General features: G+C 45.3%; 4 protein-coding genes and 1 long non-coding RNA gene across 9 annotated transcripts; 3 read left to right on the top strand and 2 right to left on the bottom strand.

Moving 5' to 3' along the window:
* The first annotated feature begins 30,427 nt into the window (after positions 1 to 30,427).
* XPR1 (xenotropic and polytropic retrovirus receptor 1) lies at positions 30,428 to 133,821 on the top strand. Its single transcript, XM_083446336.1, has 15 exons — positions 30,428 to 30,821; positions 43,136 to 43,187; positions 78,665 to 78,766; positions 82,513 to 82,736; positions 89,024 to 89,173; positions 89,451 to 89,534; positions 90,926 to 91,007; positions 93,927 to 94,114; positions 96,074 to 96,250; positions 98,402 to 98,567; positions 99,049 to 99,243; positions 118,239 to 118,405; positions 121,168 to 121,307; positions 124,754 to 124,975; positions 127,163 to 133,821. The coding sequence occupies exons 1-15, from the start codon at positions 30,753 to 30,755 to the stop codon at positions 127,221 to 127,223; spliced, it is 2,079 nt and encodes a 692-aa protein (XP_083302462.1). The 5' UTR covers positions 30,428 to 30,752; the 3' UTR covers positions 127,224 to 133,821.
* A 2,810-nt stretch (positions 133,822 to 136,631) lies between these two features.
* LOC310680121 lies at positions 136,632 to 145,618 on the bottom strand. Its single transcript, XR_014512643.1, has 5 exons — positions 145,513 to 145,618; positions 143,315 to 144,274; positions 142,580 to 142,727; positions 137,657 to 139,673; positions 136,632 to 136,694 (listed from the first exon to the last, which is right to left on the bottom strand). It is a non-coding gene; the product is annotated as an uncharacterized lncRNA (long non-coding RNA).
* On the top strand, positions 139,062 to 182,375 carry KIAA1614. Of its 4 annotated transcripts, none has more exons than XM_083446262.1 (11): positions 145,556 to 146,056; positions 146,218 to 146,321; positions 150,832 to 151,794; positions 153,315 to 153,378; positions 157,663 to 157,806; positions 160,197 to 161,899; positions 164,197 to 164,377; positions 170,419 to 170,680; positions 173,426 to 173,553; positions 174,834 to 175,018; positions 180,348 to 182,375. In XM_083446262.1, the coding sequence occupies exons 3-11, from the start codon at positions 150,858 to 150,860 to the stop codon at positions 180,539 to 180,541; spliced, it is 3,798 nt and encodes a 1,265-aa protein (XP_083302388.1). In that variant the 5' UTR covers positions 145,556 to 146,056; positions 146,218 to 146,321; positions 150,832 to 150,857; the 3' UTR covers positions 180,542 to 182,375. The 4 variants fall into 4 exon arrangements, with proteins under 4 accessions (XP_083302387.1, XP_083302388.1, XP_083302389.1 ...); XM_083446263.1 differs by having other exon boundaries at positions 145,567 to 145,907; XM_083446261.1 differs by lacking the exons at positions 145,556 to 146,056; positions 146,218 to 146,321 and adding an exon at positions 139,062 to 139,198.
* Positions 182,376 to 185,621: 3,246 nt separating this feature from the next.
* On the bottom strand, positions 185,622 to 201,062 carry STX6 (syntaxin 6). Of its 2 annotated transcripts, none has more exons than XM_083446381.1 (8): positions 200,861 to 201,062; positions 196,958 to 197,127; positions 196,288 to 196,382; positions 195,789 to 195,851; positions 194,718 to 194,840; positions 193,218 to 193,324; positions 192,281 to 192,375; positions 185,622 to 191,110 (listed from the first exon to the last, which is right to left on the bottom strand). In XM_083446381.1, exons 1-8 carry the CDS (start codon positions 200,893 to 200,895, stop codon positions 191,034 to 191,036), a joined length of 765 nt encoding a protein of 254 aa, XP_083302507.1. In that variant the 5' UTR covers positions 200,896 to 201,062; the 3' UTR covers positions 185,622 to 191,033. The 2 variants fall into 2 exon arrangements, with proteins under 2 accessions (XP_083302507.1, XP_083302508.1); XM_083446382.1 differs by lacking the exon at positions 185,622 to 191,110 and adding an exon at positions 191,149 to 191,906.
* An 18,123-nt stretch (positions 201,063 to 219,185) lies between these two features.
* On the top strand, positions 219,186 to 220,882 carry IER5 (immediate early response 5). Its single transcript, XM_083447212.1, has one exon. It carries the CDS (start codon positions 219,252 to 219,254, stop codon positions 220,206 to 220,208), a length of 957 nt encoding a protein of 318 aa, XP_083303338.1. The 5' UTR covers positions 219,186 to 219,251; the 3' UTR covers positions 220,209 to 220,882.
* The last annotated feature ends 49,177 nt before the right edge of the window (positions 220,883 to 270,059 follow it).

Genomic DNA, 270,059 nt, shown 5'->3' with positions numbered 1-270,059 from the left:
TCTCTCAGCCTTGGTGTTATGTACTGAGTTGAATAGGATCCAAACTGCAGCAGTCTGATTGGTCCTAGAACAATAGGATCCAAAAGGCAGCAGTCTGATTGGTCCTCGAACAATAGGATTCAGAATGCAGCAGTCTGATTGGTCCTAGAACAATGCAGCAGTATGATTGGTTGGCAGAAACCACCCAATCATGCTCCAGATAGAAGTGAATCCACAACCTGATTGGCTTACAGTAGAATTCCAGAATTAGCCAATCATGTGCAGCCCATTGTGTAAATAATGTATATAAAGCAGATACTTTGAGGGGACTTTCATTCATTCCTCCTCACCACTATGAGCTGAATAAAGAGCATGAAATCACTGTGCGACTCTGAGTATATTTCACTTGGTGTCTCAGCCAGGTTGTTGTATAGATTACTGAGGACCAAACCTCATGCCGTACAGGGGAGCTGTGGCCAGAACTCTCATGAATAATGATAATAAAAATAGAAACACTCAGCCTTTGATTGAAACAATGGTAGTGCTTTTTTCTGGGGGAATGCAGGGGTACGCATACCCCTAAACATTTTGTGAATCTAAGTTTGGCCTTATTGAGGGGCAGTATTTCAATGAGTACCGTAGGAAAATTAAGGTAAAGGTAAAGGTACCCCTGCCCGTACGGGCCAGTCTTGACAGACTCTAGGGTTGTGCACCCATCTCACTCAAGAGGCCGGGGGCCAGCGCTGTCCGGAGACACTTCCGGGTCCCGTGGCCAGCGTGACATCGCTGCTCTGGCGAGCCAGAGCCGCACACGGAAACGCCGTTTACCTTCCCGCTAGTAAGCGGTCCCTATTTATCTACTTGCCCCCGGGGGTGCTTTCGAACTGCTAGGTTGGCAGGTGCTGGGACCGAGCAACGGGAGCGCACCCCGCCGCGGGGATTCGAACCGCCGACCTTTCGATCGGCAAGCCCTAGGCACTGAGGCTTTTACCCACAGCGCCACCCGCGTCCCTGTAGAAAAATTAGAGTACCCCTAAACATTTTTATTTATTTTTTAGAAAAGAAAGCACTGAACAATGATAATGGGGAAAGAGTAATTCACCTTTTCTCTGCACCATGTTTCTGATTGAAATAATCCCTCAATAGCTACAATTAATACCCCTTTGGGGCAGGGGGAGAGAGACACAATATAGGCAGTAGAACTTAGAATCATAGAATCATAGAGTTGGAAGAGACCACAAGGGCCATCGAGTCCAACCCCCTGCCAAGCAGGAAACACCATCAGAGCACTCCTGACATATGGTTGTCAAACTTTGAGAGGGACCAGTTTAGATCAGGTAAGTCAGGCATGGAAAAGGGTTGAGTTTACTCTCTCGCAATGCAACTATTCCTGTCTAACTTGGACTATTCAGCTCCTCTTAATCCCTGTGTGTGTGCGTGGGGGGGGGGGGGAGAGATGGGGGGGGGGAATTCGGATCAAGAATCTCTTGTTTCATATCCCTATTTTTCCTCGGCCAGATAGTGTGCGTGAAATTCATTGCCCATGCCAAATTCGACAGGAATATTGTTGTTCTCTCACGTACATCCGTCCCCAGGGATAAAAGGATGGGCTTGCAGAGTATGCTAACTACGGCATTAGTTAGGCTATATGAGCATGTGGCGGTAAGAAAGGAGAGAAATGACGGAAAACAAAAGCTATTGGAATAGATGCAAACATGACATTCATAGAGCCACAGAGCAGAGCAGTCAGAGCCCTGGTTGTGTTAGCTGGGGCAAGAACAGCATTCTCGCCACCACCCAGCATTAGTATAATGAGTCTTGAATTCTGGGTGGAAATCATTTCCCTGCAACAGATTCTGTTGCTAGAGGAAAGACAGCCCCCCCCCCCCCCCCCCCGTAATGGATGCACTAACTAATATGCATGTAACCCCTTCAGCAACTCCTGTGATTATTAAACATGACATGCACAATGAAACGATCATCTGCTAGGGCCCTTGGCTTTGAGGCGCATTCAGGAACATGCCGTATTGATCTGGTAATATCCCCTTGGACAAAAGCTGTTATCAGGATGGGGCCTATAAGAAGCAGAAACCTGACCCTGGGCAATTGGGGGGGGGGCGATAAACAACCAGCTGTGCCCCTATCCAGGCAGGGATAGCCTAACTACAGTTGCCTATGTTCTGGTAACATTTAGGTTAGATGACTGCCACACACTGCCTCTGGAGATGGTTCAGAAATTTCGGCTGGTGCAAAATTCAGCGGCTGGGTTGCTCACACCCCCCCCACCCCCCCGGGGCAAGAACGTATTACACCGATCCTGGCCCAATTACACCGATCCTGGCCCAACTAATTGCGCCGGCTGTCAATTAGTTTCTGGGCCCAATTTAAAGTGCTGGTTTTGAGCTTTGTTGTTGTTGTTTAGTCGTGTTCGACTCTCCATGACTCCATGAACCAGAGCATGCCTTGGAAACTCTCACTGTCTTCTCAAAGATTCTCCTTTTTTTATATCCATGGAGTTTTCTTGGCAAAATACTGGATTGGTTTGCCAGTTCCTTCTCCAGGTGGATCGTCTCCCTGCTTATTTAACTTATATGCAGAATTCATCATGCGAAAGGCTGGGTTGGATGAATCCCAAGCCAGAATTAAAATTGCCGGAAGAAATATCAACAACCTCAGATATGCAGATGACACAACCTTGATGGCAGAAAGTGAGGAGGAATTATAGAACCTTTTAGTGAGGGTGAAAGAGGAGATGTTGGTCTGAAGCTCAACATCAAAAAAACAAAGATCATGGCCACTGGTCCCATCACCTCCTGGCAAATAGAAGGGGAAGAAATGGAGGCAGTGAGAGATTTTACGTTCTTGGGCTCCATGATCACTGCAGATGGTGACAGCAATCACGAAATCAAAAGATGCCTGCTTCTTGGGAGAAAAACAATGACAAACCTAGACAGCATCTTAAAAAGCAGAGACATCACCTTGCCAACAAAGGTCCGTATAGTTAAAGCTCTGGTTTTCCCAGTATACGGAAGTGAGAGCTGGACCATAAAGAAGGCTGATTGCCGAAGAATTGATGCTTTTGAATTCTGGTGCTGGAGGAGACTCTTGAGAGTCCCATGGACTGCAAGAAGATCAAACCTATCCATTCTGAAGGAATCAGCCCTGAGTGCTCACTGGAAGGACAGATCCTGAAGCTGAGGCTCCAAGACTTTGGCCACCTCATGAGAAGAGAAGACTCCTTGGAAAAGACCCTGATGTTGGGGAAGATGGAGGGCACAAGGAGAAGGGGACAACAGAGGACGAGATGGTGGGACAGTGTTCTCAAAGCTACCAAGATGAGTTTGACCAAACTGCGGGAGGCAGTGGAAGACAGAAGTGCCTGGCGCGCTCTGGTCCATGGGTTCACGAAGAGTCGGACACGACTAAACAACTAAACAACAACAAGAACAACAACAACTTGGCTATGACCTGTCCATCTTGGGTGGCCCTGCACAGCATAGCTCATAGCTTCTCTGAGTTATTCAAGCCCCTTCGCCACGACAAGGCAGTGATCCATGAAGGTGGTTTTGAGCTACAAAGCCTTAAGTGGCTCAGGACTGCGATATCTCAAGGACCACCTCTCCCAATATCAACTGACCTGGATCCTGTGATCATCATCTGAGGCTCCTCTTCATGTGCCTCCTCCATGAGAGGTCTGGAGGGTGGCAACATGAGAACGGGCCTTTTCTGTGGTGGCTCCCTGTTTGCAGAGTGCTTTCCCCAGGAAGGCTCACCTGGCACCCTCATTAAATATCTTTAGGCACCAGGCAGAAACACCCCTCTATAACCAGGCCTTTGGCCTTTAACTATCTGTGGCCTTTTAGAAGTAGGTGGAATGTTTTTAATGCCTTTCTCTCACTCCCACTGCCCACTAGATTTAATGTACCGTATTTTTCGCTCTATAAGACGCACCTAGTTTTTGGAGGAGGAAAAATTATTCTGAATCTCAAAAGCCAGAACAGCAAGAGGGATCGCTGTGCAGTGAAAGCAGCAATCCCTCTTGCTGTTGTGGCTTCTGGGATAGGTGCGCAGCCTGCATTCGCTCCATAAGACGCACACACATTTCCCCTATTTTAGGAGGGAAAAAGTGAGTCTTATAGAGCAAAAAATACGGTATCTCTGTAGGGATTTCTTTGTTTGATTCTTTGTTTGTAAGTTGCTTTTGGTTGCCTTGGGCAAGATAAAGTTACTAGAAAGTCTATTATTGTTGTTGTTATTAATATTTATTAATGTGCAGGCAACAATCTGTATTTTCTTCGAACACGAAAGGGTGTTGGAGTGGAAGGAGAGGACGAAAGGGAGAAAACAGGTCATTGTTGTTATAAATATCAGCTGTAACAAACACTGCTTGCCCAAATTGCTGGTTTTTAAAATTAATTTATTTTCCTGGTAGACTATCATGGTGAAATATTACATATCCCATGAGAGGAGGCAGTCACACAGTTCAGCTGTAGAAATAGGGCTATGTCAAATATCCTCTAATTTCAATCATTATCTCAAAGAAAGCATGTTTGATGCAGCCAAATTACTGGGGAAAAATACACATTTTTCAGGGTCGTACAACACCTCTTTTTTCCCTTCTTCTCTATACTGTTTTCTTCTTAGCCCCCAGAGTCCTTAACTTCCTTGGCCCACGTTGGTATTTAATCTAGTTGGCTTTGGCTATAACTAAAATGATTTTATTTGAGAGAAAAGTCTGTGCCATCCTCTTGTCAGATGTAGAATTGTGATGTCATTGATAAAATAAAGTGATTTGCCGCGGCCAAATCAAACTAAGTAACAGGGGGAGGACAAATGAGGCCCAGGGCTGTGATGGCGAAGGAGGAGGAAAACAGAACAGAGAAAAGTAAAACCAAAGCGATCTGAATATATCTGTAACAATGGTTAGAAATTTGCAGCGAACGATATGCTCTTTGACTCTCACAAGAGGAGGCAAGTAGTTTCACCTTAGCCTTAGTAAGAAATACTAGCTGGGTAAATGACATTTTAAAGCCACATACAGAAAACTACAGAAATTATTATGTACTATAGCAAATATTGTTGTTGTATTTCCTAGAATATTCTAGGTATTGCTGATGGGAATGAATAGCCCTCAATAACTGTTATATTATACATGAACTTTTGCCTTGGCTTCTCCCACAGAGAACGTGTTTGGCTTTGCTAATCAATGGATGCCATTAAGAGCTGAAGATTGTTCAATGATCTATGTGACGTGTATGTGATCTTAGCCTAGATCCTAGCTGTCAAAGTCTCTTGAATATAAAGATTGCTGTAACAACTGGGACCCTTGGTGGAATTTTAATCAAGGAGACTGTGGCATCTTACTGGTAAAAGTGAACACTTTCAGATACATGGAAATAAATCAGGGCAGCTGCCTCTTTTCTGTCTCGGCAGAGACTATTCTGCCTTTAACAATGGCATGATCATCAGAAATTCAGCCAGTGATCCGTTCCTTATCGCTATGGCACATTGAGGAATGGGGAAACCCAGGCAGATGGGTGGGGTATAAATAATAAAGTTGTTGTTGTTGTTGTTAATGAAAGGGAAAATGGCATCTAACAGATTTCTCACTATTTACTGGAGATGCCATGGTTAAATCTAGGCTCTTCTACAGGTACTGTATGTGCAAAAGTTAAAGGTAAAGGGACCCCTGACCATTAGGTCCAGTCGTGACCGACTCTGGGGTTGCGGCGCTCATCTCGCTTTATTGGCCGAGGGAGCCAGCATACAGCTTCCGGGTCATGTGGCCAGCATGACTAAGCCGCTTCTGGCGAACCAGAGCAGTGCATGGAAACGCCGTTTACCTTCCCGCCGGAGCGGTACCTATTTATCTACTTGCACTTTGACATGCTTTCGAACTGCTAAGTTGGCAGGAGCTGGGACCGAGCAACGGGAGCTCACCCCATCACGGGGATTCAAACTGCCAACCTTCTGATCGGCAAGTCCTAGGCTCTGTGGTTTAACCCACAGCGCCACCCGCGTCCACAATGAGGAATGGGGCATAATGAGGAATGTGGAAAACTAGCACAAATAGCACAATGGGGAATGGGGAAAACCAGCCAGATGGGTGGGGTATAAATAATAAAGTTGTTGTTAATGAAAGGGGAAATGGCATCTAACAGATTTCTCACTACTTACTGGAGATGCCATGATTAAATCTAGGCTCTTCTACAGGTACTATATGTGCTACCACTGAGCTATAACTCTCCCCAAAATGTAGACACTTTTCTTATCCTCTAGGCCACCAGCAGGTATAGCAGAACACACTGTGTTCATGTTTAAAAGTGACCCAGCCAGAAGGGTGGAGTTTATTATTATTATTATTATTATTATTAATAATAATAATAATAATACTGAAGTTTCTATTCTGCCCCACCCCACCCCAAATAAACTACCCAGCTTATTTAATCAGACAATCGGTTTCTTGGACCACACCATTGCAACATATGGTTACTGACTCACACCTGCATGCATGAAAGGGTTAACCTGAGCTCAGGTTGCCGTGGGAATGGAGCTTAGCCCTGCACCCTTTTGTTTCCTCCTTCCCAGTCTCTTTCCCTGCTTCATGTTTCCTGGAACAAGAAAGGAGCCTTGTGGACAATGGCTCCCAGCTATGAGAAAAACCAAGTGAACTGAATCTCTCCAAAAGGGAGATCATACAGCCTGCATCTTTGCTAAACCAAAGACTGTGAAATCCTTTTTGTAAGGAAACTAAGTAAGTTTCTTTTTAAGCTATTTGGAACAATTCCTTCTTGTTTTACTTCCAGCGAGTGGAGTTTTGTTTGCTGTAACTTCTGGAAACTCTCTGAGTAAAATATGCCCTTCTTTGCAAAACTAAGTTTCTGTGATTTATTCTATCCTAAGTAATTTAATGGGAAATGATTATGTAAAGGTGGGCAAGGGCAGGTGCAAATCTAACCAAGTTGGAACATGCTTAACTCTGTTACAAGAGAGTAAGGATCTCTCTCTCCAGCACACATAACTCTGATTTCTACTTTTCTCTGGGGACAAGCTATAAATCCTCTTGGAGTTTGGTAGTGTAGACATGCCCTAAACTGCTATGAGTTTATGAATGCTACAATTTACCTGTTTCATGCCAATTTACTTTTCATGGCTTCTTGAGATCACATATATCAGGGATGGGAATCCTGTGTCATTAGACGACAACTCCCATCATCCCTCACCATTAGTCATGCTGGTTGGGGCTAATGGGACTTGGAGTCCAACACTTTGAGGGCCACTATTATGGCATTCTTTCAAAAATTATTGGAACTGTAGTTAGATGAGAATGCTTAGAATTCTATGACAGAGCCCTAGCCCCCACCCGAAATTTTCTCCTTCCATCTTTTCCCTAAAAGAGGGATTAACTATTAAAGAAACATGAGCCTGTAGCATAGATATATCCTAAGCCTCAATAATTGCTACAGATTTGCTCCTTCCTATTTAGGACAGCTGGGGTGGGACCCTAGCAGGCAAAAGAAGAAGAAGAAGAAGAGTTTGGATTTGATATCCCGCCTTTCACTCCCTTTAAGGAGTCTCAAAGCGGCTAACATTCTCCTTTCCCTTCCTCCCCCACAACAAACACTCTGTGAGGTGAGTGGGGCTGAGAGACTTCAGAGAAGTGTGACTGGCCCAAGGTCACCCAGCAGCTGCATGTGGAGGAGCGGAGACGCGAACCCGGTTCCCCAGATTACGAGACTACCGCTCTTAACCACTACACCACACTGGCTGGAGCCAGGAGTTTCTGTATTGTGTTTGTCTTTTAATGTAATGTTCAAACTGATATTTGTATAAAACTGGCCTGATGTTGCAATGCCCAGTTCTAAATAATCCCTGGTTTTTCTTCCCTGTTCCTTCTATTTATTTATTTTTATTTTATTTTAGTGGTTGTGTTGCCGCTGTGCTTAGCAATTTATTCCTCTAAAAATAGTTCCTTATCTTGCTTCTTTGGAAAACAAAGCGACACAGAAAACTTATCAAAATGAGTGTCAGTTCTTTGATCGCTGCATTTGTCATTATTACATTTTAATGAGTGGAATATATTGAGCATGTTTCAAAAAAAAACTGGGTTGGGTGTGTTTGATTTCGGGCTCTTTCTTCTTTTATCAGGATTGACTCAGCAATGATTTCCGCCTAGGAAATGTGGATTTGTATAACTATGTGGATTTGTATAACTACGTCAAGGAAGGAGCAGCAGTGAAGTGGCTTTTTTTTTTCTGGGTGCAGGACTGCAAAAACTAAGGTGCCCATTGGACAAATAATAATTTTTATGGTGAGTCCCCCTCATGGTAAAACAACAGGCAGTATGACTTTGTTTAAGTTTAATTGTCTCTCATCAGGTGGATGATGAAGCCAGTCTTGGTTTGGCAGGACCTGCTGCAGGTGCCATTAAGGTCAAAATCTCTTACGCTACATCTGCAAATGACCTTTCGGTGGCAGTTTTGGTGAATGTTGGGCCTCATGGCTTTGGCTAACTGACCACCAGGAATGGCTGGTGCCTCTCGAGACTGGTGGGGCCAATGGCAGGCAGAGCCATTCCCTGGTTGGTTGTAAGGAAGGATGCAAGCGGGTGGGGGCTATCTGAGAGCAACAAGAATGAGGTTGGTGGGGAAGCAGCCCTTTTGCCCTCGTCTTCAGTCCTCTTCCGTTTTTGCAGGGGCACAGAGTTTCTATTCAATGCTGAAAAGGCACCCGTGCCTCAATCATAAGCATTGTCTCAGGGTGGGGTGAATAAATTTGGGTTCCATATTGTTCCATGGCACCCCAGTTTCTGAGCTGTGAGATACTCCAGGGGTTCCCGTGCTGACCCAGGGTTCAGTTTCCTTCGAATGAAGGTTAGGGGAGACTTTGGAGTCGTTAGGAAATCTGATTTTATTTACACATATGTACTGTGTAGCCTGAGGGACGCAGGTGGGGCTGTGGTCTAAACCACAGAGCCTAGGACTTGCCAATCAGAAGGTCAGTGGTTCAAATCCCCGTGACGGGGTGAGCTCCCATTGCTCGGTCCCTGCTCCTGCCAACCTAGCAGTTCGAAAGCATGAATTGCAAGTAGATAAATAGGTACCGCTCTGGCGGGAAGGTAAACGGCGTTTCCATGTGCTGCTCTGGTTCGCCAGAAGCGGCTTAGTCATGCTGGCCACATGACCCGGAAGATGTATGCCGGCTGCCTCGGCCAATAAAGCGAGATGAGCGCCGCAACCCCAGAGTCGGTCACGACTGGACCTAATGGTCAGGGGTCCCTTTACCTTACTGTGTTGCCTGAGCATAGGATGGAGATGCTCACAGCATTAACCGTCCCAAAAGATCTTGCTTCTCTATTATTATTCACCGCTTTGGATAAAAACACAGAGCAAAAAGATATCTTTCTGTCTGCAGCTTGTATCATGAGCTCCTCCCCACCAAAAAACCCCCAACAACTCTGGTTGTTGTTCTTCTACCTACCAGCCAGGTGAGGGTGGGGGGAAGGCCCACTCATTTGTTTCTGTGGCAACCTCTTTTGACTTGTAAATCGTGGTACTTAAGTAGCCAGCCAGTCATTACTGAGACAAAGGAAGTGGCTTGCTCTTATACATTCTACCTCCACAGATACAGGAGCCCAAGAATTGGAAGGGTTGCAGGTTATCATCCAGACTGACTCCCGTCCCCCCTCCCCCGCAAAGAAACCCATCATAGCAATATTATTTCTGTCACTTTTGAATCTTGACTGAGAAATGCTGTTGACCGTTCTGAAATCCAACGTTATTTCAACAAGCTGGGTTCCCATTAATTAGCATTATTGGGTACGATTTTATGTTTAATGAGGATTTATATAACTTGGCTCCACAACCAGCGTTCAAATGGAAATGGTTTATTCAGCAAGCTATTATTATATTAATGCCCTTTTTCTTCCCCAACTCCTTCTCCCAAAAAATATATGTTTAACTTATGTGTATTTAGCATAATCATCTGTATTCTTTGAAAGTGTGACAACCCATTACTTTGGATGCCCTACATTCTTTACTGTTTGCATTTTACATTCTTATGATTTGTATTTTTGCAATTCTGCTGTTTCTGCAGACAAGTAAACATGTAGATTTCATTGTTTATCTTTTCCTATTCTGTGGTTTCAGGAGGAAGTAATGTTCCAACCCTTGACTGTATCTGTTGAATATGAAAAATAAAATTCAATTTTAAAAAATAAATAAATTACAATAAATTAGCATTACACATTCTTACGCTCCTCTTCTAACCATTTTGGATTCTTGTGACATTTTACCTCTCCATGCAAAAAAATCCTTGCAAGTCAGCACATGCATGTATACAGGGAGTACAACTAACTGCGTGCAGTCTTGGAACTACAAAACCAATTATGCAGTGAGGCTGCAAGTGAATTAGACATGCATTTAGACCATTTGAGTAGGCAAATACAGAAGGTTGCTGGGGAGGTGGGGAAAGGATGCAGGAAAACCAAACTGTAGGTGATAGCGAAAAAGAAATACCTATTTTTCGCCCTATAGGACGCACTGGCCCATAGGACGCACCTAGTTTTTTGGGAGGGAAATCAAGGAATTTTTTTTTATTCCCCCCCCAGGTTTGCGCAGCCATCCCCAAGCTAGCCATCCCCTGCCTTCAGGGACAGCCTCTCTAGCCTCTGTGGGGCAGCGGCTTGCCCCGCTGTCCCCTGGGTTTGTGGAGCTGGCGGGGGGAGAAGCAAGCTTGTCCCCCCCCGCCAGCCTCCAGACCAGGTCCGGGAATAGCGGGGTAGCGGCGCTCCACCTCCCCGCTATCCCTCGAGCTTGTGGGCCTGGCAGGGGGGAGAAGCAAGCTTGCTTCTCCCCACTGCCAGCCTCCAGATCAGGTCGGGGAATAGCGCGGTCACGGCGCTCCGCCTCCCCGCTATGCCCCAAGCTTGTGGGGCTGGCAGGGGGGAGAAGCAAGCTTGCTTCTCCCCCCCCCCCCAGTCTCCAGACCAGGTCGAGGAATAGCGGGGTGGCAGCGCTGCGCCTCCCCGCTGTCCCCCGAGCTTTTGGGCTGCAGGCTGCTGCCCGCAAGCCTTGCGAGCCCGCGGGACCTCCCGCCGGGCTTGCAAGACCTGCGGGTAGCTTCTTGAAGCCTGCATTCGCCCCATAGGACACACACACATTTCCCCTTCATTTTTGGAGGGGGAAAAGTGTGTCCTATAGGGCGAAAAATACGGTAATTTGCTTTGTAATAACATCCTTGCTGAAGAGCGGAAGCAAGTACGAACACACCACAATGTCTGTTCTCTTGCCAAATCATTTCTTCTGTCCAGTGACATTTTTCACAGCTGCAGTTCCAGATGTGATGCCCACGTGAGACAAGGCAGACACAAGAGGGAGGGTGTGAGTAATGGGGGCGTGATGAGCAATTGCGATGATGGTACCTTGGCTGAGGACCCATGGCGCTTGTCATTCTGCTTCACCCCCCCACTGCCGATCAGCTTGGGAATAATCACAGCGGCCAGACGAGAGAAGAGTCAATTTCTGCAAATGTGTGCTATCACACGGGGAAACCTCTTGGGATTTGGGCTCCCGCGTAACGCCTGTGATTCTCTGACAGTGAGATGAGCCTGTAGCAATGCGGAATCTTAATATAGTCACGTTTGTATTTTGGCTAAACTTTGTTGTTTGCCTCAGTGCTCTTTTTCTTTAATATCAGACCTCAGAAAGTTTAATTTGTGTATCTGCGTGTGTGTGCCCCCTCCCCACAGTTCTGTAGTCTTGTAAACAAAATCTGCCCTTCTTCCCTTATGGGGTACCCAAGAGCCCATATAGAGTCCTTAAGTGCAGTGGCGTAGCGTGGGGGGTGCAGGGGGGGCCGGGCGCACCGGCCGCAACATCTGGGGTGGCGCGCTCGCACTCGCAGCTCTCTGCCCCTACCTGGCTCACTCACTCTCTCTCACTGCAGTGCTGGCTGTGCGAATCTGATCCGAGCCGCCAGGTCGCTGCCCACTGTGGAGGGGAGGGTGCCAGCTGTGCGGTGCGGTGCGGAGAGAGAGTGAGGGACTATCTGGGGGAGGGACAGTGCAGCGGGGGGGGGGGGCGCAAATTACTTGCCTTGCCCCGGGTGCTGACAACCCACGCTATGCCACTGCTTAAGTGGGTTCTCTATCGGTAGGAGAATATAACAGAGGCCAAGCAGAGAATATTGAGAAGCAAAGCAGCTAGTAAGCCTGATCTTTATTGATCTGTTGCAACAGGGTGCTCCCCTTATACACAGGAGGAGAGAGGAGGACCCAGAACAAAGGGGTGCCTGCCCTTATATAGACATTTTAAATTCCCTGCCCCGGAGCTCAAGACCACCCCTCCATACATCATACATACATCACAGAAGGGGTGTAACACAAGACCACCCCCCACAAACATCATACCTGCATCACAGAAAAGGCGGTCTACAGCAGAAATTTGAGTGCTGTTGTTTTTCCTGTCTGCCAGGTTATCTGATAATGCCTTTCCTGGTAGTCTGGCCATTCCTTTGAGATGGTAATTAATTAATTCCTGAGACAATGGGAAGGTTCCCTCACCCCCTCCCTCCTTGCAGAGAAAACATTTGGGCATCAAAATGGTTTCAGGGCGGTCTTCCTGTGCTGCTCCAGACATGTGGCTTATATATTTATGTACGTGTTTGCTTGGTACATTTATGAACATTTATTACATATCTAAGACCTTAAAATTCTTATAACAGTAGTAAACAGATGCCTGGGATTATTCAACCCCCCCCCCACCCACCCAAACATACCAGCCGTCTTATTAGCCCAGCAGGCCAGAGTGCTGCCTTGCTCCAATTTGCACATGGAATTCCCTTGAGCAGACAGCAAAGGCTCACTATGACTTCACATTCCACCCCCACCCCCCTTGTCACAGGGCTGATCTAATCTTGGTCTTCTGGCATTTGCAACAAAGCGGATTTTTGTCTGAAAGGCCTCTAACCCTTTCCCAGTGAAATTGCCCTTTCAGTTTTTCATGTTTTTCATGTCTAATTACAAGTGGAGCTGGTCAGGGCTTCTGGCTCTGACACTTTCAGGGGTAGTTAAAAAGACCATGTTTGACTCTTGTTTGGTCTTTGGTTTAGAGGTGAAGCCTAGAGAGACGTAAGGCTCAGGCAGCAGAGGCAGCTCTTGTGTTCAGGCTTTGCGTGTTCAGACCCAGAAACCTCCCCCCTAAATAAATTCACACATGACTCAAATTTGGGTTTGTTTTTTGGCAGAATTTAGGCCACAACTTTATTGATTACAGAAAGTGAGTGGTTGCGAAGAAGAAGAAGAAGAGGAGGAGGAGGAGGAGGAGGAGGAGGAGGAGTTTGGATTTGATATCCCGCCTTTCACTCCCCTTCAGGAGTCTCAAAGCGGCTAACATTCTCCTTTCCCTTCCTCCCCCACAACAAACACTCTGTGAGGTGAGTGGGGCTGAGAGACTTCAGAGAAGTGTGACTGGCCCAAGGTCACCCAGCAGCTGCATATGGAGGAGCGGGGACGCGAACCCGGTTCCCCAGATTACGAGGCTCTGATTCGACTAGTTCCCTGCCATGCAGATAGCGCTGACCCAGGGCTCCAGCATAGGTCAGCCAAGGGTGAACACCTGGATAAGCGGAAAGCTGGGAACAGGCTAACTCCGCCACCCAAATGTCCCCCTGGACTCAGGCACAGGCACAACCCCCTCACAGGGGTTGACCAAACCATTGAGTCCCTGGATTCCTTTAACGTAATACCCTTCACATAGGGATGGCGAGAGTGTTCTCCCATCCCTATCACCTGAACCAGAGCCTATCCGCAACCTTACAAGTTGTGACGATTTGCTACGCGACAGGCGAAACCCAAATGGCAGCAGCCAATCAGCCAAATGGGGAAAATTCGTGCCGTGCCCCTGCCCCAACAACAGACAACACACGACGGCATAGCAAGGTCAAGCGCAAAGCCCTAAAAGTAGGGAGAGGTGGGTGGGTGTTCCGAATGCATGCGCCGAAAGAGGAAGCTCTGGGTCATGTGCATCGGTATATATAGGTCCCTCGAACCATTTGAACTGCGTCCCATTGGCCAGATTGCACCCAGCTTTGAGGGACCTACCAATCGGGTGTTGTGGCTGACCAATCGTTCCCACCCACAACACAGGGTGTCGGTTGTCCAGGTCTCACCGCAATACGTGCCCTCTTTAAGGGAGGACCCGATTTCTCCTTCTCAGTGTCCTCAGATCCTGCCCCTGGGTTTCAGCAGGTCCAACTCTTGGGTTTCCTAAAATTAAGCCTTTGGCAATGATTGGCTGAGCTGCCCAAATGTCACAGAAGGCTGGGAGAGGCAGAATAATCTCTGGCTCACATTGGCTGAGTTGTTCTGAACCGAGAGAAGCGCAGAACAGGCAGGGAGGTGGGCCTTGGAGGCAGAAGAAGCAGGGGGACTTGGAAAGAAGGAGGCAGGGGCCTGAGAATATAAGAGACTTGGAAAGAAGAACTGAAAGATAAAGTCTGCAGAAATGAGAGGGAGAATATAAAAGCGAGGTGAAGGAAAGATAGCTTGATTCTAGACAGACAGGAAAATTGCAGATGAGACAAGAGATTCAGAGGTGTTAAGGGCACATAGTAATTTGAAATAACCTGCCAGATTTTTGTCTAGAACAGTGGTTCTCAACCTGTGGGTCCCCAGATGTTGTTGGACTACAACTCCCATCATCCCTGAGCTCTGGCCTTGTTAGCTAGGGGTGATGGGAGTTGTAGTTCAACAACATCTGGGGACCCACAGGTTGAGAAAGGCTGGTCTTAGAAGCTTCTAGGGATAGGGGAGACATAAGTGCTGTTCACATTTTAATATGAACCTATCAAATTTGCATTTCCCAAACAAACATGCAAACCAAAACATAGCTCTCCTTTGAAATTCACACTTCTCTGAATTTTGCAATGTAGTTCTCTAGCCAAAGGGTGCATGCAAAGATAGATATATTAATGAAAAGTACAAGCAAAAGTGCATATATTAACGTAGATTGCTTGCAGAAGTGCATATATTAGTCAAAATAGCATGCAAAAATACAGTTTATGAACTTAATCCGTTCCGGAAGTCTGTTCTTAAACCAAAACCGTTCTTAAACCGAGGGGCGCTTTCCCTAATGAGGCGTCCCGCCACCGGTGCCCTTCCACCGTTCAGACTCTATTCTTAGACCAAGGTAAAGTTCTCAAACCAAAACACTGTTTCCGGTTTTGCAGAGTTTGTAAACTAAATCATTCTTAAACCGGACTGTTCTTAAACAGAGGTACCACTGTACAGTACAGTGTACTGTACACTGTACAGTGGTACCTCGGGTTAAGAACTTAATTCATTCTGGAGGTCTGTTCTTAACCTGAAACTGTTCTTAACCTGAAGCACCACTTTAGCTAATGGAGCCTCCTGCTGCTGCGCGATTTCTGTTCTCATCCTGAAGCAAAGTTCTTAACCCAAGGTAATATTTCTGGGTTAGCGGAGTCTGTAACCTGAAGCGTCTGTAACCTGAAGCGTCTGTAACCTGAGGTACCACCGTATGTCTGTTAAAAGAAACGTGCACAAGAATGCATACAAATTTTCATGCAGACTTTTTAAAAAAATCTCACACATGCAGAAATGTGCTGAAGATTAGAAACATTAGAAACCAAAACTGTCCGATGCAGCCATTCCTAGAAGCTTCACTGTATTGACAAGATATTGCATCCAAGTGCTTTGGTTCCTTGTCTCCTGATGCAGTGAATGTGTTGTCTACCTGCAACTCAGCTTGTTGGCTGGAAGCCTAAAGCTATCCCTCCCTCCCACTCTCTGGTAGGCTATGCAGTTCCTTGGAGCTAGGACTCACTAAATCCTCTTGTAATTTCTGACTCGGATCACCTGCTTAAAAAAATTATCATCACCATAATTATCGCCTTGTGTTTCCTTCAGATCTTTTCTTTGCACGGAATTCACATTCCTCGCTTTAAGCCGAGTAGCAATTGCCTCGGCAGGTAAAATCTGTCTTGGGGGGCGGCCGTGTGAAAGAGAGTTGTAGCTTTCCCCCTTCCTCTGATCCCTGTCGCTTTCTCCAGAAAAAAAAAGAATAACCGACAAGTCTTTCTCCACAGGATCAGGAGCTACGTGGGGGGCTGCGTGCATTCTCCTTGACTGGCACGAGAGTGGGTAATTGTTCAGTTGTAGCTTAAGCTTTGCTCTAGCTGTCTTTTGTTCTCTTTCAGACAGCATATCAAGTACCTGAACGACGTCCCTCAGGATCAGGTCTTTAAAAAGATTTCTTCATCGAAAGCTTTTCACATGCTCAACGCAGAGAAGATAAAATTAACGCCAGAGGGAGGTAAGGGTATGGTTCACACGTGCAAAGCCTCACCTCTCTTTTGGCAATGTGACATTTAGGGTAGCGTGGAAGACAGGAAGACAGCCCAGCCAGCTATTTCTAGTTTAGACCCCATCCTCTTCTCTGCAAAGTTCTACAATGGCAACACCGAGTCAGAGAAAGAGGAGGAGGAGGCAACTGACAGCCAGGGCCTCCCCCTGGACTGAAAGAAGGCAGTTGGGTGTGGACTGAGGTTGGTGTTGCAGTTCCCAGTAGTCCTAATGGTGCAGCCACCACTGAGCCCAGTAGCTGCTAGGCTCCTTGCAGTTCCCAATTGCCATGGACAGTGATTCTGTAGCAGAAGATACCTTTACTGGGGGGATCATAGAATCATAGAGTTGGAAGAGACCACAAGGGCCATCGAGTCCAACCCCCTGCCAAGCAGGAAACACCATCAGAGCACTCCTGACATATGGTTGTCAAGCCTCTGCTTAAAGACCTCCAAAGAAGGAGACTTCACCACACTCCTTGGCAACAAATTCCACTGTCGAACAGCTCTTACTGTCAGGAAGTTCTTCCTAACGTTTAGGTGGAATCTTCTTTCTTGTAGTTTGGATCCATTGCTCCGTGTCCGCTTCTCTGGAGCAGCAGAAAACAACCTTTCTCCCTCCTCTATATGACATCCTTTTATATATTTGAACATGGCTATCATATCACCCCTTAACCTCCTCTTCTCCAGGCTGAACATGCCCAGCTCCCTTAGCCGTTCCTCATAAGGCATGGTTTCCAGGCCTTTGACCATTTTGGTTGCCCTCCTCTGGACACGTTCCAGTTTGTCAGTATCCTTCTTGAACTGTGGTGCCCAGAACTGGACACAGTACTCCAGGTGAGGTCTGACCAGAGCAGAATACAGTGGCACTATTACTTCCCTTGATCTAGATGCTATACTCCTATTGATGCAGCCCAGAATTGCATTGGCTTTTTTAGCTGCCGCATCACACTGTTGGCTCATGTCAAGTTTGTGGTCAACCAAGACTCCTAGATCCTTTTCACATGTACTGCTCTCAAGCCAGGTGTCACCCATCTTGTATTTGTGCCTCTCATATTTTTTTTGCCCAAGTGCAATACTTTACATTTCTCCCTGTTAAAATTCATCTTGTTTGTTTTTGCCCAGTTCTCTAATCTGTCAAGATCAACAGGACACAGACAGTGAGGATTGGACATGTAACATCTAATTCCTTAAAAATCAGCACTGGCACACCACAGGGATGTGTGCTAAGTCCCTACCTGTATTCATTGTATACATACGATTGTGTATCATCTGACCCGTCCACTGCAATTATTAAGTTTGCAGATGACACCACCATAATGGGTTTAATAACAGGTGGAGATGAATCATCGTATAGAGGGGAGGTCAAAAAATATCTACATGATGCCTAGGGAACAACTTGCACCTTAATATCAGCAAGACAAAGGAGATGGTGTTGGACTTTCAGAGGAAGAGAGAACTAGCCCCACTGTACATCGGGGAGGGATGTGTGGAAAGAGTCTCTTTCTTTAAATTCCTGGGAGTTTATCTCAGTGAAGACCTTACTTGGAAAATCAATACAACCCAGGTGGTTAAGAAAGCCCAACAGAGACTCCATCTCCTCAGAGTACTGCGAAAGAACGATGTCAATCAACATTTGATGATCTCCTTCTACCGGTCCACAATAGAAAATGTCCTTTCATATTGCATCACGGTGTGGTACGCTGGTTTGACATCATCTGATAGGAAGTGCCTACAGAGGGTGGTGAATACAGCACAAGATATTATGGGCTGTCCCGTGAATCTGCTGGATGAAATAGTGGAAGAACGTTGCCTCAGGAGAGTGAGGAAAATTGTCAGGGATGATTCACACCCTGGCCGGCACTTTCTTGACCATCTGCCCTCAGGCAGAAGATATAGAAGCACCAACAGGGTAAAGAACAGCTTCTATCCGTGGGCTGTTAGGCTGCTGAATGAAAAGATAACAAGAGGGCAACTGACTTCTGGGTTTGCTGGGTGTGCGTCAGTAAACGAGGGGAATTAAGACTAAGAGAGCTGAGTGGGGGGTGCTCGTGTAATCTCACTGTATACAAGTTGTAGAAGTGACAATAAAGTGTTTCAATTTCAAGTATGTATCAAGAGTTCCCACAAACCCAAGCTGGCCTCCTGTTGAGTGGGATGGGAAACATTCTTCTAGAGTCCCAGAGGAAGACGACTTTCCTCTGACTTTGCGGTTGAGGCAAGGAGTTAAAATTCCTCCAGCAAGCGACAGGAATCTCCATTCCTCCATTTCACCAACTGCCTGAGGTCTTTCGCTTCCTCGTAAGCAGAAACGGCAGAGGATGTACAAGGAAGCCGCTCAGCAGCGCCCAAGCCAGGGGCCTGTGTCTTTACATTCCTGCTAGCTCTTAACTTGGGGGTGGGGGAAGGGGTTTAGACACTCAACAGGGCAGTTTTGCTGATTATTTAAGTGCTCAGATGCTGGTGGAAGCAGCACATGGCTTGTCTAGGAACTCTCCGTGGTGCTGGCAGAGCTCAGCCATTCCCCGCTCTCTTGATTCAGGCCCCTGAAACATAATATTCTCATACCTGATGACTGGTGCTCCAGCTGAGCTCCGTTCAGGTATTACTTGGCACGCTCTTGGCTCTTCAGACAGCCAGTAAAAGACAACATTTCCCCCCTGTACCCAGTCAATGTTTCATTTTGGAACTCGGTACATTAAGCAGTGGGCACTTCGGTTACCACTGGCAAATGTAGGATGACCAAATGCAAAGGATAGCAAGTTCATTGTACTTTTTAATAATTGTATAGGAGAGGCCATTTTGAAGCTTTCCACATAATTACATGAGAAGCTGCAATTAGTAAAAAAAAAACCAAATCTCTTCTGCACAATTGCTAAAGGTGTGGGACCCCTGTCCTCCTTTGTGTCTAGAACAGGCATGAGGAATCCTTGGCTTCCAGATGTTGCCGGACATAGGCAACTGCTTTTTGTGTGTGTGTCATATGAAGGTTATAGCCTGTAAAACCAGAAAATCATTGATACCTGTAGCATTCAGCCTCTTCAAACTTGGGCTGCAACATCAAACTGCAGTATGGAACCTAATTTTATTAAACATTACCTCTCTCTTTCTCTCCCTCCCCGTCTTTCTCTTTCTCTTCTCTTAAACAAAGTCAGCAAACTTAAAAATGGTGGTGGTCACCCCTGTGAAGGACACAATCCAATACAGCGGACGCTCGGGATGTGAACGTGATCCGTGCGGGAAGCACGTTCGCAACCCGCAACGCCGCGTCTGCGCACGCGTGGGTTGCAATTTGGTGCTTCTGTGCATGTGCAAAGCGCGATTTAGCGCTTCTGTGCATGCGCCGGAACCGGAAGGTTTGGCGAAGTGCGCAACCCGAAATCACGCAACCCGAAGCGCCTGTAACCCAAGGTATGACTGTACAACTGATCATGTGTCATCAGTTGATTTCAGTCACAAATACATATGTAGCAACCTACCCCAATATTCTCTGTGTGAAAAGCAACCTTTAAAAAAAGGCAGAAAATGTGTTCTCCCCCCCCCTCCCTGTGGACCAGCTTGCTGAAAAACTGCAAACCCCCCCCCCCCCCAGTGTGAGAGCTCTAAAAAAGTGTAATTACTTTAAAGACCTATTCTATTTATAAAGGTCTCTCCATGCATTCGACAAAACAGGTGCAAGACTCTGCAGTAGCAGGAAGCTGATTTCTGGCAGTCCCAGTTCAAATTTTAAAATGCAAATGATGCGTTTGTTGAGAAGGCGGAAATGTTACAACTGAGGACCACAGTGAACATAATTTACTGCTGGGGGGTAAGAAAAAGGCACTTGGGAATGTGTATGAAGGATTGACATTTTTCCAGAGGCTTTCTTTGTGTCAATCTTACATAGAAAGGTCTCCTTAAAGTATGCCAGAAAGGAGTGTCTTCTCTGTCTCTATTCTCATTTCCTAGCTTAAGGAATTATTGGGGAGCATGGCAGGAATATAAATGGAAAGAAAATGTCAATGTTGACCTACATCAGAGGGGGAGGGCAAAGAAGAAGAAGAAGAAGAAGAAGAAGAAGAAGAAGAAGAAGAAGAGGAGGAGGAGTTTGGATTTGATATCCCGCCTTTCACTCCCTTTAAGGAGTCTCAAAGCGGCTAACATTCTCCTTTCCCTTCCTCCCCCACAACAAACACTCTGTGAGGTGAGTGGGGCTGAGAGACTTCGGAGAAGTGTGACTGGCCCAAGGTCACCCAGCAGCTGCATGTGGAGGAGCGGAGACACGAACCCGGTTACCCAGATTCCGTGACTACCGCTCTTAACCACTACACCACACTGGCTCTCAGTTGCTGCTCACACGGAGGAGGGAAAGGGGCTACATCTTGTGAGAGGGGTCATCTACCCATGTCAGTGTCATCTACTGCCCATACCTAACTGCTGACCAAAATGGCTTATCTAGCTGCTCCAAGGATCACTCAGGACTTTATGCTGGGCTTCTTCTTTCTGAGACTACCCTGCTTCCATCTTGATGGGACAAACAACAACAGTGATGGGTGTCTGGACTGGTTAGATGTTTGTAGGTGGAACAGAAGAGGAAAAAAACGTGATATATTGTTTTGGGGGTGGATGATCCTGAGAGCGTGCCTGCGTGTCTGGTTGCTGATCTATAAATGTAAAAAGAGAAAGGACCCCTGACAGTTAAGTCCAGTCGCAGATGACTCTGGGGTTGCGGCGCTCATCTCGCTTTACAGGCTGAGGGAGCCAGCATTTGTCTGCAGTTTTTCCGGGTTATGTGGCCAGCATGACTAAGCCACTTCTGGCGAAACCAGAGCAGCACATGGAAATGGCGTTATCTACTTGCACTGGTGCCTGAAACTAGAGCGCAAAAAAAAAGCTATTTACCTTCCCGCCACAGCAGTACCTATTTATCTACTTGCACTTTGACGTGCTTTCGAACTGCTAGGTGGGCAGGAGCAGGGACCAAACAATGGGAGCTCACCCCGTCACGGGGATTTGAACCGCTGACCTTCTGATCAGCAAGCCCAAGAGGCTCAGTGGTTTAGACCACAGTGCCACCCGCGTTCCATTGATCTATGGGAAGAGAGAATATGCATGGGTGCATGGGTGATGATCCTGGAGAGAGAGGGCGAGGGAGGGAAGAGGAAGGATCATGGGAAGGGTGCATTGGCTGGCAAAGGGGAAGTTAATTAAATGGGAATTGACAAATGAATTGGGGAGATGACTTGCCATCCCTGCAATGGTAGCTACTTTGTTGGGATGGGACACAGGTGGCGCTGTGGTCTAAACCACTGAGCCTCTTAGGCTTGCTGATCAGAAGGTTGGTGGTTCGAATCCGCGCGACAGGGTGAGCTCCCGTTGCTCAGTCCCTGCTCCTGCCAACCTAGCAGTTCAAAAGCACACCTGTGCAAGTAGATAAATAGGTACTGCTGTGGCGGGAAGGTAAATGGCTTTTTTTTGCGCTCTGGTTTCTGTCACGGTGTCCTGTTGCACCAGAAGTGGTTTAGTCATGTTGGCCACATGACTGGAAAGCTGTCTGTGGACAAACGCCGGCTCCCCTGGCCTGAAAGCAAGATGAGTGCCGCAACCCCATAGTCGCCTTTGACTGGACTTAACCGTCCAGGGGTCCTTTACCTTTTTTACCTTAGTCGTGGTATGCATGACAGCTTCCAAATGCCCTAATGTGCCCATGACAACACACACACACACACACTGCCGCCAAATGATGGCAACCCTGTCAAACCACACCACACAGAAGGCAAAAAGGCAGCCCGAGGATTGCAGCCTCCATGTTTTTTCTTTGTTGTTGTTTAGTCGTGTCCGACTCTTCGTGACCCCCTGGACCAGAGCACGCCAGGCACTCCTGTCTTCCACTGACTCCCGCAGTTTGGTCAAACTCATGCTGGTAGCTTCGAGAACACTGTCCAACCATCTCGTCCTCTGTCGTCCCCTTTTCCTTGTGCCCTCCATCTTTCCCAACATCAGGGTCTTTTCCAGGGAGTCTTCTCTTCTCATGAGGTGGCCAAAGTCTTGGAGCCTCAGCTTCAGGATCTGTCCTTCCAGTGAGCACTCAGGGCTGATTTCCTTCAGAATGGAGAGGTTTGATCTTCTTGCAGTCTATGGGACTCTCAAGAGTCTCCTCCAGCACCATAATTCAAAAGCATCAGTTCTTCAGCGATCAGCCTTCTTTATGGTCCAGCTCTCACTTCCATACATCACTCCTGGGAAAACCATAGCTTTAACTATACGGACCTTTGTTGGCAAGGTGATGTCTCTGCTTTTTCCCTGCTCTTCCTTTCCATACGGTGGGGAATGGAAATGTGGGGATTGGGGCCTTTCTACTGCCTGTCTGAAGGTTTCTGACATTGCACAGCACCATAGCCGATTGTGAGGCACGTCTGTTAAGGTTTCCAATATCTAAATGGAATTTGAGGCAACATGAGATAACCTTAACCCTGGTCTTAAACTGGCAAGTTTTTTTTAAAAAAATCATTGAATAATGAAATATGTTATGTGGAAAGTCACAGCTTTTTGTTCCATATACAGTGGTACCTTGGGCTACATACGCTTCAGGTTACAGACTCCGCTAACCCAGAAATAGTACCTTGGGTTAAGAACTTTGCTTCAGGATGAGAACAGAAATTTGGTGGCATGGCAGCAGCGGGAGGCCCCATTAGCTAAAGTGGTGCTTCAGGTTAAGAACAGTTTCAGGTTAAGAACGGACCTCCGGAACGAATTAAGTACTTAACCCCGAGGTACCACTGTACTTCTAAAACCTTCTTCTGATTCCCAGTCTAAATGGCTAAGATGCTATCTGTGTAACTTAGCCTGGCTCCCCCTCCCCCACAATTAACTTCTGTAATGTAATGTATGAAAATGCTTTTGTGTCCAGGAAGCGGCGATAAGAATTCAGCTCTCTAAGGTCAGTACTTTTTGAACTGCTGATTCTAAAGTTTCTGTTGAAGGGCACCTAATCGCCATTCATTAAAATGTTTTCTACAAACATAATAAAAACAGATAACACCAATGGCCCAGCCTAGGAGAAGCTAATCTGCTATTGATGTTGGGTAATTCCCAAACCAAGGGTGTTGTTTGCTCACAAATTAAAAGGAATGGAATCTCTGGCCGCGTTTTGCAAAATGTTTATGGCAATTGTGTTGTGTAGATTAATTCTGTTGGCTCTGAAGTCAATGCTTTTGTCCCAGAGACCAGTGGGGAAAAGCCAGAACAATTGCCTTTAGATAGGCAGACCCAAGCATGGCAGGTTCATAGAATTGTAGACTTGGAAGGAACTCCAAGGCTCATCTAGTCCAACCCCCTGCAATGCCTCAAATGTTTACATTGTATGATTAAGAACTTTTGGGAGGTGGTGGAATGATCCTATTTGGCTTTAGTGGAAATAAGATAAAGATTTGAGATATTAGGATTTAAGGGTATATGATGTGATTTAAGGGCAGAAGATTTAAGGTTTTTTTCTTCTCTTTTTTTTTCTTCGCTTAGCAGATTGGACTTTGGACAATTTTTTTAGATGTCGATGGGAGAATAAGGTTTAAATGGACTTAGACAAACAAGCGAGTAAGCAGTGAAAGATGGAAAGAATTTGCTGATTTGATTAATACAAAAAGGGAGGTGGGAGGAGGCCGAGGAAATAAGTTATTGAAAGATGAAATTTGAAAAATGGAAATGTTTTCTTTTAAATGTTTTTGTTTTTTGTTCTTTTTTTGTGTTGGTGGGGTGGATGGGGGTGTTTTTATGTTTCTATGCATTTTTATGTATTTCTATTTTTAAATTTCTACTTTTTCCTCTTCTTCCTCATTCTAGTTTATTGTATTTGGGGTTTTTTTGTATTTGTGGAAAATCGAATAAATATTATTTTAAAAAACCCCAAATGTTTTCATTTGTCTTCATTACTATTTCCTGCCCCCCCACCCCTGAACACATATAAACAGAGGTTTCAAAAAGTTTAGGAGTGCGTTTAAATAGTATTTTTAAATTGAATGAAATTGTTTTAATAATCTTTCTCTCTTGACTCTCTGCACTTTGCTTCCCTTTACTGGGAATGCACAATGGCAAAGTCACATCATCAATGCCCACCGGTTCCTTATTTTCCTCTTCTGCTTGCTTTCCATGCTTCTTTCCTCACATGACAAGCAAATCTGTTAATCTTTTCTGTGAACCGCCCTGGAACCTCCGGGTATAGGGCAGTAAATAAATTCGAGGAAGAAGAAGAAGAAGAAGAAGAAGAAGAAGAAGAAGAAGAAGAAGAAAGCGTTAGACTGAGGTGGCAGAATTTTGGACTTGGGGAGTACGGGAAAATATGCTTTGTCCTTAGTAAATTAGCACTTTACACAGGAAGAAGAAGAAGAAGAGTTTGGATTTGATATCCCGCCTTTCACTCCCTTTAAGGAGTCTCAAAGCGGCTCACATTCTCCTTTCCCTTCCTCCCCCACAACAAACACTCTGTGAGGTGAGTGGGGCTGAGAGACTTCAGAGAAGTGTGACTGGCCCAAGGTCACCCAGCAGCTGCATGTGGAGGAGCGGAGACGCGAACCCGGTTCCCCAGATTACAAGACTACCGCTCTTAACCACTACACCACACTGGCTTTACTGCTGCCCCCTCCCCCTGATCTGTTATCATACTACAAGGGGTTTTGCCTTTTTTATGTGAAGGAGCATTAAGAAATATTGCCAACTCCTTGCTGTTTAACAAATCCTGGGAGCCCTCGCCTGTTGTGCAAAATTATACAGTCCAGGCACAGGCTGACCACCACCTTTTTGTGGCCTTGCCTTGAGCTCCTTGGAAGAAAGGTAGGATAAAAAAATTAAAGTATTTTTAAATACATACATACATACATACAGTTCCCCCCCTCCATCTGCCACCTTCCTTCTTTCTCCCTAGCTATGTTATCATTTTGGAAATCTTAACATGCTTGACCTTTAGACAGCCTCCTTAGCCATCCTGTTCAGGAAACCCCTTGAAAAGCTGAGACAGATCTAGGAGCTGTTAAGACTTGACCTCGGCATGGCACTTACAAACATAGAGCATTTAATGCAGCAGAGAAACTGGAACACTTCTTCTGAGGTCATTATTATCATTATTATTACCTTGGTCACAACTGTCCCCCCCCCCCTTGAACATCATCTTGACAAACTCTAGTGACACAGAACGATTCCGGTCCATTTGTGAAAGATTGGCAGCATGAAGAAGAGGAGTTTGGATCTGATATCCCGCTTTATCACTACCCGAAGGAGTCTCAAAGCGGCTAATATTCTCCTTTCCCTTCCTCCCCCACAACTAACACTCTGTGAGGTGAGTGGGGCTGAGAGACTTCAGAGAAGTGTGACTGGCCCAAGGTCACCCAGCAGCTGCATGTGGAGGAGTGGGGAAGCGAACCCGGTTCACCAGATTACGGGTCTACTGCTCTTAACCATTACACCACACTGGCATGGTCCTATGTACCAACCATTTCAATGGGGAGTGCTTTAGGATTTGGTGCAAAACCCCTAAATGGACAGATCTTGAAGGTATTCCACCACTGGTGTCTCTACCCAGAGACTTACCACCAGGAATAGACTGGTGGGAAACTACCTGGGCTGGCACAAGACATTTTGGCACTTGAGTTGAACCACAAAAGGATGACCCTCCTCAGCAGGGATGAAGGAGTGAGAGAAGATCTACAGGGATGGGTGGAGACCAGCAGCACTTCCTATTTGCCAAGAGGCCTCCAAGGAGTGCGACAAAGCTGTCGCTGCCACCACAGCAGAAGCAGCAGTGGACAATCCATTCATTGGAGGCCTGGCCTCACGGATGGGCTGCCCCTGGAAAAATACACAAGTATTTCCCTACTGCTAGACCACGCGGGTGGCGCTGCGGTCTAAACCACTGAGCCCTGGGCTTGCCGATCCAAAGGTTGGCGGTTCGAATCCCCGCAACGGGGTGAGCTCCCGTTGTTTGGTCCCAGCTCCTGCCCACCTAGCAGTTTGAAAGCACGTCAAAGGGCAAGTAGATAAATAGGTACTGCTCCGGCGAGAAGGTAAACAGTGTTTCTGTGCGCTGCTCTGGTTCGCCAGAAGCGGCTTAGTCATGCTGGCTACATGACCCAGAAGCTGTCTGCAGACAAACGCCGGCTCCCTCGGCCTATAGAGCGAGGTGAGTGCTGCAACCCCAGAATCATCCGCGACTGGACCTAACGGTCAGGGGTACCTTTACCTTTACCTTTAGCACAAATCAGCTGCTGGAGGGGATGAAAATGGAGTAGGGGTGGGTTTGTGTCAGAGAAGATATGGGACTGAATCCAAGATAATGTTCTACCAGCAAAAGGCATTAAAATACCGCCCATTGAACTTAAAGGTGGACCATAAACCATCCCCCCCCCATCTCTTACCAGTGTGCCCACGTAGCTGCAAAGGAGCATAGCATTTTATGATCCACTTAATCACAGCACACCCAGGGGACGAGGCAATTGTAACTTAAGCCTACTAGCAGCCTGATTCTGTGTAGGTTTACTCAAAGAAGCTTAGCCTTAAATAAGCGAGGACTGCATCACAGCCTTCAAGAGTTTGTGGCTGAAGTGAGATATGAAATGGGGACATCTCAGCTCACATCCTCGACTACACCAGCTGTCAAGAAACACAAAACTATACACTTCTTAGCAAAGAAGTTGCTGAGTGTTGCTGACGGTTAATGTCATCGTAACACTGCATATTGCTGGAGCAGGTTGCCTATTGAGAGATTAACGGCACAATCTTAACCATGTCTAAGCAGAAGTAAAGCTTCACTGAATTCAGTGTGGTTTGTTGTTGTTTAGTTGTTTAGTTGTGTCCGACTCTTCGTGACCCCCTGGACCAGAGCATGCCAGGCACTCCTGTCTTCCACTGCCTCCCGCAGTTTGGTCAAACTCATGTTCGTAGCTTCGAGAACACTATCCAACCATCTCGTCCTCCGTCATCCCCTTCTCCTTGTGCCCTCCATCTTTCCCAACATCAGGGTCTTTTCCAGGGAGTCTTCTCTTCTCATGAGGTGGCCAAAGTATTGGAGCCTCAGCTTCAGGATCTGTCCTTCTAGTGAGCACTCAGGGCTGATTTCCTTCAGAATGGATAGGTTTGATCTTCTTGCAGTCCACGGGACTCTCAAGAGTCTCCTCCAGCACCAGAATTCAAAAGCATCAATTCTTCGGCAATCAGCCTTCTTTATGGTCCAGCTCTCACTTCCATACATCACTACTGGTCAGTGTGGTTTACTCCCAGGTAAATGGGGTTAGGATTGCAGCAACCAATTTCAAGTTCAGCCTAACTGAATAAGGAATTAACTGAAAGGGAGAAATAGGGGTGGGTGGGTGCAAACATATGGAAAACGTGGGGTGGGGCAGTACTTTCTTACATGATATTGTGTAAAACTAGCTAACTCTCAAGGATATTGATTTATTACAATCACAATAAAAATATACATTGCTCAGTTATATTCAATCTTGCGTTTATAACGTCTGCAATTTAAGAGTAAGCTTCTTTTAAAATGTTTTTATCACTCATAATTATAATTAAGCCTTGCCACACCTTCTAAAAATTGGGAAGCCACAGACATGTTACATGGCTGGCATATAATTTCCACAGCACAAAAGGGGCCCTGTGTACAGTATACATGTATTTCAAAATCTGCAAGCATGCTGTAGCATGGAGGGAAGCAAAACCTGTAACATGGCAGAGTTTTGAATCGGAGTCAGAGAACATATCGTAACGTGATTCGATCCTCGCATTGAAAATAACTGCTACTAAATCGCCATGAATTGGCAGAACACAAATTACACTGGCATAACAATACCATTGTTGTGCTAGTCAGAAGCTATCCTCACCATCACATTTACAGTCATGGACTCTCAGTAGGCAGCCCAGGACCTCCATCCACACTGCCCAGGCATGTACCCTGGAGAGGTCACTTTGGTGCAATTTGACTTCACCCTTGGAGGCGCACTCCATTGTCTCTTGAGACAGACGGATGCCAAGAAAAGCTCACTTATACACATACCTACACCCAGGGCTTTCCCCCCCGGGGGAACTCTTGGGTGGGTGTCATTGCCATTCTAAGAGAAAGAGGTGAGTTCCGCCACCTCATTTTCTAGAAAAATAGCACTGCCTACATCAATACGGGTTTGTGTACGTATGTGTGTGTGTGTGTGTGTGTATAGATATATATATATATATATATGCATGTATAAATAGATATATGCATATGTGTGTGTATACATATAGGCTTTCCATACGTTAGGAAAATTCCTGACATGTCCTGGTTTCTGGGTGTAAAAACGGCGTCTGAGGGGAAGTTTTGCCGAAATGGCAAAATGTGAAGGAAAACCCGGCTGTATGGCGACACAGTGGAAAAAGCAGTGGAAACAGCTCACAAAGCTAAAGTTTTCCCCAAATTTGTGTTTGTTCTCAAAAAAGCTCAATAATTAGGGTGGTTTCCTAGAAAAAGCTCGACAACTTTGAAGGGGTCAGGAATTCTGAAATATGGCAACCAGTGCTGGATTTATGTATAAACTAAACAAAATAGCTTAGGGCCTCACTCTCTTGGGGGCCCCCAAATATTTTAAAGGAAAAACAACAACACCTGGATGTACATTTCCAAAATATAAGATAAAAAACAAATAAAATAAAACCTACATACAGCAACAGTGTTTTGTATTGCGTAGGTTCCTAAGATGTAAGTAATGGGCCCTGCCTGCTTGTCTGCTCCCTATTAATATACTTCTTCTTAATTGTATTTCAGTTCAACAATTACTTTGATAAAATACATATTTTGTTATGTGTAAATGGCTTTAGATACCTATTAGGTCATAGATTACCATATAGCATACTGTATATTCAACACAAAAAAGCGACAATTTGTTGTTGACAAAGGACAGCTGGACATATAAAGGGCCCCATTACCTTCAGTAGCTTAGGGCAGGGGTAGGCAACCAGATGTGGCCCAGTCGCCTTCTCAATCCGTCCCACGGACGGTCGGGGAATCAGCGTGTTTTTATATGAGAAGAATGTGTCCTTTTATTTAAAATGCATCTCTGGGTTATTTGTGGGGCATAGGAATTAGTTCATTTTCCCCCACTTCAAAATATAGTCCGGCCCCCCACAGTAGACTGGCCCACGGCTGAAAAAGGTTGCTGACCCCTGGCTTAGGGCCTCATCAAACCTAAATCAAACCCTGCTGGCAACCCTATTACATACACACACACACTTTTGAGGAGGTCACTCAGCCATTCCTCTGTATTTTCTTTTAGCAGATCCAAGATGACCAGGTAACAGCAAAAACTGCAAGGTTTACAGCGGGGGCAATGAGAACACCCCCCATTATTTGATAAGTGATGTCAGCCTCCAAAATGTATTTTCTGTAGTCAAGGTTTTTTTTTTACCTCTATCTACATTTTCTGTTCTTTTATTGCTATGGCTAGTGGCTGATTCTCTCTCTCTCTCTATATATATATTACATATACACGCGCACACATTTATACATACCGGTATGTACATACCCCCCCTCCCCTTGCATTAAAACACCATTGACAGCCTGGATAGCTCAGTTGGTTAGACCATCGTGCTGATAACGCCAAGGTTGCAGGTTCGATCCCTGTATGGACCAGCTGCATATTCCTGCATTGCAGGGGGTTGGACTAGATGATCCTCAGGGTCTTTTCCAACTCTACAGTGCTATGCTATGCTATGAATTGCAGCGCGTTCGGGAAGGGCGCGCCAAAAGGCTGCAGCACTTGCTAAACAGACGCTCCCCGCAGGCTGCGAAATCCCGATCCTTCCACCGCAGCGGAACCTCGCGGGGAAAGGGGCGTGTCCCTCTCTGGACGGCGGCGAAGGGGCGTGTCGCTTTGGCGGTGTGTGTGTGTGTGTGTGTGTGTGTCGGCCCCGCCCCCTTCCCGCCCCGCCTCCCTTAGGGTGGTGCGCGCGCGCGCAGGCTGGGGAGCAGGGGTGGGCGTGGCCCACCGCGGAGCCCTTTCCCCTTCTCTCTCTCTCTCTCGGGGGGCGGTTACCTAGGCGATGACGTCAGCCCCGGCCTAGGGATGGGGAGGCGGGCTCAGCGGGGCGGAGAGGCAAAATGGCGGCGGAGGCGGCGGGCGCCGCTACTGCCTCAGGGGCGCCGGAGGAGGCTGCGGGGCCGCGGCGGGCGGCGGCGGTGGCGGCGGCGCTGAGGAGACCCTGAGCGAGGCGGGGACGAGCGGCGGCGCGCTTTCGTGCCTGTGGGTTGCTGCTGCTGCCGGGAAGGGCGGCGCGCGTGTGCCTGTCTGAGGGGTCTCATGTGCGGCGGCGGCGGCGGCGGCGGTGGTCCTTCGCCCTCAGGAGGAGGAGAAAGAAGCGCCTCATCCCGGCGCTGCGTCCGCTGAGCCGGCTCCCCGGGCGGGCAGGCAGGCGGCAGGATGAAGTTCGCCGAGCACCTTTCCGCGCACATCACCCCGGAGTGGAGGAAGCAGTACATCCAGTATGAGGTAGCTGCTGCTGCTGCTGCTGCTGCCGCCCTTGTGAGGGTCGAGGGGGAGACGCAGCGAAAGCGGGGTGTGTGTGTGTGAATGGCTGCAGTGGCGTAGCGTGGGTTGTCAGCACCCGGGGCAAGGCAAGTAATTTGCGCCCCCTAACCCGTGGATTTGCGCCCCCTAACCCGTGGATTTGCGCCCCTAACCCCCAGATGTTGCGCCCGGTGCGGCCGGCCCCCCCTGCGCCCCCCACGCTACGCCACTGAATGGCTGCGAGGGGTCTGTGTGTGGTTGTGAGGGGTGGGCATAGAGCGGTGTTTTGGGCTTCGGAGGAGGCGTGGAGGGAAAACAAGGGGTCTTTGTGAAGTCCCCCCGGGCGGGGAAGGGCGAATGGGTTAGGATATGGGTGCGCAAGGCTGAAAAGTATGGTGGGTGGGTGTGAGAAAGCAGGAGAGGCGAAAGCGCTTGTTTTCGAAGGCGGGGAAAAAACAGCTCCCAATTTATCTTCCCCATCCCCCCACCACCCCCAATGCTAGGATATCTGCGGGTGCTCAGGTGCGCCCCAAGCGCAACACTCCGCCGCCCCCGCCCCCCTTGGTGCGCCGCATTCTCTCCCCCCCCCCGGACTTGGCTCGGGTCCCTCCCATCTCTCGCGCGCGAGCCAAGTTTGCGGCGCTGCCGCGCAAGGTGGTGGTGCAGCTGCAGCAGCTTCGACCTCCTCACCTGCCTCGTTGCATTTCGTCTCTTCTTCCACGGATTTCCTGAAAGCACACATATATATTCTCCCCCCCCCCCACACACCCCCATGGCAATCCGCTTCGGGAAACTTGGCACCGAGGCTTTGGGGGGGAATGAATATGTGTGTCCTTTTAGCAGCCTCAAGCAGCCTCCCTCCTCCTTTGTTGAAGGGTGCAAAGCTGGTCTCCTCCGCCACTGGGATTTTATTATTTTTTAATGGCTGCAAAGCCCCTGTATCAGTGCTGTGATAGAACATTGCTGGGTTGCGGGTAGAGAGGAACTGTAAAGGTTATCTGGGAAGCGCTTAGGAAGGAAGCTAGGTGGCACCCTATCCCAGGCTTATCAATACCCTCCAATTCTGACACTTGGAATTTTCCATATCAATTGTTTGTAACTGTCCTTGATCAGATGCCCGAGTTGCTATATACCAATGGCTTAGTGTTGCTTAACCACGTTTTGAGAATTTGCCTGTGTTGGGCTTGAGGGCAGTGTGTGTGAGGATCTGAGTGTGAGCTGCCCTTGTGGGTGTGGTGATTCCTGGAAGTGGTTCAAGGAGACTGGTTGCCAGGCCCATAGCATCAAACTAGATACATGAAGGCCTGCAAAAATACAATCCCTCCCTCCCCTCTTTTCTGGACCCTCTCATCTCTACTCCTCATATTTCTTTGAGGTTTGGCTTTAATGTCTATAGTTTGCCTTGAAGATTTTATCTTCCTTCTGTCAGTGCCTTCTGTTGCAGTTTTGATTATTCATTGTGTTTTATCCCTTTGAGGCTTTCTCTAATAATGCAACACCTTTCCATTTGCCATATCTGTAGCATGGATTTTCTCCAAAAAGTAATCAACCGTACAAGCCAAGCATGTATCTACCTAGAGCCCTCATGCTATCCCTTGTTTTTGTGAGTCTCAACTGCTCTGTCTTTTGTGGTTTTTATCTGGGTTAGGCAGTTTTCGAGAATTTAGAAAATATATCTGGGCATTTCTTCCTACAGTTTCCATTGTTTGTGTTTGTACTGACTTCAAGTCCGTATAAGGAATATAGTATAAGCATGAATGCAAGTATTTCAAGAGGGAATTGACCACATATTTAGTCAGGTGTTTCAGCTCACACCCCCCCCCCCCCCGAGACTTATATACAAAAAAGGTCACATGTAATTATTTGGTTACCCTTTTGAAATTTGTTCTTGTTTCTTGTTTGCTTAGGGGAAAATAATAGCTTCACAAAATGTCTGATAAGCTTTAAGGAGCATATTCTTAGTGAGTTTGTCATACAAAGACTTGGGTTTTAGCAAAAGCTTAGATTCTCTTGGATTGTCTGCTGTCCTGTCATTTTCACTTGGATTCTCAAGAAGATAACCATGTACATGTAGTCTCCAAATCAGCCTATGATTTTCACTGACATTGGAATTTGAGGAAGGGCAAGTGGCTGTTAAAGCGATCTTTGTTAAAGGACAGCACTGAAGCTTTGGGCGTAACATCTCAAATTTAGATGCATGGAGAAATTAGTAGGAAAACATACAGATTGCATTCACCCCTACAAGTAAACAAGGACGAGAGACCTTTTTATTTTATGTAGTCTCCGTAAGTGTGAAAAGCAGCTCAAGGGCTGTGAGAACTTTATTTCAAATGGTCTTTTAGATGGCCTGAAATGCTCAGTCAGTTGACTTTTGCCTAATGCATAAGTAGCTTTTCAGCACCACTGTCAGTTCTCTGCATGCAACAGCTTGGAATTATATTCAGTCCGGTAGACACTGAGCAAAATGCGTTAATGTAGTTTTCCAATAGCTCCTCCTAAAAATGAAGTAATGAAGAATATTGCTACTTCAGTGTTGAGACTAAATAGGTTTGGCATATTCATAACAGTGCTACTATTAGAAGGGATTATACATACAATGGTATGTATTTTTCAAAACTATTTTTCTGTTAAGTGTTTAATAAACACCGGCTGTCACAACAGATACCATTATGTTCATGTCTTTGCCCCCACCCCGGTTGAGGTTTGTAGAGGGTGCATCAGGGAGACAATAACTTTCAGGAGGGTTGAATTGGTCTAGGAATTGCAAGCTTTGGAGTTTTATGTAGACATGGATTCTGTAAGGAACTTGAAGGCAAACTATGCCTTTATTTGTACCTTATTCATGTTAATATGTCTACTCAGATTCTGCAGCTTAAACAAAACTCAGATAATCTTATCTATTTGTCAAGGACAACTTAGAAAAAGCTATTTTTTCAGAAGTTCTTATACACACACACACACACACACACACACACACAATAAATCACAATCGATAGGCCATAGTGGAAATAATAAAGATGCGGGTGGCTCTGTGGTTTAACAGGGCTTGCCGATCAGAAGGTGGGTGGTTCGAATCCCTGCGATGGGGTGAGCTCCCATTGCTTGGTCCCTGCTCCTGCCATGCCAGTTCGAAAGCACGTCAAAATACAAGCAGATAAATGGGTACTGCTCCAGCGGGAAGGTAAATGGCTTTTTCGCTGGCCACATGACCCGGAAGCTGTACACCGGCTCCCTCGGCCAATAAAGCAAGATGAGCGCCGCAACCCCAGAGTCGACCGCGACTGGACCTAACAATCAGGGGTCCCTTTACCTAGTGGAAATAATAGGACTATCTGCCCCAGATTAGAGGCTTGTCTTACATCAAAAGTTGTTCATAGGAAGAAGAAAGTAAACACAGGTCTTTATGAAACCATAGCTCCTCCTAAAAAGGCGTTGGTATAGTTTGTGGTTATAGTGTAGCATGAACAACTGGGTTCAAATACCTATTTAGCGCAAAGCTTAGAGGCAGAACTTGGGCTGGTAGCGCATGCTTGGCTTAACCTATCTCACAGGGTTGTTAGGATAAAAAGGGAGGACTGTCCCTGGAGCCCTGATCAAATTCTAGAAAGGATGGGCTAAAAAACTCTGCTGCTGCAACTTGTTTTACACTCCCATTCATGCTTACGTAACCCAGTTGCTGTTCCAAGGAAAGCTGGTTTCTGTGACTTGTTACATTAAGCAAAATTTGTCTAGCATCTTCGGTCTTTTGCATAATTTTGTTTTTATTAGTCATGGGGAAGGTACAAGGAGTTTATGCCTTGGCATAGAAGTGATAATTGCCTACAACAGACAAGCCAGTGCCGCCTCAGGCTACTGAGTCTTCACCAGGCATTGCATGTTCATGCTTCAAACATACCTCAGTCAGCAACAAGGTGCTGATTTAAACATTAAAGCTCCAGAGAAGCTGCTTCATAACCAGTACGAAGTTCCATATTTTTTCTGTGCTTGTGCTGCATCATCATGCACAATCTAATCTAACCTAAGCCCTGAATACCTCCAGAACAGATTAATATTAATAATATTTGTGAATGTATTGAAGAGGATGCAAGCAATTTTAGCTGTAAAGTAGCCCACTGCAGGAACAGATGACCAGGTTCTAAAAATCAATACCATTTGAAAAAGCTCTGCTAGGCAGCATCTTAATAGCATGTTGTTGTTGGACCCCTGCCATCAACACTGACATGCCACAGAGTTTCCACCCTGAGAGCTGATATAGCACCGTGGCTGGAAGACTAGTTGCAAACTGTCTGATTTGGACTTTGCCTCTGCCATGAACTTGTTAGTGGCTTTCAGCAAACTCAGTCTGTTTAGTCTCTGCTCTGCAAACCCCATCTCATAAGGTTGTTATCACAAATGCCCAGTTCTTTTTTCAATACTGTTTACTGCTTGGGAGATTCAGCTTGAGTTCTTTATCTACTTTACAGCCATCTTGCTTGCAGCTTCAAGACATGCAATTCCCTAACCTGGGTCTGTTATTAAAGTGTTAAAAAAGTTGTGAGGTCCGGTTATGGATCTGTGGCATGATGGAGGGTTTGACCTTTACTGTTCTTTTTTTGTGGGCTAGTTACTTGGCACTGTTAATTGTTTTAACCCCCGTCAGCCAGTGCCAGTGGCCTGGAATGATGGGAGTCATAGTCTATAACATCTGGAGGGCACACATTGGATACCTGGTCTATTCCCACTCTAGTGCCTAATGGATGGTCTCAAGTCTGGTGACTGGAACACTGTCCCCCAGCTTTTGGTTCTGGAGGGATTTCAATATCTGTCAAGGCTGTCTTGTCCGGTTTGGCTCAGGATGTCCACCATGACAACTGTGGAATTGTCCCAGTATGGTTTTGGCCCAGCACATTTAGCAGGATTTCAGCCAAGTCCTTCATAGTGAGGTGTTGCATTGTGGCATGGCTTAATTGTGTCACAAAAGACTTGTTTCAAATATCCTTTACACTTTATTGCTGAATGTAGAGCAGATGCATACAGTTAACAAAATTATTATTTTCTATAGTGCGGGTCACCAATGTTTTGAGGCCAGTGGGAACTTTTGGAATTTTGAGGAAATGTTGAGGGTGCTAGTTGCAAAATGACTGATGGGGGGTGTGTGTGTGTAGCATAATGGCTGCCACTTCTTAAAGGGAAGAAGAACCAACAGGACCACAAAATTCTGAGGGTGTGGCCTCTGTGAGGTGTCCTGTGGAAAAAGGCACCTACGTCAGCCAGAGCCACACTTGCTCACAAAGAAGCTATTTGCACCTCTTAACTGTTTAGAATAGATGGGAGCATGGGCATCCAATTCTGGCATCTAGTGAAATGGGGGCATACTTGAGGGGACGTCTATGAGATGCTGAACAATTGATGACAGGAATGTGGCAGGAAGAGCAAACTGCTCCTCGTGTATTGTGGATTTTTGAGAGTTTTCTGACACCTTTTGTGGGCCCCAAAGTGAGTGCTGGTGGGCACACTGACACCTGAGCATCATGTTTGTGATCCCTGTTCTATAATCTGCTGGCACATCAGATGGGAGTAGATTTAGTCACTTTTGCCATCAATGAACACAATAGATTATGCATATACATATGTTTCATTTTCTCAGCCTATACTTAGAATGGAACATGACTGATACGCTGCTCTTCTTCATGATATTGTAGAAAAGACATTTATCTTGATTGACTCCATATGGAGGCAGTAGTCTGTAGAAGAGGAGACAGAAGGTTTCATGAATGCGTTGGCTTATTTTGATTTAAGAATGAAGAGTTGAAAAGGAGACAACTCATTCTCACAAATTACAATTTTTATACTGACTCTTTATTACCACCCCTACACTTAATTCGAACTCATCAGTATTTGATTCTATGCCTGTAGGTTATGTGGTGAATTCTGAATGCCAAGTTAGGGTGTCTTTTTGCCAAATCTGTAGCTCGGTTTGTTAAATCTGAGTTACAGAACTAATTTGAGGTGTGATGTGTACTGAACCTTTAACGGAAATGCTTAGAATGTGTGTGAAAATATGCATAGAGTGTCAAACTTGGAAAATTTGTATGATGTCTAAGTACCTGTTTTATTTAAAATTTAAGTGTAGAATTTGCATAGTGTAAATAACAAGGAAGCCGGACTGTACAATAATTTAACTAAATTGGCAAATTGTTTGATTTTGAAGGGCCATTGTAGATTTTGCAATGTCAAAAGGACACATGAAAAACACTAAAGCATTGAAATAGCATCCCAGCTAATATTTGCTGCACTGCCTTGTCCTGTCCAGACAGCTGGTGGGATAACTTTTTTTTAAAGTAGCTATGAATGCAAATTCAATCCTAGGGGATTTGCTTGACAGTTTCTTGAGCATTAGTTTGCTGAGGTCCAAAAACCAGATGATGTGCTAATGGATCCAATGCCTTAGGCTGTATTTTGTCACTTTTTCTGTTCTCTCCATTTGAAAGGAAAGTGCTGTTTCCATTTCTTCTTCTATCCCATTTTGAGGTGTACACCTCTCTCTCTTTTCATGCACTTCAGCTTAACTCGTGAACTTTGCACTCCTCTTGATTACATTATATCTTTCAGACTTGATAATTTTTTTCACAAATTTTGACAAGAGTTGCTGTCGAGGAGTGTGAAGCAGTAGTAGAGGGTGAGGAAATAGGAAGTGATAAGGAACAGGGACTGCAGGTGGTCCTTTGCTTTGACTAATGTATTTCTCATTAGCATCCTCCTGCCTTGAGCCCCATTTTCAAAACCTATAGCACATAATGCCAATGATTTCAAAATTTGTCTTAAGTAAAGGCTAGAGGCTAGTTTTTTTGTGATAATGATAATAATTCTTTACAACATGTTCTCCATGTTCCATAAGTTAAGTAAGAAAATGTAAGTAAGTAAGGAAATGGTCAAATAATACTAAATACGCTTTTTAGAACAATCTTGCATTGTAGATGGTTGGGCTATGAAATTCTGTGATTCTATGACTGATCAGTGCAGTTCTTAGGATGAGCAGTGCAAGTGCAATGTTAGTTGGAGCTTAGCAGTGTGAATTACTATTACAAGGTGTGAAGCTTGGAGTGCTAAATAAAAAAAATCTTGTTATGCTGGGGACTGCAGCTCCAGCTCTCCTTTTTCTCCTTCCTTAATTTCTCTAGAGGCCTGTCTGACTTGATAAAGTAAGGCAAGGAAAAAGAGGCGGTGGAGCATTGGGAACAACATGTCCACAAGTGAGGAAATTAAGCAGTTGGTTCCTGGTGTTACTTTTTGTGCATGTGTGTGTAATGCTGCATTATCCTTGAAATAAAATGTTGGGAAGCAGTTAATACACAAACCAGGAAACTGATTTGGGGAATGAACTTAATGGTGTTTATCTGCTAAACTTTTCAGATAGAGATGTTGTTCCCTCATTACTCTTTAACAAAGAAATGGCTTTTCATATCTACTTTGCAAAATTACAAACTTTAGATGACAGGGGGTGTGTGCACCAACCACAAAATTCTGTTTGGACTCCAACTGGGTGCTTCAGAAAACAGACCAGTTCAGTCTCAAGCACTTTGGGGGCGATCTAATTTGGAAAAACAAATCTATTACGTGTAGGGCTGGGAGATAGCTGGTTTTCAACATCATGATATATCGCCAGCTAAATATCGCCATATACCAATATATCAAGATGTCTGAAATAAGGATGGAGCTATAGAGAGGGAGTGGCTGGCTTCATGGTTTTTCCTGCGTTGAGATTTTTCCAGTGGCTGCTCTTGTGATTCGCTGCCCCTTGCAGGAGACAGTGGAGAGCTGAGCCAGCAGAGTTAATATTGGTGCAGGAATTGAGAGAAGCATTGGTTGGTGTAATGGTTCTAGGGGTTGCTCGGGCGTAAGTTGCCGCCACTCCTGGCTAGGTTACCTGGTTGAACCCTTTCTGTCTGGACAGCCTCAAGTTCCGTGGCTGCCTCAGTCGCTGGCAGAATCCGTCAGTGGGCGTTGCTTGAACCTTTTCCAGCATAAAAGCTGTTTGACGCCCAGTCTCCTCCTACTCTCCCTGCGCGGAAGTCTTCTGCGCAGGGAGGGTGTGGGCAGCGGAGTACCCGTACTCTCTCCGCTGGTCTCCGGCGAGGAGTCCTGGAGCATCCTCTCCGATTCCCCCATCTGCCCCCCTTCTCCACTGGTGTTACGCTGATTTCCTTCCCCAGCGGATGGGCTGCCTCTCTCCCTACTGGGACCCTCTCCGGCATCCCTCTGGAGCCTTCTCTCCGCCTCCAGCTCCGATGGCAGTTCCCTGACAGTTGGCTTCACGTTTTTCCCCACATTGTGATTTTTGCATAGCACACAAACATACATACATTGTGATTCACAATATATTGCCAGATCAAAAATTCATGATATGGACTTTGAACCAGTTTGGGAGGATATATTGCCCAGCCCTACCTGTCAGTTACACAAGAGCTATTCCTTCCTCTTTTCCCCATTCTGGAGTCTTCCCTTGCTTAGGGAGCAATGTTTCTTTTTGCAGACGCACTTCACAGTCTGAATGCCCAAAGTGACACCAGTGAGAAATTGCTTTGCCTCTGACAAGCCCTGAATCTGTTCAGAGCAGCCTGCTTTTGTTATTGATTTTGGATTTTTTCCAAATCTAATGCACATACTTAGTTAGTAGTTTTTAATATCTATTTTGCCACTACTGTTTGTGTCTCTCTAATTGTAGCTTCTGACCTATCATTACTTTCTTCTTGGGATCAGAGTTTAGGTAAAGACTCTAAAGTTGGATTTGTCAGACTAAAGTCCATAGTCCTACAGTGTTTACAAGTAATCAAGACTAATTCTCCAGCAGTTTCAGTAGCATGAATCCGGTTGATTTAAATCACCAAGGGGTAAAAAAAAAAAAAAAAAATTCCACACACTAAAATAATTCCTAAATAGTGAGGTTGCTATAATGATAGAAACATAGTGACAATGCAGTTCTAACTCTGAGCCAATTGTAGAGATCAGGTAGTTGCTAAGCATAATAGACATAGAAAGTCACCCAGATGGCTTAGGAGATAAAACCCATGGCGACCTGCCAGTCCTTGACTCCCAATGCCCAGCTATAATATAAGCACATGGGTTAATATGCAGTGACGACAGGCAAGGATGTTTTCCCCAACTATGTTACAAAGAGAAGCAGCGTAAAAGCAGGGATGCCAATGAAAACTGAAATGTGTTTTTTAAATCCAAATTTTAATAGTTCAAGGAATTAACAATTTTTATCCCTTCTGGTGGGAACTCAGTGACTTAACCATACAGTGGTACCTCTGGTTAAGAACTTAATTCATTCTGGAGGTCTGTTGTTAACCTGAAACCATTCTTAACCTGAAGTATCACTTAGCTAATGGGGCCTGCTGCTGCCACGTGATTTCTGTTCTCATCCTGAAGCAGAGTTTTTAACCCGAGGTACTATTTTTGGGTTAGTGGAGTCTGTAACCTGAAGCGTCTGTAACCTGAAGGCTCTGTAACCCGAGGTACCACTATACTAGCAACTGATGCAGTTCCAACCATTTCGTCACCCACTGTTCCTTTTTTAGATTACCATTCTGTTGGCTACACCTGCCTTTTATTTTAACAACTCACCTGGTACATAGGGGTGACTAGTAATTCCATGCTGGTTAGCGAGGTGTTGGAGGGATGGACTTTTCCAGTGCTCTTATGTCAGGCTGCTTGATTTCAAAAGCTAGCCACGGAGGAAGGAAAGTTTCTTTTTCTTCAGTAAAACACATTAAAAACTTTCCCCCTCCATAACCAGCATGGGAATGGAATTAAATGTTGTTGTTGTTGTTAGCAAAAGGGTAACTTTTGCAGGCATATTGCCAAGGCAGCCAATTTTGCAACAATGAATATACTTTTAAATCAGGTAAACAAGATTAAAGAGTCGAATGACTCTATTGTGATATGTGTGGCATTTTTCCTATGCAGAATTAAGAGTGCTTAAGCCTTTTGAAATTGATAGACTTAATTGCATGTAAGCCTAAGTCTGTCATTGGGTCAAGCAGAGCAGCGTGAGATTGGAAGGGTAGATCTGTGAAAATGGAACTTTTTGGAATGCGGTATTAAGAGTTAACTCCAGAAGATGTTTGTGTCTTTTGGCATTGTGAGGGCAGGAAAGGAACTTTTATAATAGAGCTGTTGCTTGCCCACCACTCCTTTACAAGCATATACTGCTGTAAGAAGCCAGTGAAATTGAGTGTATTGCCTGTGTGTATGGCAAAGAGTGGAGGTCACCAGAAAGTAACAGGATTTGTAGATTGTGTTGTAGTTGCTGTACTTCTAGTAATTTTCTGAGTTCTGCATATGAATTAATGCTGTCACGCTTAAATTGTTGTGAAGAGACTTCAGTGCACTCTTCTGGAATAGCATGAGTTCTATGTAAAGGTAAAGGTAAAGGTACCCCTGCCCGTACGGGCCAGTCTTGACAGACTCTAGGGTTGTGCGCTCATCTCACTCTATAGGCCAGGAGCCAGCGCTGTCCGGAGACACTTCCGGGTCACATGGCCAGTGTGACAAGCTGCATCTGGCGAGCCAGCGCAGCACACGGAACGCCGTTTACCTTCCCGCTGGTAAGCGGTCCCTATTTATCTACTTGCACCCGGAGGTGCTTTCGAACTGCTAGGTTGGCAGGCGCTGGGACCGAACGACAGGAGCGCACCCCGCCGCGGGGATTCAAACCGCCGACCATGTGATCGGCAAGTCCTAGGCGCTGAGGCTTTAACCCACAGCGCCACCCGCATCCCTACATGGGTTCTATGTAGGTTTGCTCAAAAGTAAGCCCCAGTGAATTCACCAAGCTTGTTCTACGCTAAGCCTGTGTGAAGTTGTAGCCTAAACTTGCATGAAAAGAAAGGTGTCAGAAGTTTTGCAGGGAATCTGTCATTGGGGATAAAATGTGCTGGTTATTTTTCTTCTTTCGGCTCCCTGCTGAAAATGGGGTTTGCAGGCACCATCAGTCACTTGGTTATCGTACTTTCAAAGTCCTGTGTGGTTTCAAACTGTATCAGCTAAAGTCATGGTGATATCAGGTGATAGGAAGCTCTGCCGAACTGTCAGAATGGCCTACATGGGTTATGGGACTTAAGCACCCACCTGTTGGCTAGGCAGGGTTCCCCAGAGCTGACCCATTTTTTAATATTTAATTTTACTTGTACTTAGTAAACAAAGCTAAAAACTTCGAAGTTTTCAAGCTTGCCCAATAAATAACGCATAAATTTTATACATGTGTATATTGTCTGCCTTTCATAGAAAGCCCTTTTGGCTGAAATACATTGGGCTGTCAATAAACATAAGCATTCTAAGATGTAATCTTTTTTTAATGTTTCATTTGGATGTTTTCTGATGGGTTTGTGTGTGGGTTTGTTAGTGTATGTTGAATGTCTGAGTACAGTGAAGAAGTTAAAGGGCAAACCGAGTTTTACATGTTAAACAGATTATGGCAATGAGACCTCAGCTATTCAGGATCTAGGTTGCATATGATTTAAAAGCTAATGTTTACGTAGGTTAGCCTTACTTTTAATGCAGGCACCTCTGATCATCCTGAGGCTTTCAGGAGTCCTTCACACCCAAAGTTGGTACCATGTTTCTGGAAAAGCCCAAAGCCAAGCTTGTTGAGCCCTAAGCACGCACGGGATCTGCTTTCCTTGCATGCAGTTGTTGCATCCTGGGGAGCAATAGACAATCTGTAAGCTTTGCAAAAACAACAGTGTGTTGTAATTAGGAAGCCTGGACTTGAACCAAATAGCTCAGCTATGAAAGACATGACTGCAGCACAGTTGTCTTGTAAACTGGATTGAATTGATCTCTATTGTAACACGATGAAATTCTGCCAGGAAATAAGTGACCTTACTGATTTTAATAATACTATCTTGACTTTCTGTTCAAAAGCTACATTATTGCAGTGCTGCATAATGCTAATATAATCTGAGATAATCCCCTTTTGCTATATTCCAACTAATCCTGAGGCAATCTGTTAAACACTTACTTGAATAACACTACTTAGAAAATGGAGAATCTTAGAAGCCTAGCAGCTTCCTTGCTCTATAAGTTTATGTAGCAAGTTGTTGCCTGTACTACATGTTTTTGGTAAATGTGCGGTATTTATTTAATTTTTGGTACTACAAAAAAGTGTAATGAAATAAAAGTTCACATTCCATGTCAGCCTGGAGGCATAAAAGGACTTTCATTGCTACTTGATTTTAGATAGATTGATCAAAGTGATTGAATGTGTTTGTGCTTACAGATTTAACTCTTCTCCCCTCCTTTTTTTGGTGCAGGCTTTCAAGGAGATGCTGTATGCAGCTCAGGACCAGGCCCCTTCTATAGAAGGTAAGTGAGCCAATTCTTCCCTTAGCATTTGGAATTGGAGCCCCCATACATCACATTTTTGAACAAAGTTGTTTCAAAGTGGCTGCATAATAAGTCAGAGGCTAAAGTACATCTATGTTCTTGCACAAACTTAAAATTTCTATCATCTTCCCGTTTTGTTTTCAAAATCCAATTTAGTCTGGTTATTGCTCATTTGCATAGGGAAAAATGTGGTGGTGGTGGTGGTGGGGGAAGAGTAAAAATGAAGAAAGGGAGGTAGTTAGAGCTCTATGTGATCACTGAATAGTAGTCAAAACATTCCAGGAAAACTTCTCCTATTTTCATTTGGAAGTGTATTAGATATGCTGTTAGATTTTTCACAACCTGGGCATGCTTTTAGCCACTCTGCAATCATTGGAAAGCCTAGGATTTCTATTTTGATAGAATGAGTGTAGTCACTTAATTCCTCCCTCAAAAAAAAAAATGTTGATTCCAAATTATTATGAGGTAGCACAAGATTAATTTTGGCACCCCCATTTCAGTAACCAAAGATACTCTGTGTTGTGGCTTAATTTAAAGTGGGTTGCAAAAGCTTCACTATGACCATGCAAATGAATAAATAAAAAGAAATGGAGCCCCAAATGCATGTTTGGGTTAAAGATGCTTCTGGGTCTAAAAAGGTTGAAGACTGTGTAATGGTTCTAGGGGTTGCTCGTGCGTAAGCTTGTCCCAACGTCTGGCTGGGTTGCCTGAGTGAACCTTTTCTGTCCGGACAGCCACTCGCCCGTGACTGTCTCAATCGCTGGCAGAATCCGTCAGTGGGCGTTTCTTAAACTTCTTCCAGCAAAGAAGCTCTTTGACGCCCAGTCTCCGCCTACTCTCCCTGCGCGGAAGCCTTCTGCGCAATGAGGGCGTGGGCAGCGGAGGACCCCTTCTCTCCCTGCTGGTCCCCGGCAAGGAGTCATGGGATCGCCTCGCCGATTCCCCCATCTCCCCCCCTTCTCCACTGGAGCTTGCTACTGAGATAAACAAATGTTCCTAAAGACTGAAACTAAAACATTAGATGTCCAGTCAGATGCAGCATTTGGTGAATCCATAGCCAGCACAGAAATAAAACTGCAGTTATTTGAACAAAGGGAACAATAAATCTGATGGTGATGCACCCAACCTGGTGTCTTGTGATGTTTTCCCCCCTGGAAAATAAAAATGATAGTTTCCCCCCCACCATTGCTGGTGTCCCATGGCTCTTCCCAGCTTCATCTTCTTAGAATGCCTGACTATTTTGTTTTATAAAGTCAACACGTGACTTAAATGAGTGTAGTGGCTTTCCTTTGGAAACTAACTTTAAAAAAAAGTGTGTGGCAGTGCTTTATTGCCTTGGGTTAAGAGAAGGGTTAGGGGGTGAGTGGGAAGTGTTACAACAAAGGAATGGAATCTCGTCAGTGCAGAGCAAATTGTATTTTGCTCTTTTGCCCCTAAGAAATACTGGTTACTGGACACTGACTGATTCTCTTAACTTGGCTAGCAGATATGCGTTTAACTCCCCAAGCTTCTTGGAATTCAGCTCTTTTCTGTGGCAGTGAAGTGAAATGTCTGTAAATTATTCATTCTGATTATGTGCCTGAACGGCCAGGGTCCACACTTGATATTTTCCAAGGATCTTTGTTCTAACGACTTCATGCTGAATGTTTAAAAATTGGCATTAAGGGTGTGGGGGTGTGGGAGATAACTCACTGTCCTTTGGGTTTTGTGACCAGAACCAGCACATCTGACAGCATTCTCTTTGTAGTCCGTATAAACAACAATTTTGATTATGCTTGGTATTTTTTCTGTTTGTTCATGCATAATTGTTTGCATTAAGCAGATATTTCCCCCTTGCACTTAAAATATCTGGATGATTAAATGTGAATGACTAGCCCCAGAAGAGACTGACTCAAAGAAACGGCATGTAAATATGCCCCCAGACAACCAGAGGGAGTGGGGCAATGGAGGAAATGAGACGAAGACAAAGGAAATTGTCTATAAAAAGTATATGAGATGACTGTACTGGGAAAAGAAGTCAGTGATACGTATACATGTTGTCTGAGTTGGCACCATTTCCATTAGCAAAAGCTTTTTTAAATTTTTTTGTTTTTAAAATTGCTTGCAGTGTGCTCTTAACTTGGAGGTAGAATGTTAAAGCACGCTTGTAAATATGCCTACAAAAGTGATTAGCTGGCAGTTTTTTTTAAAAAAAATATATATAAGCCCTGGTTTCTTTTCCTTCATGGCAGTATGAAAATGCAGGATATTGGTCTCCTAACAAGCTAGTTTTTTGTTTTTTGTTTGATTCTACCAAGTGGGCTGGCAGAGGAGGACAGGGTTCCTCATCTACCAGCCTGTCTACTTGTTTGGATGGAATTCCTTGTTGCCTGTGACTAGTAGGCAAGTTAATTGCAACACTACTGATTTGGATGGCCTTAAGCAGACTGAAGTGTGATGGATTCTTCTTAGGTTTGTTTTTTGATTGGTTAAAACAGATGCTGTGATCTTCTTGTGATTTCAATCCCCCTTCAGTTAAAAATCCTGTAAACTAAGCATACTGTTCGCTTTGATTGTGATGGTATGCAGGTAATGAGAAAACGTGAGTGCTAATTCTGCACTTTTGTGGCAAGGTTTTGCAGAAATTTCTTTGCGCAGGAGCATGAAACACTTCCTTCAGGAAGCAGATTTCAGAATGCCCATTTTCCTATCTTCAGCCTGCATTTGTGTGCCATTAAACTGAGTTTTTGTTTTAGATGCAGAAATATCTAAGACTGGCATTGCTTCCCAGCCTGTTAATGTGAACAAACAGCTTACCATTCAAATGTTCTCTTCCCCTTATGTCCTGTGATTTTCTGAATGACTTCTGGCTTCTTGGAAAAGCCATAGTTTGTGCTGCAAATTGTGGCGTAGTTTGCACATATGCTTAGTCGTGGTTTATTTGAACCATGGTCTGCAGATTATCATTGTTCCTCTCATACTAGTACATAACCCCTCTCATACTAGTACATAAATGTTACATGAACAACAATGTCTTTGCTGAATATAATTGAAATGGTAGCAAGTTCAAGATTCACCACCTTTGAATCAATGTTAACTTCATGTGTGAATGTTCCTTCTGGTTAGAACTTGAATAGAACTACCGTATTTTTCGCCCTATAGGACGCACCGTCTCATAAGGCGCACCTAGTTTTTTTGGGGGGAAATAAAGAAAAAAAATTATTTCCCCCCCAGGCGCGGGGTTGGGGAAGCCCGAGCTTCCCCCGACCCCAGCCCCCAAACAGGCAGCTCTCTGCAAGCCGTGAGAGCCCAGTGCTGGCTCCCGCTGCTAGCGGAGAGGTCCGTGAAGCCTGGACGCGCTGAGCTCAGCGCGCGCAGGCTTCAGCATGCAGGCACCTCTCCGCCAGCAGCGGGAGCGCTCCCGCTGCTAGCGGAGAGGTCCGCGAAGCCTGGACGCGCTGAGCTCAGCGCGCGCAGGCTTCAGCATGCAGGCACCTCTCCGCCAGCAGCGGGAGCGCTCCCGCTGCTAGCGGAGAGGTCCGCGAAGCCTGGACGCGCTGAGCTCAGCGCGCGCAGGCTTCAGCATGCAGGCACCTCTCCGCCAGCAGCGGGAGCGCTCCCGCTGCTAGCGGAGAGGTCCGCGAAGCCTGGACGCGCTGAGCTCAGCGCGCGCAGGCTTCAGCATGCAGGCACCTCTCCTCAAGCAGCGGGAGCGCTCCTGCTGTTTGCGGAGAGGTCCGCGAAGCCTGCATTCGCCCCATAGGACGCACCCAGATTTCCCCTTCATTTTTGGAGGGGAAAAAGTGCGTCCTATAGGGCGAAAAATACGGTAACTTGTAGCTTTCCATTGAGAACAGATGAGTCATGGACAGTGTCCAACTAAACGGTTCTGCTAGTGTAAGTGCTTTTGACTGTACATTGGAATTTCTTCTCACTCTCCTCTCCTCACATGCCCCTTAAATCTGCTCTGGAGGGTTGGAAGAACCCCCAGAACATATTGCTGCATGCATTGTAGCAAAAATTGTTAATTTACATGCAGAGGTAGATGATTATAGAAATGACCATTTATAGTAAATTTATAATTTTAAGGGTCGGTATTCAAGACAGCCAAAAACAAACCAGTAACCACCTCTGCCACATGTTTATTGATATGGTTCCTGAATTGTGTTGTAACTATAATAATTTATGTATTTTTGCCATTTATTAGCAACTTTAGTTCTCTCAGTACGCTAACACTTTAACATTCTAATTAAAAAAAAAATCTTTTAAATATTTATGTTTCTAAAGTAAAGTTTAATTAACTTTTAAATGACCATATCACCAAGTTTTGCCATCTTATTAGGAATAGTTGCTATGGTTTGTTTGCATTTAGTACTTCGTTAATAAGGTATGAATTCCTTTGCTGTAACAACACAATCCTGTCATTTTACTTTCTTCACAATTTGAAAAAATATATGATTTGCTGTAACTGGTTGGATGGTGGAGGTTGAGAAGAAGACAAAATGGTCTTGAAATATAATTTTGTTCGGCCAGATACGGTTCCTTCTTACCAACGTCCTGTGAAACAAAAGCTTCTTATAACAATTTAATAAAAAACACCTCACTCTCCTTTGATGCTGTCCATGACAGCAGTGCCAGTTTCATTTTGTTAATCTGTTTAAAGCTTTCACCATGCAGTGCCAAGCAGAGCGTCTGGATAGCTGCTTTTGTGATTAAATTTCTAAGGTATTTCAAAGGTAAACAAGGATGCATACACAGTATAAGTAAAATATTTGGCTTCCTGTTGCTGCCCATCATTTGGTTGAAGATTAAAGATTTAGTGATGGCCATATTAATTTAGAGAAGAATACTTATGCATTAAATTTATCCATTGTTAAGATGGGTGTGCAGGACACAATTAAATTAGAAAAGAGCAATAAAGATCTTTAGGCGCCAGTGGATAGACAGTGTCTTACCTCTTAATATCGTACAGGCTTAGAAACATTCAGACACTTTATAGGTTTTGAGTAGTTAACAATGGTGCAGTCAGCTACCATTAAAATGTTCCAGTGCTCATCAAGAACTAATTGCTATAGGACCCCTTTGGATGAAGATAGCCATTGTTGCCCAGTTGATATTTGTTGGGGTCCATTTCCTGGAGAGAAGCTATTTTGAAAGAGCATCAAGGGCTACCGGCCCACAGCAGCTGGAAGAGGGGGGCTGAGTATTGGCCTAAGCTCTAAGCAACAGGAGCTCACCCCATTTCGCAGATTTGAACTGCCAACCTTATGACTGGGAAGCCCAAGAGGCTCGGTGGTTTAGACCACAGTGCCACCCACGTCCCCCTTGGAAGACTAATAGCCTGAAGTAAAACAATTGACTAATTATAATTGCATAGTGTTATCAGATACTTGGCAGGGGGCTAGTTCATTATATGATTTCAAGCAGAGCATAATCATGAGTATACAGTTCTGGTAATGCAATCCTCATTAGAACTTTAGGAAATACAGTTTTTCCTCAGTCAGCCCTGTATGAGAAGCTGTATATTGATTTCCCCTCCTACACAATTACTAGGATCTACCTTCCTTTATCTTTGCATCTTGTTACCATAGAGAGGCAGACTGATATATGGTCCAAAATTAAAAGTGGGTTCCCTATTGAAGATAACTGACTTGTGTATCTGGAGGACCTGCTGCGCTAGAAGGCAAATTGCCCCAGTTGTTGGGCAGCCATCAAGAAGGCTTTTGCCATTGAAATACTGCACATGAATGGAACTATCCAAGAGATACGTTTTGTTAATCTTAAAGTTCTTACCTGCTTGGGTCCTATACGCCACATAGGCTACCACTGCTTCTTTAAGAACATAAGAAAAGCCTGCTGGATCAGGCCAGTGGTCCACAGTGGTATATAAAAAATTGCATTGGACAACCTCATAGTTGGTTCAGGTTTGCTAACAGTTCTACATTGTCCATTAGGGGTAAATATGGATTGATTGCAAATGAAAAACAATGCATGAACTATCAGGCATGTAGCAATTAGGATCTATCCAACATTGACCCTGGAGAGACCTCTTTAGAGAAAGAGGCTTGGGGCCTTGTAGAGACCCCCACTCTGACTGAAAACTGTGAAGGACTTGCAGGAGTTCAAAACTAGTCTTAATAACCCCATTCAGGGATGCCTTACCTGGTACCTCTAAGAACCCCTCTGACCCCATTCAGAGCCCTGATTCTCCCTACACACACACACACACACACAGAGAGAGAGAGAGAGAGAGAGAGAGAGGTCCTTAGGAGCAAATCACAACAATACAAACACAACACGTAGGGTAATAGTAGAAAACATATAATAGAATAATGATATTATTCAAGTTATAGGAGTAAGCCAGTCAAAGTTCATATGTACAATATAACAGAGTGGTAACGAGGACCGTCAAGCCGTGTGTTCGAAACAGATGTCTAAGGACAGCCTCACAATAGTCTTTCAAAAGTAAAGTTTCTCAATAGTCTTTCAAAAGTTTAGGAGCAAAGGCAGAAACTGACCTGGACAGAAAGTATTGCTATAAATTAAATCATATTAATTTCCCAACTGTTTTGAGTTGAGAAGAGAGGTTTTTAAGAGGCCTGTGTGTAATCTGTGCTAGCTATTGTTAAATATGCTATAGCAGCATAGGATAGACTTGGAATCCTACTCCCCGTGGTGTGTGTTGCGCTGTAGCATATTCACATGAACAGTAGGTTTGCTGCCACAGTGTTTGAATACTGCTGGTCTCACACTCATGTAACTAATCAATCATGAAGTGATAAGCCACACGGCTACCTGTCCTTATGTCCCCTTCACATTGTGAAGGATAAATGAGAGAGAATTAAAGAAGAGGTTGCCGGGGTTAGCTGTCTGCACATAGCTGCAGCCTGCCAAGAGTCTGGATTATAGCTGCAGTCTATACTGAGAAGCATAAGTGCTGATTTTTTCCCTGGTTTTGATGTCAGTTTCATATTTCCATTATCTTGTGCATATGGTGATGATCCACAGCTGGTGTACCCAATAGCGACTTGCTTCATTGTTAAAATTTGTGGTTTTGTTTGCCATTAAACATGAACAACACCTCTTGGAGATAAGACAACGTATCTAATTTTTTGGTTCTTGTTGCCTGCTTTAAATGCCTTCTAACAGATTGCTGCAAAAGCTCAGTTTTAGTGGTGATCTGTAGAAGACATGCATTAGCACATCTATGTGCTAAAATGTAATTAATATTGAAAGGGGTGCTAATCTCTGCTAAGACTCGCCCAATTGCAAATACTAGTAAAAAGCATTGATTAGACATGGGATTTATTTCCTGGAGCCATAAAAGCAGAGACTACTGCAACCCAGCTGTGAAATGAGTTGCTGATTCAAGAATTCTGATTAAAGGCTTTTGGTTTTTTGGGGTTTAAAATTTTATTTACAAGAAGTGCTTCTTCTCAAAATCTGATTTTAAAGCTAATCACAGTACAAGTCCCTAAGTCTGATTTGAGAGTTTCCCCCAGCCATCTGGAACAGATTTGGGGAGCACAGGGGGAGAGGACAGGGAGTGGAGTTCTGTTGGGCAAGCAAAAATCCTTGCACTGATGTAATGAGTTAGTTGGATACTGCCCAATGTAATCTTACATCCTATATTCATGTATTTTTAAAGTTTGTGTCTTAAAAACCCCATTACACTACTTGAGCTAAAGGTTGCCAGGTAGGCTAGTTTGTGGTGGTTTTCCTGGTTGAGAACAATATAATCTTTTGGTTAACCATTAGCCAATACCAAAAGGCTACTGTGCAGATTTCCCTAAAACTATAATCCTAAAACATTTGCTTCAGAGGTTGATTCACTGACCACCTAAAGTAAATGGTCAGATGGGGATGGGGAGATGGGGATCTGAGAGGGTAACAAACATTAAATTGGTGAAGATCTATTGGCATCTTAGTTCCAGAGAATGCAAGGCAAAAACTTGGCTCTCTTGTTGTACCAATTTCCTTATGATCTTTGCCAGCTGCTGTGTTTATGTTTTTTTATCATCTCTGTAAATGTTCACATTCCCTTCTCCTGCTATATGAAAAATGTTCATGAAGGATTACAATCCCTGCAGTGGGTAAACAGAATAATATGGAATATTTGCAATCAGTTGTAAAGATAATCTTCACTTTACACCACAGTAAGTTCCTTTGTGTTCACTTGAGCTTGCTAGTCTCATTGCATTCAAAGCTAAAACAAATGCTGAAATAAACACATGAATTAGAAGGTCAACATTTATCCTAAATGTAGAGCAGTAAAATTATGTTACAAGTATTGTAGCAAAATGAGTTAATGTATCATCAGGTGGATTGTACTAAGATCCATGGCAGAATATTTTTCCATGGATGGTGTTTTAGATGAAATAGCCCAAGGTAGTAGTAATCTGCTACTACTGAGAGCTAGTACCGTATAGATCATGGCTAAGAGACATCCATTCTAATTAGGCATGCTTAAGGAATTTGATCCTTGTAGATTTCAGTAGGAACTGATTTGATCTGCAGCTCCTGGATTAATGTAGAGATTGCATCATAATTCTCCACAGGCTTGTACACTTCCTGAATGCTCTAATGCAGTTCCTCGCTGAAACTCCCCTCCATCCTCAATTTAAATGCATTTAAAATGTGCACTTCAAAGTTTCCATGCAGGTAAAAGTCAGTGTAAATCTTACATTATGCAAATCCTGGATAAAATTTGCAAACTCGCCTGATGCTATTCTGTCTTTTAAGCATCTTGGAATGAAATTAATAGATTGTGAGAATTGTTTTGCTTAATTGATTCCCCCAAATAGCCAATATGTATTGTACAGTAGAAGACATTACCACATGCTAAGAAGAAATTTGTTGTTTAAACAGTGTACGAGTGACATTGTCCTACTTGAGTAAATGTGGGTGTATGAGTCTTCCCATATACCTTGGACTAGGAGATGTAATGTCAATGCCTTGCAAAGCAAATTGCCAGATACTTTTGGGAGGATAGTTACTTCCATTTTCTGGAACAAATTTTTCTCTTTAACAGTGGTTGTCACTGATGTTAATAGCAGTTAAGCTTAACACTGTTTACTATAAGCCAGAATGTAAAACGGTGGTAGCCCTTGTGCCTTTTCGCTATCCAGGCTGGTAGTCTTGTATGGGACCATTATGAGCAGAGTGTTTGGATAGCATTTCGAAAACTTAAACTGCTAAATAAGCTGTTGGGGTCACTTTTTGTTTTTCTTCATCCAACCTGTGGGGAAATTGTGTGCAAAACTTCAGACAGCTCCAGGTTCCAAAACTTAAATAACTTGTTCATCCTCTGACATGTCAGCTGTTATCTGCCTAGGCAGCTTCCAGTCAGCAGAATTCAAAGAGGGGGGGCAGTGCTTCCCATACTCCTTTTTATTTTCAAAGAGCTTCAGATATGTTGCATTGGTGAAGATATTTACTTGTAACTGGTTGCTTATCTCAGTCTTTCAGGCACTGAGAATCTGTATATTGATGTAAAACTGGGGGTGATGGGTATGGGCAAATAGGAAATAAACTAGTCCATTATGTTTGTTATTTAGGATCAAAAACTTGAGTAGACTGCATTGGTGTACTTGGAAATTAATTTCTTTTGCAGTTTACAAAGGGTGAAAGCTGCTTGGAACGTCACTGAAAACTATTTGTAAAAATGAAGAATTGTTAGGTGAGCTTTGGAGTCCGAGAATGAATAAATTCTGACCTTAATTAGAATCAGACTAATGTCTTTAAATAGGGATGCGGGTGGCACTGTGGGTTAAACCACTGAGCCTAGGGCTTGCCGATTAGAAGGTCGGCGGTTCAAATCCCTGCGATGGGGTGAGCTCCCGTTGCATGGTCCTAGCTCCTGCCAACCTAGCAGTTCGAAAGCACATCAGAGTGCAAGTAGATAAATAGGTACCGCTCCGGCGGGAAGGTAAACAGCGTTTCCGTGCACTGCTCTGGTTCGCCTGCTATGCAGGTTTCAGGTTGCACCCATGCCTCCTTTCTGGTGTTGTCATGTGGCTCTCCTGGACAAGCTATAAACCAAGAACAAAGCATTCTTAGTCCAGAGAAAGCAAAACCATGCGCTTGGGGTCAGACAACATACCAAGCCATGCAGTAACTGAGCTCAGCACAGCAGTAAAAACTGAGTAGTAATAAGTGGCTCCAGTCTCCTCACCAGGAGCTTGTGCACTCTCACTAAGCCACCATGGTTTGGCTTAGTAAGGTGTTGGCAACCAGGCCAGCACCCATCTAAAACATCCTTGTTCTTAATAACTAAGAAAGGGGTGCAGATATGAAGATGGTAGGCAGTAACTTTGTCAATCTGGCAGGTGTAAACGTGTTACATTTATTCATTTGTGCCTTCATGGCATTAATTACTACATTTTTGCTTCTGAAACACTTTAGCCACTGTGGTCGTGCTATCATAATGGGACAATTTTAATGGTAAACACTGATGTAAAATACAAATCAGAGACAGCATTTGTTTTAAAAAGAGTAGAGACTGTATTTGTTTTAAAAAGAATAGAGGTCTGAAAAATTCTGCTTCACATGTCTGTCAGCCAACATATTGCTAGCATCTGTGTGCTCTCTTTCTGCACCATAGAGATATAAATTGAAGTTGCTTGATCAGTAAGAATGTCACATACTGAAATAATCATTTGAGCAGTTAAGTGATTGTACAACATAGAACCAGTGGCTGTTGTATTATGCATGGAGAGTACAGATAATGAAACGAGAGGCATTAGTTGTTTGAAATAGGCAGGGTAGCTACTGCTAATTCATTTTAACAGGATGGGGTTCATGTAGTCTGGGAATTTCTGCAGTGAGCGCATGTAGCAGATCTCTCTGATGTGTTAACATCAGTCTTTGTTGTTAGAGCTGCAATTTTTGCAGATGCTGTAACCCGTACTTAAGATTGCTTACTCAGTGAGAAGTCTTAATTTTCATAACATCATTAGGGCAACGATAGAGAATTGTCCCTGTATTTCTGCCTTCTTCTCCTGATAGATGGATGCTCACTATGCAACATGCAAATATTAGCTCATTTGATGCTGATGTTTTTAAAAATATTTATTCAGTTGTGTACTGTCATACCTCAGGTTGAAGTAGCTTCAGTTTAAGCATTTTCGGGTTGCGCTCCGCGGCAACCTGGAAGTAATGGAGTACGTTACTTCCGGGTTTCGCCACATGCGCAGACGCTCAAAATGACATCACGCGCATGCACGGAAGCGGCGAAACGCGACCCACGCAGACGCATGTTACATTCTACTCAGGATGCGTATGGGGCTCCAGAACGATTCCCATGCGTATCCAGAGGTACCACTGTATAAGGTTGAGGCCTAACAAATGTCTGGCTCTCAAGTAGTGGAACTATAGGAAATATTTCTCCAGTTCTGTGAGCATAGTATTGGAGCAGAGTCCTTCCTGTATGTTAGTGGCATCTGTCTTAGTGCCCATGTGGCAACCTTACCACTTCTGTACTTAAGAGGACTTGCTTGTTAACAGCCTCTTTGCTGACTCTACTGCTTTGCATGTGAAACTTCCAAATAGCAGTGTATGTTGATGGCTGTTATCAAGATGAAGATGCAGAAGGTTCCAGCATGGATTGAGTGAGGGGTAAGAAGCACTTTGGAAAGCTTCTGCACACAGCAGAAAGGAGCTTTTTCCTGTGTGTGTGAATTTGAACAATGCTGTATAATCTATTTTTATAGGCATTTGGGAGTGGATGAGTTCAACACAAGTGGAAGAAGCTGATTAGATTTGGGGTTGCTGTGATTAAAAATAATTTGGAAAAATGAATATTTCACATAAGTCACTACTTCCTTCCATGTTTAGCCATCCTTTTTTTTTGTTTAATCTGAAGTAAAGAAAAGGCAGCTTACTCTTAATTATAACTCACCTGCTCAGTGTAAACTACTTCAGAAAACCCCTTCATTTAGCTTGCAAAGTAGCTGCTAAAATTCCAAATCAAATGAGTAAATGCCTGACATGGATAATACCTGGCATGTTTACTGTAGAGTTGGCTTTTTTGGCTTGGGGTATTATGATTTCTGGCGCCAACTTCAAAACTTATGCTGCCCAGCTTGTCTACCTAAATTTTTCCAACTAGTAATTTTAGTGCACTTAATTGGTAGAGTGCAGTGAATCCTCTCTATACTTGACTGCTGCTTCTGCATGTTAATTATAGTAAGCTGTGTCAGAAATAAAATAAAGAACTGTGCTATGCATATTGCCAATTTAATGATAGTAAGCCCAATGTGCTCATGTCATGGCCAGGACTGTTAATAGATATGTATTTTCAAACCAAAAGATCATGTTACATTTCTCAGTTTCAGAAGCCCACATCTGCATTAAAATGGTAATATCACATTGCCAAAGCTTCATCTCCAGGTCATGTTAGAATTTAACTAACTAAAATGCTTTGTTGATAAAAATTATATTTGGATTGGTTTAACTTTGCACTAAGATATAGGCCTATATCAGCAGTGCCCTAGTTGTTGTCATCTGTGATGTTTTCATAAAACAAACTGCTCACACCAAGGTATTGAGGTTTATGAAGGATATAGTTAAATTGTACTTTTGAAAGTAAACGGGCGGGGAGGAATATAGTGGCTTGTAATTTAAGTGATAAGCCTATATGTAAATATGGGTGCTGATCCAGCAAGCTCTTTTATGTGTGTGCATGGGATTACATAGGCAAAACAGAGCTTTCATGTTTTTCTCCCCCCAGGTGACTTCTGTCCTGTACAATCTTGCAAACTGTTCTTAAACTTGGTCTCTTAAAGCAAGGTGCCTAGGAATTAAGAAGACTAAAGTTTGCCTGTTAACTTATTGTTGTTTAATACTTGTTTTAAGCACTTTAATATGTCTTGGGCACTAATCTCTACTTGTTGTTTTTGAGGACCATGCCACAATCACCCTACTATGTGTAGATCTCTTCATGTGCGCTATTGCTTTGGCATGTTATGTGCAGGGGCTGCAGTTCATATTGAAAGCTGTGCAAGGTGGTGAAGGGTGCATGGGAGCCACCATTAGATTTTAAGTCACTTGTAAATGCTATTATGTCATTGCTTTCCATTGATTGTACAACATTGACTTGTTTAGGCAGATGATATTGTATGTGAATTAGCACCAAGAAGTTCCCTATTTCCTTACTTGTAAGGCTGAAGTATTCATTGTTTTCCTTTGTGAATTTTGAAAATTTGCTTCTGCTAGAAATACTTTAGCTCTGGGCTATCCAGCAATTTAAATTCTAATGTTTTCAGCATTCTAAACAAGACACACAATAGCTTAGATCTCAGTGATTGTGTGTGGTCATTTGCTTTTGCAACCCCACTTTCCAGGGCAGTCCTTTGCACTGCTTGGAGATCCTTCAATGCAGCAGTGGATTTGCTGCAGGCATCTGCATGGTGTGTGTGTGTGGGTGGGTGTGGAGTTAACACTTCCTGTGGACACATGGAGGAAACTCTCCAGGATGTGCAAGATTTGCTAAGATCCAATAAATGCTTGAACAACATAGAGGTAGCTGTTCTTCACACAGTTGATTAAATTAAGTTGCCTAACTGTGAGCAGGGTAAGGGTCTACAGTAGCTTGCAAAGGAGATGGGCTGTGGGCTTTGCTGCTCACCTAATCAAGATAGTTTGGGATATAAAGGTGAAATTTATTTCTGCCATGTATTATTTTTCCACTGTGAGAGGCAATATGCCTCTAAATGCCAGTTGCTGGGAATAACAAGTGGGGAGAGTACTGTTGCACTTAGGTTCTGCTTGTGGGCTTCCCATAGGCATCTGGTTTGCCGCTGTGAGAACAGAGTGCTGGACTAGATGCAAAGCTGGCCTGATCCACAGGACTCTTGCCTTTATAAATTGCCCAGAGCAAAATTAAAGTCTGTGAGATCACCTATAAAATACATTATTGGTCAATGCAAATTCAGATTTTAATGCAGCCTATCAGTTTGCAGCAGTGTCAGAAATTACACGCCAGGCGTGTTTTGCTACTAAAGCAGGTCCAATTGCGACCACGTGGAGATCTCTGGATGCCAGGATGGCACCTGACATCTCCATCTGCCTTTGCCTCTCCAGTTTTCTTAGGCAGGTAAGCACAAGAGCTTATTGATTGCATTTATATCCCACCTTTTTCTCCAAGGAGTACATGGTTCACCCCACTCCTCAGTTAATCCCTGCAATGACCCTGTGAAGTAGGTTAAGAGGCTGTGACTGGTTCAAGGTCACCCTATGAGCTTCATGACTGAGTGGGAATTTGAACCTTGATCTCCTAGTCCAACACACTTATCCACTACACCAAACTGGCTTCCTAGAGTACTTCTGCTATGGGGTAGCTATATAAATTAAGTAGGTAAATAATTACGAGGAAAGCAAAACATCACTTAGAGAAGGTTCTGAAATATTTTCCTTGCAGCTTGAATTTGTTTTGTTCTGGATTGTTGGTTTTTTTAAATGTTTTAATGTGTTGTAAACTACTTTGAGATTATTTTCTTTAAAATATAAAGTTGTATAGAAATGAAATGAATAAGAATGATGATGATGATGATGATAAACCTCATTGGGGAGAAAATAGCACCTAGATGGCGACCGCAACCTAGGTTTAAGGTGCCATTTGGCGATTAGCTTAACTATCACCTAACACTGGTTTGCAGAACAGATTGAGTGTTGCAAACTTTCTTGGTTGAAAGGAACATGCAATCAATGAAAAAATATTCCTTAGTTACATAAAACTTCATATAAGCTGCTGTAAATTAAACAAAGTGAGTTTATTACATAAGAATGCTTAAAGGCATTGAATCTGAGTGTGTGAATTATAGCCCACTTCAGAATCCTAACAGTGTGGGAACTGAACATGAACAGCATGCTTTATGTTGAGCTACCAAATGTGTGAAAGATTAAAAAACACAAACTGTGTTCCAGAGCTTTAACCCACTGAAGTACAAAAATTGGAAGGTTTAGGCATGTGATGCCTGCAGATGTTATTGAGCTACAGCCCCCCACGAGCCTGAGACTTCTCCCACTGGTCAGGGATGGTTGCAATTATAAGCACCACGTTGCAGAGCACCACGTTGACTACCCTTGGAAATGGCACGTTACATAGAGAAGCATGTTTTGACACGTATTGTGAATTTGCTAATAGCAAAGAACCACAAGCAAATAATTTGTAGTATACCCTGCTATTTTAGAACAATTACGATGATTGGAAGAAGTTAATTACATAATCTTATAATAATTGTGTGGCTAAATTGGCTTAACTTTGTAGCCGCAGCAAATTATTACTTTTGGTAAAGTAATGTTCTAGGTAGACAATTACCTTATTTAAGTTTTGCAATTCACTCCTTAATAACTATACTTCAAATACATTTATTCTGTCTGCATCATTTGTATCCCACTTACGTCTTAACAGGAGCATTAGAACTTCACATATCCTCCCTTGAGTAAAGCAGCGCAAGAAAACCCCTTATAGAAAGACTTTGTGTGGTTATGTTTGGCAGCCTACATTTTTAAAATGTACCAAATAGCAGTTGAATTGTATGAAAGGACAGATAGTTTCATTTGATAACAAACGACATTTGTTGCGTTATACTTCCCATATTGAGAGGCATACCTAGCACCCAGGTGAGAGAGAGAAGCAGGGAAAGTACGATTGCTACCTGAAAAGGTATCAACAGTATTGAAGTATAAGCCTATTGAATATAATTTATAAACTGGCATATTTCCTGGCATTGAGGCTTTAGTGCTGAGAAAAGGCATCCCCGATACCTCTCAGCAGGCACCTGGCCATCTGATAACAGAGTTGTTTCACTGTGGCATGGAGAAGGGAAGAAACTTTCTTCTGCTCCTTCTTTTCTGTGCTGTACAAGGATTCCGGTTTTCTTATAAGCAAATGCAGAGGGGTTGCAGTAGTGATGGATTTCTCTTTTTTTAAAAAAAGTAATATTTATTAGAGGTTTAATAGTTACAGAGAAAAGAAGAAAGAAACAATAAAAAAATTTAACAGAACAAAACAATACCTTACAATACATCAAAAATAAAAATAAAAACAAAAAACAATACAGCAAAACAACAAGAAAAACAAAAACATTTAAAAACACATCCAATATTTCCATATCTTTACCTTTCATTTACTTGTTTCATCGACCTCCTCACACCTCCCTTTTTTGTATTCTAGTTCAATTAGCTATTTCAGCAAATCCTTTCCATCTTTCTCAATTTTTTGTTCTATAATTTATCTTAACACAATCTAACCTTAAATTTTCCACTTTGGCCCATTAACAATCAGTTTTTGCTTAATTCTTTGTAACATTTCTGCTAAAACCATGTAACTTCATCCCAGCATTCTTCTAACATTCATTAATTTTGCAATATTTCTGTAAATATATTTTGAATTTTTTCCAATCTTCTTCCACCGACTCTTCTCCCTGGATTTCTCCTTCACTTGTGCTGATGTTTGAATAAGGTAAACAGCACCTGCTGGTTGCAAGGAGAGATAGAGGCTGGCTAGCAAGCTAAACAGATGCTTGTGAAAGAAACTGGCAGGCAGCCTTTGAGGTTTGTCTTGTAGAAGAAGTGAATTCTAATAGCTAAAATGTATGAGTCTTGCCTAGACCTCTGTTGCTCTCTCCAATCAATGTTGCTGTTTTGCAGTTAGTTACTTGAAATAGTTACTCTCAAATGATAGCAGTGCGAAGTTGGAGAAGTGAGTACTTGGCAGTTGGGTATGCAATACATTCTTGGATAGAAAGTCATCTGAATTCCAACTTGAGATCTGAGAACAGTTTGTTCTGTTTCAGGGGAGCTAGGCTGTGAACATACTATACCTTCAGAGCACATTTGGAGCACATTTCCCTCCTCAAAGAATTCTGGGTACTGTAGTTTATCCCCCACAGTTATAATTTCCAGCTGCTGAGAGGGGAAATGTGCTTTAAAGGTACAGTGTGTACACAGCCCTAGTTGCTTATGACCAGGGCTCACTATGCTTCGTGGCATAGTGATGGAACCAATCACCAGTTGATGGCTTGCATGACATACTGTGCTTTGTGTCCTTCCACACAACATGAAATATTGACATGGACAACTACTTTGCCTTCTGGAGGAAGTATCTATGTACGTTCTTGTGTTTTGTGTACTCCCATGCAAAATGTGTGAGATTCTTTGCCCACTCATTGGGTTGTGTCCAACAGCTGGTGGTAAGGCAAAGGAGTAGGAAGGAAACCTCCCCATCCCATCTAAATCTTGTTACAGAAGGGGTGGCAAACTCTGCAGAACATTTCTGGTGCTGGGGACTGTAGCGAGGAAGGGAGAATCCCTGAAAACTCTTTCCCTTCCTGTTTCACTGACTGTACAGTCTTCTCTGACAGCTGAGCTCTGTTGTCAGTTGAGCAACATTGCTGGGTGCAACCATAAACATTAAAATAGCTTAAGGTTGCCTTGACCTTTAGACCTCAAGTTGCTCAGCTTTGGAAGATTCTTCAGAGGCTACACCACAACTTCTCCCTCCTAAGCCTGCTTGTCTTTGTGGGTGCTCAGGAGAGCAGACTCCTTAAGTCCCAGCTAGATCCCTTCTCCTTGCCTCTTCTCCACATTTCTCTTTGTCAGGAAGCTTAAGATAAGACAAGCCTAGAGCTCTCTTTCAAGAAGTGCATTTCTATTTGGAGGTGATTCATGGACAACTGGTTGCTTGCCTAGAATATCAGGAAAACTACCCCTTCTCTCTTCTTTCTCTGACTGTAACAGGTGACCATTGTCATTTTATTACATCCTTTCTCTCCCCTTCACTTTGTAAACCTTGGCATTGCTCTGCATCAGGCTTCCTCAAACTCTGCTCTCCAGATGTTTTGAGACTACAATTCCCATCATCCCTGGCCACTGGTCCTGCTAGCTAGGGATCATGGGAGTTGTAGGCCAAACACATCTGGAGGGCTGAGGTTGAGGAAGCCTGCTCTGCATGGTGCTTCCAGACCAGGGGTGGCTAATGCCATCTTTGAGGGCCTAATCTAACCCCCAGTGATTTTTTCTGCCCCTGCAAATCCCTGTCATTTGAGGGTGGGGAGAGGGGTTTGCAAGCACAAAACGAAAATTAAAGTAAATGTAAGACTATGGGTGAAGTCCAGCACCCTGAGAGGGATGCAAACTGCTCACTTCTTGGTTTCCAGATCAATCACCTGATGAGCAGAGAAGACATGGTAATGATCTGTGCAGATCAGCTGGGAGGGGGGTTGTTGGCTGCACATGTGCAAAAAGGCAGTGGTGTGGGGTGGTCACACCCACCATTGGCACTTACCCCTCAGACAGTTAGTGAATGTGGCACTGAGGCCAAAAGGAGGTTAGCCGCCCCGGTCTAGATCTCATTTTACCACAATCACCTGCTTCTAATGGTACATCACAGGAATAAGGTCTTTATCTGTTTTGTGACATTATGTTTTTATGTTTTGTACTTTGAGGCAGAATTTTAGTCGGTGGCTATGGTTTTAATATGATTATATCTTTTTAGTTCAGCAAGCCTTAAGCTCTTTTGGAAGGAAGGGCAGGATAGCAATTTAATGAAGATGAAAACTGCCTGGCTTCAACTATACAGCTAGTCTGTAGCTTTTCCCCCACCCTGCTCCTTTTTTCACCAGTTGTGGCATCGTTATTACTACCAATGATAAGTGTTAATAGCTCCAGTTGTATACTAGTCACATTGATTGTCTAAATAGCCGCTGTGTACAAAGTATTCCCAAACCAAAATAAAGATTGCTGGAAGAAACATCGACAACCTCAGATATGCAGATGACACAACTTTGATGGCAGAAAGTGAGGAGGAATTAAAGAACCTCAAGGGTGAAAGAGGAAAGCGCAAAATATGGTCTGAAACTCATCATCAAAAAAGCTAAGATCATGGCCACTGGTCCCATCACCTCCTGGCAAATAGAAAGGTAATAAATGTAGGCAGTGAGAGATTTTACTTTCTTGGGCTCCATGATCGCTGCAGATGGTGACAGCAGTCATGAAATCAAAAGATGCCTGCTTCTTGGGAGAAAAGCGATGACAAACCTGGACAGCATCTTAAAAAGCAGAGATATCACCTTGCCGTCAAAGGTCCATATCGTTAAAGCTATGGTTTTCCCAGTAGTGATGTATGGAAGTGAGAGCTGGACCATAAAGAAAGCTGATCGCCGAAGAATTAATGCTTTTGAATTATGGTGCTGGAGGAGACTCTTGAGAGTCCCATGGACTGCAAGAAGATCAAACCTCTCCATTCTTAAGGAAATCAGCCCTGAGCGCTCACTGGAAGGACAGATCCTGAAGCTGAGGCTCCAATACTTTGGCCACCTCATGAGAAGAGAAGACTCCCTGGAAAAGACCCTGATGTTGGGAAAGATTGAAGACACAAGGAGAAGGGGACGACAGAGGACGAGATGGTTGGACAGTGTTCTTGAAGCTACCAGCATGAGTTTGACCAAACTGCAGGAGGCAGTGGAAGACAGGAGTGCCTGGCGTGCTCTGGTCCATGGGGTCACGAAGAGTCGACACGACTAAACGACTAAACAGCAACGGCAAAGTAATTAACTCAGATTGTTGAAACTATGTCCATGAGGCTTGTCAAAACATTTGTGATCTATATTATAGGATGTGAATGAAAGTAATCTCTACCTAATTATTAACAGAAGATGAATTAGAAAAGTGAATGTGACTTTAAGAGGTGTACATGGGGGGGGGGGAGCCCTCTTGGGTTCCTGTCAGAAAAGAGGTAAACCTCACCTGTTATACTGGAGAGGATGCTTATGACCTGGCAGGAAAGGGGAAAGCAAACTAGAATAAATGTCATGTTCCTTTTTAGAACTAGACAACTTTAACACCATAGCTTCTTAACACTTGTGCTTGGTTAATTTCTATCTATTGGAGAAGAGATTCTGAAAAGGACAGAAGGCTGGGGATTTGCTTTGTTACCATAGGAGTGGAATTAAGAGCAAGAGAATTAAATGGACTTCTGGGAGTTTCTTTAATTGGTATTGAAATAAGAGAGATTATGGTGAACCAAGCATGGGAAATAAGAGAAGGTTGCAAGGAGACAGGTCTATTTTCACCTGGTTACTGATGACTTAAATACACCCAAAGGAGCAGTCATCATCCAAGCCATTATTATTCTAAAAAAAAATCAGTACACCTCAGAAGATAAAAAGCAAACTGTTATCCAAAAGGAGAATAAGATTTCTCAGATATCACTGTAGAGATTACTGCTATTACCATCATGCAAGTCTTATGATCAAACAGTCAAATCATATATAGAGGATCAGCTTTTACACTCACAAGTGATTGAACAATATGTTTTTACCCCTCATTGGCATTTAATTGGCCTGTTGTAAATCAGCAATCTGGGTTCATTCAGATCACTGTTACCATGAAAAAGTTAGGTATTGTGTTCAGTGTTGAAAAAAAGGTAGAATGGAAACTGTATCATCCATTTAAAAAACTGTACTACCAGCTAGTTTCATAATACCAAATGTAATGTCTTATTTAAGAAGTCACAAGATTGTTGCTCAAATTTCTATGGATGCCTTTATTCTACTACTGACCTAAACTAAGGCATTATAGATTATAAACAGTGATACATGCTGCTGTCCTCAAACATATCACCACTAACTGTGAGGCTGACCATTTCAAAAGAAGGCAATATTTCCACTTTCCAGAGAAGTAAACTTTGTACAGTGTTCTGTATTTCTCCTGGGAAACTTTGTGCCTTATGCTTAACAAAGCAATGACTTTCATCCACAACTTGTGTGTGAAGGTACGTCAGTTTCTACTGGATGTCCCTGCAACTTTCAGCACCAAATTCCAGGCCAGTTATGGATCCCCAGATGCTCAGAGGTATCTCCTCAAGGAGGTTGGAGGGCTGCAGTTGGAAGGGGACAGGAAAGCCACGTTGTGCAATCAGAATTCTACTCATGTGGCTTTATTTGGACTGTTTCTCCAATGCATTGAATTTGTCTTACAAAAGAAACGAGAGTTGCATGTCACCAAAGTCACGCTACACCACATGCAAACCACAAGCTCTGATATGTCTAAATGAGGAGAGAAGCTTTCACCTGTAGATACCCCTGTTTAAAAAGAGGTTCATATGTTTTTATGATCTGATACACCAAATAAGAATATTTGTCATCAGTGGTACTTATTGCATTCTAAATAACCAACCTGAACTTGCTATTCCATCCTTTCATGTCTATTCACTTCATCCCAGTCACATGACCATATTTTTAAAAGCGACCATGAACATATTTAGGCCCCAAATATCTGAAAGTCTACCTTTTCCCCTATAGAACATCTAAGAAGTTAAGATCATCACAAGGGGGCCTCTTGGTAGTTCCACTGCTCTGAGAAGTTTAGAAGAGTGCTGGCCCCAAAATAGGGTCTTCTGTGTGACAGCCCTTGAGTTGTGGAATTTGTTCCCCAAAGCACTTTCATTACAGTGGTACCTCGGGTTACATACGCTTCAGGTTCCAGACTCCGCTAACTCAGAAATAGTACCTTGGGTTAAGAACTTTGCTTCAGGATGAGAACAGAAATCATGCTCTGGCGGCGCGGCAGCAGCAGGAGTCCCCATTAGCTAAAGTGGTGCTTCAGGTTAAGAACAGTTTCAGGTTAAGAATGGAGCTCCGGAACAAATTAAGTACTTAACCTGAGGTACCAGTGTATTAAGTTCCTCTCCCATCCAGTATTCTGAAGGTGCATCTCTTTACCCTGACCCCTGAGATGCACATTTTAGGACCCACAAACCCCTCTTGACTGAAGATTGTTTCAGCTGTATTTAATACTGTTTTTTTAAAAATTGTCATAACCCACTCTGCAATCTCGTAGTGGCAGATGGGTAAGAAACACAACAGCGACAACATTTCAGCTGTTCCTGTGCTGCATTATGCAGTTATGCCCAACCAGTCTCAGTGCTGTGGGGAGCCCAGGCAGCTGCCTCTACCTGCCTGTATTGTTCCAAATGGATTCACAAAGCAATCCAATTAAATTGTTACAGATCCCTTGTGGTTTTGCACTGCAATGATTAGTATAATGCTCCACAAGTTGAAGCGGGTACATATGGAACTGTTCCTATTTATTAAGCTTATTAAGTTCACTCTCATAATCTCTAGGTGATTTATAATACAAAGATCGTATCTCCAAAAAACAGGAACATATAAACATTCAGCAATTTAGAAACACGATAAAACATTATTCTTCTGAACACATCATTATAACATATTACATTCAGAGCATTGGCATTGACATAATCTCCCCCTAGGTTCCTGAGCCTATAACTCATGTACTTCCGCATCACGTGGAATAATCTGTTAACATGATGCAATTCCCCAGTTCATGGAAATTCAAAAATATTATTACACTGCTAATACATACAGTATTTTTCATTTTTGTCGTATTCAGAAGTTGGCACTACCATATCACTAGAACCAGCTCTAATTTTACCAAAGTGTTGGCAGAATAAAACCTTATCAACAGTTTGGGAATGCTGGTTATCACTACCCCTCTGTCTCCAAGAAGCAACCTAAAGGCAGTCTGCATGTTGTTATTCAGTGCTTTGCAAGCTCTAGTGATCAGACCAGCAATATAACTGAGCATTAGACCCTGAAACTTTTTTTGTTAATGTCTACAATGCTGTAATTAGTGTCATGTATTGAATTTTTGACCAATTATCCATTGTCTGACTTGCAATCTGTTAACATCTATCTCCCAGGAACTCTGCTTGGAGAATGAAAGTTGTTTATATTGGAAAACAGGAGGAGAAAAGCTTTTAAAATTACCCACGAAACGTATTCTCAATTGCTTAAAAGGTCAGTCATTAGAAGAATAGTAGTTCCCCAGAACAGAGAAGGGGAAATATTGACCAGAGCAATACAGATAATAAACATATTCCTGTAAACACAAATCCTTCAAACACCAGTCAAATAATGGTAAACTATTGTTAAAGTATATTTGTTTTGAGAACAAAGATAATACTTACATTATTTACATCTATTAGGAAATCAACAATAGAAGGCCTAACCCAAGAAAGAACTTATTAAATTTTATGTGAAACAAAAAAATTAAAGATTAAATGAGCACATATGAACTTGCTTGAACTTTCAAAGTAAATGTCCTGTTCCTGAAATAGGGCTCTATTTTTAATTATGCATACTGGTCTTGGACAAATTGAGAATCATTCATCAGGTCAAATAAGCAACTTGCTGAGAGCACTGGAGTTCTTTTAGACCAAATACACCATTTTGAAAACCAGTTAAGGTAGTAGGTTAACACTTACTTTTGAGTGTGTAAAATCTGTCTAGATTTTATCTAGAGTAATAATATTAATATTAATATTTATTTGTACCCTGCCCATCTGGCTGGTTTCCCCAGCCCCTAAGAGGTACGGTAACTTAGATAAGAGATGATGTAATAATGCCTGGTTTTGCCACCTGTCTCACCTGGAGAGAATATAATTTTTAGAATGCCCTTCCTCTCACAAAGGACATGGCAGAAGAAAAGGAAAGTTATGAATTAAAGCCCTAACCAGTCACTCAGATGGTCCCAGGCCACAGAGAAGTTAGGCTGGCCTCAACTAGAGCCAGGGCTTTTTCGGCCGTGGCTCCGATCTGGTGGAACACTCTGTCACAAGAGACCAGGGCCCTGCGGGACTTAACATCTTTCCGCAGGGCCTGCAAGACAGAACTGTTCCACCAGGCCTTTGGCCAGGGCACAGCCTGACTCCCTCCATTGGCAATCTTCGCAGAGCTCTGGCCCAATGGTTGCCAGTGGCTTGAATTAATTAATTTTATAATGAATGATTTTAAAGTGTTGTTTGTGCTGTTTTACTGTTGTTAGCCGCCCTGAGCCCGGCTTCGGCTGGGGAGGGCGGGATATAAATAAAATTTATTATTATTATTATTATTATTCAGATGCATTCTAGTTATTATTAAAAGTAATTAAAGAAGAGCCAAGGCAAAAGTCGTCCCCTCTAAATTCATTGCTTTTCTTCATTCACCAGCACCAAATAGTTTCATTCTGTAATAACAAAGTTAAAATTTAATGAAAGTTAATTTTTTCAGCCTCCCTAGTCTCTTGAAGATTCTTGCCCTTGCCCTATCCCTTTGCCCCAGCCCCAAGAATACCTGGGAAAACTCTGCCACCCATTTCACTAGTTGCAAATAGGGCTGGAAGGCCATTTTTGCTCGACCCTAAATTAAACTGTCAACATACTCCTTCATTATTATCTTTTCTCTATTCTGATTACACCCTGTTCCTTCTGGGAAATGTATAAAAAAGCCTTCCCTTACCCAAACAAACGGTTCTCTGAATCATTCTCAAACAGTCAACATCCGCAAAGTAAATTGCAAAGTTTTGGAATGAAGGCACTTCCAGTACTTTACTGGTTCTGATACCCTCTTGATGTGGAACCAGGCCTGTCTTTATTCAAAGTAGTGCCTCTAAGTTCTCATTAGGCAAAAAATATGTTTTCAGCTGTTACTAACTCATCTGTAAGATGACTATAACATAGGGTTGGTACTCAACAACATTATACTACCAACAGTGTGTTTTAAAAGACACTTTAAAATAGCTTCCAGATTTTTTGGGTGAGGGTACTGTTGACAATCACTGTTTCCCCAAATTGCTTCTGTTGCTTCAGTACTACCTCTAACTTTAATCTCTACTTTTTAGAGCAAACTCCTACAATCAGAGATTACATGTGAGTGATGGTGCTGCCAGTGGAGACAGATGTAGCAAGTTAGAGTAAGGGAGTATATCCTTAATTAGTTAAATACATAAAGATTTTCTTGGTTTACAAAAGTACATGCATTTTGTCTTATTTCAGGTTGTACAGTCTTTCTTACAAATCAGTTGCATTTGTTGTGAGACATTAGTGTTGATTACAGTATAAGAAGAAGAGGGGGGAGAGGATGGGGTCTGGTGGTGATGCTTATATTCCTTTGTATAGCGGACAGCAGAGGGACATAGTAAAGGGATGTATCCACAGTATACAAATTACTGCTCCAAAATTCCACACACACACCCCGACTCAATCAAAGAACAATGGGAGCACAACATAGGCTATGAAATTACCCCACCCAATGGACTAGAATGTGGTATAAACCTCCCTTTAAGTCCATATCAGCCAAAAGAAGGGAACTCACTCTGAAACTCACCTACAGGTGCTACTTAACATTATAGAAACTGGCGCAGATATGCCCAGGAACTTCACCAAGATGTTGGAGAGGCTGCACCTCCACAGGCACATACCTCCACATGTGGTGGGAATGCCCTAAAACCCAACCCTTCTGGACAGCAAGTCCTGCAAGAGATATGCCAAATAGCTAAACAGGTATTAGAACTCACCCCAGAATTGGTCCTACTGAACATCTTCCAAGATCATAATGACCACTCGCATTATAGTCAAATACATAATTCTAACCAATCATGAGTGCACTACACTCTAAGGAGACCAAGCAGTTGCAGACTGAGGAGAGTGGATCTCAAAATGCAAATGGCTTTCAAAGTTCCAGGGCCCCACAAATGACAGTCAAAATGATGGGGGGGGGTGAATAAGGGGGGCCATTTTGCCTCAGTCCAAATGCAATTTGTTTCTCCACCTAAAACTAACTTTAGGGCTAAGCAGCATCAAATGCATCAACCACATTATAGAAAGCTTGCGTCTACTTTGATTAATTGCTGGTTTATAACTTTCATGACTTGCCTATTAAGTCTGTTTTTGTTGCTGTCTATAAACTTAACAATAAAAATCCTAATGAATTAGACAGAAGCTATAATAATGCAGCAAGAGAAATGAAGAAAGCTGTGATATCAGCCATCTAGTAGCACACAGTCGGAAAAACACTGGCATCTCCGTATCCCTGAGGCACTGTTAATTGCCACAATTACTTCTGGCTTGTCCACCAAACGCAACACATTCAAACTTGCATAATAAGGTGGCATACTAATGCCTCAAGTTTTGTACTGGCTAATTATGCACATGATCACTCCCAACAGCTGGGTAAGTATGGAAGGAGAGAAAAGCCAACTTGATGATATTTTAATAGAGCATCTAACAGCATAACCTAGTTTACAAATAGGCATCTTACAGTTTTAGTAACGTCGCATGCAATAAAGAGCTGCAAGAAGCTAAGCAGTGAACATGAGAATGCATCATTACCCTTTGTGTGTCTCATAATAAAACTGCTTGATTCCTGGGAGGCAGTGCCAAGACACGACATTACCTGAAACTGTCCACCTTCTCTCTTAATGCTGAATGCCTTACACACAAGGTCATGTGGCCGTTCTTCACTAAACCCAAATGTTATGGGCTAGAAATCAAAAATAGATGAAACAAGGTGGGGAATGCAGACCCTGTTTTGCTCTACTGAACACTCAATAACACATTCCACCTAAACATTAGGAAACATTAGGATTCCACCTAAACATTAGGAGGAACTTCCTGACAGTAAGAGCTGTTCGACAGTGGAATTTGCTGCCAAGGAGTGTGGTGGAGTCTCCTTCTTTGGAGGTCTTTAAGCAGAGGCTTGACAACCATATGTCAGGAGTGCTCTGATGGTGTTTCCTGCTTGGCAGGGGGTTAGACTCGATGGCCCTTGTGGTCTCTTCCAACTCTATGATTCTATGATTCTATGACATATGCCATGAAAAAGGAGGAAAGCAACCAGCTAGCAATTGTGCAAAACGTTATTCCACTGTACCTTGGTCTAGCTTTTTTCTGAAGCCAGGCTCTAAATGATGTACCATATTCAACCAACAATTAGTCCTCAACAATAATGTACTTAATACAGTCATACCTCGTGTTGCATTAGGTTCATGTTGCGTCTTTTCGGCTTGCGAACACAGCAAACCCGGAAGTGTATACTTCCGGGTTTTGCCGCGTGCGCAGAAACATTCTTCGCGCTTCGCACATGCACAGAAGGGCTCTATCGTGCTCTGCGCTTGCACAGAAGCGCCGCTCTTGTTGCAGACTTTTCGGGGTGCAAACCAGCCCGGAACAGATTGTGTCCGCAACTAGAGGTAACACTCTACTATGCTTCTAGATTTTATTTTTTTAAAAATGTGACATGAGGTTGATGCCATCAGTCTGGAATGTCACAGCTCTGCAACATTAAAGCAGTGAGGTGGAATCCAAGACTGATTTTTTTAAAAAATCCCTTTTTTGAAAATAAAACTGCCAGCTGCACTTGGAATACTGTGTATAATACTGGTCACCTCACCTTGTAGAGCTGGAAAAGCTTCAGAAGAAAGGAAACCAAAATGATCAAGGGATTGGAGCAATTCTCCTATGAGTAAAGGTTGCAATATTTGAGGATTTTTAGCTTAAAAAACTTACTTTCATCTGTTCCAAATTTTCCAATACAGTCATACTTCGTGTTGCATTTGCTTCAGGTTGAGCGTTTTCAGGTTGCGTCCCGCGGCGACCCGGAAGTACCGGAAAGGGTTACTTCCGGGTTTTGCCACTCATGCATGCGCAGACCCGCAAAATGATGTCATGCACATGTGCAGAAGCGGCAAATCGTGACCCGTGCACATGCAGACGTGCAGACGCGAGTTGCGTTCTGCTCATGTTGCGAATGGCCCTCTGGAACAGATCCCGTTCGCAACCAGAGGTACCACTGTATTCAGCTTCATTTGATATCCCAGAATGAGAATATTCTGAGAGATGGAAGAATACTGGAACTTGGGGTCATCCAATGAAGCTGAATGCTGGAAGATTCAGGACAGATAAAGGTAAGTACTTTTTCACCTATGCATGCAGTTAAAGAACATCACTTACTGAAGGGAGGTAGCCTCTGAGGCAAGCTTAGTGGACAGGTACCAGCAGAGCATCAGTTATAGGGGTTTCCTGAAACATTCATAACAAACTCAGGTGACCCATGTGGGAAGAGGCGGTGACTCTTTCTCAGGGGATATGGAATGTTACTTAATCAGATCACTGGTGACCAAATAAAGCTTTATGCTTATGTTAAATGTGGCAGCGTTTCTGGTGGCTCATTAAGCATTTACATATATTCAAACTGATGCTCCTGCAAAGAGTGCTTTCTCACTATGTTCAGAGAAGAAGAAGAGGAGGAGGAGGAGTTTGGATTTGATATCCCGCTTTATCACTGCCCTAAGGAGTCTCAAAGCGGCTAACAATCTCCTTTCCCTTCCACCCCCACAACAAACACTCTGTGAGGTGAGTGGGGCTGAGAGACTTCAGAGAAATGTGACTAGCCCAAGGTCACCCAGCAGCTGCATGTGGAGGAGTGGGGAATTGGACCTGGTTCACCAGATTACAAGTCCACTGCTCTTAACCACTACACCACACTGGCTCTCAAAGTAAAGTCAGGTTCTTGGCAACCAATACCCCCAATACCTTTTCTTTCATTTTTTAAAAATGTATTTCTTCAGGCACAGAGACCTATTTCTATAGTTATGTAGAGGTTATGAAATTGTTTCAGCCACCTGAGTTAAGTAAAATAAAATACAAGTTGCCCAGTACTTTGTGTTTCTTCTGCACTCATGGGGTATCACAGCAGTGATATATAGCAACAGTGACTATAACAACATTTGAGAATTCCTAGAGACAGCTCTCAAAGTGAGCTGTAGTTCTTCCTTAATCAGTTTATTATCCCTATATCAAAATGCTTTTATCTAGCAGTTTTAACAATGGAGAACTTCAAACTAGGTGTAAAGGGCATGTCCAGATTTTGAGACCACTTCCCTACCCTGGGATTTGGTTGTAAATAACTAAGTAGCAAAATTGAATTCATGGCTGGTTGTGCTAACGCTGTGCATGCCAGCCATGTGATTAGTCTTCACTGAAGGTGTGAATAGGGAGGTTTAAAACTGACTCAAAGTACAAAATTCGGTATAAGCAAGTTGAAATGAAATGTGAAATCTGGGCCACCTAGTCTGAAAGCAGAGGAATGAATTTGGCAGAAGTTCAAGATTTTGTGCTCCCTTAAAGGCCTTTTGGCATGGACAAAGCTTTTCAGTTGTTTTTCTTCAGTATCCTTTTAATCATGCTGGAGTTCAAAGCTGTTTACAGCCTACTTTGGGGTCTGTAACAATATGACTTGACAGTTCATGTCCCCAAAAAATGTTTATCCCAGTTTCAGAATGACAGCTTCTAATAGGTTTTATCCCCTGGAAGAGTTGAATTTCCTAGAAATGTTGTTTTGGTGTGCATCGTCGTCCCCCTTGCCCCCACCCAGAACCTATCTCTGCATTCAACATTATGCTTCTGCCTTTTCTGAGTGGGACCCTGCTTTTATATGTCTCTTCTCCCTCTCTATATGTGTGTCCCCCCCCCCACTCATTTTCCTTTTCCTATACCCCCTTTAAACAGTAACACTGTATTAGGGTTGTTGATGTAATGCACCATTTATCAGGGCTTAACTCAGTTGTGCCAGATGAAGACCAGTTTAATCCAGTAGTTTTAAAGCTGTGGGAGGCATCCAGCAAAACAGCTCCACAAGCGTAAGGTGTTTAGCTGTGCAGTGGAACTTCTCTGCCCCCTAAAATTTGCTCTGGAGGGTTAGGGGAACCTCCAGAACAGATTTAAAGGACATGCAGAGAGAGGGTGGGGAAGTCTCCACCATGTGGAGGTGCATGCCTGGGGATTTCTGGATCTTTACTGTTTCCACACACCAGCAACACATCCTGTAGAATTCTACCCATTAGATTTTATCAGAATGAATTTCAGGAACCAAAATGTTGTATTGGAAAATACGTCTTTTGAGCCATCTGGCCCAAAAATTGCAACTAGGCATTCCTGGTTTAAGAAGCCATTTGATGCTTAGCATATATAGATAGATAGTCGCCTAGACACCCCAACTTTTACACGGGAAGACACCCGAGGACACCAAAACCTGCATTCCTGTACCCGTGAAAATCTACGAAAGCATATATATGTATATATATATATAGATATAGATATAGATATATAGATATACATATAGATATAGATATATAGATATATATATAGCTCTAGAGCACTTTCCCCAACCTGGTGCCTCCCAGATTTTTTGGACTACAGTTGTCACCAGCCCCAGGTTATTTGCTTTTTCATTTGTTAGTACTCTCTAAAACTCTTTCTTTGTGGTTTGTTTTTTTTGGGGGGGGGGAAGGAGCATCATCTCCTGCAGTGGTGGAAGATCCTTAATGACTTTTTAGAAACAGAGACCTGGCAACAAGTGGTGCACAAACATAGCAGAGAGATATTGAAAACATACATCAAATCTTAGAAGGTATGGCACTGGAAGCTAATAGAACATGCTCCCAGAGACATGTTTTCAAATAAGATCTATTGCAATGCACCTGCTTTGTGAATTTTTGGCAGCAGACACAAGGCTACTTTGTGCACATTTCCTAGAAAGGAGACAGCTGTCATGTCAGTCTGTCCTTGCCATTTACGTCTGTGCCCTCAACATTACTTGAATTAAGTCTTTTGCATCCTGAGTGTGAGAAAATGCTTCCTGAACAAAAATAATAGAAACAGAAATTAAGCAGAGGCAACGACTAGGACAGCAGGAAGAGAATCTAAAGGAGAAGATGGGCCTTGAGTCATGCTACCCTCAAAGGGTGAATTTTTACCTTGTATGAATAACACTGAGTGTGATTTTTGTCAAGATCTGACCCCGAGTGACAAAAAATAGTTGATGGACCTGCAGCAATCACATGGTTTTGTGTTTAACCAATTTACATAGATATTACCCAGTGCAAGTCATGCCATGCATCGTGATGAAGCAATCTGCTTAAGATAGCACCAGCATAAGGAATTTCTGATCCAGAAAGCTTTGTATGGTCACCCACACCCCAGAACGGTGTTCTGAGTTGAGATACAATTGCATCTAGCCCGGTGCTTTTGTTTGGGCGCAACACTGTCAAGCATGATGACCGCAGTGCCAACAGTAGCCTAAATATGTAGAAATGAATAAGGAACTTAGGCCACAGCAAATATGCACACACTACTTTCTCACAAGAAGGCAGTTTCTGCCTGTGCTATAGAGGGAAGTGAGGGGCAGGTGGAACTTGTCAACCTGGGAAGGTAGGAGAAGGAAAACTCTAATCCTAAACCTTGGTTGCCTGGAAGGAGATTTCCAGGGGAGGAAAAGGCTAAAGGTTAAACCTGTCACAAATCCAGAGTGGGGTCCTTAAGACAGTTGAATGGCACCTTCTACGCCTCCTTCCAGCAACTCTTGCAGCCAAGTTGGTGCCAAATGTATTGCTCTGCTTTTCCTTTGGACCACATCAGTGAGGCCAAGAGGCAGGTATTGTCGTCTGGGCAGCCCAGGATCTTCATATACACTGCCTAGGCTTGCGCCCCAGGGAGGTCACTTCTGTGCTGCTAATGCAGTGGTTTGCCATCGCCCTTGGAGGTGCACTCTTGTCTCTTGAGACAGATGGGTGTCACTAACAGCAACAACTGCTTTCTCATAGAGAAGACTCTCCAAGAGGTACAAGCGACTCAAAGCTGATTTGGGGGATGCATATGCCCAGTTGATTATTCATTTCTGCATACTTTGGGTGGCATTGATCAGCTGACAGTGCCTTGTGCCTGAATGAAGGCTGGATGAAATGGTATGTCTGCTTAGAGGTTACTGTAATAGAATGTGGGTGACCACACAGTGCTCTGTTATAGTCTTGTATTTTGCCCTGCTGCAGCTGCTTTAGGAAGATTGCTTCACCTGGTTGCAAGTCTGGACTTGTGTCCTGGGTACAATGTTTAAAATTGTAGTTACGCACAAAACTCTATGGCTGTTGCATTTCTACCACCTATTTTCCATCTTTTGGGGTTCAGGCCTTGCCAAAAATCCAATTCAGCATTACTCCTCAAATATGGGAAGCATTTTTATCCTGGCACATGGATTAAGGTCACAGGAGAATGGGACTTGATTCTCCCAAGGCAGTCAAAGGAGAACAGAACAGAACCCTTCCCCGTAGCATTCATATGAGGTACTATGATGCATGTGAGTGGAGTGGTAACTTTTAGACTTTAGAAAGCTCTGAACATTTCTCTGCATAGGCACTGGACCTGTATGTGCTAGATGACCAATACATCTGTAACAGATATTTCCCCCATTTAAGTAAACCAGAAGCCCTGGAACAGGTTGCAGTACATTTTTCTTTCAGTTGAATAATGTAATACAATGTAATACAGACTTTGCATAGCAGCTGAATTAAGTATATTTAGTTAATTTTTTTTAGTTGCTCTAGTACTTAAAACTTAGCCATGAGACCTAGTTTGGATATTGGTGTATTGTGGTTTTTTAATTCTGTTTTATCTTTCCTTCCTTCCTTCCTTCCTTCCTTCCTTCCTTCCTTCCTCCCCTCCCTCCCCTTTCTTTTCCAATTTCTCTCTCCTCCTTTCCTCTTTACTTCATTTCTTCTCTTCTATAAGTGACAAACTGTATAGTCAATCTGAAATTTTTCCACAATGATCTCTTAACCAACTTAGAGACCAGTTCTCTAAATGACTCCCACATTGGTGTGCTGCAGGTTTTAGGGTGGTTGTAGCATGGTCATAATGGCACGGACTATTCCTACATAAGGCATCTCATGCTACTCAAGGATGAGCCATGTAACCTGCTATGGGCTGTTGCAATCTGCATATTGTAAGAAAGGAGCTTAAACTATGTCAGCCTTTGCAGCATGGGATGGATTTTGGGGCGTGTGTGTATTTTTTGTTTCAGTATTTGTATGCCACCAGACTGAGCATTTCACTATAACCGCAAAGCATTAGCAAATAAAAACACTTCCTAGCACAAAATGAATATGCAATAAAAATATAATAAGTACATTAAATGAATCAAAGTAACATAAAATGCCAATCAGGCACATCTCTCCAGCTTCTGCTGCATAAGCACTTTGTTCTTTTCTAATCTATCAAACTAAATCAGCTTCTAGATAGCAACCTCTGGGAGATAGCAGCAAGCCTGCAATGTTGATTGATTTTCCTTAGATGCCCTATCCATGGGCAAGCACTCTATAAAGATTTGAATAAAAAAAATATCCAAAGGAAAGGGCGTTTTTTTGGAAACCAACTATAGGTGCCTTTTGAAAACTACATCTATTGTAACTGAGGGCCAACTTTTTGGCATCCTAGAAAGGCTTTCGCATCTTTGTCCTGGCTGGCTTTGAGCAAAATAAATGCACAGTAGCCTTGAGCAGCACTACTTTAGCACAGTTAAATTATTGAGCTGCCAAGGGGGCAAAGGGAAACCTTTTGATGGCAGGTTGTATTGCTTGCACTCCCGTTGAAAGCCAGTAAATAGGCGTCTGTGTGAAAACAGATTAGAAAGTAAGCGTTATGAAAAGTGTTTGTGCAGGTCAGTTTTAATATGACCCTGCTCCATTTAGATGTTTACGGCTTATGAATGCAGAGGAAATCTTTGTATAAAATTAAAGCTCTGCTTGGTGTTCAAGGTTTGCTTTTGTCTCTCAAATACCTTCATGCTTTTGCATAAATCTATGTACCACATTCTGTGTAGTGGCTGAGAATGAGCTTTGAACTTTGTATACTGCTTTAGCCAGGAACTCATTTCTCATTCTGCTGGTCCAGCCTCCCACTCATTTTCAGGACCCTTTCCGTAAAGATTATTTGTATGGTTTGTGACTCCACCAGGCCTCCCTGCATGGATAGTGCCATTTTGGCTATATAGACGCTAAAGAATGAGTTCACTATTGATGTATGCAAGTGAGGCCCCACAACAAAATGGTGTGAGTGGTGGGAAACAAATACTCGGATAGACATGGTGACGCTTTAAGCAAAGCTACTTGCTTGCTGCTAATACCCAGCACAAAAGTGAGGCTTGATTGAAAATGTAACCTTTCATAGACTGCTACAGAGATCACCTAATAACGGTGTACAGTAATTTAGTTTCCAAAAGTTAGCTTAGGAGCTACCTTTGGTTGTTATCCAAAGCGGTTGCAAACCAAGGTACCAGTTATTAAACTATGGCTGGCGTTGGGTCTGAACTGAGTTTGTAAGGTGTAACTGACCCTTATTTGCCTCAACTACTCAAGAGAATGAATCCTTAACACCATGTAAGCCTGTAAGTATTGATCCCTGCTTAGCCATGGAATTTGAACTTGGATCTCCCTAATGAAATGTTCTTCACTACCATAGTACAGTTTTAGGTCTGCAGATGTATAAATTGAAATCCTCCTCATCAGGCCCTGGTGCACCTCATTCTGTTCTACCCATGCACACATCCTGCATACTGGTTTAAGAGGAACAGGACTTGCTGCAGTTTCTGCACATGTTTTCATGCTGCCTCTTGCAGTCGTCGTCATGTGGTTTTGCTTCTCCACAATGGGAAATTTCTCTCTTGCGCTTAAGGATGTTGAACGTTTATCTCTTCTTGCTATGCTTTTGTAATATTGGAAAGGAAAAACTTAATTAGCTTTTAAAGACATTTGTTGGAGTCTTCTTAGAAGAACCCTCAAATGTTCATATTCGTTCGCGAACAGAACATATCTTGTAAAATCAAGCCCTGTAAAAGACGTTAGTCCCTTTCAATGAGGAAGTGGTGGGTTTTTTTTTTTTATCTAATCCTTCCTTATAGAAACTGTTTTCATTTGTTTTATAAATCTTCCAGTTCAGCAACATGTCTGCGTGACACATTCCATTGTTCAGTTTTTAAATGTCAGGGGGGAATTATAAAGTGTAACCAGAAATTATCATACTTCAGTTTAAACTTTAAACTTACTTTTCTTAAGTATTCTCTCTACCCTCTTTGGGGGGAATTATATGGTTGCCTTTTTCTTACCATTGAAGATGGTAAGAGAGTGTGCATGCTTCATTATAAGTACTTTTTTAATGTTGATCCACGTGGAACCGCCATGAATTGTTCAGCATTGGTTCAGTGCTGATTGCCAAGCATTGTTTTCACGTGGGAGGTCAGCTTGCCTTGCTCAAATTCTGAGCGCATTGGTGGAATTTATATATAGATTGTTGTTTCAAACCACTTTATGGTGGAACAAATGGGAAAACTACTTTCAAATGTACATGGGAAGAAGGGACAATAATAAAATCAGGCTAAGGAGGTGTCAATTGCTCTTTTAGGATCCATTTGTGTATGTCATGGGCTTTACGAGTTTACCTTTTTGTTTTCTCTTAGTACGTAAACTAGAAAGAGTGGGGTGTTATTGGGTTGTTGTTTTTATTTTGATTATATAGATATAGATATATAGTGGCTTTTATGTTGATCTTTTCTGTGAACTGCCCTGAGACCTCTGGGGATAGGGTGGTATATAAATTCCAATAGATGATGATGATGATGATGATGATGATGATATAAATAATAATACTCTTTCAAGTTTGAGGCCTTCGTGACAATTTTGCTAGTTCACACATAACTTTTCCATCAGAGAAATATGAAAGAGTAAGAGGAACATTTCATCAATTTCTGTGCTATGAGTTCTTTACAAAAATATTTATTTAAATTTATTTATGTATCTCCTCCACGCAGTCACAGATGAAGACACTGTAAAAAGGTATTTTGCCAAGTTTGAAGAGAAATTCTTTCAAACCTGTGAAAAGGAACTTGCCAAAATCAACACATTTTATTCAGGTAAGAGGATAGCATTGAGCTATATGTGAAAGTTTCAGGGTTTAAATGTCAACAGCGGAAGCTTGATGTTGGCTCAGTGGCTGATAGGCAACCAGTGCAGAACTTTTAACACAGGTGTAATATGTGTCATTGTGACTGGTTTCCCATACTCAGCTGGTCTTTTAAATAGGAAGTAAGGTTCACCAGGAGCTTATTGGAACTTCCACTTCTTTCAAACAAAACACTTATTCCCGTCTGACATCTTCCCTCTCTTATCTCCCTAGCTGGGGGATTTGGAGATTCAGTTCTAATATGAAGCCCATCTCTTCATATGGGTTTAACTGGTTAAAATAATATGGCATGGTGACCAGTATTTATCTTCAGTGGATGACCCCATGTTCTAATATGTGTACTTCGGCCAGGGAGGGCGGGGTACAAATAAAAAATTATTTTTTATCAGAGAGGGAAAAAACCCTCTCTCTTTCCATTTCCCCCACACCAAACACCACTGTCATGTCCCCTGTAGTCACATTTTTAAGTTGTCTCTTTTCCAAACTAAAAGAGCTGCACATATTGTAACTTTTCCTCTGATGGCCCTGATCCATCTCAGATGTAGGGTAGACAGCAAGGATCTTCAGTAGATGCTGTTATCATGTCAGAGTGTTACAGGTTCCTTGTGAAGCCACTGCAGAAACGCATCTTACAGGGATCGTAACGTATCCCTGTAATGTATCGTTACAGGGGACCAGGCAGAGGGCCTTCTAGGTACAATAATAATAATAATTTATTATTTGTACCCCGCCCATCTGGCTGGGTTTCCCCAGCCACTCTGGGCGGCTTCCAACAAAGATGAAAAATACACTAAAATGTCACATATGAAAAACTTCCCTGAACAGGGCTGCCTTCAGATGTCTTCTGAATGTCAGGTAGTTGTTTATTGCTTTGACATCTGATGGGAGGGCGTTCCACAGGGCGGGCGCCACTACCGAGAAGGCCCTCTGCCTGGTTCCCTGGTTCCCTGTAACTTGGCCTCTCACAGTGAGGGAACCGCCAGAAGGCCCTCGGAGCTGGACCTCAGTGTCCGGGCAGAACGATGGGGGTGGAGACGCTCCTTCAGATATACTGGACCGAGGCCGTTTAAAGGTCAGCACCAACACTTTGAATTGTGCTCGGAAACGTACTGGGAGGTAGTGGCACCCGCCCTGTGGAACGCCCTCCCACCAGATGTCAAAGAGAAAAATAACTACCAAACTTTTAGAAGACATCTAAAGGCAGCCCTGTTTAGGGAAGCTTTTAATGTGTGACATTTTAGTGTGTTTTTTGTCTTTGTTGGAAGCTGCCCAGAGTGGCTAGGGAAACCCAGCCAGATGGGCGGGGTATAAATAAATAAATTAATAATAATAAGAAGAAGTATTATTATTAGTATTATTATATTCTACCCCACTGGAAACAGTTAAGAACATCTATCTGATCTTGGGAAAACCTGGTTAGTAAATAAGAAGGGTGCATAGATCCAATCTAGTTTAAGATAAGCAACCTTCCCCGAAGTTTGGATATAACAAGGGTTTTTTTAAGCAAAAGCTTCCAACATCCTCATGGGCTACACTGGGGGTGGGGAGTGTGTGAGCCCCATAGTGCTAAACTAAGATTGGATGGGACCCTATGTCATACAGCTAGTGCTCAGCCTGGTTTTACACAGAAAATCCAAAGCAATAATTAAGTAAGACATGAGTACATCTGAACATATGCAAAATACTTTTTCCTCACTACAGAGGAACCACAATCACCCCCCACAAGTCTTGAATAAGTTAGCAAAGCTTGCGGAAGAGTGGGTGATGTAGTTCACCATCTCTTTTGCAGGTTAAAGTCCTTCACAGACAGGTTGTTGAATTATCATATTTAGTTCTCTTCATTGCAAACACCTTAACCACACCTTGGCTGCTGACCTTCTGTTTATATGGAGAGAATTTGTTTGTATAGTCAGCCTTACAGATTCACACTAATAGAAGTTCATTTGTCAGGTCAGGAAGTTTCGGGCAGTCTGGGAATGTGACTGACAGTGACAGAATCTGGAAGGTGTCCCAGAAGTTATTGCTTCTCCTGTGTTTTAGCCAAAGAGGCTTCCCTTTTAATAGTACAGCCAGCAAGTGTCATAACATGTACAGTACTAATAAACAACAGATATGATTCCAGATTTCTTTTCTGAGCAGCATAGGCACTGAGGATAAGCATTTATTTTGATTATCATTTATTAAATGTGTACCCTGCCCTCCTCCCAAAGCAGCCCGGGACTCTTGACGTAGTCCAGGGACTAGATCATAAGTAGAAACTGTAGCTCCCAATGAAGTCCTACTAGTTCAGTGATCATGTTCGTTCTGGTTTTCCCACCTTTTATGATGAAGAATCAAAAGTCTGAAGTATTGTGTATTTTATATTGTAATTTTATGTTGTGAACTCCCCTGAGAGCTATGGGTAGGTGGCATACAAATTTAATTAATTAATTTAATAATAATAATAATAATAATAATAATAATAATAATAATAATAATAATGAAAAGGAAGAAGTAGTGAAATACAAGAAACTTCCTAGAGATATACAGTTGCCATTTGGACCAATATTTTGTGTCACCCTTAAAGCTGGGTATGGACCAAGCATAGCCCAGCTGGACAGCAACAGAGTGTACTTGGGCAATGCAACTACTAACCCTCCCACAACCACACTGCTTTGCTGGCTCTGGTGAAAAGGTTTGGGGGTATAGGCTGTAGAAATTGGGCCAGATGGCATCACGTGATGGCAGTGGGGCTGGCTTGGGATCCAATGGATCCCAGACCAGTTCAGCCTGCCCTCACCCTTGGAATACGCCCTGTTTTGTGACTCTCCAGACTACTGTTGGTGCCAATCCCACTGGCAGTACTTCTGCCCTCACTTTTGGCAGACAGAAAGAGCTCCATGCTTATGGGCAGAGGCTGGCAGAAATATTTTGGGCTGGGCAGAGGGAGACCTCTGGTTCCTCCAGTTTCTCCTCCACCCCCAGTGTACTTTAGAATGATGAATAATAAAATGTAACTATAATTCCTTCATAGAGCAGCATCAGTCATTTGTAGAATCTAAAAGCAGCCTGCTTCCAACACAAATGATCAGACAGAGGTTTAAGTGGAGTTCAGAGAAAACATAGAGAGGCTGAAACTTTTCCAGTATACATTCACAGTTTGTAATAGTATGAGCCAAAATAGGGAGTGCAGGTCATGAATTTCTCCTCATGTTGAGCGAACTGGTTTCATGTTCAAAACCAGTGTTTTGTAGTTGTTCTGGAGACCTGCAAAGAGGGTGAAAATGTTCTCCATTCTCAGGGAATATTGGAAGCATTTCCATAACTCTTGATTTGAGTTTGAAATTTTATAGATAACTCAAATTGTCTGTGGGATGGCACACCATCTACACTGATTGGCATGGGAAGAAGCCTCCAGATTTTTTGTCTTTTTTTAAACAACAACAACAACAACACACCATCAAAGCAGTAATAAACAAAACATAAAAAGCATGGGTGCTTTACCCCCTCCCCATTTTTCATTGGTGAAAGCTCCAGGTTTTAGCTGCAGGTGCTGATGTTAAACTCTTGTTCCCTGTCAAGACAGTTAGAACAACCCAACATAATGTGCATATGTTCATACAGAGTTCCTGATAAAATATCCTGACAAACTTGACTGAGTACTCATTTGTAATATTGTATGATCACACTCTGTTGCTTTCTTCTTCCCTTCTAAAGAGAAGCTTGCCGAAGCTCAGCGCAGGTTTGCTACACTACAGAATGAACTGCAGTCTACTTTGGATGCACAGAGAGAAAACAGTGGTCTCACCACTCTGCGGCAACGTAAAATGCCAGTCTTCCACCTGTCCCATGAGGAGCGTGTTCAGCACAGGAACATCAGAGACCTGAAACTGGCCTTTAGTGAGTTCTACCTCAGCCTCATCCTACTGCAGAACTATCAGGTATCACCTGTGCTCCTTAAAGCATTGTGATCTTATTTTCTGGTCTTTCCAACCAAATAGTTTTTAGTGATTAAGCCAGATCTTTGCAATGGGTGACACCAAGAGTTCTCATAGTGCTCTTTCCGCATTTATGCTGCGCCACAGATAAAACAAGCCAGAGTTTGACTGCTTATGTCGTCTGAACCCTTTCAGGTGGCACAGCAAGCCAAAATCTAGCTTGTTTTGTCCTTGGTGTGACAACAGCAGGAGCTAGGGACAGTGCAACAGGAGCTTTAGAGTTTTTAACTTTGGTTTATTGTGGCATGTGAACCAGACCACTGTGTCAAACTGCTGATACAGCTAGCTCAGTTAGTTAGGTTGGAGAAAACTTTACAAGGTCTCAGGCAGATGACTTTCTGCCTGTACTTTTTAATTGGAGATGTGGGATTTTCCATCTGCATTCAAAGCATGTCCTGTATCACAGAGTTGTGCCGTCAATCTCCCTCCTGTATGTTGTCAGGAGAAGCCCACTGCATTTCTCAATCACAGGCATTCTGTAGCCCAATAAGCAGGTGGACTGTGACTTTGACACCTGTAGTCACAATCTCAAGGGCTCCTCTCGGGTATGGATTTGAATCCCTGCCACACACAATGCTGCCAGCAGCCATCTGGGCAGAACATTTTTTGGCCATGGACATTAGCAAAAGCCTTGGTCAGGCAAGAAAGGAAGAATTTTCATTCTAATCACAGCAGTCAGCCTACTTCATAGCCTGGTGGGTAGGAGACTTGCATGAAGAAAGAGAGATGACAACCCCGCCCCACCCCAGTAGAACAGTCAGTTCTTCTGCGGTACCAAAGCGTCAACACAGGCATTGTTGCAGTGCAGTACAATGTGACTGGAGCAAACATTGTGCAAGGAAGAGGGAAGGAAGCCAGTTGGACAAGGAAGAATATAACTTAGCATAACAAGGTCCCTGTGAGCGGTCCAATAGTTCAGAGAGAGAACACTTAAAAGGGAAATGGTACAAAGGTTTGAATCTCAGTCTAGAGAAATGGAACTATGGCATTGGCCTTATGATTTTGCATGGGAAATCAGAAACTGGGTGCTCATTTGTGCTTTTTGAAAACAGGGTGATTGAGATAACCTAGGTTATTTTCTGTGCCACATACCTCAGCCAAGTTCCCCCTTCAGTGTAGTCAGCTCGTTATTGAGGGGGGCACTTATTTGAGGAAATACAGTCATACCTTATTTTACTGTGCTTCAGAGATACTGCTCCTGTTGAGGATGTGGCTGCAGCTGCAGGCAGCCAGGCTGCTTCTAGGGGAAGAGGTCTCCACCACCGCCACCCCTCGTCTGGCCATGGAAGTGGAGCTGGCTAGGGCTGGAGCTGAGTTTTCCCCCTCCCGTCCCTGCAGCCAGGGGTGGGGGGCTGGCTTAATAGACTACGGTATAGTGCAAACATAACTTCTGTAGCAATTGGAAACAAAAAAAAATTGCGTAGCTTGAAATTCACTTTACTGCAGCGGTACGGAACTGAACCTGCAATATCTCCAAGGCATGTTGTTACTCAAGCAGTAATAACCCATTCAGTATAAGGAGTTGCACTTCAGTGCTGGGCTTGTCTTGTTGGTCCTGTCTTCTCCTCTTACAAATTTAATGCAGTCTGAGAAGGAACAGTGGGCGGCACATTTGCATTGGTATTGGTGGGGAGCATGAAAAATGAGCTGCTCTGTTCCTTGCAAGCTTGGGATTGCTTTCACAAGATGGCAGATAGGCATTATTCCCCCATGGGGTCCCCATTCTTAGTGGCTATAGCAGCAGTTCTCAACCTGTGGGTCCCCAGATGTTGTTGGACTACAACTCCCATCATCCCTGAACTCTGGCCTTGCTAGCTAGGGGTGATGGGAGTTGTAGTTCAACAACATCTGGGAACCCACAGGTTGAGAAAGGCTGGGCTATAGCATCCAAAGTTGGGATAAGCAAATATTATATCCACTACAGCATTGTCTTCAAGCACAGTGATTTACTTTCCCCTTAAGAATCAATGAAAGCCCTTCAGGAATGTGGAAGAAATAATGGCATGCACTCCAATATATTACTGGGGTAGAAGTCATTGCATAGAGAGAAAAGCAAGCGCTCAACCACGTCCCAGACTTCAACTGATTGTCATGGCCCTGTTAATCAGGACAGAGTTTGAGGCTACATTGTCAACTGCTAAGGAGCTGGACAGATTTCCTGACTCTGAACCAGATGCTGGTGATCAGGGGACCACTGAACCCAGGACTGGCAGGCAGGAGCTTACTGACCCAGCTACCACAGCATCAGGGCCCATAGAACCAAAGCCAGGATCCTTATGGGTGCCTTCCAAGCATCTCCCATGCTACCTTTTTTAGTCCAATGGTGCAGAGAGTGCACTAGGTGAGATGTCATAGAGTGCAAGAAAATCACCTGTCTTCAGGCCAGACTCTAGTTCTCAAAAAGGAGGAGAGATGTACTGGAGGCAGAGCTCACAAGGCCTTAGTTCACATTCCACTCTTGTTGGAGCAAGTTTATCACTAGGAGCTGTCCTTGGTGCTGGGAATAGTGATGCTGTTCCATCGGCTCCTTCCTAAGACTAGAACAAGATATCAGTGTACTTTGTTTCTTAAAATAAAGGGTAAGTGGGAGGGAGCTATTGAGAATTGACAACCCTTATCTAATTCACTTCCTCCATCAGCATAGCTTCATGTAAGTGGCTGAGAATTGTACACCAAGCATTAAATCAATAACCTTTCAGGGATTGGGAGGGGGATGAATGTTGTGTGTGGAGGGGGGAACTACTTACTATTAGGTGAGGTAGCTGGGTGATCTGTCTTTGTTTTGTGCCATACACTTTAAAAGCAGAACCTCAAAATGTCCCTGGAAAACAATGGGGGCAGCCATATTTTCTCTGTACAGTTCCCTTAAAACGACCTTATGTCATCATGTGCTGTAATTTCTCTGGGGCATTTAAGGGACCCAGGAGATATGTGCCACTGGGCACTCTTTTTGCCAGAGGGTTGGGGGCACTAGCAGTTGGCCAGTGTGGGTTCCTGGATGTCTATTAGGAACAGAGGGCATTGGAAAGACTATGTCGAACTAGCTAAAATTCACATATAGTGCTATTATTGTCACTGTGACTTTACAAAGTAAGATGAAAACACAGGGATAGTCAATGTGGTGCCCTCTTGATATGATTGAACTCCCACTCCCCAGCCAGTTAGGTCAGTGGTCAGGGATAATGGGAGTTGTAGTCCTACAACATCTGGAGGGCAACACCTGGGCTACCAAATGGCTTTTTAGAATTGAGTCACTTAGACAGCATGCCAAGCCATGGTTTGGTGCCATATAAACAGCCCTGTGACTGCTCCCAGAACCATTTCTGCTCTCATTTCTCCTCTTTCTGAAATGTTTAAGATTGATATTCTCTGTGTTGAACTCTTTATTTCAGTTGGAGTGCAATTGGAGTAAAAAGACACTTGCAAGAATTGAAATACAAATGATGATTTAACAATAGCTTCGCTATAGGCTTTACAATAGCTTCAGATCCTTGTGACATGTAAAAAAGCTATAATTACTCCCACATCAAGCAAAATTACTTGTCACAGAGAAATCTATGGCCTAAACCATGATTTTGCTTCCATTTTAGTTTTATGAAACAAGTCACAACTGCCCCAAGGGAGGGAAATGCTGGGTTCCTTCAAGAGAAAGTAATTAAGGTTTCTCATTGGCAGTAATATAGATCATTAATGCATTGGCTTCCTGTTCCCATATCCCTGTCCTCTTCCTTCCTTTCCATACTACGAAGCTCCAATATTAAATCACTCCAGGCATAATTAAATTGGAAACCATTTCAGCTGAGCTGAAATCTTATAACCTCTCCCATAGGCACGGTATTCTGCTGTTCTTTGTTTGCTTTCAAATTTGGTCTTGAATTTGTGTGGCTGCATTAAATGGAATCATTTTTTCAGCATAATTATTACCAATCTATGGATGCGTGGTTAAAAAGAAACTTTTATACAACAGAGTATATATACATATGCACACAGAAAGAGGGTGGAGAGAGAAATATGCCATGGCATAAAAGCTATGTAGTGGTGCATCTTTGTGCCTTTTAGCAGTTCAGCTCAGTCTCAGATACTACAAGAACACGAACTTGTTGGCATCTGTCTGTCTTGAGAGATAATGGTGTGCACCTCAGGGTGAAGTCAAACTGCTGTGTTAGCAGCACCAAAGTGACTTCCTCAGGGCACAAGCCTGGGCAGTGTGTATGGAGATCCTGGACTGCCCAGATCACAAGACCCCACTCTGGGCTTCACTAGCACCAGCTTGGCTGCAGGAGTTGCCGGAAGGAGGCATACAAGACTCCATGCAACCATCTTAGGCACTCTACTCCATATTGGTGTAGGTTTTACTCCTTAGCCTTTCCTTCTCCTAGATGGGCTACCTTTCCATGTGGACAAGCCCCACCTGCCACTCACCTCCCTCCACAGCATGTTCAGAAACTCTCTTCTTGACTGTTGTGTTGGAAAAACGCCCGGGAAGGCCGCCACCTTCCCAAGACACCGAGGCGTCTCTCCAGTGGTCACCCTCTGGCTGTAAATCTTTCTCAGTCCAGAGAGACCGGTAATAAGCGACCTCTCCCTCCTGAGAGGAGCACACTCGTCTTCTGGCATCCCATTGCAGAAGAAAAAGACAATCCGTAGTTCGACCCATTATTGGTCTCGCTCGCTCAATCCACCGGAGTCTGTCTTTGCATACAGGGCAAGTCCATAACTCACTGAGAGTTTGAGACCCATCGAAAAACTTCACCTGGTTTAGTTGGCCAGTTGAAGCAGTGCCCTAGGATGTGACTGCTGTCATATGCTGACAGCTTCTAGGAGCCACAGCTGAGTGTAGGGTGGAGACCAAAGGTTGACATACTACCCCAGAAGTAACATAACGTGTGCTGCACTAGAGGTACTATTGGTCCTCTAACACCCCTGAGCATGAACTAAACAAGATATACATATCCTTAGTATTTAGTCTTGCATTTGCTTTTTCTCAGTGCCAGTTGTTCTAAATGTCCTTTGACTTGGAAGACTGAATTTGTAAACAATGCTTTTTTTCCCCTTTCTAAATTGAACAAAAACAACTGGTTCAGATTTAATTAAGCATTGAATAGCTATGCAGATTAGATGTCACTATGTATTCTTATTTTTAGTCTCTGGTGTTTATAATTTTCAGCCACAATCCAAGTAAAGAAATCTTCAGTAAACAGTCTTGATATATTTGGCAGCAGATAGCAAAGAGGGCAAAAGCCATAGATATCTTCTAGTTTATAGAAATGTGCATGCTCTGCAGTACAGCATATCTGGATGCCTGGAATTTGGAGTGGCTTTCCCATTAAGAGCCATTTGAGACTCTTTACTTATTTTGGGGTGTATGTTGAAGATATTAAGATGTACACCCAAAAACAAAACTGTGAGACATTCCAGAAGACATGCAGTTTATCTAGACACATTATTTTATCTAGTTGGAGGTTCCAGGGATTTCACCTGAAAGGTTCTGCATGCAGAGCAGATGCTCTACTGCTGAACTGTGGTCCTTTGATATATGATACAGGTACACTCTTCAGTGAGCTGGGAGTAAATGCTTGTTTGCAAACCCTGGTTTGTTTTCCATTTAATATGTTGAACAGCCCATGGTAACCAAGGCCACGCCTTCTGGGTTAAAGGGTTTCTGGAGAACAGGGTTTGGCCTTCAGGCAAACTTGACTATTCTAATTTACCAATCACATTTTGTTAGGCAACCAAATATAGGTTATAGCCAAAGATTACTCTCAATTTAAAAACATGATGTGCATGATGCAGGGTTTTGCTTACGAAGACAACCCCAATGGGCATTAATGGATATTTCTTTTAAAGCTGATTTCTTAAGAATTAGCAAAATAAACACTAATGGCTTCAGTAGCAGAGATGTGTCATTTAATCTGAATTAGGCACAATTTCTGCCTAGCTTATTATCTGGAAATATTAGGATGGTCTTTAATTTCATTCTGTTACTGAGTGTTGACTCCTTTTGATGTCAATAAATGAAAAGACTTGCTTCCTACAACAGGACAGAATATTAAATTTAACTGCATTTGTTATTTTTTGCCAAGCTTCAGTCTGTACAAACTATGGCGTTTAAATGCTCCCCCCCCCCAAGAAGATTGATTCACTTTTCCTGTTCTCTGATCTCAAATCAAAGTTAATGTTGTAAAGATTGAAAGAAAATAACACGGCGGTGGATTTTTCTGTATCTTTAGAACCTAAACTTCACAGGATTCCGTAAAATCCTCAAGAAACATGACAAGATCCTGGAGACTCCCCGAGGTGCAGATTGGAGAGTCGCGCACGTTGAAGTGGCCCCGTTTTATACTTGCAAAAAAATCAACCAGCTCATCTCTGAAACAGAGGTAGAGTACATTGGCCTGTTTGTTTCGCCTGCCCTTAGACAAAATTCACTCGGGTATCGCTAGCGTTTATATCTTCTCGAAATGCTGCTAACCAGCTTATGGTAACAATGTGGTATATCTGAATAAACCGAAGAACTGGTGCCTTTAAATATGTCCTGCTGTTGTGAACGTTGATAGCAACTGAGTTATTGAACGTGTTTTCCTTCTGCCAAACATCTTTTAAGGGACAGGTCTTGAATTGAGGCATGATTGATTATTTGTTTATTTGGCTCTTTAGACAGTGGTGACTAACGAATTGGAAGATGGAGACCGACAGAAAGCTATGAAGCGGTTACGTGTTCCACCACTGGGAGCTGCACAGGTGATGAAAAATTAGCTGGGTTTAAGAGTGGCTGGGGAAGGCCCAGCCAGATGGGCAGGATATTATTATTATTATTATTATTATTATTATTATTATTATTATTATTAACAACTGCATTTTAGCCTTTTGGTGTGACAGGGCGAATTGAGCATATGCAGTTATAAGAACTGGTATAGGCAAAGTCTTCCGTTTCCACTTCTGTATTTCTGATTTTGGCTTCAGAGGACTGGGAGAGGACAATGCAGCTATTAGTGTATAATGGGAGAGTAAAGTGTCCCCACATCAAGAGAAAGTTGCATGTGGTTTTAAAGCCTGGAAGCTTTTTATCTGACCTTGGTGTGCTCTCCAGTTTCAAGGGTGGATTTTGTTTCGCATTCTTGCTGCTTATTTTCATGCAAGCTCACAAGTTAAAGCAAAGAGCTCGAGAACGCCCACCAGCATGAAGCGTACCAAAGGCCTTGATGGAGCCGTCTCCTAATTAGACACGTCACTCATTCTGAGACACAGACAAAAGGCTCATTTGGGCTGGTGTCAGTACCTGGCATACTTGGGTAAAGGCTGGGTCCCTAGGGCTTAATGTCTTGCCAGAGCTCCACCAACATTTCCCCCCAGCTGTTCTGCAGTGGGCTCTCCAATGACATGGGAACTGCCCTGGCAGCGCTGCAGTGACCAGTCACCCTCTCCCAGCAGTGGCACCCCAAGATTGGGGAGCGATGGCTCCCATCACACCCGTCTTCTAACACTGCACAGGCCAATGTAGCCTTCTGCTAGTCTGTGCTGGTCCCTGCAGTGCCGAGAGACACTGTGCAGGACTGTGTGGCCTCATGCCAGGCGCGCCAGTCCCCACGGCGTCTCCCAACACACCACAGGCCGGTTCAGCCTTCCACAACATCATACTGGTTCCCCTCAGTATTGGGGAGGAGCCTTTCAAACAAATATTGAGGGGGCAAAAGACCCCTCTGCCCCCTTGAGTTGGCATGCCTGCCTCCCAGCAAGGTAGGTGCTTAGTTCATCTTCTACAATGCCTGGAGTCGGATGCCTGACATTGCATTATAAAGATAAAACACGCTGCCTGCTCAGCACCAATCAGAGCTTCGTACACTTGTGTGGATGTGTCCGTATGCTGTTTTATGTCAGAGAACGATAAGTAGTGATTGAACAAATGAGTGTGTGTTTCTTGACCCCTCATCTCTCGCTCAGTTGACAGTATGGAATCTGTCTTAAAAACAAACCAAACCAAGAGGAGTTTAGAGTTATAAATTGTGAGATACTATTGATTTTGTGAGGATTTTTCCAATCTTTTTTTAAAGAAACAACAACCCAACAGCACAGTTTAATGTAGCTGACAAGAATATGATTTTGTTTAAACCAACTTTCTCTTGTATCTGCAGCCTGCGCCAGCATGGACTACCTTTAGGGTCGGGTTATTCTGTGGAATATTCATCGTGTTGAATGTTACAGTCATCATTTCAGGTTAGTCATCCTACACTTGCAGCCTGGATCCATGGGTGAATTTGAATGACCTAATCATGTGGTGATTAATTTCACCATAAGTGAACGTTATTTGTTATTTGATGTAGCTTCAACTTCTGGCAAAGCTTTCTGTGCTTGCGATTACTAGGATTATTGGGACTGCTAGGAACTATTAGGAACCGTGTCAGATTTCTGTGGATCTTGCTGTGTTGGACATTGGGGAGAGACATTGACAAAAGACAGAAGTCTTGGGGACGGGGGGGTCTTGTGTATAATTAGTTTGTTCTCTGAAATTCACAGGCAATTGCTTGTCTTCGAGTACTTTTCACCAAATTCTTGAAGTTAAAATATTCTCATTATTCCACATATTTAGTGCAAATTGGGCCTAGTATCACATTTTCATCAGTGCCATTTTAACATGACTTGAAATGTCTAGCTAAACGATTCACTGAATATGCTAGTATGCATCTTGTAGGTTTTTTTGTATAGTACCTCCTGTTTATAGCACCTAGCAGTTCAAAAGCACTCCTGGGTGCAAGTAGATAAATAGGGACCGCTTACTAGCGGGAAGGTAAACGGCGTTTCCGTGTGCGGCTCTGGCTCGCCAGAGCAGCGATGTCACGCTGGCCACGTGACCCGGAAGTGTCTTCGGACAGCGCTGGCCCTTGGCCTCTTTGAGTGAGATGGGCGCACAACCCTAGAGTCTGTCAAGACTGGCCCGTACGGGCAGAGGTACCTTTACCTTTACTTACCTCCTGTTTTTTAGGCACTTTAATGTGCATAGAGCATAAAGCAATATATTTAATCTAATATATTCAATACCCCATTTCATACTTGTTCCTCTGTATTTTGTAATCAAAAATTTCTATTTTCACTTTGCATATTTGTCAGTGGCCTTGTGAAACATGTGCTCATTGATCTTTTCATATCATGTAGCTCTTGTTAGTTCTGGATGTATTTAGAACCATCTGTCTATTTGTGTTAATTTGCATAGTTGAAACTTGAAAGAACACTTTCAGCGTTCAGAAAGGAGACAGGCTTGCATCCCAAATGAGGCTTGCGGTGGCATAATCCTCACAATCAAACATTAATACTAAAAATGATTTTAAAGTTACACATAAAATATCTGCGAGAAAGCAGGCATTTATTGCAAAGACCAGTCACTCCGGGTGATATACTGCCATATTCCCCTCATCCCCAAAACCCTTTCAGTCTACTAGTTAAAGGTGGATCTGGGGACTACAGGGTTTTCACTTGAGCTTACCCGAAATAAGCTCAACAACTTTTCTATGCCAGGGCTCAACTCTGGAATTGCTAACTAACTTTTAAATAGTGCCTTTGATCACGTGTAGAATACTTTCGCATAACCACATAACATTGTTTGAAAGTCTACATATGGGGCTTTCTTTCAGAATTATTAGGCAGATGTCCATCTAGGTCTGTCAATTTATTTTTAATTTGTTGAAAAGGCTCTAGAGTATCATCTTATGTAGCTTCTGTTTGATTTAGTTCTTCATTTGCCCTTCTGAGGTGGGGGTGCGGAATCAATTTAGGTGTAAAATAGGGTTTTTCAACTTTCTAGAAAAGATTGTGGCAGTTTGTAACTGTGTGCCAGAGAATCTCTTTATAAGAGTCTAAAGTGTGCTGAATTCTTTTTGTACTTAATATTTGATAATTGCTACCATGCTTACTATGCTGGTATTTAGCATTCTGATCAGTTCTTACCTCTTCATCCTTTTGATGTCTGGGATAATGTTCATTTGTCTCTCAAGAACTCATCCTTTATACTGCTTGGCATGGTAGATCTCAAAATCAGATGAACTGTTTTTCTCACTGCTGTTTTTAATTTTACAACTGTGAAGAGATAACATTAAAGTGCTTCAAGGAACAACTGATGCCGGCCATGAGAAATCTAAATCACACTAAATTAATTCAATTTATTAGAAGCCCTCTCACTCATGCATTTTTCTTCTTTTTTTAAAGGGAAATGGAAGAATAAAAAGATGATTTTACAGAAGCTCAAAAAGCAATAAAGAGAAGGGGAAAGGAGGAGGGGAAGCAAAGATTAGTGGCTGAAGGTGCAGGAAAAGAGATTATCTGTGGGGTCCCATTTACATATGCAAGCGTTCACAGTACATAGGAGCAAATGAAGCAGGGAAAAGCAGACCCAATCAAGATAATGAAGCTTCCTACATAGGCCAGGACATGCCGCTCCTTTTAAAAGTGTTTTCCTCCAGTTAGCAAATTGCTTGTTTGACTGGTTGTAGCCCTCTGCATAACTCTGCTCCACTTGTACTTTGTGCGCTGCCTTCCACATACATTGTGATGAAAGGGTCATGAGCCCCAGAAATGCACTCAACCTTGCTGTGTTGGTATAGCTTCTGCATTTGGGGATGAGCACTGTCTGTAAATGCCTCATTCCTAGTGAGTCAGTCTCAGACCTTATCAAGAACATTTTGAGCCCAGGCTGCTTGGGAATCTTCACCAACAATAGTATTTAAAAACAGGAACTACTGACTTGAGTAGATCCCTCTTTATTTTCTAAACTAAATCTGTCCATGGCCTCCCTTTTTAGCCTTGTGCAAACTTCTCTGCAGCTTCCTCCTTTTGTAAGTGGTGTGACAAAAGCTGTTAATTTGAACTTGGTTAAGTTTCTGCAGGTATGCCCATTAAAGGTAATTTATCCCAGAATGTGGGTTTTGAGGGCCCAAAATTTCAGATGTCCTAATTTTAGGCATAGTATTTGGGCAGTGGGTTCTGATCAGTGGTTAGGTTGTGTGGTGTCATGCACAGCCATTTACTGATATTTTAAGTCCAGATGAGGAGTATGTTTTTTTTATTGCGAGGGAGCAGAAAATTGACTGTCTCCCGTGAGCGGTCCATTCTGCACATGTTTGATTTGAATCTTCTCCTTGACAGGTGTAATTTTTCTGAAAGCATTGAACGTGTGGCCACTCATAAGAATCTATCGCGGTGGCTTTCTCCTGATAGAATTCCTCTTTCTCCTTGGGATTAACACATATGGCTGGAGGCAAGCTGGAGTGAATCATGTCCTCATCTTTGAGCTTAACCCTCGCAGTAATTTGTCCCATCAACATCTCTTTGAGGTAAGTAGTCCAATTGGGTGTCGGAGCCCCCTGATTAGCAGTAGATGTTGTTATCCCCCTTGCTGTTGTTTGATCATCCTGATATATCATCTTCAAAACAGATTACCTTTCTAGTGTCAATTTTCACAGGACACTTTGTCAGGAATATAGTTACTGTATTTTTCGCTCTATAGGATGCACCTTTTCCCTCCTAAAAAGTAAGGGGAAATGTTTGTGCGCCTTATGGAGCGAATGCAGGGGGAGGCAGGCGGGAAAAGCCCCCAAGCTCCGTGCGGCTCTTGCGGGTTTTTCCCCAAGAGGGAGAAGGGACTGACTGGCCGCATCAGTCCCTTCCCCCACCTCCTAGAAAAGCCAGTAGAAGCCGCGCCGCCCCTTTAAAGAGTGCGCGGCTTCTGCAGGCTTTTGCAGGAGGTGGGGGAATTCCCCCACCTCCCGCAAAAGCAGGGAGAAGGTCTAGGAGAAGCGCACAAGCTGCGTGCAGCCTGTCCGCTGCTCCCAAAGCTTGGGGGGGGGGAGTCATATTTTTTTCCTTGATTTCCCCCTCTGAAAACTAGGTGCGCCCTATGGAGCGAAAAATACGGTAGGTAGATTATTCTTGAACTTGATTATGAATGCAGACAACTTGTAGTTCTTCAGATACTGCCCTAATTGTAAAGCTTTTACCATCCAAATAGAAAATACATTATCCAGCAGGAGGCTGCAGGAAATCCATTGTCTCCTTTCTGCATCAGGAGATAATGCTTTTAAACCCCAAGCATGCTTTTTCAAGGTAGTGTGTGGTGAATTTCATTGTGACAAGGTTGGCTGCTGCGAGAATAGGTTGCTGAATTAGCCTTGGCCTGATCCAGCATGGTTCTTCTTTTGTTAACAACCTTGTAGCATTATCAATTGCTGTTGTAGCCCAATGTGAATATAACAACCCCTGCAGTATAGTTCACTTTTATACCCCATTTTTGGATGGAGGTCTGTGCTGAGTGCCAGCCCTACATTGTAGTCTCAGACAATCAGCCGTGTTGGTTTGAATTCCCGGTCAAAAACAGATAATACTTATTGGGTTGCAGCAAAGGTCAAGCTTCTGAAATTTCCCACTCACACCTCCTTCCCAGTCAAATCAAGCACTCAGTTGCATACAGAAGCTTCATGCTTTGCTGATTCGCATGCAGACTGATAGCTCCTTTAAATATTAAAACACGAAACTGAAAATGCACATAAAGTAAGATTAGGGTCTCCTGCCTTTGATGCCAACTTTTGTTTTTTCAGCCCTCTCAGCTACAGACTCAGTTAACGTTCACACCAGGGATACATTACCGGTTATACACTAATAGAGAGCTTGAGTCTCCAAATGCCATTATTTCTGTAGCTAAGATGGCACCACTCTCACACATGAAGGAGATACCAGCAGGCTTGTATCGAAGGTTGAAAACCCCTCTAATAACAGCCCAGTGAGGACTGAGCATACTCAGTGGGTATGGAATGCCAACTGTTGGAGAAAATTCAAAACATTGGAGAGGGAGAATTGAATGAAGTAGCCAGAATCTTGCAGTGAAACATTCTGTTATGTGTTCTACTTGTTTGTTTTCTATTTTCCCAAGTGGCAAAAAAGGGGCTATGCTTAGCAGCACCTTGCAGCTCTATGTCTAGCAATATTTCTACTGGTAATTATTATTTGAGTAAAAATAAGGCATTTATATATCTAAATCTTACATGTGTACAAAACAATATAACTTCATGTGCTTTAAACGTTATACGTAATACACTTTGTGTAGTCAGGTAACTTAAGTTTGATAAAGTGAGTTACGTACATTTTAAAAAAAAACACACACCATGTTTTTTCTATGGGTTATAACTATCTGGAATCTTCACCTTTATGAAAATATAGTGCAGAACAAATAGTTCAGATTTGAGAATATATTGCTGTTTTACAAATGAATTGTTTGTGTTTTTATTTCATCTGCCTAGGTTGCTGGATTTCTTGGAACATTGTGGTGCCTGAGTCTGCTGGCATGTATATATGGTCACCCCTATATTCCTATGCAGGCAAACCCACTTATATTGTATGGATTTATGTTGTTGTTTCTCATAAACCCTACCAAAACCTTCTACTACAAATCCCGTTTTTGGCTGCTCAAACTCTTGGTAAGCTGAGACATGCTCAAAACCCGTAAAATAACACCTTGCTTTTCCACTGTAAAAACAGCAGTGACTCAGTGCTGTTGTTCATGTGCGGCAAGAGTCCACCTGTCCTACTTATCAACAGGGGCACTTGCACAAAATGCTTGTTAAACATGATTGAGGGTCTCACTGTGTGTGCAAATGTATGAGCAAATGAGCAAAAGGTTAAGTTGGCACGATACCCTTGGAATAGCAGTCACTGCTGATACCATAACATTCACTTTTGCAAATAAAAATTGAAACTTTTGTGATATAACAGTTCTGCAATCATTACTGAAGTAGTAATTCCAGTTATCAGCTAATTAAAGTTTCAGGTTGAAGTTAAAGGTTCTTCTTGTAAGAAGAATATTGTACAAACTCTTCAGTAGAAAATGCTGGCGATTTTGATAGTTTTAAAATTATTTAGTGTCTGTTTGCTCTTGTATGGCCCTATAATCACACATCCTAGTGACTGTTAAGAAATTGCACTTGCAGACTCTAGCCTTGGTAATAAAAACAGAACCGTTTTGTCGTGTTTTCACAGGTCTGAAGCTGCAGGGTTGCACCTTGGTCATGTAACAACAGTGGCAATTAATTTCTTAGCTTATTTGTATATGTTACTATGTTCTATGTGACCTAGAGGTTTGGGGGATCTTTAGCAACTGTTGTGTCTCGCAGCTGCTATGGGCACAGTGGTTCCTAGCCCACTCATACTCTTGCGTCATCTCGTTTCCAGTAGAATGGGACAAGGCATTTGCTCCTGATGCTCTTGGCATGAGAATTTGCGAGAGGTGTCGGAACCAAAAGATATCCAATAGCTTCTCACAGAGCCTCATTCAGAAGCTCCTTTGTAAATTTTCCAGTGGTTTCTTACTGCCCAGCAGTTGCGCAAAGAAAGCAGCCTAATCTGGTTTTGTCTTTGCAAATTAATACTTAAGGCGTGTTCAGATGACTGTCTGTAGATGCATAAATGATTGTTTATGAAGCTGTGGATGCACACATTTCCCTTACCCCTCCTGTGCTCAATCTTTAGTACCCAAATCCTGGTGTGTATTAAACTGGAGTTCCTTGTTCAGTTTGAATTCAGGGAACTCTTGAGTTTATGTCACTATCCTTCTTCATTAGCTAAAATTAAGCTCAAGCTACACTGTTTGGTCATAATGTGGAATTCTGAATTAATGTAAGCCAAAATCTGGATATCAAGCACATCCTGTGGTAGAACACAGATCTTTTGTTTTAAGAAGTTGTGGATAATTGGTTGTACACAGCCTTAGTCTGCAATAAGTGTGTCTTGCACAAAAATGAGTGTTTTTCGTGAAAATTTGCACTTGCTGAGTTGAGTTCTGTGCTATTGTTGTTACTAGTTAGCTTGAATATGGTGGGGATCTAAATGACGATGATCTTACTGGTTACACATTTGCCAGATGTGTTAGTCTTTTGTTAGGAAATCAACATGGTATTGATTGGAACATGTCTTCAACAATGCAAGCATTATTCTGTATCCCCGGCTTGTTTGTGTTGTGTACAACTGAGCATCAAGACTAGATAATCTTGATGTTGCCCTTTTAGCGTTTTGTTGTTACAACTAAACAGGCAGGAAGAGCTGTAATCTAAGGTAAATGGAGCATGAAATGGTCTAGCTTGAGAGGCGCATAGCTGATTTCAGACCTTGAGGGGGAAATGGGATGAGATAGAGAAAAATCTGTTTTTTCTATTAGTTCAAATTCCCTCCAGCCATCATGGTTGAAGAAGTGTCTGACAGCAAACATTTCTATTGGTGGTTCTTGATGCTGAACACGGTTCCTACACTTGGTATATTTGTAGACAGGATACTCAACAATATTTCACTATTTACATCACCTACCTTACAAAAAATATGTGATGTCATTACCAATTTTATTACCAATTGCCAACACTGTACAGCTGCATTTATCCAAAAACTGTATGATGGCCAAATGATTCTATCAATCAGGAACATACAATAAACAAAGGATTTACATAGTTACACTGCCACAGATCTGTCCTATAATGCTGGATAACTTGATCATTTCTATAGAAGAGAACATGCTATCATTTTCTGTAACTACGTTTTGTGGTGACTAAATGTGTGTGACACTTTTTCTTTTTCTTTTGCAGTTTCGGGTGTTCACTGCCCCCTTCCATAAGGTGGGCTTTGCAGATTTCTGGCTGGCCGACCAGCTTAATAGTCTGGCTGTGATACTTATGGACCTTGAATACATGATTTGTTTCTATAGCTTTGAGCTCCAGTGGGCAGCCAATGATGCATTGCTGGCAGATCCAGGTATGTCAATGAGAATGGAGCTTCATTAACGGCCATGTGCAGGCAAATTTAGGCTTATTTGCTCAGTGGAAAACCATAACAAATATAGGCATTTGGCATGCAGTCAAAACAACACACACAACCACACACATTTACTTGGTGTGTGTGAATGGTGTTTGTTTATAGCACCTAATTATCAACTTAAAGTTTATAGGAAAGTGCTTCTGATAAGCTAGGTTTTAAGGTCCAGTTTAGGGTGGTAGTGTGGGCGAATTGTTGGTGGTGTGTTTGCTTCATTTGTTTCCTAAGTTTCCATGCCATGACTTCACATGATGAGGCATTGATATGAAATGTCTCTGGACTGGAGAAGCATTAGATGAATAATGTTGGGCCATTGCTTGAACCACAAAGCCACTTTCCTTGGATAAAATGAGACAATTTCAAGAGGAAACTACAGGACATATTTTGCCTTGCATTTAGAAGCTTGTCTTTATTTTTGCAGTTGGTCAGATCTGCAACACCTATGCCTATGGAGTGCGAGCAGTTGTCCAGTGCATTCCTGCGTGGTTGAGATTCGTCCAGTGCCTGCGCCGATACCGTGACACCAAGCGGGCCTTCCCCCACCTTGTGAATGCTGGCAAATACTCCACAACCTTCTTTATGGTGACATTTGCAGCCCTTTACAGCACTCATAAAGGTACTGGTTTGAGAGCCTTTGCTGGTCGGTTGGATTAATCTACTTTAAATACCAACATCTTATTTCTCAGAATGGTTGGCAGTGTATATTTATGGGACATCGAGGAGAAACCATTGCAGAATTCAGGGGGTACAGGTTAAGACTCAATCATAGCTTCTGGGGAAATAGTTCACTTGCCTTTCAATCCCCCCACCCATTCCACTATGGACTGTGTTGAGCATGGCACAATATAAGCAAGTTAGTTCTTCATGCCCACCGTTATAACAGTTGTATTTATTTTTGTATATTCGTAGTACTACAATTTCTCTCTTCCAAATTCCTATTTATACAAGACCGTGGTTACTTTACAGATGCTTAATAAGTCCATAATCCCAAGAAGTTTGTAATCAAAGTTTTAACAATGGAGAAACTAAGGGAGGGAAGAGATGAGGGTTAGCAGCAGGTGTACATGAGTAAATTCAGTTAAACGTCTTAAAAGGAATCATAAAATGAATTCTAAATCTATTAAATCTGCAAGTTGGCCCCAGAAAAGAATTATTTGTTTCTCATTAACAATTAAGATCATACCAGAAGTAATTCTGTTGGATTCAATGGAATTCACACTCAGGAAAGTAGGGTTAGGATTGCAGCCTATATGGAATTTATATTTATGCAGTCTACACCATCTTAAGCATCTCAGGGAAACTTGTAAATCATCATTGCCATTTCCTAGATTTAGGAAAATATGTGAGGGTGAAAAATCATGGTTCCAAAACATTTCCTATCAAGGTAGGAAAAGATCCCTCCCCTCACATATTTTTGCTACAAAACAAAAATGGTTTAGCTGCTAGATATTGGGGGGAAAAAATAACAATGGTTCAAGACTATGTTTTGTAATTAACCACCTTTTTAGGATGGGCGTTGACAGTGCTGGATAAAACTGAAAAGTGACCATAATCGTACGAGTGTTGAGAAATGTTCCCAGTACCTTTTGACTTCCAGGTGTAATTTTTACTCAGAATGATGGGCAATTGCTTCCAAGCCATTAATCTGCAGATTGAGGTATCTGAACCAACATGTTTCCACATCTCCGTGGAAACCACAGTGATTTGCTTTTGCTGTTCTTGCAGAAGAATAAGGCTTTTTCTTCCTTGTGCTTTAGGCAGTCACAGTGCATGTCTTTGTTCTTTCCCCCTCAACTCCCATATGAGTCAAGAGATTTCAGACTGCCTTTAAAACACATGCTGATTTATCCACACACGTAAGCAAAAGTGCATGTATTGAGTAATCTGCATGCTTGTAGGTACAACAAAAGCAGAATTTGAGCTGCAGAATCTCAACTTTTTAAAATAATCCTCCAGTAAGCTTCTAAATCTCCTCCTCCTCTTCAGGTTCAGCACAACAAATTGTGCCACCTAAGGCAGGGGGTGGCTCCTACCACACACATAAAACACACACACACCAAGCACAACCACACACTTTTATTTCTGCCCTCTGACAGTCTCCACCTCCTCTTTGCAGCACCAGTGCTGTCTTCTTCTGGAGAGCTTGTCTGGGGAAGAGGGAGTTTTAGCATTAGCATAGAACCTTGGTTATGGAGTTAAGAATTTAAAAAAAAACAACAAACCAGTCTTTTCCACTCATACATGTGCACAGCACATTTCTTTAGGGTGTGCACCCAGATAATTACCGTATTTTTTGCTCTATAAGACTCACTTTTTCCCTCCTAAAAAGTAAGGGGAATTTTGTGTGCGTCTTATGGAGCGAATGCAGGCTGTGCAGCTATCCCAGAAGCCAGAACAGCAAGAGGGACTGCTGCTTTCACTGCACAGCAATCTCTCTTGCTGTTCTGGCTTCTGAGATTCAGAATATTTTTTTTTCTTGTTTTCTGCCTCCAAAAAGTAGGTGCGTCTTGTGGTCTGGTGCGTCTTATACAGCGAAAAATACGGTATTTATTTCAACAGAGGAAAGAAAGGGGGCAGGAACGACAAGACAAACAAATAAGCAGGTAAAGAGGCAAAAAAACTAACAAAAAGACCACAACAAGAGTGGTCAAGCAGTCAAAACAGGAGATTTTCCTGCAGAGAAAAATGCCCAAGCTAAGCTGACTAGAAGCAGGACAGATTTGCAGTGCAGAATGGCTTCTCCTTCTTCCTTTCTTGCATGCCGCAAAGGTAGCCCCTCGCTCCCAACTCTCCCTCTCTCCGCATAAGTGACAAGTAGCTCATAGCAACTGAGGGAGTTGGGTTGGGTTACTGCACCATACACTCTTTCTTATCATTTTGGGTGTTTAAATTTCTATTTTCTTAGCATTGCAGTGTGTCAGGGAACTGCCATCGGAGCTGGAGGCGGAGAGAGGGCTCCAGAGGGATGCCGGAGAGGGTCCCAGTAGGGAGAGAGGCAGCCCATCCGCTGGGGAAGGAAATCAGCGTAACACCAGTGGAGAAGGGGGGCAGATGGGGGAATCGGAGAGGTGGCTCCAGGACTCCTCGCCGGAGACCAGCGGAGAGAGTACGGGTACTCCGCTGCCCACACCCTCCCTGCGCAGAAGACTTCCGCGCAGGGAGAGTAGGAGGAGACTGGGCGTCAAACAGCTTTTATGCTGGAAGAGGTTCAAGAAACGCCCACTGACGGATTCTGCCAGCGACTGAGGCAACCACGAAACTTGAGGCTGTCCAGACAGAAAGGGTTCAACCAGGTAACCTAGCCAGGAGTGGCGGCAACTTACGCACGAGCAACCCCTAGAACCATTACACAGTGTCACAGAAGACCGGTTTGTACAACAAACTTTGTGGCATTTAATATTCTGTGACTGACGCGGTTTCACAATGTATTTTTGTACAGATTTTGCATTGCTGCCTGAAAAAATACTCAGTTGGCTGCCGTTTCATAGTTTTCCAACTTAGGCTTCTCAAAAGCTTTGGGATAAATGTTAGGTCTAATATTTGCCTGGAATAAATTTCATCAAAATTGGTTAAGCTGCGGCTTAAACAGCTAGTTTAAGGCGATGTTTTGACTGCCACTCGTGGCTTTAGGCTTCAAAGTTGGATTCCTTAAGTATAGATAGATTTGTCTTCAGCGGGTCAAAACATATTAGGACTCAAAAACAAAACACATTTCCCTCAAGTAGTCTCATAAGTTGATTAAGAGGAATCATTTCAATAATAGAGCATCTTTAGCTTACTTTATTGTAATTGAAAGCTCCATTATAATGTGTGCCTTTTGAGCTGCATTCATCTCCGTGTTTCTTTAGCCTGATTAGCCAGAAACGAATAGCCTAGTTCAGAGCTGGTAGTGAAATGCCAGAGTAGTACCGATAGAGGGAAGCACCCCAGGTCGTCAGTGTGGTATAATAGGGAGAAATGGAAGGTGATGTGACATTGGGAAGTCAGCCCTTTGCCATTAAGAATGGATGTGCTTCTAAAGGGGCGTTAGTGTGAAAACCCGGGGAGGGGACCTTCTTGCTTACTGCTCGAATTGTGCAAAAGGAACAGGCCTGTAATGGTTGCCATGGCGACAGAAGTATGTTCATTATTTTTTCAAAGGCCTCCCACCCCATTACGCTCTTATATGTATTTGCTAGCTTCAGGGAGAAGGGGGAGGGAGGCTCCGAGCCACCAGCCGAGAAACCAATAATCCTCTTTATGGAAGGTCAGGTTCCTGTTGGCTGCCATCATCTCTTTGTGTAGGAGCCGCTGAACATGTTACAGCTGTTCTGGTGGAATTGTTTTCCTTCATTGATTGTTGCAGTCAAGGAAATTTCTGGCTGTTTCCCAGAGTCTGATTCTCACGCGCATATTTATATAGATTAGCTAGACTCCTTTGGGACAGAGTTTTGAACAGCCACATCAAGCACTTAAGCTGCATTATCTATGGCAGCCATCCAAGCACATTTATGCGTGTAATTGTGACTGAAATTAGTAGGACTTGCTGCATATCATGCGTTTAGCCTGGGATACTGGAAAGTTTTGCCCATATGAGCTCAAGGGGAGATAATTCGTTGTGTAGGATATTAGCAGTTCTTTTCTTGAAACTTGTTGCTTCTGGTAAAACATTTGCCCTTCAAAATCAACAGCCAAGGTTGTAGTGCGCTCTCTTCTCATTCAGCCTTGTAACTAAAACATGTCAATGGAGATGAATCCCTCTCAAACCATTACTTGTAGGGATAGCATTCTACTAGATGTTGTTTTGTTTGTATTCCCCAATTACCTGAGCTGCGGAACGTTACACAGGAGCTTCAGTTATTCTGATTTTTTCAATAGTTTTTCAGAAGCTTTCTAAGAGAAGGAAAGCAGAGAGGCAAGCACATATGCAGTGCTAGAAATCCTAAAGTCAGGCAGAAATTTATCTTGTAAATTTCCCATCCAGCTTCAAACCCTAAACCATTTATTTGACCAAACTGAAACCACACAAATCATTCATTTTACCTCCCACCGCGCCAAGTCTATGTATCTCAAGTACCTTGGATCTCAAACTCCTTGGCTCCCGAACAATTGAAACCCAGAAGTGAGTGTTCTGGTTTTTGAGCGATTTTCGGAAGCCGAACATTCAGCGCAGCTTCTGATTGGCTTCAGCATGCTCCCAATTGGAAGCCACGCCTCGGTTTTCGAATGTATGCATTTTGGATAGCTCCCTTTTACATTTTTTGAAGCAAAGTCTACTCTATATGGCTGCAGAGGAAAGTTTGAGTGACTGGGTGATAATCAACTGCCTTGTCTGGTCCGCACAAGAACTTCCATTTGCACAGTGGGACTTCCCTTCTCTCCCCCCCTATCCCACACCCCTGCACCCTTCCCATATGTGCTCCAGAGGGTTGAAGTAACATCTAGAATAGATTTAGGGCCAGGGGGAAGAAGGGGGTTAAATCCCATTGTAGAAGCAGAAAGCCTTTGCATTGATGAATTGAATAAAACTTTATTTGCATAGCCAACAGGCCATAGCATCAAAGGACAAACACCAACAAGAGTACATTACAAATATAGTTAAAATCTTGTGACCTATTAAAACCCTAGGTAAATTAATAATCTCAGTACTTAAAACTTGGCAGAAGTAATAAAATAATAGTAATAAAACATAATGATAATAATCATAAAAACCCAGGCGAGGAATCCGGGTGACCACACTGATATCATTCAGATACCAGCTCTCAGTCTCATTGCTCTCTCGATAAATTTGGCAACCTTCTCTGTTGTCGAGCTGTTCTGGTCGGCTAGAAGTGAGCACAATTTGGCTTCGCAAGAGCGGCCAGGGATGGCAGATAGGAGCGGCGTGATGGTCTCGTCCCTTTGCATTGATGGGCCACCTTACTTTGAATACAAGCCACTGCCCTGCATGTGTGTGGACGAGAAAATGGGGCTTTCCATTGTTTTGTGAGTGCTTCCCCCCATAATCTATTGCCAAATAATTCTGAATTATTTTAAAGCACAGATGAGCTGCTTATTCCAAAATCAGTCAAATTGAAAATTTGAGCCACTGCCTTGACTTTGATACATTTTTAAAAAAGATCTAAACAATAGAAGTGAGATGTCAGCAACTTGAAAATATACTAAATCATCCCAGATCTATTTCAGGCTGTTTCATAACCATCTATTTTTTCCATTAAATGGGTTCCAGCAACCAACAGTAATTAAGATGGGGAGAATCTCTTAACCAAACAGCTTGATTAAGTTAGCTATTACAACATCTATAAGTGAATTACCTTTTTCATCTCTTAAATTGTGTGGCCTTTTCTTAACACCTTATCTATTATAATAATTATGAATGATTATACAAACTTAACTGGAAGAATTAAACAGTGCTTTGGAAACTAGCACCCTCGAAAGCAATGGCTTTCAAACTGTTCTGAAGAAACCTGGGACTCTCAGGAGCTTGTCAGGGTTCCTGAATGAAAAAATAATTTGCCCACATGTTATTTACTCAATAATAAACAGGGCCAGAGGAGTATTCGATTTCTTCTGTGTCACTCCCATAGTGCACACAAGGCAACAGTGAATCCAAACCAATTACTTACAAGCCAAAAATTTTTAAAAGGCACCCAAATTTTTTTTCTGTGAGATCTGTCTGATATTTATTCAGAATGTTTATATTCTGCTTTACAGCCTCAGGAGGCTCTCAGAGCAACTTATAAAAGATTTGCACAATACAATTGCATTCAAGAAGATTAGTACATGTTTATTTTGTAAAATTTATATACCACTTGATAGTTTATTTTAAAAAACCTCACAACCACACTTCAAAAGATACAAGATAAAAAGCTTTTAAGGTTTTTAAATATTTATTGTGTGTTTTTAGTTGTATCTGTTTTAATTTTTGCTGTGGGCTGCCTTGGTCCTGCCCTGGGAGAATTATGGGCCATTAAATACATACATACATACATACATACATACATAATCATACCGGCAGCCAGTGTGCCCAGCCATTAGTGCCCATCAGCACCCTGACTACTGCATTCTGTACCACTTAAAGCTTCCAAACAGTCTTCAAGGAGAGCCCCATATAGAGCACAGCACAATTGTACTAGGTGTGGGTCACTGAAGCCAGTCTATCCAGTAACAGTCATAGTTGGTGAACTATGGGGAGCCAGAAATAGGCACTCCTAACCAATGAAGACATGTGTGCCTCAAGCAACTGCTGAATCAAGAAGCTCCCCCATGCTATGAACCTGATCTCTCCAAGGAAATGGCAACCCATCTGGAATTGGTTATGTACTCACTTCTCAGAACTGAAAACTTGTGACACGTAGCACCTTCATCTTCTTTGGATTCAATTTCGCTTTACTAGCCCACACCCAGCCCACTGCAACCTTGAAGAAGCAGTTTAGCACCTGCACAGCCTCTCCTTGTTCGGATGGTATGGAGAGATAGAGCTGTGTGCCGTCAGCTTAGCGACACATCACTCCAAAATCCCTGATCACATCCCCTGATGGTTTCATATAGACATTGAACGGCATGGAGGACAGTATTGGCCTCATGGGACACCACAAGTTAACTTTCCTGGTTCAAAGTACTAGTTTCCCATTGCACACTAGAAGTCACCTGGAAGGCAGTAGGAAAACCACTGCAGTACCTCCAACTCTCAGCCCACAGAGCCAATCCAGGTCCATAGTATCAAAAGCCGCTGAGAGGTCAACAGATTAGCACTTCCCACCGTCCCTCTTCCAATGCAAAGTCCATCAGCCAGGTCAACCAAGGCAGTTTCAGTGCTATATCTGGGCCTGAGCCCATATGGAAAAGTTCCAGATAATTCACTTATTCTGAGCATGCCTGTAGTTGAACTGCGACCACTCTCTTGAACACCTTGGCTAAGGCGGAAATATTAACAGTTGCATAATAGCTTTTCAACAATTCCTGGTCCAGGGAGGCCTTCTTAAGGAGAAGGTGAACCACTGCCTCTTTAAGGGGGGGGGCATTTAAGGGGGGGCAATACCTTCCCCACCTGCATTGGGGCATGAACCCCTCCTGTTAACCTTCTCTGGCTTCCTTCTGTGAGCCTGGTGGGCAAGGGACAAGAGGTTTGGTGATCAGCTGGGCCCCTTCAATAGCTTGTCCATATGATTAGGCTACAATTGAAACAAGAACAGACATTGCTCGGAATATGTCCGGATGAATCCTAACAATAGCTTCAGGTCCCTTCAAATTTGGGTGATTGAAGTACCTTGCAAGCTTGTCATAGCAGGCTACCACTGATGGTTCAAAATGAACCCTCCCTCTGGCCTGAAGTTACTAGTTTTCTCACTACTTGGAAGAGCTCTGCTAAATGGCTACTGCTCTGAATTGGTGCTTGCTTGAGTAGCCAGGTGAGTAGAGTTGAGTCAAAACAGGGCCTCCCCCTTGATCTAGGTCTCAGTGATGCTTGCCAAGCGAGCCCCCTCATCCACAATCAAGTCATGAGTGATAGACCAAAATTGGGCCAAAATAAGCACCACCAAACCAAAAGTTCAATTGACATGCTCCACCAAATTCTGATAGTTGAGGGATAGCACAGAAGAAGTAATGGTTTTGATATATCTTACAACCTATTCACATGGTGGTTAAACTTTGCGGAGGTCATGTTCCTCCATTTAAAGGCCCTGTCTCTGTGTGATAGAAAGGCAACAAAAATGGAAGAAATGCAGGTAGCCAGTTAATTGAAAATAATCACATGATAACATGGCTGTGTGAATCTCTTTTGAACACCAAAAGCTTACTAATTGAGTACTTAATTATGACAGATGCCCGATGGAGCGAGGCGTAATTTCTGCCTCCTTGCAATGAAATTATTTTCAGCGGCCTTATAACTCAGGACAGCTGAATTTTAATGGCTGCAAAGGCAGCAAAGTCTGATAAATGCTGTTTATGTTGCTTAATAGGGTCTGCCAATGGACCCTGTGAAGACTTGACAGTACATGTGAACAAGGTGTGAACAGAAAGACCAATGTGCTGAGTTTCCAGTTCTTAGGAATTCAGGAGGGGAAAGGCCTAATCCTTATCAAACACATTGGGGAAGGGAAAAAACCTTAAAGCCACTTACTGAATGTATTAAATTATTTTCAAAGAGCTTAGAACTGCTGGATGTGCAGGCACAAATCCCGTCTTAAAATAATCGCTTAAATTAAATGTTTCATTTTCTTTTCTACAGGACTTTTAGTAAATTAGCTTAAAGATGTGATACCTACGTAACTGTTAACATTCCTAGCAGAGTGCCTGTTCATCATCATATTGGGGGTGGGGGGGGGAGCAGCAGCCGCTTATAATTATTGAGAATTTGTCCTTCTTGTGAAAAAGGCTAACTTAGGAAAATCCATTACCTCCCCCTTCCTTCCATTCATTAATTCAAAAGTACCAGTGGTACCTCGGGTTAAGAACTTAATTCGTTCTGGAGGTCCGTTCTTAACCTGAAACAGTTCTTAACCTGAAGCACCACTTTAGCTAATGGGGCCTGCCGCTGCGCCGCTGCTACACGATTTCTGTTCTCATCCTGAAGCAAAGTTCTTAACCTGAGGTACTATTTCTGGGTTAGCAGAGTGTAACCTGAAGCCTCTGTAACCTGAAGCGACTGTAACCTGAAGCGTCTGTAACCCGAGGTACCACTGTACACTCTGCTAGGAGGTCGGATACATGTGCAGTTTACATGAATGTGGGGCACAGAGGAGTGGGACAGCTACTGAAGCCTCAACCATTCAGAATTTCACAAGAGGCTGAGTGGATGCTGCTTCAAAACAACCTAGTGCTGCTAAACAGGAAGGAAAGGATTAGGTCAGGCATAGGCAAACTCGGCCCTCCAGATGTTTTGGGACTACAATTCCCATCATCCCTGACCCCTGGTCCTGTTAGCTAGGGATCATGGGAGTTGTAGGCCAAAAACATCTGGAGGGCTGAGTTTGCCTATGCCTGGATTAGGCAGAAGCCGGGGATGGGAAGAGGAAAATGGCAGAGCATGAGCGAATACTATAACAACAACAACAACAACAACAACAACAACAACAACAACAACAACAACAACTCCTCTCAGGAGAACACACACATGGAGTGAGGAAGTGGCATACAGACAGAGAACCATTTAAAGAGTGAGCAAGCACACCAAGAGAATGAAGGGCACACAAAGATCAACAGATTTTCCTGCTGACTCAGGAAGCTTAGGAAAATATTTAATAAGCATGCCGAGGCTCCAAGAGTCTTGCAAGCCAGGTTAGGGTGCATGTTTCCTCCATCATTGCTGCTCCTGCAAGGTTTAGTGCTTTCGGGGAAGATGAGATTGGCTGTTGCTCAAACCTCTTTGAGGAAGTGGTAGTTCTGACTGAAGACATAGGTCCATGGCTGCCAAGCCTTCCCCGTCTTATTCTTTGGGAGTTGTGGGTTAGAAGACTTTCTCAAAGGCCACATTTGCATGTAAAGATGAGCCTGACTATTTGGCTTATTGTAGTTTTGAAGGATTCAGCATGGTGATGAAACATGCTATCTTCATTGCTCCCACTTTTCCAGGCAAACGAGAAAAAATCAGCTGCATATTGCATCTGAACTAGAGATCATGATATTTCATTAAAAATTATACACTGCTTGATTGTAAAAAAATAATAATAAAACCCTCAAAGCTGGTTACAAAAAAAGTTAATAAAGTTATCAAAACAACTATAATTTAAAACTTTCAAAAAGTTAAAATAACAATAGACTAAAAACAGATTAAAACTTGCATCCATTTTCTAAACATCCTGGGTAGGCTTGTCTAAAGTAGAATGTTTCTAGCAGGCAATGGAAAATGGCCTGAAGGTACTCTTCTACTCCTGAAGCTAAGCAGGTCTTGCTCTAACCAGGTAAACCATATGTAAACTTCCTTGCAAGGCAGGGCAAGCTGCAAGTACAGTGATACCTCGGTTTAAGAACAGTCCGGTTTAAGAACGATTTGGTTTACAAACCCCGCAAAACCAGAAATAGTGTCTTGGTTTGAGAACTTTACCTCGGTCTAAGAATGGAATCCAAACGGTGGAAGGGCACCGGCAGCGGGAGGCCTCATTAGGGAAAGCGCGCCTCTGTTTAAGAACGGTTTCGGTTTAAGAATTGACTTCCGGAACGGATTAAGTTCATAAACCGAGGTACCACTGTATATAAAGGTAAAGAGACCCCTGACCATTAGGTCCAGTCGTGGACGACTCTGTGGTTGCGACGCTCATCTCGCTTTACTGGCTGAGAGAGCCGGCATACAGCTTCCGGGTCATGTGGCCAGCATGACTGAGCCGCTTCTGGCGAACCAGAGCAGCGCACGGAAACACCGTTTACCTTCCCGCCAGAGCGGTACCTATTTATCTACCTGCACTTTGAGGTGCTTTCGAACTGCTAGGTTGGCAGGAGCAGGGACCGAGCAAAGGGAGCTCACCCCGTCGCGGTGATTCGAACCGCCGACCTTCTAATCGGCAAGTCCTAGGCGCTGTGATTTAACCCACAGCGCCACCCGCGTTATACAGTATCCACTGTATAACAAGTATTAAATGATCCTTCCTTCTCAGGAGTGAGCCCAAGATCTTTTGCTGCCTGAGGCAAAAGGAAGAGTTGGTGCTTTTCCATGTTCTGTGCACAGAAGTCAGTCAGACTAGCAATCGGATCTTTCTTCAGCACTTGAGAGGTTAGCCAAGGGCAGGGTGCTTGGTACACGTAGCTCTGTTCTTCCAGCACCTCCCCATTGCTCTTTGCCCCTTAGTATCTGTTTCTTCTATGGGACGCGGGTGGCGCTGTGGGTAAGACCTCAGTGCCTAGGGCTTGCCAATCGCATGGTCGGCGGTTCGAATCCCCGCAGCAGGGTGAGCTCCCGTCTTTCGGTCCCAGCTCCTGCCCACCTAGCAGTTCGAAAGCACTCTTAAGTGCAAGTAGATAAATAAGTACCGCTTTCTAGTGGGAAGGTAAACGGTGTTTCCGTGCGCTGCGCTGGTGCAGTCTCCGGACAGCGCTGGCCCCCGGACTCTTAAGTGAGATGGGCGCACAACCCTAGAGTCGGACACGACTGGCCCGTACGGGCAGGGGTACCTTTACCTTTACCTTATCTGTTTCTTCACTCTTGCCTAGTGGTAGGGCTGGTGCTTTGCGTTCCACATTACTGCCTAAAATTAGCAGGATGTGATAAGGGTCCTGGCAGAACTGCTTCTGTACCCTTACAAGGGAAGGGGAAAGTGAATGCAAGACAGGGAGCCATAGTTTAGAGTTCAGCGTGGGGCTTTGTGGTCCTTTAACTATACTCTGTTTAGCTTCTCATCTGAGCAATTGATAGCCTAGGCTAAAGCTGAAATGAATGTAGCTTGGGATGAATGAAACTGTTCTGACTTAGTAGGTGGAACAATATGATTCATGTTCAGTCAGAAGGCCTGTATCTTACTGTAGTACTTATCTGAAGATTAAGGCAGCTTTCTGATAACCCCTCAGATTTCCTGGTCCTATTATCATGGCTTTAACAATCAGCAGAAACCGCAACTACCTGCAGCGACTGACCCTCCCAGAATACTTATCACATGCTATTGTGCTCTGTGCCAGTTCTTCAATAACACAGGGCATTGATTTTCTGCCCCTTTCCCCTCAAGCTGCATTGAGCAGAATATATTGTTTGCCTTCTCTAAGATAAATCGAGAGTGTAAATAAAGTAAATTCATTCAAAGCAAATGTAATGTTAACAGTTTGTACGGTGGAAATGTTTCTGTTTTCTAGAGCGGCCGTTTTCACAATGCATTTTTTTAAAAAAGAATGTATCAGAAGGAAGCTATTCTGCTTTTCTGCCTTCCATATTGCCTGGCAGTTACTTCAAGAATTTATCAATCCACGTTAGAAAAGGATGCAAATTTGTATTATTATTTTTCATTTCAACGCAATATTCTGAGCACGTTAGTCAAATGTGTGACTTGTTTATGTGATGGCAGAAAAATGAGTGAGTGAGACACAGTAAGGCTATAAGTCCACAAAGGACATGGCAGGTGTTTATTACGAAAGATTATTTCAGCATGAAGTATGCGTGGTAATATTTCACTGATATAAACCTGCAGGCTTTGCAGGCCAGTGCTTGTGCCTTGCCTGTCTGTGACTTTGATTGACACAGAAATACTATCAGAAAACAAACAAACATGTACAGTCACTTCTTAAAGTATAACAGAAATTAGAGGCTTCTGAGCACGTCACCTTCCAAGTGTAAGGTGGAGACTTTTTTTTCTGCATAAGGATTGTCTTTTGGGAAAAGATGTGTCGAGGCAGACCTCAACACTTCTTACAGTTTTGAGATGTAGTTATTTTTAAAACAGAGAACTTGAGATTCTGTGCCAAATGAGCCCAGTCATCTTCCTGTGTTGTACAGATGCCAGAAAAACCAAGTACTTAATGCAAAATAATATATCGTCATTCTACAGTAAATGGAGTAAAGAATAAACGAAGTCATTAGAATGCACACACCAAAAAAAAAAACAAAAACAAAAAACCCATACCAGGAAACAAATTGGTACATATGCTTATTATGGCCATTATTTATGCAACAAGTCCTTTAAAACATGCATATACATGTTTTGTAGAGTGGTTTGACTCAACACCCAGATCTTAACTAGAATTAGCTTAATAAAATTGAAACGATGACAAGGGTGGATTATGATGAATTGTCTATTGTTTTGAAAAATAAAACAAAGCAACTCCTTATTTGAAATAGGCAACAAAGGTTTTTTTTAAAATTCCATCTTCTAATAATCTGAGCTGCTAATGAGTGGCAGGTCTAAAGCACAACAGCTTTTCCTAACTCGTTATCACCTGCACTTCCTGCTGCTGCTTTTTAAGGGTTCGTTGTTTCCAAATACACACAGACATCATCAGAAGCACACACACAACATGTATCCTTTTTGCAAATGAATCAGGCACATGCTTCTTGGGGGCTCTGGTTGGAATACCAATGCCCTGATTTCCCAGCCTTGCAAACAGCACTGAAGAGGACTGGTAGGACTCGCTAGTGGAGATTGAGATATAATTGCCTGCCTAGAGCAACATCTTTCCGCTACATCACCTGAATACTAATAAGCAGAAACAATAGGGGAGAAAGGTGGCGGGCAGAACCCCAGGAAAGGAGGTTTGGGAGCAGGGGTGGTGATAGCGTTGTGGGCAAACAATTCAAGAGGTGAGACCAAGAGGCCAGGAAAGCTGTGTGCTTTTCATTGTGTGCGTGTTTTGCGAGCTTCCTGGTTCCTTTATTTGTAGTGAAATCTTAGCATAAATTATAATTTGCCCACGTCAATAATTCAACTACCAGAGGGTACAGACTTATTCAGCTGCTGTGGAACAGAATTATGGCCTGGGGATGCAGAGGCAGAAAAGCTTGCTTCTTTGAATTAGCTTGGCTGCTAATGCAGCGCAATATGTTAATAGAGTTCTCATTCTCACAGGGACTTGCCCTTTTTAGTATCAATTTCTGAAAATTATTTGATCTTACTTTGAGGCTGCCTTCAGAACAAACCTATTTTTACTTCTCTCTCTCTCTTTGTTTTTTTATTTTAATACTATGGTTGGTATGACTGACTTACCACTCCCTAAGTAAGACCCACTGAAATCTGTGGGTTTAAGTTACTGCTGACTAAATTAAGTCTACCAACTTTAGTGGGTTTGCTCTGTTTGACTTGGCTCTGTTTGACTTGCCCGGACGCTGAGGTCCAGCGCCGAGGGCTTTGTGGTGGTTCCCTCATTGCGAGAAGCAAAGCTACAGGGAACCAGGCAGAGGGCCTTCTCGGTAGTGGCGCCCGCCCTGTGGAATGCCCTCCCATCAGATGTCAAAGTGATAAACAACTACCTGACATTCAGAAGACATCTTAAGGCAGCCCTGCTCAGGGAAGTTTTTAATGTGTGATATTTTAGTGTATTTTTGGTTTCTATGGAAGCTGCCCAGAGTGGCTGGGGAAACCCAGCCAGATGGGCGGGATACAAATAATAAATTATTATTATTATTAAATACCAACCTATTGCTCCTGCCAGAATGTATTATTATTATTTTCTAGTTCTGGGTGGTGCTCTATGGATGCGGGTGGCACTGTGGTATAAACCACAGAGCCTAGAGCTTGCCGATTGGAAGGTCGGCAGTTCGAATCCCCGCGACGGGGTGAGCTCCTGTTGTTCAGTATATTAAGGGAAAGTCTACATATGCATACACACACACAAATAACGCAAATGTTTTACGTTGGGGGAAATTGCTTGCAAAAATGTGTGTATTAGGTGAAATGTTTGCTAAAGTGCTGACACATTTTTACAAGGACCTTTTTAAAAAAATGCAAACTGATGCAGAAATGTGAGGAACTGAATTAAAGACTCTGAAAATGATGAACAGAGAGAAACTGAATTAGGCAGAATTTCTCTCTCCTTATTCGTGGCTAGAATTATTCTTGAGAGATTTTGTGTGCATGCTTGCAACTAGATTAATAAGCTTTCTCTTCAAAGTCCATGCTAGTGTTGAGAGGTTGCTAGAAGGCATGATTTGCTATCATGAATGTAAGATTGGTGGGCAGTAAATTTATTTGACAGAGGAAAATGAACATCTCAGGGGTTAAATATTGTGGAAGAGCCTCTGGGCAAGTCAAATGTTTAGTACAAATAAAGTGTTATTGCTGCTTAGCAGAACCTTTAGACACATTAGGAAAGTGATTTTCAACTATATGCAGAACAAGCTTGGCTGTGAATACATATTATCTCACTGTGTAATGGAGAACTAGCTAATTCTTTCACCTACCTGATGAAGAGTTCTGTGGAACCTGAATTTTATTTTACATGTCAGGAACTAGTCTGTTTTATAAGCTTTATATTGTAGTAGCTTGGACCTTGTGGCGGTAGCAGATCTGATTAGAGCATGTTTAATTCCAGGCTGTCTTCAAATTTCTAGTTTTAAATTCCTGTGGGCGGGCGGGCAGCTCAGCATAGTCTTGCTTTGCTCCAGTGGGGGTGGAGATGGGGTCGCTTCAGCAAGGAGGGCTCGCTGGCGCCCCCCGCCCAGTGTGCATGCTCCCCCCCTGCCCATCCCGGGCATCAGCAACCAACGCTACGCCACTTCTTGTGCAGAACCTCTTCAGATGTCAGCAAGATTTCACTGTCTTTGTTCACTCATCAATGTTTAGCCTCTGTTCATCAAAGCTGAGACACTGAGTTTGCCTACATGTCTTTAAAAACAACAAGTGTCTTTCCAGAAGAGAGACCTTGAAGCATCCAGACTTACTCTAGAGCACTAAGCTTGGGCCTGAAATATAGAAAGTTTAGAGGTTAGAGTTCTTTATGTAGAGTTTTGAGGTTATTCAGAACCATGTGTTAAGCGATGGAAAAGCTGGGATAGGCTAGCCCAGCTTTGGCATTTGCACATATTTTTTTCTTAATACTTGTAAAATATTGATCCACATCTGAAGTAGACTCTACAAAGTGCAAGCTTCTGTCACAATCAATATGTCTTCAGGGTCCCAGGGTGGCTCAAGACTCCCCGACCGCCACCCCAGCAAAGCAGATTCCAAGCACTACCCTTTATAACCTGCCCTTCATTGCGCTAGAATTGCCCAGCGGAATTAATACATTTTTGGTACTTTAAGAAATTTTCTGAACTGTACCTTGCTGCTGCATTTTCCTATGTGCAGAAGCATATGCTTCCATCTACTGGGCAAAATGTGAATGGCAGCCTTGTCAGTGATTATAATAATAATAAAAGTAATTCGGATTTACGTTTTTCCCCAAATGCTCAAAGCATTTCAGATCCATAAACAAACAAACCATCCTGCAGCCAGTATTATTGATCCTGCACGTTATTTCACTCTGAAGTACCACTCATTAAGCATGATGTCTACATTCTGTTCCAGAAGAGAGACCCTCATGCATCCATAGTTACTCTCTATGGGGCTGAAATATAGGGAGTTTAGGGGTTAGAGGTCCTTATGTAGAGTTTTGAGGTTATTCAGAACCATGTGATAAGCGATGGATCTCTCCAAAAGTCAGGCAGGTGGCGATAGCACCATCTGCCCTCTAGGGTCTCATGAATGTTATTGTTTAGTCGTTTAGTCGTGTCCACCTCTTCGTGACCCCATGGACCAGAGCACGCCAGGCACTCCTGTCTTCCACTGCCTCCTGCAGTTTGGTCAAACTCATGCTGGTAGCTTCGAGAACACTGTCCAACCATCTCATCCTCTGTCGTCCCCTTCTCCTTGTGCCCTCCATCTTTCCCAACAGCAGGGTCTTTTCCAGGGAGTCTTCTCTTCTCATGAGGTGGCCAAAGTATTGGAGCCTCAGCTTCAGGATCTGTCCTTTCAGTGAGCCCTCAGGGCTGATTTCCTTCAGAATCGAGAGGTTTGATCTTCTTGCAGTCCATGGGACTCTCAAGAGTCTCCTCCAGCACCATAATTCAAAAGCATCAATTTTTCGGCGATCAGCCTTCTTTATGGTCATGAATGTTGTTGTTGTTGTTTAGTCATTTAGTCATGTCCGACTCTTCGTGACCCCATGGACCAGAGCACGCCAGGCACTTCTGTCCTCCACTGCCTCCCGCAGTTTGATCAAACTCATGCTGGTAGCTTCAACAACACCATCCAACCATCTCATCCTCTGTTGTCCCCTTCTCCTTGTGCCCTCCATCTTTCCCAACATCAGGGTCTTTTCCAGGGAGTCTTCTCTTCTCATGAGGTGGCCAAAGTATTGGAGCCTCAGCTTCACGATCTGTCCTTCCAGTGAGCACTCAGGGCTGATTTCCTTAAGAATAGATACGTTTGATCTTCTTGCAGTCCATGGGTCTCTCAAGAGTCTCCTCCAGCACCAGAATTCAAAAGCATCAATTCTTCGGCGATCAGCCTTCTTTATGGTCCAGCTCTCACTTCCATACATCACTACTGGGAAAACCATAGCTTTTACTATACGGACCTTTGTTGGCAAGGTGATGTCTCTACTTTGTCAGCATGGTCATGAATACCCCTTATTAAATTATATGAACCTGTGTAGTTTGCTTACCTTAATTATGTATTCCCTATACATTGTTTCGTGTCTTCTCACCTTGTTTTGCATGTTTTGCATGAAAACCTTTAATTTAAAAACGTTTTAGAAAAGAAAAAAGGAAGAAAGCTGATGGTAGCTCAGTTCATAGTCCATGAGACTTAACCTCAGGGTCATGGGTTGGGCAAAAAGATTCCTGCAATACAAGGCATTGGACTAAATGATCCTTAGGACACTACGATTATATGATTGTGCTGCCTTGTATTTGTAATGCTCCCCTAATGAACCTTACCGAACAACAGCAGTGTCATTTTCTCCCTTGTCAAGGCAACCCAGCATATGTGTTTGTGTTTTTATGCCTAGTGTTGGATTTTGATTGTCTAGTTACTGCCTGATTCTTTTACCATTTTACTGTTTAAATCTCTGTTTCTAGTTGTATTTAGTTTTTAATTAAGTACAGTGGTGCCTCGCAAGACGAAAAGAATCCGTTCCGCGAGTCTCTTCGTCTTACGGTTTTTTTCGTCTTGCAAAGCTAGCGGATTAGCGCTATTAGCGGCTTAGCGGGCTTAGCGGATCAGCTGATAAGCGGCTTAGCGGATCAGCTGTTTAGCGGCTTGGGGGAAAGGGGGGGGAGGAAAAAACCCCCACAGGAACTCGCAAGACATTTTCGTCTTGCAAAGCAAGCCCATAGCAAATTCGTTTTGCGAAGCACCTCCAAAACGGAAAACCCTTTCGTCTAGCGGGTTTTCCGTCTTGTGAGGCATTCGTCTTGCGGGGCACCACTGTATCCTCTACCTTGCGAACCTTATGCTGCAGGAGAACTTACTAAATTTACCAATTAAATAAAACGAATCAGCATTCCAGTAATATCGATCTTGCAAAGTAGTCCAGTATTATCTCTGTATTGCAGAAGGAAGTTTTGGCTGAGAATATGCCTTGCCTAAAGTCATTGCTCCTGGCTGAGCAGGGTTTTGAACTGGGACCTTGCAGCTTAGACTCCTAATTGTGCTAGACAACATGGGTTCACATTTTTCTTCTTTATCCATTTGTTTACCTAAAAGATACATTTAAAAGTTAGGACATATCAGAACAAATCATCTCATAAGATTTCAAATGAAACTGCTGTCATTTGCAGGGTGCCAGTTGAATCCCATTTAAAATGGGAAAGAAATGTGTATACTACACAGCAGTAACCATTACAAAGTTGTCATACAAAACAATGGATAACATTTACTCTATTCATTACTGAATTATTTCCAAAAAATAATCCTCCATCATACTCATGAGTCTTGCGGCAGACACTGTTGGAGTTCCTTTCTATTGCAATACGAAAGTGGCCTCCTTTCAATAACCTGCATTTTCTTAAAGCTTCGGGTTCGTGTCTTTCAGAACACTGTTTATTCATATTTTTATAGAAATGGATACTGTCAAAATTCACGTCAGTGTTACTCAAATTCATGACATAATTTTGGGCTCCTTGTGTAAAATGCTATTAAGGTTGCTCCCAGATGTATCCAAACTCATAACTAAATGTCATTCCAGCTGAATGGTCTACTCATTTTTACACAGTGACACTGTTCTTCTTTCTTGCAGTTCGAAAACACAGCGACTCCCAAGTGTTCTTCTACCTGTGGATCGTCTTCTATTTTGTCAGCTCCTGCTACACCCTCATCTGGGACTTGAAGATGGATTGGGGTCTCTTTGACAGGAATGCTGGCGAAAATACTTTCCTGCGGGAAGAGATTGTCTACCCACAAAAGGTGTGTATGCAGATTGCTTTTGTGAAGATCTTTATTTGAAAACTTGGGAGGATTTGAACTGTTGGCCCTTTCACACCCTGAGGGCATTTGCTTGTGATCCCATCCATTTGAGCAAATGAATCCCACCCATATTGAACACTGGAGCTGTCACAAAAAGCCAGGTGCCTTTGAAGGAGAGAAATAAAGTAAAATAAAGTAACTTGGGAAAGATTGAGGGCACAAGGAGAAGGGGACGACAGAGGATGAGATGGTTGGACAGTGTTCTCGAAGCTACCAACATGAGTTTGACCAAACTGCGGGAGGAGTGCCTGGCGTGCTCTGGTCCATGGGGTCACGAAGAGTCAGACACGACTAAACGACTAAACAACAACAACAACAAAGTAACTTTTCATTTTAACACATCCAGTGCATACATTGTTGTTAGGTCGATAATTGGATATACAGTGTCACCTCAGGTTAAGTACTTAATTCATTCTGGAGGTCCGTTCTTAACCTGAAGCACCACTTTAGCTAATGGGGCCTCCTGCCGCCGCCGCGCCGCCAGAGCACAATTTCTGTTCTCATCCTGAAGCAAAGTTCTTAACCTGAGGTACTATTTCTGGGTTAGCAGAGTCTGTAACCTGAAGCGTATGTAACCTGAAGCGTATGTAACCCGAGGTACCAATGTATCCACATAAGCAAGAACTGGAACAATTGGGGGGCGGGAGAGATCTGTTCCTATTCTTCTCCCTCTCCTCTCCCCCACCACTTCAGCCCTTAGGAGATTATCTTGTTTGTACATACACATCGCAACAGAGCCATATGGGAAATTCCTGTCCTGCTCTGCTCTTGGCCTCTCCTCCCCACTCACTTACCTGTGGTTGACATGAAGCAAGAACCAGTGGCAGGTTGTGACCCCAAGACAAACAGGTTGGGTCTTGGTTGGTCTGATAGGAGAGCAGAGGCCGCCTGGTAAGTGATTGCTTTTAGATACAGCAACAAGGGGGCATGTCGTACGCAGAAACCCTCATAGGCAAGAGGCAATTTTTTCAAGTTGTCACAGCGCCAGCATCCTCCTTCAGGGAAGGGGTGCTATATTCCTCACAGCTAACTCGTTGCCCAACACCAGGCATGGGCAGCATAGACAGAAACCATGGTCATGGCCATCTGTTGTTAATAGTTACAGTGGTTTGCTTACAGATACAGTCCACCAGGTTTCCAACAAGTCCACCCACAGTGCCCAGCTATGCCCCTCACTGGTCCTGTTTTGCACCCTCCTTGATCATTTTTGCCTGGCTGAACAGTGTTCTAGAACTCTGCTCATGTACCTTGCTTGCCTGAATGAAGGAGAGCGAGGAGTGTGTTGAATCCATTGACATCCTATGCCTTTTTAAAATGTGACTCTTTTTTGGGGGGGTGTTATTGGGTTGTTATATTTATTTTGATCATATGTATACAGTGGTGCCTCGCAAGACGAAAAGAATCCGTTCCGCGAGTCTCTTCGTCTTGCGGTTTTTTTCGTCTTGCCAAGCAAGCCCATTAGCGGATTAGCGCTATTAGCGGTTTAGCGGCTATTAGCGGCTATTAAAGGCTTAAGGGATTAGCGGATTAGCTGCTAAAAGGCCATTAGCGGCTATTAAAGGCTTAAGGGATTAGCGGATTAGCTGCTAAAAGGCTATTAGCGGCTTAGATCAGTTGATAAGCGGCTTAGATCAGCTGTTAAGCGTCTTAGCGATCAGCTGTTAAGCGACTTAGTGAACAGCTGTTAAGCGGCTTAGGGGCTTGGGGAAAAGGGGGGGGGGGACCCCAGGAACCGCAAGACATTTTCGTCTTGCGAAGCAAGCCCATAGCAAATTCGTTTTGCGAAGCACCTCCAAAACGGAAAACCCTTTCGTCTAGCGGGTTTTCCGTCTTGCGGGGCATTCGTCTTGCGGGGCACCACTGTATATTGTGGTTTTCATGTTGAGCTTTTCTGTGAAGACCTCCATGTATAGGGCAGTATATAAATTCAGTCAATCAATAAAATAATAATGAATGTGTGTACAGACTAGCCTACTCTACAAAGGCAATATTTACATGTTTTGCTCCTCCCACCGCTGGCATGTGGTTCCCCAGAATGCATTCCCCAGGCTGAAAAACCTTTAAAGTACTCTCTGGCAACAGGGTATTTGGAAAAAATCAAGAATCATGCCATCTCCCTGCCAAATCTTAAGGAATGAAGCTGTTGTTGTTAGTGTAATGTTGGTCCTTTGACAAATCATCTGTTTATCTCGCTTTTTTGTGATGATACTTTTATGTTAGATGGGAATATAGGCTCTTTTGTCTGCACAGAAACCACATTGAGCATACAGAATAAGCAAATTCAAGGGTTAGATACAGTGGTACCCCGCAAGACGAATGGGTTTTCCGTTTTTCGATGCGCTTCGCAGGACGAATTTCCCTATGGGCTTGCTTGGCAAGACGAAAATGTCTTGCGAGTCTTGAGATTTTTTTTCGCTCCCCACCCCCTTTTTCTAAGCCACTAAACCGCTAATAGCCTTTTAGCAGCTAATCCGCTAATCCCTTAAGCCTTTAATAGCCGCTAATAGCGCTAATCCGCTAAGCCGCTAATAGGGTTGCTTCGCAAGACGAAAAAAACGCTAGACGAAGAGACTCGCGGAACGAATTAATTTCGTCTTGCGAGGCACCACTGTACTTCTTTTGCTCTACACTTTTATTTGAAGGTGGATCTTGTCGATAACCTTGCTCTGCATTACAGCGGTCTTTTCCATCTGTTTCCTCAGGCCTATTACTACTGTGCCATTGTCGAGGATGTGATTCTGCGCTTTGCATGGACTATCCAGATCTCTCTTACTTCCATGCCAATCCACCCTTATGCCGGGGATATCATCGCTACTGTGTTTGCACCCCTTGAGGTTTTCCGGTAAGATGCATTACCTAAACTACTACCCCAGTTTTTGCAGACCAGGGTGGATTTGATTTAAATAACGATTTAAATCACTAGTCACTAAGACTTGATTTAAATCATTTTTTAGCAGAAAGACTCATTCTTGCTGGTATAAATTTTCAGAGTAGTTTTTACAGTTATATCAAAAATTACTGATTTGGTTATACTATTAGAAATACATCGACAGATAATTACAAAATTATTGTGAGGTTTAATGAGTTAACTGTTTATATTTGGACAACTTTTCTGCTGTACTTTATTGGAAGGAGAAAAATAATCATCTCCTTAATAACAATTTAAACAATTTGTTTAACTAAAACAATAACATTATGGCATATATATCCATGTTTGTTAACTGATGTGATTAAACAATTTTTTTTTTTTAAAAAGTCTTAGGTTGAGTTTTAGCACACATGAAAAATTTAAAACAAATCCTTATTTTCTGATGAATAGCCTTTAATGTAACTTAAATAGAAAACTATATCTAGAAAGATTTTTCCTCCAAAAGCATTTTATTTTAAAAATCCAATTTAAATTTTAAAAATCTGATTTTTATTATTATTTTAAAAATCATTGCTTTTTTGTTGCAGACCTTGTTTGCAATTAATAATGAGTGATACATTAACTCATAGAGTCAAAAACATCAAACCTCCCAGCTGAACACTCCAGGATCTGTGAACTTATAATTGTGTGTTCCTGTAGCCCAGCCTTTGCCCCGCTTGGTGACCTCCACATCATTTGGGGTGGGGAACCTCTGGCCATTTCCCCCAAACCACACCCACCTGCCCCCCCACCTGTTGTCATCATCATAATTGAATTTGTATTATTATTATTATTACTTACTTACTTACTTACTTACTTATTAAATGTATTAGTTGCCCTTTTTGCCACAGCAGCTCAAAGCGACTTAGAATATTCAAGCACATGTGCACATATATACATACCTACATTAAAACCACCACTGTGGGGGGAAACAATTCTGTTTTTTAGAAGTACAGTGGTGCCTCGCAAGACGAAAAGAATCTGTTCCGTGAGTCTCTTCGTCTAGCGGTTTTTTCGTCTTGCGAAGCAAGCCCATTAGCGGATTAGCGCTATTAGCGGTTTAGCGGCTATTAAAGGCTTAAGGGATTAGCGGATTAGCTGCTAAAAGGCTATTAGCAGCTTAGTGCCTTAGAAAAAGGGGGTGGGGAGCGGAAAAAAAACCCCAGGAATCGCAAGACATTTTCGTCTTGCGAAGCAAGCCCATAGGAAATTCGTTTTGCGAAGCACCTCCAAAACGGAAAACCCTTTCGTCTAGCGGGTTTTCCGTCTTGCGAGGCATTCGTCTTGCGGGGCACCACTGTAGACTAAAACACCCTGACCATGCAAAAAGGCCATTGATAATTAAAGCCAAAGCCCTAACGGGAAAAGGTATGTTTTTCTCTGGAGCCTAGAGGTATGTAACAATGGCGCCAGGCAAACCTCCTATAAGGATCTGGCCTTGGAGTAAAAAAGGTTTCCCACCCCTGGTCTACAGCCGTTGGCCATGCTGGCTCAGGCTGAGAGTAGGCGGAGGGCAAAACATTGAAAGACTAGTCTTATGGTTTTATGGAAATAAACAAAAAAAGAAAGGAAACAAATACAGGTAGTGGCAATCAAAGTCAAGTCAGCAGTCAAGATATGAGACTTCCAGATCTTTGGTGACTCCATATTGCCTCTTTTGTATCTGGTTATGTCCACACAGCCATCCTCTAATCTGTGTTCCCTTTCTTTCTTGCCCAACTTTGCAGAAAGCTAGTAAAGAGAGTTGCAGAAATTATGGTACAGTGGTGCCTCGCAAGACGAAATTAATTCATTCCGCGAGTTTTTTCGTTGAGCGAGTTTTTTCGTCTTGCGAAGCACCACTGCAGTTAAACACTAACAACGGCGGGGAGGGGTGGGGAGAAGCAGGGTACCTTCGACTCACCCGTGCCTTGTGGCCACCGCGCGACGCAGCTGCTGGAGGGCGGCGGGGCTCAGGAGCGCGACTCCGGCTGCAACGCTGGCTGCTGGCAGCAACGGCTCTCTCAGAAGAGCGCGCGAGGGCGGTGGGCAGCGGCGCGAGGCAGCCGGAAGGTTGGCCATCAGCCGGAAGGTCGGAGGGAGCCGGAGGAGTCGGCAGCTGGAAGGTGGGAGGGAGCCGGAGGAGCGGGGAAGCGAGCGTGCGTGCGTGCAGTGACCGTCGCCATGACAGGAGAGGCAGGGCTGTTTTGTCTAGCGAAGCAAGCCCTTAGGAAAATCCGTCTTGCGAAGCACCTCAGAAAACGAAAAACCCTTTTGTCTAGCGAGTTTTTCGTCTTCCGAGGCATTCGTCTTGCGGGGTACCACTGTAGTTAAGATTATCTAGGGAAGTAATAATTTATTAGTTCAGACCCTCCTCACCCCTATTCAGTAATACTTGCCGTTCTAGCATTTCCAGCTTTCTTAAAAGGAACTCGCACCACTGTACGGTCGTTCTCATCTTTGCAGTGGCCCCATGAGACAAGCTGGTTGTGAGGAAGTGTGCAAGACTTCCTACATAGACTCATACAGTTGGAAGGGACCTCAAGGGCCATCTTGTCCGACCCCCTGCAATGCAGGAATCTCAACTAAAGCATCTAAGACAGATGGCCATCCTACCTCTGTTTAAAAACCTCCAAGGAAGGAGAGTCCACAACCCCCCGAAGTGTCTGCTCCAGTGTCGAACAGCTCTTGCAGTCAGAAAGTTCTTCCTGATATTTAGTCAGAATCTCCTTTCTTGTAACTTGAAACCCTGAAATTCTTGCTTTTTTTTTCTTCGTGTCTGACATCCTTAAGTTACTTAGCTCTTAGGGGAGAAAGAGACTGTCCAATAATGACATTTATCAGTCACTTTTAAATTTAGTGTAGAAAGTTCTCCAGGATTGGTGGTTTTCCTCTGTTCCCACCCACTTGGAAAGAGAGGGAAGTTTTGTTTCACAAATGGCTTTAGATTTTAGCAGCTGTTTAGGAGGTTTTTGCATCTACAATGCATTTACTGTATTTTTTCAGTGTATAAGCGAGCTTTTTGGACCCAAAAGTGAGGTTCGAAATTTAGGCTCGTCTTATACACAGGTAGTGCTGAGGGGGGAGGCGCAAATGGTTTTTTGGCGCGAGCCTGAGATTGTAAGCAGCGATTGGCTGCTTGATTGTTGGGGGAGGTGCCAAAAATCGCTCACCCGCTGGAACGAAGTGCAAGCCTAAGATTGTAAGTGGCAATTGTAAGCGACGCGTGCGGTTCTGCTCTGAGTTCTGGCGGGTGAGCGATTTTCGGCATTCCCCCAAAATAATCCTCCCCAAAAGCTCAATCCTCCCTATTTTCTATATTTTGAGGCCCCCAAAACAGGCCCCCGTCTTATAGACGGAAAAATAGGGTACGTCGCTTACTATGGTTCTGTACCTTTCAGGCGATTTGTGTGGAATTTCTTCCGACTGGAGAATGAGCACCTGAACAACTGTGGTGAATTCCGAGCTGTCCGGGACATCTCGGTGGCACCACTCAACGCAGATGATCAGACCCTGCTTGAACAGATGATGGACCAGGAGGATGGTGTCCGGAATCGTCAGAAAAACCGGGCCTGGAAGCGTAGCCAGAGTGTGTCCTTGCATAGACCACGTCTTGCTTCTCAGTACGTATTTGTTTCTTTTTTGAATGAGAGTGAGGGCTTGTCCACACTTCCCCTTGTCCCGCTGCTTTTCCCCGGGGGAAACGGCTCTTTAGCCCTCAGTCAGAGCAAATGGCAGCATCTTAAAAAGCAGAGACATCACCCTGCCAACAAAGGTCCGTATAGTTAAAGCTATGGTTTTCCCAGTAGCGATGTATGGAAGTGAGAGCTGGACCATAAAGAAGGCTGATCGCCGAAGAATGGATGCTTTTGAATTCTGGTGCTGGAGGAGACTCTTGAGAGTCCCATGGACTGCAAGAAGATCCAACCTATCCATTCTGAAGGAAATCAGCCCTGAGTGCTCACTGGAAGGACAGATCCTGAAGCTGAGGCTCCAATACTTTGGCCACCTCATGAGAAGAGAATACTCCCTGGAAAAGACCCTGCTGTTGGGAAAGATGGAGGGCACAAGGAGAAGGGGATGACAGAGATGGTTGGACAGTGTTCTCAAAGCTACTAACATGAGTTTGACCAAACTGCAGGAGGCAGTGGAAAACAGGAGTGCCTGGCGTTCTCTGGTCCATGGGGTCACGAAGAGTCGGGCATGACTAAACGACTAAACAACAACAACAACAGAGCAAATGGCAACCAGGTTTTCTGCGTTGTTCCAGTATAAAGCTAAAGAGCTGCGTTTCCCTGGGAAAGGAGAAGGAGAAGGAGAAAGCCACTCAGACCCATGCTTTTCAGGTTTGGGACAAGCAAAGCTGTGCCCTAAGCAAACTTATACTGCATCTGCAAGGCATGGCTGACAGATCCTTCTCTACTGCAAATGTGAATGGACTTGATAAGTGTACTTGCACAATACTTCTGCTCAGCACAGTCTTTAGGAAGAGACTGCAAAATCTGCTCATGGCAGGCCAATTTAAGGAGGACAGCTTGAACAAATTATGCAGGTGTTGTTTGATTATGAGTCACTGCCAATAGACGTGATCACAATTTTTATTCCAGAGCTAGGTGAGTTATCAAAATTTAGAAAAGGGGGAGATTGTGAGCAACACATAAGGGAAAAGCAGGATTATTTGAAGAGAAAAGTCCTTCTGATAACTACCTATCACGTCACTTTTGATCTTCAAGTTTTAGTACCTACCGCATTTTATGTTTTTAACATCAGCACTTTGGCAGTAACTGGAAACACCACCTGTGTTTTTTTTAATGAAAGAATTAGTTGACTGTAGTGAGTGGTGCCTTAGAAGCCTGTTGCTCTGATTTTCTCCCCAAAAAAACCCCTTGTGATTAAGGCAATATCCCTGGCTTTTTGGAAGTTCTAAGAAATTTAAATTTGGAGATCAGTGAAGCTGAATAACAGGCTGAGCACCAAAGATGCAGCATTTAGGGCAGGATAGATTCAGTGTATGAATGCCAAGCTATATGCAAACTTTACCCACGTTATGGGCAGAGGCCTGGTTGCAGTTTGACTTTATAGCTCTGTTCAGAGAGATCTCAAAATGTGTAGAGTCTACGTGTAGCTGAGGAGTAAAAGTGTTCTCCCCCACCTAACCTGCTCAGACACCCTTGTCCTAGTCTACACACCCAGCCTCCATGAACTTTAGCTCCTGATCTTGAGAAGTAAGGATGACACACATTAAAGGTAAAGGGACCCCTGACCATTAGGTCCAGTCGTGACCAACTCTGGGGTTGCGGCGCTCATCTTGCTTTATTGGCCGAGGGAGACAGTGTACAGCTTCCGGGTCATGTGGCCGGCATGACTAAGCTGCTTCTGGCGAAACAGAGCAGCGCACGAAAACACCGTTTACCTTCCCGCCGGAGCGGTACCTATTTATCTACTTGCACTCTGACGTGCTTTTGAACTGCTAGGTTGGCAGGAGCTGGGACCGAGCAATGGGAGCTCACCCCGTTGCGGAGATTTGAACCGCCGACCTTTTGATCAGCAAGCCCTAGGGCTCTGTGGTTTAGCTCACAGCACCACCCGCGTCCCACATTAGACCTCTGTAAATTAGACAGTGTGCATAAAATCCCTATTTTGTGTTTTACTTCTTCGCTATAAGCCAACCAGAGAACCTTTATGTTGTGGGATCAAACACAGATGCTATCATTAAAAAATAAATTAATTATCCTCATGCAAGACAACAAAGTCTCTATCTTGTGTTATATATTTTTTCTTCAGCTGTGTTTAATTTTGTGTTTTCCCAGGTCCAAGTCTCGTGACACCAAGGTGTTAATAGAAGACACAGATGACGAAGCAAACACATGAAATGTCCACAGAACCAAGTTCCACATCCCTTGTGTTCTCTCGCTTTACTACCTTCTCCCTGCCCCCCCTGCCCCGCACAACAACCACCACCAACAACAACCCAACTTCTGGTATATTTCCAGCAGAAAACAGGAGAAAAATCTGAACACACTTTCTGAGCTCTTCCGGACCGGATCCTATGGACTCCAACAAGCTCACTGTGTTTCCTTTTCTTTTCTTCTGGTTTTAATTTGATTTCTTGTTTTTAAAATAAAAAGGTTACTTCGTTTTGCCAATCAGAGGGACACTTATGGAAGGAACTGTCTTAAAGATTGTTTTCAATCGCTTCAAGGACATACAATTTAGATGAGGAAGCATCGTCGGGACTCCCCGAGGGGACTCTACCGAGAACTCGCTCAGTCTCTGCTCGGTCCAGTTTTGACGGGTGAAAGCTGGACCTGCATTTTTAACTCTGGCTCATGCTCTGGTTTTTGGGTGTTCTCCTTCACTGGTTGCACTTGCCGGGAAAGTGCACTTAGCGCAGTACCTTCATTCATGAAGCTACTTTTTAATTTGATGTGACTTTCTTATAATTTTTTTGGAAATACGATGTATTTGTTGCACATAGTTTTCACATTATTTATGATAGTTAACAACTCGTAAGAGAGTGGTTTCGAGTCCTGTGCAATGAAGGTGGTACCTCTCTTAAAAACAAGGCAAGTGGTGGGGGGGGGGGGATGAGATGTAGATCCTGAATCTCTCTTGCTGTGAGGTTACGCCCTTTAAAATACCTCTTTGATGAGAGAATTTGCACCGCTTTGACCTTTTTCTTTCTCTTTTTTCCATTTGATTTCTTTTAAACCAAAGTTTCTCTTGTGGGTTTTACTTGCTGCTGCTGCTGCTGCTGCCGGTCCCTCAGAAACCTGGGCATGATTTTAGCCGCATCATCCTTGTCTCTCTTTGGGTTTTTGTTTTTTTAAATGTAGCTGTGCAGAAGTAGTACAAATGATCTTCAGCTTTCTGACGGAGGTTAATCCCGTGCAGTTCCTCAGATACCCGTGCAAAAAAAAAAAAAAAGCCTTAGTTTGTAGATTAGGAAAAGTTTTTTGCTTTCATGAGCTGAGTCTTTAGGACATTACCCTTTTAAACAGGGAATACATGCATTATTCCATTTACTTCAGCTACATAATAGGAGTGAAACTTGGGATTAAGTGAAGAAATGGTCTGCCTTGTTGGGGATACAGGATGATGCCTTCATCAATCCAAATGGGGGTTAGGCAGACACTCAAGACCTTGAGTTGGAGACTGTGGTCTCGGAAATTGGTATTGCAATAGAAAGGGCTTTTTAATGCTTTAAAAATAATAATAATTAAAAAAAAAACTTTTGCCATACTTTGGCAAATACTCTTCTGACAATCACTGGCCAAGAACATCCTCAGGTTAGCTTTCCTTTTCTTTTTTTCTTTTTAACCTATCTACCCCAAAATCCTGCCAAGCTTAGTGTTAGACCTGACTTCTGCAAGTATTATATTAAGTGGCACTGCTAATGGGAGTAAGGGTAGATGGCCATACGGTTTAGAAAATTCTTTAGGAAAAGTTTCCAGCTTGATTTTGTTTTAATCCACGTTGGCCTCCAGAGCCCATAGGATAGAGCAGCTTGAATGTCTTAAGATGACCATATCCGCCCCTCGTAGTCGCAACCCTTGTTGTGTATGCCACGCAAATTTGTGCTTAATGTTAGCAAACGGAATCTTATTTGTGCTCTGTTACACAGTGTGTGCGTGTGTGAGGTCAACACCATATAGTGGGGAAGCTACTAAATTTCCCTGAACTCTTGTCTCTATTCCAAGACTTCACAGCAAGGACTGTGTTGTCTCTCTCGCTCTCTTTTTTAGCCATTTGAGGTTGTAACTTCTTGCTTGTTCCTTTTCTCCTGTGGAGCCGTCTAGGGTCTGCAGATCAGAGGCACACTTTTAAGCAAAGAGGGTTCCTCCTCCTTAAACCTCCCCCCCTTTTTCTTAGTTGATAATTGTGTCCCCGCTTACCTATTTATTGCCCACTTATCTTCTCAAGCCATTCACAAAAAATATTTTGTAGGGCAAGTGTGGCTTAAAAAAAAAAAAGTATTCATAACGTGCCTGTAGCCCAGAGGAACTAGAGACTGGAATCTGCTACTCTTCAACAGAGCAAAATAAGTCAGCAAAACAGTGGCTGCAAATTAGGGCCTCTTAGCAGGCAGAAGAGTGAGTCCTAGAATCACAGTCACTTCTATTGTGCTTTAGCCTATCAAGATAATTGCTGGGAGAACTGCAAAAAAAAAAAAAACCCCACAAATTTTAACATGATGGATGGCCAGGAAGAGAGGTATGTGGATGTTGGTAGAAAACATGGGAGTTGTGCAGTGTGAGTTCTTCTGCCCATTTGGTATTCGAAAACCAAGCTACTCCAAGAGGAAATAATTCTCAGAACAGTTTTTAACAATGTCCTCCTGAGTTCAGAAGCTCCAGCCTAGCCTTTCTCAGACAAGATGCATTTGCAATTAAGGAGAACCTTTGAGATATTTCAAGGGGTTTTGCTTTGTTCTCTTTTTTTCTATTCCAGGGGTTGGCTTTGTTTTGTTTGCATTTTCCTTACGAAAATAGTTGATTTTTTTTTTTTTATGCAGCAGTCTGGTTGTTAACTGATAATTACCACTGACTGTCTGAGAATAATGGTGACTAATTATAAAATTTAGGAAGATTAACGGTGCGAAAGGATCAACTTACCCTTGGGACGCTGGTCTGAGCAAATCATGTGTCGCCTGCCAAAGCAATGCGACGCTTCTTAAGCTAGTGTAGAAAGAACTTGGCAGAGAGGCTTGAAAGAACAAGGGTAGAGTAGGAGGAGCAGTCAGTCGCTGGAGAATTCTCAGCAGCCCATGGACTCAGGTAGGATGAAGGGAAAGGCTTTATCTGGAGACAGCTGATAGCTATAAAGAGAACTGAAAACAGTGTCTGGCAAACGTCATTGGCCTTAGGAGCACACGCAAAGTTTTCTGCGCTATTTCATAGTGTCATCTCTGGCCAAACGGGCCTTGTAGGTTTCTGCAGCATTAAAAACTTGAAAAGCCTTGCTGACCAGAGGCGATAATAGGAATGGAACATGCCACAGGCAAGAGTGCCCCTTTTATGCTGCTATCAGTACTCTGAAAAAAGCTATTCTTAGCAGCGGGTTGCATCCACCTTATCCGGAAACGACTGCACAGCTGGTCCAGACCTTGTTTCTGTGGGAACCCTCATCAATTCTTGTGGGCATTGCATTGTTGCATTTGATTCTGATACAGAGGAATAGTCTTCACTCTCCGAACATTAATGACGTTCTCAGAAGAAGGCAAAATTCAAGACTACTGTTTGGAGTGGCAGGTTTTACCAGGAAGCCCTTCCAGTCTTTCTTCCAGGAGTGGTTTAGCTGCATTCCATTCCAGTATGGATTTTAAAAAGAATGGCAGTTTCAGTACTAACTCGGATTTCTCTATGTAACATACGAACTGGGAGATTGCAGGTCTTGCCAGTACAGTACTGGGATTCCTTTCCAGATTGCATATCAAAGCATGCTAGGCTAGCTGTGGACAAGACCCTTGACTTCCTGCTTCAGGTGTTTTGAAATGAGTCACTCATGCTTTTAAAAAGAGCCTCTTCTCTGAATTTCTTATTTCGTTCTTACAGTGGTCAGTGCAAGGTGGGAGCCACAGCTGTGCCAGAAAGGTGGTGTTCCCTGAACCCCTCATTTTTTTTAAAAAAAAGCTGGTTTAAATTTAAAGATGGAATATAGGGGCTGCCAGGACACTGCTTCCTCCTTCCTGAATTGAAAAGGCTGTCTTTTGATGGAGACATGCAGTGGTCGCCCCCCCGCCCACCCCTGGACATTAGGAGAATGTTGCTTCTGGTGTGTTTATTCATTCCACTTCCACCTCTGATCAGCAGTCTGTAAGGGTTTTATTAATTGCTAAAACGTGTTAAGCCTCAGGAGACACAGGGACAAAAGACGTGTCTGTGGAACAATGCCTCTCTGAAATGACTTTCGACTGTCTTAGAAGCTTGTTCATCTCTAGCTTTTGTTTCAGCAGCCTCTAAGCTCAGGGTGGTCTTCCTCTCTGCAACTTTCTTAGGTGGAGCTATGTTAGAAAAATCGAGATACGTGGCTTAAATGAAAAGCAGGTTAGTGAGATTTGCCTTCTGCCTGCCATGGGCATTTTAGAAGCATCTTGTGTGAGAATGTGCAGAAACCCTTTGCTACTTTGGCTTTCCTTTTTAAAAAGGGGTTTCCCGCTTTCTTGTGTTTGAGCGAATGGAGGAAAGGTTTGTCTCAAATCATAGGACCCCCAGCTGTCTTCTTTCCCTCCTCCATGGTGGTTCCCAGGTCATGGAAAGCAGTAGGAATTTTCCCACACCTCTAGAAGCAGGACTCATATTTTTTTTTTTTGCATACAATAAAGGTAGGTTTTGATAATCTTTCAGACCATGCTTGCTATCCCTGTTGATCAGTTTTCTTGACTGCCACAAGCAAGCAAGCTCTGCAGAAAAATGAGCAGCATATCTCCATTTGGTGCTGCATTTTCCACTTGTATTCAGGAGTTCTGTGGTTCTGGATTCTAGGGGTAGGAATCCCCCCCTACAGTCACCCTTACAAACTGCCTGTAGTTTGTCAGGACTTGACACTGATAACAAGCCCAAACAGGGGACAGTCTTCTTTCTTGTTTAGAAGCTCTGTTGCTTTCAAATTGTGTTTCTTGGAACACTAGTGCTCCTTAATTAGAAAGTCAATAGTTGCTGGAATGGTTCCTTGAAATAGAATTTGTCAGCTATTATTTCTCTTTAGTGTACTGCTGCTGAGAGCGGTTACATGGGGCAACAGTAGGTCCAGCGTTCCTTGCCAACATCCCTTGTAAACTGTCCCCTAAAGCATATGCCCCAGAACCAAATGCAGAGTACAGGAAACCCACAGCGACGAGGTTCAACAAAGGCTAGGTTTGAAAACACTGATCTAGATCTTCCCAAAGATACAAATGATTCGGTTTAACATGTGCGTTTTCCTTCGCATGGAAACGTTACCAAGGAGGGCCACAGATTTTCATTGCCATAAGTAAACTGGGGCAGATAAGATGTGTTCCAGGGGGGCAACATTGCTACTGTGATAATCCCCTACTCCCATGAGAATGTTGAGGAAAGCCAAAGTTTTCTGAGATTCATCCGAGGCATAAATGAAAATGCCTAATTTTAGACATTGCAAACTGCCCCTCTCGTGATTGGTTGCTTGCAGGAGGTGGGGTAGCAGTGTCTGTTGCAGCTACACAAGGCAACTGAGCCCCTTTACTGTGACGACAGACCTCATACTTTATGAGCACCAAACTTGGCAGGGTGGGGAACATGACCCTCCAGATATTTCCGGACTACAGCTCCCATCATCCCTTGACCATTTTGTGTAGGGCTGATGAGAGTTGGAGTTCAACAACACCTAGAGCGCTATGAGGCCCCTATCTCTGCTTGACCAGAACTGATATATCCTTTTCACCTGCAAGCAGCTGATCAGCCATGTGGAGAAAGAAATTGCTCGGCCTTAAATACTGGAGCTTTGGGCTCAGCTGGCTAATGAGAGGGGGAAAGGAGAGGAAGACCTCATTGATCCGGAAGGGAAGGGTCATTTCCATAATGCTAATATCTGTGTCCAGTGTCTTTTTGCCGCTCTTCTATTAAAACTCTCCCCATAAATGTGACGAGCCCAAAGAGATGTCACGCATTCTGGGGCAAGACTGATGAACCTACTACTCCAGTAGCGCTATGAAAAAGCAACCAGGGTGCTTACAGTTTCTGGTGGCGGGGTGTGTAATTTGGCAAACCCAAGCCTTCGATTGAGAGAAGTTTTTTTCTTTTTTGCGCTGCCGGAGTAGTTGTGGGTAAAGGGAGCTGCAGGGTTGATAATTAGACTGAAAATGTAATCCTCTCGTGCCCATACAGGCTAGTGAATGAGCCTGCTTACCAATCTATATGATAAATCCCCTCCAACCTATTTAGCTTTATACTGTGTAGATTCTTCTTACGGTGCTTGGAGGTGGCAACGAACTTTTCGTTCACACCTTTGCCCTGCTGTTCCTCATTCCCATTCCTCTACACCCTTCCAGTGTGTTGGTCTACATGATGGTTATATAAAGTTTGAAGCCCTGAGCTATAGGTGTCAAAAGTAACTATGGAATGTGATTTAGTCCTCTTGTGGGTGCTTTTCTCTTTACTTTCTTCCTTTCTCTATCCCCTTCTCCACTCCTGTTTTGGCTCAGTGGAAAAGGTGAGGACAAAGACTTGCCGCTTGCTTGGACTCATGATGATGTTATCCGTGATTGCGCTATTAGCTGTTTCCTTCTCCCTCCCCTCCCTCCCCCCCAAAATGGATATAAGACTTTTCTGAAGTGTGGAATTAACTTTCTTGATAAGTAGGTTTAAAAAAAATGCACAATGTGGTACTGTTTCATAGTTCCTAGATGGTTGTATAAAAAAAAAGTTAATGTGGTTTGTGTTTTTAAAAGGAAAAAAAGTGATTGGTTTATTAATCTGTCTTTTTCATTATTACAAGCTTTGTTTTCCAATAACTTCGTGCCTGCTTCGTTGTTTTGCATTTTGTGCATGGTAACGGACCCTCCTTGACCACTTGGTTCTTGAACATATAGATGATAATAACACTGGCCGCAACCTACCTGGGAATAGACTGTTCTAGACCTGGGGACAAGAAAAGAAACACCTTCAAATACAGCTTCGTGGATTCAGATAACCCTACATTGGATAAATTCCTGTTGTTTTATCTACAGTGGTGCCCCGCAAGACGAATGCCTCGCAAGACGGAAAACCCGCAAGACGAAAGGGTTTTCCGTCTGCAGAGGCGCTTCGCAAGACGAATTTCCCTATGGGCTTGCTTCGCAAGACGAAAATTGACGAAAAATTTTGAGTTTTTTTTTTGCTCCAAAACCCCTTATTCTGAATCGCTAAGCTGCTAAAAGCATTTTAGCAGCAAAACCGCTAATCCCCCACCCCTTAAAAAGCCGTTTTTAGCCCTTAAAGTGCCAATAGCGCTAATAGCGCTAATCCGTCAATGGGCTTGCTTCGCAAGACGAAAAAAACGCAAGACGAAAAGACTCCCGGAACGGATTCTTTTCGTCTTGCGAGGCACCACTGTATATAGTTTTTATGCTGCTTTAATAGAAAACCTAAGTATTCTATATAAAAACATTTAAGAATACACCATTCAATAAAAAAAATCCTAAATACTAGCTAAAAACAGAACTTGATATCACCTAGGAAGTTGCCTCATTCTGAGTCAAGACAGTTTAGCTAGTGACTCTCCCACATTTCAGTCAGGGGACTAACCAGCCCTTCATGAAGATGGACATTGAACATGGAGTCTTCTGCATACAAAGCAGATGCTCTTCCACTGCCCTCCCCGAAAAACAACGCGTGTCACATCTTAATTAAGTCCCTATGGGGAATTTCTAAGTGCTAGCAAGGTTACTGCTTCCCCACTTCTTGAGGGCACCCATCTGTCTCGAGAAAAAATGAAGTGCATCTGTGGGGGTGAAGTCCATTAGCAGCACCAAAGGGACCTCCTTGGACCGTGTGCGTGGCAGTTCTGGGCTGCCTAGACGACAAGACACCCCCCCCCCCCAGCCTCACTTATGCGGTCCAAAGCAGAGCAGAGCAATATGTTTGGCACCAGCTGGGCTGCAGGAAGGATCAGTACAGGGCAGGGATAAGAAGCACGATCAAAAGTGGTGACTGCACATCGTGCATTTCGATGCAAAAGGCTCCCTCCTCCTCCAGATTGCAAAGGCTGCCATGCAAGTTGCTTGTCATTTGAACTTCAGTGAGCAGGGCTGGCCCAAGAATTCTTGGTACCTGAAAAATGGAGTGGCAGCTGATGAACATGAGTGCAGTGCTCTGGAAAGTTTGGCTTCGCAAGCCCCGTTGAAATGAATGGGAGCTGCTCTGCACCCCGTGGACTGAATCCGCCTCTCATTGATCTTTCTTAATGATGCTGAAATCGAACAGCACACTTTCCATTTAAAGCACTCCTGCACCGTTGTAGCAGTTGTGCCCACATCACAAGGATCCTGGGAAATGTGGTTTAAGGGTGCTGAGAGTTGTCAGACTACTCGCAGAACTACAATTCCCAGCACCCTTAAACTACATTTCCAGGATTCTTTCGTGGGGAGGGGGGAGCCCTGACTTTACAAGGTAATACAAGAGTGCTTTAAATGAGTGGTAAAGGTAAAGGGACCCCTGACCATTAGGTCCAGTCTTGACCAACTCTGGGGTTGCGGCGCTCATCTCGCTTTATTGGCCAAGGGAGCCGGCGTACAGCTTCCGGGTCATGTGGCCAGCATGACTAAGCCACTTCTGGCGAACCAGAGCAGCGCACGGAAACGCCGTTTACCTTCCTGCCGGAGTGGTACCTATTTATCTACTTGCACTTGGATGTGCTTTCGAACTGCTAGGTTGGCAGGAGCAGGGACCAAGCAACGGGAGCTCACCCCATCACGGGTATTTGAACCGCCACCTTCTGATTGGCAAGTCCTAGGCTCTGTGGTTTAACCCACAGTGCCACCTGCGTCCCATGCTTGAGGTATAGACATCCCAATTTCCCCCCTTTGAGATAAAAACCACTGACTAGCTCTGTTAAGACTGGTACGGACATGAAAACTGAACACAAGCTCTTTCAAGGTGGAACTACAGTATTCCATTTTGGGAGGGGTTTGTTTTTGATGCATTATGCGACATATGGGGACGGGGGTGTTCTACTGCCACACCTCCACGGGCCCAGTTTGTAACACTGGAGACATTTTATTTCCAGGAACAGCCACAGGATAACAGCTTTTTGTTTTCTAACACCCACCCTCTTCTCGGTACCAGAGGGGGAGAAGGACTTGTGGAACGTCAGAAAGTCTAGCCTATTGCTAGGTTTTTTTGTTGGTCTGCAAGTTCCAGGGCCATTAAGAAGATGATGAAAAAACAGTTCCTGGCAGTTTTATACCCCAGCTGAGTCATTTGTGAAGCTTGCAATGGAACAGAGGAGGGATCAAAGGCTTTTGGAGTGAAATGAGGTGTGCCCCCCCCCCCCCAATTTCTACTTCTCTTCCTTTCCCCTACTCCCAGGAACCAGCACCACTGCCCCACTGCAAGGCAGTACGGGGGTGGAGGTGGGTGGTGGGTGGGAAGTGTGTTAACTCCTCCAGATCTTATTATACCATTGGCCAAGGCAGCTCTTTGTCCTTCCACTCAACAGTCCCAAATGCTCTGCTCAGCCTGCTGCACCTGTCAAGGGAAAGGAGAGGAGAGCAATAAAACGTCCCAAGGTGTTGCTGGTGCAGTAGATCTGGCCAGATTTTTTTGTCTGCTATAGAAATAAGATGCAGTGAAAGTGATGATGAATTTGATCCAAGCATCCTTCCAGACCCTGACAGATATACAGACTCTGACCAAGAGGCTGAGCCAGAAAGCTGATGCCATGTGTGATTGATTTTGAAAGTCAGATTTGGAGAGATGGTGTCCTGCTTGGATCGGAGAAGGAAAGTTGGACAGACTCCCTTATGAAGGGATGCTCTGGACTTTGTGATTCGGATCTGGGCCAGGGGGAGATTGGAGTTGTGGAGGCCTTTAGCCTCAAAGGGACTTTGGAACATGTCCTGAAACACCTTTTGGACTTTAGTTCTGACTATGGAGTATGGGCTGACCTGTCGAGAAGGAATAAAGGAACTGTTAAGATGGAGTTCCCCCGGGACCTACTCCTCGGTACCAAAGGAAGGAAACTAAGAACAAGCTCAGCAGAAGATAAAGTAAAGTCTATGTATAAATATGAAGATCTGCAGAAGGGACATGGAAATGAGCTAAGAGCCTCGGATAGAAGATCACCAGGTTGATGGGCGATATAGAACTGATAGAAAGGACTGACAGAATCCGAGACCAGGGAGAAGAGACGGTGGAAGAAGATTGGAATTTTATTTTTATTTTTTTAAATCTATTCAGAGAAATGTTGTAAAATTAATGAATGTTAGGAAATGTTGGAATGAAATTACATGACTTTAGTAGAAACATTATAAGAAGTTAAGTATAAATAAATTTTAAGGTTTTGATGGTAAGATAATGTTAAAATAAATTAAGATAATTAAATGACAGAAAGCAGTGAAAGAGGGAAAGGATTTGCTAATATGGTTAATAACTGGAATACAAAAAAGGGAGGTGTGAGGAGGTCGAGGAAATAAGTTAATGAAAGATAAGGATAAATATTGGATGTGTTTTTAATTGTTTTTCTTTTTCTTTGTGTTTTGATGTATTTTTTTTGTTCTCTTTGTATGTATTTTTTATTTTTGTTCTCTTTTTTTTCTTGTGCTTTTTTTCTGTAACTTTTAAACTTCTAATAAATATTATTTAAAAAACAACAACAAGAGGCTGAGCCAGAAAGCCATGGTGGCCCTGGAATCGACAAACAACGTTCTGGTGGAAGCGCATCAGTGGTAGAAACAGCTCCAAGAAGAAAGAAGATGAAACTCCGCAAAGAGGACTCGGGTTTGCAACGTTAGATACAGGTCTTTCCCTTGCAGAACATGAAGCACTAGTATTACATCTGCTCAACAACCAAAGCTAATTTCTCCCCTCCCACTCTTCTTTCAAATCTATTTTTGCCTTTTGTATCAGAAAGGCACCCGGCCAATTTGGTTGCCAGTAAATATTGCTACAGACATTTCTGAAATCATGGTCTTTCCAACGAGCGGCTCTTGTCCAGGTCTGTTACTTTAAATGTTGTGAGGATCCTATGCCCTTTTAAAATGTGGTTTTTTTTGGGTGGGGTGGTTATTGTTTTTATTTTGATTATGTATTTTGTGGTTTCGTATTTCAGTTTTATTCTGTGAACCACTTTGAGACCTCCGGGTATAGGGCAGTATATAAATTCTAAAAATAAAAATAAAACAACAAGCCGTAAGTAGGAGGCATGGAGAAAGTGGTGGTTATAGGCATAAGTAAAATAGGCATACTCGGTCATATGAATGGCCCGCTGGTGTGGATGAAACACTGTGGATGCCAAATCATAAAATTCTGAAAGTTGTGGGTGGTGTGCTGCTGCCCCTTATTCTGATAAAAGGGGAGTGAGAAGGATAATAACATTCAGCAGAAGGCGTGTGTGTGTGGATGTGCCCATGGAGACAATTGCCCTTTTCCCTTGAGTACGTTTCAGCGCTGCATAAAGTCACAGTGCATGTACTGCAAGACCAAATGCTTGCTTTATTCAAACAACAGCAGCAAAAATTAGGACATCTAACTAACCATCTTATCCATGCCAGCTTTAAATTACACAGCGACAACTCCTCTGAACATGGTTGTAATCTTCCCCATTAGCCGGTCGCACATGTCCACTGTCAAAAATAGTCTCTGTGCTAACTCCAGTGACAAATCAGCCCTTGGTTTTCTTTAGCCTGATGAGATTTGCAAAATGGGCAGAGTATACCGGAAATTGAAACATTCCATTCTGCTGCTACAGCGGTTAGCCAAAAAAAAAGGAAAGGGGGGGGAAAGGGGGGAGAGGAAAGGAAAGGGGAAAAAACAGGCCTTGCATTTCTAGCACACTTTACCAGGACTTCTATAAAGGAGTTTCTGTTTAGGCGAGCACTTAAAGACGACAACAAAGGTGATGCTGAAGTCAACAGCCATGGATGGGGCAGGGGTGGATTAAAACAATTTCATAATCCTAGCGATTTCCCTTTTTTGATCGGGATTATGAAACCAATCATGAATATCAAAAGCTGCAGCTTAAACCAGCGACTTGGGACAGATGCCCTGCAGCTATGGACACAGCAAGAATGAAGAGAGGAGGATTCCTTTTCATTTAGGGAAAGTCTCTCGGCCCTTCTCTTCCCATTCCCCTTTCCGGTCACCTTACCGGCTGCTGGGTTTAACTGGAATGGCTGCATGATCAATATTCAGGTAAGAATTGCTTCTTTAAAACATCCACGTCGGTTTGCTGATGCGAAACAAAGCTAAAGACAAAACTATGCATTTGGGAAAGCAAGGAAAGGGTGTGTGTGTGTGTAACTTGGGGCATTTGTGTGAGCAGTGTTTTAATGCTTACAGGCAGCTATTGTTCTATTGATCCCAAAGGATAACAAGCTCAAAATTTAGAGGTGCACAAAAACCTTGGATTGGCATTTTCTGTGCTGTACTGCAATTCAAAATCTCTTCTACATCACCACATACTGGTGTAATAAAGCTGCCTGGTTTTTCATCACAGGGTAATATTTTTTTTTAAAAAAAGCTTCCTTTGATGGCCTGCTGTATCTTTGGTTATCTTATGCTTAAAACATGTTTGCACTGTGAAACAAAACCCCTCCGTCAGAATCCAATGTATGCATCCTTCTCACCAGATGACGTCTTGGCCATCTTCAGTGTTACTCTTCGGCAGCTGTATTGGGAGTTAGAAAAAGAGAATGTGCTCTAAGAAACTGGGATGGCTGTGGCGCGTCTTCTGCCCCATTTGACACCCCCAAAGTAAGAGTGTTCTAACCAGAATCAGAATGAAGACAGCAGGATCACTTGCAAGTAATTTGCTGATATACGGGTGGTTGTTCGCTGCTTTTATATGCTAACGAGGGAGCAGTAAATGTGGTGCTGTTGCCCTGTGGCACTAATAATCATTATTTTATTATTACAAATCCCATCAGCCCTGGCCAGCACAGCCAATGGTGAAGGAGGATGGCTGTTGTAGGACAGTAACAGTGGTCACGACATCGGAAGCCAGTTTAAATTGGTTTGAGAGCTGGTGTAATACAGTGGCTAAGAAGCTGAGCTATGAATCTGGAGGGCAATGGGTTTGGATCTTGCTCATCTAGCCTGGTGCGTAAATAAGCCTAAGGACCTGCAACAACCATGTATTCTTTGCCTTCCTTTGCCTCTTATTTCTCCTGTGCTGGAGTTTAGACTGTAAGCTCCTTCAGGCAGGGAACTGTCTTATTGTACTCAGTAAACCACCATGCGAATGGAAGGTGCTAGATAAACAATCACTATTCAGGGAGGTAGGAAGCTTGGGTGAATTTAGCAAGGTGTGGGGAGAGCCTTTCTAGACTGGTCCTTTTTGAGGAGGATTCGCTAGGAGAGTGGGGGAACCTTGACAGGCCAAGACTGTAGTCTTAGGTTTCAGAACATGTGCAGAGTTCTTACAAGAAAGATGTTCTGAGAGTGTGAAAGTCTTGACAGGGCTCATCTTTGGTTACCTGGAAAGGATGGTTCCAAGGAGGCAAAAGGAACCAAAGGGGCAGCTTACATAGTTATAGGAATTAGAGATGGAAACTTCTTCCTTAAGCAGAGTATAGGATCAGTGATGGAATAAACTCTATCTGATTTAAGTGGTTCTATGAGCCAAAAATCTACCAAGAGGCTGATCCCACCTTCTTAATGATTCTGCACTTCCATTAAAACAGTGTGAGTCATTTCAAACCAGCTAGCCTGTTGTGAGAAGAGAAAATATTGGTTAGCCAATATAATGCTGCCGCACCCCCCCCCCCCCAGTTTTGTGAAATATAGCTTCATCCCTATAGCTAAGGATGATGGGAATTGTAGTCCACAAAAATCTCTGGAAGGCACTATTTTGGGATTTGTCAGGGGGCTGCCTATCAACTTTTCAGTTGACACAATGCTGGGAAGAATCACATCAAGAACAGAAGTAAGATTCCAGACCATCTCAAGAACCTGAAATATTGAGCCGAAACCAACAAGATGAAATTCAGCAGTGATAAATGTAACAAAAAATAGGTGAGGTGGAATTGGGGAAAGAAACCTGGCTTGGAAGCAGTACACGTGAAAAGTATTTAGGTGTCTTCATGGATCAGCCTGTGAGCCAGCAGTGATGATGATAGAGGGGCAGTCTTAGGTTTCGTTAACACAAGTGTAATTCCAAGATCAAGCGAAGAAATAGTTATGCTATGTTCTGCGGTGGCTGGGTCACATCTAAAGTCCTGAGTCTTGGACGCCATATTTTAGAAAGGACACTGACGAAGTCAAGGATGTCCAGAAGAGGGCAACCAGTGGTTTGGATAAGTCGGTTGGAAACCAATGTTCTATGAATGGTGGAAACAGGAGAGGTAGGACTGGAGAAGATTAAGGGGAGACAATCTGCAGGGCTATCACACAGAAGAAGGAGCAGACTTGTTTTCCCTGTCGCTCTAGAAATCAGGACTAGAACCGTATTGAAGGCAAGCGGGTTCCAGCTAAGTGCTAGGTAAAAGGTAAAGGTAAAGGTACCCCTGCCCGTATGGGCCAGTCTTGACAGACTCTAGGGTTGTGCGCCCATCTCACTCAAAGAGGCCGGGGGCCAGCGCTGTCCGAAGACACTTCCGGGTCACGTGGCCAGCGTGACATCGCTGCTCTGGCGAGCCAGAGCCGCACACGGAAACGCCGTTTACCTTCCCGCTAGTAAGCGGTCCCTATTTATCTACTTGCACCCAGGGGTGCTTTCGAACTGCTAGGTTGGCAGGCGCTGGGACCGAACAGCGGGAGCGCACCCCGCCGCGGGGATTCGAACCGCCGACCTTTCGATCGGCAAGCCCTAGGCACTGAGGCTTTAACCCACAGCGCAACCCACGTCCCACAAGTGCTAGGAGGGCCTTCCAAATGGTAACAGATGTTCAGCACTGGACTGACTGGGAGCTGGTAGGCTCTGCGTTTAAGCAGAGGATGGATGGCCATCTGTCTGGGGTACAGAAGATGCATTTGGCATAGAGCAGGGGTCCCTTCCTACTAAACATTTCTCAGCCTCACCCAGCCCCCATATATGCTTGCTATGTGTCTTACCAAACAGGGGGGTCTGGAGGATTACAAGATAACCCACAAGAAGAGCTTCAGTCACACACAAAGCTATGTGAACTTATTGTTTGCAGCCTTTGTAGCAACACGAGGCCACTGCGTATTCTGGGTGCATCCATAAGGCTCCTAGGCTACAGCTGCACCTATAGCTTAAGGTACATTTCTTATTATCACAGTTGAACTAGAAAAACCTCCAGCATTACCTATTACATTTTGTAGTTCTGCAGTAGCACATAAAGGGTGGTCAGATCTCTGGACAGGAGAGAACACAGAATGCTGCTTTGTCTGCCTTGCTCTTCTTATTGCGCACAAGGGAAATTGGGCTGTTTAGGAAGCAACCAGGGAAGTATTTAAACAAGAGATCAATATGAATTCCCTGGGAGAAATAAAGAAAAGACTCTTGACCCCACATGGCAGTCTTTGGATTCAAAGTCTGAGTTATTGGTCCGGAAAACTAGCAAATTTTAACGTGGATTTTATGCCTTAAGCCTCACTAGGTTCAGGACGTACCAGAACGTAGATGCAGGGAAGATTATCCTGGCAAGCAGGCTTTCTCTTTCTACAGCAAGTGCTTTAAATAAAGGCCCTTCCTTCCACGGACTAATCACATCCAATTGTAGCCTTAGCAGTGCTTTTGTTCCTTGCTTGCAGGCAGCAGCTGAGAGGGGGAAGCAATTTTGGAAGAGAGCTGTTAACTTTGCAGGGTTGCAAGGCACGTCAGGAGCACTGTTCTACCCTTTGTAACCAATAAAGGTAAAGGTAAAGGTACCCCTGCCCGTACGGGCCAGTCTTGACAGACTCTAGGGTTGTGCGCCCATCTCACTCAAGAGGCCGGGGGCCAGCGCTGTCCGGAGACACTTCCGGGTCACGTGGCCAGTGTGACACCGCTGCTCTGGAGAGACAGAGCCGCACACGGAAACGCCGTTTACCTTCCCGCTAGTAAGCGGTCCCTATTTATCTACTTGCACCCGGGAGTGCTTTCGAACTGCTAGGTTGGCAGGCGCTGGGACCAAACAACGGGAGCACACCCTGCCGCGGGGATTCGAACCGCCGACCTTTCGACCGGCAAGCCCTAGGCACTGAGGCTTTTACCCACAGCGCCACCCGCGTCCCTTTTGTAGCCAATACTGGTCTCCAAAGGGGCCGGTCGACTCTGGACTCTGCAGGCTCTGGTTCTGCCAAGTTCAACCTGCCACATGACAGGCTCTGCCCATTCCTCTTCATACTCTTAACTCTTCTCCTGACCTTCCAGTTGCCTCTAGGCTGCCGTTGACCCACCTCTTTCTGCCAGCAAAGGCTGGTCCATTAGGGCAATTGGTGCCCTTTCCTGCCAATCAGCTTCCTCCTTCTCGGGCTCAGTGATGTGCCGTAGAACTCAGGAAAATGGGGACAAAACTAGAATTACAGTTGGCTCTGCCTGTCATTTATAATAATAATTTATTATTTGTACCCCGTCCATCTGGCTGGGTTTCCCCAGCCACTCTGGGCGGCTTCCAACAAAGATTAAAAATACATTAAAGTGTCGCACATTAAAAACTTCCCTGAACAGGGCTGCCTTCAGATGTCTTCTAAATGTTAGGTAGTTGTTTATCTCTTTGACATCTGATGGGAAGGTGTTCCACAGGGCGGGTGCCACTACCGAGAAGGCCCTCTGCCTGGCTCCCTGTAGCTTTGCTTCTCGCAATGAGGGAACCGCCAGAAGGCCCTCGGCGCTGGACCTTGGTGTCTGGGCTGAACAATGGGGGTGGAGATGCTCCTTCAGGTATACTGGGCAGAGGCTCTGGCTCCACATACATGCTGGGCTCCCTGCTTTTTCTGCCCCGCCCCCCAAATCCCACGGACACCCCCCTCCACTGCTTTCTTGCTCAGCCTATTTCTTTCCTGGCTCCTCTAGCTTTGCCATTGCCAATGGGGCCAGTACTCACCATTACTTGAGAAGACTGGACTGTGGAACTCCCTGCCAAGAGACTGGGAGGCCTCTTTTGCCCCTTCTCTGACAGCCTGTTGCTGCTGTGCAAAAACATTAGAGGCAGGCGCTTAATCTGCCCATCTGTTCTTTTTCATTCCCTTGCCTTGTTCATGGAAGTCTTCTATCTGCTGCCTCTTTTCTTTGTTGCTGCTGCCTTTTAATTTTTTTCCATTGTTTAGCAGGATTTAGATCGTACACTAGCTTGAGCATCTCTTTAAATGGAAAGGTAGCATCTTCTTTAAATAATAAATAATTTCAACGTTTTATCTTAAGCATCTCAAATTGCTTTCGAGCTTATCCGTTTCAAAGCATTTTCAAAGCTCTTACACATCTTATTAAAACGTCCAAAAGAATTGGATTTTTTTGCTTTTATATTGCATCCCACCCCCCCACCCCCGCCACGAACTGCCCTGAGAGCTTTGGATGAAGGGTTGTATACAAATTTAATAAATAATCATCATCATCATATCCAGAGAGACAACAAGAGAGCTGTGCCTCTGTATGTTTTGGAATAATGTCGCTTTTTAAGAAGATCAGTCCTACGAACGAGTGCAAAAGCTGCAGGCCGCATCCTTGCAGAGCCCTGAACTTCGGCTCAAAGCAAAACTCGGAGTGTATAAATATGGAGAGACTCACCTGGTACTACCATTACATATCTATAGGTGCAACGGGAAAACATTCTTCTTTACCATGGGTGTAGACAGGATTTTGTTTTGGGGGGCAGCCTTTATGTTGGGGGGAGGGCAGAACCGAATTATGTGCAATGCAGTTGATCAGTTAAAGTTAAATAGCCAGCTGTTCTCTTTGGCGGTATCCTGAGAATGCCCTCGCCCATCTTTTTAGGACCACTATTGTTTGAGACAGAAGCATCCCATCATCATTATTTATTGAATTTATATACCGCCCTATAACTGGAGGTCTTGGGGCAGTTCTTTCCCTGGGGAGCTTTAGATAAAGGGCAGAATAGTCACAGCAATAATAATTAGTAATACTAATAATAATTCTTTTTCAGCCTCCCCCCTTCTCCTCCTCCAGAGAGCGGACTTTGCATAATAATAATAATAATAATAATAATAATTCAGCCTCCCCCTTCTCTTCAGAGCGGACTTCGCATAATAATAATAATTTTTCAGCCTCCCCCTTTCTCTTCAGAGCGGAGATATAATAATAATAATAATAATAATAATAATAATAATAATAATTATTATTATTATTATTATTATTATTATTATTATTATTATTCAGCCTCCCCCTTCTCTTCAGAGCGTACTTCGCATAATAATAGTAATAATAATAATAATAATAATAATAATAATAATAATAATAATAATTCTTTTTCAGCCTCCCCCCTTCTCTTCAGAGCGGACTTCGCATAATAATAATAATAATAATAATAATAATAATAATTCTTTTTCAGCTTCCCCCGCTTCTCCTCCGGAGAGCGGCCTTCGCCTCCTGCCTCGTCGTCCCCAACCTCCGAAGTCTTTTCCAACTCGAGCCATCATCTCCCTGAGAGAGAGAAGGGCGCATTCCTGAAGGGCAGCCAGCGGCCGCTGAGAGAGAGCGAGAGCCAGCCCGCTTCCTCCCTCCTCCTCCTCCGCCATCCCTCCCTCCCTTCTCCGGGGTTTCGGGAGCGAGCAGCGGCCTCCCAGCTTCGCCCCCCTCAGCCGCCTCGCCAGAGCCTCGGCCTCCCTGCCGGCCCAGCCGCGGCCTAGTCGTGAGCGGGAGTGCCGGGCTCGCGTTCCCCGGCATGCCGCTTCTCAGCTCCCAAGGGCGCAGGGGGGTTTGCCTGGCTGGGGAAAGAGGCCGAGTGATCCTCCCTACATCTTGAGGCCCTGCTTTTTTTGGGCGCCCTCGTTTCCTAAGCGTGTGCTTTTTTATATTATATGTGTACATAAAAGGATATTTATACGTGCATCTTCTTTGGGCACCCCTAAGCGTGTGCTATATATATATATATATATGCATGTACAAAACGATATTTGTATTGGCATTTTCTCTCACTGGCCCACGAGGAGGTGAATGAAGTGAGAAGAGACTCCTGGTTTTCTTCAGGGGATGCTAAGGGCTCAAGAAAAGTCCCTTTTGCCTTTCTGAGCGGCTGCTCCGTCCTTTCAGGTCTTCCGCTGGATCCAGTCGGTGCAAAACTATCTCTCGGGTCTTGGATGGATTTGGGGAGAATGCCTTCGCAGAGCTGCGAGTCCCGGACTCAGTTGCGCAGGCTGCAGCCGTGCCCATTTCCCCCTCGAGGAAAGTGAAGGGCAGCCGGCCGGAGAAGGCTTGGTGAGCACAAATCTCCTCCGTTTTTCCTCTTTGGATTGCAAATTCCAGGGGGTGCTCTTGTGGGCTTTGCGCTCCCTGGACTTGAATGCATGCGCAAGCAGAAGCTTCCTACCGTGGCAGTTACAAATGATGCTCTTGTGCGCCATGCGCTCCCTAGGCTTGCTTGCTGACTTCAATGCATCAATAGGAGTATAGCATCTAGATCAAGGGAAGTAATAGTGCCACTGTATTCTGCTCTGGTCAGACCTCACCTGGAGTGTCCAGTTCTGGGCACCACAGTTCAAGAAGGACACTGACAAACTGGAACGTGTCCAGAGGAGGGCAACCAAAATGGTCAAAGGCCTGGAAACGATGCCTTATGAGGAATGGCTAAGGGAGCTGGGCATGTTTAGCCTGGAGAAGAGGAGGTTAAGGGGTGATATGATAGCCATGTTCAAATATATAAAAGGATGTCACATAGAGGAGGGAGAAAGGTTGTTTTCTGCTGCTCCAGAGAAGCGGACACGGAGCAATGGATCCAAACTACAAGAAAGAAGATTCCGCCTAAACATTAGGAAGAACTTCCTGACAGTAAGAGCTGTTCGACGGTGGAATTTGCTGCCAAGGAGTGTGGTGGAGTCTCCTTCTTTGGAGGTCTTTAAGCAGAGGCTTGACAACCATATGTCAGGAGTGCTCTGATGGTGTTTCCTGCTTGGCAGGGGGTTGGACTCGATGGCCCTTGTGGTCTCTTCCAATTCTATGATTCTATGAGTAGAGGTTTCGTACCATGGTACAGTGGTACCTCTGGTTGCAAACGGAGGCCCGTTCACAACATGAGCAGAACGCAACCCGCGTCTGCATGTGCCGTGATTCGCTGCTTCAGCACATGCGCGTGATGCCATTTTGTGTGTCTGCGCATGCGCGAGCGGCGAAACCCGGAAGTAACCCTTTCTGGTACTTCCGGGTCGCTGCGGGATGCAACCTGAAAACGCTCAACCTGAAGCAAACACAACATGAGGTATGACTGTACTGTAGTTAGAAATGATGCTCTTGTGGGCTTTGCGCTCCCTAGACTTGAATGCATGCGTAAGTAGAAGCTTCCTACCATGGCAGTTAGAAATGAGGCTGGGGCTCAGATGGAGAAAGTGAGGCAACAGCTGCTGGCTCCAGAATTGGGTTGTGTGTGAGCGAGATGGTGGTTCGGCAAGGCAAGTTGACCGGTCCCGAACCTCAAACAAAGTCGGTTTGAAACCAAGAGCTCGGTCTCATCGGTCTGACTTTCTACAGCAGTGGCTCTCAAAGGGTGCGGTGTGCCACATTGGTGTGGCAGGAGGACGGGATGGCAAAAGTGGAATAGCCATGCTGTGTAGCACCATCGTCTTGCATTTTTCATTGCAGGGATGGTTTCTAGGAAGAACTCTCGTTCTTTCCCTCTCGGTTTGCTGTGATTAGTGTCCCTGAGCCAGTCTGGGGGCAGCTATTAAGTGTTTCAGAACGCCCCCAGCCAATCACATCATTTGTTTGCAGAAACCATGGTTTGTAGCGTTGCGTGAACATGGCCATGGTTTCCTCTGTCTTGAATACAAGGTTAGCAATTGACTGTAGCTACACGCAGCTTGCATTGGCTTCTGACACATTCTCCGTTAAACCGCGTTGCCCTGTTCTAAATCCGAATTGTGCATAATAGGCAGTGGGACGGTGCAAAAGTAATAAGGAAACTGTTCTTTTCCATGCCTTTGAAAAGAGCGGCATGAACATGCCGGTTGCCATGGGCACAGTGCTCCTTTTTCATGCTTGCCTGCTTGTCGCCGCTAGAACAGCAGCAAGCGGGAAAAGAAGCTCTTAATTCCATGGCCCCCTCCTTTGCAAACCTTTTTCCAACCCGGAGTATATTTCAGATGTTTAAAGCAGGCTGTGGACGTTGTTGAGATAGCTTTGTTGGAGATGGCTGTGGAAGTTGATAACTGGGAGAGGTGCTGCTGAGAATGTGTGAAGAGGCTGGATATTTAGGAGACTCAAAAGGGCCCTGCAGCTCTGTTTTGCCCCCTCCCTCAGTGCTGTAGCATAAAAACTGCAAGTTTTGTAGTACCGTTTTACTTCCTGGCCAGATTATCCATGGATTGGGGAAATCCAAATTTAGCAGGTGGAAAGTGTGGATTGCCGCTTGGATGAGGAGGATGTTTCGTAGATGTGACAAAAAAAGAGACACAAGATGTTTCTAAATCTACATTAAACGCCAGTGTGGTGTAGTGGTTAAGAGCGGTAGTCACGTAATCTGGGTAACCGGGTTCGCGTCTCCGCTCCTCCACATGCAGCTGCTGGGTGACCTTGGGCCAGTCACACTTCTCTGAAGTCTCTCAGCCCCACTCACCTCACAGAGTGTTTGTTGTGGGGGAGGAAGGGAAAAGGAGATTGTTAGCCACTTTGAGACTCCTTAACGGGAGTGAAAGGCGGGATATCAAATCCAAACTCTTCTTCTTCTTCTTCAGTGCTGATGAGACCTTAAGAAGGGGTGAGTTGCTTTTTGGGGGATTAATTGTGCCCCAAAGCACCACTCCTGAGAAACAAGAAAAGTAACTCAGCAAGACCCAAAATTATTCTTCCTCCTACTTACTGTGTTAGGATTTTGCTGTGAGCCATTCTCGAGTCAGAGAGGTCTGACTAGAGAAAGAGAGAGATCTCTCTAGTAGAGAGATCTGCACTATCTGTTATTTCTATGTGATGGAACATGGAAAATTATTCTGTGAATTCCTTACATCTGGAAAGCCAGCAGTTGTACTAAGCTCACTGTGACAGCTACTAGCTACGATATAGCAGGGCCTTCTCTATCCCATGATTTTGCCAAAATTAAAGGGGGGGACCAATTTTTTTGCTATTGGTCGGAATATCTTTTCTTCCAAAGACTCTCTTTGCTTTTTAAAAAAAGGAAGTTTCTGGGTAGAGTTCATACTGTTTTTGAAACACTTTGCAAAATCTCAGGAATTAAGTGTGGATCTGAATGAGGTGCAAAACAATCAGGATTGTGTGTGTTGTGATTCTGCAGGCATGCAGTAAAAACGTGCATTGTAGTCCTACTTAGAATTAAGAGCCATTGAATTAAATGAGACTTGCTCCAAGGTGAATGCATTTAAGATTCCAGCCATGAAATGTGGTTTGGGATGCAGAATGGGCCTTTCTGAGGTTCTCTGCTTTCATTTGCAAAACAAGGAAGTTTCTTTCAGCTGCTAATAGATATATGCTTCAAAGAATGGCTGCTTAAAAACCAGAGTGCTGGCTGAATAAATGACCAGCTGGCTATGAGCAGGTCTTCAGTGCCCTGCAAAACTCCTTGCACTTTCATATGACTGAGCAAAACCAGAATATATTAGGCAAAATAATAAAACTGAAAACTAAATTATGTTAAATTGCTGTTCGCTCTATTTACATAATGCATGTAGGCTGTAAGATTCTGCTTTTCTTGACAGAAAATCTGGATTATGATTTGGCTATGTAGTAAATATGACCCTGGGAGTGACTACAGAGTGGGCCTTTAATTCTCATCCTTCCTGCTTTTCTGTCCCCGTAGTTGGAGAGAACAGAATAAATAGTGTAAAATTAACGAAATACATAAATTTGCACAATTTAGGCAGGATTTATTTTGTGCAGAATTTTGGTTATCTTGAATAATTATGGATATTTGAGTGCAGAGCATGAAACCCTCTAACTGGGTCCCTCTTAGGTTGGCCAGATGGAAAAGAGAACAGAGGTATTGCACCTTTGATAATTCCCAATTCTATTTTTTTTTAATAATTAATTTTTATTCAATTTCCAATAAACATTCTATCCAAATTTAACATTCGCCTTATACATATACATCTTTTGGACTTCCCTCAGCCTATTTGACAATTCTCCATATTATCACTACATCTCACATTTCGTAAATTTATATTGCACTTTACCACTCTTAATCTTAACCTATCTTTCAAACAACATTTCATTCAATCTTTTTCACAAAGCTTCTTGAAAGCCAACAAGCGTTAGTTGTTCCTCACATACATTTTTGATATTTTCTGTAAATTTATTCCAGTCCTCGGAAAATCTCTGATCGCGTTGGTTCCTTATTTTCCCAGTCAATTTGTCCATCTCTGCATATTCCATCAACTTCATTCTCCATTCTTCCTTGGTCGGCATTTCTTCCTGCTTCCATTTCTGGGCCATCAAAATTCTTGCTGCTGTCACTGCATACCTAAATAGTTTCACATCATTCCTTCTAATATCATTCCCTATTATTCCTAATAGAAATGCTTCTGGTTTCTTAATAAAGGTATATTTCAACATTTTCTTCATCTCATTATAAATCATTTCCCAGAAGCATTTCACTTTCTTACATTCCCACCACATAATTCCCAATTCTAGACAACTATTAAAGTTGCAGGGGCCCTGTCCTCTTTTGCATCTAGCCAATCCTGCCCCCTGGTAAGGCCCTTCAGACAATGTTCTCTTGCCCAGCAAGCGCATTGAAACGTCTGTTATTGTTTCCCCCACCAAAAAGGTACCTCACCACCTGGAAGTGGGAGCATGGAAGGGAATTTCGCTACTGAAAAGAGAAGGACGCTGAACACCTTGAAGCAATGTGTCAGAAATATTCCTAGAGCGAAACAGCCCCCCGAGAACATTGATGATACCGGGGAGCATTGTCTCAACGGGCCATCCTGGGTTCCACTGGGGCTGCTGCGGGATACAAGCAAGGGCACTTCTGTTCTGGAGTCCAAAGTTAAAGCTCTGAAAGAGAAGAGGAGTGCCGTCCACAAGCAGGCGGAGGCAGCACCCCAGGAGCGGGCTTCTCCCAAAAAGGCCAAGGCCCGGAAAGGGAAGCCGCTGACGGAGCCTGCTCCTCAGGATGCTGTGGTGGAACCTCAGGCCCAGATCCGCACCTACCTGACAGATGTGCTGCTGGACAGCACTGACTACCCACGTCTCAAGCAGGAGGGATCTCAAGGGGCGGTACGTACAAGCCTGCTTGTTGACGAATTTGAACCTCTGAAGGGGTCTAAGGCGGCAGAAGAGCCTGCAAGCATGGGCTGGAGCTCATCCGAGGCATTCCAGAGGCTTCCAGGAAGCGACAGGACGGATAAAAGGGCCTCGTCAGGAAACGCAAAAAGGGCGTCGCAAAATGGCCTCTGTGGGGCCAGCTCCTTAAAGGACCTTTCCTTCAACCAGAAATGTTTTGAGGATGGTATGGATTTTGAAAGCGGTCCTTTTCTCCACAAAGACGACGCCTGTGGGGCGGGAACGACCGGCCGCCTTTGGCGAACCGAGAGCTGGGATAGTCTCTGCAGCGGCGGAAGCAATGCCAGCACCCTGTCCCTGGCAGAGAGAGTGGAGAGGAACCGGTCGATGCTGCAGGAAATGTTGAGCGCGACGCAGTTTAATAGCCATTCCTTGCGGGAGCTGCATACTCTGCGCCGTCACAAGAAGGATGGCCCACGCCATGGGAGAGATGGGCCCAGGAACGGTATGTGCAAGAAGGGTGAGGAGGTTTCCAGAAACCGAACAGGATTTGCAACTTGGATTGGTAGTAGTGGGGAGAAATACTGTAAGAGCTCAGAAAGTACCATATTTTTTGTTCTATAAGACTCACTTTTTCCCTCCTAAAAAGTAAGGGGAAATGTGTGTGCGTCTTATGGAGCGAATGCAGGCTGCACAGCTATCCCAGAAGCCAGAACAGCAAGAGGGATTGCTGCTTTCACTGCGCAGCGATCCCTCTTGCTGTTCTGGCTTCTGAGATTCAGAATACAGTGGTGCCCCGCAAGACGAATGCCTCGCAAGATGGAAAACCCGCTAGACGAAAGGGTTTTCCGTTTTGGAGGTGCTTCGCAAAACGAATTTCCTATGGGCTTGCTTCGCAAGACGAAAATGTCTTGCGAGTTGCTGCGATTTTTTTTCACTCCCCACCCCCTTTTTCTAAGGCACTAAGCTGCTAATAGCCTTTTAGCAGCTAATCCGCTAATCCCTTAAGCCTTTAATAGCCGCTAATAGCGCTAATCCGCTAATGGGGTTGCTTCACAAGACGAAAAAACCGCTAGACGAAGAGACTCACTGAGCGGATTCTTTTCGTCTTGCGATCACCACTGTATTTTTTTTCTTGTTTTTCTCCTCCAAAAACTAGGTGCGTCTTGTGGTCTGGTGCACCTTATAGAGTGAAAAATACAGTAATTGTGGGGATGGGCTAAGATTTTTGTCACAACAACGGCATGTGAGAGGGGGCTGAATAGGTTTAACCTCCCCCCCCCCCCCGCAAATATCCCAACAAAAATGTCCCCTTCTCTGCTACTGTTAGCCCCAAGAAGGAAGCTTCCACTGGCGCCAATGGGAACCAACTTCCTGGGGCTAATAGTAAGCACATACTCTCTCAAGAACGATAAGTCCCAGGATACCTCAGTTGCTGCTGGTATTTTCTTTGTACTGGCAGGAGGAGCCTGCAGGTTTTGGCTGCTGGCTGGCAGCAGGAGGGAAGGACAAGTCCCATAATAATCAGGGACACTGAGGTCCCAGGGCAGTAGGAGCCAAGACTATTAATAGGATTTGCAAGCCCAAGCATATATGTGCGTAAATGAGTTAGGCCTCCGGTCTTCGGAGTGCAACAGTCATTAAATTTGAGAGGCCAGGAGCAGTTTCTCAAGGACGTTTATCGCCCATGGAATAATTACTATATATGTATGCCATGTCTTGCAGTCAGATCAGGCAGCTGGAAATATACAAAGGGGCCTAAAGAATACCAAGAGCCCATTCTTTTCCCCCACCCAAAAAGCAGGTATACAAGTTTGTATAAAGCCTAGAGTAGGATGCTTGGGTGATGCAGAATTGGGACACTAAGAGCAGAATTGGGCCCAAATCTTTGGGGGGTGAGGAACGCTGAATATAAATAGCCTTTTCTCTGTGTGAGATGTGTGTTTTCACACACACCGTGCTGCATTTCATGTGGCTAAAGTATACACAATAATAACATGTACTTCTCTTGTCCTGTGTCTACAGAGATTCTGGCAAATGATGTAGACTGGGATTCTGGAGTTTCGTTACAAGATTCTGGAGGCTACCGGTAAGAGTTCAGTGTCCTCATTCCCCTGCTAAGGCAAGGAGACACACTCAAAAAATGCTGATAGCCATTTCTAACTTAGGACTTCACACTGGCGTTGACTGCGTGTTTGCAGCTGTTTGTGTTCCCATTTGATTTGTGGTTCCCCAGATTCTTTTAGGGAAAAGATGTGCTTTAAATGATTGGTTCTAATCCCCACCCCCAAGACTGCTTGAATATTGATGAGGGTCAATGCAGACCACTTAATGATTTTTCTGCCCGTTGCAGCAATTACAATACGCCATGCTAGATGGTGTACAATTTTTAATAGCATTTTTATAGCTTCTTTCATTTCTTATATATTGTATTTTATAGAATTCAAATTGTAATGCAATAAAATACGAAGGAAGAAATAAAAATACAACTAAAAGTCAGTGAGAACATATGGATATTCCATCTCCCATCTTCAACCACAAATCCACAGACGTGCCACAGGCCGCACTTTGGGAACCGCTGCTTCAAATTACGCTGTGGATGCAACGAGAGAGTGGTTTGCTTAAAGGCCATCGTAGTTGGTTTGTTGCTGAAAACAACATTACCGCCCCCCGGGCAAAACATCTGGGAAATTTTGAACTGAAATTACACAAGGGGCTTCTGCACATCATCGGGGGAGTGTTTTCTCTGTAAAACAGCAGTCGGCTTCATTGTGCTGCTGCTCCTTCCGAAAAAAACTCAGCAGAGCAAGATGCGAGCCTCCGTGTGTGCGTCGCGAGGTGTGCAGGCTGCAGTGAAAGAGTTAAGCTCAGGCCAGCTGAAGTGAGTCTGTGAGCGGATTAAAATAATCACGAAGATTAGGGTGAAGACCAATAGGGGAAGGGTTTGAGCGAGAGGCATGTTGAGTGTGCAGAGAGAAATGGGTCACATGGTGAATGAGTGAAAGCTTTAAGATGGTGGACCCCCCCCCCCCAACCACCCACCCACCCCTTTCCTTTTCTAGTGTGGCAGTGCTCAGAAGACGGGAAGGGATAAAGAAAACCATTGCAGGCTGATGCTTGGCGCACCATTGCAGGCTGATGTTTGGCGCTTTGGACTTTGCACCTAGATGGAGGGATTGCCGGCTATTCACATCCTATGAGGTCTGGTTTCTGCCTTGAGGGCAGCTTTGGATTGAAAGGACTGCAAAAAGCCACCCTCTGGGTCTCTTTGTTCCAGCCCGCCATCCCTAGCTCATGTGGAGCTCTGACCCTCCACCTCCTCCTCCCCATTGCTAACCAACTCCAAGGACCTCCCAACAACCTGTGCCATTCAAAGTTGAAACCCTAAGCCTCTGGTGGTTTCCTGGACAGGCCACCGGTGGCCTTTGTCCCCTGCTAATGGCCCATCCAGTTAGCTCTGCCTGATCTGGCTTAGCTTGTTAGCATAAGTAAATCTAGGGGTGTTGCACGTTTGGCAAAATTTAACCAAACCTTGATTAATTCTAGCCCTCCCCCTAACTCATAACATCATTCCGGGTTCAATCCCTGGCATCTCCAGATATGTCTGAAAGAAGCAGGATTGGGAGAGAATTGTCAGTCAGTAGACTAAACTTTCCAAACTGTGTGTCTCAACATGTTAGTGTGCAGCTACAGTGTAGGTGTGTTGCACGAACGCTCCCTGCCAGTGTGGTGTAGTGGTTAAGAGCAGTAGTCACGTAATCTGGGTAACCGGGTTCGTGCCTCCGCTCCTCCACATGCAGCTGCTGGGTGACCTTGGGCCAGTCACACTTCTTTGAAGTCTCTCAGCCCCACTCACCTCACAGAGTGTTTGTTGTGGGGAAGGAAGGGAAAGGAGAATGTTAGCCGCTTTGAGACTCCTTAAAGGGAGTGAAAGGCGGGATATCAAATCCAAACTCTTCTTCTTCTTCTTCCCGGGACTGGAAAGGGGTCGGTTTCAGCATCTTGGGCTTGCTGATCAGAAGGCTAGCGGTTCAAATCCCCGCAACGGGGTGAGCTCCCGTTGCTCTATCCCAGCTTCTGCCAACCTAGCAGTTCAAAAGCACACCAGTGCAAGTAGATAAATAGGTGTCGCTGTGGCAGGAAGGTAAATGGTGTTTCCGTGTGCTCTGGCACTTGACACGGTGTCCTGTTGCGCCAGAAGCAGTTGAGTCCTGCTGGCCACATGATCCAGAAAGCTGTGGACAAACGCCGACTCCCTTGGCCTGAAAGCAGATGAGCGCCGCAACCCCATAGTCGCCTTTGACTGGACTTAACAGTCCAGGGGTCCTTTACATTTCCTCCCCTTTACTGTGTTGCTAAATGATGCATGTCTAAAAAGTGTGTCACCAACGTGAAAAGTTTGGAAAGCTCTGCAGTGGACCATTGGTCTTCAGCTGGTGGATCACTGGTGTGTCCCAACAGCAGCACTGTATAATTTTTAAAAATTAAGAAATTGGTCCCCAAATGCATGCTCTGTCTAATGGCGAGTCCTGGGTTTGGGAAAAAAAAGGTGAACACTGGTGTAGACAGTCCTGAGCTACATGGACCAAGAATCTAACTGAATATAAAGCAGCTTCTTAACCCATCTGGTGCAGTAGCTAAAATCTCTCATTTGCAGGGCAATCCTAATGATGTTAACTCAGAAGTAAATTTGACGGTGCTTACTCCCTAGTCAGGGTGAATTGAGTTGTCTATCTATATTGCTCAGTCCTGCTCGACCTGGAAGCTCACTATTAATATTGAGTCAGCCCTTCATCTCTGCTTACGTCTGCTATGCAAGGATGTTGCAAAGATAAAGCAGATTGAAAGAAACCCATGGACACCATGTATAGTGCAGATGTGGTTAGAGCGTGGTGCTGATAACTCCAAGGTTGCAGGTTCGATCCCCCACTCTGAGTTCTTGAAGGAAGGGCAGAATATTAATATCTGTTTAAGAACAAACCCATCATTTTTGCTTTTTCTGTATCTGTAATTATTCTCTGTATGGTTTTTATTGTGTTATAAATCACTTTGGGACACCTCGTGGGAAGCTATTCATTAAATAAATAAAGACTGGTGCAGGTCAGTATTTATCGAGCAACACAATACCCTTTTCAGGGGAACAATTAAAGCAAAACATCTCATCTAGGCATGTAGAGTGTGCTCCCTTGCTTTTTTTTTGTGGGAGTGGGTGAGATTACTTCCTGAAGCGAGAAGATCCTTGGCCTCAAAGCTCATTGGGTAAATGCTCCCTGGATTGTCTGTCTTGTTTGTTTATTTGTTTGTTTGCCCTTTTCTTTAAACCAGAGTGTCTCCGTGAGTCTTGAGGTGACATACTTTGGGAATGTGGAAGCAATTTCGTAGAGAAGACCTATTGCCCATGATATGGATGTTGGCTTCTTAGTCTTGCCCTGATCTGTGGGGAAACTCAGTTCTTCAGGTTTATTTGGCGCAGGTGTGCTTGAAAGGCCAGAGCTGGCCCCTGGTAACACAACCAGTGCTGTATTCAGAAGATGTGAATTTGCCAGTGGTGGTTAGCTGCAGGATGCTTCTGACATCATAAGTGCCAGAGATTTATCTTATCTATCTCATCATCATCAATCTGTGTTGTTGTCGTTTTGAACAACGTATAGTCTTCCACTCCAGTGTTTTGGGTACTGCAGAGCCCCCAATTCTTTTAAAAATGTGCATGCAAGACTGCTTGGGACTCTCTTCGGTCGGGATAGAGGGCAATTTTTAAGGAACTACCAAGTACCGTATTTTTTGCTCTATAAGACTCACTTTTCCCCTCCTAAAAAGTATGGGGAAATGTGTGTGCGTCTTATGGAGCAAATGCAGGCTGCACAGCTATCCCAGAAGCCAGAACAGCAAGAGGGATTGCTGCTTTCACTGCGCAGCGATCCCTCTTGCTGTTCTGGCTTCTGAGATTCATAGTATTTTTTTTCTTGTTTTCGTCCTCCAAAAACTAGGTGCGTCTTGTGGTCTGGTGCGTCTTATATAGCGAAAAATACGGTACATCTTTTTACTTGCTGTCATATGTAATTTAACGGCTTCTTTTAGTCTGGAATGTACAAATTTCAGCCTTAAATGCTTTGACCTCCCTGCAGCTTTTCATCCTGGCTGCGTGTCTAGAAATCAGTTTTGAGATGGATGTTACCAAGCTGGCTATATCTTGACCTAAAAGGTGCCACCTAGTGTGAACTCAGGCAGCTGCAGGGGACCTAAACCCAGCCTCTATGAGTGTGTTGTCTCCCCACCACACTGCTGCCACCGTCACTGTTAAACCACTCTTAATCCTTGTTATTTTTTTCCTAATCCTCCGCTGCTTCCTTGCTCCCTGCTGCTTTGCCTGCAGGGCCTTTGTTCCCAACCAGGAGCTGGAGCTGAGTCCCAGGCATGAACAGGCCAAGCAACTGCTGCAGAGAGCTCGCATGAAGGCCAGGACGAACCCGCTCCGAGCAAGCCATAACATCCTGCCTACTGGCCCTCAGGAAAGGAGGTAAGGCCAGGGATTTATCCTGCTCTGGGCCTGGGAGGCAGATCAGGGAAGAGGGCAGGAAAAAAGGATCTGTATTGCGTTTCCTGTCCGCAGCCCTCCGTTCCAGCTTTTGCATTTCATGCCCTTTCATCTTTCACACTTGTAAACCACTTGTGCTGTTCGCATCTATAGTTCTCCCAAAATTCAATACACTGCAAACCATGTACCTGTCCGCTGTGCTCAGCCAGTACCTAGTGCTGGGGGATTTTCTGTCAGCCACCCCCCATTGGGGGAACTATATTGTCTATCTTACTTCATCTCATCAAGGTGTTAGCACGTACTGCCTAGTCTAAAACTGTGGTTGTAGTGAGGTGCTGTGCCAACTAATCAAGGAGAGCACCCCAGGAATTATAATGTGTGTTGATTCTGGACCAGGAAAACAACAACAACGTATGTGATGAAAAACATAACTTTGGATTGAGATGCAAACATTTGATGGAGTGAAATCATCGATTCTATTAATTGCAGTCACACCATTGATATGACTTTGTTGTTGTTGTTTAGTCGTTTAGTCATGTCGGACTCTTCGTGACCCCATGGACCAGAGCACGCCAGGCACTCCTGTCTTCCACTGCCTCCCGCAGTTTGGTCAAACTCATGTTCATAGCTTCGAGAACACTGTCCAACCATCTCGTCTTCCGTCGTCCCCTTCTCCCTGTGCCCTCCATCTTTCCCAACATCAGGGTCTTTCCCAGGGAGTCTTCTCTTCTCAAGAGGTGGCCAAAGTATTGGAGCCTCAGCTTCACGATCTGATTGATATGACCTAGGCATCCATAATTACCAAAACAGGGAGTAGCTGGTTCCTGTACAGAAATGTAGTCATGAATATAAACGTAAGAACATATTATATGGCAAGTTCACTTGACCGAACCTTTTAGAATAAGATGTAGGGGGGAAACGATGAGCACCGTTGTGACAGCTAAAAGGTCTTTCAGCATAGGAGGGGAAACAAAACTTGACATGGGTGTTTACAAAATGTGTGGCAAGCTGCTGGATCTCATGGGAAACTGAATTCCTGGCCACCGTGCTGTGAAACCGTTGTTTAATGCTAAACAAACCAGTGTGCTGATCTTTTGTTGTGCAACAGATGAGGGTATCGCTCACTCTCACATGGCCAGCACACCAAAGATTATTGTAAGAGCTAGTGGAACACATTCTCCGTCCTCTATGCCAAGTACACTGGCAGCTTATGCAGAGTTATTGAATCTGGAGGATTATGTTGATTTTATTTCATGACAACAAGAGAGGCGCCAGCTATAAGATCTTTGCATCGAGGCACACTTATGGTGTTTGCTGAACAATATCAAACATCGTCTCTAGAGTAAAACGAAAGCATAACCTCCACCAGCAAACTTTCCCCTGTCTCTTGCATTGTTGCTCTATATTCTGCCCTTCCTCCTATGCTCTGCAGGAAAAGAAAGCCCTTTTAATATAAATAGCACAGGTGCTCCAGATCCCATAGAAAATGATCACATGGATCTAAGAAGCGCACATGACTGCCGGCTGGGTGTCTTGGCCTAACTGAAATCTGACTTGGAGATGTAGCCACTCCTAAGACCATGGCTTGCATGTAAGGAGAGCACTTCCTATAGCTGTAGGGGGCTAGAATAAATCAAGGAGTCAGTGGGGGCCTGACATCAGCAAGTCCTCTTTAAGAGCGCCATCTGGTTACTTGTGCAGTTGCTGTGTGTTGAACATGAGTAGTATTATTGCTGAATTATCCAGTCCCGAGCCACCCTTGATTTTAAAAGAGTAAATCCATCTCGCCGATATGCCGACACATGCTTTTTTTTTTTTTAAAGCCTTGAGACTCTGAATCCATTGGCTTTGCACAAGCCTGTTGGTCAATCTTAACCGGTTCCTTGGATCTTCCCCTCATTCAGTACACATCCATAACCTCTGAGTGGCCCTTCCTGCTAGAATGAGAATTCAGCTGCAGAGAGTATTGGCACAGCATTGGGATCCTGGTGAAGGAGATGCCAGGTTCAATGTCCGTGTGATGCTCGAAGGCAGTCAGGATACATTTATCTTGCTGAATGGATCTTGGAAGAAAGGAGATAAGTTTAGGCCGTTGTTTCTCAAACTTGGGTCCCCAGCTGTTGTTGGACTACAACTCCCATAATTCCTGACCACTGGTCCTGCTAACTAGGGATGATGGGAGTTGTAGTCCAACAGTTTGAGAAACACTGCATGCAAGTAGAGAAGTTACAAGTACCACCTTGGTAAGCGTCCTGGGTGCTCATTAAGCCAAGTGGTGCCTTCTGCCCGGCATTTGGAGGCAGCTCAGCCGGAGGTAAGGATGATCAGCGTGAGCAGGCCCACAGTCTTACTCTGTCTGTTGTGTGCCTCAGGGATGGCTGCGGGATCTCTGCTGCAGACGCAAAGAACTTTGCTCTGAAGGATGGAGACCCCCACGCCGGCGGCAACCTGAGCGACTCGTCCAGCGGGGAATCCAGCGGCGAGCAGCAAAGGAAGCGAGGGCCATCCCCGTCCCGAGTCCGTTTTGAAGATGAGTCTGCGCGGGATGCCGAAGTCCGCTACTTGGAGCGCCTGCAGCTGCGTCAGAAGCGGGTGTTGGATTCCGTCCTCCTGTCTCTGGGCCATGGCCCGCTGGTCTCCAAACCGGACCTTTCGGATTACATCAACGGTGAGCTTCACCACAAAGAGAGCAGCGGCGGCGGCAGCAGCAAACCAGGCTGGGAACAGCAAGGCAGTAGGGGGCGCTCCGAGAAGAGGAAGCCTCTGGTAGTCAACGAGGAAGGCAAGTGCAGCGCTTGCGGGTCTTACGTCAGGAATTTGGCTGCCAGTCAGAACCCAGATACCGGAGCAAAGCAGACTGTAAAGAGCGTGCATCAGTCTTGCAACATCCCCCGAGAGGGCAAGGAGCTAGTTCGGGCCAATGAAAGCAAAGAGCTCAATGCTCCCCAGGAGGACTCGCGAACCAGGGCTTTGGGTCCCAAAGGAACTCCTCTGTGGATCCTTCCTTCCTGCCAGCGTGTTTACACTGAGCGCATCAAGGAGACGTACATAGGGGAAGTGACTTGCATAGACGAGGTGGATTCTGCTCTGGACAGCACCACAGATACATCAGACAGCTACAGGACGGACAGCGAGGAGGCTGGTGCCAGCAGCCAACGGTCAGTGGTCAAAAGCTCCCGGCACGGTGGGCCTGGTCTGGATCCCAGGCCATTTTCCCCTTCAGAGGGGGAAGCCAAGAACAGGAAGGCCAACGGGGAGAGGCCCAGAGCAGATGGCAGCTGCCGTGCTAGTGGAGGGGAAATTATGCCTCGCAGAGGGGAAACTGAATCGAGCGCTAATCAAGCCAACGAGTGTTCCTTGAAGGGGGCCTCTGAAGTCAGAGATCAGGTGACGAAAATGGCAGCCGGTAAGGCAGAAGCTTTTCCCAGAAGCAACCAGCCAGTAGATCTGTATCAACTGGTGAAGAAAGGCAGGATGCAGGAACATCCAAAGCTGTCCAAGGCCACATTAAAGCAAGCCGCACCCACCTCCCACCCTCAGCAGTTGCCTTCCCATCTGGTCCCTGATGGTGCCGCAGACTCCGTGAACAAGAAGCCGGTGGAAACTTCCAACCGAACTCGTAGGCCAACGAACAATTTAAGTCAAGCCAAGCAAGAGCAGGGCCCTTCCCAGCAGCTAACTGAAGAGAGGAGTGCCGGCTACAACTTTGCTTACCGAATTCCTGCCCCACCCACCACTGGAAAAGCCCATCCTTCCCCTATGCCTTACAGGAGGGCTGCTCTGAGCGGCAGCCACAAGCTCACTAGCCAGGATCCTGGGCGGGTGGACCGAGCCAATGAACTGTCAATCTACTCGGCCTCCCCTAATAGCTTCCAGAATGTGTGTGTGTCTGGGCAGGAGGAGGAGAGTGGCCAGCAGAGTCCAAAGATGCTCTCCAAGAACCAGCTCCTGGCCTTGTCCACCAACAACTGCAACAACACATATGCCAAGCACGAGCCAAAAACCTTAGTGACTGCTACAGTGAAGAGCAGAGAGGAACAGCCCCAGGAGAGACAGAAGCTGGGGGAAAATCAAGGTAAGAGGTAATGTTGCCCATTGGACAACTGTAGAGAGGGCATCATGGTAGGCCGTCCAGCAAGGCAGTTCAGCATTTGTACTCTAGATAATTTGTGCAAGTCAGATTGATTTATTCAGAGTTATTGAACTTGCATGGATTTGCTTATTTTGCATGTCTGACCCTGACTGTGAATACAGTATTTACCGTATTTTTCGCTCTATAAGATGCACCAGACCACAAGACGCACCTAGTTTTTGGAGGAGGAAAACAAGGAAAAAAATATTCTGAATCTCAGAAGCCAGAACAGCAAGAGGGTTCGCTGCGCAGTGAAAGTAGCAATCCCTCTTGCTGTTCTGGCTTCTGTTATAGCTGTGCAGCCTGCATTCGCTCCATAAGACGCACACACATTTCCCCTTACTTTTTAGGAGGGGAAAAGTGAGTCTTATAGAGCAAAAAATACAGTAAGTTTTTCCGCAAATTTTGATTAAGGGTACCTTTAGGGTGGGTGAAAAGGAACCAAGAGCTAAGCAAAGGGGGGGGGGGGGGAAGCGTCCGCCATGAACTTCCTTTTAAAGCAACCTAAATTTTGGTGGTCATCACAGGATCTTGCAGCAGCAAATTTTGAGGTTTAATAAGGTGGCACGCGAATAAGAAAAAAACCGTGGTGCCTTTGTGGGCATTTCCTCTTGCTTTCCAAATCTGCTGTTGCAACCAGGACTAGAAAGCCTATTTTCAGGGGCAGGGAATGTGGAGACGCCCAAGATGCTGTCCCAAACTGGGCACCTGTGAATTGCAGAAGATCACCTGTTTTAGCGGACGAGGAATGCAGATGAATTACCTGTTTCAGCATTAAAACATAGTTCCAGTTACCAAGCAGTTACAAAACACCTGAATAGTAGTTATGATTTCTTTTATATGAAAAAGAGCCAATAAACACCTTGGTTTCCAGGTGTCAGTTGGAAATTTAAGTAGATCTTAGCGTGCCTGAAAAGTTAGGTTTTTCTCAAAAATTACCAGGCTTTAATTAAGTTTAGTCACAAGTGACATAACAGAGACAGTTTCTGGAAAACCCCATTTTCCACTAGATACAAATTCCTCACATCTTGATTCAGAATGGGCATGCTTGTTCTTCCCTGGTTCTTTCAGAGAATTCTCCAAAAAAGCTTTTAGCAGGCTCATTCTTTCCAAGCAATTCCCTGCAGATGTTTTTTGCTCCTCGAGAGGAGCTAAATGAGCTCTATTCAGCAGTCACAACCAAATGGCGCACTGTAGTCGTGCTGTTGATGTAGCTTGTGTAGCGTTTTTGTGGACATCATAGTTGCCAAACTGCAGCGATGTGCCTGTTGCACATAACTTCTGCTTCTTCTGGAGATGTGCTTTAGTCAGACCTTCGCACGAGGGTGATGGAAGGCACAAAGTTTGGTCACTGAAAATGCAATCGTTCAGACTTCTCTTCATGATTCAGAACCTTACTTTCCCCCTGCTCCGTCTTTAACCCATTTCTGCAAAACCTGTTTATTTACCGTATTTTTCGCACTATTGGGCACACCGGACCATAGGGCGCACCCAGTTTTTAGGGGGGGAAATCAAGGAAAAAATATTTCCCCCCCCCCAGCCCCAAAGAGCAGCGTACAGGCTGCACACAACCTCTCCCTGCCAGAGGGGTTGCTTGCAGCTATGGAAGAAGGCAAGGCAGCGAGTGGGATGGATCCTGCTCGCTGTTTTGGCTTCCCCTTTAGCCCCGTGCAGCCTCTCCTTGCCGGGAGACGCTGCGCAGGGCTAAAGAATGCAAAGCCCCGTGCAGCCTCTCCCTGCCGGAGGGGTTGCGCGTGGCTATGGCACAAGCCTGCATTCGCTCCATAGGACGCACACACATTTCCCCTCAATTTTTGGAGGGGAAAAACTGCGTCCAATAGAGCGAAAAATACGGTAACTTAAAAGGTTAAAAGCCATTACGTGCTCACAAGCAATTGCATTTGGGTGTAAGGAGTGAAGCAAAGAATTCACAGGGTTCTCAGCACCCTCAAAACTACAGTTCTCTAGCTTTGGGGTGGTGCATTGGGGAAGCGATGGCAGTCAGATAGTACAAAACCTAAGTGTGTAAAGGTAAGATGTACCCTTAGTTTTCCAAAGCCGGATTCCTACTTTAGCCTGGGCAGCATCTGATAATGAGATGGGGTGGCGGGGAGAACCACGTTTCTTAATAAATAAGAATATGCCCAGGCACATTAGCTGATGGTGCAAGTCCACCCCCAGGGTGTGTGTCTGTTTTTTTAAAGCAGAGGCCATTGGAAGTGTCTGTGTTGTTGCAACAGGTCCACTGTCTTCCTCCGCCCCTGGTGTTCCCCCTATTGCTGCCAATGCCATCACTTCTGCTGCCATTAGTCTCTCGCCAACAAGGGAGGAGACCAACTTGACAACCTCAGCTCAGCCAATCCGTAGGGAAGCTCCAGCTGCTGAGGCTCCAAAGACAAAGCCATCGAGTGCAGCCCAGTGGTGAGTAAACATGCCCCGCCGCACAAAGCAATGGGTCTGGGGGGCAGCCGTTAGATCAAGCCTTCCTTTTCTAAAGTCAGGACCCGCAAGGGGCGTCTGGCGGCTTGTACCTCCGTTCCGGAATTTCCCTTTTGTCCTGATGGAGAACTAGTCACAGCTCAGATCTGATAGCATAAGACCTTTCTTCAAACCGGTGATGTGGCCAGACGGTGTTTCATCAGTGCATTGGGAGGGTTTTTCTTACTTAGAATCATAGTATCATAGAGTTGGAAGAGACCATAAGGGCCATCGAGTCCAACCCCCTGCCAAGCAGGAAACACCATCAGAGCACTCCTGACATATGGTTGTCAAGCCTCTGCTTAAAGACCTCCAAAGAAGGAGACTCCACCACACTCCTTGGCAGCAAATTCCACTGTCGAACAGCTCTTACTGTCAGGAAGTTCTTCCTAATGTTTAGGTGGAATCTTCTTTCTTGTAGTTTGGATCCATTGCTCCGTGTCCGCTTCTCTGGAGCAGCAGAAAACAACCTTTCTCCCTCCTCCATGTGACATCCTTTTATATATTTGAACATGGCTATCATATCACCCCTTAACCTCCTCTTCTCCAGGCTAAACATGCCCAGCTCCCTTAGCCGTTCCTCATAAGGCATCGTTTCCAGGCCTTTGACCATTTTGGTTGCCCTCCTCTGGACACGTTCCAGTTTGTCAGTGTCCTTCTTGAACTGTGGTGCCCAGAACTGGACACAGTACTCCAGTACTTTCCTTTAAGTTGCAAGAAAGGAGATTCCAGTTCAGCCTCAGGAAGAACATTCTGATGGTAAGAACTGTTTGACAGTGTGATGGTCTCCCTCGGGATGTGGTGGACGCTCCTTCCTTGGAGGTTTTTAAGCAGAGGTTGGATGGCCACCTGCCATGGATGATTTAGTCGAGATTCCTGCATCACAGGCGGCTGGACCAGATGACACTCAAAGTCCCTTAAAAAAAAAGGTAAAGGACCCCTGACAGTTAAGTCCAGTCGCGAATGACTCTGGGGTTGCGGCGCTCATCTTGCTTTACTGGCCGAAGGAGCTGGCATTTGTCCCCAGACAGTTTTTCGTGGCCTGCATGACTAAGCCACTTCTGGCAAAACCAGAGCAGTGCATGGAAACACCATTTACCTTCCCGCCGGAGCGGTACCTATTTGTCTACTTGCGCTGGTGTGCTTTCGAAGTGCTAGGTTGGCAGGAGCTGGGACCAAACAATGGGAGCTCACCCCGTCGTGGGGATTCGAACCACCAACCTCCTGATCTGCAAGCCCTAGGCTCAGTGGTTTAGACCACAGCGCCACCCACATGAGAGGGTCCCTTAAAGGTAAAGGTAAAGGGACCTCTGACCGTTAGGTCCAGTCGTGACCGACTCTGGGGTTGTGGCACTCATCTCGCTTTATTGGCCGAGGGAGCCGGCGTACAGCTTCCGGGTCATGTGGCCAGCATGACTAAGCCGCTTCTGGCGAACCAGAGCAGTGCACGGAAATGCCGTTTACCTTCCCACCAGAGTGGTACCTATTTATCTACTTGCACTTTGACGTGCTTTCGAACTGCTAGGTTGGCAGGAGCTGGGACCGAGCAACGGGAGCTCACCCCATCGCGGGGATTCGAACCACCGACCTTCTGATCGGCAAGCCCTAGGCTCTGTGGTTTAACCCACAGCGCCACCCGGTTCTTTGAATAAAATGCCAGCTCTTCCTCTCCTTTGGTGCTGCAACCTTTCCTTCATCCAGATGCAGCCAGGTCTGCAGGTGCCCTCTGCTCTCTCAGCCTGGGCTGTTCCCTCTCTCTGCCAGTTAGCACAGCCCTGTGGCGCTGCCAGCTGGCTCTAGACCTTGCCACTCTCCCTGCTGCTTTTGCCCTCTCACTCCCCACCCCCACCCCTCAAATCCGCCTTGGCCTGCTTCTCCCTCCCTGCCAAAATCTCCAGACAGCTGTTGCTATGGTTACCTTTCTGAATCAACGGAAATTTAAGGCTTTTCCATCTTACCCAGGGATTATATCGGAAATGCTGTAATGGCGCACAGTATTGTTTTCTCCAGTAGAAAGTTTTTAGAGAAGTCCAGTTTCATACCAGCAAAATTTAGCAGAGGTAAACTGTTGGGCACAATTCAGTTAACGTCGTTATCTAGTTATTTGACATGGTGAGTAAAGTAATTGGATCATATGCAAACTTCGTATAGCGTTTGCTAGAAGCATGGTGGTTTTTAAGTGACTGCCGTGGGTGCTTTCCTTCCCCTCGATTTAAAGCATCATTGCATTGTGGAATCACAGAGTTGGAAGGGACCACGAAAATCATCTAGTCTAACCCCCTACAGTGTAGGAATCTTTTGCCCAACATGGGACTTGAACACACAACCCTGAGGTTCTCTAGAAAAGGGGAGGTTGTGTCTGATAAGTGAGGGGTGGGCATCCGCACACACACACACACACACACACGCCCACACAAACATGCACACACTGCCACCTGTCCTAATGATAGCTTATTTTTGCTAGTCTGTAGGCTATAGCAGGCAGATCTCAAAATTCTGTATGCATTCTTGAAAGCCCCGGGTTTGGGCGCACCCTGATAAGAAAACAGAATCATTGGCAGGAGAAAGCAGCTCATTTTTCAGCCGCAGACAAAGTCAATGGGGTACAGGAGAGGTAGAGGAATTCTGAAGCAGGAATGGGGAGAAGTAGGAGGAGCACATAGAACATGGATTGGTAGGTTATGGTGTCTCTCTGTCCTGGATCTTGTGGACCTCCCTCAGGGTCTGTAATAGGATGCATCCCTTCCGCTCCCTCCCCTCCCCAGTTTCTGTGGCTCTTGGGCTTGGCAATCAGAAGGTCGGATGTTCAAATCCCTGTGACGGAGTGAGCTCCTCTTGCTCTGTCCCAGCTCCTGCCAACTAGCAGTTCGAAAGCACGCCAGTGCAAGTAGATAAATAGGTACCACTGCGGTGGGAAGGTGAATGGCGTTTCCGTGCACTCTGGTTTCCATCACGTTGTTCCATTGCAGCAGAAGTGGTTTAGTCCTGCTGGCCACATGACCCAAAAAGCTGTCTGTGGACAAACGCCAGCTACCTTGGCCTAAAAGCGAGATGAGTGCCACAACCCCATAGTTGCCTTTGACTGGACTTAACCGTTCAGGGGTCCTTTGCCTTACCTGTGGCTGCATATCCATGTAAACTTTTCCACGAAGCTTAAATATGCGTTGTTGCAATTTATGCCGTGCTACTCTTGCCTCTTGTTTCCTTTCTCCTTTTCTCTCTTCCGTCTCTACTGTCAAAATGACCACAAGCTTCTTGGGGTTCTCTCGTCCTTGCTTACCTAACCATGTAAAGTTTCTTTCATACCGATTTGGCTATAGAGATAATAGAGTCCTGTGGCCACAATAAATAAAAAAATCCTTTCATCATCATCATCATTTTTTATTTGTACACCGTCTTTCTATCTTACAATACTCAAGGTGGTTTACAAGCTGAAGAAACAAAAATGTACATCTTATAACAATCTAATGCAATACAAAAATAAAACATAACTTTAAAATAGGCAACCTACATCAAAAAAGTAACATTCAACAATCATTAGAATAGTATAAAATAATAACAACAACATATAAAAGTTAAACAGAAATCTACTCAACAGTTACAATAAATAATTTCTAAACTATAATCAATAAAACAACGGCAAGCCATAGTACATAAAATAATACAAATTGAGAAGCAGAGACTAGAGGGTGGGGCAAGGCAGGTGGAAGGTGGTCTTGCCTGATGAAGTCCCTTCCCTCACAGTTCTTCCTCCAGGACCAGCTCCCTTATGAGGAGTCACAAGGGAAGGCTTGATACGGTTATCCGGACAAATGAGATTTTCTGGTTAGCATTCAAACACAGAAGCATTTGCCTTCAAACCAGCTTGCTTGCTTCTAGGTGCTGGGGACTTTCCTCAGAAGTGAATCTACACGTGAGCGGAGTTAGGGGGTCTTTGTAAGTTGGCCCCCGCCAAGGGCGCAGGCCCAGGGGAGCACAAAAATCATGTCTCTCCACTCTGGCTCCGAGTGGCTAGGAGGAAGCTAGCAGAGGCAGGCAGGCAGGCAGAGCAGAGCAGACCCCGACACAGAGGAAGTCGCTGGCAGAGCACAAAAGGCGATGAAAAGCAAACCTTTTGAGTTTCTGGTCCGTAGTCCCTCCTGGCTTTGGAGGCGCTGATACAGTTCCTTGCCTCGGGTGCAAGGGAGCCTAGGTTTGCCTCTGGTTCTACAGGAGGGGATCCACCAAGTTCAAAATGCTTTTATTCTCGCTTCTCATGTTGCTTTCATAAAAGCGCCCGTACCCACGTTTCACAAGGCACACTTCCTCATGCTTAGAAATGGAATGTGCGTGGCTGGTGTGGACGAGACGAGACACACACACAGTTCGAAGGGAATGCCGCTCCAAGTTTCTAAAGTTTTCGTTTTAAACTTGTTAACTCATTAAGTGCATCATGCGGCCCTAACCGTTTGGCCAGAATAATGCGCAGAATGAGGAGCTAGCCAGGTGCAACATTTTTGCGTAAGCAATTAATATGCATTTACTTAAAAGAAAACAGAGGCTGCTGGGAAGCAAGCAAAATTTGGATCAATGCAAGTTTGAAAGTTTTTTTAAAAAAACCTTTTCTCCCCTCCCCCCCCCCCACTGTTAGCTGTGGAAGAAAGATCTCATTGGGACAGGTGAGGCAGCATCTGTCAGGTGGCTGTATCTGACAGGGCCCCTCTCTCAGAGGAAGACAGTATTGCCTGGTGAATTGAGGATTTTGGGCTTTTGCCTGCTGTTAAGAGTTTGTTACGAAGGCCCCTTGCATTCGGAGAAGGTCTCTGTAGAAGCTGTGATTTCCTGTGGGTCTTTGTTGCGCAGACTGAGAAAAACGGGTCTAGTAGACTCATGAGAGCCAATGTGCCCATTCAATATTACTATTACTATTTTAAAAGTATGAGACTCCATTCCGCCAGTCTTCAACCATTTCAGGCTTTGTGTGCATATTGGCATTTTGAGTGTTGAAAGAAAAACTGCTGTATGGGCATCGTAATTTGTCTTAACTCTCTGCCTGGTGAACTTAGGGGGTTTGTTGTTGTTGTTGTTGTTGTTGTTGTTGTTGTTGTTGTTGTTGTTGTGTTATGCTTTTAAAATTGGAGAGCTCCTAAACCAGGGGACACAATTTAAGGTTAGCGAGGAAGACTGGGGAGAAGACAAGGGCAGCCAGTGTTCAAAGACCTATATTTGGACATGTTCAAAAATAAATTGGGGCGGTTGGAAGAGCACATGGCTGTGAACTGAGCACACATTTAAAACATGTGTGTCCCTCTCCCCCAAGGAATCCTGGAAGCTGTAGTTTACTCCCCCAGCTATCATTCCCAGCACCCTTAAGCAAACTACTGTTCTCTGGATTCTTTGGGGAGAGTGAGTGTGCTTTAAATGTGCTTAGGGCGTGCACAGGCTATCTTTAAGAGCATGTGTTCCCATTCTCTTCTTTCATAAGGTCAGTCTCCCACACTTTTTACCCCAAAGGATTTATGCCTTTGGCTTCACACCTAAAACCCTTTGTCCCAAGCAGATTGGTTGGCCACAGATATAGGTGCTGTCATCACTGTGTGAGAAATAAGAGATGGGATGGGAGATAAGATTGCATCCCTTGCCCTCCTTCCGTGATGGTCCTTGATTCAGGCATGAAGACCCCTGCCTGCAGTCTCAAATTGCATGCAGGAAAATTTCATGAAGCTGAGCTTCTAAGGGGGAAAGTCTGTGGTCACAGAGTGGCATCATTCCGTTCCTTGGCAACAAAAGCCCTTCAGTTTTAGAATGGAACTGCCGGAGGGAACTGCACTCTAGGCCCTTTTGGTGGCCTTTGCTGTTTTTGTTCGTTTGAAACCTTTGAATGCCTTTTAAAACCTTCCCCCGTGTTTTATTACTGTCGTTTGGTTATTGTGATCTCCGGCAAACGGAGCTGGGAGTTATCCCTGGCTCTTAACCTGGCCTGGCGGACTTCTTTTGCCTTCCAGCAAACCCCTGGAGATCTACCCGGAGCCAAAGAAGAAACTGTTTGCCAAGAAAGGTGGCTCCTCTTCCTCCTCAGGACTGAAGAAGTTCTTCTCCGCTCTGAGTCAGAGCACCAAGCAGAAGCTGGGCAGGTTCCGCTGCTACAGCATGGAGCAGATTTGTGCCCCGGAGCCGGGAGCTGCAGCGCCCACTGAGGAGCCAGGCCCAGGCGCCACCAGCACACCCAAAATGAAGAAAGCGCCTTCCCTGCAGTCCTTGCAGCTGGTGAGTCCAAAGGGTGCATCTCATGATCAGAGGTCGGATACCTTTTTGGGTGGGGGGTGTGTGTGTGGGATCTTTGCCCGGTCCCATCCCTGCAGGACAACTTTGTTTTTTCCCCCCATAATATTTTATTAAGATTTTCACATAAAAATAAGGAAAAAAGAAAACACAAAATCAAAAAGGAAAACAGGTAAAAACAAATAAAAACAATTCCATTTTCATAATATTACTTACATTCGCTTATTTCCCAGACTTCCCCACACCTCCCCTCTCTGTATTCCAATTCAAATAATTAATCAGCAAATCCCTTCCCTCTGTCTTGTCCTTATCTTTATCTTAGTGTGTTATACCTTAAGTTCTTCATCTTTTTAACCTTCAAATTTTCTATTCTCCTTCACCACATTATTACTGATAACCCTTTAACCTCCATCCAACATCATTCTAACATTCATTGATTTTATAATATTTCTGTAAATAGTCTTTAAATTTCTTCCACTCTTCCTCCACCGTCTCTTCTCCCCGGTCTCTGATTCTGCCACCCGCAGGCCAACTTTGAAAGGTTGGCGGGGCGAACCACCTGCACAGCCAAACGGCTTCAGCTCTCCCACCTATCAGCTGAGGGCCTGGAGAGCTGAAGTTCACATTGGCTGCACAACTAAGTTCTTCCCTGTGGGGACTGCCATGTGCTCCTGCCAAAGTCTGCTTTCCCTTACCAGTGCACAGCCAGGAGCGCCCTTAAAGGCTCCCCGTTGTGCATCGGCAGGCTGTGTCTCTACCTGTGTGACCTCAGACGTGGAGAAGCGGAGGAAGGCCTTGAAGGCCAAATTTGGCCTTCAGGTCAGAGGTTTCTGCTTTAAAGGTCAGTGTTGGTGCTGACCTTGAAAGCCCTAAACGGCCTCGGTCCAGTATACCTGAAGGAGCGTCTCCACCCCCATCGTTCTGCCTGGACATTGAGGTCCAGCGCCGAGGGCCTTCTAGCAGTTCCCTTATTGTGAGAAGTGAGGTTACAGGGAACCAGGCAGAGGGCCTTCTCGGTAGTGGCACCCGCCCTGTGGAACGCCCTCCCACCAGATGTCAAAGTGAACAACAACTACCAGACTTTTAGAAAACATCTGAAGGCAGCCCTGTTCAGGGAAGCTTTTAATGTTTGATGTATCACAGTATTTTAATATTCTTTTGGAAGCCGCCCAGAGTGGCTGGGGAAACCCAGCCAGATGGGCGGGGTATAAATAATAAATTATTATTAAATTATTATTTCTCCGCCCTTGTACTAGGTGGCTTAGATCTGGGACTTTAAGAGACAGGAAAAACTCAGCCTACTTTATGTAGGGCAGAGACTATCAAATTGTGTTCAGGGGGGACATGGTGGGGAACCTCTCCTCAAAAGACAGTTTGCCCCTCTCCACTGATTCCCTCCTCCCCCATCTTGCAGAAATTCTAGAGTCTCCAAGGCAGTTGGACAACTCCTCGTACGCGTCCTCCTGCCACCAAGCTGGTGCCAAACATCTTGCTCTGCTTTCCTTTGGACCACAGCAGGAAGGCTGAGAGGGGAGACTTGTTGTCTGGTCAGCCCAGGACCTCCACAAACACTGCCCAGGCTTGCACCCTGCGGAGGTCCCTTCAGTCCTGCTAATGCAGTAGTTTGACTTCACCCCCAGAGGCACACTCCATTGTCTCAAGGCGGACTCACGCCCACAACAACAGCCTTTAACCTTTTCAGGCCTGGGAAGCATCTTTTAGCCTAAACGTGTGTTTAAGGTTTTTTAAACGTACCGTATTTTTCGCCCTATAGGACGCACATTTTCCCCTCCAAAAATGAAGGGGAAATGTGTGTGCGTCCTATGGGGCAAATGCAGGCTTTCGCTGAAGCCTGGAGAGCGAGAGGGGTCGGTGCGCACAGACCCCTCTCGCTCTCCAGGCTTCAGGAAGCTCTGTGCAACCCTCGGGAGACCGGCTCCGAGGCTTGCGCAGAGCTGCCTGCATTCCCGGGCTCAGCGCAGCTCTGCGCGTCCATCGGGAGCGGGGCGCGAAGTCCCGCCCGGCTCCCGATGGCTGCGCAGAGCTGCCTCCAGTCCCAGGCTCAGCACACTTCTCCCCATCGCCAGCCCCACAAACTCGGGGGACAGCGGGGAGGCGGAGTGCGCCTTCCCGCTGTTCCCCGACCTGGTTCTTCCAGCCCCGCACCTGGGGGGGAAATAAATTTTTTTTTCTTTATTTCCCCCCCAAAAAACTAGGTGCGTCCTATGGGCCGGTGCGTCCTATGGGGCGCAAAATACGGTATATTTGTGCGGTCATTGCGCTGCTGGCAAGGCCACCCTTAAGTCAGGCTGCGGCCCAGGAGTGGGGTTGCAACCCACCCGAAGACCAGTGTTTGTAGTTATTCTATCAGTTCCCCAGTACAATGGCGAAGCCCTATAGTTCTGGCCAGAATCCCAAGTTGCACTGCCATACCTGCCCTACCATAGAAGCAGCCAATTTGGTGCCCTCAGTATGCCCTTAGACTGCAGCTTCTTTGTAAATTCCAGTATAAACTGCTCCATGCCTCCCGGACTACTGTGCGGATTAAAAAGGAGTTATAGCCACTGCCTTCCATACTGTCCAAACATTCAGTCAGATCCAACATATTTGGGATTGGAAATGACAATTGTTAGGCTTTCTTTGCCCGGTGTCTGCTTTTTTAAAAAGCAGAATCCCGGGGTTAGTTTTCTCAACCCTTGCTCTGGCTCAGCTCTTTCATTCTCCCGCTAGGTGTCGCCATTCCGCCAACCAAGAAAAGCCTCTTCTGTTCAAAATCTGCATTCCTTACTGGGCAAGGCTGACCGGTCCAGTCTCTATTCACTGGGGGAACCAAAGGAGGAGGAAGCTGCTCTAAACAGGTAACGCTGAAAATCCTAAATCTCCCATTTTTGTCATTTCTTCTGAAACACTGTGAAAGCAGCAGATTATGCTATGCCTGGTTATTGCGACATCTGGGATGCCGACTTTGACCTTACAACTCACTCACACTAGGCTGTAAGCGACACATTACACATGTAATAGTATCATTCAGAATGGGAGCCAGCGGGTGGCCTTTTCGGCAATAAACATGGAAGAACAGACCCAATCCTGCCCCTGATCATTGGTTATATATGTTCTGAAGGAAATTGGGCATCTTAAAATCTACCTGCCCTGTGGGTGAACCAGCCTATTTCTGCTCCATGTCACTTTTGCACATGTTCTTTTTCATCCACATTAAAGGTAAAGGGACCCCTGACCATTAGGGACAGTCAGGGCTGACTCTGGGGTTGTGGCGCTCATCTCGCTTTATTGGCCGAGGGAGCCGGCATACAGCTTCCGGGTCATGTGGCCAGCATGACTAAACCGCTTCTGGCAAACCAGAGCAGCGCACGGAAACACTGTTTACCTTCCCGCCGGAGCGGTACCTATTTATCTACTTGCACTTTGACGTGCTTTTGAACTGCTAGGTTAGCAGGAGCAGGGACCGAGCAATGGGAGCTCACCCCGTTGCGGGGATTCGAACCGCCAACCTTCTGATCAGCAAGTCCTAGGCTCTGTGGTTTAACCCACAGCACCACCCGCGTCCTTCATCACGTCCCTTCACATTACTCTGCTGCTAATTTTTATTTTTAACAAAATTCACATGGGCTTGGTTTCAGTATAACTGGCTGGATGTTACGTGCTTGAGCATTGGGTTTGTTTGTCGCCACCCTCTCCTTCCTTCCTTCCTTCCTTCTCCTGTGTTACTGCTAGGAAGCGATCCGAAGTTTCGTTTCCATTGTCAAACCTTAAAACTGTAGCTAATTTTAACTATGGTTTACAGAAACAAGCCAGCTTCGTAGGCTGCAGAATGAAGTTGCTTCATTTCCCTGTCACATAACTAGGACTAACCGTGGTTTGCCTAGTTGGCAGGTTAAAACTACATATAGAATCATAGAGTTGGAAGAGACCACAAGGGCCATCGAGTCCAACCCCCTGCCAAGCAGGAAACACCATCAGAGCACTCCTGACATATGGTTGTCAAGAAGCAATAGCCACACTGGAGGAAGAGAGGGAAAGTTTGTGCACACAATGCTAAGCCCGCATTTAGAGTTGTGTCCGAGTTGGGCCATTTAAATATGCATTTCCTGCTTGCACCAGTATTCCTTCCTCTTCCCAGGAACGCAGGTGCCCCACATCACCGTTCCCTCAGCGTGGAGGACATTGGCTCCCCCAACTTGGCGAGAACCGTCGGGCGAGTGGTGGAAGTTTTCCCAGACGGAACAAGCCAGCTGGAATTGCAGCACCGCCCAGAGGGCAACTTCGGATTTCGTGTCTCATCAGGAAATGGCCGTCCTGACACAGGTATATGTTCAGCGTAGAGCAGAGGTGCAGTACTTCAGGCCCTCTGTGCTTCTGTTCCTGGCATCTGAGCTTTTCCCAGGCCCCACCTTGCCCTGGCCTCCCCCCCCCCCAGATGTTTATGTCTGGCTGGAGTATGTCCTTGAACTCTGATGTCAGGCACAGAATGTCCAGAGTGAGGAATTAGCTCTTTGTTGTCAACAGCAGACTTATAAGTTAGGGAAAGGCCTGTCCATCAGCCCTTCGTCTCTCAGCTGCTCCTAGGTGTGCACCTGTTTCTGCTGGGAAGCAAAGACAATTGAAATACTCCCCAAACATAAAGGCTTCATCCCTGGTCTCCCATAACTCCCAGTGTGTCAGGGAACTGCCATGGGAGCCAGAAGGAGAGGGAGGGCTCCAGAGGGATTCCGGAGAGCGTCCCGGGAGGGAGAGAAGCAGCACATCTTCTGGGGAAGGAAACCAGCGTAGCACCAGTGGAGGAGGGGGGCAGATGGAGGAATCGGCGAGGTGGCTCCAAGACTCCTCGCCGGGGACCAGCGGGGAGAGCACGGGTCCTCCGATGCCCACACCATCCCTGCGCAGAAAGCTTCCACGCAGGGAGAGTAGGCGGCGACTAGGCGTCAAAGAACTTTTATGCTGGAAGAAGTTCAAGAATCGCCCACTGACGGATTCTGCCAGCGATTGAGACAGCTGTCCAGACAGAAAGGGTTCACTCAGGCAACCCAGCCAGGTGTTGGCACCGATTTACACACGAGCAACCCCTAGAACCATTACACAGTGCATGCACTGTTTTGGGGTGCCCTGATGCGCAGGAGTGCAGCGCAAGCAGAAAAGCAGATTGTGGAACACTCCCTTGTTAGGTGAGAGTCCGACTCAGCCATTTTTTTTAGGCTAAGCCTGTCACAAAGTGGGTCAGATGGCGGGAATAATTGAACGCAGATGTTTCCACGTTCTTTTCCCAGGCAGGCTCTTGAGAATGTTGCAATATTTGTGGACTAAGATGACAAATGTTTTTCCTGGCCTTAAGCACTCTGGCTCCAGGAATTAAGTGTTTTCATTGCACAGCCCTGGACTTCTCAGATACCGTCCCCACCCTAAGGGGTTTCAGATATTATTTGGGGTACAGCTGAACCTTATCAGTGTCAGTTCCTGGCTCCCACTTCTCCGGAAGCTCTTGTGTCATTAAAGAGGTAAAACCTCTCTACGATATATTTGGAGAAGATTCTCCCCAGCCCTATCCCGTTCCTCCTATCCAAAACTTTTTCTCTTGTGCGCGCCTTTGGAATTTGCTTCCTCTGCCCAGCTATGAAATATATATGAAGCATAAACCAAAGCTGGAGAGGACTTGCTTGGTCATAGAATCTGGACTGTGTCACCCGTCCATCTTTATTCAGCACATTGCTTGCATTTTAGCGAGGCGGCCTTGTGGGGAGGGGGCTGCAGTGTCCAGCCCCCTCCCTGAATTTTCTCAGAGAAACTTGGAGATAGAGGGAGAAATGCTGGCCCTCCCTATGCCCCCATCATCACCACCAAACATGGTGTGCCTGTTCACACTCTCGGTTTCTGTATATGGACTTGTTGGGGGGATGAACTTAGAATGCATAATCTAAGAGATGCAAAAGGTACCTGCAATTCCAGAAGGGAAGGGAGTGTTTGTAAGAGCAGAACCAGCATGCTGGCTACACTTCACTTTGGCTTTGTACCTCGTTAGGAGGGAAATATGAGGAACCTCCAACCACGTTTCTGTTGGGATACTGCCAGGGAGACAAAGTCCATCTTGACTCCACGTCGTCTCCGGTAGACACGCAGTATCAGCAGTTAGCGACATGAGCTCCAGGAATAACTTGAAAAGGGTCCAGAGCTCTTGCACACTCTATCAGCAGATATGCACAGCAAAAGATGCACCCAGGAGAAGCATGATTTACAAGTTTATTCAGCGTTGGTCAGAACAAAGAAAACCATGACTGCCTGCTTGAGAGAGTTCCGGCAGAGAGAGAGAAACGAAAGCAAAAGATACAACAGAAACATCCTGTGAAACAGGAAATACGCAGACTCTGTAACTCAAAGCCTGCTCCCTTTTAAGGTGGAACGGAAATATCCTAACAGTTTCCCCCCTAGTAAATGCTAATGTTGGCCTTTTGCAGGGGAGAGTCCTCTGCCTGCTGGTGCTGCTCTTACAAACACTCCCTTCCCTTCTGGAATTGCACGTACCTTTTCCATCTCTTAGTGCATCTGAATAGTCAAAAAAGGAGTAATTCTGAGTTTCTTCCATTGCTTTTACTGTGCTTTTATCAGCAGCCTTTCTGGGCAGGGAGAGGTTCCTTCTGCTGATGCATGCAGGACAACTTGCAGGATTTTGTGGGGCAACCACAAAGCCTACGAGCTGATAGGGGCATAATCCAGGCACTCCTGCTATGGCCCATGCCAGTCTTTGAAGTACGGCTACTCAGGGCTTTATTCCACAGAAATACCTGGAGATACTGGGGGTTGGTCCAGGGACCTTACGTATGCGAAGCAGATAACCTACTGCTGAAGTACAGTCCTTCCATCTAAGATTTCCTGCTACTAATCGTGTTTCTCCCATAACTCTGGCCTCTTATTTTCTTTAATATCGAATTTATATAAGTGCATTGTAGACACACCTCAGCAAGCCCCATAACAGCCAGAAATCATTTTGGTCTCTTGGCAAGCATGGGGCTGGAGCAGTTGCTGAGCTTGCCTGGCTTCTCAGGAGCATTGCTTGTGAAGCTGTTCCCCAGTTGAAAGAGCGTTTCGCAAGCCTCTGAGATTGGAGGCTGACACTACGTGCTGACACCAAACCTCAGTGCCCATGTATACTTCTCAAGTGTTTTGGACTGCAATGGCAAAGGCAATGAGAAACCACGATAGCTTGAAAGATAGTGAAAATAAAGCCTATGTTTCCAGACACTTGAGAATTTGGGCTGAGAACAGAATCTTTGTGAAGAAAGAACCGCAGAAATAAGAAACTCAGCACCATTCAAGCTGTCAGATTCAACACGCATCAATATGGGCCTCAGTTTAGTCTGACCCTCGCAGTTCAGCATTCTTATCAGTGTCGTAAGAATTCCCTTCTACATTGCCTTGTTCGTTACCCAGGTGAGGGGCCACCTTTTAAAGAAATGACACAACCAAAGAAACTGTTTTCAAGTCCAGCACCCGGATTTAAGGACCCGGTGTTTATTATAGCTATTGCAATAGGGCAGAGTTCAACACACCATGCCAGTTTAGAAGGTCTGCCCCAAGGCACTTCAGAACTAAAGCTTATGTTCAAACGCAGCAAACAAAGGGTCATAAAACATCTTCACATACGTCAGGAAAGGTTACAGGTCATGAGATAGAAAACACATATGGTGTCTTCCTGTCCCCCGCCCCCCCACTTCCCCTGCTGTCACCTTGGGGGTGACCAGAAGTGCCTAGGCCTTTTGACCGTTTTAGGTCTCGGATGTCCCACGTTACCCTGGCAACCTAGCCTTCAGTGGGAGGGAAGAGCATCATAAAATCCTCTCCCACTCCTCTTCCTGGGTCTCAGATAGCTTCAGGGATGCTGAATGCATGTGAGTTTTAGCATAGATGGGATTTGAGATCTTCTTGCACTACATAAAAAGACTGCCTTAATGCATCAGCAGTGCTTTCCAAAAGCAGGAGGGGGAGGCAGAGGACATGTCAAGGCAGGAGTCTCCACCACCAGCAACTTTCTTTGTTGAAGAATTACTGCTCAGGGTTCCACGGTTTCTCATTCCCAATCCATCCTGATCTGTCTGCGTGGAGAGAGAAGAGAGACGCGTAAGCAGACATAGCGGAGGCATTACTGAAGGGCGTGTAGACACATTCCTGATCAGAGCTGCAAGGAGAGAGCTCAGTCGAGGAGCTACACCCCCTTGGTGCCTGTACACAGTCCAGTTGGCACACGGTGCTTCGGTGGAAACTTGGAATTGGGGTTTCAGCACCTTGAGCCACAGCTGTTGGCATCTCTTATGCGCCGTGATGTGCAGCCAGATGGACCCTGGAGTTTAAGGAACCTCCAGATCGGCTGCCGCAAGGAGGATTTACTAAAACATTGTGTGCAGAGGATCATTCTTAACAAGGGTAGCAGTTCATCTTGCATGTGCATCGATGAGCAGGTGTGCACATGTCTCGCCAGGCTGCAGGCAGGCAGAAGAGCTGGCTATCAGCCCAAGTGAGCCCAAAACAGGTGTGTAGTCAAAGCCAGGCAGGAGTCAAAATCTAAGGGAGGGAGCAAAATCCTCAAGCTCAGGAGCAAGCTCAAAGGTGAGGCACGATTGCTCAGTTGAGTTAGGTAGGCTGGTGCTGCAGTCTATTTTTTTTATATATAATATTTTATTAAGACTTTTACATAGAAAAAAGAAAAAGAAAAATACAAAAAGAAAAAGAAAAACAAGTAAAAACAATTCCATTTTCATAGTATTTCTTACATTTGCTTGTTTCACAGACTTCCCCACACCTCAAATTCAATACAATTTGAATTGTATTCCAATTCAAATATTTAATCAGCAAATCCTTTCCCTCTGTCTTATCTTAAACTTTATCTTAATATATTAAGCCTTTAATTCTTCATCTTTTTAACCCTCAAATTTTCCATGCTCCTTCACCACATTGTTACTAATAACCTTTTAACCTCCATCCGATGTCATTCCAACATTCATTAATTTTATAATATTTCTGTAGTCTTTGAATTTCTTCCAATTTTCCTCCACCGTCTCTTCTCCCTGGTCTCTGATTCTGCCAGTCATTTTTGCCAGTTCCATATAGTCCATCACCTTCATCTGCCATTCTTCCAGAGTGGGTAGTTCTTGTGTCTTCCAATACTTCACGATGAGTATTCTTGCTGCTGTTGTAGCATACATAAAGAAAGTTCTATCCTTCTTTAACACCAATTGGCCGACCGGCTGGTGCTGCAGTCTAGATGGTACTCTTGAAACACAGAGTTCAGTCTGCCAGTCTTGCCTTGGGAACAGACCACCGATGGCACAGGAGGTAAGACGCAGGATCCTATTTGTTAGGGGTCTTGGGTTGAGAGATGGCACCTTACATGCCACATGAACAGAAGCAGCTGGCCACTGTGCCTCTTCATCACTGAGTAGTAACATCTTGCTTAGGAATGTGACATCAAGACTCTTCCATCCCCAAAATCTCTGGCTAAGGGGGGACCATTTCATATGCTCAAACCAGGATCCATTGAGACCAAGAAAAGGATGGAGAGGGAGTGATTTCGTTGCTTTGGGACTGAAACTGCGTGCCTGAATAGCGCTGGTAGCTTTTAAAAGTTATTTTCATTTTGTTTTCCCGGCAGGCATCTACGTCCAGGAGATGGCCGATGCCAGCACAGCTAAGCTGTATGCTGGACTCCTTGGAGTTGGGGACGAAATCCTGGAGGTGAACGGTGCCAAGGTTGCTGGGCTGGGCCTGGCCCAGATCAATGAACTTCTCTTGTGGGCAGACACCCTCTCGGTTAGAGTGCTGAGGCAGAGGCCCGTCCGGCGGTAGCAAAGAAGTGTATCGCTTTCCCTGCACAGTGCAAAGGAGCCTCTCGTGCCTACTGGGCCTGCCTGAGACTCGGAGCAGAGCCCAGCTCAAACCTCTGTACTAATGCCTTTCTGACTTGAATGTTGGGTGTGACACCGCCAGCCCTCTGGATGCTGCTGCAATGCAAGCCAGTGCGCGCGCTGAATGTTTAATTTATGCAAAGGTATGGGTCTCTCTCTTCCCTCCCCCAGCCGCCCCTCTGCAACCAAGGAACACGAATTAGCAGGGAGTATTGGGGCCCTGAGTTGCTTTCCTGCATATGCTGGGTGAAGTGACGGGCGTTGCCTTCTCCTCCTTTCCAAATGTTTCCTCTATAAAGTTTGAAGGGTGCTGGGTTGTCTCAAATTGATACGCTAAGCTTAAAAGGCCCTAGGAGATATTTAAGGCACAATTTGACCTTGCTTATGAGTTTTGCTCCACCTCGTCATATTGTGCATTTGTTCAGCGCTTTGAAGAAAAGCGCGGACAAAAATCCTAGGAACTGTAATTTACCCTTCACAGAACTACAATTCCCAGCACTTAACAAGCTACAGGTATTCTTTGGGGGAAGTCATGTGCTTTAAATGTATAGCGTGCACACAGCCAGCCACACTGCCAACAAATATTCACCTCAGGAAGTTTCTAGGAGTTGAGAAGCCAGTGAATCTGTTTTGGATAGCTATGGATAGCTCTGTGAAATAGCATGTAGCCCTTATAGGAGGTAGTAGCTTGCCTTGGGCAGTCTCCAAATCTCCCTCTGTGCTGTTAACAAGCATCTTACACCAAAAATGTAAATCGCATTGAGATCTGTGCATCAGTTGCCCTGTTGGGGAGCTCAGGGTCCCTGTTGAAGAATCTTCGCCCGCCCACCTGCCCTTGCAAACTGTCATTTCTAAGTTTCTTTACAGAAAGGATTGTAGAACTTGTTCTTTAAAGGGGCTTGACATCTTTACCAGAGAGCTCTCGGCACCCTTGCAAAACATCTGGGTTCTTTAGAGATTCACAGCAGGTTTGAAACCTCTTCATGTTGGTGGTGTACATGTCCCCAAACTGTGGCAGCAGCAAGAGCTGAGTCCTGCTATCATCAGCAGCAGCCACACATTCGCAGTCTGGGAAGCAAAAAGGGTGGATGGCCTTGGTTTTCTTCTTACAAGCAGGCCAGAATCAAGGATTTGAGGCCCCTGCAAATTCCAGAGGCCTGTATTGTTCTGTACTTGGGGGAATTCTTCCTCAGTAGTCACTAGGCAGCCCTATCCAACTCTAAAAAAGCTAACCTGGCCCTCATGTTCCTACCCCCTTCGTTTTCAGCCTATGACAATGTCCTAGCTCTCATGGCGTGGTAAACTTGTGTCTGAGCTGTACCATTTCAGTTTGAGGCTGGGGGCTCACTTGATTTAATGTTCCTCCATACAGAGGAAATGCTTGCATGTTAGAAACCTTGCGTGCTAAAAAAACCCCAGCATGCTAGTCTTCTACATGAAGGGAAATTTTTGTTCAGTTCTGTGATGACCCCCACTTTCATGTCTGAAATGGCACAGCCCAGAGTTGGGTGCACCCGAAGGAGGCGAAGGTCTGAATTTGCTGTCAGGGTGAGGAAGATGTGCCCTCTTGTTGTGTGTGTTGAAAACATTTTGCTTTCCTACTAGCCCCAAATACTAGCTTCACCCCTGAGCCTTGCAGCCAAGAGCTGATTGTGACAGGAGAGGATTCTTTTACGACTGTTGTGAGCACTCCCATGGGCTGCTCTTGGCAGTGCTAGAAAGACTCTCTACCTTGTTTTACTGTATTTCTCTGATTAAATTATTTTTTGAGAGAACTTGGTCTTCAGTCGCTGATGGAAGAGCGGTTTTGCAAATCGGCACAATCCTTTTTTATCCTCGCACCCCCTCTGTGGGGTAGGCTAGTCATAATGCTGCTTTGCATTTCTTGACCTTTGGGTGGGTGTATTTTTAAGAAACAAGCAGGGCTCCGGAAAGAAATGGCACCCACTATGGGAGCTCCAATTGCACATTTCTAAAGCCACTAAGGTGGGACGTGGGTGGCGCTGGGGGTAAAAGCCTCAGCGCCTAGGGCTTGCCGATCGAAAGGTCGGCGGTTCGAATCCCCGCGGTGGGGTGCGCTCCCATTGCTCGGTCCCAGCGCCTGCCAACCTAGCAGTTCGAAAGCACTCTCGGGTGCAAGTAGATAAATAGGGACCGCTTACTAGCGGGAAGGTAAACGGCGTTTCCGTGTTCGGCTCTGGCTCGCCAGAGCAGCGATGTCACGCTGGCCACGTGACCCGGAAGTGTCTCCGGACAGCGCTGGCCCCCGGCCTCTTGAGTGAGATGGGCGCACAACCCTAGAGTCGGACACGACTGGCCCGTACGGGCAGGGGTACCTTTACCTTTTTAAAGCCACTAAAGGTTTCTGAAGTTCAGCTCAGTTCAATGGGAAGAACAGCTGAGTACAGGGAAGCCTCCATAGCAGCTTTCAATCCAGGGTCTCCACCCAGCACCAGTGGCGAGCTTCTTTGGGAAAAGGACCGAAGCCTACAGCAGGTGTGTGTTGCATCGCCGTCTGTTGCACTATGCTGGGCTCATTGGAACTCAGAGCTGCAAGAGGCGAGCATGGAGGAGACACGCTGCAAGACACATGCCATGTTCCGCTGGTGTTTTGTCAGGCTGATGGACTTGGGGAAGACCAGAGCCCAGTCATATCCCCTACAACTTGCATAAGAAAAATGTGGCCTCTTGATGGCTTCGCTGAGCTCAGCATGCCCCAAGCTTGGGGCTTCGCGCAGCGCTCCGCTAGCCGCGGGAGAGCCGCTGAAGTTGTGCCCACGGCTAGCGGATAACAGCCTGTTCTGGGGGCTGGGGTCGAGGGAAGCTCAGGCTTCCCCCGCCCCAGCCCCGCACCTGGGGGGGAAATAAATTTTTTTCTTTATTCCTTCCCCCCAAAAAACTAGGTGCATCCTATGGGCCGGTGCATCCTGCCTATAGTGGCAATGGGCAAATCCTTTTAAAAAAAAATAATTTTTTCAAGTGTTCTGCTGCAACTGCCCCCCCCCCTTTGTGTGCCAAGAGACTGTGTGTGTGCGTTTTTTAAAGCGGAGATAAACAGAACTGCCAGCATCCAACAAAACAAAGACTGAAAAGCGGCTCTGAGTAACTTGCCTCTAGATCTGTGACAATATAAAGGGACGGAGCCCTATACAGGCTCCTGGAAGGAAAGGTGGGATACAGACTTGTAAATAAATGAAATAAAAAATATAAGTTCTGGGCAGAGGATGACACTGCCATTTGGGATGAGCTTTTGCTAGCGAGACAAAAGGCTGCAAGAAATTTCTGTCCGTTTGCCCTGCCACCAGGGCGGGTGAGGGGATCAGGGCTGCTGCTCCCCCAGCAACAAAAATCCTCCCCACCGGCCTGCCCCATTGCCCTATTTCCCGCAGCGCATCACGTGGCTGGCACCCCACCAGAGGTGCTTCTCCCTCTTTCCTGGAAGGCTTCCTGCTTTTGCTGGCTTTTTCCACAGCCAGCCAGGGCTTGACAGCAGGGAAGGAAGGAGGGAGGGGAGCCTTGCTCCAATTGCCCATGGCTTCCATTGACACACAGCAGAGATCGGGAGGGCGCAGGAGCAAACAAGGCTCTGTGCCAAACAATTCTGGGCTGGCAGCCAAGCCAAGAAGCCACCTGCCCGGTTCCAGCTTTGCCTCAGCTCTTCCAGCTGCCTCTCATCCTCCCCCCCCCCCCTTCTTTCCAGGGCTGCTCCTGCTCCCTGGATGAGTAGCTTCAGCTTTTTTGTTCTCCGTTTGCCTTCAGAAGCGCATATTCCAATGCTAATGACTCCAGGGTGTCTGGACAGATTGCCTGGCTGGCTGTTCCCTGAAGAGGAGGAGGAGGAGGAGGAGGGGAAGAGCTCTCTCAGCTTCTTGTGGCGCTTTTCTTCGGAGGAAGGAGCCTGCGAACTAGAACAAAACAGCCTCCCACTCCTCTCCGTTTGAATGGCATCTTGCTTTTGTCTCCTGCCGCCCTGGAGAGCGGGTGGCTGTTTGCAACCGCCCTCTGTGGAAATTCTGGGGGATGCGAGGACAGGGCTGCCCCTCTTTCAGTTGTCCCTGAAGGGTGGGAAGTTTTGAGAGGCTCCCTCTTGGGTATATCCTTCCCTCAGATAGTGAACTCAGGTGGTTGAGGGCAAACCGGGATGGAGCCCAAGAACGGAGGGCGTATAGGGCAAGCACAGGTGAGCACAGAAGTGGCACTTGGAAATAAAAATGGGGAGTGTGGGCGGGATTGGGAAAGAGTCCCTGGATTTCCCTGGCTTATGGAATTATAGAATCTTAGAGTTGGAAGGGACCACTGGGGTCATCTAGTCCAACCTGCTGCAAAGCAGGAATCTTTTGCCAACAGGGCTTGAGCCCATAGCCCTGAGATTAAGTCTCATGCTCTACCAGGTAAGCTACCCCAGATCATAGGCGCCATTTCCTAGGGACTGAGCTCCCTTCAGCAGCAGCAGCACCCCAAATATTTACTCACAGCTTCTTCTCTCGTGCCCCAGCGGTAGTTCCAGTTCCTTGGTCAACTACACTAGCCCTGCCTTACTTAAGAGACTTGGTTGTTAATCCGAAAGAGAGGCATACGTTTCTGTGGGTCTATTGCAGCTCTGTGGGTACTGTGTCCTTGAGTTCACTTCTAATGCATACAGGGGAGGCAAATGGAAGGTGTCCTTAGGGGGCAAAGGCAACTACTAAAGCTGGTGGCTTCAAAATGACACGGGAAGGTGAATGCTGAAATGTACTACCTGCAAATGTCTGGATGTGAATCCTTCTGCCCAGCCATGGATGCTGTAGTTGAGATTCCTGCATTGCAGAGTTGGACCTGATGTCTTTTGAGGGTCCCTTCCAACTCTACAGTTCTATGCTTCTGTGAGTCTGTGAAGCGTAGGTATCAACAGAGCCAGCATGAATGTTTGACATCTGCCCTGTTAAGTGCTTAGACTTGAGACAAAACGAATTAAAAAATAAATAAATCTCAACAACTTTAAAACTGCCACCAGCTGAAACACAATTGAAAGTCTACAGGTGGTAAGTCAATCATCTTCTTTTAATACTGCGGCAAGATCGTTTAGATATACATATATATACAAAGACACACATCACATGATTCCAACAGCAAGAACAGGAAACAGCAGGCGACGACATTTCAGGATTGCACTATTTAATTTAGCTGTAACTGCTAAACTCAGTCCCCCTGCCTGGATGTTTTCACCTGAGAATTTATACTACGGTCCTGTTATTATCTTGCCACCCACAGGTTTTCCTCACTGGAAATGTTGGCCACAGATTATCTTCACAGTGCATTTTAAAGGTTATCTGCAAATGTTTTTCCGTGTTAACCAGTTTCAGAACCAGATACCCAAGCGATGCAGACAGGCAATCGTCAAAGATTATTTCTTTATATAGCACCATCTTTGGTGCCGAGAGCCCACCTTCAAACAGGAGAGACACACACACACACATATTCTTTTTTGATTTGTATCTTGCTGCAAGCAAAATGGCTGTTTCGCCCCCACCCCCTTTGTGGTTGGTTTATCCCTTTTATAGCAGGCCCAAAGTAAGTTATTCAGTCTGAGTGGTAACAAAAGCTAGGTGCAAAAGCACATCCTTAAGCACCATGCCCAATTAAATTTTCTACAGAATGGTTAAATGGAATGGTGCATGAATGCCCAAATATTCTACTCCCAGAAAACCTGCACAGGAAATGGATTAAAACACCACTTCTTAAAAATGAAATAATAGTGGACCTCCTTTCTTTAGAGAGAAAAAGATTCGAGCGCACAACGCTAGGTAAGGCGGGTGGGGAGGAAGAAGAGTTCCTTTCTTTACAGCCTCCAAACTCTGGAAGGCAGGAGTCTGGCCAAGACTATGGCTTACTTGAGGGCACCTCCAGGCTGAGGGCAAGTTCTGCACTGGAGACTTCCCAATTTGCTGCTCATGCTGTTGGCCATGGCAACACCAGCTCCTGGGGAAATTTTGGAAGGTGCTAAAGCTGGACCTGCCATACCTCCCCCTTTAGATGACCTCTGAAAACACACAAAGCCTTTCCTCCACTGCAGCTCGTCATCATCCTAAATGGCACAAGCTCCTTTAGTCTGTGCTGCCTTGCCTTTCCAGTGCTATCCCCATGTAGGTGGAGCTGCACCCAGAGCCTGGCAGAGGGGCAGAATTCTCCTCTCCTCTTCTCACTACACCCACCCCACCCTGAAGTGACTTCTGGTCTGTTTCCATTGACCAGTATAGGTTGAGCTCTGCTCTCCTCCCCCCGCCCCATTTTTCAAGGCCTTGATTAAGTGATTAGCAAAAAACAGCCGAAGGGAAAATAGCAATTTGACATAAGCAGCCTTCAACATGTTTCACCATGAAACACTGTGAGCGTTCTCCAGTATGGCTGTGAACATGTTTGCTCTGCAGCTATCAGGGAGGTGAGCCAAAGGAATCAACCCCCCCCCCCCCATACACCCCAAAATAAGTAGCAGCTGCTGCCCACTTGTAGTTTGCATATAGGGCTACGGCTGCTGGAGTGCCTGGATACATCTAAAATGAGTGAACAATGGAGCAGTGTTTTGGATGAGTAAAGATGACAGCGTCAGAAACGGGGGGGGGGGGGGGCGGAGGACACCAAGGAAGCGGCTGTCTGTCCACTGCTGGCTTGTTGTCACACGCAGCCCGCTGGCTGTGCCCAAGCATGTCAGCAAAATCTCAGCGACTGAGTTGCTCGAACCACCTGGAATGTACCTGCTTGATAGGAACCAAGGCTTCAGGCGTTTCCAAACTGTGAAGAGCGGAGGAGTGCTTTTCCTGAACTAATCTTAAAACAATGAAAGGACACCTCTGCAGTGTCAGAGTGAGCCAATGGCCCCCAGGGCAGACATAAAGGGGAGCCTGGTAGGCGGCAGGCAGGTCCAGAGGTTACGAGATCCTGACATTTTAAAATTCTCTCTCGGGGCCCAGTAACTCTTCTCCCCGGTCACATCTGGGTGGCTCAGTGCACAATTTGGACAATCGATGTCTCCCTTCTAAAGCGCCCTCAGTTCAATTATCTTACAGGCTTCATTCCATTAGGAATATACTGTTATATGTTCTCAATAAGGCACATACAAAACTGAGCAGAAAATAAAAAATAGCAGCTTCATGTGGAAGGGTTGGGTGGGTCAGTACTCTCTTGTCATCTGGATGATCAACTTGTTGTATTCATGGTGCTGGAAACACCTGAAGCTTTTTCCTTCCTCGTGGTGGTGGTGGTAAGAGGCACCGTTTTGTTTCTGAAAGCAATTTTCAAAAGACTTCTAACCTCATGTCTAAAATTAGTTGTTTCATGGAATGTAGTCCAAAACAAAAGCTTCGCTTGTTCTGAAGGGGCAGCCACACCAGGGTTGTCCACTTATACAAAAGCCCCCTTTGTTACCGCCGTACTGAGGAGTCAGCCATTGAAAGGGGCACATTCAGAGCTGCAGACTTTTGTTAGTTCAATACTTCGCCTCTTTGGCGAATATATATATATAGCTCAGGGAGCATTGCAGTATTAACGCTCTTATAAAAAAGGTGGAGTATAGGCAGTCCATTCAAAAGTTAAGAGCTTAAACTTAAAAGCTGTTTGCCGTAGAGGGTGGAAACATGTGAACGAGGCACAACTCTCACTCCTGAACCAGCTTTTTATCTGAAGGCTTAAACTGTTATCTCCAGCTGTTACGTAAATGGTAGCTTTGTGTTTTAGTGCCAAGAGAACTGTCAAGCTTTCAACCATTTCTGTTTATGGGTAAAATAAATAAAAGTAGGTTTTCTGCACCATGAGCACAATTGGGAGTAAGGTGCCTGACCTCACCCTCATGGGTGGAGAGGCTTGCTTATGAACTTCCTACCTTCAGGTAACCCCTCCGGGAGGGGCTGGAGCTCAACAGTAGAGCAGGCGCTTTGCATGCAGAAGGTCCCAGATTCAGTCTCTAAGAAGGGCAGCGAAAGGCCTTTCTCTGAAATACTGGGACGCTGCTACCAGTGTGGTGTAGTGGTTAAGAGCAGTGGACTCGTAATCTGGTGAACTGGGTTCGCTTCCCTGCTCCTCCACATGCAGCTGCTGGGTGACCTTGGGCCAGTCACACTTCTCTGAAGTCTCTCAGCCCCACTCACCGCACAGAGTGTTTGTTGTGGGGGAGGAAGGGAAAAGGAGATTGTTAGCCGCTTTGAGACTCCTTTGGGTAGTGGTACAGCGGAATATCAAATCCAAATTCTTCTTCTCTTCTTCTTCAGTCTGTTTTTATTACTGAGCCAGGTAGCCCAATGATCTGACCAAGGCAGCTTGCTGTGTTCCTATAGACCGCTCCACATCTCCCAGGGAACCCCAGCACTTTGCAGAAGCTTCTAGGGCATGGGCTCAGGGCCTATGGGCCTGCTCAACTTCGCTGCTGATGGCATGAACTAGAAAAAGGCCCAAGCTCACTGCCGCTGCTCTGCTCTGGCTGTGCATTGCAGGGTAGTGCTTCATTTAAGCTTGTCATCTGTTAATGATATTTTCCTGGAAAAACACCCATAGGCTCTCAAGGAGCCTGCCTCTGCTTATCCATCCAGAGGAGGAAATGCTGGCTGTTTCAGCCACATACCCTCTTGGCGTATCTCATCATAGATCACAGTTTCTCTCCAGGGGAGTGTAAACTCCACTCACCAGAGGTTACTATTTCTGCTTCTCCTTTTATGCGATCGCTCTTCTAGTGGAAAGGCTGTGGAGGCAGCGCTGTTTGGCTTTGCTGAGGTTTGAGTCCTTCAACTTCTGATTCCCTCCCTAAGTGTGTAAACAAGTCAGAACGGAAGGGAGTTCAGGGGTTCGGATTCCAGGGGGAAAGGCCCAGAGCAAGGATGTAGTGGCAGGGCGGGGGGGAGAGATGTGACTTGGGGCAGAAACTGCAGCTGCCTGGCTCCTTCACATGCCTGTCAGCCAGCAGCTTCAGGAAGAGATGAAAAGGGGGGGGGGGGCCTAAACTGATCCCAGCTGTGCAAGCAGACTACACCCAGCAGGACATTGGGGGGGGGGAATAGAGGTTTCCGTCTTGAGAGTGAACCATGAGGGGGATGGAAGCCACCCCCCCCTTCAAAATCTGCTAGAATCATTGGGGAAACTATCGTCCAGTTTCCAGACACCCCCCATAAAAAGTCAGTTTAGCAAAGACATCATCATTGAAATTATTCACACATCAAAAGGTTTAAAAAAGAAAAAAGATGAAGAAGGAAAGAAATGCATAACAGGACAGAATGAAGCCCTAACAGAGCAGAACCCATTTTTCTTCTCCTTTAACTGTTAGATCTGCCAGTCAGTCATTAGAGGCAGCTGTTAATAAAAAGCAGCAGAAACAAAAAGGAGCAGAACCCCTCCTGGTAAGTTGCTATTTTCAGAAGGCTTACTTTCAAAGCCAAAACTATTTCTCTCACGCAAAAAAAAAGGCAAGATTTTAGCTACAGTACGCTTTAAAGCGTTTCCACTTTGCAGTGCACTAAAACGGAGTTTAAAGCTCTCAAAATTGGGAGTCGAGCTCTAGCTGCCTGGGGCTCAGACCCTGCAGTCTGGTTACAGTTCAAACTCCAACAGTAGGTTTGCTCAAGATTCATACTTACTAGAGCCAAGTCTGCCTCACTGAACGAAATGCAGAAATCAGCATCACCAACCCAGATTAGAGCAACAGGACTAGTAATGGCCCTGCTTTCAGTATGTGCCAAGATTAAATCTTAGGTTTATTTTCAACATTCAGGGCCCACCGTTTTCACACACACGTGTATCTGCCTTGCATGATTTCTTGTTTTAAAGGCGTGTGTACGTTTTTGTAATTCAGCATTTCAACAGTGTGGCACACAGCTCTTTACACGTGTCAGTTAACTGTGAACTCCTGTTCCAGGGGAGAAACGGAAAATGCCTGTAGTGTGAATTTAGTCCCTGCATTTACTGCCCCTTTTCACTGAGGACCCACACTTATTTGCAGGGCAGTGCTGTGTAGTTGCCCCATGAAGGAATGCTGTCCTGCAAGACATGTCTCTCTGTGAGTGCACATGCTGGTTTAACATTGCCAAGAATTCTGACAAGCGGAAGAAAGGAGTCTGGAGTGCTTCCTGGAAAAGGTTCATACCTGCGGCAGGATGGAGATGGGGCCAGATATTGGTTTCTTCCATGCTGAACCACCTCTCTTACAGAGGAGTACAGAAAAACAGCAACGTCCAAAAGCTTCGTTTCCAGTGACAGCAGAGTTTGGGCATTTGTTAGTCTTCCATTTTTGCACCTCAGGAAAGTTGATGAGGATAGGCAGAAGAACCATGAGAGAACAAGTGATTCGTGTCACCAGTGTTCCGTTCACAGAAGAGCATCCTTTTTTCTATGATGGGAATTCTCTCTGGGCAGAAAGAGTTACCTGATTATTTCATCAAGAAGGAAGCTAGGAAAAGTATCGGCGTGCCAGTCCATCACAGCACAAAAAACAGAATAAGCACCACCAGCAGGATAGCAAAGAGAATGATAATTGCGCACCACTGTCGCCGATCTGCAATAGAACGCATACGGATTAGTTCTCTGATGCCATGAAAGAAGCTCCTACAGTGCTAGGAGCCTAACTGAGGGGAGAAAAGCCAGCAGCAAGAGAAGACATGGTGTTGTTATAGGCCTTCTTAAAGAAACAGCTGTATTTGGAACAGTTCAATCAGATGTCAGGAGAATTCATGTAACAAACGATAGGCTCCTTGGTATGCAAACTCCCTGATTCACAATGCATTCCCTCCTTCTCTCCGGTCCATAATCCCTTTCCAAGACTAAGATCCCAGAAGGGCCTGGCATATGGCAGCTGAGCTGCTGCTCTTAGTATCCCTCAAGAGAAGCTTGGAAATGTGTGCAGTAAGAATTTCAAGAGGCTGTGTTCATATTGTGCCTACAGGTGCGGCTGGAAAAGCAATGTCCCAAAGTAAATGCTTCCACATAAACAAAGCTGCATCTAGTTTCTAAAACTTGCAGCGGGAAAAGCAGGACACAATTTAAATCCACCCTCTGGGAATCAGGCAGCAGCTGGAAACCTCAAACCATTCAAATATTTCTGAAGTTTACTTATTGAATATGCAACCACTGTAAAACACACAAAATAGAAATGATATAAAGGATTGTGAAGCTCCTTAGCACACACAAGTCAAACTACCTGAGCACCGGTTTCTTTTTTTCTGTTTTTTTCAAGCACAGGTTTCTAAAGCCTTTTCTCTTCAGTCTCCAGCTAAAGACACTCAGGGATAGTGAACAGTTGGCATTTCACAAGATTGTGAATGAAGAGTATGTCTATCATGTTGCATGCGTCCCTGGAAACAAACAATTACTCTGCATCATATACACTAAAATGGATTTGATATAGCACCTGCTTTCTTCTAAATGCAGTGCTATGCTGCTGTTTTTAATGTATTTTTAATCTTTTGTTGGAAGCTGCCCAGAGTGGCTGGGGAAGTATTTATTTATTTATTTATTTATTTATTTTGATGATGATGATGATGATGATGATGTTGTTTCCAGAGTAGCTCAGGCCTATACCAGCTGCCTTAGAAGTCCAACCATTACACCTACCTGTATCAGCTTAAAATGATTCTTGCTCATGAGTGGTGATGTCCTAGTTGAGCCCCCTGCAATAACAGACGACTTAACATTTTAACCTCACCCATTTCCACACCAGGCTACTTACCGCTGGTCATATGGGACACTTTTGCAAGTTTCTTCATAACGTTATCTAGTCGTGTCTGAGTGCTGTCCAGCTCATGAGTAAAGTCATCCAACATGCTAGAACCACAAGAAGAGAGCAGGGTACGTCAGACTAAGCTTTTAACTTCGCGTAGGAGAAGAGTTTGTTACAAAAATCTGGCAACTACATAGGGAAATAGTTATAAGGTGGGAGCCACCAAGGTTGTTTTTTTTTTTGTTGTCTTTAACTGAGTTGCAGAAGACGCAAACAACTTGGGACCCAAATAACTGTATCTTCTGCTGAGGCTCATGTCCACATGCCTCCTTCCCAAACACAATTGAGTCTCTCTCACTGTTCATTCTACACTTCACTATTATAATCAAAAGCTGAGGTTAAAGGTGAAACACAAGCCAAGGTGACATTGCCTTCCAAGATTTAGCATATAATACTGCAGGTCGAACAGAAGAAATATATCTTATGTCCCTGCCACACCACAGGAAAATAAACAGGACTAAAAAAGTCAAAATTCTTGATAAATGCCAGACAATCTGGTGGATCTTGGCCTAGAATATTTTGGGGGGGCTGAATTCAACTAATCTGAGTCATGCTAGCAGAAACCCACGCAAGGACTTCCACTTGGCACAACGGGGATTCCTCCTCCCACCCCAAACTTGTTTGGGGCTGGATGTCAGGAGAAACAACACCCCCCTCACCGAACAGGACACAAGGGGAGGAGAGAAAAGATCGTTCTGTCTGGCAAGCTGAAATGCTTGGACTGACGAAATAATTGCCATAGCACTATACTGAATTCCTCACATAGCTTTTGGTGCTGGCCGAGTACTGTACTTAAAAAAGCCCTGGTGGATGCGACCAAAAGCTCATCTCATCTAGTGCTTTGTTCTCCACAGTGGCTAGCAACATGTTATATTCAAATACTCACACTGCTTGTTCATCTAGCTCTCCTCCAATACGCTGGGACATATTCTTTAATACACCAATGCTGCCAGAGACCAGCTCCAACTGTTCATCCTGCTGTTCAATGATTAACTGGTACCCAGAAAAGAGGAGGGGATTTATGTAGTTAAGACTCGTGATATGCAACTGCAATTGGCAGCCTAAAGTGCTAATAGCACCCCTCTACACATCCAATCTTAATTTCTTGAGCATCTAGAGAAGCCTTCCAGGTGGAGTACAGCTCCCATCAGCCCCAGACAGCATAGACAACAGTCAGGGATAATGAGAGATGTAGTCCTAAATATCCAAAGGCTGGGAAAGGCTGCTCCAAGAACTAACATTAAGGGCTCTAAGGACCACCTTTAAAGAAAAAGTACAGAACTTCCAGCCAGAAAGTGCTCCCAGTTTCATGTCCCAAACTCCCTTTCCAGAACGTCTCCCTTTCTGAAAGGTACTGATACCTCATATTAAGCTATGCATGCTCAGAGGAAGACTGGATTCCTTTGTTTGCATTTGACCATCGTCTGCTTTGACTCTCAGTAATATGTGGACGCGGGTGGCGCTGTGGTCTAAACCACTGAGCCTCTTGGGCTTGCCGATCAGAAGGTCGGCAGTTCAAATCCCCGCAACGGGGTGAGCTCCCGTTGCTCGGTCCCTGCTCCTGCCAACCTAGCAGTTCGAAAGCACACCCAAAAGTTCAAGTAGATAAATAGGTGCCGCTCCGGCGGGAAGGTAAACGGCGTTTCCGTGCGCTGCTATGGTTTCACCAGAAGCGGCTTAGTCATGCTGGCCACATGACCTGGAAAAACTGTCTGCGGACAAACGCCGGCTCCCTCGGCCTGTAAAGTGAGATGAGTGCCAGAACCCCAGAGTTGTCTGCGACTGGACTTAATTGTCAGGGGTCCTTTACCTTTTAATATGTGTTTATTTGAACTGGGTGTAAATTACCAGTGTTTTTCAGGAAGGTGTATAATAACTCTGCTGTAAGCTTGGTCTTAAGCAATGTTATTTATTTTATTTTATTTTGTTAAATCTGTGTACCATCCTTCTCCTGAAGATCGCAAGGCGATCCACAACATAAAAATACAAAATGAGAACACAAAATAGATAACAAAACAAAAACAACCCAATAACCCCACCCGCCACAGTAATCTAACTTGCCAGAACATAAACAACAGAACAGATGGAAGAGGTTAGTGGTTATTTTTTATTCACTGTCACCCCATGAATCCATCTCCTAAAGGACTGCAGGAGTTTACCTCTGTCACCTATTTTCTTCTACTCCTTCCCTCTTCATCCCGGTTCCCGAGCTATGAAAAGTTGTGCCTGTGTGTCCTAGAGAACACATCGGTTCTGAGGCCAAAGCTTCTCTGGAAATCCTCCAACGTCAGTGGCTGGCTGTCTTTGATTGCACACACACACACACACACACACACACACGCAAACACATCCATCCAGACGAAGCTGTCCATAGGAAACATTCTACCTGTTGCTGTGCTTGCTGCTCCTCAATGAAGTGGGAATTTACCGACTGCATTTCGCGATCCAAGCGGCCGTACTTGTCAGCCCCAGAACTCCAGCCATGAGTTCCACTTTCTCCCAGAAGGACCTGCACATCAGTGAACAAAGGGGAAACAAGTGAGCCGTTTCTGCGTACAAAGAAAAAATCTCACAACTCAGTCAGATCACAACACATTCCCAGAACCAGACTTTTAAAAAAGGGTCAAGCAACGTGTCTCGGCATTTCTCTTTTGAATGCTGTACACCTGACATCCTGTTCCTCTTTCACTGTCTTTTGATTTTCAAACAGATTGCTATGAAAGCTGACTTTTCCTACGTTAAGAAGAACAGCAGGTAAAGCCACAACTGCAAAGGAACAACCAGTAGCCTTAAAATGTGCTCCTAATTATTCAATGGCAAGTGTGGCCTTGAGATCGGTGCCCTACTAGGACAAGCTCCACAGGGGAGCTCCCAACAGAAGATGTGGTTAAGATTTCCTGCCACAGCAGAATTTCACATGACCCTTTGAAGTCTTCTGTTTGTTTTAAATTCTGAGAAGAAGAAGAGGGCTTCAAGCCACCACCATCATGGTCAATAAGTTCAAGAGAGACTCTGGGGACGGACTTACCATCACTTTGCCCCCTCTGTGGCAGAGGAGAAAGGAGAATAAGCTGTCCCAGACCCACTCCTATCTATCCTACAAAATACAAAACTATGGCCATTTCTGGGAAGCAAGAGTTACAATTATCTTTAGGCAACTGATGTATTTGCTTCATTGGGGAAGACTGACATAAGGAAAAAACTCTTCCTTCAGACACATGTGTGAACAAAGTTTGGTAGTTCAAACAGGCAGGACAGAAGAAAATGTTCTCCTATTTTTTGCAGGCTCGTTGCATCCTTCTGAGCAAGGATGTAAGTCACGCTCTGAAACATGGGGTTCCTTTATGAAGCATGATCAATGCATGGTTTTTAAATGCTCATACCTAATACAAATGGCCCAGCCATATCTCACAAATTCTGCAGGCAAGTCCGAAGGCAATCTAGAAGCAATACTGACCTGCCTGTTTTTCCTTTCAGCCAGTGCTTGAACAGAAGTGTTTGACATTTGATCCTTCATATCCTGTTTAGTAAAGAAATAAAGAATAATAATTTTATTCTGATGTTAGTATAAGTTAGACATGCTAATTTTTAAAATAAAGCTGCTCTATTGTATATTGGGCAGTGTTTTGTTTTTTACAAAACAAAAACAAACAAACAAAAAGGCATCTACCCACAATAACAGGTGTTAAGAGCTTCTCAATGCCTGGATATTTATTTTATAGTATAACATTTTATTAGTACAAGTCTGTTTGTAATGTTAGCTAACATTAGAAGATGAAAGCTACAATCCTAAATACAATTGGACTGTCTTATGAGAAGGATTGCTCTGTAAGTGGCCCTTATGACCTGCCTTGCTCCAACCAAGCGTACTAAACACTTTTAAGACACAAAAAGCTGTGATTTCTCTGTTCTGTATGCAGTCGCCTCCTCAGACTTAGGAAAGCCAAAGACCTTACCCTGACCACCTGTCGTGTGCTTGTGATGAAGGCTTTTCTTACTCCTAGCTCTGTTGCATCAAGGTTGAATTTTCGAGGATTTGCTTCAACTATGCGTTGGGAATAGTCAGTAAAGGAAACTTTCTTTGAGATACAGTTCCTACATAACGTATAGCCATTCTTAATGCGGCTTTTGAAAATCAATTACTTTTTATACACAAAGAAAAACAAAATGAATGCATTCTAGAAACATTTTCCAGGACATGTGCTGAGCGTATATGCCATCTTTTAACAACAGATTCGGTTTTTTGATAAAAGAAAATTATATTCTTGTACACCCCTTGGAGGGCCTTTGGACTGAGAAACTTTTACTTAAAATTCTCAGAATTAAAATTTGAACAATTTTGATGCCATTTGAGTGAGTAGATATTATAGCTAATAAAGGATTTTGCCTCTGATAATGCCTTCTTATCTTAAATGATACCATATGGGAGAACAAACATGAACGCACACTGTAAAGAATAATTTGTGGTGTGAGAAGAATTCAGTTTCTGGTTTCAGCAACGCCTCCAAGATGACATGTTATACCAAAACTTGCTTATCTGTTGAACTGAGTAACTTTGTGCCAAAATCATCTGGGTAAGTACAATGTAGGTTTCTGTATTTATACATCTGAAAACCCAAAGGATATTAATAGTTTCATCTAAGTCTTCAAGATCCCACTCAATGCTCCTTAGGTTGTTCCTCAGTTCATTAGTGGTCCAGTCAATTTCTTCTCTTGTAGCGGTGGACGGATCTTGCAGGAGTTCTGTCCATCTCTGGAACAGCCCCTGTGCAGTATTCACCGCCTTCTGAACTTCCCTGGAAGTGAAGGAAAAATGAACAAAATAGAACATTAAAATTTTCCTGGTGGCCTCATAATTATTTATTGTAATGGTTCTAGGGGTTGCTCGTGCGTAAGCCGGTGCAAACACCTGGCTGGGTTGCCTGAGTGAACCTTTCCTGTCCGGACAGCCACTCACCCGTGGTTGTCTCAAGTGCTGGCAGAATCCGTCAGTGGGCGTTTCTTAAACTTCTTCCAGCAAAGAAGCTCTTTGACGCCTAGTCTCCTCCTACTCTCTTTGCGCGGAAGCCTTCTGCGCAAGGAGGGCGTAGGCAGCAGAGGACCTCTACTCTCCCCGCTGGTCCCCGGCAAGCAGTCATGGGACCGCCTTGCCACTTCCCCCATCTGCCCCCCTTCTCCACTGGTGCTACGCTGATTCTCTTCCCCAGAAGAGGGGCTGCCTCTCCCACTCCCGGGACGCTCTCCGGAATCCCTCTGGATTTTGCTCTCTCCCTCCGGCACTGATGGCAGTTCCCTGACATTTATATACAGATGTCAACTTACAACTGCTGAGCACCTGCGCTTATAGAACAATGTTCTTATTTGCCTATATTAAAATACAAATCATTTGATGCCTCCCCTTGAAAATACTGGTGTATGTATGCAACAAATATGAGCCAGTTCATATACTACCTCCTCAGCCTGATGTTTCTCACCTGCAAGAGACATCTGTGTGCATACAGAAGATAATTGTGGTTGCAGTTCCAATTTGTGAATTTTTTTGCAACAGCTATGGGAAGACAGCAAGATAGGGTAGTTGAACCTTTATGTCTATCAAAGGCTGCCTTTCTATGTGCAGTGGAGAAAGAGATACCTTCCCACCTCTATACTACGCAAAGCAATAGATGTGCAGAGTGTACAAATCAGCCCTGTTAGCATTAGGAAAATAAATCACTGACCTGGATGACTTAACTAGTTTCTGGGTCTTTAGCATGCTTTTCGCTAACATACTTTCTGAATACTTTTCTGGTCAGCTTACCATTATAGTCAACGTTTAGACTATTCAGTACAGCTCAGAGATATCTATGCTCTCTCCTCAGCTAGAAGAGAAACATTACAAACATCACTTTACAACGTCCTTTCTTGTATCCTTAATTTTCTGAAAATGGTAAAAGCCAAACATATTTCACCTCTAGTTAGCTATCAATTCTAGTCCCTGTTAATCCGGTTCTCTATACAGTGGTACCTCGCAAGACGAATGCCTCGCAAGACGAAAGAGTTTTTCGTTTTTTGAGTTGCTTCGCAAGACGAATTTCCCTATGGGCTTGCTTCGCAAGACGAAAACGTCTTGCGCCTTTTTCTTAAAACCGTCAATGCATTCCTATGGGAAACCATCAATGCATTTCCTATGGGAAACCGTGCTTCGCAAGACGAAAAATTCACAAGACGAAAAAACTCGCAGAACGAATTAATTTCTTCTTGCGAGGCACCACTGTATTTGGAAATGCTATTCCCACATGGCTCCCAGTATACAACTTGTGCACTGTTCTTGCCTCTTTGCTCATGCTAGACAAAGCTTTCAAAGTGGATTTAAGAGGTGTACTCTTAGGTTCATTCTGACCTAAACTTCCAACCATCACCTACAGGAGTGAAATGCACCAATATCCAGCAAGTTGAAATTATTTATTTAAATCCTGCTCTTCCTATCAAAGGATCCCAGGGTGACAAACAGATACACCAAAAAACAAGAAAAACACTCTAAAGCAGTTAAAACATTCTAACAACAATTACAATTAAAAACATCTAAAAGCAATTAGTTGAAAGGCAAGTTGTGGTGAGTGAGGGGTTGAGGACTTTCATTTCAGGTAACATGTCAATGTCGCCAGATCTAACTGTGGACAAACTATGTTGGAAAGATTCACAATTGCTAAACAATGCTAATTTCCATGTTTAACTTTTTAGAACAACATTTTCACTAGATAGTGAGTTTGCCATTCATGAACTTATCCTCATCCTTCTGTCACAAACAATTGTGTTTCCCTCCATTTTCCTACAAATTTAACAAACATCTCTAGGCAATCATTAGCATGTCAAGTTATGCTCAATTGAAACAGACTTTCGATTCTGTCATTAAAACCCCTGGATGTCAAGCTTTCAAAGAATGCATAACCTTGTCCTTATAATTTGCTTTGTAGAATCATTTTTTCAATTTATATCCATCTTCCACACAGCTAGTTCTGAAGAAGGAAAAATATGATTGCTGGAAACTCGGGGAACCCAGATGCTAATGTGTGAGACTCTTGTGACCGTCAAATCAATATTCTAATGATAGGATGAGAATTAAGATCATCACGAAAAACTTTAATCTCATTCATTGAACATGATGATCTTTCAAAAAACGTGATGGACACGAAAAATGACCAAGTATCAGCAACCCTGTTTCAGCTTTTAAATGCCCATCGGTCAGCAAAATGCTCATAAAATGATGGGTGCATTCCTGAGGGTTGTAACCAAAAGGCTATGAATGAACGCACAATGGGAGGGGTACTAAATGCAGTACTAAAAAATGTGCCATTTCCACAGTGCTGTCCATGTCCCCCTCAGGACCCAGACCTGAACCAAGGCAGGCAACAAACCATCAGGAAGAGGATCATTATTATTATTACTAGTAGTATTACCATTACCATTATTATTACTGTCATTACTGCTATTATTATCTGTTAAATCTATCAGTCCCGAGGCAACATGCATCCAAGCCCAGCACCCTGTCCTCACAGCACAGTCAGAGCCCTGCTCGATCAGGCCACCAATTAGGGTTGCCATATGTCCTCTTTCTTTCCTGGGTATGTTAAATATTGTCAAAGGGATCCATAGTTAAAGTAGAAGTCGGCAAATGCGTCCTCTTTTTTGCCCCTCAAAATATGGCAGCCCAGTCATTAGTAGCAGCGTGACTACCATTGTTGTTGTTAAATATTAACAACTATTGTTGTTAATATGCTTATTATTATTATTACTGCTGTTGTTAAATAATTGTTTTGTTTATATAATGATGCTTCTTATTACTGTTGTGAAATAATAGTTTTTGTTTATATACTGATGCTTCTTATTACTGCTGTTGTTAAATAATAATTGTTTTGTTTATATAATGACGCTTCTTATTACTGCTGTTGTCAAATAATGGTTTTTGTTTATATAATGATGCTTCTTATTACTACCGTTATCAAATAATAGTTTTTGTTTATATATTGATGCTTATTACTGTTAAATAATAGTTTTTGTTTAAATATTGATGCTTCTTATTACTGCTGCTGTCAAATAATAATTGTTTCGTTTATATAATGATGCATATTATTACTGCTGCTGTTGTCAAATAATAATTGTTTTTGTTTATATAATGATGCTTATTATTAATGCTGCTGTTGTCAAATAATAATAACTGCAGTAGTAGCAGCTAATATAACGATGCTTATTAATGATTTATCATTGGTAATTAACATTTATCAGTTAATAATTATAATTATGATGATTATCATTTTTCAGCTAAATCTGTCCGCCTCTCGCAGCTGGCCCTTCGCGGGGAGCAGGGCGGCAGGATCCGACCGCGAGAGCGGCGCCCTCCACGTCCCCGCGCCGCCTCCGGCCCTGGTTCCCCATGTGGGCCGCGGAGTCCCCGGGAGCCCCCCGGGCGCGGGCCGACCACCCCGGGGAGAGCGAGGCCTGGAGGAGCGAGAGAGAGGCCTGCCCTCGGCTGCCTCCTCGGCGCCCACTCACCCTTTCACCACGAAGAAGGGGTCCTCCATGGACATGGCTCCGCTCGCAGCGGCCCGCCCCGTCCGTCCCGCGCCTCGGCCAGCAGGCCAGCCCGCCGGGTCCCTCAGGCGGCGGCGGAGGCGGCTGCTGAGGGTCGGCGCTGCCGCTGGTTCTCCCCTCAGAGGCAGCCGCTGCCCCTCCCCCACCGCCTCCCTTCTTTCCCGCCCAGCGGCCGCCAGCCCGCTCGGCTATAGGCTCCCTCTGCTCACGTGACTCCCCGCCCTCTCTTTCCCCAAGCACGGGGCCGCGGCCGGAGAGAAGGGAAGGTTCCCCATTGGAGGAGGGAAGGCGGAGGCCTCGAGTCACGTGAAGCGGGAGCCGAAGGAAGGCCCGCCCCTTTCTGAAAGGGAGGGAGGAGGGAGGAGGAGGAGGGAGGGGCGGGGCTTGTGGTCCTCGGTGCCTCTGCCAGAGCATCCTTTGCAAAGCAGCCGGTCCACGTGAACCTGCTTGTTGTTGTTGTTTAGTCGTTTAGTCGTGTCCGACTCTTTGTGACCCCCTGGACCAGAGCACGCCAGGCACTCCTGTCGTTCACTGCCTCCCGCAGCTTGGTCAAACTCATGCTGGTAGCTTCGAGAACACTGTCCAACCATCTCGTCCTCTGTCATCCCCTTCTCCTTGCGCCCTCCATCTTTCCCAACATCAGGGTCTTTTCCAGGGAGTCTTCTCTTCTCATGAGGTGGCCAAAGTATTGGAGCCTCAGCTTCAGGATCTGTCCTTCCAGTGAGCACTCAGGGCTGATTTCTTCAGAATGGATAGGTTTGATCTTTTTGCAGTCCATGGGACTCTCAAGAGTCTCCTCCAGCACCAGAATTCAAAAGCATCAATTCTTTGGCGATCAGCCTTCTTTATGGTCCAGCTCTCACTTCCATACATTACTACTGGGAAAACCATAGCTTTAACTATATGGACTTTTGTTGGCAAGGTGATGTCTCTGCTTTTTAAGATGCTGTCTAGGTTTGTCATTGCTTTTCTCCCAAGAAGCAGGCATCTTTTAATTTTGTGGCTGCTGTCACCATCTGCAGTGATCATGGAGCCCAAGAAAGTAAAATCTCTCACTGCCTCCATTTCTTCCCCTTCTATTTGCCAGGAGGTGATGGGACTAGTGGCCATGATCTTTGTTTTTTTGATGTTGAGCTTCAGACCATATTTTGTACTCTCCTCTTTCACCCTCATTAAAAGGTTCTTTAATTCCTCCTCACTTTCTGCCATCAAGGTTGTGTCATCTGCACATCGGAGGTTGTTGATATTTCTTCCAGCAATCTTAATTCCGGCTAGGGATTCATCCAGCCCAGCCTTTCGCATGATGAATTCTGCATGTAAGTTAAATAATCCGGGAGACATTATACAGCCTTGTCGTACTCCTTTCCCAATTTTGAACCAATCAGTTATCCAGTTCTAATTGTAGCTTCTTGTCCCACATAGAGATTTCTCAGGAGACAGATGAGGTGATCAGGCACTCCCATTTCTTTACGTGAACCTGCTACTTGGGCCAAAACCCTAAAATGTATTTTATATAATTGACTTTTTTATTTCTATTCTTTGTATATTGTATTGTTGTTTTATTGTGATGGCCGATGCAAATAAAGATTCATCCTTTCATTCATTCAACCTTCTGCTTGGGAGAGCCTAAGGCCCTTTGGAAACCTCCGCGGAGGGGAGGAGGGGAAGGTTCATCAATTATTTTATTCATAAATCAATGGCATTTTTGTTTTCATCTGAAAATGTCAGGGTGGTTCGTGGCCTAAAAATGCAAAAGGGAAAAAACAACCCAGGAACGCAAAATATTTATTTATTTTATTTATTTATTGAATTGCTATACCGCCCAATACCCAAAAATGTCAGGGTGGTTTGCAACCTAAAAAATGCAAACCCCCTCCCCAAACCCCACAAAACGAAACGGGAAGGCAAAATATTTGTTTACTTTATTTATTTATTGAATTTATATACCGCCCTATACCTGGAGGTCTCAGGGCGGTTCATGGGAAAGAGCAACATAAAAACCACAATATGTACAATTGAAATAAAAACAACAACCCAATAACACACACACACACACCTCATTTTTAAAGAGCATAGGATGTCAATCAGATCAGCCAAAGGCCTGGTTAAAAAGGGACGTTTATACGTCATAAAATAAAACATGTAATGAAAGCAAGAACAAACCAACAAAACACCTCAAGAGTTTTAACTGCTGAGAGCCCAGAGCCTGGTTGGCTCAGCAAGTTTTTTTGTTTTTTTTTAAAGTTCTTCTTTAGATAAGCTACCCAGATACTCAAAAAGCTGAAGTGATTTTAATCTGTTTTAGGATTTTTACTTCTGTATGTTTCTTAAACTAGGGTGGTGGCTTTTTTTCTCAGACCACTTTGAAGTCCCTCCCCCTGCAATCAAGCGGTATATAATTTTACGAAGTAATAAATAAAGGAGCGGAATCTCATGAAGACAACTGGGCCCCTGCCTGCAAGTTTCCAAGCTGCTGGTCCACTTTAAGAAAAATCATGCTGGAATAGATGACTTGTCATTACAGCCAGAGTTGAGGTTCTCTGCAATTGAGAAAGTGGTGCGTTGGTTTTGCGAAACAAATGTATGAGTTGCCCTTTGCACGCCCCTCAAGGCAATTTACGAATGTACCATTAAAAATGAGAAAAAATTGTTTTAGTGTGCTACCCAACCTCTCTAAAAAAACACACACACACAAAAAAACCCAAACCTGAAGATAGCTTTAAAACCATTACAAAGGAACACCTAAGGCAGAGTCTTTTTCTCATAATTCCCTACCCAGCAGATATCCAGAAATCATTATTCCCCACCCCCACCCAAAAAAATCATTACCCTCCCATGTACCACTAGTGGTTAACTCTTCCAAAAACCCCTCACCGTCAAACCCAAATGTGCCATATTTCCACGCTTTCCTTGCCCAAACCCATTCACTGGCTTTACTGCTGCCCCAAATCGCCATCTCCACATAAACCCCAGGTCTGAGTGCCATTTACAACACATGACACCTCCCCCAATAAATGCTATTCCAACATGTTGCTCCGAAATCCTCTCACCTGCCACCATGAACATCTCGACAAGCCAAGTCTTCTTTTTTGCTGAGCAAAAACAAGTAATAATAATAATAATAATAATAATAATAATAATTTATTATTTCTTCCCCACCCTTTTGGCTGGGTTTCTCCAGCCACTCTGGACGGCTTTCAACAGAACATTAAAAACAGAATAAAACTTCAAACATTAAAAACTTCCCTAAACAGGGCTGGCTTCAGATGTCTTCTAAAAGTCAGATAGTTGTTTATTTTCTTGACATCTGATGGGAGGGCATTTCACAGGGCGGGCGCCACCACCAAGAAGGCCCTCTGCCTGGTTCCCTGAAACCTCACTTCTCACAGTGAGGGAACCGGCAGAAGTCCCTTGGAGGTGGACCTCAGTGTCTGGGCAGAATGATGGGGGTGGAGATGTTCCTTCAGGTATACTGGACTAAGGCTGTTTAGGGATTTAAAGGTCAGCACCAACACTTTGAATTGTGCTTGGAAACGTACTGGGAGCCAATGTACTGGTAGGTTTTTCAGGACCGGTGTTATGTGGTCTCGGCAGCCACTCCCAGTCACCAGTCTAGCTGCCGCATTATGGATTAGTTGCAGTTTCTGGGTCACCTTCAAAGGTAGCCCCACATAAAGCGCATTGCAGTAGTCCAAGTGAGAGATAACTAGAGCATGCACCACTCTGGCGAGACAGTCACTCATTCTCCCTGCCCCCACTTTTCCTACAGGCTTAAAACGCAGCCTCTCCTTCATGTTGTTGTTGTTGTTTAGTCGTTTAGTCGTTTCCAACTATTCATGACCCCATGGACCAGAGCACACCAGGCACTCCTGTCTTCCACTGCCTCCCGCAGTTTGGTCAAACTCATGCTGGTAGCTTCGAGAACACTGTCCAACCATCTCGTCCCCTTCTCCTTGTGCCCTCCATCTTTCCCAGCATCAGGGTCTTTTCCAGGGAGTCTTCTCTTCTCATGAGGTGGCCAAAGTATTGGAGCCTCAGCTTCAGGATCTGTCCTTCCAGTGAGCACTCAGGGCTGATTTCCTTCAGAATGGATAGGTTTGATCTTCTTGCAGTCCATGGGACTCTCAAGAGTCTCCTCCAGCACCAGAATTCAAAAGCATCAATTCTTCGGTGATCAGCATCCAGCTCTCACTTCCATACATCACTATTCCATGCATACATACATTCCATACATCACTAATCTCCTTCATACCTAGTGCTAATTTAAATAGAATATGGAAATGGATATTGCTCAGGTACAGAGAGTGGAAGGGATGGTTTATGTTAGCCCTGGAAAATGATCCATTAATTTGAAACGAGTACAGGCTAATTTGTTCACAGTTCTGCAGGCTTGACAAGTCTGCCGCAAAGTGGCTGCAACATGATTTATTACTCTTCTTTGGAGTGGCAGTTGCATTTTCATAGAATCATAGAGTTGGAAGAGACCACAAGGGCCATCGAGTCCAACCCCCTGCCAAGCAGGAAACACCATCAGAGCACTCCTGACATATGGTTGTCAAGCCTCTGCTTAAAGACCTCCAAAGAAGGAGACTCCACCACACTCCTTGGCAGCAAATTCCACTGTCAAACAGCTCTTACTGTCAGGAAGTTCTTCCTAATGTTTAGGTGGAATCTTCTTTCTTTAGTTTGGATCCATTGCTCCGTGTCCGCTTCTCTGGAGCAGCAGAAAACAACCGTCCTCCCTCCTCTATGTGACATCCTTTTATATATTTGAACATGGCTATTATATCACCCCTTAACCTCCTCTTCTCCAGGCTAAACATGCCCAGCTCCCTTAGCATCTGTGCAGGCCGTGCTTGTTGGACCGCCAAAATGAGAGATAAAACTGGCTGAGTGATGGCTTGAGTTGGACCAATTTGTATGGCACAGTATCGGTTATCCGATCAGGATTGCCCCCTCTTTCCTTTTCCTGGCAGGACTCGTCCTCCTTTCTAACCGTTGTTTGTTAATTCATCACTATTTGAGTTCACCACCTGAAAGTTCCCTTGTACCCCACACTGCAGATGTGTGTGGAAGAGAAGGTTTTGCCCCCTGAGTATTTCCTTGGCATGTAGCAGTTAAATGCACAGTCAAGGGGAGGGGAAAGTGGCCCCCGTACCTCAGCTAGTGTGGAAAGATAGCTAGTTTTTAGCCTTGTGGAGCAGAAGGCTTATTCAGGGCTTACACAAATATTTCAGCTATTTAAGGTAAACATTACAAAACTCTCTGGACTACAAACACAAAATGATCCAATCCACTGGTGCGTTTGAGGGACCCTAACCATAGCTGTCAACTTACAGATTTGAAAATAAGGGACCAGCAGCCTCGAAAATAAGGGGTCAGCAGCCAAAATAAGGGATTTTCAGAGCACAGGTAGGTTCAACTTCTGAGCCCCTCCGAGCCAAAGGCAGAAAGCCCAGCCAGCAGCCAAACGAAGCCTCAAGCGGTGGTTCCCACAGCGCAGCAACCTGGCAAAGGGGATGCAGCAAGGGAAACCACCGTCACCTCTCCGCTGGGAAGCAAAGGCGAGTCCCCAGGCAATGAGGCCGATTTGATTGGCACAAGGCATGCAAGCTCCACCCCCCAGTCATTCTTAGACTCCTTATTGGGTGAGCAATGCAGCCAAGCAACACAGCTGGAACTTCCCTCCTCCCTGACCAGCAGGGAGGGAGGGAGAGGAGCTGCTTCCTTTGAAACCCGGGAAATTTAAGTGACATCATCAATAAGGGACAGCAGCGGGACACAGCACTGGGATAAGGGACTTTCCCGCCAAATAAGGGATGGTTGACAGCTATGACCCCAATGTGAACTACAAGAGTGGCCCCACCATAGGCGCCATTTCTGGGAGGGCCTGGGTGCCGACGCACCAACAAAATTTTTACTATGGGTGCCCAGCTGGGTGACCCCATGTGGCATGCGCATGACGTCATATAGTGTGCCGAGGCCCAAAAGGGCTCATCGCAGCTGCGGGAGGGTCTGGCGGGGATCACCGCGCTGTGTGATGTCATGCACGCGACGCAACATGCCGTGTGACATCATACGTGCAATGTGTGTATCATCACATGGGCGCCAGGCACCCACAAAGTGGAGCAGAACCCAGCACACCTGGGCCCCACACCAGTCTTCACCAGGCTGCAGCCCAACCTGGTGCCCACTACAACTCACATTGGCGGCTGCCAGCACAGACATGGGAGTTGCAGCACTAAACTCCAGAAGGGAGTTGTGGTCAGACTGTCTTGCCCTGGTGGAGAACCCAGTCATTGAATTCTGCACCAGCTACAGTTTCCAAACCATCTTAAAGGCAGCCCCACATATAGTGCATTGCAGTAATCTAACCTAGAAGTTACCGGAGCATAGACAACAGAAGTCAGGCTATCCCTGTTCAGATAGGGGTGTAGCTGAGCCACCAGCCCAAGCGGACACCAGGCACTCGAGCCCCACGTGAACATTGGTTCCGGGAGTATATATAAGCTGTGTACCTGGAGTGTAGCCCCGTCAAGGGCACACAAACTTCCTATCCATCCGGTCTAGGGAATCTCCCACTAACAGTGCCTCCATCTTATCTGGATTGAGCTTTGGTTTGTTGGCTCTCATCCAGTCCATTACCAAAACAAGACATCGGTTCAGCACATCCACTGCCTCACCGGCACATGTAAAGAAGGAGAGCTGTGTGTCATCAGCATATTGCTGACCACATGCTCCAAAATTTCAGGTGACCCCACTCGGCAGTTTCATGTAGATGTTAAACAGCATGGGGGACAGAATTGAACCCTGCCAACCTCAGGTGCTGACCTTTAAAGCCTAAACGGCCTCAGCCCAGTGTACCTGAAGGAGCGTCTCCACCCCCATCATTCAGACCGGACATTGAGGTCCAGCTCCAAGGGCTTTCTGGCGGTTCCCTCACTGCGAGAAGTGAGGTTACAGGGAACCAGGCAGAGGGCCTTCTCGGTTGTGGCACCTGCCCTGTGGAACACCCTCCCATCCGATGTCAAGAAAATAAACAACTATCTGACTTTTAGAAGGCAACTGAAGGCAACCCTTTATCCGGATTTTTTTAATGTCAAATGTTTTGTCAAATGTTTTACCATTTTTTATGTGCTGTAAGCCACCCAGAGTTGCTGGGGAAACCCAGCCGGATGGGCAGGGTATAAAACAACAACAACAACAACAAACAAACAACAACATTGAGGGCCTCATTGGTTTCATTTCCTTTTTTGAGAGAGACTGATGCTGTGTGCCTTTGCAATGATATTTATAAATACAAGTGGTACCTCGGGTTACATAAGCTTCAGGTTACATATGCTTCAGGTTACAGACTCCACTAACCCAGAAATAGTACCTTGGGTTAAGAATTTTGCTTCAGGATGAGAACAGAAATTGTGCTCCAGCAGCAGCAGCAGCAGCAGCAGCCGGAGGCCCCATTAGCTAAAGTGGTTCTTCAGGTTAAGAACAGTTTCAGATTAAGAACAGACCTCTGGAACGAATTACCGTAAGTATTTAACCCGAGGTACCACTGTATACAAGCAGACTGGAGGCAAATGTGCTCCTTTAGCTTCACTTGTAGCTCATCCTACCCCTGCATCCAGTTCCCCAGAGCACAATTTCTGCAGTACCAAGGCTGCACAACGATTTCTAACTAACTCAGCATAGTAGAAACTCCCAGGTACACGCTCTCTCTCTCTCTCTCTCTCTCTCACTAAATGCTAAGTAACCCCTGCCCCAAACACAGGATACATAGGTTGGTCTCACTTTGGAGAGTCAACCACACTTCCACTGTTTTTTGTGGAAGAAAACCAAAACCTGCCTCTTTGTGCTTCCCATTTTTTGTTCTGTCAAAGCAGCAAGACCGCCGGGGCCCTTGCACCATTTTGCATGGACCCTCCTGCAGCTCCGGCTTCCTTTGTTCGGGGTTTGCCTGACCTATTTGCTTTCATTGTGAACTGAAGTGGAACTCCCAAGGCTTGGTCGGCTGTCATCTCCCTCAGGTGTTCCATTGTCATCCAGCGCTGGATTATTAGAAGCTGAAAGCATCACCAAGGCCCGTCTTTGAAACGAGGCAGAGGGAATATGAACTGGAGCCGCATTGAATATTTCAAAGGCAGTCTCCTGCGCTTTAAGATTCTGCTCATTATTGTGACATGCTCTCAAGGGAGCTAGAGGGCCGTGAAGGCGCAGAGCTATAGCGCCAGGTATCCGATCACAGGGAAAGTAGACGCAGGCCTAGGTCCACGGCTCAGTCGCCAGAAGCAGTCCTTTCTGTCTCATCCCACCGGCACCTCTGATCTTATTCTGAAAAGCTGCTTCCCTTGCAGAGGGCTTGTTAGAGGAAGGACTTTGTTGTCAACCTTTTTTGCGGAGAGGATCCTTTAATCTGCACAGACACCTTGGGACCCCGAAACCCGTTTCCACAATCAAATCTGAGCAGCTGAAGGTGCTTGTTAAAAGGGCTCGGCTCAGGTGCTTTCTGCAGAGCGGTGGCTTCTATCAGCTTAACAAAGCTTCTTGGCTTTAGGTTTTTGCACAGAGCCCCGGGGCTGTGCCTTCTTTCTGCAACCTTGCCTCAGGCAGCAAATATTTCCCTTGCCTTAGAAGGGGAAAGTGAAAAGTTCGAGCTTCACGGAAAATTTTTCACCTTGCCTTGTTACTCTGTTGAATGGTACCTTCCGTTTCCCGATTCTGCCCTACTTACGGTTTAAAAATCTATTTTTAAATGCTCCTCTGTATTTGACAAAATGTTTATTGCGGCTTCAGGGGTTAGGGGAACCTGCCTTATTCCCACCAGCATTTAAAAAGTGCTGCAGATTTTTGCTGTTGCAGGGCAGGATGGCGCACTGGTGTACAGGGAAATGCAAGGAGGAAGCGATTGAATAAACCCCGATGCTAAGAGAGGTAGGGGAGACACAGCTGGACTCCATCCCTTCCCTTCAAAAGGTTTCCCCATAAGGTACTCATTAAGTATACTTTCTATAGACGGGGTGCTGTGTGTGTGTTGTGGGGGTGGCAGGAGGGGGTGGCCATGCATTCACAACCACCCACAAAGGCAATTTATTCTGTTAAGGCAGCGCTGCTGTGTGCTCACAGTTTGTTTCCCAGTGGCAACACTTGAATATATTAATTCTATTTCTTTTTTTGGATTACCTAGTGAGAGGGAGGGGCGTTGCGTTGTAGTTGCGTGCACACACATCTTGATGTGCGCATTTTGCTTCCCTCCTGTAACTTATACGCAACAGCGGCTACAGAAAAAGAGAGAGGGGAGAGGACTCTTGCCAGCAATGCCTCCAAGAACAATAAAAGTATTACAGGAACGAAGACAACATATTTATTGGCCAAATACTAGTTGCTAAAATACTAGTTACTCTACATTTTGGGGAGAGTTATAGCTCAGTGGTAGCACATACAGTGAGGGACGCGGGTGGCGCTGTGGGTTAAACCACAGAGCCTAGGACTTGCCAACCAGAAGGTCAGTGGTTCGAATCCCTGCAACGGGGTGAGATCCCATTGCTCGGTCCCTGCTCCTGCCCACCTAGCAGTTCGAAAGCACGTCAAACTGCAAGTAGATAAATAGGTACCGCTCTGGCGGGAAGGTAAACAGCATTTCCATGCACGGCTCTGGTTCGCCAGAAGTGGTTTAGTCATGCTGGCCACATGACCCGGAAGCTGCACGCCGGCTCCCTTGGCCAATAAAGCGAGATGAGCGCCGTAACCCCAGAGTCGGTCACAACTGGACCTAATGGTCAGGGGTCCCTTTACCTTTACCTTACTAGTTGCTAAAAACCCAAAGCGCTGGCAAAAGATGCATTATCCTTGCATTTCATAGACTCAAAGAATTGTAGACTTGGAAGGGACCCTGCGGGTCATCTAGTCCAACCCCTTGCAATGCAGGAAGATTTCGCCCAACTTGGGGCTCAAACCCACAACCTTGAGTTTAAGAGTCTCACGTCCTACAGACTGAGCTATCCTCAAGGCCTTCTTCGTTTCTGATTACCAGCACAGCAGTGAGGCTTATGACAAAGAGGAGATTCCCAAGAGAGGCTTCATTGCCCCACAGCCTTGCAGGGCTGCCCAAGAGGGTCTTACTCTCCGATGGCTGCTGCTGCCACCACCCTCCCAATTACTCCTGCAACCCAGGTGGGAGGGAACTTGCAATGCACTGAAACAATGACTTTTTCAAAAGGTTCTGAGCCAGTGCACCAGAACTCTTCAACTCAACCTATACCTTTGTGGTGTACTCAATGTAGCAACAGCAGCCCACACTGTCTCTCCTAGACCTCAGTTGGACCACATCAGGGAGGCCAAGAGGGGAGTCTTGTTGTCTGTGCAGCCCATGACCTCCATACACAATGCCCAGGCTTGTGCCTTGGGAAGTTCACCTTGGTGCTGCTAAAACAGCAGTTTGGCTTCACCCCCAGAGATGCACGGCATTGTCTCTTGAGACAGACAGATGTCAACAATACATATTAGAGCTTTTACCCATTGCCAGGATTTGAAAAAACAAAATTGTACCATCCCAATTGAGCTTTTTTTGTTCACTTAAAGCAGGGCTATGTGAACATTGGTTCCTGTTTTAAAATTATTCATTTTTATGTTCACAGCAAACAGAGCTAGGACGCTAGGCAGGTTTTTTGCCCTGGGTTAAGTCTCCAGAGGGGCACCGTGGGTGAAATAAAGCCTAGTTTCACCCCTGCAAAACATTTGCAAAGTAGGCAAGGCAGAGAGAGAGAGAGAGGAGAAGGGAGAGAGAGAGAGAGAGGAGAAGGGAGAGGAAGGGAGAGAGAGGAAGAAAAAAAAGAAGAGAGAGGAGGGGGGGAGAGAGAAGTCTTCTGAGAGCTTCATGATGAAGTAGGAATCTGAACACAGGCTGCTAACAATCAAGCCTCTGTCTGACAGCGCCTTTGTTTCCCTGCCTCACTGCTCTGCAAATGCTGTCGGTGAGAATCGTTAATGCCGCTCTGTCATTCTGTTTCCACTGGTTCTAGACAAGATCCTGCATGCTGTATGCGAGAATAAGTCTCACGGCGGCTTTTGACCAGCCTCGATGTGGATGCCACACGTTCCCAGTCAACAATATTTTACTGCCTAAAGGCTACACTGCGCACTTCTTCAATGGATGACAAATGCAAATTTAGGACAACAAGCAATCTGTCATGAGCACACTTTTCTGCAATTATGAATGCACACCGCAAGCTGTTTCCTGTTTGGCGCTTGGTTATAATGTGGTCCGATTTCCCTTCTAGGTGGGGTTACAATTTGATTTATTCCTTCCATGTCTCTGTCATCACCTGCTCTGCAGTCACTAAGAAATCAAATCCCCCCTTCTTAAAAAAAAAGGGGGGGGGGGGAGAGGAACACCTTTGTCGCAGCTGAGCACTGTTAATTGTTTGTCAAACCCTTCCAGAACAGTTAGATCACAAGGGAGAGATTAGCACATAAAGTTACACTCCTCCCTCCCTCCTACCGCCATGCGAGAATGGGGTGGGGGGGAAAGCCATTTCTCCAGGACAGAGGCATAGAAAGTGTGAGAAAAAGCAACACAGCACAGCTCAGACCACAACCATGTAGTGCATCAGTACCCAAGATTGTAATATAATCTAACCAATCAATGCCTAGAGGCAGGGAACCCTAGCACCAGTCCTGAACCAATCACAGGCTCTGCGGAAGAGAAACACAGCTCTCATGTGGCGTCCATAACACACACACACACACACACACAGCCTCTGCCTCTCCCTGAGACAGACAACAAAGCCGCCCAAGAGGATCTCAACTCCCAAGCAGCCATGGGACTGACTCCAACTGAAATTTAATCATGACATCAATCTGGGTCTGGAGGAGGGAAAGGAGAAAGCCACAGGGGGAACCAGGACCAAAACACCTGCCTTCTTAAAAGGGCAATGCGTTCTGCTCCTCTTTCGACAATCTGAGAGCAGCCATTCGGAGAAGTTCAGTGCATCTCAGTGATCCGGAGAAGAAGCAAAGCGCCGTTGCTGTTGCTGTGATATTTAAAATGGAAGGCCAAGAGTTAGGGTTAGAAATGTAAAGAGAAAGAAGACTCTTTTTATCATATGTGGTGGTCTTGTAGTAAGGTTAAAGCTTACTGGGAAATGATATATAATGAATTGAAATAGATGTTTAAAATAACGTTTGTAAAAAAAACAAAACCAGAAGCTTTCCTTTTGGGAATTATAGGGACAGAACGACCCAAAGGGTATAGAAATTTATTCATGTATAGTCAAACCTCAGTTGTTGAACATAATCTGTTCCAGAAGCCCATTTGGCTTCTGAAATGTTTAACTGAGGAGCAGCTTCCGATTGGTTGCAGGAGCTTCTTGCACTCAAGCAGAAGCCATGCCGGACATTCAGCTTCTGAAAAACTTTTGAAAACTGGAACACTTACTTCCGGGTTTGTGGCGTTCAGGAGCCAAAACGTTCCAGTGTGGTGTAGTGGTTAAGAGCGATAGACTCGTAATCTGGGGAACTGGGTTCGATTCCCCGCTCCTCCACATGCAGCTCCTGGGTGACCTTGGGCTATTCACACTACTCTGAAGTCTCTCAGCCCCACTCACCTCACAGAGTGTTTGTTGTGGGGGAAGAAGGGAAAGGAGAATGTCAGCCGCTTTGAGACTCCTCAGGGTAGTAATAAAGCGGGATATCAAATCCAAACTCTTCTTCTTATTCTTCTTCCAAAACGGAGGCATTCAGGAGTTGGGGTCTGACAGTATGCGACTACAGTGGCAAGAATTTTACTTGCACAAAAAGGGAAAGAAGTCCCAGTGAAAGAAGAATTTTTTACTTTAAGAAAGAGGTGTGACTGGTATTCTAAAGAATGTGTGCTCTTCAAAGGGTCTAAAGGGCTTTACAAAGAACAACCTGTTGCACTCTGTTGTGTGTATGGACCTCTTGTGTCTGTGGAACACACAAGCACACACACATGTACATAAAGACAATTAGGATTCTTAAAAGTGACCACTGTTTTGCCCTCCTGTGTCCAGCCAAGGAGACCCAAATTAAGGGTGCAATCACCTCTTCCTCACATCCTTCTGAAACAATAGTTTTTCATCTCTCTATATAGTACTGGTGGCTTTCGTCAGGAAGGGCAGCTTACCCAAGCGTCCTTCACCTTTCCTGCTGTTCAGAGTATTGCATAAGCAGTAATTTGCTTCTGTTCCATCCTTTCCCTTTCCGTTTTCTCCTCCTATCTCATTTCCAGTGAGGAAGCCGCTAAGGCTGCAACCATCTTTGCAGGTTGTTTTCTTTGGCGATCCCTCGTAGCCGAGTAAGATTGTCTTCCATGAACAGGGTCTTAACAGTGAATCCATAAGTGACTGTGGAGGCCAACTGTGGATCCACACTTCCTTTTTTAAAAAAATGATATTTATTAAAAGTTTTATAGTTACAGTAGAAAAAGAGAAAAAAGAAAAAACACAATATATATACAAAAAAAGAAAAAAGTAAAAAATAAAAAATTAAGAAATACATCAAAAAGCAAAAAAGAAAACAATACCTCCACACAACTAGAAAGAAAACAAAAACATTTAAAAACACATCCATTTTTCACATCTCTATCCTTCAATGACTTATTTCCTCGACCTCCTCCCACCTCCTTTTTTTGTATTCCAGTTAATAATTAAGTCAGCAAATCCTTTCCATCTTTCACTGCTTACTATCGTTTAATTATCTTAATCTATTTTAACCTTATCTTCCCATCAAAATCTTAAAATTTATCTATACTTCAATCTAAAAAAACCCAAAACCTTAAATCTTAAATCCTTAAATCCTAAAATCTTAAATCCTTATCATATTTCAACTAAAGTCATTGTGGATCCACACTTCCTTCCACGGTAGGGACATGGGTTTATGGGCAGGGCCGTCTTAAGCATATCTGGCGGAGGCTTGGGAGGCAAGCTGCATGCCCGCCAGCCATATGATTGATGGGGCACAGCTGGCGGGTGTGCAGGAGGGAAAGGGGAGGCCGCTGGCAAAGCCGCACAGCTCCCCACTCGCTGGGGCGCCCCTGAGAGGCCGACGCCCTGGCGCAACGCACCAGTAAACCCAATGGGAAACACGGCTCTGTTTCTCGGCTGGAGTTGATCACGGTGAGGGTTTGCCAGACATGCCTTCCTCTTAGCACATTTCATCCTGAGTTCGAGTGTCTTCAAAGTCCACGACACCTTTGGTAAAGGCTGTTCTCCAATTGGAGCCCTTGCAGGCCAGTGTTTCCCAGTTGCCGGTGTTTATACTACATTTTTAAAGATTTGCCTTGAGAGAGTCTTTAAACCTCTTTTGTTGACCACCAGCATTACGCTTTCCATTTTTAAGTTCGGAATAGAGTAGTTTCTTTGGAAGACGATAATCAAGCATCCGCACAACATGACCAGTCCAACGAAGTTGATGTTCAAGAATCATTGCTTTGACACTGGTGATCTTTGCTTCTTCCAGTAGTAAGTCCTATTCAGTCCAGTGGGACTGATATGTAGAACCGCACTGTTAGTTCTTTAGTTCTTCTGTCCTTGTCCTGATGGCATTAAAGGCCAAATCTACCCCTCAAAGTAACCACAGCCCAGGGTCCCTGTTAGGGGGTAGCTGGGGGCAGGGGGGAGGGCTTGAGACCCTTGTCTTTTGTGCCAGGCCCAAGATCACCTACACCTTTCCCCCTTAAAAAACCAACTGTATAATTTTTATGTTTTAATTTGCAGGGGGTCCAACCACCATATAAGGAAAGTGTGGGGATGGTGAGATCACCAGGCACTATCCATCTTAATTTGCTCTCATGCACCTGTAGATATAAATTTAGGGCTGCCATACGTTCAGGTTTTCCCGGACACATCCAGGAATCGCTAAGAAAAATGCATAGCTGTCAATCGTCCCTTATTTGGCGGGAAAGTCACTTATCCCAGCGCCATGTCCTGCTGCTGTCCCTTATTGATGTCCCTTAAATTTCCCGGGTTTCAAAGGAAGCAGCTCCTCTCCCTCCCTCCCTGCCGGCCAGGGAGGAGGCTCCAACTGTGTTGCCTGGCTGCGTTGCTCACCCAATAAGGAGTCTAAGAACGACTGGGGGGGTGGAGCTTGCATGCTTTGTGCCGATCAAATGGGCCTCATTGCCTGGGGACTCGCCTTCGCTCAGCGCTTCCCAGCGGAGAGGTGACGGTGGTTTTCCTTGCTGCATCCCCTTTGCCGGGTTGCTGCGCTGTGGGAACCACCGCTTGAGGTTTCGTTTGGCTGCTGGCTGGGCTTTCTGCCTTTGGCTCGGAGGGGCTCAGAGGTTGAACCTACCTGTGTGGAAAATCCCTTATTTTGGCTGCTGATCCCTTATTTTTGAGGCTGCTGGTCCCTTATTTTCAAATCTGTAAGTTGACAGCTATGGAAAAATGGCATCCAGGCAGATTTTTGCTGAATTGGCAAAATGTCCAGGAAAACCCGGATATATGGCAAGTTGGGCTATTTTATTTTTAAAAAATCAAAGAAAAGCCTCAAAACGATTTTTTTTTGGGGGGGATGTTAGGGGTAGCGGTGGAGCTCAACACCACTTTTGGGAATATGGCAACCCTCATAGATTAGCATATGCAAATTTGCATCATGGGCTTGTGCCCCAAGCCTTTTATGCACCTTGCAACCCCCCCTAACAAAAATACCCCTCCAAACTCACCAGTTATTCCTGTGCTTATATTAGCTAGCTAAAGGTTGCAAGTAAACTGCAGGCGCTAAAGTGGCAAATCCAGAGATTTTTTAATAAAATGACATATTTTTGTATAAAGCAAACAGAATTGTGACTTTTTCGTGCCTGCGTTCTAATAATCAGATTCAGAATAGGACCAGAACCTGTTGCTGGACTTTGCCACTTTAGACTGGCTCATATGTCTCATGTTCCCCCATTGAAAGCTCTAGATATCAGGGATAAAACTAACTTAGTACAGTACCTTGCGCCTTGTTACCTAGTCTTCTAGATTTTCTTTTTAACAGGAAGGAATATTAAACCTTTGTGTGTGAGCCCTCATCTGCAGTCGAAGTCATGCAGCCGAAATATAGAGTTGCCTCTTATCTGAGAATTAGCTCTGAGGGACTCCCAAGGAATAAACACAATGTCAGCCACCACCTGGTTCTCCATGTTCTCATCCTGGGTAGGCCTGCTACAGCTCATAAATAAATCTACTAAAATGTACAAATTGTACACCTCCGATTATTTAGCTGCATAGTCCAATTGCAGGTTTACTCAGAAATGTCACACTGTGTTCTGAGTGTGCAAGGAAACCTAGTACTATCCCCCTCCAAAGAGAGAGAGAGAGAGTGCAAAAAATCAATATAAAACTCTGGAATTGCAGCCCGGGGTAAGTGATGACTGATCATTACCGATTGCAGCCTGTCTCTCTTTGGCTGTAGTGAGATTTTGTAATAATGATTTTGGCTCTCTGTGTTTGCACTTAATCCTGATTCATCCTAAATAGTTGTTGAATTAAGACTATAATTATGGGGGGGTGGAATCAGTATACCTGAAGAGTCATATATGCAAACATTTTGACAGTTGTTATGAGCCTGCCGGGGTACAACTGTCAGGTGTTGTCAGAAGTGCTTACATGACCAAGCGCTACAGCAATTATGACTAGTTACGGCAATCATTGCTGTTGTGGCACATAGCAATGCATTTCTATGGACCAAGGTGCTCAAAATATCAGAAGAGTTCATTGAGCGCTGATTCATTGAGTATGCATGAGCATTGATAAAATTAGCATGTTATTTACTTCCTCTGTAATGGGGAAACAGGCTACTTGTGTGAGCTTTGCTTTACATCAGCTAAGTATTAAGGAGCTTTCTGCTAGGAAGCCGCTGAGACTTTGACCTGTGTTTTACCCGGTACTTTAGGATTCAGCACTGTAAAATTCAAAACACATTGAAAGCTCTGCAATAACATCATTGTGTTCAAGGCATTTTGCTTGCGTTATGTCAGCATTACTTACGATAAAGTCAGCATCGTTCTCCGTGTAAACAGCAAATGGCTAAACTGCAGTTAATGCCACGTGGGTTATAACAGCTTTAACTTCAATCCAACCATTTGCTGTTCATATGGGGAATGGTGTTTTCATCTTGTGTGAATTCCCACTTTTTGCTCTGTAAAAATTGACACGAGGGGAGATTAGGGTGATGATCCACCGTCCGAGTGTCCCCATTTTCCAAGGGGCAGTCCCTGTTTTCATTGGAGAAATGTTGGAGGGTATGGAATAGGGTGTTCCTATTATCATTGGAGACATGTTGGAGGATATGGAGTAAGATGTCCCTATTTTCAATGGAGAAATGTTGGAGGGTATGGAATAAGATGTCCCTATTTTCATTGGAGAAATATTGGAGGGTATGGAATAGGATGTCCCTATTTTCATTGGAGAAATGTTGGAGGGTATGGAGTAAGATGTCCCTATTTTCAATGGAGAAATGTTGGAGGGTATGGAGTAAGATGTCCCTATTTTCATTGGAGAAATGTTGGAGGGTATGGAATAAGATGTCCCTATTTTCAATGGAGAAATGTTGGAGGGTATGGAGTAAGATGTTCCTATTTTCAGTGGAGAACTGTTGGAGGGTATGGAATAAGATGTCCCTATTTTCAATGGAGAAATGTTGGAGGGTATGGAATAAGATGTCCCTATTTTCAATGGAGAAATGTTGGAGGGTATGGAATAGGACGTCCCTATTTTCACTGGAGAAATGTTGGAGGGTATGGAATAGGACGTCCCTATTTTCACTGGAGAAATGTTGGAGGGTATGGAATAAGATGTCCCTATTTTCATTGGAGAAATGTTGGAGGGTATGGAGTAAGATGTCCCTATTTTCACTGGAGAAATGTTGGAGGGAATAAAACAGGGAGTGAGCAATATCAAAAGAATAAAAAAAGCTTGGATCATCTGGAAGCGCCAAGAGGGTGCAGAAAGGCTGCGATCCTGCACACGCACGCTTCCTGGGGAAACAAGCGCTGCTGTTGAATTGGGAGAGGTTCGCTTATCTGCACAAAAAAACATCTCTTGCAACCCCTACTTCGCAGCCCCCAGCGCGCAAGGAACGCTTCGCCTCTTTGAAGCGCGGGCTCAGCAGGCGGGAGGGGCGGGGCCAAGGACCCGTTCGAATCTCGCTTCCCACGCTCCCCATTGGCCGAGCTCGCGGGGCGGGCGCGCGCACGGGCGAGGAAGCCGGGCGCGCGCCGGAGGCTAGACGGGGGTGGGCGGAGCCGGGCAACCGCCCGCTGCTGTGATTGGCTCCGGCGCAATGCGCTGCGTTCTCAAAACCGCGCGCTCCGGGCTGGGCTGCCTTCAATCGGCGGCGGGATGGAGCGCGGCGGATGTTGAGGTTTTGCTGGCTGCTCCTTCGACGGAGACGCGCCGTGTGTTTTGCGCGGACGTGTTTTGCTCCCGCTTGCGTTCGCTTTGGGCAGCGAGCGGCTCGCCGCGCCGCCGCCCCTCCTGGCCCTGCGCGCCGGGCCGAGGGTATCCCGTCGGGCATGGATTGCAAGCTGGAGGCGCAGCGCATCGTCAGCATCTCGCTGGGCAAGATGTACGGCGCGCGGGGCCAGCGCGGCGGCGTCAAGCTGCACCGGAACCTCCTGGTCTCGCTCGTCTTGCGCAGCGCCCGGCAGGTCTACCTGAGCGAGTTGGATGGCGCGCAGGCGGCGCCTTTCCCGGCTGCTGTTCCGGGGCCGATGGCGCCTGGTGCGGATCCGCTCCGAGGAGGAGGACCACCACCTTCGAGGCTGCCCGTCTTTCCTCCCTCGCCTCCGTTTTTCCTGCAGCCGGCGGCGCTGCCTTCGGAGCGCAGGGCTCCCCCGTCGCCACGGAACCTCGCGCCGGATTGGGATGCTAATCGGCTGGCGCGGCGCTGCTGCGGCTGCTCTTCTCCGACGGCGGATGCCGGCAAGCAGCCGGCCGAGGCTCCCTCTCCGCCCTGCTGCCCCAGGAAGCGGGGCGCCGCTGTGCAACGAGGCGAGGGCGCGCCGTCTGGGAGCTCCCCGCTGAAGAAGCCGCGCAGGGAGCGGGAGCCGCAGAACCCCAGGCACCACGACGGCGACCTGGAGCCGGGCAACGTGGCCAGCCTCATCAGTATCTTCGGCTCCAGCTTCTCGGGACTGCTCGGCAAAAAGCCCTCGGGTGCCGGGCGGCGCCGGCGGAGGGAAGCCGACGACGACGACAAGGACGAGGCGTCGGCCGGAGCAGCAGCGGACGCCGAGCCGGGGCCGATTTGCTGCGACGAGTCCATGCTGCGCAACCTCAACCCTTGGAGCACGGCCATCGTGGCTTTCTGAACTTGCCTATTTTCCCCGGTTGCATATTATTGGGACCGCGGCTGGGGGGGGGGTGGCTGCACGTTGATCCGGGTTTGCTTCGGATTTCAAGCGCCCAGGCTGCTCGACGCGAAGCTCCTGACATGCGCCACCCGTTCTTCTCCCACGGAGGGATGCGGGCGCGACTGGACCAGGGCAATTTGCGGCGTTTAAAACTTTGGACGGGGTGGGCTGGAGAGATGGCTTCTCCTCCGTCCCCCCCGGTTGTGATTTTGCAGTCTGCGTGGAAGCAGCTCAGCGTTTTCCTGCCCTCCCTTCCTTTGCTCTTTCCATCCATCCATCCTCCGGCCGAAGCGGTTCTGAAGGTCATACCCTTGCCTTGTTCTCGTGCCGCGCAGAGCATGTTCTTCCGAGCAACCTTTGGAAAGTTTGCTGTAAGATTAGGGGTTTTTTTTGGGGGGGGGGCGAGGATAAGCCCCTAAAGCACTAGGCTTGAAGGGCTGAGAAGGTGTTTTGGAACTGTTTGCAGATCTCTTGAGGGACAGTTCCCTGGGGTGATTACTCCTAGCCTTTGTTTTATAAAGGTTATGGGAGAGAGGACACTTTGTACAATATTCTTCCTCCGGTTGATGTGATTTTGTATGGCAATTGTAAACTTCTGGCGTGTGCAACACGTATTAAATATTTTGACATTGTTTAAGCTGCACTTGTGTTTCTGCCGACTCTGGGCTGGGGAGGGCGTGGGTGCTAATTTCTCTTCGCCCTTCAAATGGTGGGGCGGCAGTTGGTCCCTTCTTCAACTGCCCTGAGGCCTCCGTTATATAAATTCAATAAGGAATAATGATAATAAAATAATTTAGCAGCAAAGGCACCGGAAAGGTGTGGATAAGCAGCAGGCATAGCACTGATCTGGGTTATAGCAACTAGGGATATAGAGGAAAAAACAGGTTGGAGGCAAAGGAAGCAAATAATAATAATAATAAATTTTATTTATATCCCGCCCTCCCCAGCTGAAGCCAGGCTCAGGGCAGCTAACAATAAAACAGTACAAAAGTACAGCACAAACAACACTCTAAAATCATACATTATAAAATTAATTAATTCAAGCCACTGGCAACCATTGGCTGAGGGAGGGAGTCAGGCTGTGCCCTGGCCAAAGGCCTGGTGGAACAGCTCTGTCTTGCAGGCCCTGTGGAAAGATGTCAAGTCCCGCAGGGCCCTGGTCTCTTGTGGCAGAGCGTTCCACCAGATCGGAGCCATGGCCAAAAAAGCCCTGGCTCTAGTTGAGGCCAGCCTAACTTCTCTGTGGCCTGGGACCTTCAAGATGTTTTTATTTGAAGACCGTAAGTTTCTCTGTGGGGCATACCAGGAGAGGCGGTTCCTTTGGCTGAGTTATGTGAGGTTTGTCTCAAAACATCCTCTTGATTCCATTAGACTGTCTGCACAAACCACGTAGGCTACAAGCATAAGAGGTGAAAATAACAAACACGGGCATTTCTGCTGGGAAAGAGTCGTTCAAAGCTGAGACACGCATTCACAATGCTTGAAAAAGAGTGGCGCTATCCTGTGATGAGTGGTGCTATCCTGTGATGACAGAGCTTTAATGTTTTAAAGGGCTCAGCTGATCTTGGATGTGGATGTCTGCTGAGAGCACAGCAAAGTGGTTCGAAACACTGGGCGGTTGGTGGTGTTGCCCTTTGTTCGTGACGCGGGCAGATTTCACCCAAAAAGCTTGTAACATTATCCCAGAAGAACAAATGGCCACATGGGAGTTGTACTCTGAGGGCTTTCTTTGGATATTCCCATTGAATGAGGAACAATGGGTGGTCCTTAGGAAGATGGGTGTGGAATACTGTCCCTAAAGAGGATCAGCTGATACCCACTTTAGGCTTGCATTGTCACTATGCATTGCTAGGATTAGCCTAGTTTTACCCTGATTTTATTCTACAGTATTTTATGGTTTTGGGACGCGGGTGGTGCTGTGGGTTAAAGCCTCAGTGCCTAGGGCTTGCCGATCGAAAGGTCGGCGGTTCGAATCCCCGCGGCGGGGTGCGCTCCCGTCGCTCGGTCTCAGCGGCTGCCACCTAGCAGTTCGAAAGCACCCCGGGTGCAAGTAGATAAATAGGGACCGCTTACTAGTGGGAAGGTAAACGGCGTTTCCGTGTGCGGCTCTGGCTCGCCAGAGCAGCAATGTCACGCTGGCCACGTGACCCGGAAGTGTCTCCGGACAGCGCTGGCCCCCGGCCTCTTAAGTGAGATGGGCGCACAACTCTAGAGTCTGTCAAGACTGGCCCGTGCGGGCAGGGGTACCTTTACCTTGTATTTTATGGTTTATGTTAGTCTTTCTCTCTCTGCCCCCCGCCCCCAGTAAACTGTCTTGTAAACCATTGGTGGGGTAGTACATACATATGTTTTGGAGCAGTGATATTTACATATTTTAAATAGAGTATGTTGCTAGATCCTGTCTTGAGTAAAGGGACCCTTGACCATTAGGTCCAGTTGCGGACAACTCGGGTTGTGGCTCTCATCTCGCTTTACTGGCCGAGGGAGCCGGCGTACAGCTTCCGGGTCATGTGGCCAGCATGACTAAGCCGCTTCTGGCAAACCAGAGCAGTGCATGGAAACTCTGTTTACCTTCCTGCTGGAGTGGTACCTATTTATCTACTTGCACTTTGACGTACTTTCGAACTGCTAGGTTGCCTTGAGTATACCAGGCCAAAAAAGCCTGCTGTATATCTAGCTCAGTTGGTATAGCTAGAGACTGTTAATCCACATTGGGTGAAAGATTCCTGCGTTGCAGGGGGTTGGATTGGATGACCCTTGTGGTCCCTTCCAACTCTACAATTCTATATCTGTATGATAAATCAAGGTATTTATAAACAATACCCTCCTTTCCCCTGCCTTATCAGGCTTTGCTCCACTTTAATCAACACCAGTTCTCCATATCCCAAGTTGGCCAACTCCTCGCCCTCTTGAGGACTGACATTCTTTATAGCCGATCCCTGACCAGCCATATCTGGAGGGGGCATTTTCCGACTTAAGGTCTCCGAGGCAGTTATCCAGGGGCTGGAACTTCCAAGTGGAGCAGACAGAAGGCACTATTCCGTGGTAGAGCATCTGCGTTGCATGTCAAAGGTGCCAGGTTAGATCCCTGGCATCTCCAGGTAGAGACTTCTTGTCCGAAAAGCTGGAGAGCCGCTGCTAGGGAGTGTAGCAATACTGATCTAGATGGATCCTTGGTTGGACTTGGTGCAAGAGAGCTTCCTACATTCTGAATGTACCCTTCATAAGGCACAGACAGAAGTTTAGGAGGCATCTAATACTTCACACCAGGCTTGGCCAACTCAAAACCTTCCTAGAGTGTGCAAATAGCAAGAGGGGTGTTGTTGTGTGTCCATCCTGTGTCTGGAGAGGATTCTGAGGCCTGAGAAGGCCACAGTCCCAGGTAACTCGCCAAGTTAAATTTCAGCCTCGGATCCGCAAGTTCCTAGCATGAACTCTATACCAGAGGCATACCTAAGCTCCCTTGGCAAGGAGCTGTATTGGCACACACCCCTGCCATCCCTTGTGCCCTTGGCAAGGAGCTCCCAGAGGAGCTGTGAGCCTTGCCTGGCTGCCCAGAGCAGAGGAGGAGTAGCCCAGGAAATGTGCCAATGGGCTTCTAGCCCAGGGGTCAGCAAACTTACTGTGCCTCGGGGCGGTGTCTCCAGCGCTGATCGCGTGGAGGGCGGGGGAGTGCGTGCCCACATGCTATTTCTGGCGCACTTCCGGGTCAGAGGAGCACCAGAAATGGCTTGTGTGCATGGGCCTCCTCCGACCCAGATGTGCACCGGAAACAGCGCTTGTGCATGCGCAAATAATGCGCATGCACACAAGCTATTTCCGGTGCTCCTCCAACCCAGAAGTGGGCAACAGTGCAGCGCCGGTAAGAGCAGGCGGGTGGGGGGGGGGGTTGCTGCAGGCCAGATAAATGAGTCCCTCGGGCCTGATCCGGCCCGCGGACCTTAGTTTGGGGACCCCTGTTCTAGCCCCTCTGAGCCAGAGCGGAGAGGGGTGGTTGTTTGCAGCCTTCCAACTTCTAGGTACACCCCTGCTCTCTACCACCTGCAGATCACAAAAGTTTGGTATTATTGTAAGCCTCAAAATAAGGTATCTTCTGGGATTCGTTTGGCTAGTTTTCCCGAAAAGGAGATGAGCTTGTAAACCTGGATTGGGAACCACTGCAGATGCAGCCTCCGTTTGCTGAATGTTCTCACGTGCAGAATACCAAGTCCTTGAGCATGTAAGACTAGAAATCTAGCCTAGTTTTCAATGTCTAGGATCTGCTTGGGTGGAGATCAATCCATCATGTGAAGCACCCTCACACACATGTGCTGTCTGAAGTGGTAAGAGGCCAGACAGGCTCATCAGTACATCATCTGTTTGTGAGATTTAGGCCTAGACGAGCAGCAAGTCTCCTAGCGACTGAGTTGGAACCAGTGCTGTTTGTGTGGAGCTCAGCTGATGCGATGGAACTTCTCATTTCACTCTGCCCTCTGCCCGTGTTCCCTCAAAATACGCAATCTGATTTTCTGGAAAATATTTTGATGGTGCATGGCTGGCACGGGGTCATTGGAAGTGACCACGACGGTCATTTGGTTCAGCCCTCTGCAATGAAGGAATCTGGGCCAGTTCTACTTAGAATATCCTAGACAAGTTTGTCTCCCTTCCCCCTAAGATTCCAAAGATACAATGCATGGTTCCATGGTGAGTTGTCCTTAAAGGTTTAGGGTTGGTTTTTTTATCATGCTGTTTCTCCCTCTTCTTCAATACTTCTTAAATACTTGAAAAACGGTCCATGTGTGGATGAGAGTAAATGTTTGAGGGCTGCTAACACAATTGCTTACTATTTTGAGAACTGAATGTGTTGGTTTTTATGCCCTCCCTTTGGCAGTGGAGGTTATGGGGAGGAGATATGAGTTCAGGTTCATTTCCGTTGGGGCTGAAGATCAAGTCAAGGCTCTACAGAAAAAGAAGGTGGTAGGTTGAAGGAAGAATTGGGAACTGGTGGCCGCTCTCGATCAATACTAAAATGGGGGGGAGGCTTGCTTTTTGGAAAAAGCTTCCTAGCAGAATCTTTTCCCCTTAATTTTTGTGGTTCTCTTGGTAGTTTGTGCCCTCAGGGAGCTTGTCTAATGAGAAACTGGGAGGCTGGAGAGGGGAAGGAATGTCTCAGCTTTTGTGGATGGCAACGTTCAAAGCTGGCTCTTAGAAGGCTGTTCTGAAAAAGAATTTACTTCTGAGCCTGCAGTTGGCCTCATGTAACTTAAAGAGCTCCCTGGAAGAGTTTTCTTCTTCGGCTACAGCTGTGGCAATCACTTTGTGGCTTGATTAAAGTTTGATGAAACATTTTTTTTGCTAATGTCACAAGACAAACCTACCCGTGCCCTCCATGGAGATGTCTGCCTGCCTGCCGAACTCACAGCCAGTGCCTTTCAGGCCCCGATGACAAGTCAGTGTGGTGTAGTGGTTAAGAGCGGTAGTCTCGTAATCTGGGGAACCGGGTTCGCGTCTGCGCTCCTCCACATGCAGCTGCTGGGTGACCTTGGGCTAGTCATGCTTCTTTGAAGTCTCTCAGCCCCACTCACCTCACAGAGTGTTTGTTGTGAGGGAGGAAGGGAAAGGAGAATGTTAGCCGCTTTGAGACTCCTGAAGGGGAGTGAAAGGCGGGATATCAAATCCAAACTCCTCTTCTTCTTCTTCATTTAGCTATCAAGGGCAGCTTGCAAGACCCATACCTTTTGATGTGATGCAATATTCCATTTAGGGTTAAGGCTTCCTCAGCTGCCCGTTCTCTGAAAATTGCTCCCTGCACGGCAGACGGGCTTAGGAGAGGAGGGGGGAGCCTTTTCCATTTATGCATGGCTGAGGTAGGGAGATTGCGGCTTGGATCAAAAGGTGAAAACATGAATTTGAGAAGGAAGATGCTTCTCAGCAACACTAGTGCTTTTGTTATTGTTTGTTTAGTTGTTTAGTCATGTCTGACTCTTCGTGACCCCCTGGACCAGAGCATGCCAGGCCCTCCTGTCTTCCACTGCCTCCCGCAGTTTGGTCAAACTCATGCTGGTAGCTTCGAGAACACTGTCCCACCATCTCGTCCTCTGTCGTCCCCTTCCCCTTGTGCCCTCCATCTTTCCGAACATCAGGGTCTTTTCCAGGGAGTCTTCTCTTCTCATGTGGTGGCCAAAGTATTGGAGCCTCAGCTTCACGATCCCATTGCTACGATGGGAGAAATCCATTATTCCTTTGATACTTACAGCATCAGAGCTGAGGGCTCAGCTACATGTTACACACACAAGCAGCAACACATGCTTACACAAGAGCAACGTGACAGCTGTCTGCTGCAATAGGGGCTTAAAGCAAGGTTGTTTTTTTGTTGGGATTCTTCTGGGGAGGCTGGCTGATTCCTTCCTATCTGTGGCTGTTCAGTTTAAGAACTTTAATTGCAATTGCTCAGTTGGCCTCCCTGCTTTGGCCCTGAAGCTCCCTTTCCCTCTGCTTCCCTCTTAGCACAGAGTTTCCCGCAGTGTAGGCACCGGCTACGTTTTCCTCATGCAGGGCTGCTGTTACAGGTAGAGCAGTAGGACCTGGGAAATGGGTAGCAACTTGAGTAGGAGAGTTTTCGAGCTGCTGGGTATTGGAGGTGGTGTTGAAGGAAACTGCACATTTTTGTGATCTGCCTGTACTGAACAAAGTAAAGGTGCGTTGAGTAGTTCTATTGTATGGGAGCAGAATTATTAGTAGCCACTTTAACTGATCCTGAATCTGTCTTGTTGGCTATCAAATCGCACCTTGTTTTCTTTTTGGAGGAAAAGCTGAGATGAAACCTTCCGATGGAGAATAAAAGTACCATTTTTTTAGAAGCCAAATCACGCTTAAAGGTAAAGGTAAAGGGTCCAGTCGTGGCCGACTCTGGGGTTGCGGCGCTCATCTCGCTTTATTGGCCGAGGGAGCCAGCGTACAGCTTCCAGGTCATGTGGCCAGCATGACTAAGCCACTTCTGGCGAACCAGAGCAGCGCATGGAAACGCCGTTTACCTTCACGCCGGAACCTATTTATCTACTTGCACTTTGATGTGCTTTCGAACTGCTAGGTTGGCAGGAGCTGGGACCGAGCAACGGGAGCTCACCCTGTCGCGGGGAATTGAGCCGCCGACCTTCTGATCGGCAAGTCCTAGGCTCTGTGGTTTAACCCACAGCGCCACCCGCGTCCCAAATCACACTTGGGCTGCTGCTATGTCTTCACTGTTCCCCAAGCAGCAGGAAGGGAAAGAGCTGCATCTAGGGTGATGAACCTCTAGCCCCCCCCCCCCAGGTATTGACAGCTCCCATCATCTCTGATCGTTGGCCATACTGGTTGGAGCTGGTATCTTGCAATTTCTGCAGGGCCACAGGTTCCCCATGCGTGAGCGGATGTTTTACAGTTGCAGGATGAACAACACAGATTCCGTGTATTATCCTGGGGCAAGCTGATAATAGCACACTGCTAGGGGTTGCAATTTAACTTGCTTTGCAGTTCTTGAATTTAATAGTGAAGCTTTCCTTTAAAAAACACACACACACCATTATTTGTAATTGAGGGTAAGTGAGATGAGCATTTTAAGTCACCCACTTGGACACTCCATTTAGTTTGTAATAGAATATTAGCCTTAAAATTGGTATATATGAATGGAAGTTCAAGCTACATCTTGACCCCAGCTGATTTTTGGGGGGAGGGGAAGGAGGAAAGAAGAAATAGATTGCAATGTGAGAACTCTAATGTTCCTTACTAATGCATTCTTTTATAGTGGTGCGGAAGAGGGATTTTTGGCATATTAAGAGATCCTTGCACACACACATCCCAATGCCTCGCTGCACCTAACATTTGGAACAGGAATTGATGTCTGCTTCCAGCTGTGGATGACAGAGGTACCACCCTAGGCGTGACTTAGCCACCTCAGTGAGAACTAGGATGGAGTCTGACACCGTAAGCAGGTTTTGCCACCAGCTAACAGACCCCAAACAGATTTCTTGTGCAAGTGTGTGAAGAATGAAGGTAAGCAAGGCTAAAAATAATTGTGGGAAAGGTGTGGTTTCTCCTGTGGAAATGACTGAGTAAGGATGTTGGAAGAAAAGAGGAGCTCCACCCGGTTACTAGCAGAAAAGGTCATTTGACCTGAATAGGTTTAGGGGTCATTTCTATAACTGCCTTTTGGATAATCTCTGAATGTGGGGGCTGAGAGACTCAAAGCTTAAATGGGCAGAACAGTTGCTATCATTAGCCTGGGTCCTCCAGGCCTCTCATTTTCAATGCTCTCTAAATTAAGGCATGCTTATTTCCGCGATGTTCATGTGTGTTTGCTTTAAACATGCTAAAATGTGCAGTTGGCAGGGAGCTTTCAGAGAGGGCTCCTTGTGCTATTGGGTGATAGTTTAGTACAGAAAATGCATCTGTTTAGCTGTGCAATATTTCACGGTGCAAAGAGCATTTTGTATGTGTGTGTGTACACATTACAGCATGAGGTTTTGGATTGGGTTGTTGTTGTTTTTTGCCAATCTGTGGATTTTCCCAGAGACACATTTTTAGTTCACCAACTCCCGCTGATGCCCTCGTTCAATCTCAGTCCTGGTGCTTTGTGAATCCATTTCTGCTAGGTGAGGCCAACTTACTGCAGAGCTTGGCAGTTCCAAGGTCGTGTGTCTGGCTTGTAGTGGGGTCTCTTCTTAGTCTATTGAATTTGGCTATTCCCAGTCTACAATGCTATTACAATCCTGGAGGAGAAGAAGCTCCATCTGCACTATCCATTTAAAGCATTATCAGACCTGTGGGTTAAACCACAGAGCCTAGGACTTGCCGATCAGAAGGTTGGCGGTTCGAATCCCCGCGACAGGGTGAGCTCCTGTTACTCGGTCCCTGCTCCTGCCAACCTAGCAGTTCGAAAGCATGTCAAAGTGCAAGTAGATAAATAGGTACCACCTTGGCGGGAAGGTAAACGGCGTTTCCGTGCGCTGCTCTGTTTCGCCAGAAGCGGCTTAGTCATGCTGGCCACATGACCCGGAAGCTGTACGCCGGCTCTCTCGGCCAATAAAGTGAGATGAGTGCCGCAACTCCAGAGTTGGCCACGACTGGGCCTAATGGTCAGGGGTCCCTTTACCTTTACAGACTACTTTAAACAGCCACTGCTTCCACCAAAGGATCATGGGAACTGTAGTTTAAGGTTGCTGAGAGTTGTTAGGAGGTCCCTGTTCTCACCAAGCTACAGTTCCCAGAGTGTTTTCAACAATCCATTTCCCCAGGGAATTCTGGGAATTTGGCAAACTTTGGGTGAGTATGATTCCAATGTGTGTGTGCTAGCGAATGAGCCCAGGCAGTTCTCACCAAGGCTCCAGCCATGCCCACTGCCACAAAGCCCAACCTGTTCACCCACCTGTTGCTCTTGGGGGAGGAGAAAAGGTTGCCCAAACTTGCTATCAAGGAATCGCGAACCATGTTTTTCAATGAATCCAGCCGGCAGCCACGGAACGGAACAGCCTTTCTGTCCCTTTATGACCACGTGGGGAAAATACGACCTGAAATGACCTCCTCAATCGGCCCGCATTGTCCTGCGAAATATAACTCTGTCTATTCAGGGTTTGTGGCTTGTCTCAGCAGTCTGGAATTCTGTGAACTTCCAGGAGGGAGAAGGACACTTCCGGGGGTCCGCATTCCTCATGCAGCCCCTCCTTAGCTTGCAGAGAAACAGCTTGCTGGCCACTTTAGGGAAACTGGAACCACCATAACGCTGGACTGGGGGTAGTAGGAAGGATAAATCTGTCAAGATCTAAAGCACAAGCCATTTTCAGAATGAGGAGTGGCAAGTCAATTGGCCTGCATTTCGCAAGGCAGCACTTGGCTTAACTTTGTGGATTCATTTCAGAGCAGCGAAAGAATTAAAGGACACAGGTAGGTACCCACAATGAAGTGTTGAATATCCTTAGCACCTATCAAGAACTGCTCAGGGCTCCAGCCATAGCTGTCACCTTACAGATTTGAAAATAAGGGACCAGCAGCCTCGAAAATAAGGGATCAGCAGCCAAAATAAGGGATTTTGCTATTGTAAACAGTTACATACATTGGTAGGATTGACAGATGTTGTCAATCCGGCATGAGGCGGTTGCTGCGCCGCAGCAGCCGCTGAAGCGCCGCCCTTCTGCGTCCCTCCCCATCCCCTCCTCTTCCTCCTCCCTCAGGTCACCTCCTCAGCTGCCACTACCGCTGCCGCCTCCGGGCTCGCGGGCAGCGTGGGCGAGAGTCTCTCTCCCTCCCCCCTCTTGGGCGGGGAAGGCCTGATGGAACTCCTCGCGCCAGGATGACGGCGCCAGCGCACGCTCTCTCTCATGGCGGAGGACCCCGAGCCACTGCTTCCCTCCTGAGCCAGGCGAGCATGAAACCTGGGAAATTTAAGGGACATCATAAATAAGGGACAGCAGCGGGACATGGCGCTGGGATAAGGGAGTTTCCTGCCAAATAAGGGACGGTTGACAGCTATGGCTCCAGCTGGTCTGACACGAGACAAGACCATTGCAGTGCTTATCAAGACTCTCAGGAGGGAAGGCAGTTCTAGGGGGGCAGTAAGAAAGCACACACACTGTTAGAACCAGGAATTGGGGGGCAGTTAAATGACTCCCCCAAAACCCCAAGTCCCCACCACTGCCTTGAACTAAGGCCAGGACAATGACTGTTGACACAGGCACCATACATACACAACAGCAAAGAGGCTCAGAAAACCAGTCTATAAAATGGTAGCAATAAGCAGTTATGTACTGAGTTCAATAGGATCCAAAGTGCAGCAGTCTGATTGGTCTTAGAACAATAGGATTCAGAATGCAGCAGTCTGATTGGTCCGCAGGAGCCACTCAATCCAGCTCCAGGTGGAAGTGAATCCACAACCTGATTGGCCTACAGGAGAATCCCGGAATTAGCCAATCACATGCAGCCCATTGTGTAAATAATGTATATAAAGCAGATATTGTGGGGAAACTTCCATTCCTTATCACCACTATGAGCTGAATAAAGAGCATGAAATCCACTCTCGACTCTGAGTATATTTCAGCATGTATCATTCTGTTTCTTCTGACTGTCCAATACAGAAAACTAGAAATTTCAAATAAACGACAAGATTCAACAGTTCGACCGATTTCCTTGGTTCCAATGGCTAATGACGGCTCTGGAAGATGGGAATCCAGGGCTCCCCCTGTCTCCATAACCCCTTGAGCATAAGGTCACATACTCCTTGCCCCTCCATAAAGTGGGCATAGGACTGGAAGCTAAAAAAATATTAAAAGATTATTTTGAAATTAATTTGAATCAGGAGACAAGTGTGAAAGTAGTATGGGATGCGAGCAAAGCAGTGATGCGGGCCCTTTTTATTCAGCAAAGTGCATACCAAAAAAAAAGAGTTGAAAAAGCAAGCAATTCTACTAGAAAGAAAGAAAGAAAAAATAATTGATAAATTCCCCTCGAAAAGAGAGATTAAAACAGGATATTAAAATAATTGCAAACACAGTTTTCAATGATAATAAATCAAGAAGAGTGGAAAATTAAACATTTAAAACAGAAACAATTTGAGCAGGCATTAGCCTGCTCAAACCAGGGAAATTATTAGCATGGCAAATTAAAAAAGGCAAGAGAAATCCTGTAGAAACAAAATTAACGTAAGAGTTAGAGTTGTCCTGTGACCTAGAGTTGTCCTAAAGAAATAAGAGATCAATTCATGAGTTTTTATACAGAATTATATCGAGCGAAACGGGGTAATTTAGATGAAATGCAAAAATATCTAGAGGACAGTGGAATACCTAAAATACCAATAGATAAAATGACAATTTTGAATGCAGCGGTGATGTAAGTGGGCATAGGATTGGAACCTACAAAACAATGACAACCTGGAATGGGAGCAGACTGAGAAAATGTCCTGCGAACCAGAGAAGAAAGTACGGTAAGTCATGGAACTGAAGACAGCGGGTAGCTCATTCAACGAAGGTTTACAAGACACTGAGAATAAATGTGCGAAGGAGGAAATTCAGAGTGGATTTACTACCCTGGTTTTGTTAGCAATTGCCACCCTCGATTCTGGTTCATCTCATTTTGTGGCTCTTTCTTTGAACCACATGGGGTTAACTCTTGAGGGGAGAGGAAGGAGAGGGAGACAATTTTTTTTTTGAAATATTAGAGCACTGCTTGTCTGGGATCCCAGAGTTGCTCCTCCTCTCTTAGTGAGTGAGTGTGCCAGATTTCAGCCTGAAAACAGCTGCGATCTGAGATGGAGAGGAAAGGAGGAACTTTATAAGAGAAAATTGAACCAAGCTTCTCTGTAATGGCAATGCACAGGGTGTCTTTGCTAAAACTTCTGAGTTCAGATGCCTGCAATTGTCATCGCATTTCTGCACCAAGGAGGGTAGTGATAAATTTGGATTGGATTACCTTTACCAGTGAGAGTGTGTTGGTTGGGAAATCAACTGGCTTCATTCCCTGCTTCTTCTGCCTGAGGCTCTCAAAACCAAACTTCGGGGGGCAACAATGCAAGCTTTTGCATCCAACAGGACATTTTGTCACCAAAACAGTTCTCAGCTGTACACAGAGGTCCTAAATAGCAGTTTCATCTAGCAAACGAAGAACAGCTATAGCAGCCCCCTCTAAACAAACAGCTCCTCAAAGCTCCAACCAGCATGGACACTAGTTGGTGAAATAAAAAATTTAAGGTGTATACACACACACACACACACATTCATAAATGTACCAACCAAGTGCATACATAGATGTGTGGGCCACATGTCTGGAGCAGCACAGGAGAACCGCCCTGAAACCATTTTCACTTCCAAACTGACCAAATGTTTTCTCTGCAAGGAGGAAGGAGGTGGGGGAGCCTCCCCATTGTCTTTTTGCTCACAAATCCTGTCCTAAGGGTATGTCTGTGTATGAATAGGGTGAGCCTGAGACCTGGCTCAGGAACTAAGTATTTGTCATTACAAAAGACTGGCCAGGCTCCCCGGGGTATCCAATCAAGTAAGCAGTAATAGGTAACCTGCCAGACAGGAAGTAAACAACGCACTCAAATTTCTGTTGTAGACCTCCCTTTCTGTGATGTAGGTATGATGTTTCTGGGGGGTGGTCTTGGGCTCCAGGGTAGGCAATTTAATATGTCTATATAAGGGAATAAGGGCAGATTTCCGTTTATTACATTGGGCATTATGAGAGTTGTAGTCCAACCACAACTGGTGTGCCAGAGTTGGCGCAAACCTGACCAGTAGAGAAGTAGATAATCTGTTGGTTACTCTCAGCCTCCATTAGGGATTCTGTAGCTCTTGAGGACAGCAGTACATCATTTTACATAGTACATTTTACCAATGTTGGTTGTCCTTATAGTAATGTAAGAGAGGAAGTCCTGGCACAGCCTGATTGTTTGCCCATGGGCAAGTGGAGCCCAGTCTGCAATGTGTAACAACACATTATCCTGCCAGGGCTTTGAAAGCCAGTTTGCCATGGAGAGATTGGATTTGGCAATGAGACTTGCTAAGGAATTTCTGGAGAGAGGCAGTTTTGAAATTTCAGGCATGGACCTCCTTGATTTGCACATTTGGCTCTGAATGCAATCTTTTTGAAAGGTGCAGAATTGCTAAATTTGGGTGGGTGGTGTGGGAAATGGAAAGAGAGCAGGTTAAAAAAAAAGAGACATTGGTCAATGAAAGTTGTGCGCACATGCGCAGGCATGTGTCCATGTGTGTAGAGCAGCCTTTGCCAACCTGAACACTGCGGGCGCCAAGTTGGTGAAGGCTGGTTCAGAGTGTCATGTGACTAGAAGGCTATGTTTAGGGGACAGAAGTGAGCCTGACTTTCTGAACAGGAACTTCTAGCACATTTGCCAATCTCTTTATTTTATAACCAAGTACCTGAGCACTGCAGCCATGCAAACCAAGGCTTCCAAGGGCCACACTAGGGGAGGGGTGTTTATCCCTCCCCTCCCCTTTTCTTGAGCTGTCTCTCTCCCCAGTCGCAAGGGAGGAAAATACTCAACAAACTGGCCTTCAGGGAGTGCTTCAGATGGAAAAACAGTGTGGGAAGTGAGAGTTAAACATCACACAAACATACACAGCCCCGGACTGCATTTCAGCTTTTGTTCTTAAACGCACCAGGAGTCCTAATCAACAATATCCCACATAACATGCAGTTTGCTCTTGCACTCACAGTGATGAAGCACTTAGTTTTTAATTTTTTTGCCTTTACACATTTTGCAAGCGCAACCCCTTTGCTGTAAAAAAGCCGAGGGATAACAGCAGCAGCTTGTGCTATGCTCTTGTTGTTGTTGTTGTTTAGTTGTTTAGTCATGTCTGACTCTTTGTGACCCCATGGACCAGAGCACGCCAGGCACTCCTGTCTTCCACTGCCTCCCGCAGTTTGGTCAAACTCATGTTAGTAGCTTTGAGAACACTGTCCAGCCATCTCGTCCTTTGTCGTCCCCTTCTCCTTGTGCCCTCCATCTTTCCCAACATCAGGGTCTTTTCCAGGGAGTCTTCTTTTCTCATGAGGTGGCCAAAGTACTGGAACCTCAGCTTCACGATCTGTGCTTCCAGTGAGCACTCAGGGCTGATTTCCTTATGAATGGATAGGTTTGATCTTCTTGCAGTCCATGGGACTCTCAAGAGTCTCCTCCAGCACCATAATTCAAAAGCATCAATTCTTCAGCAATCAGCCTTCTTTATGGTCCAGCTCTCACTTCCAAACATCACTACTGGGAAAACCATAGCTTTAACTATACGGACCTTTGTCGGCAAGGTGATGTCTCTGCTTTTTAAGATGCTTTGCTCTAACTCCAGTTAAACCCCGCCAACCGAATGCCGGCTCAGAAGAGCTGAAAGGGAATAGCGCAGCCTCAAAGAGTTCTAGAAACTTGCTCTGTTTTCTTTTTTTGCAAAATGGAACCCGAGATCCTCAGGCATCCCTATTTGCCTCCTTATAAGCCACGTGGAAATGCTGTGCATGCAAACTCGTCTGGCATGGTTGGAAGAAAAGCAGGCCTTGCATGTAAGCAGCTTCTGTCTTTGGCGGATAGAAGCAACTCTCTCCCCCTTCCTTCCCCAGCCGATTTCCATTTCTTCTGTCAGACAGAAGTGACCCTGAGATGGTGCTAAATCCACCTCGGCGACCTTGTCGGCTGTTGCCAGCAATGAAGGTTTCCACCCTTGAGTAACGCCAGCCGGGGACCAGCCTTGCAAACTCCCTTCCTGGCTTTCAAAGTGACCTCTAGATGCCAAAGAGAATAGCAGTCTCCTAAGCGCTCCTTTCTTCCTTTTAATTCTTCAGCCGAGCTGATGGGAGTTTCCCCACAGGGAAGGTTATTCTGGTTGCATGTCGCAGACAGCGTGTGCTTCCCTCCGCCTTCCTGCAGCTCAGTGCCGGGGCTGAGCAAGGTTTCAGCTCTCTTGCCAACAGTTATTAATGCAGCCGCGGAAAAACCCACCCAGCCATCTGCTCTCTGCATCCAGTTTGGGGGAGGCACGAAGCTTTTTCTCCTCCTCCTCCTCCTCCACCTCATCTCTTTCCCCTCCTCCCTCCCTCTCTCTCTGCCAACAATGTGCGACCTCAGCTGTCATCTTTGGTTTCGTATGGGATTAATCTTGAGCCTAAGGACAGGTTTGGACATGTCTAATGCAGAGGAAGGACTGGCAGGGGGGAAAGGACAATGGAGCAATTTACTCAGGCTGTCAATAAAGGAATATGGGGAATCAGGCGTTGTGACTAAGGGCACAGGCGGAGACTTGGGGAGTTGCTGGTGGAAATCTAGCCTTGGCTAGCAGTTTGGAAGGTAGCCTAAGGCCCAAACTAGACTCAGACTCAGTCTCAGATCTTCTCTAATCCCAGAGAAAGAGAATGAGACAGATTTGCTGCTTTTATGAGCAAAAGAGGAATACAGTGGTACCTCGGGTTAAGTACTTAATTCGTTCCGGAGGTCCGTTCTTAACCTGAAACTGTTCTTAATCTGACGCACCACTTTAGCTAATGGGGCCTCCTGCTGCCGCCGTGCCGCCAGAGCACGATTTCTGTTCTCATCCTGAAGCAAAGTTCTTAACCCGAGGTAATATTTCTGGGTTAGCAGAGTCTGTAACCTGAAGCGTCTGTAACCCAGGTACCACTGTACAGAATAGAGTATATAATTCACCCACATAATACCTCATTTTTTCTCTCAGCCAAGCAGAATTCTGGATCTTTGTTGCCAAGAAAAGCACCTGGGAAGAGAGGCTGTGGGGAGTTTAGCATCATGGAAGGGGGGCAGTTTAGCATCATGTGCCCATGGACCCTCTTTGCGGTTTAATTTGGGGGGCTGCTTTCTAAATCACTGGTCCAGACCTTGGCTTTAAGATGTGCATATGCTGCTGCCCCATTCAGTTTGACTTGGAGGGCAAGCCTCTCTCTTTTCAGCCTTCGTCTCTGCCATCTCTTACCTGCAATATGGAGATGATGGTTTACGGCTTGCCTTAGATTTCATAAGGGTCGTTGCGACAGGACTTTGAACCCTGAAGACGCACCGTGCAAACGACAAATATCCTCAAGCCTGGAAAATGTCAGCTGCTTCTTTTGTAAATGCTCTGTACTAAAACGGAGTCTTGTTTGACCACAAACTTGACATGAGCCAACAGTGTGACGCGGCAGCTAAAAAAGCCAATGCAATTCTGGGCTGCATCAATAGGAGTATAGCATCTAGATCAAGGGAAGTAATAGTGCCACTGTATTCTGCTCTGGTCAGACCTCACCTGGAGTACTGTGTCCAGTTCTGGGCACCACAGTTCAAGAAGGACACTGACAAATTGGAACGTGTCCAGAGGAGGGAAACCAAAATGGTCAAAGGCCTGGAAACTATGCCTTATGAGGAACGGCTAAGGGAGCTGGGCATGTTTAGCCTGGAGAAGAGGAGGTTAAGGGGTGATATGATAGCCATGTTCAAATATATAAAAGGATGTCACATAGAGGAGGGAGAAAGGTTGTTTTCTGCTGCTCCAGAGAAGCGGACACGGAGCAATGGATCCAAACTACAAGAAAGAAGATTCCACCTAAACGTTAGGAAGAACTTCCTGACAGTAAGAGCTGTTTGACAGTGGAATTTGCTGCCACGGAGTGTGGTGGAGTCTCCTTCTTTGGAGGTCTTTAAGCAGAGGCTTGACAACCATATGTCAGGAGTGCTCTGATGGTGTTTCCTGCTTGGCAGAGGGTTGGACTCGATGGCCCTTGTGGTCTCTTCCAACTCTATGATTCTATGATTCTATGAAAACAAGATTGCACAGCTCCATGGTGGAACAAGTGTGGGGTACAGCCAGCAACCCAACATGCCAAGTGGAACATGGAGGACCAGTTCTGTGACTACATTTAGGTTCCCAAAAGACAGTGGTACCTCTCGATGCGAGCGGGATCCGTTACGGAGCCCCGTTCGCATCCTGAGCAGAACGCAACCCGCGTCTGTGCGGGTCGCAATTTGTTGCTTCTGCGCATGACATCATTTTGAGTGTCTGCGCATGTGCGAGCGGTGAAACCCGGAAGTAACCCATTCCGTTACTTCCGGGTCGCCGCGGAACGCAAGCTGGAAACGCTCAACCTGAAGCGACTTTAACCCGAGGTATGACTGTACAGATGTGCTTTTATACTTGCAAGACTGGATGTTTTGCCATCTTCGGTACTTGAGGGTTGATTCCAAAAGATCCCACCTGAAAAACCTCTTTGCCCCTGTGGAGATGGCAGCACCGAAACAGCGGCTCACGTCCTCCTGTCTTGTACTCTCTGCAAAGACCTGAGGAACGAGATCATCAACCCACTCGTACTAACCATCTCAGGGCGCTCAACCACTGCCACAATGTCCTTTCTTCTATCAGATCAATATGAGCAGATAACAGCAAAGGTTATTCTGATTGCAGGGGCAATCAGAATAAGGGCCACTAATTGACGGCTGATTCAGGACTTTAGATTGTGCTCTTATATCAAACTTCCTTTCTGCGTATACTGTAATGTTTTACTGTTGCTATGGCCATTGGCTAATGGTGCTGGAGGAGACTCTTGAGAGTCCCATGGACTGCAAGAAGATCAAACCTATCCATTCTGAAGGAAATCAGCCCTGAGTGCACACTGGAAGGCCAGATCCTGAAGCTGAGGCTCCAGTACTTTGGCCACCTCCTGAGAAGAGAAGACTCCCTGGAAAAGACCCTGATGCTGGGAAAGATGGAGGGCACAAGGAGAAGAGGACAACAGAGGACAAGATGGTGGGACAGTGTTCTTGAAGCTACCAGCATGAGTCTGACCAAACTGCAGGAGGCAGTGGAAGACAGGAGTGCCTGGCATGCTCTGGTCCATGGGGTCACGAAGAGTCGGACATGATTAAACGACTAAACAACAACATGGCCATTGGCTAATGCAAATAAAGTTTTATCTATCTATATTTAGGTTCTCTGTGTGGCTCATGCTTTAGTAGGATGCTTTTGTTCATTTTCTCCTGCTGCAGTTTTGAGTGTTCATGCATTGCCCACCCCCTTGTGAATTTTCCATCCGCTCTCTCTGTGGTTGAGCGCTGTTTGAAATTAAATCCTTGTGTCGTGGGCACCAGGGCTTAAACTACAGACATCCCTGTAAGGAGCAGAGCTGAGCCTGGTGAGTTTGGGCCTCTGAACCCTCTTCATGCGCAGAAGGGAGCCAAGTTGTGCAGAGGCTGGAAGCTTGTGGATTGGCCTGATCTGAAGTTGGCATCTGTCTGTCTTGGGAGACAGTGCAGTCAAACTGTTGGAGAGTTATAGTGCCTTCTGTGGCTGTTGAGAACGATACGGGACAGACATGTTTTGTTGCGGATCGAGGTGTCTGGTTGTGTGGGAATGTTGTAGATACTAGGAGAGCATATATTGATTTAATAGCATCCTTCCTAACTCACGCTTGTGAGTCAGCAGCAGAGTGCATTCTCCAATATATAGCAGTTGGTAGATTAATTTGAATCTCTTTACTTAAGCGATCCAATCTGGCTTCGCTCAGATTGGATTGTGTTCCTGGTAAGTCCCCTTTTATCCCTCCTAAAAAGAATAAAGACACAAGAAGCTTCTTTTAAAAGTAATAAGAAGTTTACTCACATTCAGTTCACAGCTGGATCCCTGAAGGAAGGCTTTAGCTTAGAGTTACAGAAAAGGGTTTGAGTTCATCCCATATGGGAATGAGCCCGTGTCCTGGTAGCTGAGAGCCAGCAGACAGCAAAATACATCAGTGCAGTCAAACCTTGTTTTGTGGATGGGATCTGTTCCAGAGGCTCATCCGCAAGCCGAAAATGACGCATGTCGAAGCACCACCTCTGTGCACGGCACGATTTAGTGCTTCTGCGCATGCGCAAGCATCGAACCCGGAAATAACCTGTTCCAGTACTTCCGGGTTTGCCGTGGACATTCGCCGAAGTGAACGCAAGCGGAGGCAGACGCAGAATGAGGTTTGACTATATCAAGAGAGCATGCAATCAAGAGGAAGAAGAATCAAAAGAGAGAGATGGCTGCGTGACCATCCCCTTTTATGGGGTCTCCCTGGTCACAAGCAGAGGGAGGAAGCTCCAGACCAGGTGTGACAGGAAGTTCAACTAGCTGGATCAACATCCCCCTGTCTGTGTCCACTCTAGGCAAACAAGGAATGTTGTATTTGACTGCTCCAATGGGTTACATCTCACAGGTTGTGCCGCTGCAGATGCACCAGAGGACTACTCTCTGCATTCCTCCCAGTGGTCAGTCCTCCCCTGGTTGCTGGTGTGGGTACATGTCTCCAGTCGTCTGCAAGGAATTCCCACAGGCCAGGGTTGATGCTGCCAGCCTTAATGCATACCCTCCAGGCCTTCAGAAGTTCCCTTTTTTCTCTCACCCAGCCTGACCTGCGCCATCCAGCAGGTTTTAGTACACATAGGTGCACAGGAACCTGAATTATAGTTTGGGCTCATCCACCCAGGAATTTAATGTGGATTTGATCTGGAAGGGCTTCATTGTCCGCTTGACATTCTCCTCAGCCACCTAGCAGCCTGCAGTTTTTGAAACAGTAAACTCAGATTTCCCCACATCCAAGAAAAATCTGAAAAGGGTAAGTAAATTCAAAGTAACCTGATTGTGGATGCATTGTAGGAACACAACATGTCAGCAGGTTCTGGTGTGGTTTGGTGCTAGCTATCACCACACTCCGGTAAGAACGCAGGTTCTAGGTATTTTTTTTCTATATTAGAAACAGCTCCTTCGTACAGAAGAGATTTTGCACAGAACAGCTGTGTCAAAAATAATGCACGTCCTTGCAGGTGCCAGGAGGCAAGGAAGGAAAAGAGGAGGAAATAGAAGTGACAGTCTTTCCTGTTGCTGCCTGATTTGGAGCGACACATTTATTGGTTTTTTACGGCAGTTTTGCGTAAATCTGGAACACCGGAAAACCTTTCTGTCGAAAACGAAAAAGTAAAAGGTGCTGGCGCACAGGTTAAAGACATGTTCATAATGCACCTCAGGTTTCTGGAAGTTAGGATGGTGGCTGGGTAAAAACCTGGATAGATTTTGAAGGCAGAAGGTTGAGGACACTCAAGTGTGGAAGACACACAAACATGCATATGGAAGAAGCGAACCCCATATGTATGAATGCCCTGGTGGGAACAGTATGTGCCAGACCATCGTTGATCTGAACTAGTATTGCCTGCGTTGATTAGCAGTGGCTCATTTCTCCCAGTCTCACCTGCTGTTGTTGGAGGTTGAACCTGAGATGTTCTGCATGCAAGGTTGATTCTTCAACTGAACTGCACAGCCTTCCCATTCTGCCCACCAACTTTCCATCCCCCAGCTGCTTGTGCTTTGAGAACCCATGGCTGCCGATTCAATGTTGCTCTGGCCAAAGCCCCACAGAAGCGCCTCATTTATTTCCGAGGCACCGCTCATGGACGTGGCATTTAGTGCCCATGCATGCGAGAGTGTGTCGATATATACATGCACGTACATATGAGACGTGGGTGGCGCTGTGGGTTAAACCACAGAGTCTAGGATTTGCCGATCAGAAGGTCGGCAGTTCGAATCCCCACGACGGGGTGAGCTCCCATTGTTCAGTCCCAGCTCCTGCCCACCTAGCAGTTCGAAAGCATGTCAAAGTGCAAGTAGATAAATAGGTACCGCTCCGGCGGGAAGGTAAACGGCGTTTCTGTGTGCTGCTCTGGTTTGTCAGAAGCAGCTTAGTCATGCTGGCCACATGACCCGGAAGCTGTACGCCGGCTCCCTCGGCCAGTAAAGCGAGATGAGCGCCGCAACCCAGAGTCAGCCACGACTGGACCTAATGGTCAGGGGTCTCTGCCCTATGGAAATTGCAACCTAAGCAGGGTTAAGATGGAGCTGCAGAGGTCAAACGCTGATTCCAGCCTTTCTCCAAAGTTGGCCGCCGTGAGAAAATTTATTTTTCGAAAGGGTGACAAGGGTGAGATGAAGGGGAGACATGACGTGGTGTGGAAACATTGAACCAACAAATCCTTTTGCTGCTCTGTCTTGTGAGTCTCTCCTCTCCTTCCTCTCCCTTTCCTAATTGCTTGTTTGTTTATCTTCCTGTTCTTTGCCACTCGTCTCCAGCTGATCGGAGGTGTCTTTGCCTTTTGTCACTCTCCATGGGGAAAGCTACGTTTTTGTCTTGGCAGGGGTTTTGTTTTGTTTTTCTGGCCCGGAGCCTGCAGCCAAAATCCCCATTTAATTTCCACCAGGGAAATTAATTTTCCAGGCTCTCCTTGCATGACTGTGCAGAGGTGCCCTGGCCTCATCCTCCCCCCCCCCCAGGTTCCCAAGGCTGGACTGCAGCAGATGACTTGCCCTAAATGAGACTCTAGTGGAAGATACCAAACCCTAAAGTCTCCTCTGTTATCTTAGGATAAGTTGGCTTCTTCCTAGGACTTTGGAGGAACGGGGAAGTTGGGGTGTCTCATTATTCCAGTCCTCCATGCTTATTAACAGCCGCACACTGCTTGTATTAATCCCTCACCAATCAGTCAATCAATCAATTAATAAATTTTGTATACTGCCCTTCAAACAAAGGTCTTGGGGCGGTTCACAGTATGGTGGGCATGGGTAATTCTTAACCCAGCCTGAATGCTGTATGTTAATTTCTCTCAGCTTTAAGGGCCTGGTCTGTGTCTGTATAAATATCCTATCTATCTAGAGATAGATAACTATCTAGAGATATCCTATCTAGAGAGAGAGAAAAAATGATGCGTGGAGATGACGCTCCATTTCTGTGGCAAGAAAAACTGCTCTGGGTTGCCAGAAGCAGTTTAGTCATGCTGGCCACATGACCTGGAAGCTGTACGCTGGCTCCCTTGGCCAATAAAGCGAGATGAATGCCGCAACCTCAGAGTTGGCCACGACTGGACCTAATGGTCAGGAGTCCCTTTACCTTTATTTCATAAGGAACAAAAGACTAGATATGGATTGTGGCTAATGTCTTGTGTACACAGCTTCCCAAACCAGTGGCAGGAACGCTCTGTGCACAGAGTAAATGGGAGTGTGAGCTCAGCCGACGGTGATAGGAAAGTGTTAGTTGGGAATCCATGGGTGTGATCATAGGTGGCCTCAGATGGCCTTAGACACCCTTGGCCGCAGCTCCTCTTGGCCTTCCGTTTTCATGCTGGCTGGAGAGGAAGGATGAGGAGCAGCTGGCGGTGGAAGGAAAAATATTATTGCAGCGGTCTCCCTCCTTCCCCCTTTTGCTCTCTGGAGCTGGGCGCCAGGGCTTGCCTGCTGGCTGGTTAGCTGGGGAGGAGAATTTCCTGTCCCTGTCCCATGTGGCGCCTCGACTTGGCCCTTCCTTTCCCTCCTGCCTTTTGGCCCGTCCTTTCCATTTCCAGCTCCCCTCCTCTGCTGACAACCTGTTACCAGGGAGACTTGGGAGCCAGATTCCTGGAGCAGATCACAGCAGGTCAAAGCATGCAAGGAAGGAGGAGCCCAAGCCTTGCCTGTCAGGCTGGCTGTGTGAGTCTGCGAGGAATTAGGAGCTGCTGTTTTGTCTCCCCCGTGTTGCCACAGGGAGGTCAGCACAGCACTGGGAGATGCGCCAATCATGGCCCACGTCCAACACATTAATCTGAGGCAAGGAAGAGGCATGTAAACACGACACCTTGCCAAATCAGCAGCTGGAGGGAAAAACACACCTTCGGGGCAGCTTGAATGCCCACCCAAATGCTCCTTCACAGCCTTGGAAGGGGCTTCTTTGCACAAGCTTGTGATGGGACAATCCTTGCTGTTTTGTTGCTTTTTCAGAGTGTCACAATGCAGTGTACCTGGTGTTATAGGTCTGTGGGTTTGCCTGGGCTCCCCTTCTAATTCTGGGGTGCTAGACATTGAATCTGTGGTCTAAACCACAGAGCCTAGGACTTGCCGATCAGAAGGTCGGCGGTTCGAATCCCTGCGACGGGGTGAGCTCCCGTTGCTCGGTCCCTGCTCCTGCCCACCTAGCAGTTCGAAAGCACGTCAAAGTGCAAGTAGATAAATAGGTACCACTCTGGCGGGAAGGTAAATGGCATTTCCGTGCGCTGCTCTGGTTTGCCAGAAGCGGCTTAGTCATGCTGGCCACATGACCCAGAAGCTGTACGCCGGCTCCCTCGGCCAATAAAGTGAGATGAGTGTGCAACCCCAGAGTTGTCTGCGACTGGACCTAACGGTCAGGGGTCCCTTTACCTTTAGCCATTGAATTTAGCATGTCAAAACACAAGCCCGGGAGCAGGCTCGCTAATGATGGACCATTTGCTTTGACAAAGGGAGTGGTTCCGCCAGGGCCCCCAACTCAGAATTAGTTAGAAAGAAAAAGTTTTTGAAGTAGAGTTTTGGAGGTGGAAGAATAGCAGTTGTGCAGCAACAGTTTGCAAGCACGTCAAGGAGGAGAAAGGGGGATAGGTGTCAGAGCAAAGTGGGCTAGCAGTTTGAATCCAAGGTGGCAGAAATGGGAAAAACAGAGCCCTCTTTGAGTGTTAGGTGATGCACCCCTCCATCACAGGCTCAGTGTGTCTGTCTGTCTGTCTACCTACCTAAACCACATATCATAAAGACACCACAATCTCTGCTGTGCCTCATTTCCAGTGGAAACACGGACCCTTCGTAAGTGCCTGGTTGGCCCCCGGAACCCTGCACTGCTGGGGCATCTTGCACTGAGTTTGCCATCGATGTTCACTAAGCAGGGAATTGCCAGCAGTCTTGGCTCTCTGAGAAGTGTACCTGCAGAATACAGTACACACATTTCCAAACTGGCGTGGTTTTTTTTGCAGGGGGCCAGTTCACACATTAGGTTTCTTTTAGGTTGTAGGAACACACACACTGGGAAATATAACGTGGGAACAAGCAGAAGCAAGCACCTTAGTTAGGAAGCTAAGCTTGGCAGTGGTTCTATATTGACCAGACTGGTTGAGCGAATCTGGGTGTGCAGCTGTAAAATGGGTGCAAAGGCCCTCTCTTAAATCATTCTTTTTATTAAGTATCAATCATTATTGAGAAGGGACACGGGTGGTGCTGTGGGTTAAACCACAGAGCCTAGGGCTTGCCGATCAGAGGGTCGGCGGTTCGAATCCCTGCGACGGGGTGAGCTCCCATTGCTCGGTCCCTGCTCCTGCCAACCTAGCAGTTCGAAAGCACATCAAAGTGAAAGTAGATAAATAGGCACCGCTCCCTCAGGAAGGTAAACGGTGTTTCCATGCGCTGCTCTGGTTCACCAGAAGCAGCTTAGTCCTGCTGGCCACATGACCTGGAAGCTGTACGCTGGCTCCCTCGGCCAATAAAGCGAGATGAGCGCCGCAACCCCAGAGTTGGCCACGATTGGACCTAATGGTCAGGGGTCCCTTTACCCTTTTAATCATAATTGGCCCATTCTGTAAACTAAGGGTGGTACTCAACTACAGGATTTCTGCACTAGTGCAAGGTAATTCAATGCCATAGGCTGCAGACATGGGCAGAAGAGTTTGGATTTGATATCCCGCTTTATCACTACCCTAAGGAGTCTCAAAGCGGCTAACATTCTCCTTTCCCTCCCCCCCCCATAACAAACACTCTGTGAGGTGAGTGGGGCTGAGAGACGTCAGAGAAGTGTGACTGGCCCAAGGTCACCCAGCAGCTGCATGTGGAGGAGCAGAGACGCGAACCCGGTTCCCCAGATTACGAGACTACCGCTCTTAACCACTACACCACACTGGCAGAGGGGAGAGAGCAGAAATTCCCTACTCCCATAACGTAAGAATTGTTAGCATAAGGCTTGAATTGGCAGTTTCTAGCAAGAGCCCCTTAAAACACAGCTCATTTGTTTCCCTGGAGGCGCATTAGCCTGTAAGAGGGCAAAGTTGAAATACAGTAGTATGAACTCTCTTTGCTTTCTTTCTGTCTGAGTTTCTTCCCTCCCGTCTCCTAGTTCATTCATCAGTTCTTCCTTTTGTCTGTGACCAGCCACTTGCTGCCTCCTCAAACCAAAAAAACATTTGCAGGAGCTGCTGAAATTGGTCTCCATCTTTTACTGTGACCTTTAGGCTTTTGTCAAAACCAGGGGTAGGCAACCAAAGGCCCGTGGGCCAGATGTGGCCCAATCGCCTTCTAAATCCGGCCCGTGGACGGTCCGGGAATCAGCGTGTTTTTACATGAGTAGAATGTGTGCTTTTATTTAAAATGCATCTCTGGGTTATTTGTGGGGCATAGGAATTCGTTCATCCCCTCGTCTAGCGTCCGCCTCGTCGAGCACCCGTTCTGTCGAACGTCCGCGGCAAACCCGGAAGTACCGGAATGGGTTACTTCCGGGTTTGCCACTTGCGCATGTGCAGAAGCGCTAGATGGTGCTTCGCTCATGCGCAGAAGTGCAAACTGCTCCGCGCACGTGCGTGGATGTGGTGCTTTGTCCAGAGTCCTTTTCAGCCAGCGGCCAGGGCTCCGTAATGGATCCTAGTTGCAAAACAAGGTACTACTGTATGTTTATTTTTAATCTATCGTATTTTGTATGAATACATTCTGGATATCATTATACTTGTCCATGCAAAGTCTACATTATCTATAAGCAATCCATAAGTTGCAAGTGTGGTCATATCTTCAATTCATTGATTAAATAGAGCCATATCCTTAACTTTCCAGTGCATAAGTATCAGTCTTTATGATAAGGGCACACACAATCCATTTACATTGTCCAGTTGTCTGATTCCGTCTGGTAGAAATGTAGTTCAAAAGAATATTTTCCTTTGAAATTTTTTAAACTTTTTCTGCACTGTCATTTTTATATAATGCATTGCTTTCTCCCAAAACTTAATAAGTACAGGGCATTGTAAAAACATGTGTTATAAAGCAGCATTATCCTTACCACACCTCCAACAACATTGCCTTCCCTCCATTTCCTGAAATGGAGCCAGAAAAAGGACTGCAGTTGGAAAGGCCTCAAAAGTTGGCAACACAGTTCCCATGCCCATAGGGTATATTAACGTAGGGTGTTGAAAAATACCGTATTTTTCGCTCTATAAGACGCACCAGACCACAAGACGCACCTAGTTTTTGGAGGAGGAAGACAAGAAAAAAAATATTCTGAATCTCAGAAGCCAGAACAGCAAGAGGGATCACTGCGCAGTGAAAGCAGCAATCCCTCTTGCTGTTCTGGCTTCTGGGATAGCTGCGCAGCCTGCATTCGCTCCATAAGACGCACACACATTTCCTCTTACTTTTTAGGAGGAAAAAAGTGAGTCTTATAGAGCAAAAAATACGGTATATTGTGTGCTCTGCTTGGGCTTTGCCTCTTTCGTACACAAACTCCCTTTGACCATTTTATGTTGCCAAATTGAGGAGGTGGAGGCTGGGGGCAAGATCGCCTCACTCCTCTAAGCATATAACTGTCTTAATGGTTCCCCTGAGTGAAATTATATTGCCGCCGCCGCAGCAACCCCTGATGCCGATCCCAAGGGCTTTGCTCTTCAGATCGTATTTCCAGGAGACAGTCTCCCCCTCATTCCCTCCTATTTGCACCTTCCTGTTCCCAAGACAACATCACCTTAGGGCAGCAAAGCTACACCTCCAGGAGAGAGAGAGAGAGATTCAGCCCCACCGATTCCTCCTTTTCACTCTACACCATTGTACGGCTGCAGCTTTATTCATTGCAAACCCCGAAATCCAAAACTCTGCGCTTTGCAGTTAATGACGCTCATAGCGACTTCATTTCTGCATTTCCTTCATGTGTTCCCTGCCTGGTTTAACAGTCCCTGCAATTGCTGGCATCTGTCTGTCTCGAGAGACAATGGAGTGCGCCTCCGGGGGTGAACTACTGCATTAGCAGGACCCAAGTGACCTCCCTGGGGTGCAAGACTGGGCAGTGTGTCTGGTACGTTCTTGATTGCCCAGGTGACAAGACCCCCCTCTTGGCCTCGCTGATGTAGTCCAAAGGACTACAGAGCAGAGCAATATGTTTGGCACCAGCTTGGCTGCAGGAGTTGCCAGAAAGTGGTCCACAAAGCACCTCCCAACCATCTTAGGGACTTCACTCTGGATTTGCGTAGCATTTACTCCTTCGCCTTTTCTTCTCCCCAAGATATCTTACAAGGCAGTGGAGGTTTTGGACCAGAGTTTTCTTTCTCCTAGATGGGCTACCTTCCCAGGTTGATGAGCCCCATCTGCCCCTCACTCCCCTCTACAGCAGCGGTTCTCAACCTGTGGGTCTCCAGATGTTGTTGGACTACAAATCCCATCGTCCCTGAGCTCTGGCCTTGCTAGCTGGGGGTGATGGGAGTTGTAGTCCAACAACATCTGGGAACCCACAGGTTGAGAAAGGCTGCTCTACAGCATGTGCAGAAAACACCTTCTTGACTGTTGAACCTTCTATTGTTCTCGTTCGTTCAATCCACCAGAGTCTGTCTTTGTATGCCTTGGCAAGTCCATAACTCACTGAGGGTTTGAGACCCATCAGCTACCTTCAGATGGTTCATTTACGGGTTGAACCTACAGTGAACCTACCTACGGGACCACCTCTCCTGGTATGCCCCATGGAGGACCTTAAGGTCCATAAATAGCAACACCCTAGTGGTCCCGGGCCCTAAGGAAGTTAGATTAGCCTCAACCAGAGCCAGGGCCTTTTCAGCACTGGCTCCGGCCTGGTGGAACGCTCTGTCTCATGAGACCAGGGACCTGCAGGATCTGATTTCTTTCTGCAGGGCCTGTAAGACAGAGATGTTCCACCTGGCCTTTGGCTTGGAATCAACTTGATCCCCTCCCCCTCTTTCCTTTTTCCTTCTGTGATGGAACTCCTATTTGGGGACTTCTCTGGCTTTTTTTCTTGCCCACGTAGGACCAGTCTGGATAGTTGGCCTTGGTGAACTCAGTACATAACAATACTGTTCAAAATTCCGAAGGATTAAGATCAGAAAACAAGAAAAGTTCTCAAACCCTTTCCACGGCACACCTTTCTATATAATGTGATCTCGTCTAAAGCATCTTTCGTTCCACTCTTTCTGGTTTTTGTTTTTTTTAAACCTTTCAGATGGATTCTCCAAGATTGATTGACACCTGGCCTTGGTTTGCCGAGCGAGGATGGCGAAAAGGGAGATTAATGCTGGATTAGTGCAGGAGAGGCGGCCGAGACGTTGCTGGACGTGCCACCCCCAGACGTGTCTTTGGGGGGGGCGAATGTAGAAAGACGGAACCTGATCGTCCCCAGGAGGGAATGCTGTAAAAATAAATAGCACCAATAGGTAATGAGGTGAAAAGGTCACCCGCTAAAAGGTATGGGGACACTGGGCTGCCTAATTGCTCCTCGCCATTCTCCAGCTAGTAAATGGGAGACAGTAAAATCCTGAGGTTAATGCCTCCAGCTGGGGCTCCGTGGTCTTAGAAACAAGAGACTCGTTTTTTATTCCCCGGTGCCAGTCCTTTTACTGCACTTTCCCTGATGGAGAGGCAATAGCATTGATTTACTCACTTCTGTAGATTCCTTCCCATGCACTTTGTAAATGCAGGAGGAGGACTAGCTAGGGGGGTGAACCCAATTGAACACCCTACTCTTAGTTTTAGAACCCTCTGTGTCCCTTGGGCTTGGGAAAACACAAAGGCCCCACCATCTTATGCAGACAAAGGCTGCCTCCGCCAAATCCCAAAAGCTTTGGACAGATTTCCATGTTGGTACCCCCCCTAAAATAGGTGGCATCTTCCAGTGCTGCAGCCAGGAATATAGGAAGCTGCCTCAAATTGCACCAGTCCATTGCATCTCAGCCTAGCTCTAACCTATTTTACAGGGTTAAAGGTAAAGGGACCCCTGATCATTAGGTCCAGTCGTGACCGACTCTGGGGTTGCGGTGCTCATCTTGCTTTATGGGCCGAGGGAGCCGGCGTACAGCTTCCGGGTCATGTGGCCAGCATGACTAAGCCACTTCTGGCGAACCAGAGCAGCTCACGGAAACACCGTTTACCTTCCTGCCGGAGTGGTACCTATTTATCTACTTGCACTTTGACGTGCTTTCGAACTGCTAGGTGGGCAGGAGCAGGGACCGAGCAACGGGAGCTTACCCTGCCGTGGGGCGGATTTGAACCGCTGACCTTCTGATCGGCAAGTCCTAGGCTCTGTGGCTTAACCCACAGTGCCACCCACGTCCCAGGGTTACTGTGAGGATAAAATGGAAGTGGGGAAATTGTGCACCGTTAGGGTCCCCATGGAGGAAACAAATGTTTTCCTAATACATAAATGCCTGGAGCCTTTCTCTTCACCATCCTGGTCTGCTGCTATAAACCTTGATTGGTCTTACGGTGAAGAAATCCCCAGAGCTGCTCGCAAGGGTGACACCAGTTGCCAACAAGGGGAAGCCGACAGGCTGTTGAGGCTCTTTGCCCCTGGGCTTGTGTGTGATGGCCTGGGACTCGGAACCAGAGGAGTCTCAGTCCGCACTGGAGCCTCTGCCTCAGGTGGCATCTTAACCAAGTCTGGGGCCCGTATCTGAAGAGTCCCAGTCTGCACAGGTTCCCCTGCAACAAGCACCAGCTGGGCTGAGTCAGGGGCCTGAGCCTGCCCTGGCTCCAGATGCGGGGATGACCTCGTTGCCTTCAGCTGGGCCATCACTTACAGCTGCTCCACTACTAGTTTGGTCAGGAGACGCTGAGGTGGCCTCTGGGTCTAGTAACCCACCGACGTCTCCCGAGCTGCAGAGACTGAGGTCTGAGAGAAGGAGAGACCTGAGTACTCACAGGAGGAGTGCTCGCCTTCGGGCGAAACAGGGAGGTGAGTCACTGGGGGATCAGGACTGGCCATTACCCCAACAGAGGTAAAAGGCTGTTGGACCCCGCCCCAGTTGCAGGAGCAACAGTGCTGTATGCCAGATCCTGCCTGAGATCCTGTGCCTGGCCTCACCTGGTTTCCTGCCTCTTGTCCTGCCTTGGCCCTGCCGGACTGACTCCTCACGGAACCCTTGGATTCGGGGCCGGACCTGGACCGCGTTACTCAGGTTACCCCCGGGCCCAGCACATTGTGCTGGAGAGGGGCAGACTCAACCCAGAGAATCCCAACTCCCCTCTAAAATTGCACATTAGCACTTACAGCAGCGTGACTTGACGTCATTGTGCTTGCTCTGTGGTTTCCCTGCCCTCAGTTCCACGTCATTGCCTGGTGGGGGCGAGGAATGGTATCACGTCATGCGCTAGGGCCAGGTCTGAAAGAACACCTTCTCCCAGGAATACCTGCACCTTAACTGAGATCTTTGATGGAGGCCCTGTTACTTAAGCTGTAGTCTGCAGAGGTCCCTCTCGTGGCAACTTGGAGGAGGACCTTCTCCACAACGGCCCCTCACATTTAGAACCTTTTTACCTCTTTGCTTTACTGCCAGCGGATGGAAACTTGTTTGATGCAACTTCCGGAAACTCTGTGAGTAAAACGTTCCCTTATTTGCAAAGCTAAGATTTATTCTAGCCTAAGTATTTTTGTGGGCAACATTTGTTTAAAGGTCGGTGAAGGCAGATGCAAATCTAGCCTAGTTTTAATGTGCTTGGAGCAGTTGTCATTGTACTTAACTCTGCTACTGGAGAGTAGGAACCTCTCTTCCACATGTGTCTCTCTGGCACATGCTGAGGTGACTTCCACCAGTTGTTAGAAACATCTGGTTCCTCAAGCTTTTCTTGGCCTCTGACACCAGTTGACCTGGTTACTATAATTATGATCAGTTTTGCTCCCTTGAAGTGTTAGTATATCGTTATGGGATTGAGGGGTTGGTGCCAACCATTTTGTATCTACAAAATGGGGGCCTCTGTTTGCATGACTTAAAGAGTGGGCGACGTTGCCATAGAGACAAATGGGTGGGCCTCCTCCTACTTCCCCTGACTGGAAGAAACATCTTCTTGTAGTTAGGAAAACAATAGCGGAGCTGGTCTGTGGGTGGGGGTAGCTGATGCCAGGAGCTGAAAAGTCACAGAGACTTGCTTCATTCTGTGTTGAAATAATAATAATAATTTATTATTTGTACCCCACCCATCTGGCTGGGTTTCCCCAGCCACTCTGGGCAGCTTCCAACAAAGATTAAAAATACATTGAAATGTCACACATTACAAACTTCCCTGAAACCGAGGCTGTGGCTTTGGGGACCCCCCCCCTCAAGAAACGTAATGGGGAAACAAAATCTGTTGAAGTGTTAATGCTGGGAGCCCTCCTATCTTATGCTCAGATTGTATACAGTGGTGCCTCGCAAGACGAAATTAATTCGTTCTGCGAGTTTTTTCGTCTTGTGAATTTTTTTGTCTTGTGAAGCACCACTGTGTATTGACGGTTTCCCATAGGAATGCATTAACGTTTTTTTTAAAAAGGCGCAAGACGTTTTCGTCTTGCGAAGCAAGCCCATAGGGAAATTCGTCTTGCGAAGCAACTCAGAAAACGAAAAACTCTTTCATCTTGCGAGCTTTTCGTCTTGCGAGGCATTCGTCTTGCGAGGTACCACTGTATATGTGTTAATAAAACTTTATGTCCTAAACACACCACTGTCTCTGTTGACTTACATTCCCAGAAAAAGGAACTTTAGGGAAGCACAGGGAGTCTTTCGCTGCTCAGAGATTGGGGTGTGTGCAACAGTATCTTGAATTCTTGCTATGTCTTGAACCTTTCGATTGCACACCACCTTGGAATTGTTATGAACCGTGTTGAGTTTTTGCTCTTGTTTTACAGCCAAGCAGTCTATACATTTCATGAAATAAGTAAGCAGGTAAGTAAAGAAATAAAGAAATGATATTGCTTTAAATGAGAGGTGGTGTATAAACATTTTTAATGAATATAAAAAAACACTACTGCAAGTTATGAAGGAAGCAGGGAAGACTGTGGCATGGGGACCAAAAATGTGGATAATTTTTTGCTGTATTAATGAAATGCTAAGGCCAGCACAGGAGAGACATCACCTTGCCGACAAAGGTCTATATAGTTAAAGCTATGGTTTTCCCAGTAGTAATGTATGGAAGTGAGAGCTGCACCATAAAGAAAGCTGATTGCCAAAGAATTGATGCTTTTGAATTCTGGTGCTGGAGGAGACTCTTGAGAGTCCCATGGACTGCCAGAAGATCATACCTATCCATTCTTAAGGAAATCAGCCCTGAGTGCTCACTGGAAGGACAGATCCTGAAGCTGAGGCCCCAATACTTTGGCCCCCTCATGAGAAGAGAAGACTCCCTGGAAAAGACCCTGATGTTGGGAAAGATGGAGGGCACAAGGAGAAGGGGACGACAGAGGACGAGATGGTGGGACAGTGTTCTCGAAGCTACCAGCATGAGTTTGACCAAACTGCGGGAGGCAGTAGAAGACAGGAGTGCCTGGCGTGCTCTAGTCCATGGGGTCACGAGGAGTCGGACACGACTAAATGACTAAACAACAACAACAAGGTCAGCACAGGCTGGGACCCTGGAAATGAAGCAAATGGAGTCACATGGCATAGCAAGGGCTTCCTGCCAAGGTATAAATGTGGATCAGTTTGGAACTATGATTTGCATTACTCTTCTTCTGGGCACATGAACTCCCCCACCTGCCTATCTGATCAGCCATGTACCTTGCTGATTGTTTTGAATCTCTCTGTCTCTGTGAGACAATCTGGACATATTTTGCACATGGTTTGGAATCCGGGTTTGTGCAGGTCATAGCTTGATAAGTTTCTAGCCTTGGTTTTGCGAGCGAGAGGAGACAAGGGATTGCATGAGCATGAGGCTCATTGCTGTCATGCCAAACTGCGGTTTCGTGTTACATTTGACAATCTTCTGTATGTCTTGTTTCATGAAAGTTTGGTCTGAGAATTTCTGTCCTGCAGGATGCTGATTCATTAGAGGCTAGAAACCATAAGGACTACAGTATAAGTGTATTTTAAAAAGAAAAGAAAACCGGAACAGGAAGCTGAATTCTGCATCCGGTTCTACCAAATTCTGTGCTTTTCGGTTCTCCCATGAAAGAATGAGTGTTTGTAGAATGTATAGATCTTTTCTGCTTGTTCTCGTTGTTGCCTGATGCATCTCTTTGGCTTCTGGCTCATTATATTGGATCCCAGTGTAATCAATGTGCCTGAAACGGAATCAATTTTGGTAGATGAAAAAGGCAGGTCCCTGCTCCAAAGAACTTACAATCAAATTCTCACTGTGGGGGGAGTGGTAGGTTGGTCTTTGTTTCTTTGTTATAGATGCTTTCGGTGTGGAAAGGTATCTCGCCTCACGGGGTGGTGTAACAGAACGAGATAAATTGTAGTGGAATCTTTTCCATCTCAAAGTCTGCTCCATTTAAGTACAAAATAAAATCCTGGCCAAATCATGGCACCCCGAGTTGCTGTCTGGCACTGCCCTGACCAGGACGTTTCTTCTGGCTGCGACTGACCTGGTTTATTGCCAGATTAATTCCCTCTGCCTGACCTGGAAGTAGTCCAAGATGACTATGCTTAGCAGACATTTATGGAATGGCACAGTTACAGAATCACTGCATAAACTCCCACAGCCTTCGACAGTGGTACAGCTAAATCAGATATCACTGTGTGTGTGAGAGAGTGAGCAACAGAGCATACACACACACACACACAGACACAGAGAGAGAGAGATAAAAGGAGTCCAACTCCCCACTGGTTCTTAGTTCTGTGTCTGTATTTACGGGAAAGTGTATTGTAGTATGGGGCTGGTCATCACACTCAGGCATGGCAGATCTGAAGTACCCAGAATCCCCCAACGGGCTTGGCAATGCACAAGTCTGTTGTGATACATTTTCCGACGCACCGAGCAAAGTGCGTTCCACACGTCTCAGCGCGACATCTCGCGAGCGGTGCAGCTCACGGGCAATGATCTGCCTTCTGCTGTGTTGGACCCTTGATCTCACTGGCAGAGGACTTTCCAAGTTTTATGAATTGAGATCCTTTAATAGCGGGATGCGGGTGGCGCTGTGGGTTAAACCACAGAGCCTAGGGCTTGCTGATCAGAAGGTCGGCGGTTCAAATCCCCGTGACGGGGTGAGCTCCTGTTGCTCGGTCCCTGCTCCTGCCAACCTAGCAGTTCGAAAGCACATCAAGTGCAAGTAGATAAATAGGTACCACTCCGGCGGGAAGGTAAACGGCATTTCTGTGCGCTGCTCTGGTTCGCCAGAAGCGGCTTAGTCATGCTGGCCACATGACCCGGAAGCTGTATGCTGGCTCTCTTGGCCAATAAAGTGAGATGAGCGCCGCAACCCCAGAGTCGGCTACGATTGGACCTAATGGTCAGGGGTCCCTTTACCTTTAATAGCAGGATATTATGCATGATGGTTATCACTACCATCTTTTTTTAAAAAACCCTCTGTGATCAACGGGGTTTATGTCTTACTGAGTGTGTTTAGGATTGCAATGCAAACGGAGATAACTGTGCTTTCAACTTGGGACTGTATATTTGCAAAGCATGGATGCCACCACTGAGATATGACCCTACTTCTACATTTGAAGCAGGGTGCCTGTGGACCCCCAGATCAGGGGCAGAAGAAGCTGCACGAGTGCCTGGGCGGTGCGCCCAGGATTGGGGCGAGGTGCCCATAGGGGCGGGGCGCACCGCGGGGGCTTCGGAGTCTGCCTACCTCATCCGACTCAGCCGCCCTACAGCTGGGGGGCAGGGAGCAGTGGGTGGATTATTTGGGCAGCACAGAGCCTGCATGCGCCCAAGCTACCGCGTCTCTCCCAGGAGAGACATGTGGCTCGGACGTGCTGCAGGCCCCACGGTGAGTACCTCCTGGAATTTTGTCACCCTCAGTCCTGACACCTGGGGTGGCCTGCACCCACTGCACCCCCGTTCCTCCGCCCCTGCCCTAGATGTTCTTTGGCTTCTACTCCTATCTTTTTTTTTTTTAAATGATATTTTATTTTTTCACAGTCAATAAACAAAAAATACAAATCAACAAATACATCAAAAAGGAAAAAAAAAAACAGTACATACATTGTACAAAGACAAAAAAGAAAAATAAAATAGAAAAAAGTTAAAAACAAATATTATGTCTTTATATTTTTCAGCATTAACTTGGGTCTGCGACTTCCCCATACCTTCCCACTCTGTATTCTAGGTCTTAAATTCTGGTAGTAAACTCTTTCCCTCTGGCGTATCTTTAGTTCAGTTTAGTCTTATTGTCTTAACAATCATTACATTTCCCTATGTCTTAAAAAATATTCTTTCTTCATCATTAAGTTTTTATACTAACATCCTTTTACATTCAATCTGATGTCCTCAAACGTTCTTAATTTTATAATACTTCTGTAGATAGTCTTTAAATTTCCTCCAGTCTTCCTTCACCGTCTCTTCTCCCTGGTCTCTGATTCTGCCAGTCATTTCTGCAAGCTCCATGTAGTCAATAAGCTTCATTTGCCATTCTTCCAGCGTGGGTAGATCTTGTGTCTTCCAATGTTGTGCAATAAGTATTCTTGCTGCTGTTGTAGCATACATAAAAAACGTTCTATCCTTCACCTGGACCTGTTGGTTCACCATAACCAGGAGAAAGGCTTCTGGGTTCTTTCTAAATGTGTATTTAAACACCTTTTTCAGTTCATTATAAATCATCTCCCAGAAGACCTTGATCCTTGGGCACGTCCACCAAAGATGAAAAAAAGTACCTTCAGATTCTTTACATTTCCAACATTTGTTATCAGGCATATGATACATTTTTGCTAGCTTGACTGGTGTCATGTACCATCTGTAAATCATTTTCATTATATTTTCTCTTATGGCATTACATGCCGTAAACTTTATTGGCTTCTACTCCTATCATCCCTGACTGTTGACTGACCTGGTTCACTTGGGATGAGGCGAGGTGGAATCCATCAACACCTGGAAGCTCACGGGTTCCCCAGCCTCACCCTAAAGGTACTGTCACCTCTATTAGGGCTCACCTAAAGAAGACTAAGGGACGCGGGTGGTGCTGTGGGTTAAACCACAGAGCCTAGGACTTGCCAATCAGAAGGTCGGCGGTTCGAATCCCCGCGACGGGGTGAGCTCCCGTTGCTCGGTCCCTGCTCCTGCCAACCTAGCAGTTCGAAAGCACGTCAAAGTGCAAGTAGATAAATAGATACTGCTCTGGAGGGAAGGTAAATGGCGTTTCCGTGTGCTGCTCTGGTTCGCCAGAAGCGGCTTAGTCATGCTGGCCACATGACCCGGAAACTGTACGCCGGCTCCCTCGGCCAATAAAGCGAGATGAGCGCCGCAACTCCAGAGTCAGTCACGACCGGACCTAATGGTCAGGGGTCCCTTTATCTTTACCTTTAAAGAAGACTGCAAAGGGATCAGAACTGGATAGGACACAAGAGTGAATAAGCAGCATGTTAGGACCAAAGCTGGTTGGGAGTTGGAGGAGAGGAGGAGGGCTACTGGTAGACTTTACTCCTTTTAACCTGGTTGCATCGAACCATTTGCCAACCTGGTGAACGTCAGGTGTTTTGACCTACAACTTTCATCTGCTCCGGGACTTTACAGTGCTGGACCTTATGATGCTAGGACTGATGACTTGGGTGGGTGGGTGGGAATCAAATTGAGGTGGAAATGCAATGAACTGAAGATGGGGTGAAAGGAAAATGAAATGGACAAGTTTGTCAATTTTTTTCATGGAAGCAGTTCCTAGTCTGGCCAACCAGCCTGTAGAAAGAGCAAAATGGGAGCAGATCCTGGAGAATGGGGGCTTTATTTTATTTTTTAAAAAGATGCTTAACTACCGTAGTTGCTCCAGGAGCAAAAGGAAGCGTTTGACTATGTATCCCCCCCCCCCCAGCTCCCTCCTCCAACAGAGCCTATAGCACGTACTTAGGGGAGAGTCTTCTTTCCCCCTCTTCCTTCCTTAAAGGCTACCAAGCTTTCACTGGACTGTTTTAATAAATATCATCATCATCACCATCATCATCATACTGCCCCCATCATCAGATACATGAAGTTAAAGGTAATGGGATGCGGGTGGCTCTGTGGTCTAAAACACTGAGCCTCTTGGGCTTGCTGATCAGAAGGTTGGCTGTTCGAATCAACACAATGGGGTGAGCTCCTGTTGCTCTCTCCCAGCTCCTGCCAACCTAGCAGTTTGAAAGCATGCCAGTGCAAGTAGATAAATAGGTACCTCTGCGGCGGGAAGGTAAATGGCGTTTCCATGCGATCTGGTTTCCATCATGGTGTTCCATTGCGCTAGAAGTGGTTTAGTTATGCTGGTCACATGACCACACAAATGCCGGCTCCCTTGGCCTGAAAGAGAGATGAGTGCCACAATCCCAGAGTTGTCTTTGACTGGACTTAACCGTCCAGAGGTGCTTTACCTTTTACCTTGCATGAAGAACAGTGGTACCTTGCTTCTCAAACTTAATCCATTTCGGGAATCCGTTCGACTCCCGAAACAGTTCAAAAACCAAGGCGCGGCTTCCGATTGGCTGCAGGGGCTTCTTGCACTCAAGCAAAAGCCACGTCGGATGTTCAGCTTCTGAAAATTTTTTGCAAACCAGAACACCTCTGGGTTTGTGGCATTCGGGAGCCGATTTGTTCGGGAGCCAAGCCATTTGAGTACCAAGGTACCACTGTATTATGCTAAATTGGCACATATACCAACACATGGGTTCAGAGAGAGAGATGTACGAAGTGAGGTCAGAGAAAAATGAAACGCAAAAGAAGACAAATAAAAACGGTGATAATTGCATTACAGCTTAAAAGCTTACATCGACCATTTGCAAAGCAGTGTTAATGATCACGCCGACATAATGACACTGATCAACCAATTAACACCTGCCGTAGGATTAGCACAGCAGCACCCTCTCTGTTCAGGCCACAGGTGATGGATCTGAAAGCTGTAATTTAGCAGAGTCTCCTTTTGAAGTTCCTTTGTTCAGGAATAGACACTTTAAGGTCAGACAGAAAGAGTCGCCCTTCTGGGAATGCTCAGGTTTTTCGGTTTGCCAGCTAGGATTGCAGGAAATGGAGCCAAGAAAAGTGGAAGAGAAGGAACGAACTGGAGAGCTACTTCTTTTCTGTCTTTGTTTTTGACAAAGAGCAGGAGGGAAACATGAGCAGAGAAGGGGGGGACGGCCCTCACACCTCTTTAAACCATGAGTGGCAGGTGATATTCTCGGCTCACTGGCAATGCTTGGCAGAAAGGGAAGGGGCACTGGAGGAGGTTGTGATTTGGATTCCTCTTCCCCTTCTTTGGTGAGAAAGTTCTCAGCAGAAAAATGCAAATTATGAGACTCTCGGAGACACAAAGTTCACTCCAAACTCAAGGGAGGACGCAGGTGGCGCTGTGGTCTAAACCACTGAGCCTCTTGGGCTTGCCAATCATAAGGTTAGTGGTTCGAATCCCCGCAATGAGGTGAGCTCCTGTTGCTCTGTCCCAGCTCCTGCCAACCTAGCAGTTTGAAAGCACACCAGTGCAAGTAGATAAATAGGTACCACTCCGGCAGGAAGGTAAACGGTGTTTCCGTGTGCTCTGCTTTCCGTCATGGTGTTCCATTGCGCCAGAAGCGGTTTAGTCCTGCTGGCCACATGACCCGGAAAGCTGTCTGCGGACAAATGCTGGTTCCCTCGGCCTGAAAGAGAGATGAGCACTGCAACCCCATTGTCACCTTTGACTGGACTTAAATGTCCAGGGATCCTTCACCTTTTACCATGTTATAGAAGGAAGCACAGCACAGGAATGGCTGAGCCGAGAGGATGCCCTTGAGAAGAGGACAGTTCACATCTGCACGCAACTTTCCTTCCTTGTTGGCTGCGTTTGTTTAACCCCTACAGTGATAGCTTTTCTTCTCCTTTCCCACAGAAGATGTCTGGGGTTTTCCATCAGTTATGGACAGCTCCTGGGAGCTGCAGTATTTTCTCAGCAACACTGAAACCTGAAGGAAGTTGAGGAACACGTGAGGCACTCTGCTCTCCCGTCTAGAATTTAAAGTGGTCTTCTGCAACCTGGTGCCTCCAAGATGTTTTGGGCTACATCTTCCACCAGCCTGCCCAGCTCTGCTCACCCAGGATTTGTCGGAATTTTGTACGACCGAGCTGCTTCTCTGGTCAAGTCCTCCGGAATCTCCTCCAACGTTGATTAACGACCTAAGCCTTTGATGAGGCTCCAAGCATGTTCCCATTACGCAGAGTGTACAAGCAGCAGCAGAAGGACGAGAAATATGAGCTACATTGCTAAGAGTTTTATTTCTAACTACGCAGACAGAAAAGAATAGACATCCTCTCTCTGTGAAAGCAGAGAGGCAACTGGAACAAAGGAACAGGAAACCAGTAATATCAACATCCGTCTCCCGTGAGACTTCCTACAGTTTGGAATCTCTGGAATGTAAACAGAGTCTTGTGACTCCAAGCACTGCACAGTGGCACAAGCAGAAACCTAACATGATTCCCCCTGGCTCAGGGTTGGTTCTTTTCATGATGGCAGCCCCCATCAGCAGGGGCACAAGGGCTGCAGTCTAAAACATCTGGTGGGCATAAGGTCAGAGAAGGCTTGTTTAGTATAGATCAGTGATGGCCAAACTTGGGCCTCCAGCTGTTTTGGGACTACAACTCCCATCACCTCTAGCTAACAGGACCAGTGGTCAGGGATGATGGGAACTGTAGTTCCAAAACAGCTGGAGGCCACGTTTGGCCATCACTGGTATAGATGATAAGAACCTTTTCATCTTTGAGGTACATGAGCAGCTCTCTGGTGCCCTCTGCTGCTCCTTGCAGACCAAGAGCTATATTTAATTTGGACCTGGTTTTCACATTTGATGTGCAAACAGTTACCAGTTTCCCCATTTGTTCCAATTTTAAAGCTAACACACAGGTTTTTTCCCTGGGAAAAAGGAGCAGGGCAAGGGGTAAACCACCCTGAGCCATGCTTTCTAGGCACATGGCAGACTAATTCATGTAAAAGAGCAACGCAAGACGTTGGGGACAGAACTAGCCAAATTGTATAGAAATTTATTCATGCATGTGACTACAGCGGCAAGAATGTTACTTGTCCAAAAATGGAAAGAAGAAGTCTCAGCGAAAGAAGAACAGATACAAAAACTTAGGGAATATGCAGAAATGATGGAACCTTCTGGAAAAATAAGAAATCAAGACAAACTTTTAATAAAATAATGGAAATGGTTCATTGAATATTTATAAACAAACTGTAAACAGATAAGAACATTGGCAGGATTACTGTAATAACCTGAAGTTTGATAAGAGTATATATTTAAAGTAGATGAATAAATGAGCAAATTAAGTTAATTTGGGTATGCAGAAAATATTAAAAATAATTTTAAGGAACCGCAGAATTTGGGAAAAGGAAATCAAGGTTTTTTTCAAAAAAAGTTTTTATTTATACTTTTCAAGTTATTTAAACTTTTCAATTAGTATTGCAGTCAATTTAACATCTCAAAATTTGACTTTTGACCGCTTTCAGAAAACCAAATAACTTACATTTTATGTTTTTGGAAATGTCAGGTAATGCTAAGTAACAACAAGAATAAGATTAATATATAATATATCTGCGAGAAGTTGGCAATCATTTTAATGAATTCTGTGTAATTTACACACATATTACTTACCAGACCAAACAAAATTATAGTGATTCAACCAAAATAACTTTTGAATTTCCAAATCATGTGACAATTTTATAACACGCCTCATTTATCAAATTTGAAAGTTGAACAATTCAACACACTAGTGGTGGGTTGTCTTTAACTGGTGGAACATCGCCCTCTCTTGGGCACATGTGGTACTGCACCAGAGAACGAAGCAGCCACAGCAACAGTTGCCATAGAACGATTCCTTTTGTTTGAGGAGGGTGGGAAAAAAACCTGGGCGCGGAGACACTCTCCAAACTCTCGACGCTCTTTATTACAAGCCTCCCTCCTTCTCTATGGCTTCTTGCACACTTTGCAAAAGTCATGTGCAGATTTAAGGTAAAGGGACCCCTGACCATCAGGTCCAGTTGTGGTCGACTCTGGGGTTGCGGCGCTCTTCTCGCTTTATTGGCCGAGGGAGCCGGCGTACAGCTTCCGGGTCATGTGGCCAGCATGACTAAGCCGCTTCTGGCGAACCAGAGCAGCGCACGGAAACGCCGTTTACCTTCCCGCCGGAGCGGTACCTATTTATCTACTTTCACTTTGACGTGCTTTCGAACTGCTAGGTTGTCAGGAGCAGGGACCGAGCAACGGGAGCTCACCCCGTCACGGGGATTCAAACCGCTGACCTTCTGATCGGCAAGCCCTAGGCTCTGTGGTTTAACCCACATTAGACAAAGCGAGTGTGTGTGCACAAAGGTGAGCACAGTTCTGGCACTGGTGCTGATGTCAAACCTCTGTAGTGTGGAGTAAGCCTGAACAAAGGAAAGTGGGAAAATTCCCACTACTGCTTTCATGATGCACGTGTGTGTGTGTGTGCGCGCGCGACTGTATCTGTGTGAGTGTTTGAGACAGACAGACAGACAGACAGGCACAGACAGACAAAGGGACAATCAGTTTTCCAGAATGCGGCAGCTAGACTGGTGACTGGGAGTGGCCGCCACGACCATATAACACCGCTCCTGAGAGATCTGCATTGGCTCCCAGTACGTTTCCGAGCACAATTCAAAGTGTTGGTGCTGACCTTGAAAGCCCTAAACGGCCTCGGCACAGTATACCTGAAGGAGCGTCTCCACCCCCATCGTTCTGCCTCCATCGTTCTGCCCGGGAATTTTAAAAATCTTTTTCTGCCGGTTAAGTTGTCGAGGGCTGATTTCTTGTCCTGTGTTAAAAAGCCTTCTGTTTTGACCGCCAAACATTTCAGGGGTGCATTTGCAACCGTATGGCACCATTTTTGAGTGAATTGGAGAACGTCAGATTTTTCATGAAATTGTGACCCCGGGGCTTAGGGATTTTTTCAAAAAAATCTTTTTCTGCCGGTTAAGTTGTTGTGGGCTGATTTCTTGTCCTGTGTTAAAAAGCCTTCTGTTTCGACCGCTAAACCTTTCAGGGGAGCATTTGCAACCGTATGGCACCATTTTTGAGTGAATTGGAGAACGTCAGATTTTTCATGAAATTGTGACCCCGGGGCTTAGGAATTTTTTCAAAAAAATCTTTTTCTGCCAGTTAGGTTGTCGAGGGCTGATTTCTTGTCCTGTGATAAAAAGCCTTCTGTTTCGACCGCCAAACCTTTCAGGGGAGCATTTGCAACGGTTTGGCACCATTTTTGAGTGAATTTCCGAAAGTCAGTTTTTTGATGAAATTGTGACCGGGGCTTAGGGATTTTTTCAAAAAAATCTTTTTCTGCCGGTTAAGTTGTCGAGGGCTGATTTCTTGTCCTGTGATAAAAAGCCTTCTGTTTCGACCACCAAACATATCAGGGGAGCATTTGCAAGGGTTTGGCACCATTTTTGAGTGAATTGCCGAAAGTCAGATTTTTGATGAAATTGTGACCCCAGGGCTTAGGGATTTTTTCAAAAAAATCTTTTTCTGCCGGTTAAGTTGTCGAGGGCTGATTTCTTGTCCTGTGATAAAAAGCCTTCTGTTTCGACCGCCAAACCTCTCAGGGGAGCATTTGCAACCGTATGGCACCATTTTTGAGTGAATTGGAGAACGTCAGATTTTTCATGAAATTGTGACCCCGGGGCTTAGGGATTTTTTCAAAAAAATCTTTTTCTGCCAGTTAGGTTGTCGAGGGCTGATTTCTTGTCCTGTGATAAAAAGCCTTCTGTTTCGACCGCCAAACCTTTCAGGGGAGCATTTGCAACGGTTTGGCACCATTTTTGAGTGAATTGCCGAAAGCCAGATTTTTAATGAAATTGTGACCCCGGAGGTTAGGGATTTTTTCAAAAAAATCTTTTTCTTCCGGTTAAGTTGTCGAGGTCTGATTTCTTGTCCTGTGATAAAAAGCCTTCTGTTTCGACCGCCAAACCTCTCAGGGGAGCATTTGCAACCGTATGGCACCATTTTTGAGTGAATTGGAGAACGTCAGATTTTTCATGAAATTGTGACCCCGGGGCTTAGGGATTTTTTCAAAAAAATCTTTTTCTGCCAGTTAGGTTGTCGAGGGCTGATTTCTTGTCCTGTGATAAAAAGCCTTCTGTTTCGACCGCGAAACCTTTCAGGGGAGCATTTGCAACGGTTTGGCACCATTTTTGAGTGAATTGCCGAAAGCCAGATTTTTAATGAAATTGTGACCCCGGAGGTTAGGGATTTTTTCAAAAAAATCTTTTTCTGCCGGTTAAGTTGTCGAGGGCTGATTTCTTGTCCTGTGATAAAAAGCCTTCTGTTTCGACCGCCAAACCTTTCAGGGGAGCGTTTGCAACCGTTGGGGACCATTTTTGAGTGAATTGCCGAAAGTCAGAATTTTTCTGAAATTGTGACCCCGGGGCTTAGGGATTTTTTCAAAAAAATATTTTTCTGCCGGTTAAGTTGTCGAGGCCTGATTTCTTGTCCTGTGATAAAAAGCCTGCTGTTTCGACCGCCAAACCTTTCAGGGGAGCGTTTGCAACCGTTGGGGACCATTTTTGAGTGAATTGCCGAAAGTCAGATTTTTTTCTGAAATTGTGACCCCGGGGCTTAAGGGTTTTTTCAAAAAAATATTTTTCTGCCGGTTAAGTTGTCGAGGGCTAATTTCTTGTCCTGTGATAAGAAGCCTTCTGTTTCGACCGCCAAACCTTTCAGGGGAGCGTTTGCAACCGTTGGGGACCATTTTTGCGTGAATTCCCGAAAGTCAGATTTTTTCTGAAATTGTGACCCCGGGGCTTAGGGATTTTTTCAAAAAAATACTTTTCTGCCGGTTAAGTTGTCGAGGTCTGATTTCTTGTCCTGTGATAAAAAGCCTTCTGTTTCGACTGCCAAACCTTTCAGGGGAGCGTTTGCAACCGTTGGGGACCATTTTTGAGTGAATTGCTGAAAGTCAGATTTTTTCTGAAATTGTGACCCCGGGGCTTAGGGATTTTTTCAAAAAAATATTTTTCTGCCGGTTAAGTTGTCGAGGGCTGATTTCTTGTCCTGTGATAAGAAGCCTTCTGTTTCGACCGACAAACCTTTCAGGGGAGCGTTTGCAACCGTTGGGGACCATTTTTGAGTGAATTGCCGAAAGTCAGATTTTTTCTGAAATTGTGACCCCGGGGCTTAGGGATTTTTTCAAAAAAATATTTTTCTGCCGGTTAAGTTGTCGAGGCCTGATTTCTTGTCCTGTGATAAGAAGCCTTCTGTTTCGACCGCCAAACCTTTCAGGGGAGCGTTTGCAACCTTTGGGGACCATTTTTGAGTGAATTGCCGAAAGTCAGATATTTTCTGAAATTGTGACCCCGGGGCTTAGGGATTTTTTCAAAAAAATATTTTTCTGCCGGTTAAGTTGTCGAGGTCTGATTTCTTGTCCTGTGATAAAAAGCCTTCTGTTTCGACCGCCAAACCTTTCAGGGGAGCGTTTGCAACCGTTGGGGACCATTTTTGAGTGAATTGCCGAAAGTCAGATTTTTTCTGAAATTGTGACCCCGGGGCTTAGGGATTTTTTCAAAAAAATATTTTTCTGCCGGTTAAGTTGTCGAGGTCTGATTTCTTGTCCTGTCATAAGAAGCCTTCTGTTTCGACCGCCAAACCTTTCAGGGGAGCGTTTGCAACCGTTGGGGACCATTTTTGAGTGAATTGCCGAAAGTCAGATTTTTTTCTGAAATTGTGACCCCGGGGCTTAAGGGTTTTTTCAAAAAAATATTTTTCTGCCGGTTAAGTTGTCGAGGGCTAATTTCTTGTCCTGTGATAAGAAGCCTTCTGTTTCGACCGCCAAACCTTTCAGGGGAGCGTTTGCAACCGTTGGGGACCATTTTTGCGTGAATTCCCGAAAGTCAGATTTTTTCTGAAATTGTGACCCCGGGGCTTAGGGATTTTTTCAAAAAAATACTTTTCTGCCGGTTAAGTTGTCGAGGTCTGATTTCTTGTCCTGTGATAAAAAGCCTTCTGTTTCGACTGCCAAACCTTTCAGGGGAGCGTTTGCAACCGTTGGGGACCATTTTTGAGTGAATTGCCGAAAGTCAGATTTTTTCTGAAATTGTGACCCCAGGGCTTAGGGATTTTTTCAAAAAAATATTTTTCTGCCGGTTAAGTTGTCGAGGGCTGATTTCTTGTTCTCTGATAAGAAGCCTTCTGTTTCGACCGCCAAACCTTTCAGGGGAGCGTTTGCAACCGTTGGGGACCATTTTTGAGTGAATTGCCGAAAGTCAGAATTTTTCTGAAATTGTGACCCCGGGGCTTAGGGATTTTTTCAAAAAAATATTTTTCTGCCGGTTAAGTTGTCGAGGTCTGATTTCTTGTCCTGTCATACGAAGCCTGCTGTTTCGACCGCCAAACCTTTCAGGGGAGCGTTTGCAACCGTTGGGGACCATTTTTGAGTGAATTGGAGAACGCCAGATTTTTGATGAAATCGTGACCCCAGGGGGTTAGGGATTTTTTCAAAAAAATCTTTTTCTGCCGGTTAAGTTGTCGAGGTCTGATTTCTTGTCCTGTGATAAAAAGCCTTCTGTTTCGACTGCCAAACCTTTCAGGGGAGCGTTTGCAACCGTTGGGGACCATTTTTGAGTGAATTGCCGAAAGTCAGATTTTTTCTGAAATTGTGACCCCGGGGCTTAGGGATTTTTTCAAAAAAATATTTTTCTGCCGGTTAAGTTGTCGAGGTCTGATTTCTTGTCCTGTCATAAGAAGCCTTCTGTTTCGACCGCCAAACCTTTCAGGGGAGCGTTTGCAACCGTTGGGGACCATTTTTGAGTGAATTGCCGAAAGTCAGATTTTTTTCTGAAATTGTGACCCCGGGGCTTAAGGGTTTTTTCAAAAAAATATTTTTCTGCCGGTTAAGTTGTCGAGGGCTAATTTCTTGTCCTGTGATAAGAAGCCTTCTGTTTCGACCGCCAAACCTTTCAGGGGAGCGTTTGCAACCGTTGGGGACCATTTTTGCGTGAATTCCCGAAAGTCAGATTTTTTCTGAAATTGTGACCCCGGGGCTTAGGGATTTTTTCAAAAAAATACTTTTCTGCCGGTTAAGTTGTCGAGGTCTGATTTCTTGTCCTGTGATAAAAAGCCTTCTGTTTCGACTGCCAAACCTTTCAGGGGAGCGTTTGCAACCGTTGGGGACCATTTTTGAGTGAATTGCCGAAAGTCAGATTTTTTCTGAAATTGTGACCCCAGGGCTTAGGGATTTTTTCAAAAAAATATTTTTCTGCCGGTTAAGTTGTCGAGGGCTGATTTCTTGTTCTCTGATAAGAAGCCTTCTGTTTCGACCGCCAAACCTTTCAGGGGAGCGTTTGCAACCGTTGGGGACCATTTTTGAGTGAATTGCCGAAAGTCAGAATTTTTCTGAAATTGTGACCCCGGGGCTTAGGGATTTTTTCAAAAAAATATTTTTCTGCCGGTTAAGTTGTCGAGGTCTGATTTCTTGTCCTGTCATACGAAGCCTGCTGTTTCGACCGCCAAACCTTTCAGGGGAGCGTTTGCAACCGTTGGGGACCATTTTTGAGTGAATTGGAGAACGCCAGATTTTTGATGAAATCGTGACCCCAGGGGGTTAGGGATTTTTTCAAAAAAATCTTTTTCTGCCGGTTAAGTTGTCGAGGTCTGATTTCTTGTCCTGTGATAAAAAGCCTTCTGTTTCGACTGCCAAACCTTTCAGGGGAGCGTTTGCAACCGTTGGGGACCATTTTTGAGTGAATTGCTGAAAGTCAGATTTTTTCTGAAATTGTGACCCCGGGGCTTAGGGATTTTTTCAAAAAAATATTTTTCTGCCGGTTAAGTTGTCGAGGGCTGATTTCTTGTCCTGTGATAAGAAGCCTTCTGTTTCGACCGACAAACCTTTCAGGGGAGCGTTTGCAACCGTTGGGGACCATTTTTGAGTGAATTGCCGAAAGTCAGATTTTTTCTGAAATTGTGACCCCGGGGCTTAGGGATTTTTTCAAAAAAATATTTTTCTGCCGGTTAAGTTGTCGAGGCCTGATTTCTTGTCCTGTGATAAGAAGCCTTCTGTTTCGACCGCCAAACCTTTCAGGGGAGCGTTTGCAACCTTTGGGGACCATTTTTGAGTGAATTGCCGAAAGTCAGATATTTTCTGAAATTGTGACCCCGGGGCTTAGGGATTTTTTCAAAAAAATATTTTTCTGCCGGTTAAGTTGTCGAGGTCTGATTTCTTGTCCTGTGATAAAAAGCCTTCTGTTTCGACCGCCAAACCTTTCAGGGGAGCGTTTGCAACCGTTGGGGACCATTTTTGAGTGAATTGCCGAAAGTCAGATTTTTTCTGAAATTGTGACCCCGGGGCTTAGGGATTTTTTCAAAAAAATATTTTTCTGCCGGTTAAGTTGTCGAGGTCTGATTTCTTGTCCTGTCATAAGAAGCCTTCTGTTTCGACCGCCAAACCTTTCAGGGGAGCGTTTGCAACCGTTGGGGACCATTTTTGAGTGAATTGCCGAAAGTCAGATTTTTTTCTGAAATTGTGACCCCGGGGCTTAAGGGTTATTTCAAAAAAATATTTTTCTGCCGGTTAAGTTGTCGAGGGCTGATTTCTTGTCCTGTGATAAAAAGCCTTCTGTTTCGACCGCCAAACCTTTCAGGGGAGCGTTTGCAACCGTTGGGGACCATTTTTGAGTGAATTGCCGAAAGTCAGAATTTTTCTGAAATTGTGACCCCGGGGCTTAGGGATTTTTTCAAAAAAATATTTTTCTGCCGGTTAAGTTGTCGAGGCCTGATTTCTTGTCCTGTGATAAAAAGCCTGCTGTTTCGACCGCCAAACCTTTCAGGGGAGCGTTTGCAACCGTTGGGGACCATTTTTGAGTGAATTGCCGAAAGTCAGATTTTTTTCTGAAATTGTGACCCCGGGGCTTAAGGGTTTTTTCAAAAAAATATTTTTCTGCCGGTTAAGTTGTCGAGGGCTAATTTCTTGTCCTGTGATAAGAAGCCTTCTGTTTCGACCGCCAAACCTTTCAGGGGAGCGTTTGCAACCGTTGGGGACCATTTTTGCGTGAATTCCCGAAAGTCAGATTTTTTCTGAAATTGTGACCCCGGGGCTTAGGGATTTTTTCAAAAAAATACTTTTCTGCCGGTTAAGTTGTCGAGGTCTGATTTCTTGTCCTGTGATAAAAAGCCTTCTGTTTCGACTGCCAAACCTTTCAGGGGAGCGTTTGCAACCGTTGGGGACCATTTTTGAGTGAATTGCTGAAAGTCAGATTTTTTCTGAAATTGTGACCCCGGGGCTTAGGGATTTTTTCAAAAAAATATTTTTCTGCCGGTTAAGTTGTCGAGGGCTGATTTCTTGTCCTGTGATAAGAAGCCTTCTGTTTCGACCGACAAACCTTTCAGGGGAGCGTTTGCAACCGTTGGGGACCATTTTTGAGTGAATTGCCGAAAGTCAGATTTTTTCTGAAATTGTGACCCCGGGGCTTAGGGATTTTTTCAAAAAAATATTTTTCTGCCGGTTAAGTTGTCGAGGCCTGATTTCTTGTCCTGTGATAAGAAGCCTTCTGTTTCGACCGCCAAACCTTTCAGGGGAGCGTTTGCAACCTTTGGGGACCATTTTTGAGTGAATTGCCGAAAGTCAGATATTTTCTGAAATTGTGACCCCGGGGCTTAGGGATTTTTTCAAAAAAATATTTTTCTGCCGGTTAAGTTGTCGAGGTCTGATTTCTTGTCCTGTGATAAAAAGCCTTCTGTTTCGACCGCCAAACCTTTCAGGGGAGCGTTTGCAACCGTTGGGGACCATTTTTGAGTGAATTGCCGAAAGTCAGATTTTTTCTGAAATTGTGACCCCGGGGCTTAGGGATTTTTTCAAAAAAATATTTTTCTGCCGGTTAAGTTGTCGAGGTCTGATTTCTTGTCCTGTCATAAGAAGCCTTCTGTTTCGACCGCCAAACCTTTCAGGGGAGCGTTTGCAACCGTTGGGGACCATTTTTGAGTGAATTGCCGAAAGTCAGATTTTTTTCTGAAATTGTGACCCCGGGGCTTAAGGGTTTTTTCAAAAAAATATTTTTCTGCCGGTTAAGTTGTCGAGGGCTAATTTCTTGTCCTGTGATAAGAAGCCTTCTGTTTCGACCGCCAAACCTTTCAGGGGAGCGTTTGCAACCGTTGGGGACCATTTTTGCGTGAATTCCCGAAAGTCAGATTTTTTCTGAAATTGTGACCCCGGGGCTTAGGGATTTTTTCAAAAAAATACTTTTCTGCCGGTTAAGTTGTCGAGGTCTGATTTCTTGTCCTGTGATAAAAAGCCTTCTGTTTCGACTGCCAAACCTTTCAGGGGAGCATTTGCAACCGTTGGGGACCATTTTTGAGTGAATTGCCGAAAGTCAGATTTTTTCTGAAATTGTGACCCCAGGGCTTAGGGATTTTTTCAAAAAAATATTTTTCTGCCGGTTAAGTTGTCGAGGGCTGATTTCTTGTTCTCTGATAAGAAGCCTTCTGTTTCGACCGCCAAACCTTTCAGG

The sequence above is a fragment of the Podarcis tiliguerta genome (assembly GCF_965153285.1).
Source record: "Podarcis tiliguerta genome assembly, chromosome: 6".
In the NCBI taxonomy this organism is placed as follows: Eukaryota; Metazoa; Chordata; class Lepidosauria; order Squamata; family Lacertidae; genus Podarcis; species Podarcis tiliguerta.
Note: the sequence above shows the minus strand (reverse complement) of the source record. Positions and strands in the feature narration are given on the sequence as shown.

Coding starts and splice junctions, on each gene's coding strand:
- XPR1 (XM_083446336.1), top strand. CDS start 30,753: ATGAAGTTCGCCGAGCACCTTTCCGCGCACATCACCCCGGAGTGGAGG. Junction 98,568..99,048: donor TGCATTGCTGGCAGATCCAG/GTATGTCAATGA, acceptor TTATTTTTGCAG/TTGGTCAGATCTGCAACACC. Junction 99,244..118,238: donor CCTTTACAGCACTCATAAAG/GTACTGGTTTGA, acceptor TCTTTCTTGCAG/TTCGAAAACACAGCGACTCC.
- KIAA1614 (XM_083446261.1), top strand. CDS start 150,858: ATGGAAGGGAATTTCGCTACTGAAAAGAGAAGGACGCTGAACACCTTG. Junction 153,379..157,662: donor CAAGATTCTGGAGGCTACCG/GTAAGAGTTCAG, acceptor CTTTGCCTGCAG/GGCCTTTGTTCCCAACCAGG. Junction 170,681..173,425: donor CCCTGCAGTCCTTGCAGCTG/GTGAGTCCAAAG, acceptor TTCTCCCGCTAG/GTGTCGCCATTCCGCCAACC.
- STX6 (XM_083446381.1), bottom strand. CDS start 200,895: ATGTCCATGGAGGACCCCTTCTTCGTGGTGAAAGG. Junction 195,852..196,287: donor GCACACGACAGGTGGTCAGG/GTAAGGTCTTTG, acceptor TTTACTAAACAG/GATATGAAGGATCAAATGTC. Junction 194,841..195,788: donor CTGAAAGGAAAAACAGGCAG/GTCAGTATTGCT, acceptor ACTGATGTGCAG/GTCCTTCTGGGAGAAAGTGG.
- IER5 (XM_083447212.1), top strand. CDS start 219,252: ATGTTGAGGTTTTGCTGGCTGCTCCTTCGACGGAGACGCGCCGTGTGT.